This window comes from Pan troglodytes, chromosome 1, assembly GCF_028858775.2.
Source record: "Pan troglodytes isolate AG18354 chromosome 1, NHGRI_mPanTro3-v2.0_pri, whole genome shotgun sequence".
Lineage (NCBI taxonomy): Eukaryota > Metazoa > Chordata > Mammalia > Primates > Hominidae > Pan > Pan troglodytes.
In genome coordinates this window covers 89,967,577-90,224,396 of record NC_072398.2, presented here as the reverse complement: position 1 = coordinate 90,224,396, position 256,820 = coordinate 89,967,577, and the positions used below count along the sequence as shown (strand labels likewise).

At 40.8% G+C, this 256,820-nt stretch overlaps 5 protein-coding genes, 1 long non-coding RNA gene, 1 other non-coding gene and 1 pseudogene across 37 annotated transcripts; 3 read left to right on the top strand and 5 right to left on the bottom strand.

Annotated features, from left to right (window-relative positions):
- Positions 1–23,993: 23,993 nt before the first annotated feature.
- PYDC5 (pyrin domain containing 5) lies at positions 23,994–24,335 on the bottom strand. Its single transcript, XM_054687399.1, has one exon. The coding sequence runs from the start codon at positions 24,333–24,335 to the stop codon at positions 23,994–23,996; it is 342 nt and encodes a 113-aa protein (XP_054543374.1).
- Positions 24,317–75,175, top strand: IFI16 (interferon gamma inducible protein 16). 12 transcript variants are annotated; one of them, XM_009435194.4, is made up of 12 exons: positions 24,317–24,422; positions 34,050–34,209; positions 38,696–38,980; positions 40,051–40,166; positions 40,709–40,876; positions 42,399–42,821; positions 44,514–44,702; positions 56,704–56,871; positions 69,452–69,619; positions 71,699–72,118; positions 73,554–73,745; positions 74,842–75,175. In XM_009435194.4, the coding sequence occupies exons 3-12, from the start codon at positions 38,704–38,706 to the stop codon at positions 74,920–74,922; spliced, it is 2,202 nt and encodes a 733-aa protein (XP_009433469.1). In that variant the 5' UTR covers positions 24,317–24,422; positions 34,050–34,209; positions 38,696–38,703; the 3' UTR covers positions 74,923–75,175. The 12 variants fall into 12 exon arrangements, 9 of the variants coding, with proteins under 9 accessions (XP_009433469.1, XP_054543346.1, XP_054543336.1 ...); XM_054687361.1 differs by lacking the exon at positions 24,317–24,422 and adding an exon at positions 24,932–25,007; XM_009435199.4 differs by lacking the exon at positions 24,317–24,422 and adding an exon at positions 29,816–30,070.
- Positions 75,176–76,146: 971 nt separating this feature from the next.
- AIM2 (absent in melanoma 2) lies at positions 76,147–208,569 on the bottom strand. Of its 18 annotated transcripts, XR_010152197.1 has the most exons (10): positions 96,601–96,883; positions 94,840–95,000; positions 93,251–93,532; positions 88,589–88,722; positions 85,930–86,349; positions 83,494–83,682; positions 82,616–82,726; positions 79,822–79,976; positions 77,612–79,103; positions 76,147–76,603 (listed from the first exon to the last, which is right to left on the bottom strand). XR_010152197.1 is itself a non-coding variant. In XM_063796329.1 (8 exons), exons 4-8 carry the CDS (start codon positions 93,510–93,512, stop codon positions 82,700–82,702), a joined length of 1,032 nt encoding a protein of 343 aa, XP_063652399.1. In that variant the 5' UTR covers positions 93,513–93,532; positions 152,235–152,348; positions 207,790–207,810; positions 208,483–208,569; the 3' UTR covers positions 82,492–82,699. The 18 variants fall into 18 exon arrangements, 13 of the variants coding, with proteins under 13 accessions (XP_063652399.1, XP_063652392.1, XP_063652408.1 ...); XR_010152196.1 differs by lacking the exon at positions 94,840–95,000 and having other exon boundaries at positions 96,601–97,104; XR_675904.5 differs by lacking the exon at positions 94,840–95,000 and having other exon boundaries at positions 77,612–79,976; positions 96,601–97,104.
- On the bottom strand, positions 100,966–101,692 carry LOC134808718 (cell cycle checkpoint protein RAD1-like; annotated as a pseudogene).
- Positions 161,603–161,676, bottom strand: TRNAR-UCU (transfer RNA arginine (anticodon UCU)). The gene has a single exon. It is a non-coding gene; the product is annotated as a tRNA-Arg (tRNA).
- CADM3 (cell adhesion molecule 3) lies at positions 191,585–223,064 on the top strand. 3 transcript variants are annotated; one of them, XM_001170513.7, is made up of 10 exons: positions 191,607–191,848; positions 209,746–209,847; positions 211,911–212,051; positions 212,550–212,702; positions 213,395–213,532; positions 213,842–214,012; positions 216,315–216,405; positions 216,842–217,011; positions 219,688–219,813; positions 220,723–223,064. In XM_001170513.7, the coding sequence occupies exons 1-10, from the start codon at positions 191,767–191,769 to the stop codon at positions 220,839–220,841; spliced, it is 1,293 nt and encodes a 430-aa protein (XP_001170513.1). In that variant the 5' UTR covers positions 191,607–191,766; the 3' UTR covers positions 220,842–223,064. The 3 variants fall into 3 exon arrangements, with proteins under 3 accessions (XP_513915.2, XP_001170513.1, XP_063652369.1); XM_063796299.1 differs by lacking the exon at positions 191,607–191,848 and adding an exon at positions 208,652–208,783; XM_513915.9 differs by lacking the exon at positions 209,746–209,847 and having other exon boundaries at positions 191,585–191,848.
- Positions 214,298–215,046, bottom strand: LOC107968877 (uncharacterized). The gene is made up of 2 exons (XR_001710407.3): positions 214,961–215,046; positions 214,298–214,474 (listed from the first exon to the last, which is right to left on the bottom strand). It is a non-coding gene; the product is annotated as an uncharacterized LOC107968877 (long non-coding RNA).
- Positions 223,065–224,566: 1,502 nt separating the features above from the next.
- ACKR1 (atypical chemokine receptor 1) lies at positions 224,567–226,419 on the top strand. Its single transcript, XM_016930057.4, has 2 exons — positions 224,567–224,901; positions 225,380–226,419. The coding sequence occupies exons 1-2, from the start codon at positions 224,881–224,883 to the stop codon at positions 226,367–226,369; spliced, it is 1,011 nt and encodes a 336-aa protein (XP_016785546.1). The 5' UTR covers positions 224,567–224,880; the 3' UTR covers positions 226,370–226,419.
- The last annotated feature ends 30,401 nt before the right edge of the window (positions 226,420–256,820 follow it).

Below are 256,820 nucleotides of genomic sequence, written 5' to 3'. Positions count from 1 at the left end.
ATATATATATATATATATATATATATATATATATATATATATGATAATTTGGTTCATTTGGGAAAATCAAATTTTGAAGGACGTTTTGAAGCCACCGAATTTTTTCCTCATGTGCAGTGAAAAAACTGAAATTCAGAGATGGAGTGAAGTGGTCAAAAATCACATCATTCAGCTAGTTAGGAAACAGATTTCATCTTGAGAAGATGTCACAAACTGCTAAAACGTCCTCCAAATTCAAATTTGACTTATGGACACTGAGAAAATAAGTGCTTTATATACAAATGATATTGGTATTCTGAGCTACTCAAATACATAACATTCATATTACTTTACGTAAACTAGGTATAATGGACCACTCTTGAGTATGTAGATGATGGTAATTAAGTTAGAGAATGAGTCATTTAGGTGCTTTGTCTAATGTGTTTGCTGATTTCTCCCTGAAATTTTAACTTCTAAGGACAGTCATGTCTGTAAATGAGATAGGAAAGAAATTATCTTCCACCCAAAAGAATTAGCCTGTTCACTGTGTTTTAATTTAAACAGCGTCAACCTCTAATGCCTTGACCCCACTCTTTCTTATATTTTTATATCTTACTACACATCAGAGCTCCTACTTGGGTCCACTAGTAGGTGAGAATCTGGGGCTTCCCCTAACTTTGAAATGTGTGAACCAAAGAGAAAGACAGAACAGCTCACAGAGATCTAATCTACCCTCATAGACATCTTAGAGATCAGTTTGTACCAAGTGGTTCTCTGCAAGAGGCAGTGAAATAGCTCTGAGAGGATCTCTAGTGTATTAGCAAATGATTATGATTGGAAGAGGCAAATCCAACACTGTTAGCAACATTATTTCTCTAAAACCACATAGTGAGGCATGTATTAGAATTTTATGATGATAAGAACACGTGAGATCAACCACTTAACAAATTTCAAGTTTACAATACAGTATTAGGAACTATAAGCACAGTGTTGTGCAGCAGATCTACAGAGCTTATTCATCTGGCATATCTGAAGTTGTATACCCATCGAATAGCAGCTTCCATTTCCCCCTTCCTCCAGCCCCAGCTAACCACCATTTTATTTTCTGCTCCTGTAAGTTTGGCTATTATAGATACTCTACATAAGTGGACTCATGCAGTATTTATTCTCTTATGACTGGCTTATTACGCTTAGCATAATGCCCTCAAGTTTCATTCATACTGTAACTATTGCAGAATTTCATTCATGCTGTAACTATTGCAGAATTTCCTTCATTAAGAAAGAATAACATTCCATTATATATACACACCACATTTTCTTATCTATTCATTCAAAACTGGGACATTTAGGTACTTTTTACATCTTGTCTATTTTGAATCATACTGTAATGTACATGGGAGCGCTAGTAATATCTGTTCAACTCCTATTTTAATTATTTTGCATAAATACCAAGAAGAATAAATCTTGGGTCATATGGTATTCATATTTTTTCTTCCAACTTTTATTTTAGATTTAGGGGCTACATGTGCAGGTTTGTTACATCAATACATTACATGTTGCTGGGATTGGCATACAAATGATTTTGTCACCTAGGTAGTAAGCACAGTACCTGATAGGTAGTTTTTCAGTCTTCACCCTCCTCCCACCCTCGACCTTTAAGTAAACTACCAGTGTCTATTGTGCTTCTTTTTGTGTCCTTGTGTACTCAGTGTTTAGCTCCTACTTATTAGTAAGAACACGTGGTATTTGGTTTTCTGTTCCTGTGTTATTTTGCTTCAGATAATGCCTTGCAGCTGCATCTATGTTCCTGCAAAGGACATGATTTGTTGCAGGAAGTCAGGGACCCCGAATGGAGGGACTGGCTGGAGTCATGGCAGAGGAACATAAATTGTGAAGATTTCATGGACATTTATCAGTTCCCAAATAATACTTTTATAATTTCTTATGCCTGTCCTTACTTTAATCTCTTAATCCTGTTGTCTTCATAAGCTGAGGATGTATCTCACCTCAGGACCACTGTGATAATTGTTAACTGTACAGATTGATTGTAAAACATGTGAGTTTGAAAAATATGAAATCAGTGCATCTTGAAAAAGAACAGAATAGTAGCGATTTTTAGGGAAGACAACCGTAAGCTCTGACTGCCTGCGGGTTTGGGCAAAACGAGCCGTATTTTTCTTCTTGCAGACAGCCTATAAACGGATGTGCAAGTAGGAAAGATATTGCTAAATTCTTTTCCTAGCAAGGAATATTAATATTAATACCCTGGGAATGGAATGCGTTCCTAGGGAGAGATCTATAAACGGCTGCTCTGGGAATGTCTGTCTTGTGCAGTTGAGATAAGGACTGAGATACGCCCTTGTCTCCTGCAGAACCCTCAGGCTTACTAGGGTTGGGGAAACTCCGCCCTGGTAAATTTGTGGTCAGATCGGTTCTCTGCTCTCGAACCCTGTGTTCTGTTGTTTAAGATGTTTATCAAGACAATACATGCACCACTGAACATAGACGCTTATCAGTGGTTCTGCTTTTACCCTTTGTCCTGTTCCCTCAGAAGTATATGATCTTTGTTAGACCTTTACTAGTGGTTCTGCTTTTTGCCCTTTAAAGCCTATTATCTTTGTACCTACTCCCTGTTCTTACACCCCCTCCCTTTTGAAACCTTTAATAAAAACTTGCTGGTCTGAGACTCAGGCAGGCATCATGGTCCTACTGATATGTGATGTCACCCCTCGTGGCCCAGCTGTAAAACTCCTCTTTGTACTGTCTTTATTTCTCAGCTGGCTGACACTTATGGAAAATAGAAAGAACCTACATTGAAATATTGGAGTCAGGTTCCCCCAATAATGATTTTGTATTTTTTTGGCTCCATAGTGTACCATGTTGTATACGTACCACATTTGCTTTATCTAAACCACTGTTAATGGCCAACTAGATTGATTCCATGTCATTACTATTATGAAAAATGCAATAAGCATACACATGCACTTTGGGAGGCTGAGGTGGGTGGATCATCTGAGGTCAGGAGTTCGAGACCAGCCTGGCCAACATGGTGAAACCCTGTCTCTACTAAAAATACAAAAACTTAGCCTTTCGTGGTGGCAGGCACCTGTAGTCTCAGCTACTTGGGAGCCTGGGGTAGGAGAATCGCTTGAGCCTGGGAGGCAGTGGTTGCAGTAAGCCAAGACCGTGCCATTACACTCCAGCCTGGGGGACAAGAGCACGACTCTGAATCAAAAAATAAAGAAATAAATAAACAAACAAACAAAAAAACCATATACAAACACGTATCTTTTAGTAGAACAATTTATATTCCTTTGGGTATATACCAGTAATGGGATTGCTGGGTCAAATGTTAGTTCTGTTTTAAGTTATTTGAGAAATCTCCAAACTGTTTTCAACAGTGGCTGAAGTATTCAGCAAATAGCATCGGGATCACTGGCTAGCTGTATGAAGAAAATTAAAACTGGACCTCTTCCTTTCACCATATAAAAAAATATGGCATATAATTGGCATTTCCACCAGCAATGTATAAATGTTCCCTTCTCTCTACAACCTCACCAGCATCAGTTATTTTTTGACTTTTTAATAGCAGCTATTCTGACTGGTGTGAGCTGGTATCTCCCTGTAGTTTTGATTTGCATTTCTCTAATGATTAGTGATATTGAGCATTTTTCACATGCTTGTTAGTTGCATGGATCCTCTTTTGAGAAAGATCTATTCATGGCTTTTAACCATTTTTAATGAAATTGTTTGGTTTTTGCTTGTTGATTTAAGTTCCTTATGGAGTCTAGATATTAGACCTTTCTCAGAAATCATAGTTTTCAAATACCTTCTCCCATTCTGTAGACTATCTTTTTATTCTGTTGATAGTCTAATTTGCTGTACAGAAGATCTTTAATTAGATCTCACTTGTCAATTTTTGTTGTTGTTGCTACATTTGCTTTTGGAGTCTTTGTCATGAAGTCTTTGCCAAGGCTAATGTCCAGAATAGTATTTCCTAGATTTCTTCTAGGGCATTTACAGTTTTAGGTTTTACATATATAAGTTTTTTTTAACTTTATATTGAGTAGATTTTTTATATGGTGAAAGGAAGGGTTCCAGTTTTAATTTTCTATATATAACTAGCCAGTTATCCTGACACTGCTTGTTGAATAGGAAGTCCTGTTTCCATTACTTGTTATTGTCAACTTTGTTGAAGATCCAATGGTTGTAGGTGTGCAGCTTTATTTCTGGGTTCTCTAACCTGTTCCACTGGTCCATGTATCTGTTTTGTTCTAGCACCATGCTACTTTGGTGACTGTAACTTTGTAGTATAGTTTGCATTTGGATAGTGTGATGCCTCCAGGTTTGTTGTTTCTGCATAGGATTATTTTGGTTATTTGGGATCTTTTTTGGGTTCCATATAAATTTTAGAATAGTTTTTCTAATTCTGTGAAAAATGACATTGGTAGTTTGATCAGAATAACATTGAATCTGTAAATTGCTCTGGAGAATATAGCCATTTTAACAATATTGATTCTTCCTATCCACGAGAATGAAATGTCTTTCCATTTGTTTGTATCATCTCTAATTTCTTTTAGCAGCATTTTGTAACTCTTGTTGTAGAAATCTTTTACCTCCCAGGTTAGCCGTATTCCTATGTGTTTATTCTTTGTGTGGCTATTGTGAAAGGAACTATGTTCTTGGTTTGGCTTTCAGCTTGGGTATTATTAGTTGTATAGAAATGCTACTAATTTTTGTACATTGATTTTGTATCCTGAGACTTTGCTGAAGTTGTTTATAATTTCTGGGAAATTTGGGGCAAAGGCTATGGGGTTTTCTGGGTATAGAATCATATTACCTGCAAAAGGAGGTAGTTTGACTTCCTCTCTTTCTATTTGGACGTCTTTTATTTTTTTTTCTCTTGCCTGACTGCTCTGGCTAGAACTTCCAGTGCTATGTTGAACCAGGAGTAGTGAGAGTGGGCAAATTTGTCTTGTTCTGGTTCTCAAGAGGTATGATTTCAGCTTTTGCCTATTTGTGATATGATGTTGGCTGTGGTTTTGTCATAGATGTCTCATTTTGAGGTATGTTCCTTTGATACCTAGTTTGTTGAGGGTTTTTAACATGAAAGAATGTTGAATTTATTGAAACCTTTTCTGCATCTATTTAGATAATCACGTGATTTTTGTTTTTAGTTCTGTTTATGTGATAAATCACATTTACTGATTTGCGTATGTTGAACCAACTTTGCATCCCGGGGTAAAGCTTACTTGATCATGGTGGCTTAGCTTTTGCTGTGCTGCTGGATTTAGTTTGCTAGTATTTTTTTTTTGAGGACTTTTGCATCAATATTTATCAGGCATATTGTCCTGAATTTTTTTTTCCTTTGTGTTTCTGTCAGGTTTTGGTATCAGAATAATGCTGACCTCATAGAATGATTTAGGGCAGAGTCTCCGCTCCTCAATATTTTGGAATAATTTTGGTAGGATTGGTATCAGCTCCTCCTTATCTATCAGGTAGAATTCAGATGTGAATCTGTCTGATCCATGGCTTTTGTTTGTTCGTAGGTATTTTATTATGGATTCAATTTCAGAACTTGTTATTGATCTGTTTAGGTATTCAATGTCTTCCTGGTTCAATCTTGGCAGGTTGTATGTTTTCAGGAATTTATCTGTTTCTTCTAGATTTTCTAGTTTTTCAGCATAGAAATTGTTCATAATGGTCTTTGAGAGTTTTTTGTATTTCTGTGGGTTCCATGGTAATGTCCCCTTTGTCATTTCTAATTGTGTTTATTTGGATCTTCTCCTGTTTTTTTGTATATTAATCTGGCTAGTGGTCTATATATCTTATTCTTTCAAAAAACCAATTTTTAGTTTTCTTAACTATTTTTGTGAATTTTCACATCTCAATTTTATTTGGTTCAACTTAGATTTTGATTATTATTTTTCTTCTGCTAGTTTGGGGGTTGGTTTCCTTTTGTTTTTTCTAGTTCCTGTAAATGTGATGTTAGGTATAAATTTAAGATATTTCTGACTTTTTGATGTAGGCCTTTAGTGCTATAAACTTTTCTCTTAACACTGCTTTAGCTGTGTCCCAGAGACTCTGATATATTGTATTTTTGTTTTCATTAGTTTCAAAGATTTCTTGATTTCTGCATTAATTTAATTTATTACCCAAAAGTCATTCAGGAGTAAGTTGTTTAATTTCCAAATACTTCTATGGTTTTCACAGATCTTCTTGGTATTGATTTGTATTTTTGTTGCACTGTGATCTGAGAGTGTGGTTGATATAATTTCTGTTTTTTGAATTTCCTGAGCATTGCTTTATGGCCAAGCATGTGGCCAAGCATGTGGCACAGAGTATGTGCCATGTGCAGATGAGAAGAATGTATATTCTGTTGTTGAGTGGAATGTTCCTTATATGTCTGTTAGGTCAATTTAGTCAAGTGTGAAATTTTGTTCCTGAATATCTTTGTTAGTTTTCTCCCTCAATGATTTATCTAACAATGTTAGTAGGGTGTTGTATTCTCCCACTATTATTGTGAGGTTAGCTAGGTCTCTTCATATGTCTCTAAGAACTTGTTTTATGAATCTGGTTGTGCCAGTGCTGAATGCACATATCTTTAGGATAGTTAAGTCTTGTTTGTAGAATTGAACCTTTTATCATTATGCGATGCCCTTCTTCATCCTCTTTGATAGCTTTTGGTTTAAGGTCTGTTTTTTTTTCCTGAAATAAAAGAGCAACCCCTGCTGTATTTTGTTTGTTTTCCATTTGCTTTATAGATATTCCTCCATCCATTTAATTTAAGCCTGTGTCTTTACATGTAAGATGGGTCTCTTGAAGACAGCATGTAATCGAGTCTTGCTTCTTTATCCAACTTACCATTCTGTGCCTTTTAAGTGGAGTGGTTAGCCTGCTTATGTTCAAGGTTAATATTGATATGCAAGGATTTGATCCTGTCATAGTGTTATTAGCTGGTTGTTATGTAGACTTGATTGTATAGTTGCATATTGTGTCAGTGGAATATTTACTTTAGTGTATTGTTTTGTGGCAGGTAGCAGCCTTTTGTTTCCATGTTCAGCACTCCCTGAAGGACCTCTTATAAGGCAGGTCTAATGGCAACAAATTTGCTTAGTGTTTGTTTGTCTGAAAAGGATTATGTTTCTTTTTCACTTACAAAGCTTAGTTCAGCTGGATATGAAATCATGGTTAGAATTTCTTTTGTTTAAGAATGCTGAATGTAGGCCTTTAATCTTTTCTGGCTTGCAAAATTTCTGCTGAAAGGTCCACTGTTAGCGTGTTGAGGGTTCCCTTTGTACATGATCTGCCTCTTCTCTTTTGCTGCCTTTCATATTTTTTATTTACCTTGATCTTGGAGAATTGGATAACTATGTGTCTTAGGGATTGTCATCTTGTGTAATATCTTGCTGGGGTACTCTGAATTTCTGGAATTTACATGTCAACCTCTCTAGCAAGGTCAGGTAAATTTTCAGGGACAATATCTTCAAATATGTTCTCCAAGTTGCTTGGTCTCTCTCCCTCTCTTTCTGTGATGCAAATCAGTTGAAGGTTTGGTCTCTTTACATAAACTCATATTTCTTGAAGTTTCGTTCATATTTTATTATTTTTTCCTGTATTTTTATCTGACTGAGTTGATTTGAAGAACTGATCTTCAAGCTCTGAGATTTCTTTCCTCAGCTTTCCTCAGCTTCTGCTGTTAGTACTTCCAATTGTATTATGAAATTTTTGTAGTGAGTTTTCAGCTCTAGTAGGTTAGTTTTGTTCTTTCTTACAATGGCTATTTTATCTTTAAGCTTTTGTATTATTTTATTGGATTTCTTAGATTCCTTTGATTGGGTTTCTGCTTTCTCCTATATTTCAATAATCTTCATTGCCATCTAGACTTTGCTGGGTAGGTAGCATGGTAGTTTGGAGGTAAGACACTCTGGTTTCTACAGTGCCAGAGTTCTTGCACTGGTTCTTTCCCATCTGTGTGGGCTAATATTTTGCTAGTCTTTGCAGTTGCTGTTCTTTGGATGGGGCTCTTTTAGTTTATATTCTTTAATGTCTTGAGTGTCTAGCTGTGCTATAAGTTGGGTTTAGTTGATTGGCTTTGTTTCTGGATAATTTCATGGGTCCAAGGATCAGCTCAGCACTGTTAGGCTGTGTGCTCTACCCCTAGGGGTCTGAAACTAGGCCAACACCTTTTTTTTGGCCACTTGAGGTAAAGGACCTGCTGCACTGAAGGGGATGAGGTGTTCTCAGTCTACTGTCTAAACCATCTATGTGGGGACATGCTGGCAAAAATGCTTTGGTGGGACAGCAATTGTGGGTCAGTGCTGCCAAGGCCATGCTGAAAGTTGGTGCAGCGAGGCAGAAACTCTGAGAGAGGCCAGCAGATGGGGGCACTCTGATCAAACCAGCCCCACCCTTTGAGCAGATAGTTCATTTCTATCCAGCCCTTGCAGCCAACAAAGGTTAAAGCCACCTAGAGGAGTATGGCAAGCTTTAAGGGATGGGCATCCATGTCCATGCTCCACTGCAGCCATTCCTGTGCCAAACCCTCTTTCTGTGCAATCTGGAGTTCTGTCTCTGCCAACTCTCTTGGCACTTCTAGCCAGCTCAGATGTCTGTGGGAGTTATGGGATCTCCTACAGCTAGGATTCTGGAAGTTCATGGTGAGAGTGGGCCACTTACACCTATTTCATGCAACACTTTCCCACATTTTAAAATTTTTAAGAAACCTCTATAATGTTTTCCTTAGTGATTATACCATTGTGCATTCCCATAAATAGCATATAAGGGTTACAATTTCTCGACATCCTTACCAACACCTGTTATCTTTTTTGTTTGTTTGTTGATACTAGACATCCTAACAGTTGTGAGGTGATGGGATATTGTCAGAAAGTCTTCCAAAGTGGCTACAACAATTTACATTGCCACAAGCAGTGTAGAAAAGTCCTAATTTGTCCACAACCTCATCAACACTTGTTATTACATAATTTTTTATTCTAGTCAGCCTAGTGGGTATAACCAACCCAGTGGGTATAAAGTGATTTGCATTTTCCTGATGACTAATAATGTCAAGCATTTTCAAAAATACTTATTGGCTGTTTGTATATCTTCTTGGAGAAATTTCCTATTCAGAGTCTTTGCCTATTTTTTAATTAGGTAGTCTTTATTATTAAGTTGTATAGTTCCTTATAAGTCCCTTATTGAATACATGATTTGCAAATATTTACTTTTATTCCACTGGTTGTCTTCTCGTATTCTTGATAATGTTATTTGATACGTAAAAGTTTTTAATTTTAATAAAGTCCAATTTATATTTTTTTGCTTGTGCATTCGATATCATATCTTAGAATCCATTGCCAAATCCAAGGTCATGTGGATTTACACCTATGTATTATTCTAAGATGTATATAATTGCAGTTCTCACATTTAAGAGTTTTGATCCATTTTGAACTAATTTTTTCATATGATATGAAATAATGAATCCAGTTTATTCATTTGTATGTGACTATCTAGTTGCCCCAGTATAATTTCTTGAAAATGACTAGTCTTTTCTTTCTAGAGAGAAAGCTGCAATACCTGTGAATTTTAAAATAGTGTCTTCCTGGCAAAGCAAATTCAGATAAAGTCTTTACAGTGGCCTCCATTTCATATGACTATGCCTTATAAAAAGGGAAAATTTGAACACAGAGAAGGACATACTATGGAGAATACAGTGTGAACATAAAAACAGATAGTAAGGTTATGCATCTATAAGCCAAAGAACACTGAAGATTTTCATCAAATCGCTAGAACCTATGGAGTAGGCACAGGACAGATTCTTTCACAGCCATCAGAAGGAATCAAATCTGCTCATGCTTGATCTTGGACTTATAGCCTCCAGAACTGTGAAACCATAAACTTCTGTTGTTTAGGCCACCCAGTTTGTGGTATTTTCTTTTAGAGGCCCTAGAAAAGTAATAGTTTGGAAAAGTGACATGGGGTATTATTGTAACAAATACTTAAAAATGTGGAGATGGCTTTGGAATTGGAAAATTGGTATCAGCTGGAAGAATGAGGTATATAATATAATGAGTTTAAACTGGAAGAATGAGGTGTGTAATATAAAAACTACAGGTTGCCTTGAAGAGATTATTTGTAAACATGAACATTAAAGGAGGTTCTGGTATGGACTTAGAAAGAAAGAGAGGACAGTCAAAGAGAAAGCCTCTATGGTCTTTTAGAATAAACATGTCATCATCAACAGAATGTTGCTAGAAATATAAATGTTAAAGACGGTTCTGATTAGGTCTTAGGTGGAGATGAGGTAAATGGGAAGAAAGGCAATCCTCATTATATAGTGAGAGAGGACTTGGCTCTCTTGGCTGTATTGAGTTCTGTTGAGTAAAAAGTAGACTCTGTCAGTGATGAACTTGGATACTTAGCTGAGGAAACTTCTAAGCACAATGTTGAAGGAATACCCTAATTTCTTCTTACTGTTTAAAATAAAATGAGGAGAGAGATAAACTGAAGAGAAAATTTTTTGAGAAAAATAAATGAGAATTTGAATACAAGCATTTGAAAAATGCTTATTCTATTCACATTGCAGAGAGAGAGACTCTGAAGAGAATACCAAGAGACACCCCCATTGGGGCTGGATAACCTCTTGCTAAAGAGCTCAGGTATATGACGAGTGGACACCATCAACCATTTCAGCTGACATGCTGTCAGCCTGTACCAAAGGATGTTGAACCTGGATCCAAAGAGCCTTAAAATCTAATATAATTTTCTCCACTGGTTTTTGGACTTGTTTGGGACCTGTATCCCTTTTCTTCTGTCTGGTTCTTCCCTTTTAAAATGGAAATTTCTATGCTATGCCTGGCAGATCATAGTATTTTAAAAGAGATAACATATTTTCTAGATTTTCAGGTTCACAGATGGAGAGGACTTTTGCCATGGAATTAATCATATCCTGAGTCTCACCCATATTTATTTTGATATTTAGTTGAGATTTTGGACTTAGATAATTTTAATGAATGAGTTAAGACATTGGGGAATGTTGAGGTGAGGTGATTATATTTTGCATTTCATCAGGATATGAATTAGTGAAGGTCAAGAGCGGACTTCTGCTGGTTGAACTGTATCCTCCCAAAGTTTGTGTGCTCAGTTCCCCACTTCTCATACCTAAAAATGTGACTTTATTTGGAAATAGGTTCATTACTGATACAATGAAGTAAGCTGAGAGCATTAGGCTAATTATTGTCTAATTCAATAACACTGGTGTCCTTGTTTTTTAAAAAGGGAAATTCCAGAGGCATATTTACAAGTGGAACATCATGTAACGATGAAAGTAGTGATCAGAATAATGCATTCATAAGCCAAAGAACACCAAAGATTTCTGGCAAGCCACCAAAAGCTAGGGAAGATACATGAAACAGTTGCTTTCTCAGAATAAGTCAACCCTGCTGACCTCTTGATCTCAGGCTTAATTCCTCCAGAGACATGAAACAATAAATTTCTGTTGCTCAAGCCACCCAGTCAAAGGTACGTTGTTACAGCAACCCTTTAAAACTAATACATTCTTAAAGGACCAACTTCCTTTTCATCAGAGCATTTATCTCAGTTTATTACATTTATTAATTTCCTGTTAAAAAAATAACTACCTTCCAAGTTCAAGTATAATTTCTGTAAAACTTTTGTTTTTAATTTCCTCTTTTATCTACAGAACCTTAAAGATTCTCTGGTAGCTATTAAGAACTCAATAGAATGGATAAATGCATAAATGTGTGAATGAGTGAATGGCATGCTGGCTTCTCATCAATGCTTCTTTAATGCAGCTGTAAAATTTGGCTTAAGTCCGTAGGCTCTGTGGCCAAGTTACATTTCATGATGAATAGTCAACTTCCACTCATGATGTGAACATGACCATGTATCAAGATGGCCAAATTTAATTTTTTAAGGCACTCTGAGACAGAAGAGGATAAGAGAAATTGTTAGATATTGTTTCTGATAGAACTTGAGCAGTTCTAGGCTGAAGAAACAAGGTGATCACCTTGCATTTAACAGAAAGAAGAATGATTTAGTTATTAGATTAATTAATATGACTGTCTAGGGGTAGAATGAGCTGTGTTATGAGATGGTGAGTTCTCTGTTGTGACCTTTCTTTTTGGGAGGCCATAATAATCTATCATTTCTTTTTTTAAAATTTTCTAAGTTGACAGACAACATTATATGTTTTTATCAGGTACAATATGATGTTTTGAAGTATATATACATTGTGAGGTGGTTAAATCTCACTGATTAACAAATATATTACCTCACAGCCAACATTTTTGTCATGAGAAGACATAACATCCACTCTCTTTGTATTTTCAGGAATACAGTATTTCATCTTTAGCTATAGTCACCTTGCTATAAAATAGATTTCTTGATATTCATTACTCCAATCTAACTATAATTATATCTTTTGACCAACATTTTCCCATTTCTCCCTCCCCTACAACATCCCTAGCCTCTGGTTACCACCACTCTACTCTCTACCACTATGAGATCAACTTTTTGAGATTCTACATATGAATGAGTGATACGGTTTGGCTCTGTGTCCCCACCCAAATCTCATCTCAAATTGTAATCCCTGTAATCCCCAAGTGTTGAGGGAGGGACGTGGTGGGACCAGGGGCCAGTTTCTCCCATGCTGTTTTCATGATAATGACTGAGTTCTCATAACATCTGATGGTTTTATAAGTGTTTGACAGTTCCTCCTTCACACGCTCTCTCACCTGCCGTCATGTAAGATGTGACTACTTCCCCTTCTGCCATGATTATAGGTTTCCTGAGGCCTCCCCAGCCATGTGGAACTGTGAGTCAATTAAACCTCTTTTCTTTATATCTTTTTCGTGTAAATTACCTAGTCTTGGAAAGTTCTTCATAGCAGCGTGAGAACAAACTAATACAATGAGATAATGTGATATTTTTCTTTCTGTGCCTGGCTTATTTCACTTAACAAAATTTCCTTCAGGTTCATCCATGTCATCACAAATGAAAGGATTTCCTTCCTTTTTGTGGTTAAAAGTATTATATTTTGTATATATATTTTTTCTTTCTTTTTTATGGGGATTCGGGGATTTTTTTTTTTTTTTTTTGGCATTTGGGAGACATCATCTTCCTTCCCCAGGAAAGGGCAGAGAGAGTTGCCTGGATGTTTATGGGCAAATGGGTGCCCCAAAAGCCCATGAAAGCAAGTAAGATCATTGGGTATTATGAGATCTTGTGTTCAAGTCTTATGTGGTCTCCACCTTTCTGAGTTTTTAAGAATAACAGCAGAGGTTGCAGTAAGCCGAGATGGTGCCACTGCACTCCAGCTTGGGTGACAGAGTGAGACTCTGTCTCACAAAAAAAAAAAAAAGAAAAGGAAATCTTTGGCCACACATGGTGGTTCATGCCTGTAATCCCAGCACTTTGGGAGGACAAGGCGGGTGGATCACTTGAGGCCAGGAGTTTGAGACCAGCCTGGCCAACATGGTGAAACCCCATCTCTACTAAAAATACAAAAATTGACCGGGCATGGGGCAGATGCCTATAATCCCACCTACTTAGGAGGCTGAGGAGGGAAAATCACCTGAATCTGGAAGGCAGAAGTTGCAGTGAGCCAAGATGGTGCCATTGCACTCCAGCCTGGGCTTTAAGAGTGAGACACTGTCTCAAAAAAACAGACAAACAAACAAAAAACCAGGATAACAAACACAAACACAAGTCCATTACATAGTCGTACATTTCTCAGCTTTGTCTTTAAATGCAAAGGCTGACCAAAAAGCTAGCAGTGCTGCAAATGTGATGCCCAGACCAGCACCTCAGGGCTCCGTTCTGTTTCCATTATCAGCCTACACATGTGTGGACCTGCCTCACTCCATTAGGGCAATAGGAATATTCCATCCACCTGTGCTAGTTGAGTAAAGCAAATGACCTCTGACCTGGTTTTCTCTACTGGCCTTTCACTTTGGAGTTCAGCAGTGTATGTCAAGTTTGTTAACTTAAAACACACACACACACATATACACAATTTGTCTCTGGCCAAGGCCAGAGACAGGCACTTCAAAGGAGGAGGGGTTGGGGTAAGAGCTTTATGCTGAATAGACAAGCTAAACATACATATTCAACAGGTTACAGAAAGAGCTATAAATATGCACGAAGGTGGTTGCCCAAAGCTGTGGGGTCCCATCTCTTGCTTCAGCATGACCTGGATGTGAGACATGGAGTATAACATTTTGGAACTTTAAGGTTTAATGACTACTCTATTGGATTTTGGACTTGCATGGGGCGTGCAGCCCTTTAGTTTTTGTCAATATCTCTTATTTGGAACGAATGTATTTACCCAATACCTGTAGCCCCATTGTATCTAGGAAGTAACTAACTTGCTTTGGATTTCATAGGCTCATAGGTGGAAGGGACTTGACTTGTCTCAGATGAGACTTTGAACTTGGAATTTTGTGTTAATGCTTGAATGAGTTAAGAATTTGGGGGCCTGTTGGAAGGGCATGATTGTGTCTTGAACTGTGAGGACATGAGATTTGGGAGGAACCATGGGCTAAGTGATAAGGTTTGGCTCTGTGTCCCCACCCAAATCTCACCTTGAATTGTAATAATTGCCATGTGTCATGGAAGGGACCCAGTGGGAGGGTAATTGGATCATGGGGACAGTTTCCCCCATGCCGTTCTTGTGATAGTGACTGACTTCTCATGAGATCTGATGATTTCATAAGGGGCTTCCCCCTTTGCTCAGCACTCATTCTCTCTCCTGCCACCCTGTGAGGAGGTGCCTCCCACCAAGATTGTCAGTTTCCTGAGGCCTTCCCAACCATGCTGAACTGTGAGTCAATTAAACCTCTTTCCTTCATAAATTGCCCAGTCTCAGGTATGTCTTTATTAGCAGTGTGAGAAAGAACTAATATAGTAAATTGGTACTGGGAGAGAGTAGAGTGCTGCTGTAAAAATAACCAAAAATGGGCCAGGCGCGGTGGCTCACTCCTGTAATCCTAGCACTTTGGGAGGCCGAGACGGGTGGATCACGAGGTCAGGAGATCGAGACCATCTTGGCTAACACGGTGAAACCCCGTTTCTACTAAAAATACAAAAAATTAGCCGGGCGTGTTGGCGGGCGCCTGTAGTCCCAGCTACTTGGGAGGCTGAGGCAGGAGAATGGCGTGAACCCGGGAGGCGGAGCTTGCAGTGAGCCGAGATCGCGCCACTGCACTCCAACCCCTGGGAGACAGAGCAAGACTCCGTCTCAAAAAAAAAAAAAAAAAAAAAAAAAAAAAAACCAAAAATGTGGAAGTGACTTTGGAACTAGGTAACAGGTAGAGGTTGGAAAAGTTTGGAGGGCTCAGAAGAAGATAGAAAAATGTGGAAAAGTTTGGAACTTCCTAGAGATTTGGAAGGCTCAGAAGACAGAAAGATGTGGGAAAGTTTGGAACTTCCTAGAGACTTATTGAATGGTTTTGACCAAAATGCTGATAGTGATACAGACAATGAAATCCAGGCTGAGGTGGTCTCAGATGGAGATGAGGAACTTTTTGCAAACTGGAGTAAAGGTCACTCTTGCTATGCAAAGAGATTGGCAGCATTTTGCCCCTGTCTTAGAGATCTGTGGAACTTTGAACTTGAGAGAGATGATTTAGGGTATCTGGTGGAAGAAATTTCTAAGCAGCAAAGCATTCAAGAGGAAGCAGAGCATAAAAGTTTGAAAAACTGGCAGCCTGGTGATGCAACAGAAAAGAAAAACCCATTTTCTGGGGAGAAATTAAAGCATGTGGCAGAAATTTGCATAAGTAAGGAGGAGCCAAATGATAATCACCAATACAATGGGGAAAATATCTCCAGGGCATATCAGAGACTGTCAAGGAAAATCCTCCCATCACAGGCCTGGAGGTCTAGGAGGGTAAAATGGTTTCCTGGGCTGGATCCAGGGGTCCCCTGCTCTGTGCAGCCTTGGGACTTAGTGCCCTGTGTCCCAGCGATTCCAGCCATGGCTAAAAGTGGCCAATGTAGAGTTCAGGCTGTTGCTTCAGAGTGTGCAAGCCCCAAGCCTTGGCAGCTTCCATGTGGTGTTGGGCCTGCAGGTGCACAGCAGTCAAGAATTGAGATTTGGGAACCTCTGCCTAGATTTCAGAGGAGGTAGGGAAAAGCCTGGATGTCCAGGAAGAAGTGTGTTACAGAGGCAGAGCCCTCATGGAGAACCTGTGCTAGGGCAGTAAGGAAGGGAAATGTGGGGTTGGATCCCCCACACAGAGTCCCCACTGGAGCACTGCCTAGTGGAGCTGTGAGAAAAGGGTCACTGTCCTGCAGACCCCAGAATGATAGATCCACCAACGGCTTGCACCATGCACCTGGAAAAGCCACAGGCACTCAATGCCAGCCGTGAAAGCAGCCAGAAGGGGTCAAAAAAGCCACAGGGGTAAAACTACCCAAAACCAATGGGAGCCCACCTCTTGTATCAGCATGACCTGGATGTGAGACATGGAGTCAAAGGAAATCATTCATTTTGGAAGTTTAAAGTTTAATGACTGCCCTATTCGATTTTGGCCTTGCACGGGGCCTGTAGCCCCCTTGTTTTGGCCAACTTGTCCCATTCCTAAGGGGTGTATTTACACAACGCCTGTACCCCCATTGCATATAGGAAGTAACTAAACTTGCTTCGGATTATACAGACTCATAAGCAGAAGGGACTTGTATTGTATCAGATGCGACTTTGGACTTGGACTTTTGTGTTAACACTGGAATGACTTAAGACTTTGGGGGACTGTTGAAAGGGCGTGATTTCCTTGAAATATGAGGACATGAGATTTGGGAGGAGCCATGGGCTAACTGATAAGGTTTGGCTCTGTGTCCCCACCCAAATTTCACCTTGAATTGTAATCATTGCCCTGTGTCATGGAAGGGACCCAGTGGGAGGTAATTGGATCATGGGGACAGTTTCCCCCATGCTGTTCTTGTGATAGTGAGGGACTTCTTGTGAGATCTGATGGTTCCATAAGGGGCTTCCCCCTGTGCTTGGCACTCATTCTCTCTCCTGCTGCCCTGTGAAGAGGTGCTTTCCGCTATGATCGTAATTGTCCTGAGGCCTCCCAGCCATGCTGAACTGTGAGTCAATTAAGCCTCTTTCCTTTATAAATTACCCAGTCTTGCATATGTCTTTATTAGCAGTGTGAGAATGAACTAATCAGTAGTCTTGACACATGCACATGCATACAGAACAAACATCCATGTAGTATATGACCCATGTTCACTTTGTGGTGTAGAGCTAATATTGAAATGTATTACAATTAGAACATATACATCAAAAGGTCTTTTCAGGACACAAAGGTACACAAGTGCACAGTCTCTGCAAACTGGCCAGTCAGCCCATGTTTGGTCATCTTCTTATCAGGATAACAATATTGAAATCAGTATTTTGTCCAATCAAAGCTGTAGCTATGGCTGATGGAACAGGAGCTCAGTTAATCAGCACCTGTGAGCTGGATGAGTTGTAATTGTTTTAATATTGCTTAGTTCAAGGTCAGTGCTTGTTTAGCTGCTAGAGATTTAAAAAAATAACTTTGTCACACTTAGACCATAGTTTATCCTTTTTTAAACATTTATTTTAGGTTCAGGGTTACATGTGCAGGTTTGTTATATAGTTAAACTCATGTCACAGGGGTTGATTGTACAGATCATTTTGTCACCCAGGTACTAACCCTAGTACCCAATGATGGTTATTTTTTCTAATCCTCTCCCTCCTCCAACTCTCTACCCTCAGGTAAACCCCAGTGTATGTTGTTCCCTTCTTTGTATCCATAAGTTCTCATCATTTAGATCCTGCTTATAAGTGAGAACATGTTGTATTTGGTTCTCTGTTACTGTGTTAGTTTGCTAAGGATAATGGCCTCCAGCTGCATTTATGTTCCCACAAAAGACATAATCTTACTCTTTTTTATGGCTGCATAGTATTCCATGGTGTATATATACCACATATTCTTTATCCAGTCTACCACTGATGGGCATTTATGTTGATTCCATGTCTTTGCTATTGTGAATAGTGCTGCAATGAACATTCACATGCATGTGTCTTTATGGTAGAATGATTTATCTTCCTTCATGTATGTACCCAGTAGTGAGATTGCTGGGTTGAATAGTAGTTCTGTTTTTGGCTCTTTGAGAAAACACCACACTGCTTTCCACAATAGTTGAACTAATTTACACCCCACCAACAGTGTATAAGCCTTCCTTTTGCCCCACAACCTTGTCAGCATGTTATTTTTTGATTTTTTAATAATAACCATTCGGGCCAGGGGTGGTGGCTCACATCTGTAATCTCAGCACTTTCAGTGGCCAAGGTGGGTAGATCACCTGAGGTCAGGAGTTCAAGACCAACCTGGCTAACATGACGAAGCCCTGTCCCTACTAAAAATATAAAAAGTAGCTGGGCGCAGTGGCGGGCACCTGTAACCGTACTAGGGAGGCTGAGGCAGGAGAATTACTTGAGCTCGGGAGGCAGAGGTTGCAGTGAGCCGAGATTTCACCACTGCATTCCACCTTGGGTGACAGAATGAGACTCCATCTCAAAAAAAAAAAAAAATCAAAAATTAAAAATAAAATAATAGCCATTCTGACTGGTGTGAGATATATCTCATTGTGGTTTTGATTTGCCTTTTTCTCATGATCAGTCCTATTGAGCTTTTACTCATGTGCTTTTTGGCCACACATATGTCTTCTTTGAAAAACATCTGTTCACATTCTTTGCCTGCTTTTCAACAAGGTTGTTTTTTTCTTGTAAATTTGTTTAAGTTCCTTATAGATGCTGGATATTAGACATTTGACAGATGCATAGTTTGCAAAATTTTCTTTTATTCTATAGATTGTCTGTTTACTCTGTTGATAGTTTCTTTTGCTGTACAGAAGCTCTTACGTTTAATTAGATTCCATTTTTCAATTTTTGCTTTTGTTATGATTGCTTTTGGCATCTTTGTTATGAAATCTTTGACCGTTCCTATGTCCAGATGGTATTGCCTAAGTTGTCGTCACGATTTTTATAGTTTTGGGTTTTACATTTAAGTCTTTAATCCAGCTTGAGTTGATTTTTGTATATGGTATAAGGAAGAGGTCTAGTTTCAATCTTGTGCGTATGGGTAGCCAGTTCTCCTAGCACCATTTATTGAAAAGGGAGTCCTTTCCCCATTGCTTGCTTCTGTCAGCTTTGCCAAAGATCAGATGGTTGTAGGTGTACAGCCTTATTTCTGAGCTATCTATTCTGTTCCATTGGTCTGTGTATCTGTTTTTGTACCAATGCCATGCTGCTTTGGTTACTGTAGCCCTGTAGTATGTTTGAAGTCAGGTAACATGATTCCTCCAGCTTTATTCCTTTTGCTTAGGATTGTCTTGGCTATTCGGGCTCTTTTTTGACTCCATATTAATTTTAGAGTAGATTTTTCTAGTTCTGTGAAGAATGTCAATGGTAATTTGATAGGAATAGCATTGAATCTGTAAATTGCTTTGGGCAGTATGGACATTATAGTGAAATTAATTCTTCTTATCCATGAGCATGAAATGTTTTTCAATTTGTTTGTGTCATCTCAGATTTCTTTGAGAAGTGTTCTATAACCCTCAATGTAGAAATCTTTCACCTTCCTGGTTAGCTGTATTCCTGGGTATTTTATTCTTTTATTGGCAGTTGTGAATGGGATTGAATTCCTGTTTTGGTGCTCCGGTTGGCAGTTGTTAGTGTATAGGAATACTACTTATTTTTGTACATTGATTTTGTATCCTAAAACTTTGCTGAAGTTGTTTATCAGCTGATAGAGCTTTGGGGCTGAGACTATGGTTTTTTAGATATAGAATCATGTTATCTGCAAAAAAGGATAGTTTGACTTACTCTTGCCCTTTATTGTTTTTTTCTCTTGCCTAATTCCTCTGGCCTGGACTGGAAGTACTAGAACATTATTTATTCTTTAAGTGTTGGAGTGCACGACTTAATCCTTGCCTGGCATGGCCCTAGGTCCTGTGTATAATTTGGTATTTTTTTGCCATGAAGAGTCTGTTCTGTCAGTTTTATGATCTCTGTTTTAACAATCCTGATCAGTTGTTGTGTCTAAACCATAAAAGGGAGGTAGGGTATAGTGAGGTGTGTCTGACCTCCCACCCATCATGGCCAGAAACTCAGTTTTAAGGTTTTCCTGGGGTCCCCTTGGCCAAGAAGGGATCTGTTCAGTCAGTGAAGGGCTTAACATTTTACTTTTCATTGATAAGCCACACGTCTTTCTCCATGCTTTTTGTATGTGTGGAACAGTCCTCAGTTACCGGGACCCAGGTGTTTCTAATTTAGGGGTTCATCAATCATGCCCTGTCAGGTTCTATAGATTCAACTAGAACTGGCCAGAGCTGCTGACACCAGTGTGCATAGCCTTCCTCACAAAGGGCCATTTGTCTGGCCACCAAAGCCACCTTTTCCACTCAATGTGCACTGATTCTGCCTGGATGTCCTTTCTACCAGGTACCGTCTTACCCAAACCACACTTTCAATTTCCCCAGCCTACCCTGAGGGCACAGACCTGGGCTTTCTTCCTCTATAAAGAAAACACTTTTATCTTCCCAGTCAAACTGAAACACAGTTGTCTACACCCATATCACATGTTCAGAAGAAGAGTACCTATCTTTTTGTTTGTTTGTTTGTTTGAGACAGAGTCTCGCTCTGTCGCCCAGGCTGGAGTGCAGTGGTGCGCTCTCAGCTCACTGCAAGCTCCACCTCCCGCGTTCACGCCATTCTGCTGCCTCAGCCTCCCGAGTAGCTGGGACTACAGGCACCCGCCACCATGGCCGGCTAATTTTTTTTTTTGTATTTTTAGTAGAGATGGGGTTTCACTGTGTTAGCCAGGATGGTCTCGATCTCCTGACCTCGTGATCACCCGCCTTGGCCTCCCAAAGTTCTGGGATTACAGGCCTCAGCCACCGCGCCCAGCCAAGAGTACCTATCTTAATTGAAAACCTTTGAGCAGTGGGCAGCCTTCTCACATTTTGGTGATGGCACTTGGGCTGGAACTGATTAAATTTCTGGTCTGGTGTTGACCATATGGAAAGGGTCACATGAACCTGGCAATGAAAGAATCCCATGGTCTGTTCTACATTCTTCCCTAATGGAAGTTAGCAACGCGGTCCAGTGATTTTTAGTATAAATTTAAGTGCATCTGTATGTTTGTCAGCATGTGCCTTCACATTTTCTTTATCCATTCATCCACTAGTGGACACTTAGGCTGAATCCACATCAATTGTGAATTGTGAATAGTGCCATTCATAACTGTGAATCATGCTGCAATAAATACGAGAGTGTAGAGAGCTCTTCAACATACTCATTTCATTCTTCTTACTATAAGAAGTGGGACTGCTACATCATATGGTATTTCTCTTTTTAATTTTTTGAGGCGCCTCCATACTATTTCCCATAATGGCTTTATGAGTTTACATTCTCACCAACAGTGTAAGGTGCTCCTTTTTCTCCACATCCTTGCTGACATTTGTTATCTCTTGTCTTTTTGATAATAGCCGTTCAAACTGGGATGAGGTGAAATCTCATTATGGCCTTGCTTTGCATTACTCAATGTTTGGTGATGTGGAGAATTTTTCATATACCTGGTGGCCATTTGTATGACTTCGTTTGAGAAATGTCTATTCAGGCTTTTGTCTACTTTGTAATCAGGTTATTTTATTTTGTTTTTGTTTATTTTATACCAAGTATTGAGTTCTTTGAATTCCTTATATGTTTTGAATAATCACATGAAGAAGAATAAAATTAGACTCTTATGTTTCACAACATGTGAAAGTCACTCAAAATGAATTAAAGACTTAAAGGTAAGATCCAGAACTACGAAACTACTAGAAGAAAACACAGAGAAAATGCCTCAGGACATTGGTATGTGTAAGAATTGTTTGAATAAGACCTCAAAAGCACAAGCAGCAAAAGCACAAATGGATAAATGAGATTACATCAAACTTAAAAGCTTCTGCACAGTAAAGTATACAATCAACAGAATGAAGGAACAGCTTACAGAATGGGATAAAATATTTATAAACTATATATCTAACAATATGTCACTACACTTCAAACAATAGAAAGTCATGGACTCTGTCAGGGTTAGTATAAAGGAATGTCTCCTCTAAGAAGTAGTAAAACTAACTTTCAAAGGTAACTTAGTTCCATGAAACTGGTTTCAGAGAGGTATGAAGATAAAGTTTCCCTTCTGTGTTGAGAATATACGAGAAAAAACAGAGTGAAGGGAGGCCAAGGGAATCAGCCTATCATTCTACCACATCACATCAGTCATATTTCATCTCCCACACAGTGGTACCGATATTTGTGGACGAGTATGCCTGCCCACTGTAAATCTCTTTTTCATTAATAATCAGGTGCAGACTTCTCACTTATTATTTCATTTATCATTTTCAACTTTCTATTTTAATCTTGCAGGACTTTTACAGAATTTGATCACAAGCTCTCTCAGCTTCCTTTTTCCAGGCTTAAGTGTCCTCATACTTTGTCATCTCTCTTTCCATCTACTGATCTTTCCCATAAAATGATTATTAACCGTCTTCATTAAAGATTTCTCCAGATCTCCTCTATCTTCCATGAGGTGAGGTCGTGGGTAGAATACTATATAGCGCTCCACGTGCAGGCATAGCACTGGTTATGCAGAAAGAACTTTCAAGAAGGAATGAAAATTGAAACCTACAGAAAACACAACAAAAAACTGGTTTCCTCCAGGGATAGTTAAGGGTAGCATGGGGCACAAATAAATAAATTTGCTACTTTCAAAGTAGGCCTAGGCGTGATCTAGAATAGAAATTTAGAGCTGTAAAGGAACTTAATTGATTTCTGCAGGTCGGTTAGTTGCTTCCGCACATTATGTGAAGTTACTGCCACCTTGTGGCAACACCTGAGCACTACACTTTCTGACTTTGAATAACCTAGGAAAATATAATGCAGAAGACAACAAGCCCTTTCGCTAAAGCGCCTTAAATATTGCCTAACGGTTTATATCTGTATAGATCTATGGCTTATATTATCACTTACATGGTTTCATCTCGACTTCATAGAAATCATGTGAACATAGAAACCATGTTATCCATGTTGCGTGCCTGCGTGCGCGCGCACACACACACACACGGAGTAAAAGATGTCGTATAAGTTTTGCTGTTAGAGTTGAACTTAAAAATCTCTAAATTGTTACATTTGGAGTCTCTCATTTTGGGGGATCCTAGTGTGAGATGCTCCTTTGTTGGTCAATTTTAATTATACAGACATAAATAAAGGATATATTAATTATACATAGAGAAAAAGATCAGAAATGTAAACAAAATGCAGATAAGATGGAGACATTCGATGATTTGTCCAATAATATAAAAACAGTTTTTGTGTGCGGGTAGTTTGTTGTCATTAGTGGAAGGAAATAGAGAGAAAGATAATATTTGAATTTGAAAGAGCGGATGTATGAATACAAGACTCCCTTGAAGAAGAAAGGATCGTCTGGGACCACAGCAGGCCGGGGACAGGGAGAAGAATGAGCAGGCTGTGTGGAAGAACAAAATGACCTAGCATCCCAGTTTATTTTTTTCCAGTGCTATGATTTCTTTCCTTTATCTTCAAATCTTTGGTAAACATGTAAATGAGGTTTTGGGAAGTTAAGATTGAAATTCCATGTTCATGTTAGCTGCAATTGAACTGGAGAAGTGAAAATATGACAAATGGAAGTGGCAGCCCTAAGGGCAGGAACAAGAGATGCAAACAAAGGCTGGGATGGATTTGTGGAATTTGTAACAAACACTTCCTAGGAGTGATTTCTCAGTAAAAGGGGGCAACGAGGCTGGTGTAGTAAGTTAGCAAACAACTTCCAGCAGCCTTCCCTGGGGGACTTTCATGCTGAAATGCAATCCCTAGTGTTGGAGGTGGGGCCTGATGGGAGGTGTCTGGATCACGGGGGTGGATCCTTCATGAATAGCTTAGTGTCATCCCGTTTCCCTCATCAACATGCATTCCCAGAAATGCCATGAAAGGAAAGGCCAAGTCTTGACTGAGAAACGGACCGGGCAGATGAGGGACTCCCACATATACCTGTTTCCTGCTCTTCCCGAAGACATTTTGCCACAAGCATATAATTCAGCTTCTGAAAAATACCGTCTTCCTCACTGCAGACACCACGCCAGCGTTTTAAATCAAGTTGGCTACTCGTGCTGTTTCCAGTATGCAGTTTGCCTGTGGCAATATTAAAGTCATCTGGAAGAAAGCACTTACACCTATCCAGTTCCTCATCGGTGATGTTATCCAGGCTGGTTAGCAAGAGTATCTCCTTATATTTACTCTCCATCTCACGACTTTAGGATCAGCTTATAAGGAATCCAAACTATGTAAGATTATACCACCAAAAGTGATTCAACATTCAAAATGAAGCAAGGTGAGCTGTTACTATTTTTTAAAGGGAAAATAAAATGTTTACAGTATAGTAAAAGAGATTTTGATGAAATATAAGAAGTAACTTTTTAAGCAAGATAGTCCTTCTTCCTGGGAAAGACATCTTCAGAGGGTATACAACCACCTCCAGAATTCTTAGAAAATGGGATCCATTTTCCTGTTATTTTTAAAACAGAGTTATTCAGGCATAACTGACATACAACACAATGCACATATTTCAGGTGTGCAATTTAAATTTTTTGACATGTATACAGTAGATAAAGCTCAATTTTTCAATTTCTTCTTTCATGGATCATGTTTTTGGAATCATATTTATATGGTTTGGATATTTATTTTCCCCAAATCTCATGCTGAAATGTGATTCCCAGTGTTGGAGGTGGGGCTTGACGGGAAGTGCTTGGCTCATGGGGGTGGATCCCTCATGAATGGCTCAGTGCCATCCCCTGGTTGATGAGTGAGTTCTCCTCTGAGTCACAGAGATCTGATTATTTAAAGTGTGTAGCACATTGAAGACCTAATGTGACCAGTAACCCATTAGAAGAAAACAGGATAATCTCAACACGTTGAGGTAGGGGAAGGCGTCTTAAGCACAAAAGGTGCAAGTCAGGAAGGGAAAGTTTATTTGATTGCATGTAAACTCTAAATTTCTTTATAAAAAAGAAAAACATAATACTTCCAAATCCTGAAAGAAAACATAGGCAATGTATGTAATTCAGAATGTGTGTAGAACTACATATTGTCCCATTTGTACAGCCCATGTGAAAAATGGACAATAGGTATGAATAACCACGTTACTCAAATGTCCAACACACATATGAACAGGTGCTCAAAATTACCAGTATTTAGTAATTTTACTTTAAAAGTAGCAACCTATATGGTAGAGGACTTGAGCCAAGAACAAGAAAGGATGTTTATGAGCTGAAGATAACCAACTGTGACTTTTAGGGGAGGCTCCCATTGATAGAGACAATGTTAATGAATTCTGAGTTATTACTTTTAATATGAACTTATTGTTTTTTCCTATAGACAGGTGATAGCTAGAGAAACTCTACTTATACATGTAGAATTTATAAGCAAAAATTGAAAGTATTTATAAAGTATTTTAAGGGACATTTTCAAAATAAGGAACACATTTCAAATACTTAAAATGATTAAACTACATGAACGCCCCTGTCTTACCAGTGAAAGAAAAGAAGGAAATTTGCATTTCCTGAGCATCTATTATATGCTAAACACAGTCAACTCAGCATGTTTCCCTACTTATCTATAAGAATGCAACCCTCCTACAACCCTATTACGTGCTAACATTCACATATCAATAACAATTTATATATAAGAAAATTAAGACACCTTTTATCACATAAATATAAAATTTACATTTTACTCCATGATATCTGTTTACTTAAAACATATTTTAAAGTATTTGCTATAGGGTAAAATGTATACCCAAAGAAAATGCAGACAATTGATTTGGTGGCTTCATGACCCAGGGGTGTACACACTGTAGTTGAGAAGTGTGGTCCTGTACCATGCATAACAGCTGACACTGGGTAGCACCTTACTGTGTACAAAGTGCTTTCACATGAAGCCTGGAAGACACAAAGAAAAGAAAATGTTGAGGGAGCATATAATCATCTCTGAATGGGGATGATAATTCCTATCTCTGGGTTGTAAATACACAGCATGGTATGCCTGATACAAAACAGCTGGCATTTATTATAGTCTCCCAACTGTTACATTTTAAATTAGGTGGCATGAGTTACCTGGAACCAAACAGCTAGTAAAAGACAGTACAAATTACTGAATTCAAGTCTTCTGAATCCAGGAGCTCTGCTTTTTCTTATGCCAACTGCCTGCTTATCATACAGAGAGTATGGAATGATTCCCTGTTTAAAAAAATTAAAAAAGAAAGAAAAAAAAACTAGTGTTATTTGCTTCAAAAACACCAACCCTCAGATATATAGTAGTGTTATAATTGAAGCATTAGCAATTATTTTCTTTGTCAAATCATTTATTTCTTTTCAACCAGAATATTGGCAAAGCTTGCTCCTTCACTCTGTTCAGATTTCCGCTTAATTGTTTTTTTCTAAGCTCATCCTTCAATGAACACATGCTGCAAAATAGCACATGATACCATTACTGTCTATTACCTCATACCATTTGTATTTCTTCATAGCACTTATCTGCTTGTAATATATAAGCATTATATTATATATGACATTATAGTATAAATGCTGTAGCTATTTGTTTATTCTTTAATGGCCAGCCTGCTGAAATAGAAGTGCCTTGTGGTCAAGCATTTGTGTGCTGTTTATTGCTGTACTCCTACCACCTAGAGTAGTAGGTCCTCAATAAACATTTGTTAAATAAACATATGTTGAATCAACTGTCTAGGCATCCCATCTAAGACTTAAGCCCTGGGAATCTCTACTTCCTAGGCTCTATTCATCCATATGGCTTCATTACTCAAGAGCCAGAGTTACCTGAGAATGCACAGAGCAAATGTCCTCACTGCACATTCTTGAAGAGGGATGTTCAAGCCAGAAATAGCATCGATAAAAAGCAAAATTATAATCAAACCATATCTATCTACTTGTAGAATAATTTCAAAAGACAGCAAGGTTAAGAAGGCTTTTCAAAATCCAAGGCATTATGCCAAATATATAACATATATTTAATAAAAGTGGAAAATTTGGAAACTTCCATCTCTGGTGGGAGTAATCCAACTTCCTATGGTTCCACTGTGCAAGATACCCTAGATTCTAAGAAGGAAGTAAAACATGGTGTATTGCAGGGAAACTTCAAGTAATTGAATTTGTGTGAACTTTCAGACTAAGCTGATAGAAAATCGCATGGTTTATTTTAATGTTTCTGCTATTAGTTATTTTTTCACGATAATTTAACTGGTGAATCCAGTCATCTATTTAGACAATAGATGTATTTTTATTCTGGCTATGTCATAATATTCTGCAATTACAAAATCACATAACAAATTACTGCCATAAAGCTAAGAAGAAATAACTTGCCATATTCCAAATTCCTAAAGGAGCTCGATATCTGTTACCTAAGTAATCCCTTCTCTGTTTTGCTCTTTTGTGATTCTTAGGCTGGAATCACGTTTTGGCTCTATCAGCCTACGGAGCAGTTAGCCACCTGTCACTGAGTTAGGGAACAAAAAGACCAAGGCGATAGGTATTTGCACCATAAACTTCTCCTATCTTGCATGTCCATAACTATGTATTATTATTATTATTATGTTTTGAGACGGAGTCTCTCTCTGTCGCCCAGGCTGGAGTGCAGTGGCATGAGCTCGGCTCGCTGCAAGCTCCGCCTCCTGGGTTCACACCATTCTCCTGCCTCAGCCTCCCGAGTAGCTGGGACTACAGGCGCCCGCCACCATGCCCAGCTAATTTTTTGTATTTTTAGTAGAGACGGGGTTTCACTGTGTTAGCCAGGATGGTCTCGATCTCCTGACCTTGTGATCCGCCCGCCTCAGCCTCCCAAAGTGCTGGGATTATAGGCGTGAGCTACCGGGCCCGGCCAATTCTGTATTATTTTGCATTTCTGACACTCATGACTTGATACCTTAAACATTCAAACACATAGAAGCACTTATTTGTGTGAACAGCAGTTTCTTTCCTTGAACCAAAGAAGATTGTCAACCCTTAATCTGAAACATAAAAGGAAATATTCAAACACCACTTTTCCATTACTTGTAAATTTTATTTCTCTCTTCTTAATATATTAATACCCAAATTCCAGCCAAAATATTAAGGATGGATGTGGTGGCTTATGCCTGTAATCCCAGCACTTTGGGAGGCTGAGGTAGGTAGATTGTTTGAGCTCTGGAGTTTGAGATCAGCCTGGGCAACATGGCAAGACCTTATCTCCAAAAGAAAAAAAAAGGTTAAGAAATCTAAATTTCAGTTAATTTTGCCCTTATTGCTAAGTAAATCTGAGTAAATTATAGATTTTAGTAATTTGGGGTAAGAATTCCCAAAACCAGCCGGGCATCGTGACTCACGCCTCTAATCCCAGCACTTTGGGAGGCCGAGGTGGGTGGGTCACTTGAGATCAGGAGTTTGAGACCAGCCTGGCCAACATGGTGAAACCTTGTCTTTACTGAAAATACAGAAATTAGCTAGGCTTGATGGTGCATGCGTGTAATTCTGGCTACTTAGGAGGCTGAAGCAGGAGAATCACTTGAACCTGGGAGGCAGAGGTTGCAGTGAGCCGAGATCGTGCCATCACAACAGAGCAAGACTCCGTCTCAAAAGAAAAAAAATTCCCAAAACCAGATGTTTAGGGTGGAGAGTTCATTACTGACAACAGTAGAGAATCTCATCTTCAATTTTAGAGATAAATTATATCAAGGGAAATTTTGACAGCCAAAGTGAAGTCCTGAAATTAAACAGAGTGAAGAAATTATCAATCTAGTAAAGATCCTCAAAGAATGCTTTCTGGAGAACAGTTTTAGATAAAATAAGCAAATAAAGAATGAAGATAGCAGAGATAAAGCCGGAGAAGTAGAAACTATCAATGTTTTTACCCCCTTCAAAAATAATGTTGAAACTTAGTACCCAATGCAACAGTGTTGGGAGCTTGGGCCAAATGGGAGGTATTTATTTAGATCATGAGAATTTCACTCACGTAAATAGACTGATTAATGCCACTCTAACGGGCTTGTAGGGGGTGAATTCGCCCCATTTGTCATGTGAGGACACAGCAAGAAGGCCTCACCAGATACTGATGCTTGACCTTGGACTTCCACCTCAAGTACTGTGAGAAATACATTTCTGTTCTGTATAAATTACCCAGTCTATAGTATTCCATTACAGCCGCACTAAATGGACTAAGACAGTGGGTAAGTATGCATGTCTATTACAGGGAGGGTCAGAGAACAGGAGTTTTCATGAACCAGAAACTTCTTTCACTCATATTTTCTCCATGAGATATGCAATAAACATGAGATGAATGATGCCAACTCTGGCCTTGTACAGTATATCATGACTGGTTCACATCACTCCCCAGGTTTCCATATGCATTCACTCTCCTCTCCTGCCTCAACACTGAGTCTCTTTTATGCCACTCCAAAGTAAAGAGGTCATCCCTAGAACTACAGAAGCTCTTTCTGCCAACAGAGTTGTCTGGAGTTTATGGCATTAGCTTTGAGCAACAGGAAAAGTAGAATACAAAACTGCAATACAGAAACTACAAAATTTCAAGGAAGGACTGGCTGAGAGAAGCATTGAGGTTGGAGGGGAAGGAATGGCATTGTTGTGAAAACGTGTTCTGGGAACTGAGCTTAAATTGAATTGTAGGAGGCTGCAGTCCCACTGGAAAATGCATACTGGCGCCAAGATGACTGCTGCTTCCAGGAACATCCTCCCACTCCTTAGCAATGTGGAACAGATTGAAGGAAGCTCAAACAATCCATTTAAGCAGGAAGTAAATAGATTAAGAGAGCAACCAGATGGCCTAAGGCACTATCGGTATAGCTATCCCCACCCCTCAGCCCCCCCCACCAGCTTTTCCTTCCTCCTTTCTTCTCACTGTCTGAAAAACTACTCAGGCGTGCACTGCGAGGTGGAGATCTGACTTCTCTTGTTCCCGTTTAAGACTGCCTCCTGTGTAAGTTTCTGCTATCTAGATCTTTGACTACCAACCAGCCAGGAGTGGTCTGCCTCTTCTTTGGTCTGAGCTTGCCTTGTGCTTATATTGTTGTACCCAAGCGAGTTAAGAAAATACGCCACACTTTGAGACGAATTAAGAGTCCTTTATTAAGCCGGTGGCCAAAGAGACGGCTAATGCTCAAAATTCTCTCGGCCCCGAGGAAGGGGCTTGATTAACTTATACCCAGGTTTAGGAAGGGGAGGGGGACTCAAATGCAATAATTCTACAGAAGCAAAAACATGCCTTAAAAGACAAATGGTTACAAGAAGAGCAACGGTACCAGGTGCAAGGTTGTAAATCTTTCATTATAATTAGATATAGGGTCTATGCCGGACACGACATAGACATAAACTCAAGGTTTTATGTTGTTATCTTTTTGAGAAAAATCCTGGGAACTTCATACATTGTTGGTGTTACTACCTTATCAGTTAATTGGGCTCTTTTGAAATGCTGAGGATCTGTTTACCCAGGCCAACTCCTTACTAAAGGGGGTTGGGTAAGGAGCCCTTAGTGTCTTGCAAATTAAGGGGTCAATTGGAGTTTGTCCGACCTTCCCAGCTAGAGAGAGTCTTATTTACATGAGAAGCAAGGCTGGGTGATTAAAGAGAAAAGCAGGACAAAATTCAAAGTAACGAGTTAGAGTAAAAACAAGGTTAGGCATTTCAATATACGGTGGTTCTTAGTCCAGCAGGGCGTTTTCCCGATAACCACCTATTTAACTACATTCACCCTTGGTGCAAGTGCCAAAAAACAAACAAACAAACAAAAGACCAAGGCGATAGGTATTTGCACCATAAACTTCTCCCATCTTTTATGTCCGTAATTTTGTGTTATTTTGCATTTCTGACACTTAGTTTGTTTATAGAATTGAATTGGCCTTTAACCCTATCATATAATAATATACTTTAATTTTAATCACAAAATACATATGTTAAGTAGAACACAATCTAGGAAATACAAGATAATACAGAAAAAAATGGAAGTAGTGGGGAAAAGGAAACAGCACAAAACCAAGTGTGACGAAAGAGATAAACTTTGACTTCTAATTTCAACTGAGAATCAATGGACAAAACATCAAAGCCATTATCTGAAATTCATGGTTCCATTCATGTGAGAGTTGGAGAGACAAATGTTAGTATTCCAAAAAAGAAAATACTTCGGTTTAGGCTTTGGGAAAATCAGATTCTGTGTCTTAACAGCAAAGGTCCAGCCCCAGCAGGAAGCATGAGAACCCAAACAATGCCCTTGTGCTAATATTGTTAAGTGGAGAATCTGTAAAGAAATAATGAAGAAAATGACATTCACACAAGCTTAAAAGGACATGGATGTTTTGCTAAAGAAAAAAATATGTGTAGAAATTAGTAAATCAAGGAAGTAATTTTGCTTAGCATTCAAGTGCATGGGCTTTGGAATAAGGTAGATCTGGTTTGAATCTGGCTCCAACACTAACTAGTCACCTAGTTTTTAGAAAATAGCTTCAATTACTGCTACACACTGGATTATGTTACCTAAATTCATATGATGAAGCCATAACCTCCCAGTGTGATGATATTTGAAAACGAGGACTTTGGTGGGTAGTTTATGAGGGTGGGGTCCTCATAATGTGATTAGCACCCTTATAAGAAGAGGTATCAGAGAGTGCTCTCTCTCTCTCTCACCACTAGGTGAGGACCCCGCATAAATATATGGCTATGTGCAAGCCAGGAAGAGGGCTCATACCAGAAACTAAATTGGCCATCCTTGATCTTGGAACCCTCAGCATCCAGAAGACCCAAATCAACTAAGATAGTAGTCTTCTCTAAAAAGGGGAAACTTTGCTGCATAGAGTTGATTTGCAAAACAAGTGAACAATGCATATACCACAGTCTATTGCATCATGAAAAACCAGTGTGCAATAGGTCTTTTTGTTCTTAGCAAGGTAAAGACATTTGCAATACTGACAGGAGAAATGTCACCTACAAATACTCTAAAGTGTGAAGTGACATAAATGTTTCTGCACAGCTAAAACTTTGGTATATGTGGAACAGTATGGAAAATGAGGCCAGAAAGGTAAAATAGTAAGCTGCTTTTTGTCATAAAGAGAGAAATGGAACCCTCATTGTTCAAAAATAGGTACGTAATTGAGAGATTTTATTCAGAATAATGCCTGATTAATATAAATTTAGTCACTGTAATAATATAGCTACATAATTTATATATATGTATATATATTCACATTTTTTGCTTTATCAGGAATTTTTGTATATTCTACTAATGACTTTTCTGTATGATAGCACAAATTACAATTGTTGGCCACTGCCACAAAGTGGGGGAAAATGCACATTTTTAAGCATTTCTTTGCTTCATCTATGAAAATTTCATCTTTGCGGTATGAATTATGGAGCATTGTCCTGAGTTGCCCTTATAGGTGACAGCAGTTTGTGTGTTGTATGCTGGAGTCCCAATTGAGGACATTACTGCATATAAAATGATTGTAAGTAAAAGGCAGAAAATGTTTTGAAGGGTCATAACTTCCAAGGGTTCTCTACCCTTTGACCTCTGGATTGGGGTTCCCAGTGACTGCCTTAATATCCTTCTCTACCTACTGCCTTAAGGCCAACTCAATGTATCCACGTAAAGAGTACCCTAAAGCCAGTAAAAGATTATCACGAACACCCAGAGATGTTTATGGCCATCATTCCAGATCCTCTTTGCTTTTTCTTGACTTACTCCTTTTTTGATAAAGTTATTCATACGGTTTCAAATCCAGAATTCAGCTATTCACTTCATGGCCCTAGTTTGGATTAAAACAATCAGCTTTCTTTTGCTCTGTAGATGGCCTTGGACAGTACATATTAACAGTCTATGGGGCCCCTTTTCCACTCATGACCACATCCTGCTTGCAGATCTGCTGCTGGGTTAACACCACATCATCTGCTAGTTGATGCCATTTATTTGACATCCTGGGGTTACAGCACGCTAAAGGGCACCCACTGTCCTTAACAGAGAAAAATACACTGCTGAGCAGAGGATTAAACAGACTCCTCACACTACCAGAAGTTCAGTGCATTTTCCAGGATTTTCAAGGCTTCGATGCTGTCATGTTGAGAGTCCACTATCCACGTTTGTTTATCCAGGAATAATGCAGAAAATCTGAGCATTCGTGAATCTAATCATTGAGGTAAAGTAACCTAGTCATGGTCAAGAGGACAGCTAGTGTTAAACTCCTTCATATAAATTTAAGGAAGGATTTACATATTCATAATGACTTTCTGATCTGGAAAGCCCAGGTTTGTCAGTTATTAATAATTGGATGAATACTTCAGGTAGTATTTAAACAAATAGCGATTTCATAGCAGACATTTCCCCAACCAGGAGATGCAGTAAAGTATTGGTAGCAATAGATGCTCCTACCAAGATCTCCTCCTGCCACTGCCACTCTGTGCACAGGAAAGGAGGGGAGAAGAAGCCATGTTGCTTCTCTTATATTTGAGCATCATTTAAGGGAATATAAGTCTCTAATGACTCACATGTAAGTCTGCTGGGTAAGAAAGTTCTAATGTTGGAACTCCTTTCAGCTATCGAATTTTGTAAGAAAAAAAACTTATTTGTGTTTATATACATTTATGAGATACAAGTGTAATTTCGTTACATGGATATATGCCATATTGGTGAAGTCAGAGATTTCAGTGTACACATCACCCGAAAAATGTTAACTGTACCCATTAAAGTAATTTTTCATCCCCCCTTTCCCTTCACCACATGCTCCAGCCCTTGCCAGGAAACTGTTCATTTTCTCTGACTAACAGAAACGAAAGCTAAAAACACTGGTGGGAGGAGTCTCTACATTGTTTCCTACTCCATTTTCTCTGGGGCAATAGCAGAATAGGAGCAAGCCAGCACTAGTCAGCTAACTAAGTGACTCAACCAAGGCCTTTTTTCCTTGTTATCTTTGCAGATACTTCATTTTCTTAGCGTTTCTGGAGATTACAACATCCTGCGGTTCCGTTTCTGGGAACTTTACTGATTTATCTCCCCCCTCACACAAAATAAGCATTGATTCCTGCATTTCTGAAGATCTCAAGATCTGGACTACTGTTGAAAAAATTTCCAGTGAGGTGAGTACTGTTCCTGATTTTGTAAATATGATCTTGTTCCTTCCTTGAAGTCCCCAGAATCACAAGGGGACAATCAGTATTGGTTATTCAGGGTCATGGGATGATGGGAGTAGGGCTGAGTATTCAGAAAAGTGAAAACTGAGTTGCTTGATATGAATCCTTCATTTACTTAGGAAGATAACAGGCATCTTCTATTCCACCACAACTGAGGACTGAACAAGAGAAAATGCATTTTGACCGTTGCAGATTTTAAAATTAATTATCCGAGTGTGTATTGGCATAAGTTGGTACTTAGAAGAGGGCTTCTGTTATTTTGGCTGGAAGAAGTGTTGGAAACTCGGTAGCTGTGGTGGGTTCTCAAGATAGTGACATGAAAAAAGTATCATGAAAGAATATTAAGTAAAACACATATCTGAGCATAGAGATGTATTATATGACATCATCCCAATTTTACAAAACATAACAAATGTACACAGAGTAGAAAATTTTTTTCAGTTTCACAAACACAGTTATTCAAGCACATGGTGTCTTAATATTTTCATAAGTATATTGATCCTTTACTTTAGCTCCATTCTACACCGGGTGCTAGGGGCAGAATTTCAATCATTTTGGAATTACTCTCTGCCCTCCTGAAAGTTAATGATTTTTTTTTCCTTGTGGCAAGGTACAGGGGAGTGGAGGGGAAGGCAATTAGGAAAAGGTTACTATTGTTTACTTTTCAAATTTTTAAAAGATGTTTTCTATAGCCTGGTACAATATTTCATGTGTGCTTAAATGGAATGTGAGATTCTTAAATGTCGTTTTCAGAATTTTATTAGATAAATGTTGTTAATTACGTTGTTCAAATTTATTATATCATTACAGATTTTTTCACCTTGTTCATTTAGTAATTGAAGCATAAACTGAAATCTCCTATTATAAAGTTTGCTTTTTTGGCTGGGCACAGAGGTTCATGCCTGTAATCCCAGTACTTTGGGAGACCAAGGCGAGCCGATCACTTGACGTCAGGAGTTCCAGACCAGCCTGGCCAGCATGGCGAAACCCTGTCTCTATTAAAAATACAATAATTAGCCGGGTATGGTCATGTGTGCCTGTAATCCCAGCTACTCAGGAGACTGAGGCAGGAGAATCGCTTGAACCAGGAGGCAGAGGTTGCAGTGAGCCGAGACTGTGCCACTACACACCAGCCTGGGTGACAGAGCAAGGCTCTGTCTCAAAAAAAAAATTTTTTTTTTCTTTGTAGTGCTCTCACAATCACATACATGTTATGTGTATATATAATATACATTCACACACAAATATATGTATATATAATCATGTATACAAACAGGTACACACATATAAATATATGTGTGTAGTGATGTCTGTACATGTGTGTATATGAAGAGAAATATATACTAATTATAGTACCATGAAGCACTATAAAATAATAAATAATATCATTAGATAAATTAGATAAATTCATAACTAAAACATAATTTTCTAGGAGTTGAAACTTTTATCATTATGTGGTATCTGAAGTTACTTTTGGGCTTAAGGTATATTTAAAATTACACAAACATAGATAAACTGGCTTTCTTGAGTTATTCCTTGCAAGATAATTTTTAACAATTTTTTTCACCTTTTGTTAACAATATATATGTAGATTTCTTAAATCAAATTTGATGAAAGTTGTCACTTAACAGGTCAGACCTTTTAGGTATATGCTGGTAATTAACAATCTGCTGTCTTTACTTCAATTTATGACACTTCTATATCATCTCACTATCTAAGACAATTGCTTTAGTGAATTGTCATGTTCTTTTTCTTCCCTCCCTTTACCATGCTGTTGTCTCTTATCTTTGATCAGGGTTTTCTTTGTAAGACATTAGGAACACCTAAAAAAGTTTATTTTTCACTCTTCTTATCTTTTGGCTGGCAGAATTTTTATTTTTATTCATTGTTTTCCTATTAAATATTATTTTCAATAGATGTTTTCTTGTGGTATGAGTCTTTGTCTTGCAAAAAGACTGAGGCCCTGAGTATCACAAAATAATTTTTGAGACTCTTCTATTTAAATATCATTTTGCCTAAATTAAAACTCTAAAATGTAAAATTATATTTTCCCTTAAGACAAGATGAAAGCACCTCTTCTGTGCTGTGGAGCTAGATACATTTTGAAGTTAAGAATCTGGAGGCTTCAGAAAGGCTATTTAGTGTATATATTCTAAATAGTGTCTTACTAGAAACTCCATTGGGATATAAATAATTAGTCCAAAATCAAAAGCACTAATATTGCAAAACAAAACATGTGAATGTTCACATTTCAGTGAAATAAAGATTATACATAGCCTACTGTCATCCCAAATCTGGTTTTACTTTGCAAATAAATTGTGCTGTCACATTTGTTGGAAACAAGTGCTCAGTGCCACAAAGAAAAACCAGCACTTAAACAGGAAATTTCTCAGCAAAGCATATTTGCTTCTACAGAAGGGTGCTGCCTGCGTCAGTCACAATGCACAGTCTAAGCCGACCGGATTGGCTACTGCTTTAAATTCTATAGGGCTAATTAGGCGGGAAGGAAGACACTGTCCCGTACCAATTAGGCGGGAAGGCATGTCTGGGGTGGCAAAGGAAGGAAGGGTTGTTTACAGAACAGGAAAGAACAGGAAAGTTTGAAGATGAACTTATTGTTTCTAGCACACTCACAAAATAAGTCAAAACTTTCCATTGAAAATTTTTTTTGGTTTTGCAATTGATATGGAACTTTGGACCAACATTATATAAAAATAACTCCATTGTCCTGCTTCAGGCAGTTTTGATATAGAGATTCACTTGCAATTTGATTCTTGAATCTTTGTAGGTGATCTATTCCTCATTAACGAAGGCTTACAGAGTATTTTTGTTCATTATATTCTTCAGTTTCACTATAATGTGTTTTTGTATAGATTTTCCCTTCATTCTCTGGACCTTTTCAGTCCAAGGATCCTCATGTTCTCGTAAGAAGGAAGCTCTTTTTTTTTTTTTTTTTTTTTGACGGAGTCTCACTCTGTCACCCAGGCTGGAGTGTAGTGGCACGATCTCTGCTCACTGCAACCTCCGTCTCCTGGGTTCAAGCAATTCTCCTGCCTCAGCCTCCCGAGTAGCTGGGACTGCAAGCGCTTGCCACCACACCTGGCTAATTTTTGGTATTTTTAGTGGAAACGAGGTCTCACTGTGTTAGCCATGATGCTTTTGATCTCCAGAACTTGTGATTCGACCACCTCGGCCTCCCAACATGCTGGAATTACAGGCGTGAGCCACTGCGCCTGGCCCAATTAATAGCCCCTGAAATTTAGATATCTTGGTTATACACAAAGACATCATTCCTAAAATTAAAAAATTCATTAATTTAAAAGTTTTGGAATCCATACCTTGCACTGTCATCATGGAAGTGTACAGGTGTTAAGAGGTCAAGAGTAGTGACACTCTGTCCATAAGGAGACTCTGAAATCTACCAGGAGACAAAGCCTCAGTTGAGTCTTAAGGTTGTATGGGAAGTAGTCAAAGAAAGAAATGTGGGAATGGCTTTCCAGGCAGTAAGAAGGAACTAGCAAAGTCATGAGGCATGAAGACACAAGGTGTCCGGCATCTTTGTGAAGCATAGATACAAGGAATACAAAAGTACTAGAAGTAAAAAAGATGCAGCTTATTCAACACTTTCTGAGACAGTATAGGAAGCAAGGAATTTTGGGGAAGAAAAAGGAGAAATATTGAAGGATTTCAGTGGAATATAAATGTGGCTTATCGAGAGAAAACTGATTGTGCGAAAAGAAATAATTAGACAAATCAAGTCTGAAAGAAGAAAAATAAAACCACCAATAAAATCATTTCAGTGAATAAATACTGTGATGCTGCACTAGAAAGCATGCAGATTTTCAGCAAAGTTATGGTTTTATGGGTACAGAGAACAGAAGCCATGGTCTAGCACCAAAGAAGGGAGGATGCTAATGAAAGCCAACTAGGGAAGAGTCAAGGAGAATAGGGTCGGTGCCACAGCATGAAACTGTAGCGCTGTAGCAGAAAGTTATTCATATAAGGTGGGAGGCTGCAGCCCATTTACACCTAGGCCGCTCCAGTCATACTGGGTGTGGGAAGATTTAAGAAACAACAAGCAGGATTTGGGGAATAGGCTTCAGCCCCAGTAAAGGATAAGAAGAGGAACCAAGGGCTTTGACACTGCAGAGCTCATACTCTTAACACTGAGGCAATTGCTTGTTCTCAGACCTCCCTCTAACAACTGGACCCAACTCAACTATTCTCATGCAATGGGAATAATTTCTTAGACATTCCTAACCCAGCAGTTCTTCACTCAATTTCTACAGTAACACATTTGGTCGTTGAGTCCTTCTTTATCACACATATTCATGAACAACTCTTTCATATGGGCCACTCACTCACATAGGCATACATCTTTTAAATTGTCTGTATACATGTGTAACACTGTATATACCATTTTCTCTTGTAGGCTCACTTATGTCTGTAAAGATGGAAAAAAAATACAAGAACATTGTTCTACTGAAAGGATTAGAGGTCATCAATGATTATCATTTTAGAATGGTTAAGTCCTTACTGAGCAACGATTTAAAACTTAATTTAAAAATGAGAGAAGAGTATGACAAAATTCAGATTGCTGACTTGATGGAAGAAAAGTTCCGAGGTGATGCTGGTTTGGGCAAACTAATACAAATTTTCAAAGATATACCAACGCTTGAAGACCTGGCTGAAACTCTTAAAAAAGAAAAGTTAAAAGGTAATTGGGAAGAGGGAACACCCACTCCCTGCAACCATCCCCAAACCCTCCCCAACATTGATTAGAGCCCCACCTCAGACATACTTGAGATGTGTTTTCCCCAGTTTGTGACTCAACAGCTGAGACAATGTTGGTACTTCAGAGGCCAACAAGTTGACAACTTAGTGCATTCCATTACTGGTGTAGATTGAAGTATTTCAGAATGTATATTTGGGATCAGTGAAAGAACAAAAGTGAGAGGGAGTTGAAGGGGGACTGAGACTTCCAGTACATTAGAAAGATTATATAATAATAAAATCATAAAAACTGTTTAAATTCAAGATATGTACATTTAGCCAATGAATGTATCTGTTCTATTGAGACCATTTAACCCATCACTACCCTTTATAATTTAAAAAAATGCAATACTTACATGTGAGCCTGCCTCTCAGAAGTGTGATCTCCCCTCTTGTTATATCAAGTTAAAAAAAAGGATTTGAAAAAGTCTAAGTCCAAAATCAGTATATCCTTCCTCATGGAAACCTTTGGCTGGTTTCTATAATTTGAATATCTTTACCTGGGGAATGTGACCTAGCAGTCTGCATCATGAAAACATTAGTTTTTAAAACAAAATGATCGGAGAACCGCATTGGGAAAGGGTTAACTGAAGCACATGGAGTTCAGAGAACAGGAAGCATGTGCTCAGTGCACAGGGGAGGAGTGGGGAAAGGGTTAACTGAAGCACATGGAGTTCAGAGAACAGGAAGCATGTGCTCAGTGCACAGGGGAGGAGTGGGGAAAGGGTTAACTGAAGCACATGGAGTTCAGAGAACAGGAAGCATGTGCTCAGTGCACAGGGGAGGAGTGAGGAAAGTGCTGAGGAGCATGAGTCAGTGCTTGTTCCTGTCTTGTGACTGCTGGTCTCCTTAAGGCCAGGCTGGGCTAATGCAGTAGAGCTAGACTAAAGCACAGCTGAACCCTCAAGCAGGAACTGAGAGCAAATTGTATTGAAACTGCTTCAGCTGTCGGAGATCGTTTATATGTCTTCCTTTTTTCTGCATTGGTTGGGAATAAAATTGAATCTATTCCAGTAAAAGGACCAGCCCTATCAAGAAAGAGGAAGAAGGAAGTGGATGCTACTTCACCTGCACCCTCCACAAGCAGCACTGTCAAAACTGAAGGAGCAGAGGCAACTCCTGGAGCTCAGGTAAGCTTCAGGAAGAGGAGCAGGCTTCAAGTCCCACAGAGGAAGCTCTGCTACGGCTCTTCCACTCAATCTCTCCAGCAGGCAGTTATTTCTTCATGTTTCCCATCAAGTTTCAGATTTACCAAATTGTATGATAATTGATCATCTTATTGATGCTCAAAGCAATGCACCAAACACATGAGTAAACATAATGTAAATATATATAACATAAATGTGATACCTTCATTCTAGTAGAGTGGAGTGTCAACGTGAGAATCAGGTAAGTACTTTGTCCATGTGTATAAAAACCTAGTTTCTCTAATCCCAAGTCAGCACATCCCATAACAGAAATAATTAGAGAAATAATGTGTATAACATTCTCCTCTTTCTTCGTTTAATGAAACCATCTATGCCCATCTCTTAAACTGGCGAGAGATGGGCAGCAACCTCTCAAGTTTCCAAGAAACATCTTAGGAATAATAAAACTGCTATCCAATAATGAAAATGTGCTCTACTTCATTTGGCACTGAAAACGAATAACAGGAAAATCAAACCACTTTCAGAAAAGAAAAAAATCAACCAAAGAAAAGGCTGGACCCAAAGGGAGTAAGGTGTCCGAGAAACAGACTCAGCCTCCCTCTCCTGCAGGAGCCGGCATGTCCACAGCCATGGGCCGTTCCCCATCTCCCAAGACCTCATTATCAGCTCCACCCAACACTTCTTCAACTGAGGTACACTCTTCCTGGTCCCATTTTGCTTTGTTTTTTTCAACCCAAAGTAAAGGACTGATTTCACCGGTTACTTAAAAATTGCATCGATAATTTGCTAGTTAATCCAATGTACATATTGAGAAACCACTACATTTTGATCTTTTGCTTTCACAGGGATACTTGATGAACTTGACATTATCTCTGACTGCAGGAAGTTTTCTGTTCTGTGTTGTTTGGGGAAGGGAGAGAGAGCTATGCAGTACAGAACTGTCAGCTGTGGGCTCACTGTCTACTGCTCCCATGTCCTTCATACCTCTTCCCTTGGTTCACTATAGTATTCCATGTCAGACCTCTCCAGCACCTGCTAGTTTGTGAATGAGGTTATCCACACCCTCAGCTCTTTTTCTTATAGATTAAACAACCTCCCCTGCATTAAAACTGTTCTATTGCAGTTCAAGGAGACTGGGATGTTAAAGAGTAAAGATGTTAAAGAAAACCCACTCTGAGCCCCAGGTTTCTGTTAGCATGCTACCTGCTAGAGCCCTGACACTGAGAAAGGCTATGGTGGTGGGAATGACACTCTGTAGAGTTTCTCCAGCCTGAACCTACTGAGATGATGGCATTCTGAGGGGTTTATCCTACTTGTGTTCTCACCTGCTGTAAGCAAACTGAATCTTGGGTAGGAACACTATGAAATGTGCTCTTTAAATTGCCCTGTCTACACTGGTGATAACTGAACACTCTTTGTGTCTATAGTTTGTGGTGGGCACCATTTTTCATTTTTTATTTTATTTTTATTTTTTTTTAGTATTGATCATTTTAAATGTCATTTAACTTTGTCTATTTTTAGGCTCTGGCACTTTAAGCTGGTAAGAGAAATAGTATAAGAAATTATTTCATTCTAAAATTTATTTATTTATTTATTGTTGTTGTTGTTGTTGAGACAGAGTCTCGCTGTGTCACCCAGGCTGAAGTGCCGTGGCATAATCTCGGCTCACTGCAGCCTCCACCTCCCAGGTTCAAGTGATTCTCCTGCCTCAGCCTCCCAGGTAGCTGGGATTACAAGCGCCTGCCACTACACTCAGCTAATTTTTGTACTTTTAGTAGTGCCAGGGTTTCACCATGTTGGCCAGGCTGGTCTCAAACTCCTGATCTCAGGTGATCCACCCGCCTCAGCGTTTCAAAGTGCTGAGATTACAGGTGTGAGCCACCGCGCCTGGCCCTAAAATTTATTAAGTTACTTCATGACACTGGCTTTCAGTATCCACTGGTCTTATGTTGCTCTTATGCTTTATTTCTTAAGGATGATTCTGTTTACAGAAAGGTCATCTTTTCACTATATGGTCTCCTCTGTTACTTCATCTTGCTATCGTACCAGTTTAAGATATCTTCTGCCCTGGCTCGCAATCCCTCTCTAACCTGACTCCAGCTCTAAACATCTGTGCAAGTTTTGGGGCCCTGTGTTATACTGAGGTCACTGAATAGCAGTTCTGTATTTCTCAATTAGACATTTTTCTTTGTTCTCCTGTGCTATCATACACAGAACCCGAAAACAGTGGCCAAATGTCAGGTAACTCCCAGAAGAAATGTTCTCCAAAAAGGCCCAGTGATAGTGAAGGTACTGAGTACAACAAAGCCATTTGAATATGAGACCCCAGAAATGGAGAAAAAAATAATGTTTCATGCTACAGTGGCTACACAGACACAGTTCTTCCATGTGAAGGTTTTAAACACCAGCTTGAAGGAGAAATTCAATGGAAAGAAAATCATCATCATATCAGATTATTTGGAATATGATAGCCTCCTAGAGGTCAATGAAAAATCTACTGTATCTGAAGCTGGTCCTAACCAAACGTTTGAGGTTCCAAATAAAATCATCAACAGAGCAAAGGAAACTCTGAAGATTGATATTCTTCACAAACAAGCTTCAGGAAATATTGTATATGGAGTATTTATGCTACATAAGGTAAGTCCTCAAAATTGTTTCGTTTCATTTTTCCACCAACAACACCTGAAATTAAAAGTCTTGATGTGTGAGATGAAGCTTTGCCTATAAACTGGATATTAGAATCCAGGACTCTGAAGACTAATGACAGGTGGATAAAGACTTCTCTGAAGATAAGACTGGGATTAGGGGACCTGTTAATGTTTCTTTCCCATGTTCTCCTTCCCAGAGCATTAAACTTTAGTCTTTACAGTAATGTTCACTGAGAAACCTTAAGACTTTATCAGTTGTTATTATCTATGCTAAGTGATCAAGGACATGGTGAGGTCTACATCCATACACACATGATACTAAGTTTATCCCTTTGATTATTATCTCTACTGTCATAAAAATCACATTATTTTTATTTTGAATGAAGTATTGTCCTCTGAGGCTTGAGTTCTGGTTGTGACAGTCAGAATAAGAAATAAATTGACTACTCATGGCTGGAAAACAAATGCAGAAAGTAGGTAGGACAATGTTGTGACCAAATGAAACTAATTCATCATAAAGAAATGGAACAATTGGGAAATACGAATTTGGATGATACTTGGAAAATCAGGTAATCTAAATTTGTCATTTATATATAAATAACCAAAAAAAAAAATAGAGCACAGAGTGCTTTTCCTGATATGTTCCTGTCCAAATTCATAACCAGTTAGCATGAGACATTCCACCCCCCAAAAAAGCATCTATCCTCTGCTATTGATTCAAGCAATTTCTTATCTGATCAATACTTCATTACCCATTATATTTGTTTCCTAGAACAACTCATTAACCTGCGTTACTTTCTGTACACACTCTTTTTTTTTTTTGAGACGGAGTCTCTGTCGCCCAGGTTGGAGTGCAGTGGCGCGATCTCGGCTCACTGCAACCTTCGCCTCCTGGGTTCAAGCGATTCTCCTGCCTCAGCTTCCCAAGTAGCTGGGACTACAGGCGTGTGCCATCACGCCTGGCTAATTTTTTGTATTTTTAGTAGAGACGGGGTTTCACTATGTTAGCCAGGATGGTCTTGGTCTCCTGACCTCGTGATCTGCCCACCTCGGCCTCCCAAAGTGCTGGGATTACAGGCATGAGCCATTGCGCATGGCCTATATACACACTCTTAAAGAGATGATTCTTACAAATCTAATTCTAGGATGATGAGTAATGAGCAAAAAGCTGGAATGTTTGAGCTCAAGGACTTGGTTTCAGGAGGGGGTACAAATATTGGAAGAGACTCAGTAAATGCAGAAAGTAGAAAAAGTAATTAGAGAGTTACCAGAAGCTTGCTTTTTCTTACAGATTCCTCATAAGTCACTGAATAAATAGTTGTAGCAGATATCCATTCTTTTTGCATGGGGCCAGAGACCCAGAAAGGCTATCAGAGATTGCAGCTTCCTCTGTATCAAGGTGCTTTGGGAAGCAAAGCTTCCCTGTAGGTGAAAGCAGTAGAAATTTGGAAGAAAACTCATTGTTCTAGAACTGTCATAGAAATACCTCAGATATGAAAGACTTAAACCAAAAGGATATTGAGGGACGGCTTTCTGCAAAGATGTGGCCTAAGATATATGCATATCTGTACTAGGAGTTGCTGTCGTGCATCTTGTTTAACTCTCTTAGAAGGGACTTCAGCCTATATGTGGTTGTTATTAATTACATTCTCAGGAACAGAATATTAATTTTCTGTGACAGAAAACAGTAAATCAGAAGACCACAATCTACGAAATTCAGGATGATAGAGGAAAAATGGATGTAGTGGGGACAGGACAATGTCACAATATCCCCTGTGAAGAAGGAGATAAGCTCCAACTTTTCTGCTTTCGACTTAGAAAAAAGAACCAGATGTCAAAACTGATTTCAGAAATGCATAGTTTTATCCAGGTAAGAATTAAATAGGCAAATATTAGTTTTCCAAAGTGGAAATGATTTGCTTTAAGTTTTGGCAAAAACAAGTTTGTAGGTGTTTTTTACAGAGTTCAGCAGGAGGCATGAGAAAACAGATATTCTCCTTCTATTCACATTTACTTTTTTTAATTTTTTTTTCTGGATGGAATGATATGATAGGATACAATTTTAAAAAGAAAGAAATCTGAACTTTATCAAAAAAATTGAACTCTGAATTTTATGTAAACTTTTAAGTGATTGTAGGGTTGGGATTTAAAATTACATGTTCTCCATTTGTGAATTAGAAAACGTCGTGTGTGTGTGTGTGTGTGTGTGTGTTACTTTCTAGTTTGTAACATTACAATACACATATGTGTGTATTTAGTCCATAAAAATACCTAATTTGAAAATTAAAATTATTTGCAGTGATCAAAATTATGTCCCACTGACAAAGTTTTATACAGAGGAAGCTCTCCAATTTGTTAATTTGAATTCAAATATTCACGTGTTAAGTTTCCTTACAGTACATGATTTTACGCTGTTGCCATTTTGAATGTTGTAAATTATTTTTTATTTCAGTAGGTTTTTGGGAAACAGGTGGTGCTTCGTTATAGGAATAAGTTCTTTAGTGGTGATTTCTGACTTTTTGATGCACCCATCGTCCAAGCAGTGTACACTGTACCCAGTGTGTATGTAGTATTTTATCCCTCACCCCCCTCCCACTCTTTCCCCTGAGTCCCCAAAGTCCATTGTATCATTCTTATGCCTTTGTGTCCTCATAGCTTACCTCCCACTTATGAGTGAGAACATGCAATGTTTGGTTTTCCTCTCCTGAGTTACTTCACTTAGAATAATGGTCTCCAATTCCATCCGGGTTGCTGTGAATGCCGTTATTTTGTTCCTTTTTGTGGATGAGTAATAGTATTCCACGGTGTATACATACCCCATTTCTTTATCCATTTGTTTACTGATGGGCATCTGGGCTGGTTCCATATTTTTGCAGTTGTGAATTGTGCTGCTGTAAACATGCATGTGCAATGATCTTTTTTCGTATACTGACTTCTTTTCCTCTGGGTAGATACCCAGTAGTGGGATTGCTGGATCAAATGGTAGATCTGCTTTTTAGTTCTTTAAGGAATCTATACACTGTTTACTATAGTAGTTCTACTAGTTTACATTCCCACCAGCGGTGTAGAAGTGTTCCTTTTCACCACATCGATGCCAGCGTCTATTTTTTTAAATTTTTTGATTATGGCCATTCTTGCACGAGTAATGTGGCATCATTTTGTGGTTTTGATGTGCATTTCCCTGATCATTAGTGATGTTGAGCGTTTTTCCTTATGCTTGTTGGCCATTTACATATCTTCTTTTGAGAATTGTCTATTCATGTCCTTAGCCCTTAGCCCTTTTTTTTTTTGAGACGGAGTCTTGCTCTTTTGCCCAGGCGGGAGTGCAGTGGTGCTATCTCGGCTTACTGCAAGCTCCGCCTCCCGGGTTCACGCCATTCTCCTGCCTCAGCCTCAGCCTCCAGAGTAGTTGGGACGACTACAGGCGCCCGCCACCACGCCCGGCTAATTTTTTGTATTTTTAGTAGAGACGGGGTTTCACCGTGTTAGCCAGGATGGTCTCGATCTCCTGACCTAGTGATCCGCCCGCCTCGGCCTCCCAAAGTGCTGGGATTACAGGCGTGAGCCACCGTGCCCGGCCCTTAGCCCACTTTTTGATGGGATTATTTGTATGTGCAATGCTTGTTCCCTGGTGCCATAAATAAATAGCATTTGAATATAAATTTAATTTTTTCAGCAAGGCCATTTTTATACTTTCTGTAGAAAGGGTACACTCGCCAGCAGTTTTGCCACAAGAGTATGCGGAACAAAGGAGACAGGCTCATTTATAATCTGACGAGGCCACCCTCCTACTGCGTTCGGTTTCCATTGGCTGGGACAGGACCTCACCTTCTGTATTTGTCCGACTGGCTAGCACTTAGAACTTTTTAAAAGAGGCAAAGGCATAGGAGAACAAAGGAAGGAGGAAGTAACTTGTGGAATGTTGAGAAAGGTTAAAAACACCTTTAAATAAGGAAGAGGAACAGGCTATGCCCTAATGCTTGTTTGGATCAGTATAAGCATGTTAGGGCAAATATTTAGGCTAAATTGTGGGAGCTAAGAACATAAAGTATATTGATTTTTTATTATGGCTAGCAGATATTTAAGAATGTTTGTACAGGTCTTTGAATAAATTTTGCTTTTAAGAGAAGTTACTATTTATTTCTAATTAGATGGGGAGGAAAGTTTTTGAAGAGGAACCTCTACTTTTTACAATTTCCCCTCTTATTTCATAATTCTTCTTTAAACTTGTTTAATATGTTTTGACTTAATTTTTTTTTTGTCCTTTTAAGAGAAGTAATTTTTCAGAATGGGGGGAGGAGAATTAGGAGTTAACTCTGCAAGAGTGGCAGAGATAAGTTTTTGTATAAAATTTCAAAGGCAGGGAATAATATAACAGCCTACAAGAATAAGTACACCAATAACAAGAGCAAACGAGGTGAGAATTGAAGTTAAATTTTTTTTTATCCGCTGAACCAATGTTTTATTATTTTAGAAAAAGAGCTATTTATTTTAGAATTTTTGGCAAGTTTATCGGATAGGGCTGTTAATCCTTGTAGCACTTTTGTTATAGTTCTATCAGGGGCAGTATTAGGAATAAAGGTATAACGTTGAGTTTTAATTATGACACAAACTTCTTTTTTTGCTAATATTATATTTAAAGCTATTTTATTTTTCTGGACCATCTGGCTGGTAGGTCCTAATTGCTTAGCTTTCTCTTTGATGGCGTCCTCAGTGTAATTTATGAATCGTTGCTGATTATAGTAGATATAGTTTATTTAGTCTACTTAAAAAAAATTTATAGTTACTTAACAGAACAACATAGATTTAAACTCTGCAGCTATTTGATTTTGTGCTTTAAACTTATTTGGCACTTCTCATAGGACCTTAATAGCATTTATGTAAACCTAAGGTTTAAAGGACTCATGAGGAGTTTCCTTTGGCCTGCAGTGTCTTGTTTTTACCTTTTTTTTTTTTTTGGTGAAATGCCAGGGTGAAGGGGATAGCCAGTTGGATTAGAGCATAAGTACTGCTCCAATTATTTGGCAGTGTCTAGTAAAAGTCCTCTACAATATCACCATAATTTGCTTGGGGATGGCTAAGCGTGGACTGATGGGCAAGCTCTTGGAAAGGCTTGAGCTCCTTGCATCCTTTTATGCTTCTAAGGAACACCAAATTTTCCTCTTGCCGTGAGAGGCACAAAGTAAACTTGGCATTCAGAGGTGGAAGCCGGCTTGCCCTCGGGGGCGGACCCCCGGGGTATTGAGTTTCAGGAAATAACAGATAGAGAGCTCAGCATGATGGATTATCCTAAACTGTGGGATTTTGCAAGAGAGCCACCATATGTCCGTTTCTGGTCAATGAGGAGACCATCCGAGTGGAAAGGGGATAATCTGGACCTCTGGCCTACCATGCGTACAAGCGTGATAATAATTTTTATTTAAAGTGCGAAGGGAATATTTAATTCATTCCAGCCAGGCATTTGCATCTTGATATTTTGTCTTGATGGCCAAGGTCTGTCTTAGATGTCTTATTTTTACAATAGACAACCTAGTTTTATTATTAGATGTAGGGGCAACTGGTGTGGGATCTAGAACCGAGGCTACTGAAGAAGGGGAAGATGGGGGAATAATGCGTATTTTAAAAACACCTAGGGGGTCTTTTTCATTTATGTCAATCCCCATGCCACCTAAGCGACTAAGGGCAGGTCTAGAGTTAGTTAAGGTGGAGGTGGTGATAAAGAGAAGGACAGAGTTACATTGATAAGGGCTGACAGTTAGAAGGGGTAGCCCTTTTGGTGAAATAGATGAAGGGTTTTAGATCTGCACAAACCTTTTTTGTGGAAGTCTAACTTTGCTCTTGAGTAGTTTAAAGGATGTAGTCCCATTTACTACAAGGTTGCCAGGCTGTAGGAGCAGAAAATCGATGCCTTGGCTGCAGGTGCTCACAATGATGAGTGCTATGGGTAATTGTGTCAATTAGAGGGCCGGGACATAAATATTTGTGTGAAAAGGCTAGCTGTCATTAATCTTTTTTTATTGCCACAAAGTATGGGAAAACAAGCATTAAAGACAATGGTCTAAGGTGAGTTAGACTTAGTTATATTTATAACAAAGGAGCTAATAACAAAAGAAAAAAATATATAAAAGATGTATTAAAATGAAGCTTTCTTTAACTTAGTAGGGCTTAATCTTAGTACAGTAACCCATAATTCTAACGAAGAAGATGTTTTCTTGACTCGAATATGATGGGTCCATTCTTTCTCAGCTGTGCGGACGGCAGTCTCAGTGGTTAATACATAAAATAGGGTCCTTCCCAGGCTGGAGTTTTTTTTTTTAATCTTTTTTTATCTTTTAATAAGAACATGGTTTTCAGGCTGGTGCTGGTGTACTGGAAATTCTAGGGGTGGTACCTGTGCTAAAAGACTTTTAGCTCTGAGGGAAAAGAAAGTGGAAAATAAGCATATAATTTTTGTTGCATATCCTGGGGCTTGAAGCCCCATGGTGACGCCTCCCGCTCCATTCCTGCTTAGCGCCGCCCAAGGGATGCTGTGGCCCTGCCCCCTCTTGAAGTCTTGGCCTTCTTGTGGCCTTCACCACCCCTGCGTGCTATGGCCTTGGGGATGAGGGGCGTTGTGACTTACCTGGCCACCCTCGGGACTTAAAAAAAATAAACACCATTTTATATTTGACTATTTTTTGTATAATTTTATACTAAATAAGTTAAATTTTACCTTTATATTAATGTGCTATTAATGTTAAATTTAATTTTAGTAAAATATTGTAGACATTATTTATCCAATTTTAATGTCTGACCATAAAGCAAAACTTTTATAGACTCATTTTAATTTTTTATATTTGTTTTTTTCTTGATGATTTGCTTGAGTTCCTCATAGATTCTGGATACTAGTCCTTTGTCAGATGCATAGTTTGTGAATATTTTCTCCCACTCTGTGGGTTGTCTGTTTACTGATTATTTCCCTTGCTACGCGGAAGCTTTTGAGCTTAATTAAGTTCCATCTATTCATCTTTGTTTTTGTTGCATTTGCTTTTGGGTTCTTAGTCCTGAAGTCTCTGCCTAAGCCACTCTCTAGAAGGGTTTTTCCGATGTTATCTTCTAGAATCTTTATGGTTTCTGGTCTTAGATTTAAGTTCTTGATCCATCTTGAGTTGACTTTTCTATAAGGTGAGAGATGAGGATCTAGTTTCATTCTTCTACTCGTAGCTTGCCAATTATCCCAGCACCATTTGTTGAATAGGGTGTCCTTTCCCTACTTTGTGTTTTTGTTTGCTTTGTCAAAGATCAGTTGGCTGTAAGTATTTGGGTTTATTTTTGGGTTCTCTATTCTGTTCCATTGGTCTGTATGCCTATTTTTATACCCAGAACCATGCTATTTTGGTGACTATGGCCTTATAGTATAGTTTGAAGTCAGGTAATATGATGCTTCCTGATTTCTTCCTTTTGTTCTTTTTCTTAGTTTTGCTTTGGCTATGTGGGCTGTTTTTTGGTTCCATATGAATTTTAGGATTTTTTTTTCTAGTTCTGTGAAGAATGATGGTGGTATTTGGATGGGAATTGCATTGAATTTGTAGATTGCTTTTGGCAGTATGGTCATTTTCTTTATTTCTTTCTTTCTTTTTTTTTTTTTTTTTTTTTGAGACGAAGTCTCGCTCTTGTCCCCCAGGCCTGGAGTGCAATGGCGCGATCTTGGCTGACTGCAACCTCCGTCTCCCGGGTTCAAGCGATTCTCCTCCCTCAGCCTCTCGAGTAGCTGGGATTACAGGTGCTTGCCACCACGCCTGGCTAATTTTTGTATCTTTAGTAGAGATGGGGTTTCACCGTGCTGGCCAGGCTGGTCTCAAACTCCTGACCTCAGGTGATCCACCTGGCTTGACCTCCCAAAGTGCTACGATTACAGGTGTGAGCCACTGCGCCCGGCCAATATGGTCATTTTCACGATATTCATTCTACCCATCCCCGAGCATAGGATGTGTTTCCATTTGTTTGCGTCATCTATGATTTCTTTCAGCAGTGTTTTTAGTTTTCCTTGAGAGGTCTTTCACCTCCTTGGTTAGGTATATTCCTAAGTGTTTTATTTTATTTATTTTATTATTTGCAGCTATTGTGAAAGTGGTTGAGTTCTTGATTGCATTCTTAGCTTGGTTGCTGGCGGTGTATAGCAGAGCTACTGATTTTCATGCTTTAATTTTGTATCCTGAAACTTTGCTTGAAACTTTGCTGAATTCATTTACCAATTCTAGGAGCTTTTTGAATGAGTCTTTAGGGTTTTCTAGGTATACAATCATATCATCAGCAAACAGCGACAGTTTGACTTCCTCTTTGCCGATTTGGATTTCCTTTATTTCTTTTGTCTGATTACCTGGCTAGGACTTCCATTACTATGTTGAATAGAAGTGGTGAGAGTAGGCATCCTTGTCTTGTTCCAGTGCTTAGGGGGAATGCTTTCAATTTTTCCCTGACCAGTATAATGTTGTCTGTGGGTTTGTCATAGACGGCTTTTATTACCTTAAGGTATATCACTTCTATGCCAATATTGCTGAGGGTTTTAATCATAAAGTGATGCTGGATTTTGTCAAATGCTTTTTTTTTGCGTCTACTTAGATGATCCGGTGATTTTTGTTTTTAATTCTATTTGTGTGGTATATCACATTTATTGACTTGTGTATGTTAAACCATCCCTGCGTCCCTGGTATGAAACCGACTTGATCATGGTGCATTATCTTGACATGCTGTTGGATTCTGTTAGCTAGTATTTTGTTGAAGATTTTTGCATCTATGTTCATCAGGGATATTGGTCTGTAGTTTTTTTGTTGTTGTTGTTATGTCCTTTCCTGGTTTTGGTATTAGGGTGATACTGGCTTCATAGAATGATTTAGGGAGGATTCTCTTTCTCTATCTTGTGAAATAATGTCAATAAGCCTGGTACCAATTATTCTTTGAATGTCTGATAGAATTTAGCTGTGATTCCATCTGGTCCTGGGCTTTTCTTTATTGGAAATTATTTTTTATTACCATTTCAATATCACTGCTTATTATCACTCTGTTCAGAGTTTCTATACCTTCCTGGTTTAACCCAGGAGGGTTGTATATTTTCAGGTTTTCTACTTTATGCACATAAAGATGTTCATAGTTGCATTGAATGATCTTTTGTATTTGTGTGATATCAGTTGTAATATTTATCATTTTGTTTTTAATTGAACTTATTTTGATCTTTTCTTTGATAATTTCACTAACAGTCTATGAATTTTGTTTATTTTTTCAAAGAACCAGCTTTATGTTTCATTTATCTTTTGTGTTGTTCTTTGTCTGTCACAATTTCATTTAGTTCTGCTTTGATCTTTGTTATTTCTTTTCTTCTGCTGCATTCGTGTTTGGTTTGTTCTTGTTTCTCTGGTTCCTTGAGGTGTGACCCTAGATTATCTATTTGTACTCTTTCAGACTTTTTGATGTAGGCATTTAATGCTATGAACTTTCTTCTTAGCATCACCTTTGTTGTATCTCAGAGGTTTTATAGGTTGTTTCTCTATTATCATTCATTTCAAAGAATTTTTTAGTTTCCATTTTGATTTCATTATTGACTCTATGATCATACGGGAGCAGGTTATTTAATTTCCATGTATTTGCATGGTTTTAAGGTTCCTTACAGTTGAGTTCCAATTTTATTCCACTGTAGTCTGAGAGAGTACTTGATATAATTTCAATTTTTTTTAAAAATTTTTGAGACTTGTTTTGTGGCCTATTATATGGCCTATCTTGGAGAATGTTCCATGTGCTGATGAAAAGAATGTATATTCTGCAGTTGTTGGGTAGAATGTTCTGTAAATATCTGTTAAGTCCATTTGTTGTAGGGTATAGTTTAAGTCCAAAAATTTTTGTTTGTTGACTTTCTGTCTTGTTGGACTGTCTAGTGCTTTCAGTGGAGTATTGAAGTCAACCAGTATTATTGTGTTGCCATCTGTCTTATTTCTTAGGTTCAGTAGTAATTGTTTTATAAATTTGGGAGCTCCAGTGTTAGGATTGTGACATTTTCCTATTGGACTAGTTCTTTTAGCATTATATAATGTCCCTTTTTGTCTTTTTTAACTGCTGTTGCTTTAAAGTTTGTTTTGTCTGATGTAAGAATAGCTACTCCTGTTCCTTTTTGGTGTCCATTTGCATAGTGTATCTTTTTCTACCCCTTTACCTTATGTTTATATGAAACCTTATGTTTATGTGAGGCCTTATGTGTTAGGTGAGTCTCTTAAAGACAGTAGACACTTGGTTGGTGAATTCTTATTCATTTTGCTGTTCTGTATGCTTTAAGTGGAGCATTTTGGCCATTTATATTCAATGTTAGTATTGAGATGTGAGGTCCTATTTTATTCATCATGCCATTTGCTGCTTAAATACCTTACTTTTTTATTACTGTGTTATTTTATAAGTCCTATGAGATTTATGCTTTAAATGTTTTATGTTCTATTTTGGTGTATTTCGAGGATTCATTTCAAGATTTAGAGCTCTTTTTAGCAGTTCTTGTAATGCTGGCTTGGTAGTGGCTAACTCTCTCAGCATTTGTTTGTCTGAAAGAGACTTGATCTTTCATTTATGAAGCTTAGTTCACTGGATACACATTCTTGGCTGATAATTGTTTTGTTTAAGGAGGCTAAAGATAGTACTCCAAACCTTTCTAGCTTGTAGGATTTCTGTTGAGAAATCTGCTTTTAATCTGATAGGTTCCTTTATAAGTTACCTGATACTTTGCTTCACAGCTCTTAAAATTCTTTTCTCTGTCTTGACTTTAGAGAGCCTGGTGACTATGTGCCTAGGCTATGATCTTTCTCCAGGGTGTTCCCCGGGTGTTCTTTGAGCTTCTTGTATTTGGATGTCTAGATCTCTAGGAAAGCCAGGGAAGTTTTCCTCAATTAATCCCTCAAATATGTTTTTCAAACCTTTAGATTTATCTTCTTCCTCGGGAACACCAGTTATTCTTAGGTTTGGTTGTTTAACATAATCCCAAACTTCTTGGAGGCTTTGTTCATTTTTTTTTTTTTTCTTTTTTGAGACACACTTTAGCTCTTGTTGCCCGGGCTGGAGTGCAATGGGGCGATCTCAGAACACTGCAACCTCCACCTCCCAGGTTCAAGCAATTCTCCTGGCTTAGCCTCCCAAGTAGCTGGGATTACAGGTGCCTGCCACCACGCCCAGCTAATTTTTTGTATTTTTAGTAGAGCCAGCGTTTCACTATGTTGGCCAGGCTGGTCTCGAACTCCTGACCTCAGGCGATCCACCTGCCTCAGCCTCCCAAAGTGCTGGGATTACAGGCATGAGCCACCATGCCCGGCAGCTTTGTTCATTTTTAATTCATTTTTCTTTGTCTTTGTCAGATTGAGTTAATTCACAAGCCTTGTCTTCAAGCTCTGAAGTTCTTTCTTCTACTTGTTTGATTCTATTGCTAACACTTTCCAGTGTGTTTTGCATTTCTCCAAGTGTGTCCTTCATTTCCAGAAGTTGTGATTTTTTTTATGCTCTCTATTTTTTTGGAGATTTTTTCCATCCATATCCTGTAACATTTTTTAAATTTCTTTAAGTTGGTATTCACCCTTCTCTGGTGCCTCCTTGGGTAGTTTAATAATCCACCTTCTGAATTCTTTTCTGGCAATTCAGAGATTTCTTCTTCTTCGGTTGGATCCACTGCTGGTAAGGTAGTGTGATCTTTTGGGGCTGTTAAAGAACCTTGTTTTGACATATTACCAGGATTGTTTTTCTTCTTCCTTCTCATTTGGGTACGCTATATCAGAGGAAACATCTGGGACTCAAGGGCTGCTGTTAGGACTTTTTTTGTCCCACAGGGTGCTCCCTTGATGTGGTGCTCTCCCCCTTCTCCAAAGGATGGGGCTTCCTGAGAGCTGAACTACAGTGATTGTCAACACCCAGCAGAGCTACTGTGCTCTAGGCTCCAGGCTGGTACTGGGTAGTGTCTGCAAAGAGTCCTGTGATGTGGTTTGTCTTCAGGTCTCATCCATGGATGTCAGTACCTGCTTCTGTGGAGGTGGCAGGGCAGTGAAGTGAACTCCATGAGGGTCCTTGGTTTTAATTTTGTTTATTGGGATAATTTTGTGTTGGTTGTCCTCCAGCCAGGAGGTGGAGCTTTTAAGAGAGCATCAGCTGCAATAGTATAGGGAGGATACAAGCTTGCCCTAGGGTCGCTTGAAATAGGATTTGAGTTTCTCAGGTGGTGGGTGGGGGGGCCACAGAGCTCCCAAGAGATTATGTCCTTTGTCTTCTGGCTACCAGGGCAGGTAGAGAAAGACCATCAGGTGGGGGCAGGGTTAGGTGTGTCTGAGCTCAGATTCCCCTTGGACAGGGAAAGCTGATGCTGCTGTGGGGGATGGGGTGTGATTCTCAGGCCAATGGAGGTATATTCCCAAGGGAATTATGGCTGCCTCTGCTGTGTCATGCAAGTTGCCAGGCAAGTTGGGGAAAGCTGGCAGTTACAGGCCTCATCCAGTTCCCACACAGCCTGAAAGGCCAGTCTCACTCCCACCATGCACCCACCAAAAACGCTGAGTTTATTTCCAGGCAGCAAATGAGCAGAGCTGAGAACTTGCTACCAGCCTCCCTGCTGAGAAAGCAAGCAGGGCTTTCAGAGTTCAAGCCTCCCTGCCTGCTGTGGCTTCTGTGCTGGTGTCTGCACTCCCAGATCACCCCCACCCCTGGGTTCTGTCCAGGAAATTTTGTGTTTGATCGAAACTTCAGCTGGAAGTTTTCTTCTCCCTGTGGTATTTCCCCAATTCTACTGGCAGCCCTCCTGAAGGACCTTTGTGAGACAAAGTCAGAAATGGCTTCCCTGGGGACTGAGAGAGCCCACAGGGCTCTTCCCGCTGCTTCCTCTACCCCTGTATTTCGCTCAGCTTTCTAAATTCACCTTAGCTCCAGGTAAGGTCAAATCCTTCACTTGTGATCCAGACCTTCAGGTTCCCCAGTGAGGATGTATGTTCAGGGGTGGATGATCCCCTTTCACACTTTCACACTTTGGGCACTCACAGCTTTTTTTCTGCTGTCTCCTGGAGCCTGCAGCAGCAATCCGCTTTTTTTCAAACGTGCCATTTTGAATATTCCACTCACATTTAAATGGAAAAGCCTATTAAGATATATTATGAGAATGATGTTCCTCATAGGCTTCAAAAGGATATAAAACTCATGGTAAATAATAAAATATTTGAAGAAATTAGGAGGGTGGGGAACCAATATAATGCAGTGGCCAAAAGCAAGGACTTTGGAATAGGATAGACTTGTTCTACATCTGGCACATTAGTTTCCTGATATTGGGAAAAATAGCTTTTAAATATTTCTCATAAGATTGGTTTAAAAATTAAATGAGATAATGGAAAAATATTTCTTATTCCATTGCCTTGTACATTATGGGAAATCAATGTGCAATAGGTCCTATTGCTCTTAGCAAGATAAAGACAAACACTGGAAAGATTTCTAGGGAGAGAAAATGTCACATGCAAATGTTAAAATGTGAAACAGCATAGTGAGTTCTGTATAAATTGGTATATGTAGAAAGGTATAGGAAAATGATGCAAGACAGGTAAAAAGCAGCCCTCCAACAAGCTGGCTTTTGTCATAAAGACAGAAATGGAGTCTCCAATGTAAAAACATCAGTAAGTAGTTATTGAAAGATTTTAGGAAGAAGAGTACTTGATCATTTCACATTTTAGCAAAAAAAATATTCTGACAATTGCCTGGAGGGATACATTAGAGAGAGACCATGTTTGGAAGTAATGAGACCTATTAGAATCTAATAAAGGATGATATTCTCACAAATGAAAAGATGTTGTGCTTCCTCTAATATTGAAAACCATTAAACAGAAAATGAATACTTTCAGATAAAGAAAAAACCAAACCCGAGAAACAATGACCCCAAGAGCATGAAGCTACCCCAGGAACAGAGTCAGCTTCCAAATCCTTCAGAGGCCAGCACAACCTTCCCTGAGAGCCATCTTCGGACTCCTCAGATGCCACCAACAACTCCATCCAGCAGTTTCTTCACCAAGGTACAATTTCCTGGGTCCCATGCCTCATGTCTCCCCACCATAATTTACAGGGATCATTAGACTGTTGAAAGAGCTACTGCTGTAATCTCTGTGAATGTACAATCTTGGTATGAAATTATGTCACTCAATCATTTATTGAATTCATACAGTGAGATAGCACCACATCATAATCTTTACTATCTAAAAGGCATTCATTTATATAATGATTTCTAACTTTAAGAGGATTACTATCTTGTATTGCTCCAGTTGTAGAGAGGGTAAGAGAGAGTGGCCAGACAAGCAGAGACAAAGACAAGAATGCGTTCAGATCCTACATTCCCGTTTCTTTTACCCATTTCCCCTTTGCTTATTAGTAATATTTCTGATTTTATTTTCATAGTTCCAAGTTTGTACCCCCATTACATATTTTGACACATGGTATTTTCTTGATGGGTATCTGTTTCTCCTATGTCATCACTGGTGAGAATCTCCTTAAATTTTACATGCCAACTTAAATGTTTTCCTCTGGCAAGTTCTTGCTGATACAAGATACTGGAACTGATGAGTCCTCCCATTCTTTGCTTTCACAGGGTCTCCTGTCAATGAGGATTAAATTACTAATTTCATAGAAGTGAACAGAGAGACTTACTTTATAATGTGTTCCCCATACTTCCTTGATCTGAGGTTTTCCTTAACAGGGTCAGCATAGCTCAGGTTATATCTGTAGAACAGAGCAAACCTACAAATTCAGCCTAGAACATGGAACAGCAATGACAATAATTATATTTCTACTTTTTCAGCACTTAACTAAACGTTGGTTCTTACATGTTGTTCCTGATATGTACGTTATCTCATTCTTTCTTCATAACCATTAGGAGGATGCTAATTCTGCCCCAATTCACAGAGAAGAAAATAGAGGTACAGAAAGGTTAAAAATCTTCCTCAAGCTTTCAAAGAAAGTTACAGTCATGATTCATATCCAGTCTTATTTAAACCTAAAACGTGAAAAATTAATGATTATATATGGCTTTAGATTAGGAGTTTATATATGCCATGTCAGTAATTTACTTATTAGTCGCGTAACAGTTACATAGCCCACGCTTTGCAAACCTTCTGATAACAAATGTGGCCAGTGGTGATCAGAGTGTGTTCTAATAAGTAAACCACCCTCCAGAAGTAGAATCCTTTCATTCGCCTCTCTAACAGAGTGCATTTTCTATATTAAATATCTGAATGACAGAAGTGGTAGAACTATGGAAATTAAACTAATATTAATAAATAACAAAAAAGGTTAAAAATAGTCAAAATAAAGGAAGTTATACTTCCTTGCCCTTGGTAAAGAGTATTTTTAAAAAATCACTTACTTGGTAATGCCAAGGTAAGTTCTTCAATATTTCTAAATACATTTGAGAACCTTGAAGGATTCTAGCTGGCTGATGCAGACTACAAAACAGCAGAATTCTGCATCTGGAATTGTGGATTTTAAAGAATCTTTCTAGCAAAGTGATGATCAAAACATCTAAAGCAACATAAGGCTGGGTTTCCTGGAGCCTGAAGAGCTGCAGGAAAGAGAAAGAGTAATTTAATTAAGTAAAATTTATGTGATTAAATTTCTCACTATTAATTAAGTATATTCATTGAGACCCTACTAGTCTCTGTGTCTTTTGATATTTACAAGGTATGCGTTCATGAAGTGCTTCCTGACTCAAGAGGATTACTGTCTTTTGTTGATCCAGGTGTAGAGAGAGATTGTGGGGAAGTAGCCAGATGGAGGAAGATGAATACAAGAATATGTTCATTATCTTTATTCCAATTACCTTTCATCCTTTCACTTCGTTCATGACCACATTCCAGGTTTTATTTTAAAATACCGATGGTCTTTTCCAAATCAGAAGCTTTGACATATAGATTGCTTCCTTTGCTGGGATCACTTTCTCCAGTCTCTTCTTGAACCCAGCTCTCCACAGGCCCCAGCCTAAATCCCTTCCTAGAGCAAGTCCTCACTGGCAACCACGTTTCAGACTAGGTGAGATCCTCCCATAGTTGGTTCTCTCTGGTCCTCCCTTTGTGAGCTTTCCTAGCTCCCTTTATTTTTCCTAATAGCATTTAAACAGTTGGGGTGTGGGAGTAATTTTCTCCTTTTATATACCATAAGCTCAGATGGTAGGTAGCGTCTACCCCAGAGGAACAGAATACAAGAAGGGAAAAAGTCAGTTCATGCTATGTGCATCAATTCTTATTCCAGATTACCTTTTGCTCAGCAGTGATATGACCCTTGTAGTCACCTGCACTGAGGGTTCAGAAGCCTGTACCTGTGGTGAAGGGGCAGGAAACTTGGAGGAAAAGCAGAAGGATTAAATCATTATTTTTTACAGTTGCTTCTTACCCAAGCCCCAAGCTGTATTCTGACCCAGCAGCAGATACCTCCAGCCACCATGTACACATCCTGGAAGAGAAGCTTCCTATATTTAAGGATTCTCTATTTTGATTTTTTTTTTTGGTTTGTTTTCATTGTTGTAATTTTTAGCTAGCTTCAGAAAGCTGTATTTCCCTCCATAGTTTATGCAGGTGTTATTTGAAGAACAGAACCTGTGTCTTTTTGCCATCTTGGCACAGGTGGCTGTGGAAGGAGCCCTTGCTCAGTCATTGCAATCTAAGATCCATTTTCTTTGTGCCTTTTCAGTGACTTAAGTGGCATCTCCAAACAACTATGCTTTTATCACTCATATTTCTTTGAAAGGATTATGTGAGAATTTCTAAGTCCCACCTGCTAAAATATGAATCACAACCCTTGCTACAGCTGTACAAATGATTGTGCTGTATGTGAACTTCCCTGGAGCACAGGAATCCCAGGAGGATTATATGCCTTCATGGCCTCATGCACCTAAACACACTACGCAGCCATTTATTCTTGGGTGTCCACTATCGTCTGTAAATACAGTTGTTTGTCTAACTACTTTCCTAGTGACTCCCCAGATGAGTATAGTCTTGTTCCACTGATCATAGGGTTTCCCAAAGATTTTCTCTATGGTATACGCTCTATATTCATTGAGATTTAAAACAAACAGCCTATTCTTATCATTGATTTTTTTTCTGTTCTGTACACCTAAAGCAAGAAACACAAATTGACATGAATCAGGAGCAGGGATGGGAGGGGAGATAATTACTCTGAGAAAAAAAATTACATAGTGATTTAAAATATTATTCAACCAAAGATTACATTTCTCTCATCTAAATTCTACTCTGGTTATGGGACTGTTTTACTTAAATGAATTTGAGAAGATAATACTCCAAGGTACTCTCGTGAATAAGTGGCAGAAATGAATAGAGAAGTCTCTTTAATAAAAAGCTTCCCATACCAACTCGATCTAGGGTTTCTGTCAACAAGGTAAACAGAATATGAGACGGCAGTTAATCAGAACACACATACAAATCCCTGCAGAGACAGTGTAATAACAGTAACATAAATCGTATTTCTACTTCGTAAGCACTTACTAGGTGCTGGTTTTAAAACCTGTATTCTTTATGTATATTATTGCATTCTTTCCTCATAACAGTCATGATTGATGCTATTCTCAGCCTCATTTTACGTGAGACAACCAAGATAAATACAGTTTTAAAATATTTCTCAAAATTCACAAAGACAGTGAGTGTGCTAAATGTAAATTATGTGCACTTTATGTAGTTTTTCTTATTCATTCTTCCTTACATCACCCAGTTGATGTTATTGTTAGTCACATTTCACATTTCTAAACACCAAGGATCTTAGAGGTTAAAACTTTACTCAAGCTAATAATGATTTTTAGTGTTAGAGCCAAGATTCAAATCCAGCCTTAATGAACTCTAAAGCTTGAGCATTTAATGATCATATACTGCTTCCAAAGTCAGAATATAGATGTTGAACTGTCTCATATATTTACACATATTTAAAATTAGACATTGTTTTTGTTTGGGTTTGTTTTCATAGTCTAGTTTCTGCAAGGCTCCTAATGAAAAATCAGGTGCTGTAAGTCTCTGTATCATCCTATGTTTTACATTGCCACGTTAAGACCCCTGTGTTCATCTGCACCCAATAATCAGATGCTGTATCTTCAGTGTAAGTCAAAAGGAAAACTAGATGACAGTTTTCCAAGTTAGTGTCTCATCTAGATGCCAACTGCACTGTGACCACACTGTTTTCTAATCACTCATCCATGTGTACCAGTTGAAGACAGGCCTCCCATGTACAGAGTTCTCAATTTTTCATGTTGTTTTGTTGTTGTTATTGTCCTGTTTGACTGGTAAATTCCAAAATGGTATACTTTCTAAGAGTTTTATATGTCGTATAGAGCTACCTATCATGCCTGTTTGCCATCTTGCTTCAGGTGGATAGACAGAGGCTGTGCCTAGTGAAGTCATTATCTGCTCTGATCTTCTCTGCTATTTCAAGGACAAAATTGGACATCCCAGGACAGTCAGTTTTCTGACGCATAATGACTTGAAAGAAAGTTAATGACAGTTTCAAAGTTCCCAATTGCCTAAATATGTGATACAGCAATTTCTGCAGCCATAGGAATCATTATGCTGTGCCTAAAGACCCTAGGACAGGGATTCTAGAAAGAGGCACGTGTCTCCATGGCCGCCGATGCTTAATAACACAGTGCATTACTTCTGCTTTGGTGACCAGCCCAAAGGTTGTCTCACCACTCACTCTAAGATTCACCAGCTGAGCAGGAAAGCCTTGTCCTTACTCATCATGGTTTCTCCCGAAGATTTTGTGTATGATATGCGTTCATTGTGCTTTTGGATTCAAAACCTGAAGAAGACAGAAGCATGACTTGTAAGTCACGACTCCTCTAAAGCATAGATCATATAATGCCTGAATCATGATCGGGTATGGTAGCAGGGATTATTTACTATGAGAAAAACAATCAGCTACTATATTAAAATATTACTCAACCAAATCTACAATCTGCTGAAATCCAAATTCTGATCATCTAAATTCTGCTGAAATAATGAGAATATTTGTTTCAACTTATTTTGAAAAGAAAATTACTCAAGACAGTTTTATCAATGCTATTAGGCTGCCACATTGTAGAAGGGAATAAAGAGGCTTTTTTGATAATCTTCCTATACCCCCTCAATCAGGAGCTCCCTACAACTGGGTCAACATAAAGCATTAAATATCTTTAAATAGGGCAGACATTAAAAAAAATGCACAGAACATAAAATAACAATAAAAATATTGTTCTGCTTATTGAGGATTTATTGGATGCTGGTCTGTAAAAACTGTGTTTGTTACAAAATTATGCCATATATTCGTCATTGTATCTCCATAAAGATACAATTTTCATCTCATTTCACATATGAGATTCATGAGATACAAAGAGGTTAAAAATACCATTCAGGCTAATAAAAATAATTAGTGTTAGAGTAAGGATTCATATCTAGTTTTAGTCAAGTAAAAAACTTTGGTAATCATGCAAATATGTTTCTTCCAGTATGGGACAGTATATGTTAAAATTCTGTCATATATCCATAAATATTCATATACGTAGTGTTGAATTTTGCATTTGTTTTCATAATCCAGATGCTACAAGCCATAATAAGGTGCATAACGGGCCTATAGGGTTGGGTGTTCGAAGCCATAACAAGCAGGTTTTATAGCCCTTTTTTCAATCTATTTAAAGACCAGAGAAATATATTTTATAGACGGATCTCTATATATTGGAGATGGGTCTCACTCTGTCACCTAGGCTGGAGTGCAGTGGCGCAATCAAAGCTCACTGCAACCTCAGACACCTGAGCTCAAGGGATCCTCCTGCCTCAGCCTCTCAAGTAGATGGGACTAAAAGTGCACGCTACCAGGCCTGGCTAATTTTTTTAAATGTTTTGTAGAGATGAGGTCTCGCTATATTGCCCAGGCTGATCTTGAACTCTTGGCCTCAAGTGATCCTCCTGCCTCAGCCTCCTGAGTTGCTGGGGTTACATGCACAAGCCACTGCATGCAGCTTAAATGTTCTTAAAGTCTTTCATTAGTGACAGGGGAAGTCACACATGATTTTCCAGACACCCTCTATCCTTTCTTTAACAAGGTATAAAAAGACAGGTGCTGGGAATGCCCTAGTGGAATTTGGAATGATCCTGATTACTGTTGGGAATCCTGAAGGATTCTGAATATCTGATGCACACACACCACAGGACCAACAGAATCCCGCCCCTGGAACTGTGCTTTCAGGGAATGCTTCCAGCAAAGGGAGGATCAGTATGCCCAAACAGCCAACACGTGAGTTTCCTGGAACCTGAAGTGCAAATTACAGGAGTCAGTTTGTGTATTTGCTTGATGAGAATGGCTTCTATCACTTTGGTTAATGTTGTTCTGAAATTTGCTGCCCTTATAAACTGAGAGGGTTATTTAACAAAAATAACCTCAATGGAGGGGCTTAACCAAGTTGGCCTAGATGGATTTTCAGCAGAAATAGAGCCAGGACTCAATCACACACCAATAAAATTTCAACCAACAGGATGAAGGCTATAATACTGGTTTGTGAGTGTACAGTTGAAGGAGTTAGGATATCTAAATTGACACTCTTCTTCCATAGAAAATACCAGAGAGATGACAGTGAGAACAGAATAAAAGGAAAAATAAGAAAACCAAACCTATATAGATACAGACATGGATACATTAGGTTTTTTTTTGTTTGTTTGAGATAGAGTCTTGCTGTCACCCAGGATGGAGTGCAGTGGCATAATCTCAGCTCACTGCAACCTGTGCCTCCCGGGTTCAGGTGATTATCCTGCCTCAGCCTCCCGAGTAGCTGGGACTACAGATGTGCACCACCATGCCAGGCCAATTTTTGTATTTTTAGTAGAGACGGGGTTTAACCATGTTGGCCAGACTGGTCTTGAACTCCTCACCTCAGGCAATCCTCCCGCCTCGGCCTCCCAAAGTGTTGGGATTACAGGTGTGAGCCACTGTGCCTGGCCGGGTTCTATCTCATTCCGAAAACCACAAGACAGAAAAGACTCAATCTTTTCCTGAGAACCTGGAGGCCAGAATCACCCCAGTTGATGACTTCAATAGAATAAAGTCTTCTCAAGACTTGAAACTGCATCTGCAAACTTCTGGCTTCAGAAAACCTCCAGGAGTGAGCCATCCTCAGACTTCACAGAAAATTACATAAACCCCATCCAGCCATTTCTTAGCCAAATCACTAGCTTACTATTATCATCCTTTTTGCCTCTTCAAAGGTGTATTTGCATTGTATAATGCAATAGGAACCATTGCTGAAGAGGTACAAATTAGTACAAACATTTTGAAAACCAATTTGGTGCTATCTTAAACCTGAAAACATGCATACTTTACCAATGCTGCAAATCCAACTGGGCATATGAATAAATAAAATGTATACAAATAGTCACAGCAGCATCATGTGAACTGGAAAAATCTTGGAAGAACCCATGACGTATGTCAAGAGAATGGGTAAATTAGGGAACATGATGTTGAATTGAAATTAAATAAGCTGCAGATGCATGCATCACAGATGCATATGAGGCATATAATAATTGGAAAAAGCAAATCACAGTAAATTTTAAATAGTATAATAACATTTTTGTAAGCTCTGAAACTAATAAAACTAAATATCATATTGCTTAAGAATAAATGCCTTGTGTGGTAAAAGCTATTTTTAGAGCTATTCATCATGATTCAAGACTGTCCTTACCTCTGGGAGCTAAAGCTGATAGAGGATGAGTTCAGAGAGAAGCATGTTGGTAATCTTTCCTTTCTTAAATTGTGTGAGTGTTTTCATAGCTACTCATGCTACCGAGTGTGTAGTTTTAAACGCTGAACAAAAAGTTTTATGTTCTAAATTTAGAAATATACTCCTTTCAATAAGATTCCATTACTACATGTGGCATACTTAAATAGAGAAACATTTTTAATAAAACGATTTTCATCTCACCTTGATCTGGGGTATCAATCAACAGAGTCAACATAAAGCATGGAAAATGTGTGCATCAGGCAGAAATTCAAATCCTGCACAGGCCATTATTAACAATGGCAATAATTATATTTTTGCTTGTTGGGCATTTACTAGGGTCTAGGCTCTAAACTTATTAGCTATGTATATTATGTAACTTATTCTTCATTACAACCCCATAAATATGATATTGTCAGTCTCAATTCACATATGAGAACACTAGCGTTCATAGTTTTGGAATAATGTTTCTACCAGTGTGAGAGAGAAGATTTAAATTGTCTCCAGTATATTTACATGTGTGTGTACACTAACATTTCAGAATAGACAGTGTCAGGCTTGGGTTTGTTTAATAGCCTGAACTCTGCAGCCTTTCAGTGATGGAGGAGGTCCACGAGAGTGGCCAGAGGCTGTTCTCATCAGAGAGCCACAGCACTGCAGCAGGCTCCTGCAGCCCTCTCACCTACCACTTTTTCAGCTAACGGTGCGATAGAATTATATTAGTGAAAGCCAGAAGTGAGAAAAACAATGACAAATGGACATCATATGTAAATGGTTAGAAATGGGTTTTCACTATTATAATTAATGGTAGTCAAAGTATATGATTTTGCAGACACTCTCTGTCCTCACTTGAACAAAGTGTAAGAAGCCAGCTACTGGGAATTCCCCAGGTGGAACGTGGAACCCCTGTGATTACGATTGAGAATCTTGACGATTTCAGTTTGCCTCATATAGACAGCAAGGGCAACATAATCCTGACTCTGGAACTGTAGCTTTGAGAGGATCCTCGCAGCAAAGATCAGTTTGCTGAACAAAAAGATGGAGAGGTTGGTGTACTAGAGCCTGAAGAGCAGATAACTATTACCTGTATGTGTACTCATTTGATGAGACAGGTTTACTTATAAATACTCCTCAGTTTGGCTGATTTTACTCTGAGTCATGCCCCCCTCATCACCAGGAAGAGTTATCTACCAGAAAATGACATTAAGTGGTCTCAGATCAGCATACAACACAGATGATAGATCCAAGAATCTAAGACCAGTGAAAGAAACTTCAGTCATCTGAATCTTGACCATTTCAGACCGAAGACTATAATCCTGGTCCTGTGTATGCTGAAATGTGGGCTGAGGAAACTAAAGTTATGTCAGTATCCAGACACATTAGCAGAGGGAAGAGCCTATAAAAAGGGGGATCTTGAAAAAATCGTATATGGAGCCCATACCTACTCGTTAATAGTTCAGACCCATTTTTTTTGTCTTCTACTTCAAAGACGTAAGTGAATATTCCTGGAAAATTCTGATTTCTCCTACATACTGGCTTAAAAGGGACATGTGATGTTTTCTTAGCTCCAACCCTTCTAAATAAGCAATGTGTCCATTTCTGTAGCCATAGGAGTTATTCTGCTGCACCTAAACTTCCCTTAGCTTAGTAATCTCAGCCAGGATCATATTTCTTCTACCTCCGGTACAGCCATTTTCCCTCTGGTGTCCAGCCAGCCCCATAGGAGGCAAAACCTGTCTGACTACCCTCTATATGATCCAGTAGCTCTGCAGGAAAGCTTTATTCTTATTGATGATAGGTTCTCTCACAAATTTTGTGTGTGATATGGATTATTCCTGGTTTTGATTGGAAACCCAAAGCATAACAATTTTATATTTGATATCTTCTGCCATGTCTCCCTTAAAATAAACAACACAAAATGATTTGAAGTATGAATAGGAATAATTGCTATTTTTTCCTGAATAATAAATCCCCCAGTATTACTATACCAATGTGTTCATCCTCTATATTCCAGTTTCTTTGCGATCCTTTCTCCTTTGCTCTCTCACCATACATCAGAGTTTAGTTTCCGTATCCATGCTGTTAACCACATCGGGGGTTTGGATACTTCTTTTGATGTCATTTTTTTCCATCTCAGTTCTGTCCCCAAATATCTTCAACCACAAGGTACCAGTCTAATCTATTCCTTGAGCAAGTTCTCACTAATACCCTCCTCCCAGAATAGATCATATTTTCTCATTGTTTGCCTTCATAGGTACCTTTCTATTTCTTTAGAGCATTTATCATAGCTATAATAAACCTATGACTTTCTTCCCTACTCAGCAATAAATGTAGGTTATAGATACCCTTTCCTAGGGGAAGACAACACAGGGGTGGGAAAGTGAGTTTACACTTGTGTGTTGTCAACACTTATCCCAGCTTGCCTTTTGTTCTGCCCTGATATCACCCCCTGTGTTACCTACAATCCAGCGTTATGGGGCCTATACCCAAGGCAAATGGGCAGGGAAGGTATGGGCAGGGAAATACTGACCCACGGCAACTTGAGGGATAGGAAACACTAAGATTTACATTACTATTCTCCAATGTCGTTTCTCACCCAAGCCCCAAGCTGCCCCCGGCCCAGGTTGCAGACCTGAGCACCATCACACATGTCAGTTGAGGACAGGCTTTCTACATGTGGGTTTTCTCAATTTTTTAGACAGTCATTTTTTTGGTTATTAATTTCAAGAATTCATATTTCCCACTATATAGTCTTTCCTGGTTCTTCTTGGGCAGAACTAGCTGCTTGTAACTGTTGCCATCTTGGGACGTACCATCAAGGCCACAGGTAGAGCCCATGTGTAGTCATGAAAATCTCAGGCCCACTGTCTCTCTGTTACTGCAATGACATACATAGACATCATAAGACAACTACTCTGTCCATGCATACTGGCTTGGCAGTGACACTTTCTAAGACCTTGCCTGCCTAAATATGCAGCACAATCATTTCTACTTGCATAGGAATCATTCTGCTGCTCTGAAAGCGCAGGATCCAAGGCAGACTCATCCACCTAAACACACACCACGTAGTCATTTCTTCTCTGGGATCCAGCCATCTTCACAGGAGGCCTGCAAAAATGGTGTCTGACCAATCAGCCTGTGATTCACAATGTAAGCTGGGAATCCTTGCTCTTACACATCACAGCTTCTCCCAAGTAGTTTTTCTATAATAGAGTTCTTTCTGACTTTTTAATTCAAAGCCGGAAACAGACTATTACCTTTGATTTATGCTGTTACGTATCCTGAAGTGAACAGTACACAAGGGCGTAATTCACGAACAGGGTAGGGTGGAGGAGGATTTATTCTGAGGGAAAACAAATGCTTGCACTTTTAAAATATTCAAACAAAGATTATAATTTCATCATCCAAACTGGGCTATTGTGATGACAGTTTAAGATTTCACTTATTTTTAAAAGATAATATCTCAAGACAATCTTGTCAATAAAATTACATTGCTACACATGGCAGATCTGAATAGAGGGGCTTCTCTCATATTATGCTTCCTATATTACCTCCATACAAGGTTTCCATCAACAAGGGCATCATAAAGCATGAAATATCTGTTCATCAGAGCAGACATGCAAACCCCTAATAGATCGTGGAAAAATAATAGCAACAAAGATTTATTTATTGAGCATTTACTGAGCTCTGGACTCTAAAACCCATTCTTTGTGCACATTACCTAATTTATTCTTTATAACACCATACAAAAATGCTATGGCTAGTCCCATCTCACATGTGGGAAAACTGAGGTGCAAAGAAATCTTCCTCAGGGTCACACAGATAGTATTAGAGTCAGGATTCAAATGCAGCCTTATTGAACTTAAAATGTTAACATTTAAAATGTGAACCTTTAATGAGCATAGACTGAATCCACAGTAGGTGTGCAAATGTTAAACAATTTTGAAAATACAGTGTTTTGTTTGGGGTTTATTTCCATAGTCCAGGTGCTCAGTGGTGGTCAGAGACTGTTCTAATCAAGAAGCTGTTCTCCATGTGAGCTCACTACAAGCAGTTCTTTTGTGTACCTCTCTATCAACAATTGCCACTTAAAAAATTAGGTTACTGAATGGCAAAACTGCTAAAATAATGTGCCAAATTGACCAAATAGGGTGAATATTTTTTGGACTTCCATTAGTTTAATTAAAGGTAGTCAAGGTATGTGATTTTAGAGATATTCTCCAGTCTTACTTGAAAAATGTATAAAAATGTAGCTAATGGGAATGCTTTAGGTGGAATATTAAATTGTTCTGAATACAGCTAAAAACCCTGAAAGATTCTGATAGCCTGATCCACACTGTAGTGATCATAGAACCTTCCCTGAGGAATTGTGAATTTGAGAGAATCTTCCTGTTATGGCTACGATCAGAGATCCCTAAAGGATGGAGATCTGGGTTTCTTGTATGCTGAAGAGCACTTGAGAGAGACTGGTTTGTGTATCTAATTGATGAGAAAGGCCTAGTTAATAAATGTCCATAAATGTAGCCAACTTTATTGCAAGCCATGCTGCCCCCAAAATAGCCCTAAGAGTTGTACCTGACCAAATAACTCAGTCCAGTTTTACAGGATGTGAAGACTGAGTATTCCATCCCCAAACAATGCAATTTCAGTTATCTGAGTTTTTAATCCTGACTGGGATGAGAGAAGGCTGAGTGATAGAAGTATCTGAATATGTGGTATTATTCCTCCTGCAACTCAGGGAAAAACAGAGAAACTGGCAAAGTGAACATCCTATTTAAAAAAGAAAAAAGGAAAAGATGTGTTTCATCTGATCTTGAAAAACATTAACTAGAAAAAAAGAACAAACATCTATTTTCCTTTAGAAAAGTGAAGACACAATCTCCAAAATGAATGACTTCATGAGGATGCAGATACTGAAGGAAGAGAGTCATTTTCCAGGACCGTTCATGACCAGCATAGGCCCAGCTGAGAGCCATCCCCACACTCCTCAGATGCCTCCATCAACACCAAGCAGCAGTTTCTTAACCACGGTACAAGTTCCCTCTTCCCAATACATTCCCCTCGCTACTATATAATGACAAGGATGAACACAACCGTGAAAGCACCTCACCAATCCCCTACTACATACAATGCTTTAATTTAACCAAATCAGTCATTTATTTAGCAAGTGTGTATTTTGAGGTCCTATCCAAAATTAAAATTCTGTTTTTATCATCTCTATTCCATAACAGGTATAATTAGATGTTTGTTTAATTTTATTTTTCTTTTGGCTTACGTTTTTGTTTTTCCCTCAATACATCATGAAAATCATACCTTAAAGTAGAATAAGGTGGGAAAAAACAGAGCCACCCGTAACACTATCACTGATTTTTCCCCTTTCATTTATTATAACTCAAACAATATGTTTAAAAATTTAGGAAAGGAAGGTACATAAGCAAAAATAATTAACTTTTAACTGTCAGAAATCTCTATCTAATGCCACATTTCAGTACATGGTCTTTCTGATTTTATACCTTTCAGTATGTATATACAAAGAGTCTTATTTTCTCTCAGAGTAAATCGCATTCACATATTTTTCCATAACCCATGTTTTTTATTAATATATCTTGAACTGCCATTCAATCACACAATATAGATTTAAATTATTTTATTGTACTAGAAAAATTGCACAGTTATTCCATACATTATAAAAATGATCATTTTTTATTTGGCTTTATGTTGTTTCCAGTATTCTGTGTATTTACAACGAACATAATAAGATCACATGTCTCTCAGATCTTCTTTCATTGCCCTCAGAGTAGCTTTATAATTATTTCCTTAGGTTCTGTGCACCTTCTGTCAGGGTACTGATGTCATGGCTATTGTGAGGTGATTTGATACTGATTAACTTCATTGGGAATGGGTTTCCTAATGTTATGGAAAATTGGCCACATTGATGAGTTCATTAGAGTTAAGTCCATCAGAGTTAAAGCCATCACTCACAGGTGGCCAATATCATCTTCCAGGTCAGGTCACATTGCTGGTCTGTGGAGGCAGCCGTCCTGCCTCCATGTTCTGGTCTCTAAGACTCCCTTGATCCCTTCTTGCCTCCATACCTCCTCTTCCAGATCAGCAGCCCCTCCAAGTCAAAGTGCTCTCCTACAACTCAGAAACAGTGCAGGCCACTGTGGAGACAGGAGGTTAAAGAAAAGTCCCCTCCCGCCTAATTTTTCACGTCCATGACTCTTTTTAGTTCCTGCCATTATTCAGATTGGGGAGCCTCTAACCTGGGCCCCTTCAGATTAGGAAAGTTTGTGGAGTCTTCCAGTGGCTGCCTTAATGATGTTTTTGCAACATAGTGCTGCTTCATTAGAAAGGGCTTTGCAATTTGGTTCTTTAAAATGCCCCTATCTACTAGAATGAGTTCCAACTGAAATCTCATGAAATCTAAGGTTTGTGGTTGAGACTGTTCCTTACTCTGAATGCTAGTAATATGATTTTTTTCTCTATTTTTATTTTATTTGGTCACTGTCATATTAGGCAGGAGGGAACTTTTCTTTAACCTCCTCTCTCCACAGTGGCCTGCACTATTTCTGAGTTGTAGGAGAGCACTTTGAATTGGAGGGGCTGCTGATCTGGAAGAGGAAGTATGGAGGCAAGAAGGGATCAAGGGAGTCCTAGAGACCAGAACATGGAGGCAGGACAGCTGCCTCCACGGACCAGCAGTGCTCAATATGACCTGACCTGGGTAGAAAGGAGTAAAACTGAGATTCTTTTAAAATCTCATCTCTTTTGGGAGTCACTTCATGGCAGCTTTGCCTTTACCCTCTGCTTCCCCATACCTCTTGTTAGGGGATATGCCTTTTCTTTATGGGTTAATTCTCATTAAAAAAGAAATATTCTTCCTTCCACTCTCATAAAACAATGAAGATAATAAAATTACTCCTTACATCTTTTTCATTTCTTCCGTTACCTAAATCATACTATCTCAGTGATCTTTGTCTAGTTTTCCCTACTTTACCCAGTTAAGGTGATACTTGAGGACCAACACTGAGGCTGAGATGACTCACTAGAGAATGACCCTGTATTTCCTGTTTTAATTGTGCCTGTTTTGGTCTCTACCTTCTAAGTTGAAACCAAGACTGAAGACTGAACCTGAAGAAGTTTCCATAGAAGACAGTGCCCAGAGTGACCTCAAAGAAGTGATGGTGCTGAACGCAACAGAATCATTTGTATATGAGCCCAAAGAGCAGAAGAAAATGTTTCATGCCACAGTGGCAACTGAGAATGAAGTCTTCCGAGTGAAGGTTTTTAATATTGACCTAAAGGAGAAGTTCACCCCAAAGAAGATCATTGCCATAGCAAATTATGTTTGCCGCAATGGGTTCCTGGAGGTATATCCTTTCACACTTGTGGTTGATGTGAATGCTGACCGAAACATGGAGATCCCAAAAGGATTGATTAGAAGTGCCAGCGTAACTCCTAAAATCAATCAGCTTTGCTCACAAACTAAAGGAAGTTTTGTGAATGGGGTGTTTGAGGTACATAAGGTAAGCCCACACCATTGTTTTATAAAATTTCTCCTGCAACCTCCAATTTTTTAAGTCTTAACTTGTCAACTGGACTTTGGTCAACTTACTCAACACAGAAAATGAACCCCTTCACCCCTCCCCCAGCACTAGAGATAATTGAATAGAGTTCATTTCAGGATATGGGGTACGTTATATTGTAACATTCCTCTTCTTAAGGTATCATCATGCAAGTTATTTAGACAGTCACTAGGAAACTTGGCATTTTATTAGTTTTGATGGTCTATTCAGAGCCACCCTTGTCCAGGACAGTGCAGAGTTTATATCAACACACATATCCTTAGGATTTTGTTTCTTTGAGTTCTTCTCCATCTGTATCAATGACAACTTAATTTAATTGTGAATAAAAGAGTTGCTCTCCCAAGCCTGAATCCTGATTGTGACAACCAGAGTAAGAAATAAAATAGACTACTCTGCTTTAGAATGCAGCTATGTCTAACAGTTAGCTAGAATTCTGATCATTTGGACTCCAAAGTTTCTTGCCTCTTCTCATTCATTAATTCATCAGGAGACTGCAGAGCAACTAACTTCTGCATTAAATAATAAGAGAAATACGAAGCAAAAAGACTAAAAAAGTCACGTAGCTTAACTGCTCAATTTATAAATGGGGCAATAAAATGCAAAAAAAAAAAAAGCTTGGTGAATTCTTAGGCTTACAGTGTGCCTTTCAGTCTCTACACATCATGTAAATATTATGCTTAGCTGATTTAACTTCTTGTTTGAAGTACTGTTTCATACTCCATTATATATGTCTTCTAGGGTGGCTTACTTTTAATTGTGCTGTTTTCTCTAAACTCAGTTTAAATGACTGTACATATATATGTGGTTGTAGAATTAATGAATAAAGTAATGAGCTACAAACCAGAACAATGTGACTAGATAGATGGATGATCTAGATTTGAGATCTGGGCAGATTGGGAAAGAGTGACTATATGGAGAAGAAAGAAGTAGTTACATATTGAAATAACAGTCTACTTAATGAGGACGTGCAACATTCTTTCTCAAACTTATAAAGTGCCATAAAAAGCCTCTATTCTCTGCTCTTAGGCAGGTGTGAAAGAAACCTACCAAATTAATCAGATTTTTCTGTATCCAGGCTCCTTAAAAAATCCCAGCTGTGCTGATGTGGAAACAGGAAGAATTAGGAAAGTAATCAATTTTTTTTCCTAGAAAAAATCCAGCAGACAAAGAACTTCAACAAAAGAGGCTCAAGGGAGGAGTTGAAAGGCAGGATTCAAAGACCAAGTATCTTAAGCTATTTGGTAACTGTTATTCAGGACCTACAGCTCTGTTTACTCTATCAAAGACAAAAGTTTCCAGAAACACCCTGTATTTCTCATAGATTTGAAAATTATTGATCCAGTTTCAGAAGATAAGTGTTAATTTTCTTTTGCAGAAAAATGTAAGGGGTGAATTCACTTATTATGAAATACAAGATAATACAGGGAAGATGGAAGTGGTGGTGCATGGACGACTGACCACAATCAACTGTGAGGAGGGAGATAAACTGAAACTCACCTGCTTTGAATTGGCACCGAAAAGTGGGAATACCGGGGAGTTGAGATCTGTAATTCATAGTCACATCAAGGTTGGAACTTTATAGGAACATCGTTTTTCCAAGTGGCGAATCATTTTGTTTATACTTTAAGAAGACTAGACTGCTACTATTACAGAGAGTCTAGCAAGTGGAAAAGGAACAAAGCCTTGCACTTTACTGGGTGTAAACTTCCCATCATTGTTTTTAAAGAAGGATACTTGTAATCATAATAAAAAAAATTACAGAGGCTTTCAAAGGCCATGATACCTAAGTTAAAAAAGAAAGAATTGGTTGCTTTTACCACAATGTGGAGATAATTTAATAAGAATTTGGGTTTGGTTAAGGCACATTTGTTTCAACTGCTGGTTCTGTGACTTTCTAGTTGACTAAAGACTTACACTAGGAACCTCAGGTTCATCATTTGTGAAATGGGAGAAATACTGTCTACCATAGAGGGTCATCAACTTAGCTCACAGCAGCCCTGAATTACCAAGAATGCATCTGAGCAAATCAGATCACAAAGGTACCTGCCTGTAGTGAGATACATACACTGGTTTACATCAGACAGAGGTAGCTGGGTCTACATAACAAAGTCCATGCTTTTTGCCACACTGACCCATACATTCATGTGGGATTCTTGGAACACTAACAAAGGCTAATATTAGAAGGCAAATAGTTCAAAACAAAGGCTGACATATTCAGGCACACACATGCTCTCAGATTGCTCCGTTTCTCAGGACCAGCAGTCAAACATTTCAAACCTTCTTTGATAGGAGTTGCACCAGGAATACCTTTTGTACTCTCCCCCTTCCTTTCTGCCCAATGAAAACCCTCTCCTCAACTCTTGTCATTGGGTGCACCAGCTCCTTTCTCTCTCCTGTTGTTCCCTGACATCTCCTGCTCTTTCACTTGCACTCATGCTAAGTAGGAGTGAATATCTCATTTCAGGGTCCAAATTAAACAGAGAGGCATGACTCAAAGGTCAAGAATTTATTAAGGGAGATAGATGAGAGCGAGAAAAGAATCATTTAGAAAGGAATAGGGGAAGAGATATGGTGCAGGGGGAGGAGATACAGTGTGATTGAAGGGAGAAATGTGGGATCACCAGCATCTCAACTGGTCTGTCTTTATCTCTTTCTCCTTCAAGGTCATCAAGACCAGGAAAAACAAGAAAGACATACTCAATCCTGATTCAAGTATGGAAACTTCACCAGACTTTTTCTTCTAAAATCTGTATGTCATTGACGATAATGTTTATGGAGATAAGGTCTAAGTGCCTAAAAAATGTACATATACCTGGTTGAAATACAACACTATACATACACACCACCATATATACTAGCTGTTAATCCTAGGCAATGGGGTATTGGGAGTGCTTTTTTAATTTTTCATAGTTTTTTTTTAATAAAATGGCATATTTTGCATCTACAACTTCTATAATTTGAAAAAATAAATAAACATTATCTTTTTTGTGAAAGGAATTCTTCCCCAGCAGTCTCTTTAATCCATCCATGAGTTGCTTAAAAGCAAAGAGTTTGTGGTCTGCAAATCAGGGTGGGGCACACAGGCCTCAAGCAATGTTTGGATTTATACTTTGGGTGTGATCTTTACCGGGTAAAGCCCTGGTCAAGAATGAACAGGCTGTGTTCTGCTGAAAGAAACCAGGCTAAAGGGATAGGTAAGCGTGAAATCCAGTTTGTGGTTCAGTTGCCAAGCGCTGTGTTACTGTTTTAGCCCAGAGCAGTAGATATCTTTTCAGAATTGGTCTCCTGGAGGGGGCATAATTGGGTAATTTTTCTGCCAAATGAGGCACCTTCTGGTGATGTGCATGAAGGCACTTGTCTGTGTTAGAGGAATATCTGGGCCTGCCTGATGTGAAATATCTGGTTTTATGCATTTCCTCAAAACACCGACTGCTCTTCAGGCACTTTCAAACCATATTTCCTGTTCTCGCAATCCACTATAGTGATCTGATCCATTAGAAAGCTGCCCTAGGAAGAGCTGCATTAGGCAAACACTGAAGATAATTAATTTTATTCAGAATAGAATAGCAGAAAGTAAGTATCTAAAACTAAAATTTAGCTAAATTTATTGATTATATATTTGGTACCTGGTACTTTGCAATTATTTTGTGACACTTAATCTTCATATTAGTTCTAGAATGTTGATTGTTTTCTCCTCTTTACTCACCCTATAATATGTGACAAACATGGAATAGAAAGGCAAAGTCACTTTCTTAATGACCCTTAGATGGTAAATTAGAGAGCTTGATTTAGAACCCAGGCTGCTCTTCTCGTTTGGGGTGTGTACGTTAGGAGAGGGTTGTGGGGATGTGGTGGAAGCTGTGAGGAATGGAATGGGGAAGTCTACTACTGTTGCAGGAATTTTCCTTTGTTCAGCTAAACATGGGAATCCTTATCATGGGGCCATGAAAAGTTAGGCTCGCAGACAATTTGAAGTGTGAGGAGGGCAGAGTTTATTGGGTGAAAAGGAAAAGAGGGAAACGGTCCTTCTGCAAAGCCAGACTCCCTGCTTGTGGGCTTCCCACCTGGCAGTTTGAATTTCAGGTTCCACCCAGGAAGAGGAGGGGCTGGGCTCTTCCCCACTGCAAATGGCGCAAACTTCTGTGGCTTCACCCCAGTGCACACTCCTCCCAGTGTGCAGGCTGGAGTTTCTCTGGGGACCCGTTCCCACCTGGCTGTCTCATTGCCCCCTCTAAAAAAATGCATCTAACTGCCATTAGAATAAGGATAAGGATAAGGACAAAGACCGATCTTAACTGCTTCCTGCTGACAGGGGGTGCTGTTTTGGCAAAACAGCAGTCAAAGTCCCTCAGAGGCCTATTTAAGGGTTCCCAGCAGAATGGGCCATTGTCCGCCTCTCCAGTTGCATGACTGGAGTTTGATGGCCTGAAGGCAAGAAGAGACAAATTGTGTTATTAGAAAACATGTATCTAAACAAGGGGAGGGGTAAGGACAGCTCAAAAATCCTGAGGCCTTTTATCAGTTTGCACAAGGAGAGGGAGGCCAAAAGCCCAACTGGTAAAAAAAAAAAAAAAGAAAAAACTTTACCCTTTAGCTGGCATGTTGGGCTTCTGGGTTCCCTTCCCCTGAGCCCAATCCTAAGCTGACCAGTTTAAGGTTTTAAACTCTTCCCAGTTTGGAGGATGCATCTGACGGGAGTGTCCCGTAGTACGGAGACACAATTGCCTATCAGTGAAGAGAGAACTGAGGGGGAGAAAGGAAAAATGAAAGGTGTTTTTTCAAAGGAGTCCCAAAGGTTCAGGATGCTTTCAAAAGGGGTACAGATTGAAAATGAATGGTTACTCATCTAAAAAGAGGGGAGCAGGCGTCCCTGGTTCCCATCTCTTCCTAGCAGATACCCGTGGTACATGAGGGAGAGAAGGAAGACCATCCTCTTTCCCTCTTCCATCCTCGCATCCCCAAGTCCCAGCAACCTTGGCAGTCAGCACCATGGGTGGTAAAGCGGCTTGTACCCATGAAGCAGGGGGGCCTAGGGGATACCCATGTACGCCCTATCTCCCCTGCTGTCAATAGCCTTGATTCCCTAGACCTCATTTATGAATTGAGTTTGGGACAACATGTGTCTTGAAGGATGTTGCATGGACTCCTTATCATAAGCCGAATGCTAAACTGAAGCTGTGGAATTGAGTCCTCCTCCAACAAGGAAGAGAAAAAGATGTCTTGTGACACACCTAGATAACTGGTGGCTACAGTTAATGCTTGCTAGGATTTGGGTGCATGGTGCTTGGCTTTGGTTAGCTCCCTTGGTGTTACTTTCCCAAAGAGGAAACCTTCGAGTGATGGGCATCCTATTTATTCCCATCACCTGGCAGGATTTTGCAGGATTATTGCTCAGAACTAGGATGCTGACGGAGATTTTTACATTACCCATACCTTTTGTTCTTTCTGAGCTGTAGCTGGAGCTTGCTGGTTGGTTCACAGGAACAAGCAAGGTTCATCTAAACTGTAGGCAAAAACTTAAAAACAACTAATGAGTTTAGAATTTAATGGCAAATGTATGATAAGTTTTGAAACACAATTTCTTTCTCTCCAGTCCTCATTTTTGGAAAAAACAAACAAACAAACAAAAAAAACATAAATCATGATAGGACTGAGTTGTTTGCAAAATAGATTGTAGTCTTACACTTGGTCTGATTATTTGCATAAAGTGCAAGAGGAATAATTATTTCTACATAGGCCTTTTGGATTGGCTTTGATGGAACTCTGTTTCACAAGGAGTCTCAGATAAGACCTTTTAAAGCCAAGCCCAGTCATGGGTTTGTATTCTCAAATGCCTGTGAGTTGAGTGATTCTCTTTTAAGGTCCCAAGATAAACTTGGAGTTCTTGGACCTGTTAGAAAGTGACATTCTTAGGCTGGGCACGGTGGCTCATGCCTCTAGACCCAGCATTTTGGGAGGCCAAGGCCAGCAGATCACTTGAGGTCAGGAGTTCGAGACCAGCCTGGCCAACATGGTGAAACTCCATCTCTACTAAACATACAAACATTAGCCAGGCGTGGTGGTGCATGCCTGTAGTCCCAGCTACTTGGGAGGCTAAGGCAGGACAATTGCTTGAACCTGGGAGGCGGAGGTTGCAGTGAGCTAAGATCATGCCACTGCACTCCAGCCTAGGTGACAGAGCAAGAGTCTGTCTCAAAAAAAAAAAAAAAAAAAAAAGGAGTGTGGGATGAAGCTGGCCTCCTTGACCTGGGGAGGGAGAGACTCCATGGGCCCATGGCAGTAAACACAGCCATGTACCTGGGGCGCCTTGGGATGTGTATCCCAGCCCCAGCAGGGAGGGGAGGGTGATGAGGAGCCACTGCTCACCGGTTCATCTGGAAAAAGGAAGTAAAAGGCCATGGAGACAGGTCGACCATCCCAACCCCTGGAAGTGACAACGGGGGTGGGGGCATGATTTCCCCTACCCTCAGAAGTCTGAGGATGAAAGGCTCAGAAAGGAGAGAGAAAAAGATTCCTTGGTTTGCATCTCACTCACCGATTCTCGAGCCCCACTTTGGGCACCAAAAATGTTGTGGGACTTTTCCTTATTTCAGCTAAAGACAGGGGTCCTTATCACATGGCCATGAAAAATTAGGGTCACAGACAACATGAAGCATGAGGAGGGCAGGCTTTTTTGGGTGAAAAGGAAAAGAGGGAAAGAGGGATGGTCCACAAAGCCAGAGTCCTTGCTAGTGCACTTCCCGCCTCACAGTTTGAATTTCAGGTTCCATCCAGGAAGAGGAGGGGCCAGGCTCCTGTCCACTGCAAATGGCGCAAACTTCTGTGGCTCCACCCCAGTGCACACTCTGCCCAGTGTGCGGGCCGGAGTTTCTCTGGGGACCCCTTCCCATCTGGCTGTCTCACTACTGCGAAGGTCCAAAGCTATCTATGCCCAATAAGGAAAAGAGACGTTAAAGTTTACCATTGTGGTCTGCCGTCAAAGAGTGAAATAATAAAAACGTACTGTTTTACACCACTTTTCTGCTTATGTGTCTTCCATTATAGTAGGCTTAGATGCCAATTAGACATTTTTATATTTTTTTGCCCAATGCTATTCTTATACACACACACACACACCAAACACACACACATATATCTGTGTATGTGTATGTGTGTGTATATGTGTTTAAGATTATTTTGCTCATTTTGGGAAACCAGATTCTGAAGAAACTTCAGATGCTACAGAAGCCAGTTTTCTCATCTTTGAGAATACTGAAGTTCAGAGAGATTGAGTGAAGTGGTCAAAATCACAGTATCACTCAGCTAGTTAGGAACAGATGCCATCCTAAGATGTCATAGACTGCTAAAACTGCCTCTAACTTCAAATTTGACTTAATGAACAGTAAGAAAAAGGACTGTTTTATACACAGATGATGTTTGTATTCTCAGCTAGTCTAATATTTCATATTCATATCACTTGAGGTAAGCTTTCTGTAATTGCCTATTCTTGAGTACCCTGGATGATGGTGATTTGGAGTTAGTGTCATTTAGGTGGGCTGCTACATCCCCACCTTTGCTTGCTTTCCTTAACATCATGCTGATTCCCCTTTGAACTGTACTTCCTAAGGACAATCTATCTTTAAATGAAATAAGAAAAAAATTACCCTCTGCTCAAAAGAATTTGCCTCTTCAATTTCGTTTTCACTTCAATAGCTTCATCCTCTAATGCCTTGACCGCACCGTGTCATATTTTTCCACCTTACCAGCTTCTCCATGGGACTCAAATCAAGTAGATGAGAAGCTGGAGCTTCCCCTAGATCTGTAGTGTGTAGACCAGAGAGGATAGAACAACTCACAGAGATGCTAATCTGTCCTCATAAACATTTTACAGACCAGTTTGTATCAAGTGGTTTTGAGGTATGCAATAGCATCAAAGCCGACATTTTAGGTTAAATACCTATATGTGGAATTACTGGGTCAAATAATATGAACATAATTACTGGTAATGTTGCCAAACTGATGTTTCAACTAACACTTCTGAGGACATTTTCCTTAATCATATCATCATCACATTCACAAATCCTGGACATTATTAACCTAACGGATAAGGGATATTCATTGTTTTAAAGTCCCTGATTTCTGTGGGTCTCTTTAAAAAGTTTCATCTTTCTTATTTATTATAAAAGCAATGAGTATTTATTCCAGAGAAATAAAAAAAATCAGAATATCAAAAACATCCATAATTCTATCTTCCAACCTGATGCATGTTTTCCATGTTTATCATGGCATAATCTACAAACAATCATACTTATTTCTGTGAATTTTTACAAATGCATGTAGTCATGAAACTACCACAAAAGTTAAGATAGAGAATAGTTTCATCATAACAAAAATTTCCTTCCTGCTGCTTTGTTGCCGGCCTCCCTCTCAACTCCAAGCTCCTGGAAACCACTGATCTAGTCTTTACTATACTTTTGCCCTTTGTGGAATGTCATAAAATGAAATTAAAATGTATGTAGAATTTTGAGTCTGGCTTCTTTCACTTAGAGTAAAGATCTATCCATGTAGATGTGGGTGTCAGTAGTTATTCCTTTTTATTGCTGAGTACAATTCAATTATGTGGATCTACCAAAGTTTGTTAATTCATTTTTCAGGTGAGGGATAATCGAGTTTTTTACACTTTTGCATAATTACAAATAAACTTTCATGAATATTTACATGCAGATTTTTGTGTGAACATACATAATTATTTCAAGTGGATAAAAAACTTATAGCAAGCTTGCTGTGTCATGTGGTAAGCATATGTTTAAATTTATAAGAAATTTCCAAACTCTTTTCTAATGTGACTTTTCATTCCCACCAGCAATAAATAAGAGTTTCAATTGCTCTGTATCCTTCTCAGACCTTAGCATTGTAGATGCATATTAAGTTTTTAAAAATGGACAAACTCTTTTGCATAAAGGTTATACCATTTGACATTCCCACCAGCAGTGCACAAGAGTTTCAGTTTTTCCAAATCTTTGTCAGTACTTGGTATGGGTAATCTATTTTAATTTTAATTTTAGCTGTTCTAATAAATACATAATGGCATCTCACTGTAGTTTTAGTTTACATTTCCTTAAAGATGAATTATGTTGAGTGTATTTTTATGTGCTTATTTGACATCCATGTATCATCTTTTTGCCCATTTTAAACATTTAATTGGTTGTTGTGCAATTATTGAATTTTGAGTGTTCTTTATAAATTCTGGATACAGGATCTTTTTGTTTTTTGAGACAGAGTCTTACTCTGTCACCCAGGCTGGAGTGCAATGGCGCAATCTCAGCTCACTGCAAACTCCGCCTCCCGGGTTCAAGTGATTCTCCTGCCTCAGCCTCCCGAGTAGCTGGGATTACAGGTGCCCACCACCATGCCCGGCTTTTTTTTTTTTTTTTTTTTTTTAGTAGAGATGGGGTTTCACCATGTTGGCCAGGCTGGTCTCAAACTCCTGACCTCAGGTGATCCACCCGCCAGGGCCTCCCAAAGTGCTGGGATTACAGGTGTGAGCCACCGTGCCTGGCCTGGATACAGGGTCTTCAGCAGCTGTGTGACTAACAAATATTAAGCCCCAATCTATGGTTTGCCTTTCAATGCTCTTAATGGTACCTTTTGAAGAACAGAAGTTCTTCATTTTGATGAAGTTCAAATCATTAAGCATTTATGTTATGTAGATTGTGCTTTTGGTGTGATATCTAAATCTTTAATCTTTGCCTACACCAAGATCACACAGATTTTCTCCCATGTTTTCTTGCAGAAGTTTTATGGTTTTAGATGTTTATGAAAAGCCAATGATCTGTTTGGAGTTTTTGTATAAAGAGTGAGGAATGGCTCAGATTCATTTTTTTAAGTATGGATATCTAATTGTTGTTGTAGCTTTTTTTTTAGTCTTTTCTCCATTGAACTGTGTTGTACTTTTGTAGAAAATCAATAGACTGTAAATGTGCAAGCCTAGTTTTGGCTCTCTAGTTTTCCATTGGGCTTTACGCTTATTCTTTCTCCAATAACACAAAATTGTGTTATTATTTCTATACCTTTTAAAATATTTCTAAATCATTGCCCTATGGGACAAAATATACATCTTTAATTATTCAGTATCTACTTTCAAATAATACTGCACTGCTTCACATGTTGTACAGGATCTTCTAACAGCGTACTCCTAATTCTTCCCTCTTGTATTTTGTGCAATTGTTGTCATATAGTTTACTTTTAAATTTGTATAAACATATAATACATTGATAAAGTATTTTCGCTTGAGACAAGGGATTGACAAACTAAATGAGATAGTGGGACTGTAATGAATGAGAAACAGATGTTTATTGTGATCATCTGTTGATATTCTGATTTTGTTTGTCCAGCAATTATCCTATCCTAATTTGGTGGAGAGAGGAGCCTGTGAACTGCAGCTCTCAGGTAACTTACAATCTGATTGAAGAGGCTGTATCACATATTCTTCAATTAAATGCTGCTTAGACCAGTTGGCTTGAATTGGTCCTTTTTATTTCTCTATGTTTTTTTTTTGGCCTTAATAACCTGGATGGAGAAAAAAAACATGCAGTCTGAGATGCAGTCGATGAGTGGCCCCTCCACTGTTTGCAGTCACTATGGCCTTCCGAAGTGTATGTATCATCTTCTCATAAAATTATTTTGTTCCCACCCTGCTAATACATTGGTCTGCCTTGGATCATACTCCCGAAGTGAATATCTGACCTGAGAAATACACTCCCACTTAGCAAGGTCACATACGCATATTTCTCAAATCTTGGCCTCCACTCTTACAGAGATAGCAGGCAGTGCAACCAACACTGAGACCTGGGGAAGAGCACCAAGTAGTGGCAGGACACGGGTAGGAGGGTGTGGTGGAAGGTCAAGAGTAGGGGTTTACATGGACTTAACTGCACTGGACTATGGTAGGTGCAGGCGTGGTGGGACTGGCTAGGGAAATGTGTCCTCAAAGTATTTATTGTCTGTCTACTTTCAAAGACATTAGTCAGAGTGACTTTTCCGACTCTGGGCAAGCTTTCTGCTTTAGACTTGTAGTATAAATAAGGAGCTCTTTGTTGGGCTCTGTGGGCACAACAATATGCTCCTCTGCCTTGAAAAGCCCATGTTCTCTTAACTGTGTATCTAGAATACATGTTTCCTAAGAGGGAGGTTCCTCAGTTCTATGAGATGAATGTGTACTAAATATCAATGTCTTCCACTCCATATCCTGTTTAATGGCTCCAGTCCAGCTTTCTGATAGAAAACAAAAAATATCACCCCCTTGGAGAGTTGACTTTGTTCCATGCAGTTCCCACCTTTATGGTGCTATGAACTCCAGATGTCAGCTGTAGTTTTTCTCCATTTTTTGACAGTGTGAAGAATGTAAGTCGAACCTTATCTCCTTCCTTACATTTCATTGTGTCCTCGTTTCTAACCACCAGTACTTCCATTTTCCCAGTGTTGTCACTTAGGTCAAATAATACATTTTTCTTCTTTTCTGTTACCTGTAAAAGAAAATCAACACCCAGCCTCTGATAATCTGATTAAGGAATGCCACATCAGTCACACATCAGACATGCCAGAAGAAGGCTCTAAAAAGAAATACAGTTGATTCTTGAACAACACAGATTTTACCTGCGCAGGTCCATTTATATGGGAATTTTCCTCTGTCTCTGCCACCCCAAGATGGCAAGACCAACCCTCCTCTTCCTCCTCAGTCTACTTAACATCAGACAATGGGGATGAAGAACTTTATGATGATCTACTTCCACTTAATGAATAGTTAGTATATTTTCTTTTTTATAATTTTATTAATAACATTTTTCTCTAGCTTACTTTTTAAGAATATAGTATATAATATGTATAACACAAAAATGTGTGTTAAGTGACTGCTTATGTTATCCGTAAGTCTTCTGATCAAGAGTAGGCTATTAAGCAGTTAAGTTTTTGGGGAGTCAAAAATTATATGCAGATTATCAACTGCTCAGGGTCAGCAGCCTTAATCCCTACATTGTTCAAGGGACAACTTGAAAAAATGTTTCTGCTTTGAAACTAGCAGGTATATATCTAATAGATGTTAGCAAGTTCACACAGAGGAGGCAGACGTGTCTTACTTAGAACATGTTGTCTCCTAATGCCCATCTTTCCAGTCCTAAATTCCCTTCCTTTAGGAGGAGGCCAGGGTGGCCCATAGAAGCAACAACTGCTGGATAGAGAAGGTGGAGCTTCTCCAGGGCCAGTAGCCAGATTAGTCAGGGGAAAAAAGAAGACCCTGGGTTGGAAGAGAGCTATTTATTCTATTCTTTTATTTTTTGAAATGGAGTTTCGCTCTTTCACCCAGGCTGGAGTGCGATGGCGCAATCTTGGCTCACTGCAACCTCCAACCCGCTGGGTTCAAGCAATTCTCCTGCCTCAGCCTCCTGAGTAGCTGGGATTATAGGTGTCCGCCAATACACCTGGCTAATTTTCGTATTTTTACTAGAGACAGGTTTTGCCATGTTGGCCAGGATGATCTGGAACTCCTCAACTAAGGTGATCCATGCGCCTTGGCCTCCCAAAGTGCTAGGATTACAGGCATGAGCTGCCGCGCCCAGCCTGAAGAGAGCTATTTAAAACAAGTCCAGGAGAGACATGAGGTAATGATGCAAGACCCAGCCAAGAGTCTACTAAGTAATCAAAGACAGGAAATAATTCACAATCAAGTCTAGATCCAAAGGGAACAGGAGGTTGGTCAGTTATTTAGGAGATTGATCGTATTTTAGGTTTAATTTTATGGACTAAATCAATATATATTAGTGGATAGCTGGCCAGATTGAAAGCTGAAAACTGGGATAAAGAACATGACCTTCCTATCCAAGGTCATTTTACACTTGAGTTTTCCAGGAGGACTGGAGAGTCTTCCTATCAATTCCTTCTGAAACTAACCCAGGGCAGCAGAAGTTATTCTGAGGCTCTGAATGCAGGGGCAGCAGGTTCCCTCTCTATGGTTCTTTAGGTCCTGCCCTAGACCAGAAAAAGTCATCCCACAAGGCTAGTTCCCTGAGGCTCAGAATCATAATAAATACTTTATTATTTCTCACTTCTAATAAGTCTCCTCGAGGAGCGCCTCTGCCCCGTGGCCCTGTCTGGGAAGTGAGGAGCGCCTCTGCCCGGCCGCCGTGCAACCTTCCAAGTGTGAAGTGACAGCTTTGTGTGTGATCTTTTCTGTCTTCCCCAAGTTCGCATTTTTGACATTAAAGTTTACTTTTTAATTAAAAAAAAAAAAAGTCTCCTCAAGCTAACTCTTTCTTCTGTTTTCTTCATTTAATCACAGTTCTTTAATCCTGTCTTGCGTATTGGTTTTTCAGGTCAATTAATCTGGTTTATTACTCAACTACACTTACTTTGCATTCACAACAATAGTCACTTAAAATAAAGATAATCACAACTGTAGTCACTTAAAATAAAGATAATATGTACAAAGTACAAAAATAATGCAGAAATAAAAATTATGTGAATGAACTAATTCCTTTTTCAGAGGCTACTGGGATAAGAATAAGTTGAAATAGGATCGTGACATTTTTGACAATAAAAACAATTTTTGAGTTTTTGTATGAATTTTGGCATGTTAACTCTGCAGTTCTTTAGAACTTTGTATTTTTTTATTTTTTCTATATAGAAAGACATTAAAACCATTTCTAAAGTTTCTTTAAGATCAGATGGGAAATACGTTATTCTTACTAATCAATATGAAATTAGATATGAAAACTTACCTTCTGGACTACAAACAAACCATTCACAATTGTTCCAAGGGGCTGAGTTTGAAGCGTGTTGATCTTCGGGGTTTCACCAGCTTTTCTGATAATGTTCAGTGGGACATTAACCTTTTGGTCAGATTCAGCATCTAACACACGTGAGGCACTATTTACCTCTAAGAAACCACTGTGCTGATAATATCTTGATATTATAATTATTCTCTTTGGAATGAATTTATCTTTCAGCAGTGTATTAAAAACTTTTACAAAGAAGAATTCCTTTTCTGTAGCCACTGTAGCATGAAACATCTCCTGCTTGCCTTCTTGGGTCTCAAACGTGAAGGGCTTCTTTGCTTTCAGTACCATAACTGGCAAACAGCCTTTCTGAAACCCTTCTCTGATAGATTCCTGCTGGGCCACCATCTGTTTCTGTTCAGGCTGAAGACAAGAGAAGAAAGATATCAGCTGTGAGTCAAAAAGGTACTATTGAAAGGACCTTACTTCACCCACAGTGCTAAACCTCAGAAAGCCAGCAGAAGATAGGTGGAATCAAGGGAAGAGATACAGAGGGGATACGAAGAGAGTTGAGGCCTAGAATGATCCAGATAGAACAGAGAGTGCAGAAGGAAGATTTCAACTCCTGTATTCAGGTAAGACGGTGTAACACGTTTTGGAGGTAGGATCCCTGAAACCAAATCCTTGCTTTGCCATGTGCTATATATAAAGACTTCATCAGATTTCTGAAATACTGCTAAGCCTTGGGGTAAATCTGATAAATCTGATTCCATCTTCTATCGATTCCATTTGGGCATGTGTCCTTGTTTCTCTATCCAATACTGTCCTAAACGTTCATTTTACTCTGGTATAAAAGTGAGGGAGCTCAGTGACCAGCACAGGGCTCCCCAAATTCCTAGGGAGCATTGTACATAACAAAATGCAGATTACATTTAATGTGAGTTAAGAGGGAGACCTAGTTCAGAGATCTTATGAGTGAGTTAAAGGAGAAATTTAAAAGGAGAATTAATACTACATTTATGGATTTACCCTTAAATAATGAATTATGCACTAAGGTTTATATTTAAAAAGTACATCTTATTATTTGAAATTATAAAAAAAGAAATAATTTAAATATCTAAAAAATAGATTTGGTTAAATAAAATATGGTATAGTCACAAAAAGATTACTATGCAAATATTAAAAATGCTTTAGAGAAATATGGTAAACTGTTATAACTGATTCAATAAAGGGAAAGGTCCTAAACAGATAAACAATCTGTTTCTTATTGGATAAATAAGCAGTTAAAGCACACACACAAACACACTAGAGAGATTTTTACCAAAATCAATATATTTTTTTCCTAGAAGATACAATTATAGATAATTTTATTCTCTTCTCTGTGCTTTTTATTTTTCTGAATTAACAGAGATAAGATACCTCTTTTTGGTTTGTTTTGGGAGAAAATACTACTTTTTAAAAGCCACTTGCCATTTAGAACCAAAGGGAAATACAGGGCAAAACAAACAGAGGCATAAAAAGCCAAGTGTAGGAGTCTCCGAAGGGTGTCTCTGATGTGACCTGGAGCTTGGGCCAGTGGAGCTTGGGCCAGTAAGGGGCCCTGATGGGCAGCATAACTGACTGCATTTGGATCAATGCAGGGAAAGGTCAGCTCCACTGAGGTCCACTACAAAAGTCCTTCTCTTTGGTTCATGTATCTTTATTTGGGTCTTCCAGACTGAATAATGCATATTTTCATTACTGATGAGGGAATCACACCATTTATACTTGAACCTTGTTTTCCTGAAAAATCCAGAAGTTTCTGGGCCAAACCCAGAGGAAATGGTTCCTCTAGACAAAGAGAATGAAGTATATATCATCAGTTTCTAGAGCTCACACAGGTATAAAATAATGTAATACCTGCTTCATAGGAAATGAAACTGCATGTGTGGTAGATTCTGTGCTGGGCCTTTCTAACATTGTCTGCCGCTCCCTCAGGACTAAACTAATCATTCTCACCAATGACACTCTCCAGCCACTACTCTCTCAGCTAAATGGGGCCACCTCACCTTGCCCATGCAGGTGTATAAAGGGCTTTTTTACATTACTTTTAAAAAAGCAATTTGCTGTCAAGAACCAAGCAGAAAACAAACAGAGGCATGCCAGGCCGAGTGTCAGAGTCTGTGAATTGGATCTCTGATGTGACCCAGAGCCTGGGCCTGTACAAACCACAGACTCCCTCACAAATCTTGGGAGCCCTGAAAGACATTCTCAGCTCCCGAGCTCCCTGTAGGGTAGGCCAAGGCCTCTATTGCAACTACATTGGACTTGACATTCTTCCTCTTCTTCTCCTTTCACTTCCTCACAGATATTAATTCTGAAAGTGCTCTAAAATAGACTTCCTGTAAACAACGGTCTATCTCAGAGTTTTCTTCTTATAGAATCCAAAACATAACGAAGTGTTAATGTGTCCAGAACCTGGCAGAGATTAGAAACTCAACAGGTGTTTAATCTGATGAATCAAAGGTAGTTCCTGTTTTTGTGACTCAGAATGCTTTTCATGCTGTGGCCTTGCTTCCCTTATTTGCATGCTATGAGATAAAGAACAGAGAACAATATGGGAAATGACAGTGGCAGTGATGCTCTTACAAGGACAAAGACCACTCCACTCTCCTCATCCTACCTTAGCATGAGGAGAGACTTTTGGTGCAGCACGTTGCTTTGCGACATCATTTCTGATGGCTGCAGATGCAGCAGGACTCATTTCAGCTTGACTTAGTGGCTTTGGTTTTGTTACCGATTTGTATTGCTTATCAACTGATTAAAAAATGAAAGACATGGCCAATAAGCATATAAACATATGAGCAGTGCACATTTTCAAATGTCACCAGGAATAAATACTAAAACCATATTAAGATATCTTCAAGAACAGCTAATTTTTCTTAAAAAAAAAAAAAAATCTTATTTTAAAATGAAAGAAACCGGACCTGGCACAGACACCAGTAATCCCAGCACTTTGGGAGGCCAAGGCTGGAGGATCGCTTGAGGCCAGGGGTTTGAGACCAGCTTAGTCAACATAGGGAGATCCTATCTTTACAAAAAATATTTTCAAAATTAGCCAGGTGTAATGGCACATGTTTTTAGTCCCAGCCTTGGGAGGCTGAGGCAGGAGGATAACTTAAGCCCAGGAGTTCAAAGCTGCAGAGAGTCATGATTGCACCACTGCACTCCAGCTTGGATGACACAGTGAGACCCTGTCTGTCTCAAAAAAAAAGACAAGAAACAATAACTATGAAGTAGTAGTCGTCTTAAATTGGTATAACACTTTGGAAAATGGTTTGGGACGCTATTTATTAAAATTCAATATCTACTTATCTTAACATCCAGTAATACCATTCACAGGTGTACAGTCAAGAGAAACACACATACAAATACAAACATACAAAGATAAGTATATAAGGCTTATAATGTACATAAATATTCATAGCAGCATTATTCCTAATGGCCTCCAATGACTAAAATAACAATAAAAAATATACCAATTCTCTCTCTCTATATATATATGTATATCAGTTTATGTGTACATGTAATTATCAATTAAATGGAATCTTATGTAGTAGTGAAAATGAATAAACTGCTGCTATGAAACAAGGGCTGATTTCTTTTTTTTTTTTGAGACGGAGTCTCACTCCGTCACCCAAACTGGAGTGCAGTGGCACAATCTTGGCTCACTGCAACCTCCGCCTCCTGGGTTCAAGTGATTCTCCTGCCTCAGCCTCTTGAGTAGCTGGGATTACAGGCTCATGCCACCACGCCTGACTAATTTTTGTATTTTTTTAGTAAAGACGGGGTTTCACCATGTTGGTAAGGCTGGTCTTGAACTCCTCACCTCGTGATGCGCCCACCTCAGCCTCCCAAAGTGTTGGGATTACAGGCGTGAGCCATCGCGCCTGGCCACAGATTTCTAATTATGTTCTACAAGGCCTTGCATTTTCCTTCTATCGAGGGGACCCCATCCTGCCCTCTGAAGATTCTCTGTACTCCAGCCATACTGGCCTTCTTTCAGTCCTCAAGCAAGTCAACACCTGCTGTCATAGGGATTTTCACACAGTGTTCCCTCTGACTGAAGGTACCTTTAACTCCTATGCATTTTTCACAGCTTAGTGCAAGTCACTTCCCCATGGAACCCGCTTTGACCAACACCAACTCTAACTCCTGGCTTATGTTAACGCTCCTTTGACACATGCTGCTGAAGAACCATCTTCCTTTCCATCAGAACATTTGTCTCAGTTAATTACATTCATTAATTTGCCTGTAAGAAAAATATCTACTTTCCCTTTAGAGTATAAACTGTACAAAATTTGGATTTGTTTTCAATACCTTGTTTTATCATAAGAACCTAAAAGCTTTCCTTGTACCTATTAGCAATTCAATGGATATTTACTGAATGGATGAAGAAATGGATGGATGGGTGGCATGTTGGCTCCTCACTAATGCCTACAAAATGCAGTCGTATACTCTGGCTGGGCCCCTCCACGTCTATGGTCAGGTTATATTTTATCGTGAAAAGCCAACTCCTACTCCTGATTTTTAAAAAGACCATGTAACAAGATGGCCATGTTTGATGACTTAAGGCACTCTCAAGCAGAAGAGGGCCTGGGAAATTATTAGATGTTATTTCTGATAGAATTTGAACAATTCTGGAATGAAATAGCAAGGCAATCACTTTGATTTTACTAAAAAGAGAAACGATTTAATTATTAGAGCTAAGAGTAGAATGAACTGTCTTATGAGGTAGTAGGTACTCTGTCATTACCTTTCAAAGATCAGAAAGTGGTTGACTGTCTGACAGGGATATTGTAGCAGGATCTCTGCACTAGGAAGAAGTTAAACTAACCTTCCAATGGTAAGTTAGTTCCATGAAATTGGTTTCAGAAAGGTATGCAGATAAAGTCTCTCTTCTATGTTCACAGCATCGGAGAGAAAACAGCATCAAGGGAGGCCGAAGGAATCAACCTACCATTCTACCACATCACATCAGCCATATTTCATTTCACACACTGTGGTACCAATGCAATATTTGTGGACAAGCTTGTCTGCCGATTATAAATCTCTCATTTGCCTTAATAATCAGGTGCACATTGTTACTGATTATTTCATTTATCATTTTCAGCATTTTATTTTAATCTTGCAGGACTTTTGTGGACTTTGATCACATTTTCTCTTAGCTTCCTTTTTCCACGCTTATGTGTCCTTATATTTTCTCATCTTGCTTCATACAAAAGCTTCTCCTGTCTGCTAATTATTGCCTCTGTCTTCATTAAAGATTCTCCAGGTATCTTCTACTTTCCATGAGGTGAGCTCATGAGTAGAATAGCATATAGCACTCTACATGCAGACATGCAATGGCAATGGAGAAGGATCACTTAACCAAGAATGACAGATTAACTGTTCAAAAAATAAAACAAAAACTGTTTTCCTAAAATAATAGAAATAGCATGGACACACAAAAATTTCCTACATTCAAAAGCGGCCTAAGTATGTCCGTGGATAGAATTTTAGAGCTATGAAGGAACTTTATTGCCTTCTTGTATAGCATGCAAGAAGCATACTTTGTGTTTTGTTGTTGTTGTTGTTTGAGACAGGGTCTCACTGTTGTTGCCCAGGCAGGAGTGCAGAGGCGTGATCTCAGCTCACTGCAACCTCTCCCTCCCAGGTTCAAGTGATTCTCATGCCTCAGCCTCCCAAGTAGCTGGCATTACAGATGCCCGCCACCATGCCTGGCTAATTTTTGTATTTTTAGTAGAGACAAAGTTTCACCATGTTGGCCAGGCTGATCTCGAACTCCTGAACTCAAGTGATCCACCCGCCTTGGCCTCCCAAAGTGCTGGGATTAAAGGTGTGAGCCACTGCGCCTGGCCCAAAAGCATACTTTGAATCCTACAACTGTTACATTTGGAGACTCTCATTTGGGAGAGTCCTTAGATAATCTACTCCTGAGTTTCCAAGCTAGTCCCAAACTGGATCTTTTTTAGCTAAGCAGAATAACAAAATCCCAGAATCATTAGAATAGCAAAATGGGGAGAAGATTGTAGAAAGGGAAATTTTGTGCTATCCTGGTCAAAGAGAAGAATTAATTCTTGATTTATTGCCAAAATAAAAGATATTTCTAAATATCTCAGCCTATGTTTGCCAATATGCCTAGATTCCTGGCTCATCCCAGATACGAAAAACACAGGGCAATGTTTTGGTTGGTTACTTGGAAGTAACATGTGTAGTTACTGCCATCTAAGGGCCATCTCTAAGAACTACACCTTCTAACTTAAAGCCTGGGAAAACCACCACTCCTTTCTCTTTAGTGCCTTAGAAACTACCTAAGAGTTTATATCTGTATAGAATTATGAACGTACATAGTACCACTTATGTGGCTTCATTTAGCCTTCCTATAACTCATGTGTGAGAAGCCATGTCACCCTTGTTGTATACCCACAAATGCTACTAAAAGCTATCATAATTTTTGCTGTTACGGTTGTACTTTGAATCCTAAAACTGTTGCATTTGGAGACTTTCATTTTGGAGAGTCCTTGAGTGATATGCTCCTCTGTTAGCTCCTTTTTGTTCTTCAGACATAAAGCTGGGACATATCAATTGTTCTTAGTAAACAAAATCAGGAATTTAAACTAAATGTAGATAATTCAGATGGAGATGAGTGATTTATTGAATAATGTAAAAAAAATCTGTGTTGTGGGTAATTTATACTGTCACCTGTACTGGAGATAGAGAGGAAAGAAGATCCCTGAAGGAGGATTCTCCCTCCCTGAAGAAAGAGGAGATCATCGCCTAAAGAAGGATAGTCTGGGACCACAGAAAGCTGGGGACAAGGAGAGGAATAGACAGACTGTGTGAAGGAAAAAAGGTGCTCAATATCCTGGTTTACAGTTTTCCAATGCAATAATTTATACTTTCAAGACTTCAGTAGAATGTGACAGCATTACATACTGTGTAAATGGAGTTGGGAGAAGTTAACTTGGAAATTCTACGTCCATATTCACTGCAATTGAACTGGAGACAAAGATGGGCAAGGAGAAAAGATGTTAAATGGAAGTGGTAACCCTAAGGCTGGAAGAAGAGCTGCAAACAAAGGCTGGAATGGATTTGTGGAATTTGTAACAAACACTTCCTAGAAGCGATTCTCAGTAAAAGGGGGCAAAGAGACAGGTGCACTAAGTTAGCAAACAAATTCCAACAATGTGCACTGGGGGGTCATATCCCAGGGATGCCATGAAAGGAAAGGCCCAGGCTTGGCAGAAAAAGGGACGGGGCAGGTGTGGAACTCCCTCATTACCTTTCTCCTTCTCTTCCTGAAGACGTTTTGCCAAAAGCATATAATTCAACTTCTGAAAAATACGAATGGTCTTCATCACTGCAGACACCGCCCCAGCATTTTGAATCATCAAGTTAGCTACTTGTATTCTGTTTGCAGTATGTAGTTTGCCTGTGGCGATATTAAACTCGTCTGAAAGAAAGAACTTAAACCTATCCAGTTCCTCATCAGTGATGTTATCCAGGCCTGTTAGCAAGAGTATCTCCTTGTATTTACTCTCCATCTGACAACTTTGGGATCAGCCTATAAGGAATCCAAAACATGTAAGATTACACCACCAAAAGTGATTCTACATTCAAAATAAAGCAAGGTGAGCTATTAATATTTTTTAAAGAAAAATAAAATATTTGCAGTAGTAAAAGAGATTTGAGTAGGACATAGGTAAGAACTTCTTAAGCAAGGTGATCTTTATTCCTGGAAAAGACATCTTCAGAAAGTATACAACACCTCTGGAATTCTCAGAAAACAAGATACATTAGCTGGGCGCGGTAGCTCACGCCTGTAATAATCCCAGCACTTTGGAAGGCCAAGGTGGGCGGATCACCTGAGGTCAGGAGTTTGAGACCAGACTGGCCAATATGGCAAAACCCCATCTCTACTAAAAGTACAAAAATTAGCCGAGCATGGTGGTGGGCACCTGTAATCCCAACTACTCAGGAGGCTGAGGCAGGAGAATTGTTTGAACCTGGGAGGTGGAGGTTGCAGTGAGCCAAGATCGCGCCATTGCGCTCCAGCCTGGGCAACAGGAGCGAAACTTCATCTCAAAACAACAACAACAACAACAAAAAGGAAACAGGATACATTTTCCTGTTATTTTTAAAATAGATTTATCGAGGCATAACTGGCATACAACATGGTGCATACACTGAAAGTATACAATCTGATAAATTTTGGCATATACATATACCTGATGAAGTGCAATTAATCAATCTGTTCTTTCATGGATCATGCTTTCAGTGTCTTATTTAAGAAATCTTTTCCAATCTCAAGATTAGAAGATTTTATGTTTTCCTGTAAGAATTTTACGGTTTGATCATTTCACATTTGGGTGTATGTACTGTTTTGAGTTAATTTGTATATGATATAAGTGATGATTCAAAGTTCATTTATTTTTCATATGAATATGAATTTTCCCAGAATCATATGTTAAAAAGACTGTCATTTTTAATGATTTTTTTTTTACCTTTGCAAAAAATCAGTTGTCCAAATATGAGTGAGTCTATTTCTGGATTCTTTATTCTGTCCATCAATCTATTTTTGTAACTTGTTGCCAAAATCACGTTGTAGTAATATAGTTGTTTATGTATAGTATCCAAAATAATACACAAAACATTATAAATAGTAATTCAACAGTTTATAACTATAAGATTAATATACAGAAATGCATTCCTTTATTTTAGCACCACTCTGAGAGAAAAAAATTACATAAAAAAGTAATTTCCAATAGCAACAAAACTACAAAGTACATAAGAACATCTAATACAATATATTTAAGAGTTTTAAAGGGAACCTTATAAAACTTTATTGGGAGATTTAAAAGACCTACTTACGTGGGTGTATGTCTGATATTTTAAATGGGAAGATTTGATAAAATGAAGACAGCAGTGTTGTCAAATTAATTTATAAACTGCTATCCAAAATCTCAAAGGGTTTTTCATAGAATTTATCAGAATGATCCTAAAACCTAAATGAAAAAAATAAAGACAAAAACCTGCAAAACAAGTTGAATATGTTTATCAGGATGTACTATCCCTACTACTAGGTATCAATACTTACTACAAATGTATAATTATTAAATCAGTATGGCAGTGGCGTAGAAAAAAATGAACTAATAAATAGAGTGTGGAAACAGGACCACATGTAAATTAAAGCTTGGTATATAATCAAAGTGGCATTAAAAATCACAAAGAAAGAATGGCCAACTATAAAAAGTGTTCAGACAAATGACAATACACAGGGAATGATATATTCAGCCTTTCTCTTATATCATACACAAAATATATATCTGGTTGGATTAATTATCTAAATAGAATAGTAATGATGTTGAATAAAACACAGAATTTCTCAATACATTGAAGTAGAAGGAGGTTCCTTAAATAAGGCACAAAAAGGACAAGCCAGAAAAAAAAAAATTTGTCAAATGTGATTGCATGCATATTCTCAATTTCTTTGTAGGAAACACACACATCCGTGCACACACACACACACTAAACAAAGTGATTATACAAGGCAAAAACTGGGCAGATACCTGCTATATATATATATATATATGGCTATACCTGCTATATATATATATATAGAGAGAGAAAGCTAATAGAGGTTTTGCTTTTGGAATACATGGAGAACCATGTATCAATAAGAAAACAATAAACAGTCTATTTGAAAAGTGTGCAAAAGATGTGAATGAGCAATTTGCTCAAATATCCAATAAACATAAAAAAGATGTTTGACATTATTAGCAATTAATGACTTCCAGAGCAGCAACATATAAAGTGGAAGAAATAAGCCAAAGAACAGGAAAAGATGTTTATGAGCTGAAAATAACTGATCGTGAATTTTAGGGAAGCTTGAATACCCCCATCAGTAGAGTCAATGTTAATAAATTCTAAACTATCACTGTTAATGGCCTTATAATGTTTTTTCCTATATGTTGGTAAGCGCTGGATAAACTCTACTTATACATGTAGAGTTCATGAGTGAAAATTAAAACTATTATCAGGACCATTTTCAAAATAAGGAATACATTAAAAATATTTGCAATGATAAAGCCATCCGAATGCCCCCATCCTACTGATGAAAGCAAGGAAGGACACTACCTTTGTTGAATATCTACTGTGACAATCAGCTTGGCATGATTCCTACTTTTCTACTTGTCCATAAGAAGCTAATCTTCCTATAACCCTCTTATATAATAACAATCACATTTTAATCACATTTTATATGATTGACTCAGTTTTTTCTCTGAAGTTATGTTGCCTTATAAATGAAAAACTTGCATTTTACTTCATAATATCTGTTAACTTAAAAAATGCTTGTATTTGCTATTGGCATAAAAGTCAGCCTTACAAATAGGCTGATAGACAAACCCCAAAGGAAGCCGAAGCTTAAGGAACACCAGCTCAGAGACACCAGAGGACATGGCTAAAGTGAATAAAAGAGAAATGAACCCATCCTTTCAGAGATGGGTCCATGTTTGCAGGTTCAGGTTCTCAGAGGTGTGCACAGCATGGCTGGCCTTTCCTCAGTTGTCTTTTTCAGCAGAGAAACGGTTAAGTCTCTCGTCTCTAACCCAGCTCCTCTATGGTGCTTACCTCCTGATCCCTGGGGCGATCAGCAAACCGGGTCGGCCACCTTCTTTTCAGAGAGCTTAACTAGCAGAGGACTCAGGAGAGCATGCCCAAATAACCTAGGTGACTTTCAAAGCTACAAAGACTCTGACACTTCTGGACGGATTCACATGTACCTCTAATAAACACTTCCCTTCACCCCCAGGCCCAGTGTGGGTAGGAGTGACAACTGGAGCTCTAATTGGCTGAGCTGGTTTGGGTTCTCACTAGCAGCCACAGAAGAAAATGTCTATAGAAACTTGTATCTGAGTCATGCCACATAGGAACTACACTGATTGGAAACAGAAAGTGGCCTGGAAACTGTAAAAAATGACCGCAGATGACTTCTTGATACACTTTGTGACTAAGGGGCCTGGTGATGACATTTTTCTGGTATAAACAAGCACACTGATCTCAGAGGGTATCTAAAAGTGTTGCCAGTAGGACAGTGCAGGTTCTTGTCTTCAAAGCATAAGAGAATCTGAAAATGAGACCAAAGCGGAAGTATAGACATTTTATTGTGGAGCAAAACCAACGACACCCTCAAGGGAGGAGTGCAGGCACTCAAAGATTGAGTCACAGGCAATGTGGTTCACGTACTATATGAATAAGCACAATGAAGGTATGGAGTACTCTGTAATCAAGGGGAGGGGTTTTCTGGGAAATGGGCGGGCAATTCCCGGAATCAGGGTGCCACCATTTTCTTGACTAAAGATGGTTAATCCGGAACTGTCATGGCGTCAGGTGCATGATGGGAGTGGGAATTTCCCCATGGAAGTTTTATGATATTAAGGGCATAATGAAGCTAAGGGTCAGCAGTCAGCCAAGTTTTCGACCATCTTGGCTTTAACCAGTTGCGGCCAGTTTCTTCTGTGTTACATTCTCATCTGTGCCTAAGTAGGAAGTTTGCAATCTGTCTTCATTGTCACAGGCTGTTGTAACAGTTCCTATCTACTAGTGGGGCAATCCCTCTGCTAACCTTTTTGACCGCATTTTTATTGCTTGTAGCCACCTGCAAGTAATCATGCCTCATTCCCTCACTGACTGCTTGCCTCAAAAGCATATATACAGTCTTTCTTCCTAACCCAGGCTCCTAACCCTAAATTCAGAGCTTGAGGGCTTGATTCTAGTCAGCAATTTACTTGAGGTTTTCCTTTCTTATTCATTGAATTAACAATTATGCACTGAACATCTAATATGATGTATTAGATTCTGAGAGTATAAAAGTTAATAAGACAAAGTTCCAGATGTTGAGCGGCTCTGCCAAGTCATGGAAACAGACATGTGATTTAATAATCACAATAGGACATGATGATAAGTGTTTATAATTAAAGCATGCTCAAGATGCTCAAGGAGCAGAGGAAGAGCACCTAACCATGCCCAGGTAATCAGCCCAGAGCTGCAGGACCTCCTTCACTTTCTACTGCAAGGCTTGTTTCTACACTTTTGCCAGCTTTCAGCTCAAATAGCACCTTATCTGTGGGGCTTCTCTGACCAGCATGTTCTCTACCTCTTCCCCACATTATCTTTTCCCACACGTGTTACTGACCATCATCTGACATATGGTATATGTCATTTGTTTGTTTAGTCTCTGCCTCATGCTCCTAAAATGTAAGGCATATGAGGGAAGAGATTTCTGCCCACTGGCTCACTGCATCCACTTCACCTGACACAGTGCCAGGCACAGAGAAGGTGTTCAGAAAATATTTGTTGAATGAGTGAATGCATGAATGAGTGGATCACACAAGGCGAAAGAACACCAAAGAGAACAATATGTAAGAATTAAAAAGATGTGAAGTGTATGAATTTGGTAACCTACTGAGTAAACGAGAGAAAGCTCCCTGTTGAGGAAGAACCCAACAAGCACCAACCCCAGAGAGGCGTACTGATTTGAGGCTTCAGGTCCTGTAAAAGGTGAGTTAAGTGATTAAGCTGGGAAGTGGTCTCAATGAGGAGCAGGTACACTGCTGCACCTGGGGCAGAGAGACAAGTACTCATCGTCCAGCTTTGTTTTACCAAGAAATTTAATCAGAGAGATACCCAACTTGGTGACACAAGACACAGAAGGGAAAGGAGGCAACTGTGCTGAAAAAGGAGGTTTGTTAACAGTCTCACGGAGAAAAGTGGGATCCCCAAGCCCTTTCCTCCCTGACTTCTAGAGTACTGACAGCAAGGTTTATGCCGTAAGCAGAAGACTGGAGGCTCCTACTGTAGCAACTGGCCCAAGAGGGGAAAAACTCTCACCGTTACTGACATTTTGAGTTTTCCAATACAAAGACTCAGGCCCTTTCGTGCTAATCCTATAATTAAGCTAACTCATAAATAAACCAGGCCAGCGCAAAAAGAATTCAAGTCAGTTTTGTGCGTATACATGTATGGACATTTCTTTCTTAAATATGAGTAAACAGATATAAATAACATTCAGAAAAGCCTCCAACTTAAAAAAAAAACAGAAAACAAATCAGAAGAAGGAACTTAAGGACAAAGCAGAGGGTAGAAGAAGAAATATATATGGTCATCAGAGAGATAAGAAAAGACATTGCATCCATGAAACAAAAAGACAGTGCTAATACTTGTAAAAAATGAACAAATTACAGAAGAGATTTTATAAATATATTTTCTAAATGTGATAGCAGAAAAGTTTTAAAGCTAATAGAGTGATAAAGCTGAAGAGCTCTTTCTAAAAGTATACCTAGAAAAGAATAAAATGGAAAAACAGGAGAGAAAAGATAAGAAATATACAGGTTTATGCCCCGATGAATAATAACCAGCTAATAAGCATTTAAACAAGAGTGAATGGAGAAAAAAGCAAGTTATCAAATAAATATAGAATTTGATGAATGAGAAAGAACACACACAAAAGCATGTCACTTTGCATTTTTTTCCAGTTTTTTTCTTTTTAGTAGACTTTATTTTTTAAAGCAGTTTTAGGCTCACAGTAAAATTGAGCTGAAGGCACAGGTTTCCATATACCCCTTTCCCTCACACATGCACAGCCTCCCCATTATCAACATTCCCACCAGGGTGGACTGAGCATGACACATCATTATCACCCAGACTCCAGAGTTGCCACTAGGGTACACTTGGTGTTGTACATTCTGTGGGTTTGGACAAATGTATAATGAGTATCCACCCTCACAGTATCATACAGGGTGGTTTCACTGCCCTAAAATCCTCTGTTCTCTGTCTAGTCATCTCTCTCCCGACAAATCCTGGCAACCACTGATCTTTTTACTGTCTCCATAGTTTTGCTGTTTCCGGAATTTCATATAGTTGAAGTCATACAGTATATAGCCTTTTCAGATTGTCTTCTTTCACTTGGTGATCTGCATTTAAGATTCCTCCATGGTTTTTCATGGCTTGATGGCTCATTTCTTTTTAGCACTAAAAAATATTCCATTGTCTCCATTTATCTGTTTATCCATTCACCTACTGAAGAACACGTTGGTTGCTTCCAAGTTTTGGCAATTATGAATAAACCTTCTATAAATATCTGTGTGCATGTTTTTATGTGGGCTTAATTTTTCAACTTTGGGTAAATATCAAGGAATGCAATTGCTGTGTTGTATAATAAGATATAATAAGAGTATGTTTAGTCTTGTAAGAAACCACTAATTGGTTTTTAATACAATGATTTGGTCAAGAAATGTTTATGAGCAAACGAAAGGTATCTAATAAGTACTGCATTGAATAGTTTTAAGAATAAGGAGAAAATCTATGACTCTGAAGACTTTCATATCTTGTCCATAGATTTCTTAAAAAGGTATACTTTAGAAATACATCATATAAAGAATTGTTCAGACTTGTTTAGTGATGCCTCAATTTCAGAACTTTTGTAAAGAAATCACAAGTAAAAGCAAACACCTCAATGCAATTAAATGCCAATTTTAAAAAATGTATCCTTTAAACAGTGGTTTCCAAACTTTAGCACGCATTAGAATTTCCTGGGGGAAGCTTGTGAAAAATACGGATTTTAGGCCTCACCCCCAGCATTTCTGACAGGTTCCTGGGTGATTCTGATGCTGTCGGTCTTGACACAACACTTAGAGAACCACTGCTTTAATATCTAATCTCTGGCATTTAAACTAATAAGCAATGTCCATATGCCTTTGCATTTTCTAATAGTAAATAAACAAAAGAACAGTTCTGATATGCCTTCAACAAACTTTAAATCTGCAGACTCTTGAAATGTTTTACTTAAGTGGAATAGAACCTATAACTTATTCATCTTGGCTCACAGTGATTCCCATGAGTTCAAAAGACAGAGCCACAGGACAGTCTAATACTAGATAATCTATGACTTCATGAAAGCATTTGTTCACAAAATACATAACTATTAGGGTACAGGGACCTTGCTTTTATCTTCTCCATGCATCTTCTCTACAGAAAATTCAATAAGAAATTATGAAGATTTTTATACTCATAATGATAACTCAACTTATCATGAATGTACACATAAATATCACAGTGAATCATCATACTCAAGACTCAGATTCAGGAACTTCATCATCAGGGCAACAGTAATATTCCACAAAAGATATTTGCCCCCCTTCATTCTAATAATATACTATAATGAAAGAAATCCTGTTATTTGTGTGAATAAAATACCTTACAAGATAGGACTAACGTCTTTGTAAAGGGTATTAGCAAAGAAATAAAATCTGTTGACCTGGGTCTGATTACAATGAAATGCTTGCATCACATAAAAATCTTTGGAAGTCAAATTGCAAACTTTCTAAATTTTCAAAAGTAGATAACCTGAAATAATGCTTGTCAGGAGACATGATAATCTGTAGGACCTCAGTCGTCACATCCAATCTGGGAAATGCTTCAGAGCCCCTCTGACTGCAGAATACTTTTATTAATAACATTGGTGCTGCAGAAGTCAAAATCCAGAGGCTCCTCAGGCTCTTGAGTATTGATTTTGCAGACTGTCACCATTCGTCTTTCTTCCAAAAATAGCATCCAAGGGTTACCATAACCTTGGTAACACATTCAAAGTGCAGTTAAAATCCCTGGCATAGGACTTGATCCAAAAATAAAAGGACAATTAAGTTAACTTTAAAAAAAGTAAAAGGACAATTAAGTTAACTTTAAAAAAAATAAACAGACTCTTCCTGACATGTAAACTCTTAAAATACTCCAGCCTTTGCAGTGTGGCCCAGATGCTAGAAAGCCCTTCCCAGCCAAGTCCCTGGGGAAGTAAGCTCCAGCTCCCTGAAAACAGGAGGCAGTGAAGCACTCTTAATTTTTGTTTTCAATTTCATTGATTTCAGCTCTAATTTTTTAAAACTGTATTTTCTTATGCTTACTTTGCAGTTAATTTACTCTTATTCTTCTAGTTTCCTAATGTGGGAGCTTAGATGGTTGATTTTTAGGTCTTTCTTTTTTTCTAGCCACATGCTTTTAAAATTACAAAACACCAAGGAGAGAGAAGATCCTAAAAGCTTCCTGAGAAAGAATAGATCATATCTGAGGATTAGGAATAAGAATAGAATTGGCATTCTTGACAACAACACTAGAAGCTAGAAGAGAGTGGAGCAATTCCTTTAACATTTGAGGAAAACAATTTTCAGCCTAGTCTTCTATACCTAGCTGATAATTATAATAATCACATGTACATGTAAGGAAGGAACAAAATTATTCAGGAATCTCCACGTCTCAGTTTGTTTGGGCCTCTATAACAAAAATACTATAGACTAAGTGACTTATAAACAACAATTTATATACACATTTATTTCTCACAATTCTGGAGGCTGGGAAGTCCAAGATCAAGGTACCAACATATTCAGTACCTGGTGAAGACTTGCTTCCTGGTTCACAGACAGCCATCTTTTTTCTTTTCTTTCTCTCTTTCTTTTTTTTAAAGGCAAGGTCTTGCCATGTTGCCAAAGCTGGACCCTAAGTCCTGGACAGCAGGTGTGCACCACCACACCTAGAAAGATGATGGCTTTTTGCTGTGTCCTCACATGGCAGAAGAGATGAAAGTGCTCCCTGGGCACTATCCCACGTAGTATAAGAGCACTAATCCTATTCACGAAGCCCATACCCTCAAGATCTAATCGCCTCCCCAAAGCCCCACCTCCTAATATCATCACATTAGGGGTTAGGATTTTAACATATGAATTTTGGGGGTAACACAAACATTCAGTCCACAAGGATGATGTCACCCCAGGATAATGGTGACCAGAAGCCCTTGAACCTTGACTTGTACACAGCTAGACTGAAACTTGTTCAAAACAGGCGAACGGAAAGCTCAAAAAAGAATATTTCCTAAGGAAAAAGTGTGTGAGATATACGTGTAAGTTTTGCAGGTAGTGGGTGGTTGCAGAGAAATTACCTGAATTTATTTTGAGAGAAATTTTACTATTTTGGATCTTTTAAAAGAATTAGCAATAAGCACGTCAAGATGGAACAAATTATTAAAGATATGTCACTGACTTCAGAAAAAAATAAAGATGCATAAAGAAGGAATCTAAACATACTACATGGCTTAACTATTAGTTTTATTTAGATAGTTATGGTAATGTAAAACACCAAACAGTGATTTAATCAACAATTGTGAAATGACCATATTGGGAAAGTGGGAAGAGAGACGATGTACATGTATTTGTAAGATGTAGGGTTCCAACAATGTAAGAAAAGAGGTGTAAGAAAACTAAATTTGTATCTTCTATTGCAGCAAATCAATAGATAATGGAGTGGCTAAAATTGAAAACTAGGAATGTAACAATATTACGAAAAATTTAAAAATGTTGCCTTGAGTGAGTGGGAATTGGGAGTGGTAAGGTATGAGGCAGGGGACTACTCTTTATTATCATCCTTGTAATATTATTGAATTTCAATCAATAGTAATATATTAACTGAATGAAAATAAATTTAAAACATAAATAGCTCTACTAAATGCTCATTGAAGTATCTTCCTATTCTAAGGATTTATATTCTATACCATTTAGCTCTACTAAATTTTAGCTCTACTAAATACTCACCGAAGTATCTTCCTATTCTAAGGATCTATATTCTATACTATCCTAAGGATCTACATTCTACACCATTAATCCAAATATGACCTATGATAAAATATAATAATATTTCAGAAATAGAATTCTTTACTTCCAGCTAAATGAATTTGGAAAAGTCCAATTAGAGAAAAACAATAGCACTTGGACTAGTCCTATTAGAAGGAGTAAGAGTTTTAACATGTGGAAATACAAAAAGTGGAATTCTAGGCCAATGGAATTGAATAGTCAATATTTATGGACCACCTATATATAACCAATCATTGATGCATTCTCTAGAGTCTCTAATTGCCTCTGGCACACAGAGCTAACCTTTACCACTCAGCCAGTAAGCCAATAAGTGAGAGATCTTTTTCACAGGCTATCTCATGTAACCCTACCATTCTATGTGGCAAATATATTAATTGAAACCCATAAGTGAGGGAACAGAATTTAAAGAAGTTAAGTCCTTTGCTCAAGGGTACCCTGCTAGTATGTGGTAGAGTCAGAATTTAAACCTGGTTATTTTCTAAAATTCCAATTCTCTTTCCATCACTCTGCCCTGCTTTTTGGCATATTTGTACATACTTTATATATTCTATATAATGTGATCAAATGAAAAAACCCTGGAGAGGCAGGGCCTTCCCTCCTCCAAGCCCACTTATTTCTGGTTCTCGCTCACCACATCCTTCCCTTCTCCTTTCACACAGCTCAAAACACAGCTAGACTTCCTACTGGAGAGAAAGCAACAATCTTGAACTGTTCAAGATTCCTACTGCAAACAACATAAGCTTCCCTTGATAGTTTAAGGAGACAGAAACTTTATTAAAAATATTAAACCCAGGCCAGGCACGGTGGCTCATGCCTGTAATTCTAGCACTTTGGGAGGCCAAGGCGGGGGAATCGCTTGAAGCCCGGAGTTCAAGTCCAGCCTGAGCAAAAAACAGCGACCTTATCTCTCCAAAGAATTTTAAAAATTAGCAGGGCTTGGTGACACATGCCTGTAGTCCCAATTACTTGGGAGCTTGAGGCAGGAGGATCACTTGATTGTCTAGGAGTTTGAGGCTGCAGTGAGTGGTGATCAAACCACTGCACTCCAGCCTGAGTGACAGAGCAAAACCCTGTCTGAAATACACACACACACACACACACACACACATACAGACACACACACACATCCCTCAGAGATCACTGGAGAGTCTGAAGGACTGAAGGAACAAGGTCAAGACTAAACTCACAGAAAAAACAAAAATATGTTTCCCACACCTTCTCCCTCCACCCACATACACACATACCAAACCAGGCAACAAAACTATTCTGGATAAGTTCACTGTTTCTGCTCCCTAAACATATAATGCCAAGACCTGACTACACTGCAATTGCTAAATCTACAGAACAAATGCCACCTCCATATGTACTTCGCAATTGCTGCTATTGCCTAAAACCCAGATGTCTGAAGCCAGCCGCATCAGCAAGATGGAAACTCCATGGAGAGCCAGGTTCTCATGTTGATGACTTCTAAATCAAGCCTCCCTTGGAAGCATCTGACAGGGCAAGCCTAGGTCACCTGTGTCCATCTGGGCTGCAAGAAAAAAAAAATGAGAATCTGACTCCTGTCTTCTGAGTTGGGGACGTGAGAATTATTACATGTGAATTATTTAAAAGGTTCTGGGAAGGCACAAATGTGACACATGGCCACTAAAAACTCATTCAAGAGAGATAAGGATTCCAGAATTATTCCCATATTTCTGGCTCAGGAAAGTAGGTGAATGATAGTGTCATTACAGAGACAGGGAGCACCCAAGGAGGAGTAGGTCAAAGTAAGTAAGGAAAATGTGGGTTTAGCGGTGGAGGTGTTGCGTTTGAGGTGCCCAAGAGATATGTAAATGGAGATGTTTAATTGAATATATGAGCCTGGAGCTTAGACGAAAGGTCAGAACTCCAGACAGTAACGTGGGCAGCATCCAAATACAGATGGCAGCTGATGCTGCAGAACAGGATGAGACTGTCAGGAGAGGCCATCATGAAGGAGAAGGGGGCAGGCCTCCAAGCCACGTAGAGCTCAGACAGCAAGTGGTTGGGCTAAAGAGGAAGAGTCAACAAGGAAGACTTACAAAGAAAGGTCAGAGCAGTAGAGTAAAGAAGCCAGACCTGGTGGAGTGCTGGAAGGCAAGGCAAAGAGTATTTCAAGGAAGATGGCACTCAGTGACGTAGTGTGTACTTGAGTATCGCTAAGAGAGTAGATCTTAAATGTTCTAACACACACACACTATGTGAGGTGGCAGACATGTTTATTAACTTTATCATTTCATAATGTACACAAATATCAAAACATCACGTTGTATACTGTAAATATACAATTTTTATTTGTTGATTGTACCTCAATAAAGCTGGTGGTGGAGTGTGAGGGGAAAGAAGGATAGGGCTCAGATCTAGCAAACCCTGTTTCAGATCTAGGAAACATCCAACAGATAATTATTTGCTTCCACCAGATTTTACTCATCATTCTATGATGTTTAATTTGGTTTGCTCTACTTATATTTGATATCAATGTACTGAAACAGGGAGCAGGTAAAAAGGCAACAAGGGTGAGGCAAAAATATTAATAAAAGCCAGAGAATAGATCCTAAAGCTCTTCCAGCTTCTGAACCACCTATCTTTGTCCTCATTGTCAGTGTCTCTCCTCTTTCCACCTCATAAACATGGATGCTTTGTTTGTGACAGGAGGCTGCCTCTGTTTTCCTGTTGGCCAGCTCATCAGAGCGCTCTGGGGCCAGGCCCTTCCTGGCCTCCCTCTGCCCACATACACTAGGCTCCAGGTGAATCTGCAGATACCTCGCCCTCTGCTTCATCCTCCTCCCCCATCTGGCTAATTCTTACTCACCCCCAGGTCCTTCTTTATATCTCACTTTCTCCAAAATTATATTCAAATCCTGCAAGCCCAAGTCTGAGTTAAGTGCTCCTGTGGTTTATTTTCCCATCATCTCCAGGACTTTCCATCACAGCAATAAAGTGGAAAGAAGTAAACTCACAGGCTTGGGCACCACACTCGTGCAAGTTAAAATCCCTGCTCCACCAACCTGTGTGGCCTTGAGCAAGTCTCTTAGTCTATTGAAGGCTGTCAGTCCCTAATCCTAGAAGGTGTTGTGAAAATTAAGAGTTTACACGTTTAAAACACTAAGCAAAGTAACTGAAAGAAAGAACTCAGTAAACTCTATCCATTATTATTATGACTATCAATATATTGTTTTATGAGGGCTAATGTCTTGTCTGCCTTTTTCAGTGAAGTGTAAACTCCTTAGGGGCAGAAACTGAATCTGTATAAAATAATTGCAAACTCAAATCACCAAGACTCACCACCTTAAAACTCCAAGTGTACATTTGAAACTTTGTGCTACACATTTTTATTTAAATACATAATGAAAAATTCAACCTCTGCATATCCTAAATCATTGATTGTCTTAGGACTCTAAGTACTTTCTCATTCTTACTTCCCTTTTACTGTTAATGGAACCACAACTCTCCCACTGACCTAGGCTCCCAACCCAACAGTCTCTACTTCTTCGCTTTTCCTTGACCCCTACACTACTCAATGTCCTTTATATTGACAATACTAGTGATAGGGCTGAGTCAGGGTGATGGTAAGGATGATGGCAGTCAGGTGAGGTTGTGATAAAAAAATAAAAATGATCACCATGGCTGAGACTAAGTTAACCTTTAAGTGTCAGTGGAAGGAACCATACTTGTGCTGAACTGTGGAAGTATACCTGAAGACAAGGATGGGGGGATCAGGAGGATGATTCTGGTATTTATAACCCACCATTTATATTAATCAATTATTAATAAATTCTTAATACCCTATGATGCCATCTGTGTGTTATAAAAAGCAATGCCAGGCTTTTTCTTTATTCTAGATAAAGTCTTTTTTTTTTTTTTTTTTTTTTTGAGATGGAGTCTTGCTCTGTCACCCAGGCTGGAGTGCAGTGGTGTGATCTCGGCTCACTGCAACCTCTGCCTCCTGGGTTCAAGCGATTCTCATGCTTCAGCCTCTGGAGTACCTTGGATTACAAGTGCCCACCACCACGCCCAGCTAATTTTTGTATTTTTAGTAGATATGGGGTTTCACCACGTTGGCCAGGCTAGTCTTGAGCTCCTGACCTCAAGTGATCCGCCTGTCTTGGCCCCCCAAAGTGCTGGAATTAGTTGTGAGCCACCGTGCCCGGCCAAGTCTATTATTTTTTAATGTAATAGTGATAAGTGGCAGAGTTTGGTAGATTTCTGCATTGCCAGAGTGATCCTTTGATCCCTAAGTTTTTTTGCATAATTAAAAAATTTTCAGTTTATTCTTGCTTCTTTCCTGTTTCTCATTTAACAAAGTAGATGAAGGGAAATTACAAAATAGTGGAAAGATTTAATATAACTGGTGATAAGTTGAGTCTCTAGGTGGAACATCGGGTGGACAGAAAAAGAGGAAGAGGCATAGATGAGGCACAGGATGCTTTTGATGTTATCAGGCCTGCTTGAGGTCTGGGGGTGACTGAACTGCCTCTGGAAAATGGCTTTGAGGTATGTGACTGTGAGATGTGAGACACAAAAGTTATGTCTCTGACACTTGGATCCTACATCTTCCTGAACATGTGGCCAAGAAGTTTTTTCAATAAAAGAACATGCCTTAGAACCATGAGAGGAAGGAATGCCAGGATTCAGGAGCTGCATGAGTCAGCTGGGCCCGATGTTTGCTGCTTCATAATGCCAAGGGCATGACTTACAGCTTCAGTCTGGTTTTCCCCAATTCAATATCAAAACATATGCCTCCATGGAGGCAAATGATGTTCCTCCACCAAGAACCAGCTTCAATGAAACTGCAGTGTCTAAGTAACTGCAGCTTTTTCTTTCTATGTATTGATGTCTGACATGATTTAAATATTTGTCTCCTTCGAAACTCGTGTTGAAATTTAATCCCTGATGTGGTAATATTGAGAGGTGGGGTCTTTAAGAGGTGATGAGTCGTGAGGGCTCTGCTCTCATGAATAGATTAATGGCTTAATGGACTAATAGCTTATGATGGGGTGGGGCTTGTGGCTTTAAAAGAAGAGGAAGAGAGACCTGAGCTAGCTCACTAAGCTGCCTCTCCATGTGATGCTCTCTGCTGCCTGGGGACTCTGCAGAGTCCCCACAAGCAAGAAGGCCCTCACCAGATGGGCTCCTCAACCTTGAACTTCTCGGCCTCGAGAGCTGTAAAAAATACATTTTGTTTCTTTATAAATTACCCAGTTTCAGGTATTCTGTTATAAGCAACACAAAATGGACTGAAACAATGACTAAGAGCAGCTGTGTTCACAGGTATCTCCATTTTCACATTTTAACTTAGTTCATCACCAAACCCATTACATCTTACTTCCCTCCTTCATACTTTATTCAAAGAAAACACTGACGAATTTCTTAAGAAAACTTGGTTAAGGACTGTCATTTGTATGAGATGGAAAAAGAGACCATTTCTGGCAAGTGAGACGAGCTGTGAGCTTCTGACCTAGGTGCTTACAAGCATTATTTCAATTTAATATTCCTAACAATCCTGCAAAGTGAGTACCGTCATTATTCTTATTTTATAGATGAGAAAATAGAGGCTTAGCGGTGTTTGTGAATGGACTAAGGTCATACAATTAGTGAATGGTAGAAATAGGATTTGAACTTCATCTGGTGTAGCCAAAGCACATCCTCCTAAGCACTAAAAAACACTGCCTCCTGGTGGCAAGATGAAGAAGTTCAACTCCATAACCAAAAGGATAAAAACCAAGGTAGATCAGGATAGAAGCACAGAAGGTAGACATAAAGCATGTCACTTGCTTAAAGAAGCCCCTGTTTTGGATTGTTTGTTCAACCCCCTTACCTACAGGCTCCCCTGCTTAGTTTCACTATCTGGTTCTTCCTTAAGAAGTTTCTTTCCTAGTTTCACTCCTTTACTCTCAGGATAGCTGAATGCAAAACCAAACAAACAAACACAGGATCACTCTGCTTAGTTCTTTAAATTATGTACCAGTCAAAACAAAAATGGCCACTCAAAACACGTACCCTGAGTCCCAGAATCACACAATCATAAGAATATACACATGGTTTCCTACGACGAAGTTATTCTTCTAAGCTTTCCATAAATCACTGCTCTTTCATCTCTGCCCTACCTATTCTATCGGTTTTTAGTTCAGTAACTATTTGTTTTCAGTAACTGGACCCTAGACCCTTCAACCAGACAACCAAAGTGCCTATTTTCCCAGCTGCTAGAAGTGTTACAGCTGACACCTGAGTCTGTGTTCCAGGACTGCCCTATGCTGAAGGGAACTGCCTTCCCCAAGGTTGCATCCTTCCATGGAGAAAGCCTGAAGCCAAGGATTTAGGGTCTATGAGGAGGTTCAAGGTCACAGCCTTCTTGCCTCACTTAGGCATAACTAGAGGCCATCCCAGCTCTAGGGTTCCCAGGGGGATTGGCTGCAGCCCTCACTGCAATTTAACTTCTCCCTCTGCCCAACCCAGTTTCCCTCTCTCCTTTATAGGTGTTCCCAAGAGCACCCTCTAATAAACTTCTTGCAGGCAAATCTAACAGTCTGTTTCTTGGGGACCCAACATAAGACAACATTCAACTCTTAACTTCAGTCATATTCACAAATACTGTCACTTTAAATAAAGTGCAGGAATGCAGTGTAAAGATACATACACCAGAAAAAGATGTGAGTATAAAGTGCAAAAATATACCAGAATGTAAAAATAATACATGACTTTAAAGTCCATGAATCAGTCTCTCTCGCATGCTGCTAGAAAGCGTGTGATTGCTTCACATTTCATAATTTTGTCATTGTAATTGTCATCACGCCACTAAAATTCCATGCCTTTCAATTTTTGTTTTTGTTTCTATCTCTAAATAAAAATGTTTAATTAAATGCCTTCTATGGACACTTCAGACCAAGTCCAAAACTTTACCTTAAGGTGAAGACTCTTACTATTTTTCCTACAAGGTTGTTTTTGGGAGGTTATTCGTTTGTCTTTTATTTTTTACCATGAACTGTTTGTCTAGTCTCCTGACATGGTAACTGGAGACACAGATCCCTCCGTCAGAGTCAGCATCAAACATGCGTAAGCATGTTTTGACTCTAGCAAACCATCAGGGAAATAATTTTTGATTGTTCTTTGAGTTAAAATTGTCTTTTACATTGATGCTAAAGACTTTCCCTAAGCAACCTCTACCACATCAGCATAAAGTGTCTGGGTTTCAAAGATTCCACCTCAAATGGCTCCCTTGTGTTCAGCACCATCACTCCCTCCTGGTATTCTTCTTCCTGAGTAACTTCCTATTGACCTCCTTTCCCTTTCAGTCTCTTGCTGAAATGGAAACATCAGAATGAAGGGGCAGGCTGTATGTGGGAAAGATGAATCACCATTAAATGAGAAACCTCAATCCTAATGCTAGTCTTGTAGAAATTGGCTTGTATGGTCCTGAGAATGGTAAAAATAATTAATACAAATAACTTTAAACGTTACTTAATAAAGTAACAAATAATACAGCTAGAAAAGAGAATGATAGGATAAAGGTTACATTTTTTATATTTAGCCATTCTTGGTCTTATAAGTGTAGAGGACAGAAAAGCTTGTGTCCAATCCTATTAATACCTTAAAGCCATGTGTGGCATTACAATCACTGAAAAAATGCTGGGTAGAGTCAGTCCACAATGACATGCTTGTCACGACGTGCTTTGGCAGGTTCTGCGTTTCCCTTTACTTATTCTAGGCTGGGTCCCTTTTGACTACTGTCAGCAGTGAAGAGGAGGAGAAACTCCTCTGATTTCTGAAGATTCACAAGTTACAAGACTATCTTATATGCTTGAGGATGGCCAGCATGTAACTGGTGACAATGAATAAAATTATATACTTACAAAGTGCAATCGTTACATTATCCTGATCATCTCTTGTGTTGAGAGCAATCTGTAGGATGGGATGAATCAAGGCAGCCAGCTGAAGTCCTGCCCTCTGGATGCCCTTGGGGGAAGGTATTTGGAGAGTAACTCAGGGGGTGATGTGTAAAGGATGTGGTAACAAATGTTATGAGTGTGTGTGTGTTCACTGACACACCAGCAATTGCCAAAGCAAAAATGGTGGCTTCGTCCCTCTCTATTGAAAAGGGCCTGCTTAGAATGTGGATGCTTAAACTGCTGTCACCTATAAAAATATTCTAGCATGAAAGGGGCCTCAAGGACACACAAAACAGAAAGTAAATGGTATCCACTGAAGTTAGCAATGTAGCAGGGCCACAGGAAACAGAGGGTGATTGCCCAAGGGCACACACACCCTAAACATAGCCCTATTTCTAATGTTCAAATTAAGGAAAAAAACAATTAAGTGAAATCCTTAGGTGAGTCATCTTATCATGAATTAAAAATTACTGAAAAAAGAGGGCAATTATAACCTAACAATTCTAATTCCTGATATTTACTGTAGGAAACAAATATATAAACTCATTTAAATAAATGACTATTCACAATTTTAGCAGTAAAACATGAAAATATTATCTGAACATGCAAAACTAAGAGACTAACCACCAAAGTGACTCAGGAAATGATTCACCATGTTGCATAAGCTGAAAACAATTAAGTTACTACATAATATGTAGAAGATGGCCTAAATGTTATAAATATATATATGCAGCAGGAGTTTGTAATAGCAGATAACAATTTTAGCCCTAACTATGAATAAGTTAAACTCCAAAAACATACTCCGCAATTACACAGATTAGAGACTGGCCCCTCTTCTGGACCCAGGCCCACATTATCAGACTGAAGGAGGTTAAAGCTTATTTTCTGAGGACAAGGAAGAACACGGTGAAGGGTAAGGTGGGAGAGGTGGGGAAGCATAGGCAACGTCATGTCAGGAAGTGGAGAAGGAGGTGAATCCTCATGTCCTAAGTATTCTCTAGGCCCAGCCACAACTCTGGGAATAGGAACAATTGTACCTACGTTCAGACAGAGAAACCAAGATGCAGAGGAAAGAGGATAGGTTACTTGCCTGAGGTTACAAAGGTGTAAGTAGAGGAGTCAAAATTTGATCCCAGGGGCTGGACGCACTGGCTCATGCCTGTAATCCTAGAACTTTGGGAGGCCTAGGTGGGCAGATCAATTGAGGTCAGGAGTTCGAAACCACCCTTGTCAACATGGTGAAACCCCATCTCCATTAAAAATACAAAAAAATTAGCTGACTATGGTGGTGGGCACCTGTAATCCCAGCTACTTGGGAGGCTGAGGCAGGAAAATTGCTTGAACCCAGGAGGCGGAGGTTGCAGTGAGCCAAGATCGCGCCACTACACTCCAGCCTCAGTGACAGAGTGACGCTCCGTCTCAAAATAAATAAAAATAAATAAATAAATAAATAATTTGATCCCAGAACTTTTACTTCCAGAGGCTGAAATCTTAACCCCATACCATTCTGATTTCGCATAAATAAAATACTGAAAGCACATTAACCCATACAAATACACAAACACACGCAACTTCATGACACTAATGGAAAAGAAGTACTAATGACAGCATATATATAATTCTACAAGATCTAGCATGATACTTCAATTCCCCTTCCCAGCTATACAATATTAAAAGGCATCTAAATTTCCTGAGGGTCAGTGCAGTGACGTAGCCAGAACACACTGAATTCTGGGAGAAAAATTGGATTTAATATTTCTTACAGATGAACAAATCTTATTCACTGCTGGTAGCATAGGGAGATACAACTTGTTTGGAACATAATGCTGTATTATCTATTAATTTTGAAGACACATACATCTTATGACACAGCACTCCCAGTCCCAGCAAAACTTTTAGCAGCACTGTTAAAGCCAAAAAACGGGGAAACCTGTCAAAGGGACAAATAAATTGTGGCATATTCATGGATACTCATGTGCTGGAATACATTACAGCTGTGAAAATGAACTGCAGTTATGACATAATGAAGATCAGCAAGTTACAGAGAAATGTATATAACATTTTATTTATTTAGAAAATATATATATACATATATATGTATGTGTATATATATATACAGAGAGAGAGAGAGAGAGAGACGGAGTCTTGTTCTGTCACCAGGCTGGAGTGCAGTGGCACAATCTCGGCTCACTGCAACCTCCACCTCCCAGGTTCAAGTGATTCCCCTGCCTCAGCCTCCCGAGTAGCTGGGATTACAGGTGCCTACCACCACGCCTGGCTATTTTTTTTTTTTTTTTGTATTTTAGTAGAGATGGGGTTTCACCATGTTGGCCAGGATGGTCTCGATCTCCTGACCTCATGATCCACCTGCCTCGGCCTCCTAAAGTGCTGGGATTACAGGCGTGAGCCACTGCGCCTGGCATATTTAAATTATAAAAATGTGTAAAAACTTAATATATTGTTCATTGTTATAAAACTTAAATGAAAAGCAAAGAGATAATAAGACACAAAATTTAGTCGTAACTTCAGGGAACTGGAAAGTGGCTAGAACCAGAGGACAGACGGGAACTTCAGAAATAATGATAACACTCTATTAGGTTGGTGCAAATGTAATTGCAGTTTTTCCCATTTAAAAGTAATGGCAACTGCCACAGCTACTTGTGCACCAACCTAATACTAATATTTCATAAATTGGGTGGTAGGTACATAGCTATTCATTGAGCTGGTGTACTTTTACACCTTAAACATGTGCTTAAAAGTATTCTGTATGCAGTATTCAACAATTTTAAGAAATCAAGGCCAGGTGCGGTGGCTCATGCCTGTAATTCCAGCACTTTGGGAGGCCGAGGTGGGTGGATCACTTGAGGTCAGGAGTTCGAGACCAGCCTGGCCAACATGGTGAAACTTTGTCTCTACTAAAAATATAAAAACTTAGCTGAGCTTGGTGGCGTGCACCAGTAATCCCTGCTACTCGGGAGGCTGAAGCTGGAGAATCGCTTGAAACTAGGAGGCAAAGGTTGCAGTGAGCCAAGATTGCACTACTGCACTCCAGCCTGGGCAACAGAGCGAGACTCTGTCTCCGAAGAAAAAATGAAAAGAAAAGAAATCAAATGTTCTCACTGAATTTTTTTAAGTATTGGTAACTTGACATACCATACAAATTTTTTGCAATGATTTATGAAGATTTACATTTTAAAAATCAACTTTCCAAAATTGAGAATGTCATTTTACTTTTTTGCTTTGTATGTCTAATTTATTTGGGGCCAATTATTCTTAGTCTAGGCTGCTTATGCGAAAAAGGTAAAAAAAAAACCCCGAATATCAAAAAAATTATTATTTCTTTTATTAAGCCCATTTCTTTTTGTGGCTGTTACAAAAGCAATTTAAATCATTACTGAAAAAAAATCCAGAAAATGTAGCCAAACAAAAGCAGACAAAGAACAACACTCATAATCCCATCATCCAGAGAGAGTAGCACTACAGGTATTAACTCTTCTGCAGAAATCCCTTCAGATCATTTTCATTGCTATCCGTAAATTAATATAATTATGGAAAGTGTTTATTTTTGTTGTACATGCTTTATCATCAAGCATTATAGTCAGTCTAAATCAAAAGGAAGAAAACATTTAAATCTATCCCTTCTCTCTGTCTCTGTATCCTAAGGGATTTGTGAAATGATTCAGCCATTTCCCCGAGGCAGGAAAAAAAATAAAGCATGACAGAAAATAGTTTTTGTTATAAATGTCAACTCGAATCAATTTGGTATTGGTTGCATGTACTTGAGCTATGAATTCTCAGTACTGAGGGCTCAGGAAGAGAAAGGTGAAGTAAGAGCATTGAGACCTTGTATCTGCCACCCCGGCCTACAGGGCCTCTGCTTATGTGACAGCTGTTACCTCTGTTTCCCCAGCTACGTGCTCAAGAATGCTCTCTGCTATGTTCTGCACTTTTTTCTGGACCTTCCTCCTTTGCTGAAAGATACCTAGTTTACTCTGTCTGATATAGAAAATGTATGTAAATTAAGAATTTTAAGGTACCACGTTTGTCTTGAAGTGAAAAAAAAATACTCTTAAAATATTATAAAGGATGCTTGGAAATCTGTAGTGGTTAGAAGTATTTAACATTTTAGTCTCTTAATTGGCAATATCATACATTGTATATTATCAAGAGTTCCCTAAGAAGGTAAGACCACTGAAAAGGAGAGCCTCAAAATTTCAATTCCATGCTTTATACTGGTGACTATGGATGTTCATTTTCATTTCAGGGATATTATAGTGAAAGGAGGGATCAAATTGAGAAGAAATTGCAAAGAGTATGGAATTAGACTAGGGTCTCATATATTAAATCTCAATAAAATTTTAGACATCACATAATAAAGGTCCATTTTCATAAAATCTCACGTTACCACAAGCCAGATTATAAGCTGTCTTGGTAGAGTACATCTGGGCTTTGGGATGACTCCACTACCAGAGACAAGGGTGCTGGTTCCTGATTCAACATAAACACAATGCTACTGTAGGCTGAAAAGATCCTTCTTTAATTAGTTGTCCCAGCCTTCTCCTTTGTGCTTCAAGACAGGCAACTTTGTGTAGTAGAAAAAGCAGACACTTAAAACATTTTTAATGCATCTTCAAATCCTACTTCATTCACTAGCTAGTTGGCCTTGGGAGGGTTACTTAGCCTCTCTCTCTCTGATTCTTGTCTGTAAAATAAAAATATAATGCCTATCTTGCAGTAATGTTGTGAAGAGAAGCAGGATAATGTGTGAATCACCTAGCACAATGAATAGCTCATAGTCTGAGCTTAATAAATGTTGGATGTGTCATGTATACCAGGGGAATAATAATATAGTATTTAATAAATAAATTGCTATTTATTTTCATTTTAAAAATTTTATGGATTTTGGTGCTCTATATATCCACGGGCTCCTTTTCCAGCTTTAAGAGACAATTTAAATTTATTTCTTTGTAAGACTGCCTCTCTAAACTTTTCATAATTTCTGTGGCTTGCCATTTCTTTCCTGAGGTATGATCATAGGCAGAATTGCAAAAGGCACTCTCAAGGCAGACACACCATGGCTCAGTAGACTCAGAGCTGGGACCAACCAGAAGAAGAATGCCTGTAACTATTTGTAGGTACCAGCAGGCTGGAGAGCACAGGTATGACATGGGCTGCTTCAAGACTTAGAGGTAACTTTCATTCCCTGAGGGTGAAGGATGATGGGGCGAATGGGGGGTATACAGAGACTAAACTGGCCTTTAGTGACAAAAACAAACAAAAAGTATTCCCTTCATCCTTCGATATTGTCACCTGCTTGTGATCTAGGTGATTTCCTACTCATTAGGTTGCTCTGAGATTTAGGCAGCTCCAAGGCACGGAGAATCTGGGATTGTAAAAAAGAAAATAAAGTCGGGAAGTAGGTAGATCCCTACCTCTCTTTCACCCCTACAAGGGCATGAATTCTTGAACTGCAGGAGACAGAAAAGTCTGAATTCTTCCCCAGTCTCAGGCAAACCGCTAAGTCTTGTAACTGTGTAGTCTCTGAGACCTGACATTCCTTACTAGCCACTGTGCCAATACATCAGATTCTCAACCCCTGCTCAGGATGAAGCCCTTTCACATACATATTTTATGTCATTTTAATAATAAAATTAGGAAATATCTCCCCAAATTTCATAACAGAATAAATTAGAAGGAATTAGAAGCAGAGGCTTCTAACTCCAAGGTGAATTATTGTCCCCTGGGCCATAGCTACATCCTCCCACTCTTTATTCCTTCCAGTCCCCTCACCTTCCAGCCTGCAACCCAAAATATTATCTTTAGGAAACTCTCACCAAATGTGGACACACACAATTTCACAGCCATAATGAGGAGCAGAATTATGCTAAGAACAGAGAGACAGTATAAGATAGTACAAGTAAGTACAAGTAATTATACAGTAGGCAATCCAAGTGAGAATGGATTTTGGAACCAGAATGCCTGGGCTCACATCCTCATTTCTCCACTTAACTGAGTTATCTGAGTAATCTTGGTCAAGTCCCTTCCCCTTCTATGTTTAAATTTCCTTATCTGTCAAATGGAGATAATAGTAGTACCTATTTAATGAAGTTGTTGTGAAGATCACATAAGTTAATGTACATGAAACACTTAGACGAATGCTTGTTATATGACACAAACTATAAGTATTAATTCACATTACCAAATCGGCAAATCAATTTTCTAACTCAAGAATTGCAGGCACTGAAACCACTCAACCACAAAGGAGAAATAAAGTGAAAACGCCATTCTGAAACAGTGTTACATTCCCAGGAAGGGTCTTCTTTGTTTTTCTCATTTTGTACACCTCCAGACAATTTATGAAAACACATTTTTAAAAATCTCTATGGTATAGTTCAGAGCTGAGTCAGAATAAGCAATTTCTACAGTGAATTCAGATATCTTAAGCCTACCAGCTAATGCTAGCTCATAGCTGAAGACCTTTCACATACCCAATAATGATCATTTAAATATCTTAAATCCATCAGTGTAGATATCCAAATCCTTTTGAGACAGAATTTTTTCACATTGACCTTTCATCTCACCATGGAAAAGAATAACCACTAAGAGACACACAATCTACAGATTATGTGCCCAACTTTCTTCATATTGTCGGCACAAGCCAGGCACCATGCTGGCCCTGAGAAATACAACAGAGAGCTATACAGACAGTCCCTTACCTCATAGAGCTGAAAATTGAGAGTCGTGTGTGCTCTCCAACAGTTGCCACTAACCGTATATGACTATTTCAGCTCAAAATTAATTAAAATTAAATATTAATAAAAGTAAAAATGTATTTCTTCAGTCATGCTAGCCACATTCCAAGTGTTTCATAGTCATATGTGCTTAGCGGCTACTGTACTGGACAACAGAGATATAGAATATTTCCAGCATTATAAAAAGTTCTATTGTGTATTGCTGACCTAGAGAAAGATAAAAATAAGTACACAGGCAATGAGAATACAGTGTGAAAATGCTATGACAGAAAAACACGGGATGCTGAAGGAAAAATCCATAAAGTCAGACTTGGTAAGAGATAGAGATTAGAGAAAAATTCCTAGAGTTAGTGACATCTAAGCTGAGACTGTTTGTTTAACAAACATCTTCTGAGCATGTGCCATACTCCATATATACCATGTGCTGGAGATACAGGAAAGAATAAACAAAGGCTCTTTCTCATGGAGCTTTAGTGGAGGAAGATAATAGACAAACACACTCCTGAGATAACTTCTGGTTATGATGAGTGCTATGGAGAAAAAAACAGGATACCAAAAAGAGGCTACTTCAATCCACTGAAAAGGTAGGACTCGGTTGAGTCTGAGAGTCTTAAAAACATAGTGGCACAAGCTTCATGGTTGTGTGATTTTTTTTTTTTTCCATCAGTGCTCAGTCACTCTGGAGAAAGTTCAAGAAAGTCAGACTGTTGGGGTCTTGTAACAGTAGAATGGTGGGTCCATAGAATTAAGAGTATGGCAAGGGTTATTAATGCTCAGGACCATGAAATCCAACTTTAACAGAAAAGGCAGTGAAGACAGGTGGACTAATACACACTGAGAAAATAGGTCGAAAATTGCAGATCTGAATGGGGCAAGAGCAGACAAAGGGCAGGGACAACTGGCCACAGGATTGAAAGGACAGTCAGAAAGCCAGGTAGGCAATGGTTAGAGAGCGAAATGTTCAAATTTTATTGTTCAGAGAAGAAAAGTTCCAGGGAGTGGCCATAGAACTGGGTGGACAAAAGAGACTAGAGGTGAAAGCAATGCAGGTGAAAATGCATAGATGTGAGATTCTGACTTGCCCCTTAAGGCACGACTCAGGATTCATTCCACAAGGTCACCATAGACCTACTTTATTTTTTTTCCCTCACAAAGACTACTAGACCTATCACATCACTCTATGCCCATTTCAGGGAACAACTTTTCTTTTTTCAAGTCACCTACTTGGATTGAAAGTAGGAACATAACTACATCTGTTAATGGGCTGGTGTCTGCTCAGATCAGCAACCAAGTACCCAAATTCCCCAGCTGGAATTGATTCTCCTTGATAGAGAATGTCCTACAGCTCTAGGATCCTCCCATGTTCCCAGCAAAAGCCAGAGGATCACTTATTCTTGGCTTTCAGGCCTAACCTTGCCTGTAAAAACAAGATCAGTCTAAGACAATGGAGACTCATTTAAAGAGCAGCAAGAAAATCCCCTAGCCTCAAATAATTCCCCCAACTGGGTTTACCTTTGCACATTGGCTTTAATAACTGCCTTCTCTGGCCTTAAAAAAAAACGAAAGCAAAATGTCATTCTTACTCCCAGCCTTTCCCCTCATTTTAGCTTCTACCATGAGAATCGTTTGTGCTTCAGCCAAGTCTCCATGGTCTGCAACCAAATTAGGAACCCTGACATCATGCCCACAATAAGTGAACTGGCAGATAAAACCTGGCAAAATCATCATGCAAAGTAAACTTTCCAGAAACATGGTCTGCCCTTTCTCTAACTTATAATGCCTAGGGTATTCCTACTTACCCTTCCAGACCTTGCTCTTTTGACTCTCCATGTTAATGAAGACTTTTGCAACCCTTAGCCACCTTCACCTATAAAACACTTTCTCCTATATGACACTACTGTTTCTCTACGGCAACTTTAAAAAAATCTATCTGGTCACCTTATAAAACCATTTGTGTTGGGAAATGATATTTTTAAGTTCATCTTTATTTTTCTGGTACTCTTGTAATATCTAATACATCAAATGTATGTAATGAATATTTTTGGTAGAAAAGAAGAAAAAGTAGGACCAAGGGAAAGAGGGAGGAAGGAAAGAAAGAGTGCATGAAATCAGGAAGGAGAGGAACAATGGGTCAGTTGGAGAGAAATGATGAAATTCTAGATGTTCCTATTAAAAAAGGTGGAGGCAGGAATAAGTAGAGAAGTGGCTATGAAACCTATTCTGAACCTAAGTTGGCATTAGTCTCTAGAGTCTAGAAAGTCTATAATGTTCCTTTACAACAATTGAATCTGCATTCCTGTGTTGTCTTACATTTTACCTGTAGAGGAAAGCAAAGCTTAGTGAAGAGGAAGCTAAAGTCAAAGACCTGGTTCTTGGTTGTGTGGCTAGTTGGTCCTGTGACCCCGAATGAACCACTTAAACCCCCTGAATCTCAGTGTCAGCAGGCTAGTCATATCTGCTCTATGTCCTTCTGGGGAAGTTCAAGTGAGATAATGGAAGTGAAAAATCTTTGTAAAATCTAAAGGGCACTGAGGATGGATGAAATTTCTGTCACTGGATTTATAGCTACATGGCTTCCAGATCTACCGTCCCCCAGGCTGAAGTGTAGATTCAGTTGACTCAGGCTGTCTCATCTATGTACATAACAAGAAGTACACCTCACTTTCACCTCACTTTCATCACAGATAAGTTAGACAACATCACATATACTCATATGATATGGTTTGGCTCTGTGTCCCCACCCAAGACTCACCTTGAATTGTAATAAGCCCCACGTGTTGTAGGAGGGACCTGGTGGGAGGTAATTGGATCATGGGGCTGTTGGGGGCAGGGGGCGGGGGTGGTTTCTCCATGCTGTTCCCATGATATCGAGTGGGTTCTCATGAGATCTGATGGTTTTATGTGTCTGGCATTTCCCCTTCTGGCACTCATTCTGTCTCCTGCTGCACTGTGAAGGGGTGCCTTCTGCCTAGATTGTAAAATTCCTGAGGCCTCCCCAGCCATGCAGAACTGTGAGTCAATTAAACCTCTTTTCTTTGTAAATTACCCAGTCTCGAGTATTTCGTCATAGCAGCATGAGTATGAACTAATACGGTAAATTGGTACTGAGACAGTGGGGCACTGCTGTAAAGATACCCGAAAATGTAGAAGCGACTTTGGAACTGGGTAACAGGCAGAGGTTAGAACAGTTTGGAAGGCTCAGAAGAAGACAAGAAGATGTGGAAAAGTTTGAAACTTGCTAGAGACTTGTTGAATGGTTTTGACCAAAATGCTGATAGTGATATGGACAATGAAGTCCAGGCTGAGGTGGTCTCAGATGGGGATGAGGAACTTCTTGGGAGCTGGAGCAAACGTCACTCTTGCTACACTTCAGCAAAGAAACTGGCAGCATTTTGTCCCTGCCCTAGAGATCTGTGGAACTTTGAACTTAAGAGAGATGATTTAGGGTATCTGGTGGGAGAAATTTCTAAGTGGCAAAGTGTTCAAGAGGAAGCAGAGCATAAAAGTTTGGAAAATTTGCAGCCTGACCATGTAGTAGAAAAGAAAAACCTATTTTCTGGGGAGAAATTCAAGCCAGCTGCAGAAATTTGCGTAAGTAATGAGAAGGCAAATGTTAATCACCAAGTAAATGGGGAAAATGTCTCCAGGGCATGTCAGAGACCTACACAGCAGCCCCTCCCATCACAACCTCGGTGGCCTAGGAGGGAAAAATCACTTCCTGGGCTGGGACCAGGTGCCCCCTGCTCTATGCAGCCTTGGGAAACGGTGCACTGCATCCCAGCTGCTTCAGCTCCTGCTATGGCTAAAAGGGGCCAATGTACAGCTCAATCCAGTGCTTCAGAGGGTGCAAGCTCCAAGCCTTGGTAGCTTCCACGTGATTTTGGGCCTGCAGGTACGCAGAAGACAAGAATTGAGGTTTGGGAACCTCTGCCTAGATTTCAGAGGATGTATGGAAATGCCTGCGTGTCTAGGCAGAGGTGTGCTGCAGAGGCAAAGCCCTCATGGAGAACCTCTGCTAGGGCAGTGTGGAAGAGAAATATGAGATAGGAGCCCCCACACAGAGTCCCTACTGGGGCACTGGCTAGTGGAGCTGTGAGAAGAGGGCCACCGTCCTCCAGTCCCCAGAAAGTAGATCCACAAACAGCTTGCCCCATGTGCCCGGAAAAGCAGCAGACACTCAACACCAACCCGTGAAAGCACCCGGGGGGGGGGGGGGGGGAGCTGTACCCGGCAAAGCCACAGGGGCAGAGCTGCCCAAAGCCATGGGAGCACACCTCTTGCATCAGCGTGCCCTAGATATGAGACATGGAGTCAAAGGAGATCATTTTGGAGCTTTAAGATTTGACTGCCCTGCTGGATTCTGGCCTTGCATGGGGCCTGTAGCCCCTTCTTTTTGGCCAATTTCTCCCATTTGGAATAAGTGTATTTACTTAATGCCTGTACCCTTATTGAATCTAAGAAGTAACCAACTTGGTTTTTTGGTTTTACAGGCTCACAGGGAGAAGGGACTTGCCTTGTCTCAGATGAGACTTTGGACTTGGACTTTTGGGTTAATGCTGAAATGAGTTAAGACTTTGGGGGACTGTTGGAAGGGCATGATTGTGTTTTCAAACGTGAGGACATGAGATTTGGGAGGGGTCAGGGGTGGGAAGTTATAGTTTGCCTCTGGGTCCCCACCCAAATCTCATCTTAAATTGTAATAATTCCCACATGTCGTGGGAGGCACCCAGTGGGAAGTAATTGGATCATGGGAGTTGTTTCCCCCATGCTGTTGTCATGATAGTGAGTGAGTTCTCATGAGATCTGGTGGTTTTATATTCTTCTGGCATTTTCCCTGCTGGCACTCATTCTGTCTCCTGACACCCTGTGAAGAAATGCCTCCACCATGATTGTAAGTTTTCTGAGGCTTCCCCAGCCATGCAGAACTGTGAGTCAATTAAACCTCTTTCCTTTATAAATTACCCAATCTTGGGTATTTCTTCATAGCAGTGTGAGAACAGGCTAATACATCATAGTTTTCACAATTCCCACTTTTTTTTTCCTGCATCTACTATGTTGGTATGGATTCACAATATTCCTCAGCTTAGTGTTCATCTCAGAAAGACAGTCAGTCACAGCAGCAAAACCTGCTCCAGGTCAATCTGGAGAGACAGCCATCTCCTCTTTCCACCTCACCTAGAGAGGAATTAAAACAAGGGTAGGTGGGGGAAGATTTTCCTAGTCCTCAACCCATTGCTTTTGGATCTAGGCCTGGCATACATGAGCAAGGTGACTGAAATAATCATTTTCCTTATTTTTAAGGTGGTGCTTACCATTGACTAGAATACAAGAGAGATACACTAACTCCTGAGTCTTCCCTTTTTCCACTGCCTTGCACACCTCTCCTTTCTTCTCACTTTCACTTCCATAGCCTTCCCGAATAACAAATCTGCAGTAGCAAATGAAATTCTAGGGTGAGTTTTCTCCTTTCTCTTTCTGACAAATCACTTTTCTCTCCCAAATTCACCCACACCAGCCAAAGGAGGATGTAAGGAGATTTAAAAAGTAATTGCAGGAGCTATTTTGGAACCTCATTAAGTAATGGGGTTTGGCATAAATCTGTCTGGCTATTATTTTCCCCCAGGATGGGTCATCCCAAATTTTCTGATCTAGTAAGCAGAAATAACAGGAAAAACCTACACTTTTTTTTTTTATTTTATGAAGTTTCACTTTCCCCAAGTAGGGAGTATGGTCTGTATAAACTGGGGTATTTGAATACTAATGCTTAATATGAGGATGCCAATATTAGGGGCTAAATGTCAGAAGATCTGAAAAGCCCATGAGAAGAAGATGGAAAGAGACTATTCCAAGATAGGGGAAATGGGGGCAGAGCCACGGTGACAAGAGGGCTTCTCCCCTGATATTGAAGCAATATGGTATCATGGCTGCAGGCATGGACTCCAAACCCACACTGCCCACAGCAGCAGCCATAAGCCACACATAGCTCTCAAACATCCTAAATGTGCAACTGAGGAACTGAATTTTATATTGTATTTAGTTTTAATTTAAAACTCATATTCAATTCAGTTATTGAAAATAAGTATGATTGAAATAAGTTAATATGTAAACCTTCATTTTCAACTAAATTCTATGAAATCTAAATACTAATGAAATATTTCTGATTAAAATTTATCATTCAAATTGAGATGTGCTGTAAGATTAAAATACACACCAGACTTCAAAGACTTAATACAAAAAATGTGAAGTGTCTTATTAGTGATTTTTATAGTGATTACATGTTGAAGTGATAATATTTTGGATATATTGGGTTTAATCAGATATATTAAATTGACTTCATTTGTCTCTTTTTACTTTTTTGAGGTAGCTACTGGAAAATTTTAAATTACACATGTGCTTGCATTATATTTTTATTGGACAATGCTTTTCTGGAGCATGGACTACATGAGTTCAAATTCCGTTTCTACCACTTTCTAGCTAGGAGATGTGCTCAAATGTGTTTTCTGGGTCTTTTATGAAAAATGAGCCAATAATAATACCTACGACATAGAGTTGGTGTGAAATACAAGTGAATTATATGTGTCACAGGATGTTTCAGGGGTTGTTTCACCAGCCGGAAACCCCTGTGTCCAGTGGCACCTTTGCCTGAGTTTTGCTTGGGCCTGCTGGGCTCATTCCACCCACTCAGCCTGGCAGGCTGTGCTTGGCCTACACTACCAGCCCAGATCCCATGCCTGCCAAGGGTGAGCCAGGCACAGAGCAGCAAGGGGTGTATGAGCGAGCAAGTGTGGGGTCCAGCCACTACATACAGCCAGGCACTCCAGCTGCTGCGGCAGGGCAGGCAGCTCCAGGTGCCAGCATAGGCACTGGCTCCATGTGAGGCTACGACTGGACCAGACGTACTGCAACTGGAGTCTGGACAGGGGGAATGCAGTAGCATCCAAAAGCTTGCAGATGCCAGAAACCACAGACCTCCAAAGAGGGTGTTACAGCCCTTGCCCGTGGACCCCCTTGGTCTGGGCCACAGCTCCTCTTTCTCATAGCCTGCAACATAGTGAGTGGGGGGGCATGTTTCTGCCCTGTTTGTGTTACAGCTCTTTGAGTCTCACCATTCAGCGGTCCTGAGTTCTTGCCCCATGTCCAGGAAGAATGAACTAAGTGGACAACTGGAGGGTGAGCAAGGTGGAGAGGAGCTTTATTGAGTGACGGAACATCTTTTGGGAGAGCCAAAGTGGGTAGCTCCTATACACAGGCAGGTCATCCCGATGAGTGTCCAGCTCTTAGCAGAGAGGAGACCCAGAGTGAGTAGTTCCTATCTGCAGGCACGTCTTCCTGATGAGCTGAGGAGACCCGAATTGGGTAGCTCCTTCCGCAGCTAGTAGTCCCGATGTCTATGTGAGTCTAGCTGAATCTGTGGTTTTTATGGGCTCAGAAGAGAGAAAGTGTGTAGCTATTGGTCCATGGGTAGTCATAGGTGGGCCTGGAAAAAGCACCGTAAGTTCTCACTCCAGGCTGCAGACTCCACCCAACACTGACATCCTGGCCCCCATGCTTCGGGCCATCCTTGGTTTGAAGATGGGGCTTCACTGAGGACCCACCCCTTTCTGCCCGGGATCCTGTCTTCCTCCTGTCTCCATTAATCATGTTGTCCACAGGCACCCAGGCTGTTCATGGCAAGGTCATGACAGTGCCTGGGCTCAGCTACAACTTTGCTCCACACTGGAGCAGATGCCAGGTGCAGGGAGAGGCCAGGGAGTGACAGCAGGCACTTCTGAGGCTGCAGGGGGAGAGGGGGCTTCCAAACCCCCAAGAGCACAGCAACGCTGGGTCCGGAGCTGCAGCTGGGTGGCTGCAGCCATGCCCAGGGAGCGCCGGTCTCCCGCTCTGCCAACTCAGAAGCAGGCAGGGCTCCCACCTGTTCCTGGCTCCCACAGGCTCTGTGGAGCACATAGGTCCAGCCACGCCTCCCCTGCTACAGCCAGCATCTTCACAGTGGCTGCTCTAGATAGGCTTCTGCTGCCATCACATGTAAGTGTGTAATTCATGAATAGTTCATGTCAGATGGTGTGTTCAATATATGTTACCTATTATTATGCTTATAGCTGTCAAGGTTGTGGGAACAGCAAGAAACTGGAAAAAGACTGTGAAATGTGAGAAAGAAAAAATTTTTCTCTTTCTTCTGAAAGGTTTGTAGAAAATATCCATTCAGATCTGGGTGGAAAATGACTGAGACCTTGCTCCCAGGGCATACAGCTGCGAACTAGGACACCACTGACATCCCCTCATGGGTTGTGGATTAGAACATTCTCTGTCTCCTGAATACTTTCCTACAAAATCCCAAAAGGAACAACTAATGCAAGGCTGCCCTGATATAATTTAGAAAGCGATATTAGTAAAAATGTGGCACTGAACCACAAGTGTGAAGGCTCTCTGCCACAACTAGCCTTATACCTTTCAGAAAGTCCTTAGTTTCTCTGGGCTGTGTTTCCTCATCAACTATATAGAGATAATAGGAAGTGCTATTATGAGGATTAAATAAAATGGCAGGGTAGAGAGAGGTCTGTAAATTACATAGTACTGTACCAATGTCAATACCTTTTACTTTTAGAACCATTACTGCAGGACTAGCTTTCCTCCTGGACAAAACATATAGATGCTTCTATAGGATTATTTCCAGAGATCATGAAGACCTACCAGTCTTCCAAACTTTCTCTAAACTGGTCTATGGTAAAGTGGTCAAATCCTATGCTGTAGAAAGTTCCAATAGTCCTTTGGGAAACAAAAATGCAAAAGACATCCAATTTAGGGATAAACTAGTAAATCGCCATCATCTATTAACATCTTGTCTCTTTAGAGCTTGCAGTGACCTGATAAGTCTTTGAGGAAATGAGCCACAGTTTAGGTAGGTTTTCATTTATTCTTTTACTCCTTAAATCAACAGATGTACACGTGTGTGTGTGTGTGTGTGTGTGTGCGCGCTATAGCATGTTACTGAAATAAGAATTACTAAAGCAGGATAAGAAAAATGGATCAGGACTGCAGGGGGGAGTGGATAATGTGATTTCAATTGGGTAGTCAGACTATGCCTCACTGAGAAGGTACCATTTAAGCAAAGACTTGAAGGAGTTGATTATGCAGCCACCTTGGGAAGAATGTTGCAGAAAGAGGAAAAAACTCTTGTGAAAACTCTAGGACAGGAGCACACCCATGACTAAATGAAATTGAAACAAAAAAATATGAAATATAAATGAAACAAAAAGCTGGTTCTTTGAAAAGATAAATAAAATTGATAGACCATTAGCAAGATTAACCAAGGAAAGAAGAAAATCCAAATAAGCTAATAAGAAACGAAATGGGAGATATTACAACTGACACCACAGAAATACAAAAGATCATTCAAGGCTATTATGGACACCTTTACGTGCATAAACTAGAAAACCAAGAAAAGATGGATAAATTCCTGGAAATATGTAACTCTCCTAGATTAAATCAGGAACAATTAGATACCCTGAACAGACCAATAAGAAGCAGCGAGATTGAAATGGTAATTTAAAAATTACCAACAAAAAAGTCCAAGACCAGACAGATGCACAGCAGAATTCTACCAGACATTCAAAGAAAATTTGGTACCAATCCTATTGACACTATTCCACATCATAGAGAAAGAGGGAACCCTCCCTAATTAATACTATGAAGCCAGTATCACCCTAATGCCAAAACCAGGAAAGGACATAACAAGAAAAGTACAGACCCAATATCCCCAATGAAATAGATCCTAAAATCCTTAACAAAATACTAGCTAACCAAATCCAATAACATATCAAAAAAGTAGTCCACCACGTTCAAGTGGGTTTCATACAAGGGATGGAGGGATGGAGGGACGGTTTAACATATGCAAGTCAAGAAATGTGATAAAAAACAAAAAATCACATGATAATCTCAATAGATGCCAAAAAAGCATTCAACAAAATCCAGCGTCCCTTTATAATTAAAACTTAGCAAAACTGGCTTACAATGGACATACCTCAATATAACAAAAGCCACCTATGACAAACCCACAGCCAACACAACACTGAATGGGGAAAAGTTGAAAGCATTCCCTCTGAGAACTGGAACAAGAAAAGGATGCCCACTCTCACCACTCCTCTTCAACATAGTACTGGAAGTCCTAGGCAGAGCAATCAGACAAGAGAAAGAAATAAAGGGCATCTAAATCAGAAAAGAGGAAGTCAAACTGTTGCTGTTTGTGGCGATATCATAATTTAACTAGAAAACCCTAAAGACTCCTCCAGAAAGCTCCTAGAACTGATGAAATAATTCAGCAAAGTTTCGGGATACAAAATTAATGTACAAGAATCAGTAGCTTTTCTATACATCAACAGCGTCCGAGCTGAGAATCAAATCAAGAATGCAACCCCCTTTACAACAGCTGCAAAATAAAATAAAATACTTAGGAATATGCCTAACCAAGGAGGTGAAAGACTTCTACAAGGAAAACTACAAAACACTGCTGAAAGAAATCATAGACGACACACACAAATGGAAACACATCCCATGCTCAGGGATGGGTAGAATTAAAATTGTGAAAATGACCATGCTGCCAAAAGCAACCTACAAATTCAATGAATTCCCATCCAAATACCACCACCATTCTTCACAGAATTAGAAAAAACAATTCTAAAATTCATATGGAACCAAAAAACAGCTCACATAGCCAAAGCAAGACTAAGCAAAAAGAACAAATATGAAGGCATCATGTTACCTGATTTCAAACTATACTATAAGGCTATAGTCACCAAAACAGCATACCAGTACAGCATACTCTACTGGTATAAAAATAGGCACATAGACCAATGGAACAGAATAGAGAACCCAGAAATAAACCCAAATACTTACAGCCAACTGATCTTCAACAAAGCAAACAAAAACACAAAGTGGGGAAAGGACACCCTATTCAACAAATGGTACTGGGCTAATTGGCTAGCCACATGTAAGAGAATGAAACTGGATCCTCATCTCTCACCTTATACAAAAATCAACTCAAGATGGATTAAGGACTGAAATCTAAGACCTGAAACTATAAAAATTCTAGAAGATAACATTGGAAAAAACCCTTCTAGACATTGCCTTAGGCAAGAATTTCATGATTAAGAACCCAAAAGCAAATGCAATAAAAACAAAGATCAATAGGTGGGATTTAATTAAACTAAAGGGCTTTTGCACAGCAAAAGGAACAGTCAGCAGAGTAAATAGACAACCCACAGAGTGGGAAAACAATCTTTACAATCTATACAACTGACAAAGTGCTAATATCCAGAATCTACAATGAACTCAAACAAATCAACAAGAAAAAAAATTCCATCAAAAAGTGGGATAAGGATATGAATAGACAATTCTCAAAAGAAAATATACAAATGGCCAACAAACATATGAAAAAATGCTCAGCATCACTAATGATCAGGGAAATGCAAATCAAAACCACAGTGTGACATCACCTTACTCCTGAAAGAATGGCCATAATAAAAAAATACTAGATGTCGGCATGGAAGTGGTGAACAGGGAACACTTCTACGCTGCTGGTGGGAATGTAAACTAGTATAACCACTATGGAAAACAGCATGGAGATCCCTTAACAGAACTAAAAGTAGAACTATCATTTGATCCAGCAATCCCACTACTGGGTATCTACCCAGAAGAAAAGAAGTCATTACATTAAAAAGAGACTTGCACACGCATGTTTATAGCAGCACAATTTGCAATTGCAAAAACGTGGAACCAACCCAAATGCCCATCAACCAATGAGAGGATAAAGAAACTGTAGTATATATGCACAATGGAATACTACACGGCCGTAAAAAGGAATGAATTAATGGCATTCACAGCAACCTGGATGAGACTGGAGACTATTATTCTAAGTGAAGACCAAGACCATGGTCCACATAAAACCTCTCTCAGGAGCCATCCTATGGCATCTCATTTTGAGAAAAAAATCTGAGCTATCACCAAACTTTTGGGTGTGCAGGTTATCTGACCATAGTCAGACTGATGTTTTAAAAAATTCTTTTATATTAGAAGCACCGCTAGGTACAAGAGGCCCAAATTCTATGTTCCTTTAGACCCTCTAGCTGTGCCGTTGGTATACCAGGGTCTATGGACCTCAAAGTGCCATTAAAAATATTAAGCAGATTTCAAAGAAAAACAAAACTGACACCGTCAGCCCACCTATTGCCAGAGTGTGAGAAACTGATGGAAATGACTTGATAAGAGCAATCAGTACCTTTAATAAACTGTGCTACCCAAAATCTGTTTGCCTAAAATCATAGTTAGAAAAATACGTGTTCCTTCTCTATTTCCTGCCCCTCTAGATTACATAAATGGTATCTGCACCAAGCAGACAACTGAGATCAAACCCTTCACTGCACACATATTAATTTTTTTAGTGGCTAAAGTGTCATCTGTTCACATTCCTCTCTTTTGTACATAGGTTCAGAAGTTAGAACATCTAGAGCACATCAGAGAAGGGTTTGGGGTAGAGTGAGAGTGTGGGACTCCTGCAACATCACATTCCATTTACCATCTAGGGAATTATACTTACACTAATGTGCTCTAGGTGAGGGTAAAGGCAGGTAGAGCTCTAATAACAACGGTTATTGGGGATGGCTTTCTTCTAATCTAGTATTTAGCATCTACAACGAACAGTAAGTAGGACAAGAATCTTCTTCGTTAGACAAAACCATCCTGGTTAAATACCAGCTCACAAAAAACAACCACAGCAAGAACAGGTAGGACTGGGTAAAGAAATCTGCTCTTTGACCTCAAATTAGACTAATAGTTATTCTAACAGCAAAGTGAATAGGAATTAGGCCAAGGACAGTCCACATCTCCTTTGCAAAGTGCTGGGTATGTGTAGCCTTGTTCGAGAAGGCTAAAATAACCTGGCGTAGGGTCTATTAAAATGCATTACAAAGCAAAGCAAAATAGACGTTGTTGTTATTTAAAACTAGTTAGGTGGTGGTTGCACAACATTGTGAATGTACCAAATGCCACAGAATTGCTCACTTTAAAATGGTTACTTTTACATTACGTGGATTTCACCTCAATTAAAAAGAGAGAAACAGAACTTGCTCCTAAACAGTTACACAAAAAAACTACATCCGGAAGCAATTTACTTGTATTTTAAGAAAATGACTTGTCCCCACAGAGTTTATGACAGGATTTATGAAACAAAAATCAAAGAAAATATATATAAAGATTGGTCCTAAAAAAGATTTTTAAAAGATGAAAGCAAACATAGAAAAAAGAAGTATAATATAAAATAAATAAGATGGGGCCAAATGCAGTGCCTCACTTTGGGAGGCCGAAGCGGGTGGATTGCTTCAGGCCAGGAGTTCGAGGCCTGGCCAACATGTTGAAACCCGTCTCTACAAAAAAAAAAAAAAAAAAAAAAAACTATCTATCTATCATCTATCTATCTATCTATCTATCTATCTATCTATCTATCTATCATCTATCTATCTATCTATCCATCCATATATTAGCCGAGCATGGTGGTGGGCACCTGTAAACCCAGCCACTTGGGAATTTGAGGCTCAAGAAGCACTTGAACCTAGGAGGTGGAGGTTGCAGTGAGCCAAGATTGCCCCACTGCACTCCAGCCTGGGCGACAGAGTGAGACTCTGACTCGAAAAATAAAGAAAAATAAAAAACAAGATGGTAACACCAAATCTAAATATTTCAATTACCCTGATACGTATAAATTAAACGTGCCGGTTAAAACACAATGTCAGACTGGAATAAGACATACTCCAGTTCCTATGCTATTTAAAAAAGACTTTCCTAAAGCATGAAAATGCTTAAGGGTTGAAAAGAAAAGAATGAGAAAAGATACATCCGCCAAATACTAACCAAAAGACAGCTAGTATAGCTATATTAATAATAATCAAAGAAGACTTCAAGACAAGTAGTTTCATTAAAGACAGCGTTTCTATGCAGTGATTAAACATTAGTCACCAAAGCAATATAACAATTCTAAACTTGCATGCATCTCATTAAATAGACTTAACAGATATAAACAAAAATTGAGAGACCTCAAGGAATAAATTGACAAATCCACCATGAGAGTGGGAGACTACAACACTCTTATTTCAATAAGTTATAATTCAAGTAGCCAAAAAGGCAAAAATATGGAAGTTGAAGAATACAATTAACAACTTTGATCTGATGGAATACTTAGAAATATTTATTATATACTCAACAGGTCTATAAAAGATGTCACAACAAATTTCAAAGAATAGTTATATGAATCTAATCTGTTCCCTAAACCCTAGGAATTTAACCATGGCTGTGGGAAAAGTGGGGTCCAATCTTAAATGAAATGAAATAAATTTTCTGACACCTAATGGACTAAAGGAAATAGAAGTTAAAATATGTAACAGAAAAATGTTTAAAGCCACATTTCTTGAATATGGAGTTTATGGAATGAGAGTTTTTCTACTAGACTTTTTTTAACTGCAAGAATACTGTTTTCAGAATACAGTTTTATACTCTGATGTTTCAAACCTAATATATACATATATATATATATATATATATATTTTTTTTTTTTTTTTTTTTTTTTTTTTTTTTGAGACAGAGTCTCACTCTGTCGCCCAGGCTGGAGTGCAGTGGCGCGATCTCGGCTCACTGCAAGCTCTGCTTCCGGGGTTCACGCCATTCTCCTGCCTCAGCCTCCGGAGTAGCTGGGACTACAGGCATCCGCCACAATGCCCAGCTAATTTTTTGTATTTTTAGTAAAGACGGGGTTTCACCATGTTAGCCAGGATGGTCTCGATCTCTTTACCTCATGATCCACCCGCCTCGGTCTCCCAAAGTGCTGGGATTACAGATGTGAGCCACTGCACCCGGCCCAAATCTAATATTACATGATAGGCATTTTGTCATATCATTGTTATCTTTTATTTAGGAACTCCTCCCCAGGCCCTACATTTCTCTCTCCTTCAGCCAGAAATCAAAAGACCTCTTCTGAATATAAATTTGTCAATTAAGATACCTGGAGACCAACACACCTAGAAAGTTATAATTCCTTTTAGACTTCATCTTGGTCAACCCGTTCAACAATATATTCTAATTCCTGATGCAGCCAAATGCACTTTCTTTTGTTTAGGTCTCAGTTGTAGTGAAATAAAAGACGACTTCTATACTTTCAGTTAACTGAGGGTTTAAAATCGGACTACCTACAGCTTTTTCTTTTCTGGAATATAGCCAATACCAGCCCTTCTTTCCATCACAGAAACCCATAATTACTATTTCCTCCTGATTTTCTGATTAGAAACTTGTTCTTTGGGCTTTTTCTAGAAAACTTCCCACAGGCCTTATCTCACTGGAATCTCCTTCCACAGCAGCCTAGTCCTTAAGTCAGAGCTTCAGGGATGACCATGTATTTTGATAGGGTAAGAACATATATCAGATAGAGTTCTTTATTGAATAATGGTGGGGCATGATAAGAAGTTTTAAAAGTTAGCCAGGAAGAAGTGCTACTGGCTATTTTCACTTAGAAACTTGACTAGCTCTTACTGTTTAACTGTGTGCTAATCCCTGGGAAAGAGAAGGCACAAGTGTTACAGGATTTTAAGGCTCCTCCCACTAAAATCCTTAGCTTTCTGTTTCCTTTTTCTGACAAGCCTGAACAGTTTTTCTCGTATTAGCTTGAGAGTTCAGCCAAAGATTATTTTAGGTGTAGAGAAATGAAAGCAAAGAGCTCTTCCTTTGTTTCCCAGATTTCAAGGGAGTTCACAACTTAGAGTAGTGGACAAGAGACTGGGTAACAGAAAGAACTCAAGTCAAAGCAAAGGAAACACCCCAAACAGATGGTCAGTATGAGGGACTATGCTGAGGAGTCATGAGGGACAAGCCAACAGAATGCAAATAAGGGGAAAACACATGAGTACAAAGGGTTTCAAATGGAAGAGGAAAACTGAGCCTGGGAGAAGGCAGCAGTTTGAGCTAATTAGAACAACTGTGGCATTGAGTTTAGTGGGAAAGGGTCCGATAAAGTGACCAGTCCTGCTTGGAAAACACCAGTGTACTTCCAGTCTTCTAAAGTCACTTGGGGACGGGCATGGTGGCTCACGCTTGTAATCCCAACACTTTGGGAGGCCAAGGAGAATCACTTGAGGCCAGGAGTTTGAGACCAGCCTGGCCACCATGGCAAAACCCTGCCTCTACAAAAAAATTAGACAGGCATGATGGCGCATGCTTGTAATGTCAGCTACTCAGAAGGCTGAGGCACAAGAATCACTTGAACCCGGGAGGTGGATATTTCACTGAGCCAAGATCGTGCTACTGCACTACAGCCTGGGTGACATAGGGAGACCCTGTCAAACCCACAGCCAATATCATACTGAATGGGCAAAAAGTGGAAACATTCCCTTTGAAAACTGGCACAAGACAGGGATGCCCTCTCTCACCACTCCTATTCAACATAGTGTTGGAAGTTCTGGCCAGGGCAATCAGGCAGGAGAAGGAAATAAAGGGTATTCAGTTAGGAAAAGAGGAAGTCAAATTGTCCCTGTTTGCAGATGACATGACTGTATATCTAGAAAACCCCATCGTCTCAGCCCAAAATCTCCTTAAGCTAATAGGCAACTTCAGCAAAGTCTCAGGATACAAAATCAATGTGCAAAAATCACAAGCATTCTTATACACCAATAACAGACAAACAGAGAGCCAAATCATGAGTGAACTCCCATTCACAATTGCTTCAAAGAGAATAAAATACCTAGGAATCCAACTTACAAGGGATGTGAAGGACCTCTTCAAGGAGAACTACAAACCACTGCTCAACGAAATAAAAGAAGATACAAACAAATGGAAGAACATTCCATGCTCATGGGTAGGAAGAATCAATATCGTGAAAATGGCCATACTGCCCAAGGTAATTTATAGATTCAATGCCATCCCCATCAAGCTATCAGTGACTTTCTTCACAGAATTGGAAAAAACTACTTTAAAGTTCATATGGAACCAAAAAGGAGCCCGAATCACCAAGTCAATCCTAAGCCAAAAGAACAAAGCTGGAGGCATCACGCTACCTGACTTCAAACTATACTACAAGGCTATGGTAACCAAAACAGCATGGTACTGGTACAAAAACAGAGATATAGACCAATGGAACAGAACACAGCCCTCAGGAATAATGCCGCATATCTACAACCATCTGATCTTTGACAAACCTGACAAAAACAAAAAATGGGGAAACGATTCCCTATTTAATAAATGGTGCTGGGAAAACTGGCTAGCCATATGTAGAAAGCTGAAACTGGATCCCTTCCTTATACCTTATACAATTTAATTCAAGATGGATTAAAGACTTAAATGTTAGACCTAAAACCATAAAAACCCTAGAAGAAAACCTAGGCAATACCATTCAGGACATAGGCATGGGCAAGGATTTCATGTCTAAAACACCAAAAGCAATGGCAACAAAAGCCAAAATTGACAAATGGGATCTAATTAAACTAAAGAGCTTCTGCACAGCAAAAGAAACTACCATCAGAGTGAACAGGCAACCTACAGAATGGGAGAAAATTTTTGCAATCTACTCATCTGAGAAAGGGCTAATATCCAGAATCTACAATGAACTCAAACAAATTTACAAGAAAAAAACAAACAACCCCATCAATAAGTGGACAAATGATATGAACAGACACTTCTCAAAAGAAGACATTTATGCAGCCAAAAGACACATGAAAAAATGCTCATCATTACTGGCCATCAGAGAAATGCAAATCAAAACCACAATGAGATACCATCTCACACCTGTTAGAATGGCAATCATTAAAAAGTCAGGAAACAACAAGTGCTGGACAGGATGTGGAGAAATAGGAACACTTTTACACTGTTGGTGGGACTGTAAACTAGTTCAACCATTGTGGAAGTCAGTGTGGTGATTCCTCAGGGATCTAGAACTAGAAATACCATTTGACCCAGCAATCCCATTACTGGGTATATACACAAAGGATTATAAATCATGCTGCTATAAAGACACATGCACACATATGTTTATTGTGGCACTATTCACAGTAGCAAAGACTTGGAACCAACCCAAATGTCCAACAATGATAGACTGGATTAAGAAAATGTGGCACATATACATCATGGAATACTATGCAGCCGTAAAAAATGATGAGTTCATGTCCTTTGTAGGGACATGGATAAAGCTGGAAACCATCATTCTTAGCAAACTATCACAAGGACAAAAAACCAAACACCGCATGTTCTTACTCATAGGTGGGAATTGAACAATGAGAACACGTGGACACAGGAAGGGGAACATCACACACCATGGCCTGTTGTGGGGTAGGGGGAGGGAGGAGGAATAGCATTTTGAGATATACCTAATGTTAAATGACGAGTTACTGGGTGCAGCACACCAACATGGCACATGTATACATATGTAACTAACCTGCACATTGTGCACATGTACCTTAAAACTTAAATTATAATTTAAAAAAAAAAAAAGTAAAGTCATTCGGCATTAGAAATTCTTCTGAAACTGTATTAAGGTCCCCTGAATGCTATAGGGAGAAAATTCAAGAAGGAAAAGGTACTGAATTTTTTTTAAGCTGCATAAAGAGAAAGATATGTGAGTACAGAAAAAAAATTGGATTTGACTATCAAGTTATTTTTTGTGTTATTTTAGTGAGAGTTGTTTCAGAAATGAATGAGAAAAATGAGTAAGTGGCCAGAAAATGGCAATAGCTTGTATGGACTGTAGTTAGCAGAAATATAGCTGTCAAGGGAAGAACAGAGATAGGGCAAAACATCTTGGAAGGCTGTGTAGTAGCAGAAAAAAGTTATTTTAAAAACGGAGGAGACAGGTGCATTTGTGTGTGCACAAGAGAGAGAAAGACACAGAGAGAGGCTGAAGGCCAAGAATCGACAAAAAGTTCACAAAGAATGAGGCTTAAAAAAGATCAGATTAGGATTCTAGAGGCATTAGAAAAACGTGCTCTGGAGAAAAGGTATAGTTAACCTTAAGGAAGAAAAACACCTCCTGAGACAGGGCAGAAGAGGTGGGAAGATAGGAAAAATAATAATATATCAAGTATAACAAATAAATTTTGTATCCAAGATTTTTTTATAAAACAGAGAAGCACCAGGCTATCCAGTAATATATGGTTTCTCCAAGAGGCTCTGAGTCAAGTAAAGTGTAACTATTGACTCTTTCTCCTAAATTAGTGGATTATTCTTTGGACAAGGAAAAAATATGGAGGACATAGAAGTTCAAGAGCAATCATTCAGGCTCAGAGCTTTTAAAATAAAATGGTTAAAAATATAAAAGAAAAGGAAAACAGCTGAGGCCATGTTGACCTTACTAGACTTCTAGATCAGGATGATATTTTAGACACAGCTTTGAATTTCACTGACACACACACACACACAAAGACACACACACACACCTTTCCCCGTGCAGTGTCTTGCTTCATTTTGTTTCCTGCTTTATTACAAACAAATTCAAATTTAAATTTGACAGAATAAGATAAGTTATATACCCATCACTTAGGTGCAATAAATGTTAACATTTTGCCTTAACTGCAAAATTGTATGTATGTTTGTGTCCCTGTATAAATTTATTGATGAAGCATTTGAAACCGGGTTAGATATCATGATATTTAACCACTAACTACATCAGCATACATCTCCTAAACTAAGAAAAATCTCTTATACAGCCTAAATACCTTTATTATACCCAGAAACATTATCAAAAATATCTTGATATCCCCCAACATCCAGGCCATACTCAAATTTCCCAAACTGAACAACAAACACATTAGTAGTTAGCTTTTTCAAACTAGAATCCAATCAAGGCTTATGCACTGCATGTAGTTGTTCTATATCTTTTGCTAATTTTAAACCAGAATAAAACAAAGCACAGACTGTGGTTTTGTATCCCCTTGACATGGGCATGTTAAAGAGTCTCAAACAACAGCTTTATAAAATTACCACTTTCCTGATTTGTTGTACAGCATTGTTTAACACATACCTGTGTCTCCTGTACTCCTTATGTATTGGGAATCTGAACAAAACTCTTGATTACACACAGATAAAACATTTGAGGTAAGGGTAATTCAAAGGCAGTGATGTTACTTCATAATGCATTACCTCAGGAGGCACACAATGTCAAGCTGTCCACTGTCAGTGAGGTGTAGTTTCATGATGACAGTTTTATTTTAAAGGGTACTTCACCCATTATAAAGAGCAAATATCTGTAGGGTGGTACTTAGGACTCATTCTAATAGAATATTAGCAAATATTCTATTTCCTAAAATGTTTTTACCTAATGGTTCCAAAATTCATTGATAATTCTTTCCTGAACCAATTATTTCAGGATATCAAAGTGGTGACTTCTACCGGTATTATTCCTTCTACACTTATTTGCTGGGAATCTTCTGCAATACTCACAGAGCTCGTCCTTTAAAACGCAATACGGTTGTCATTTGGGCTATTCACCAATATTCTGGTGTTTGGGTTTTTTTTTTCCTTCTGCATACATAACGGGTGTATTAATCAGTTTTTGCATCGGTAACAAACAATCCGGAATCTTAGTTGCATATAATGACACAGATTTCTTGCTCACAGGTCTGTGATTTGGCTGAGGCCCAGCTGTGGCTCTGGTGTGCTTTGTTCCAGTCCCTAGTTTGGCATTACATATCTCTCACACCAGAACTCCGAATAAAGAAGCAATGGCTCCTTGGGATCCGCTCCTCTTTTACTGGATGGTATGAGTGCCAAAGAGTGAAAGCATGAGACACCTCCCTAAGTGAGTATGACATGAATCAGAACGCTTGTAACCCCAGGAGAGACATGCAGTGAAAGTGAAAAATACACTTTTTAGCTTTGAGCCACCGAGATTTTGAGGTTGTTTGTTACTGCAGCATAACCTCTCTATCCTGACAAATACAAACAGGGTGAAGCTTAATTATTTCCTTTTAATTACTAATTTTCAGAGTAAGGAGTTGGTGTACTAATAACCTCTACTGTGGCAAATAATCTTATATTTTATCTTTCCCTTTTTCCTTTTTTTGAATGTCATTTTGGACTTGGACATTTTTGTTAATATGATCAATCACAAACATTATTTTTTTGATGCTCATATTGTCCCAAACTCAGTCAGTGACAGCCCCTTCAAGCTGTACCCTTTTGTCAAGACCCCAATTGTTCTCTAGAAACTCCTGATACAATAGGAGATCTTAAAATCACTGTAAATATTCCCTGTCTGAAACCTAGAATCAGCCAGTTCCATAAGGAGCCCTAGTTCTTTTTAGAGAGAGTGGTATTTTAGAAAACAATAACTGAATGTCAGGTGTGCTCAATACTACTGGTTCATAATGGTTTCTAAGTTCTTTCATTGGACAGAGTGGATAAAGCATGTATTTTCGTTCTCTCCCCCACCCTATGTGTGTGTGTGCATGTGTTTGTGTGTGTGTGTGTGGGTGTGTGTGCCACTCTCTGTCTCTGTTTCCCTATCCCTCTCTCTTTTTCTCCACATATGCACACTCACACATACAGAGAGACTTATAGATTATATGTAGATAAATTAGAGATACATTATATAGATGAATTATATTTCATATAATACATGATATACATTATATAGATCATGTGTAGCATTATGTTATATATAATCTTATGTTCATACTAACATTTACAACTTAGATTTGATTTTATAGAGTTATCTCCCCTCCTAATTTCTTTGTTTCTATATTTATTTCTCTTTTCTCATACATTGAAAACACTGTATCCTGATGTTATTAACCTATTTATTTATTTGCTTTATTCTAGAATATACATAAAATAATTTCAAAATTATAATATCAAGAATAAAACTACTGGGTTAAGTTTACGATTTCCTTGAGTACTTTTCATCCTGAAAAATTGTGCCACCAAAAGACGTATAGTAAAAGGTCCTGTGTGCAAAATACACTTAATATAATTCCTTTAATTGTACAGTCATGTTATCTATTAGATATGCAATTCAGTCAATTTTTTAGCCTTTAATTAGGAAGACAAGACGTGCAATTTTTCTTACACAAGCATCCTAGGACAGCTTGTTCTCTTGCCCTTCTGTGACTGCCTGTGTCATTATCACAGCTATTGTTCTGTCTTTTGCTCCTAAACTGTCGTCTCGTGCCACAGAGCTGGCTGTCAAAAACGTTAAGGATTAAGTATTCTTATTCCAGTTGATGAAAATCCTTCATCATTATAACCCTTGAACCAGATCTAGAAGATTGGATTAGCATGTGTAAAACTGCCATTGAGGGGAAAGCACTCAATTGCAAGGAAAATAAGAATCAATGGAGAAATGGAGAAGGAGAAGGAATTACAGCTCCACAGAAAAGGCTAGAGCCCAGCGTGACTGTTGGAAGGAAAGGCTGGTTATGGACATCCAGTGTTGTAAATACATTCTAGAGAAGGCTGAAGGAGTCAGAAGGCATGATCAACTGTGTTCCAGTCAAACAGAAGCTCAAACAGAAGGAAATGCATTTACCCCACAACAGAAAAACAACACTGGCAACAACTGATTCTTATTTAGCAGTTACTAGTCCAATAATTTGCTTCTATTAGGTCATTTAATTCCTTTGATGAATGTATGTGGTAAGTCCTATGATTGTTTCTATTTTACCAATGAAGAAACTGAGGTAGAGAGAAATATTGTAACTTAACCAGCCTCCTAAAGACTGTAAGTGGCAGAGCCAAGATTCAAACCCAGAGATTCTCAGCCAGAATCCAGCACATCATAGCAAGCTCTTTCCCCAAGAGCAAGATATTCAGCTGTGGAAAGCTAAAGAATTATTCAAGACAAATGAGTTCTCTATTGCCTGTATAAACTAGTGATGGGAAGCACTGAGGGAGCCCTCAAAAACCATGTTTTCAATTCCAGTTAAGCCACTTAATCCCTAAGTAACTGTAGAGTAATTCTTATTTAGAAGCCATCATCTTACTCAATACTACTGCTCAAATAACACACTGTGACAATTGTTTTAGGTACAAACACTACTTGATCATATTGTGAGTGTACCTGTGAACACAATTTATATAAATGTATAAATGGGAAAATTATAAGATCTCAGAGACCAGTTTGACGTGCTTTTGTAAGCATGCTTTTTTTCCCCTAAATTTTTGGTTCTTTGTTTACTTATTTTGTGTGTGTAATTTGATCTACTTCAACACCTGCGCTCTCAGTTTTCTCTCCTATCCAAGTATCTATACCTAGGCTCCCAGCACATAGCTTGGTTTTAGGTAGAAACCACTCTCTGAGTGTCCTGTGCCAATCTTATAGACCAGGTAATGACTGCAGGGTGCTCCATTGACAAAGCTGACATTTCAAGGGCACTCTGCCAATTGGAAAGTCAGAACTAAACAAGAAACTGATCCTATGTATGCAAAGTGTGAGAAAGTATCCTTTCTCTTGGCTCTCAATTTAAAATTATGTCACTGAAACTTAAAAGCCTTTACTGTTTATACCTTTTCCACTTCCAGCACAGGAGTTTAAGCCCACAAACATCTGTCCTTGATTTCTACTCAGCTTCTTGGTTATTCCCATGCAGTCAAATCAAACAGAAAAATAAAATAAATTAATAAAATAATCATTACTCCTCTGTTCTCTTGCTCTTTGTTGATTTCATTATTCATTTGAAGATACGATCAGAAAGAAAGCAGAAAGAACCTGGGGAGAGAAGTTAAAGAGTAAAGGGTACAGATCAAGCAAAAAGGCCAGCAGATCTCAATTTGCAGAATACAGAGTCATCTCAGGAGAAAGTTGAGTAATATCAGTAGTTGCATTAATCTCAGTGACACTAGTTGCTATATCAACCAAAAATCCCAATGGTTTAACACTAAAAAGAAGAATGTTTTGCTCACATTCCAGTCGGATGTAAGTGCTCCTGGTTTGGTGGCTCTCTTCCAAGCAGTGACTCAGACACAGTTTCCATCATTTCTCTGGCCATCTATCTTCAAGATTTGTTTGCCAATATTGCCACTGGCATCAATATCCAGTAAGCTGACAAGAAAAAGCAGAGAAAGAGCATCTGCTTTTTAACCACCCTGGCCTATAAAAGATGTGTCACAGCCATGCCCATGCCATTGGCTTCCATTCCCAACTGGAAGCAAGGGAGTCTGAAAGCAGTGGCCCCTGGATGGGAAGCATGACTTGCTGGTGTAAAGTTAGCTGTCCAGACCACGATTGCTGTAGGAGGATTACTTGGGACACAGTCCTGGGATCCACTTGTTCAGAAAAACAATGGCACTGAGAAGGAACGCAAAGGAACAAAGATCAAAGGCTGCCATCTCTCAAAGACCTTGGTTCTCGGCAGAACAAACCAGCCTGAGTCAAAATTGTGAAGTCACCTGCAGAAGGCCTTTCCTCTCTTCTTTATGCCTTGCTCCTCTCATGTGTTCTCTTGATAGGCATTTACTATTTTCACGGTGACCCCAAGTTCTTTGGGCCACCCTATTTAGTGGCAATTCTGGCCCATTCGCTCCATACATTGCTAGGTGACCAGTTAGTCAAGAGCTTAGATGTCTACAGTTGTGTTATGCCCTGTTTTTGATAACATTTGCATCTTAATGTTCCTAAATCAATTAACCTGAGGCTATAAAAACTTTGGTCTCCCTGAAAATGATTTAGTCATTTCATCATAGTCTAATTTAGGAGAAATGTGACAGGCAGAGAATCCTTTGGAAACCCCTCAAGTCACTGTACACAAGTGGCTTCCTATTATGCAGGAGTAAAGTCAACCCACAAATGAAATAGTAAGACTAATAAAATCTCTGTCATTATCATAGTTATTTATAGCTTACAAGCCCTTTAATATTTACATACAAATAAAAACACCATTATAAAAAAAATACTCTCTGCATTTCCCTGATGAGAAAACTGAGACTTGGATAATCTAAATTGCTTTCCTAAAGTCACAAGACTTGCAAGGAGTAGGCTAAAGGCTGAAGCCAAGAGACCTTAACTCATAATTCAGTGCTTCGTCATAATTCTGAGGGAAGTTGGCCCTTTCTTGTGATATCCAATATTTCTAAGGTATTTAGCAGTCTCTGTCTTTCAAATTACTTCAAGCTAAAAGTATCCTGTTGTTCTGTTTTCAAACTTCGTTGTATATTTGAGATTCATTTCCTTGTTTTCTCTATTACCTCAGTCTGTGTTCAGATGTTCTTCTTTCTTCATCTATAAATGTTTCCTGATAGTTAAGCATCTGGGAAAAACGATTCGTAGTTTGGCAAAAGTTAGATGGCTGGTATTAGTGAATTTGCTTCACAATCCATAGAAAGCTGCCCAGATTTATTGCTGTGCATCCTTCCCACCCATCCACCAATCCTCGCCAACCTGCAACAAGCGGGTGTTTCACACTTTCCATTCTTTTTAAATCACAACAGCTAACTGAACAAGTGCTAAACCACAGTGTTGGAAGGTAGCAGGAAAGCCAGTAAAGACCTACGACCTGCCACATATAGTCAAAAGAAGACTGTAGTTATAAACAAGATAACAGTAGATTTTTTTCTCAAATACCCATACAAATTCACTCTATTACACAGCAGGGCTGGGGTATATTTGCCACTAACTATGCTAAGGAGAAAATCTGCCTCATTTACTCCATTTTCCCAGATTCTTTATTTTGCTCAAGACACTGTTCCATTCTCATTCCGTATCTGTCTCTTTCTCACACCCCTAACTCCTTTCAATCACTCCCTCATAATCTCTGTCCTCCCTTTCATTTTTGTCTTCTAGAAATTCTTACCTAATTATTAATGCTTGTTCCTAATATTTCTGCTCATTGCTTACTCTCAAAATGTACCATATTACATCTCTTTTTTTAAAAAATGATATTTTATGATAGTAAAACTGAGAATGAGCTTCTAGAGTTTGCCTTGGCAAACTACAAGCAAAATTCAGCCTGCAATGCAGTTTGATATGGACTCCAAGATGAAAATGTTTTTTACATTCTCAAAGAATGGTAAATAAAAACAAATAGTAATATCCGACAGAGACAGAAGGACCCAGAAAACCTAAAATATTGTTCTCTGGCCCTTTCTGGAAAAAGCGTCCTAGCCCCCATTCTAGACTATGTAAAACCTCTGTTCTCTCGTCTATTGCTGTCCTCTGTAATCTTTACTATTCTTTGGAATCCTCTCCCCAGTTTATTTACTAAAGTAGAGGCTACAGTGTTATAGGGCAACCAGATGCAAACAGGAACTGAAACGTAAGGCTCCTAATATCTTTCTTCATGTGGCATGACGATTATTAGAAGAGTTAAAAATCTCCTTTTATTTCAGTTTTCTGTTTTGAGAGTAACGTATTTTTGGTTACAGAGAACAACCCCTCAGATCACAGCCTTGACCTTCCCAGTGTTTCAGAGGTCCATTGAAGAACCACCAGCGCACCTCTCTCCCCAGCCCAGTAGAGCAGGAGGAAAACAGGTGAGATGGTGATGACGTTGGAGGCAGCAAGAAGGTTGTGCAGGAGAAAAGTCTGAATAATTTACCTTCCAGGTGCATCTTAGGTGGTGGCAAGGGATCTTTCCAAACCACATCAAGCTAGAAACTGATTTTATTATTTTTCCCACCTTCGAGTGATGCTTCCTCTCTGCTTTTGACTCCCCTGTTAGCAGGCTGAGGTGCAACTGGAGAGGTAAAGTGTCTGGGAGGCAGCGATAGCAGTGTCCCCAGGGAACAGGCTATTGGCATGCTGGTTGTGCTGCCAAGCCTGACTGCTTCTCTGAGACAAGTATCAGAGCCAGAGTATGTTGTGAGTTGGTAACAGCATATCCCGGGAAAGCCTCCACTAAAAATCGTGACCATTATGAGAGGAAATATGCTCCCAGTCAGCAAAACGGTATAAAAGCAAAATAATAGATAAGCAACAATACACTGGAACATGCTTTATAGCAAAGACCTACCTAACCGTAGGCACATATTAGCTGTAGAACAAGCTAAATTCACGTGCTTAGCCAGAGGCTGTGAGCTTAGATTTAGGAGACAAACATAACAACATTTCTCCTACTAGAATGTAAGTCCATATAGTGATTTTCATTTTTAAATAAACATTTATTGAGCCTACGTGAACTGTTATATTTTAATCTAAAGCTGAGACAGGGTAAGTCACTTGTTAAGCGCCACATGGTTATAAATGACAATACAAAGAATTAGAGGGCCAGGGAAAGCCAGAGAGAGAGAGAACAGATGAATTTAGACAGATGTGGCTTTGACTGTCAAATCTGCTACTTAGAAGCTATGAAATTTTGTCCAAGTTACTCACTTCTCTGAGCCTTAGTTTTCCCATTTCTAATGTGGGAATAATATCTACTTTTCATGGATTTTGTGAAGATTAGAGGCTGTTTTTCTAATGTGAATGGTTCATGGCTGACCCTTTAAAGAAAAAGAGGAGAGAGGAACGTGTGTAAGTAAAAAGTGCTTACTCCAGGAAATGCAGGGGTAAGGTCGGCCTGTGTGTCAAGGCATCAGAATTTCAGGTACAGTTACATCCAGATTTCCATGACCTTTGTGGACAAGAGATTAGAAAACATGCAGCTCTCACAGTCACTCCTACTGTGACTATAAGAATTCATGGCTACAAAAAACACTTCCATTCTAGGGCCAGGAATTCTGAGCAAAACATTTGCAAGTCAGTCCACTCCAATCTATTGCTTGATGGCCATTCTAGACCCTCGAAAGCTGTGTGCAAAGGAATGTTCCTTCATTTCTGCCTCTAACTTGAATCTCTTGTTTTCTGACATTCTCAGCTTTTCAAAAGCCTTCTGAACACATTCGTGTGATGAGAGCTATTTCCTGTCTGAGAATGGAAGTCAGGGAAGGAAGAAGGAAAATGCAAGACTAAACTGCCACTGGCCTGGGAGTCTCCACCCATTTCCTGCACTGTGGCCACTGCTATAGGTAGTTACCAGGTAATATCTCTTCCTCCAGTTTGCAAAGTCTCTGGTATTATCAGTTATGAAAATGTAATCTAAAATTGATAGAATAGGCCGGGCACGGTGGCTCACGCCTGTAATCCCAGCACTTTGGGAGGCTGAGGGGGGCGGATCACGAGGTCAGGAGATCGAGACCATCCTGGCTAACACGGTGAAACCCTGTCTCTACTAAAAATACAAAAAAAATTAGCTGGGTGTGGTGGCGGGTGCCTGTAGTCCCAGCTACTCGAGAGGCTGAGGCAGGAGAATGGCGTGAACCTGAGAGGCGAAGCTTGCAGTGAGCCGAGATGGCACCACTGCACTCCAGCCTGGGTGACAGAGCGAGACTCCGTCTCAAAAAAAAAAAAAAAATTGATAGAATTACTTTAGAAAGCAAGAAAGCATACCCTGGTGAAACCGAACAGGAATATAAACTATGACTCAGCAATCCAATTCCCAAGTGTATAATCTGAAATTGCTTGCTCTAGGAGATATAAGATTATTCCAACAGCATTGTTTATAATAGACAAAAAACCTGGAAAAAAACTGCATGTCCATCAAAGGCAGAATGCATTAATACATTGTGTTATACTCACACCATGGAGCATTATCCATTAATGAACATAAACTGTTGTATATTCAAGAACACGGACAAACCTCAAAACACAATGGTAAAGGGGCCAAAAACAACTCATATAAGAATATGTTTCCACTTACATAAAGTTTAAAAAGCAAAACAAAGTAATATATTATTTGGGGATAGCTATATGTGAAATAAAACTATAAACAAGCCAGGGGATGATTGGTTACCTACCCCTGGGGACTGAGAAAGAATGCAATTGATGAGGTTCACCCGAGAGTCTTCAAAGAACTAGTGATGTTCTCATTTTAAGCTGACTGGTAGGATCCTGAGTGTTTATTTTATTATTGTGATTATACTTTCTAAATGGTTCATATACATTCCATATACCCTAGGGTATGTATAATTTATTTCACAATAAAAAATTAATGTAACCCAAATGTGCACGGGGCCCTTAGGGTCGCCTCTGCTCTCACGCCACACTATCTTGAGTCAAGTAACAGATCAGTGTCAGCCCTGACTAGTGTTATGGTCTGAATGTCTGTGTCCCCACAAAATTCCTATGTTGAAATCCTAATCCCAATGTGATGGCGTGGGGCCATTGGGAGGCAAAGTCTCTGGTATTATCAGTAATGAAAACACAATTTAAAATGGATAGTATCACTTTGGGAAGCAAGAAAGAATACCTTGGTGAAGCTGATCAGAAATGTAATCTATGACGCAGCAAAACTATTCCCTGTTGGGATCCTTAATGGGATCCCTAATGGGATTTCATAAGTGCTCTTATGAAAGAGGGACAAGGAAGTTTGTTCCTTGTTTCCACCACATGAGGACATAGCCATCTATGGGTCAGCAAGTGGGCCCTCACCACACACTGTATCTGCCTTGACCTTGGACTTCCCAAGGCTGGATTTCTCATAGCCTCCAGAACTGTGAGAAATAAATTTCTGTTGTTTATAAACCACCAGGTCTGTGGCACTTTGTTGTAGCAGCCCTTTCCCTGGAGTATTCATCTCCCTACTTCTTATGTCACCAACTGAAAGTGCCTTCTTTTTCATCTTAACCAAAGTTAGTCTGCCCATGAGTCTCTGCTGCAATCTCTTAATCTGTTCCCTTCATAACAAACTCATTACAAACTGCAACAACTTTGTTTACTTGTTTCTGTTTCTTTTCTTTTTGTCAGTCTCTCCTAGTAGAACACATGCCTCTGGAGAGTCAGGACTTTGTATGTCTTGTTTATTGCAACCTCCCCATCTCTCAGCACAGTGCTTAGTATAAAATAGTTGCCAGATATGGTGATAGGAGTGTGATAATAAAAAATGTATCATAAACCCACAATAAAATAATTGCTTTGTTATAAATTGTCATCTTATGTGCCAAGGCTTACACACACACACACACACACACACCACCCCAAGCCCTGCCATTTTTCTGCATGACTCTGGGGCTACACGAGTGGCCTGTCCAGAATCCTGTCTTCTCTTTCCTTTGAGTTTTCTATCTCCATTAAACTTCTATTTGCCTTTACTGCAACCACTAATCCAGATTTTTTTGTGTATTTAAAGTAATAAATATTCTGTACTTGGAGAATGGCCTAGTATCGTTACAGCGAGTTCACTCAATTACTCCCACTCTTTTGACTGCTTTTGACCAAGCCAGTAGTCCTCTATCCGACTTCTTCACCTCTATGGCCTTCCATGGAAAGCCACTTGCCAGTATCCTAACCCCCTCTGCCTTTGTCCTTCCTTCACTCCCACACCCCCTCTTTCCAGGATCTAGATACTTTAACTCTCAGCTTCCTCAGTGTTTGCACCCGGGCTGCTAATCATTGCTAGGGAAAATCACACAACTATAAATTCATGACAATAAACTTCATCTGGTTCTCCACACTGCTCCACAAACTACATTTCCTAGTCAGCTCACTCTTCATATTTTAATAATGATACTTCAAGATTTCTTCACTCCCCTTGTATGTTTGATCCCTCTACATTGGGACACATTCTCAGCAAATAACCCACATTGTTACCTCACAGAAATTATCGAGTCCACTTGTCAGAAACTCATCCAATCTCCTAACTGCAGTGGGTTGAACAGTGGACCCCAAAAAGACATGCCCAGGTTTTAACATTTAAAACCTATGAATGTGACCTCATTTGTAAAAAGCATCTTGCAGATGTAATTAATGTAAGGATCTTGAGATGAGATCACTGTAGATTTAGGGTGGGCCTGGAATCCAATGGCAGGCATCCTTACAGAGAAATGCAGAGAGAGAGATCTGAGACACCGAAAAGATGGCCAGCTAAAGACAGAGGCAGAGTTTGGAAGTATGCAGATCCAAGCTGAGAAGCTTGTTCAGAGGAGTGAAAATCTGCTTACATCTTGACCTTGATTTTGGACTTCTGGGTTCCAAAACTTTGACAGAATAAATCTCTGTAATTTCTGAGGCACCCAGTTTGGGGAAATTTGTTATGGCATCTCTAGGAAATTCATGATGCTAACTAAGCTGACACCTGCATTTGTATCTGCTCTATCCACCTTCTCTTCATTTACGGTACTAAGGGTTAAGTCTACAGCCAGGTTGTGAACCCAACAATAGGACACTGTGGTTAATGGTGCAAGTCTCAAGCTAGATTGACTGGGTATCAATGCTGTCTTCACCACTTACTATGTGATGTTGGTTACTCAGAGTACCATTCTATGCCTCAGTTTCCTTATCTCAAAAAAACAGGATAACAATAAAAAGTACCTCTGTAGGAGAGGCTGTGTAGGAATTAAATGGAATCATGCCCTCAGAACAGTTACTGAATAAGAAGGGAACAACTTTCATTACTACTATTATCATTATCTCTGGCTGCCTCCTCAAATACTAAACTATCTATTGATTACTCCTCTCTCTTGTTCCTTCAATGTTTTTCTTTATGAGATAACTTCCATGAGCATTTAAACATTCACTACCATTCCCTATCAAACAAACCACTCCCTAAACCACACACTTCTCCCTCCAGCTCCCATCCCATCCACTAACTCCATTTCGCAACAAATGTTTTAATTGTATACACTCCTTGCTTCTTCCTCACTTCTCACTCACTTGGGAACTCACTAATGTCCACTTCTGTCACTCCACTGAAGCTTCCCTTGACAACCCATGTATTACCAAATCCTAAAGGAAACGTCAGCCCTTATCAGCAACATTTGACCCTGTGTCTCGTGCACCCTTTTTTAAAAGCATCTTTTCATTGATTCTGGCCCCAGCCCTCCTAGATTTCTTCCTGCCTATCTGGCCAGTCTCATTTGCTCGCTTCTACCTCCTCTGATGATTCCTTAAATGATGGGTTCCTCAGGGCTTCTTCTTAGCCATTCTTCTTTTCTTATCTTACCTTCTATGAGATATTGACCATTCCCAAGACATCAATTTACTCACAACAGACTGATCATTCCTAACTTGTATTTCTGACCTAGATTTCTCTTCACAGTTCCAGGCTCATATATCTAGCTGCCCATTAGACATATCTACTGGTACATATTTGACACCTCAAATTCAACATGTCTAAAGTGGAAATACTCATCTTCCCTGGCCTTTCTGAGAATCTACTTCCACTACCTATCCCCTTTCTCATTAAAAGGCACTTCCATTCACTCATTTGCTCAATCCAGAAAGCCGGGAATCATCCTGGGCTCTCCTTTTCCCTTTGCCTCTTACAGCTGATTTCCACTGAGTCTTATTCATTTGATATATTAAATGACCCTCAGTTTTATCCTCTTCTCTCTCTTTCTCTCCACTTCTCTAATACAAGCCAACACCATATCACATATACCCTCAAACTGTCTCCAACCTAGCTTCCCTTCAGTCTTTCTCCAAATTCTTCTGGAATACTCTTTTCAAACTGTATTCCAAACTATAAATCTAAGCCTGGTCACCACACACACACACACACACACACACACACACAAACGCACACACACACACTCTTCAAATCTGTCATTGGCTGGTATTTTCTCTTAGGATAAAATCCTAACTCCTTAAGAAGGTTTATCAGTTCCTCCACAATCTGGCTCTCGGCATTAGATGTCAGTCTCACAGACTGCCTGGAGTGCTTTTTTTCTCTCCTTCCTTCACAGCTTAATGCCACTTCTTCCAGGAAGCCCTGATGATCCTCCAGCTTCCAGATGTTCCATGGTGTTCTCTGTACTTCCCCTAAGAGTGAACCCTCCATAATGTGTTGGGATGACCTAATCAATGTCTGTCTTCCACACTCCAGAGCAAGCAGTGTAAGACCCAGAACCATGCCTGTCTTATTCCCAATGCATCTCCAGTGCCTCTCAAAGTTCCGGACCCACAGCAGGCACTTCATAAAGACTGGATGAGTAGATGAACTAATGCTATTTTCCTTGGGGAATGATTCGGTACACTTTATACTGTGTTTCTCTAAATTCTGTGTGTATCATGACTGAATTTGTGCATATATATATGTATATGTATACATATGTGTGTGTATACATATATAATGATCATAATTAAGAGTTTTTGACTGAATTACAGGAGAAGTAATTAGAATAATTTATCTCTGAACTTTGTCATACAGTACATTTGAAGGAAAGAAATTATTTAATGAAAATCTAGAAATTGGGAGCAGTTTAGTAGCGTGATGCAAGGATCTTGGAGGAAAAGTTTTAAAGGACACTATACTCAGGTTAAGACAAGACTATTTAAAAAAATAATTTGTAGCAGATTAGATTCCTTAGAGATCAGCTTGGAAACTATGAAGACATATTCATTTCAGTTAGAGAACCTAGAGTAGAATAACTTGGGATAGAAAGTGGGCAGACAACAAAATCCAAATTTTAGGAGACTGTTCAATAATACTGCTCAATCTACACAGTTGGATCATCTGTACTTTAAACACCTTTAACAGATAATCTATTTCTTATTAATGGTATTTCAGATAAAAGTCTGAAATTTTATTTCTCTTCTTGAATATATAGATCATGGATGAGATTTACAGACAACACATGCATTTAAACAGGCAAGACGTGGTATTTCACCAAAAGACCAAAATCAAGTCGGGAAAGAACATATTTTAATGTTCCTGCTTTGACCCCAAAATACAGAAAATAAAATAGTATCTGAAAAACATGAAACTCAAACTTCATGGGGGCAAATGCTGTGTGTGCAAAATCACTGACTTGCCAGGCGTGGTGGCTCACGCCTGTAATCCCAGCACTTTGGGAGGCTGAGTCAGGTGGATCAACTGAAGTCAGGAGTTCAAGACCAGCCTGGCCAACATGGTGAAACTCCATCTCTACTAAAAATACCAAAAAAAAAAAAAAAAAAGAAAATAGCTGGGAGTGGTGGCGGGTACCTGTAATCCCAGCTACTCAGGAGGCTGAGGCAGGATAATCACTTGAACCCGGGAGGCGGAGGTTGTAGTCCGTGGAGATTGCAGTGAGCGGAGATTGCGCCATCGTACTCCAGCCTGGACAACAAGAACAAAACTCTGTCTCAAAGAAAAAAAAAAATGACTTTACCAAGAAAAAAGATATTTTATTTAGAGTTTGCATTGGAAAAGCTGGCTGGTGACATTGTGCAAGCCTCCCAGCAGGTGGCGCCCTGAACCAATGAATGTGAAAAAGAACGTACTCAGACACACCCACATTTCAAGAATTAAAATCATCTCTTTTGCGATATATATATTCTGACCATACATTCAGTAGATTGTGGAATCCATATACCCTTGCCCTCTGTACAACACACACATACACATGCGTGTGGACACATTCCTCCACCAGAGAATAGAGTAACACCCTGTATTATGAAGGCAAACCTTAGCGAGCTGGACATACAAATTAAATAGACACCTATTAATATATGTATGTGAATTGCATCTGTTTATAAGAGGCAGTCCAGTACCTCCAAATGGGTCCTTAACACCGCCTAGTAAATATTCTGCATTTCTCTGCTATATTATTATCATCCTCTCACTCTCCACAGTAACTAATCCAAATTTCTCTGCTGTTTTCAAACATCCAACACCTTCTCTTTTTCTCAGTTATTCTCTGTTCAAGACATGGCTACTTACTTTAAAAGAAGAAGGATAGCCACTGCCATCAGATGGAATTTCCTCATCTTCCAGATATCAACATGCAAATCTTCATCTAAACATCTACCTTCTTTCCTTCCAAGGGTCACGGAGGAGCTGGCCCTCCAGCTACCCACTGCTAATGCCTTCTCTGGCACTCTGATCCCCTATCACATTCCCAAAAACCTTGGCTTCTATTTATGTACTTGCTCTTGTTCTCTCTCTCTCTTTCTCTCTCTCTTAATGATTTCCTTCCCAATAGCTTTCACAGAAACTCAAGTATCTCCCACTAAAAAAACAATTAAGATGTGTGGAACTACAGATACAAGTTTGGTCACGAGTTGATCACTGTTGAAACTGAGTGGTGGGTAAATGAGGATTCATAATGCTATTCTCTCTAATTTTATTTATGTTGGAGAGTTACCATAACGAAAAGTTTTAAAGTAAGGGAAAAAAAGATATTTTTGTTTGACTCCTCATAGCTTCCTCACCACCCTCTCTTCATGTCTTCATGCCCACACTTCTAAAAGTTGCCTATATGCATTCTTTGTTTCCTTACCTCCCACTCCCTCTGCAACTCCCTCCATCTGCTTTTTTTACCTGACACTCCAGAGAAACTAAAACAGCTATCACCCTTGACTTCCATGTCACATAATCTAGTGGATACAGTTTAGTTATCATCACTATTGACTTCTCAGCAGCATAGGATACTCAAACAAGTTTCTCCTTATATACTTCTTTCCCTGGGCTTCAGAAATTATAATATTCTGCTTTTTCTTCTACCTCTCCCCACTACTTCTCCGACTCCTCTTACTCTGTTATTAAATGCTGAAGTTCCTCTTAGCTCATTCTTAGGCCCTTTCTCTTCTCACCCTGTACTTTTTCCTATGTGATCTTATTCATACTCTTGGCATTAAATTCCACCAACATGCATATGACTTCCAAAATTAAATCAGCAATTCAGACCTGACCTGACTCTCACCTTCATACGTGTGTGACATCTCCTCTACTATATCTCAAAAGCACCTCAAAATTAGAAGCTCCAAACTGAACTCACCATTTTCTCCCCAAAACTTGGCCTTCTTCGAGTGTTTCTGATCTTAGCGAATGGTGTGCAAACCAGAAATCTTAGAGCCTTTCTTGTCAACTCTTTCCCCTTTGTACCATTTCTAATCCATCAACAAATCCTGCATGTTTTAGCTCATAAATACTTCTAAAACCCTTTTTCTTCTATATCTACCATTACCACCACCAGCACCATTATCACCCCCTTAATCCTGGCTAATATTGCTTTTCACAACAACCTCTGGTGGTAACTTCTAATTTAGCTCCAGCATCTATCCTGGCAGCCTTCCACTCTGTCCTCTGAGCAGCAGCTGGAGTAATCTTTCCAAAATGCAAATCCAATCATGTTATTCTTTGGCTTAAAATCTTTCAGTGGTTTTCCATTGTTTTTAGGATAAGGAGAGAAAAAGCTTACAGGGAATACAAGGCCCTTTGGGGCCTTGTCTCTCCAATCTCACTTCATGCGGCCTTCTCCCTCACTCTCTATTGTCAAACCAAACTCGCTTTACAGTCCTTCATCCGGCTGAGTGCGGTGGCTCACACCTGTAATCCCATCACTTTGGGAGGCGGAGGCGGGTGGATTACCTGAGGTCAGGAGTTCAAGACCAGCCTGGACAACAGGGTGAAACCCGGTCTCTACTAAAAATACAAAAATTAGCTGGGCATGGTGGCAGATGCCTGTAATCCCAGTTACTCAGGAGGCTGAGGCAGGAGAATCACTTGAGCCCGAGAGGCGGAGGTTGCAGTGAGCTGAGATCACGACATTGCACTCCAGCCTGGGAAAGGGGGCAAGACTCTGTTGAAAAAAAGAAAGAAAAAAAAAAAAAGCCCTTCATGCACGGCATTCTCCCTCCCTCTACAAAAGCTTCATTTATGCTGTCTCTTTATAGAAAGCCCTTTCCTTCATTCTTTGCCTAGTTATTTCCTTATCTTTCAGATTCAAGTCAAGAGACACTTCCTGGGGGAAGCTGTCCTTGATCTTCCTGAAGAGGTCAACTCTCCCAGCCACAGAACTTCTTTGCTCCATGGATGTCTCCTTCATTTACCATTGCAGCTTTACATGTTTTTCTGTGATCACCTCTGTCTCATTTGTTCATCATTGTACCTCGCTCAGTTCTTAGCACACAGCAGGTACTATAAGCATTTGTTGAGTGAGTAAATGAATTAATGATTATTATTCATTCAACTCTGTCAGTTTTCCCTCTATTTAACCTGTCTCTAGATTACTTTCACCTTCATCTCTGAGTGGATAATCAGGGACTACCCCTCATTTTTAATATTAATATAGTTCTGTGCTTTTATAACTTATGCATGCCAGGATCCCATATGTGGGGCATGCCAGGCATCACTTTTACTCTAATATTTGGAGCCAGGTTATTATTTTTGTATTTTAAAAATGCAGACATAATGAAATAGAACCCTAAATCTAGAATGTAGCATAAAGTCTACGACTTCAGAGAAATGCTGTGCTTAGTACAGGCCACTTGAGGCCCGGCTTCCTGAACCTGGAAGTAAGCCATCACTCTCCTCAGCCATTAGAGACATGCTTAAGCACAAACCTTAAAAAGCACCATTAGAAGTTTATACATAATAGAAAATTTTTTTAAGTTTCATGCTCCCTCAAAATAATATAACTTGTTCTAAGCAGTCAGATATTTTGGATGGTACCATTTCCTTATTTAAAAGTGGTCTATAGATGTAGCAAAGGAAGACAAGTTATCAGCAATTGTTAGTGATTGCCAGAAGATGCTCCCTTCAGATTCAGGACTGAGCTGGGTCCACAGCAAGGAATTCACCCAGAAAAAGATTTGTCCTGGAATACAACAGCCAAGCCCTTGTCTCCTGTCTCTTCCCAGCTCCCCAGGCATTTGTTTTTAGTCTAATTCCATCTCTGTAGACACCAACCTGCCTTCTCAAAATAGACACACTCGCCCTCATCCCAGGCTTTAAAGCCCGGCATTGCCCCACGGAGAGAAGTCCTAACACGACCCTTTCCACGGGGACTAGAATCTGAGGATTGTTGTAGGACTTCTCTGCTCGTAGCCCTAGAGAAAAATCTAGGGCTTTTACAGTGATCACTATGGGCAGAACGTACTCTTGGAGGGTAACTACTATTTAAAATACATTATGCATGTCTTGACTTCCACTAGGACTCCTCTTGAAGAAGAAGATGGTTAGAAACATGGGCCACAGCTAAAAATCTCTCAAGTCCTCACGCACAGCCTCCAAGAAACTAGCTTGATCCATACAATCTGAAGGTTTAGAAAGAATAACTACAAACAAGGAGGTTAGCATTTGTGTTTGCACCTCCTATGTATCTACCTCGACAATTTTACAGCTTACGCTATTTAATTCTAGGTATTAGTTAGATCATTTACTAGATGAGAAAATCAAGGGACTTAGACTTAGTGCATGTCTACATTCATACAAGTAAATAGCGAGACCTCAGATTCAGACTCAGATCTGTGTCATTACCATGAAGTTGCTGCTTCTACTATGCTCATGGTTATCAACTTCCCTTATCATAATACGCCATTTCTCACCATTCATTCTCTCAAAAGAATCATCACTGAACAATATTGCCACCGTGGAAGCAAAGAGATCCAACTAACTTCCAAGGAGCACATAGTTTAAAGATATTCTATTCCATTATAATTTATAGCAAGTACTAAGGACATAAACACTGCAATCATGTTTTCTGGGATAAGGTCTATTTGCTACAGCTTTAAATATAAGCAAAATGAACATTTTTACCATTAGGTAAGAACTATTGTAATGACAATAAATAAAAATAACTAGTTTAAAAATAAGTGATCTGGGTCAGGTAAGCTCTCCAGAGATGATAAATCACTTTTGTAGGTGGACTGTTACAAAACCCTCCACCTCTGGTGGTACAGCACCACGGCTTGGGAATCACCGTGCCACAGCTTGCTGCTTCTAAAGGCTTTGGGCCCAGGAGACCTCTAAACCTGCCTACATATCTGACTCTATTCTCTACCTATCTATTCTATCTCTGTCTATTCTCTACCAACAGATAAAATTTGCCTTTTAACATAGAAACCAGAACCTCCACTCAAACTCATCAGTGGTGCTCACTAACATTTAGAAAAGCCTCACCTCCAAGCCTTATGTCAGTGATTGCCAGTGGCACTAGAATTGCCCCTCAGAAGTGGTTTGAAAATTTGATGGAATAGTTTTTGTTGTTATAATGATTGGGGGCCACGGTTAGCTGTAGAGAGGAAGAGCATGCTGGACTTATGAGTCCCAGAATGTGAAAGGGCATCTCTCACAAAGAAGAATTGACCCATGATGTATACTCCTGAATGACCTATTAAAACCTATGTGCTGGGGCTGGGCGTGGTGGCTCACACCTGTAATCCCAGCACTTTGGGAGGCCGAGGCGGGTGGATCACTTGATCTCAGGAGTTCAAGACCAGCCTGGCCAACATGGTGAAACCCCATCTCTACTAAAAATACAAAAATTAGCCGGGCTTGTTGGTGCGCGTCTGTACTCCCAGCTACTCAGGAGGCTGAGGCAGGAGAATGGCTTGAACCCAGGAGGTGGAGGTTGCAGTGAGCTGAGATCATGCCACTGCACTCCAGCCTGGGTGACAGAGCGAGACTCCATCTCAAACAAACAAACAAACAAAAATAAAACCTATGTGTTGGTATCTGAGCTTAGAGTCTAACTTGTTTTTATATGTTAGAGAGTTTTCTGCGTGATTTAAAACTTCCTAAATTTTCCAGGAATGCAAAGTACTGCGCATTTTGCAAGAAGACTTACTTTGTTGTGATCAAAAATGTATCCAAAAGTGTTCACCAGTCTGGAAAACCAGGACGCTGCTGGTGAACGACATCCCTCATGAGATTTAAGTCAGCAGTGCAGCCTGCCTGCACTGGTCTGCATATGTAGCTGTTGCGTTCAGGGTGGGTCTTCATATAGGTGCAAGGGTGCTGGTATGGCATTTATGTACTAAAATGTATACTATTTATTATAAGTTTATTTCCTTTTATTCTTCTCTTACATTACAATTAGGGTATTATATTGATTAGTTTTCATTATGGGCATGGGAAAGTTATGTTATCTATGAATTTCATTGCAGGTTAGTAGAGAAGAATTGAAAAAATAATGGACCTAACAAGGCAGAGTTGGATGTGATAGGGTTGAGAACATTGTCCTAGATGGTGTGCCCTGTATCAAACTCTAATCCCAACTCTTCCCATCACTCCCTCCCACTCCACCACACTGACCTTTCAGCTTTCCAATCAGGCTGGTGCCCACATCAGAGTCTCTGCTCTTGCTGTTTCTCTGTTTGAAATGCCCATCCCCTAAATCTCATTGCCCTCACTTCACTCAGGTCTTCACTCAAAAGCCACCTCCTCTGAGAGGTCTTCCACAACCATCATTCATCACATCACTCTCCATCCCCAAGCATCCTTTAAATTCCTCCATAGTACATATCACTACCTAAAATGCTATTAGCTATTATAATATTTATTTACCTGTCTGTCATTTGTCTTCATCATGGGAATATGTATTCCATGAAGAAGGTGGAATCTACTATTCTGGTGCCTGGAATAATGGGAAGTGGCACGAAGTGGGTGCTTGATGAATATTTGTTAAATAAGTGAATTAATGCCTGAAGATACTGTCTGTGCTCCTGCTCCCTGGAAGCTAGGAGTAATCTCTTTCTCTTTCCTATCTATATAATTTATAGTCAATCGAAGTCAGCATTAATTCTTTCAAACATATCCATCAAATGCCTACCATATTTCAGGCACTGAGAATACAATAATAAATAACACATATCCTGCCCGCATACTTTTCAATTAATGATCAGCTCCAGCATCTCTGAAGTATTTGAGTCCTACAGTGAAGTGACTTTATAAAAAACACACCCATTTCTATTTTACATTCTGAGTATCTTTAAAATACAGTAATTATGATATTCATAAATTAGGAGATATCCCTTATGTATTCAGAAGAAAATTGTTATCACACACAGAAGAATTTTTACTCATGTGGAAAATCTTTTCCCCAGTCCTGGTGATATCCTTCAAGTCTCCAAAACACCACCCCTCAGGATGAAGAGAGTTGAAGGCTAGGCAATAGTTAAATAAGCAGAAGCTTCTAATTCCCTTGAGTGGGGTAGCCAGGAGGACCCTCTACCTACTTGGCTGAGATAAAGTCTCCTATCTAAGGCACAGAGGGACCACATGCTCTCTGAAGGATCCTGCCAGCTAGAAAACTCCAATCAGACCTCTTAGGATAGCACAGGGTGGCATCTGCCCCCGCTGATGACACACAGCCACCCTGGATGTTCCAGGCAGGGGCTGAGCATTCAGACCCTTTCCTTTCCCTATTTTGTTTCCAGGTACCCTCCCCATATGCTTAGGAGAAAGACAAAAGCAACTTGAAAACTAACATAGCCTCTATATTTGCACAGCGCTGTACAACAAACTTTTCATCCATTTTTTACACTTGTAGGAAAGATAATTTACTCTTTTTTTAATACATAAGCAAATTAAAGTGCAGATGTTCAGCAACTTGGCAAAGCTGCTTCTTATACCGAGGTCTTCTGATTCCAAGATAGGGAATAGAAATGACAAGACAAAATCAGGCTTGGGGAATTATCTGTGGATTTTAATTCTCACAGGTATAGAGCTTCACATAAAGAGCTGGCTCTATCAAATTCTGATCAAACATTTAAACAAATCCCAACACACTGTCTATTTGGGCACACATACCCGCCCTGTTTCCACCTCATCCCCAGCCCTCACAATTCCATGAAGTCTGATCATTATTTCCAGAAAGACTCTAGAAATGAGCAACATCGAGTGGGCCCTTGCCCCGAATTTTAACAGTGATATAGAAATAATATCCTTACCTTCTCAGAATTCTCATGGTTAAGCACCTCCATTACCATGCTATGATAGAGGGAGAATCAGGAAGATGTATGCAGTATTCTAGACTATGGTGGAAAAATGTGACATACCCCTTTCCTGAACTCCCTTCCCCTTCCCCTTCCCCCACCATTACCACACACTAATGTTTCCTTTCAGGCGAGGGCTTAAAGCAAAAATATCTAGGATAGGGTGAGTTAACAATAAACAAAAGGCTCCAGGAAAGAATGCCCAGGAACTTCTGGTCCACACCATGTCCTCCAAAGGGCATATCTATGGGACCAGTGGGAGAGAGATAACATCTGAATTGGCCTTCCACCAAGGTAACCCAGAAATGTAAAGCTATGTTAGCTCTTACTAGAAGAATTTTAAGTCTTTAAAGTACCATACTACTTCAAGAGAATTTCAAAAGTTTCCATTTGCTATAAACATGCACACATGGAAGCAGCAAACATCAATCTCCCTCCAGGGTCCTCCTATCTACCCTGTCAATTCCCCTTACCTTTTGGCATGGCTGCTTTAAACTCCTCTGTGGACTTTCCCGCCTCCCCCACCTCAGCTTCCTTAGAGTGCAAGTGCACAGCTGTGTCCTCTGGTCGCCCGTCCAGAGTCCCACATGGGAGAGATGCTGAGTCTCCCCAGCAGTCCTGGGAAACGTATCTTCTCAGGTTTCCTGGGTTCACCTGAGGTGGAGGTCGGTTCCTGGCAGGGGCAGCTCCCTCTAGCTAATAAGCTAGAGGTAGCAATATGCAAGGGAGAGAGCCAGACCAGCCCAAAATAGAAATCCAAGCTACATCACACAATCTGACCAAGCTCCCAATCTGGCTAAATGTGGCCCATTAGACAAGACAAGGAGACAGCAAAAATGAACGCGGAAGGAGAGAGGTGGTGAGAACATGGCTTTTTGAAAATCAGGAATTATGGAAATAACATTCAGATACAACACTTGAAGTTTGTCCTACAAACAGAAAGGGGTACAAACTTTTCACAGTAAACAGCATTTAAGTATAAAACCTTCGAGTTTCTGGGGACAAGCTCATCCAGCTTGCTGCTGGTAATTAGTGTGTTGCTCTGTGGTTTATTCCACTGAGACAAAGAGCAATGATTACATTTCACCTGACAGATCAGCAAGTGAGTGATGAGCTTAAGCACAAAAAGCCTCAGGAATGAAAAAGTGTAGCTGACAGACAGTGCAAGAAACTATCCTCTGCATGACCGTGTCATGCAGAGACATCCTGACATCCACCAAATGATAACCCTGGTCAAGGAAGGTGTTACCTCAGAGGACAGTTGGACATTTTCTCATTGGCATATGGGACAATCTGCCCTTTTGTGGTCTCAGAGGTCAAAGGAGGGAATCAGAGTAGTTCCAAAACCTGTGACTTTGCGTCTTGGTCACTATGTGCCAATTATCTAACTGTGAAGTAAAGGATTCAAATGCTGTGTCAGTCGGGCTGAACAGAGAGATGCAGCAGACATCTGAGCCTCTACTAGACAATGAAAATCTGTAAGAGAGGAATACAGAAAGAATGAAGAGGGAGGGGACACAAAAGGAGAGAAGGTCCAGGATTCTCAAGGAAAAGGGTTTCCTTTCTCTCCCCTATAGCCTCCAGGGAGGAATAAATATAATTATCAACCTAGCATGACAGTAGTCAAAATAAAAGAGGCACCTGCCAGGTGACCATCTCTGCCGGGACTCGAACCCGGAACCTCTGGATTAGAAGTCCAGCGCGCTCGTCCATTGCGCCACAGAGACCTCACCACACACACAGCATCAGCACCAGAACTGAAAAAGCACATACCTTCTGCATCACCGAGCCATCTCAGCATCCTGCTCTCTGAGCGGTTGGGGGGGACAGGGACAGCTGGAAAATCTGGAGTGGAGATCCACCAGCCGGCTTCATCAAAGCTTTTCTCAATACTCTGGGTCCGATGGTCCCCAGAGGATTGGGGGAATGTGACAGCAGTCAATTTTCCAGACTCAGAATCCCTGATGGAACAGGACAGAACTAGAGCCTTTGCTCTCCTTTCCTCTCCATCCCTTAGGGATGATACGAAAATCTCTCGATTCTCATGCTAATTAAGCAGAGTGCACCCAACCCTGCAGAAAACGCAGAAGCCATCTCTACCTCCACCCCCACTCCCTCACTGTGGTTTCATCCCAGTCCAGCTATTCTCAGACAGGGGCTGGGCAACGCTTGGGGATTCAGGAAAACCCTCGATCCCAGAGACAAAGGAGCTGCTTCCGTAAAGGAACACTGTGAACAACGGCAGCAGAGAATGGCAGCTGAGTTCTAAGAGACTGGTCTGGTTCTCAGCAATAAGAACTGTTATCTGTCAAGCCCAGGAAAGAGGTACAGGGAGTCTGATGTGATGTTCCTTCAGCATCTTCACTAAAATTAACCATGGGAGTGAAGAAAAAACTGTTCAGTGTGTGTGTTCAGTGTGTAAGTATGTGTGAACGTATATGTGTGAGAGAGTGTGTGTATGAGAGATAGAGGGAGGAAGAGTGGGTGTGTACACATAGGGTTGGAGGGTGAGAGTGGCAGATCTCTGATGAAGTAGATGTCCTCACACAGCCCTCCTGTATCTCTTTCCCCCACCTTGCTCAGCCCCGAATCCCTGACAGCTTTTTCCCCAGGACTACCTACTTTGAAGAACAAGGATTTCTCCGCTGTCTGTGCTTTTTACAACTATCCTAGTACAATCAAAGTGACCAACCCTCCATAACCATATATAAAGACCTCTATACCCAGCTCAGATCCAAGAAAATGATTTCTATTTTTAGAAGCCTCTCATAGAAGACAATTCCATAATCACCGTTGTTTATAATTTCCACTGAGCCCATTTTTCTGAATGTCTAATCCAAATCCTTCTTACCTCACTTTCAGCTCATTTTCTCCTATTTGGTTCCCAGACACATGGGAATAATTGGATTCTATGCTCCCGATGACAATGCATTGATTTAAAGACTGATTGTGTTCACCACCCCACTCCTCATCAAAAGGTTACAATAAAAGCAGGGAGCCAACTCAGATATCCCTCCTTCTCCCTCACTATGTGTCTCCACAGCCCCCAGCTCTGGACACTGCCAGCCAACTCCAATCATACAAGATAGTTATTTCTAACCTGTGAGGCCAGGTGATGCCCAAGTAAAGAAACAATATGACTAAATGAAACAATTAGATTAGAAAACCCTTAAGGGCTTTCTGACTCTAAGAATACAATTACAACATCTCCCACTTCCCTACCCATTCATATAGCCCCAGGAATGAGACATGGTAGAGAACATAACCAAGGCAATTCAGTCGGATCAGGAATATAAGCAAAAGGCTCTTTCTAACACATGGGGGAAAGCAGCTACTCCAACCAGGCTTGCCTTCCATCTACGACCTAGAGATGGGAGCTCAGAAAAGTGAGACTGATTGTGTCTATTATAGACTTGAAACAAGAAGGCACAGAATAGACCTTTCTATCCAGAGACTGTATTACTCTGAGTGGCTAGTAACAAGGTGCTGATGAACGATTTAGTCAAGGGGACTATATGGTTGTAAAGGGCAGGTTAATAGCACAGGCTAGCAAGGAACCATTCCAGTGTAAGGGAAAGGAAAAGCTAGACTCTCAAGATACTTCCTGCCAGGCTCAGTGTACACACACACACACACACACACACACACACACACACACACACACACACACATTGCTCTTCATAAAGATATTGTCCTATATCCAAGAAATCTATCAGCCCCCTGAGTGACGTCCAAAGTATCACTGCTTCTTATAAGATCATGTGTTGTCTACAACCTGAATAAAGAGTCCCAGCTCTCCAACTCCCTCCAGGAGCTTCATTCATTATCTGTAATGTTCCCACTTGCTGCTGGGAATACAATGATGAAGAGATATATCATGGCATGGTTCTACTCTCGAGAATCCCATAGGCAAATTCCAACGTAGGAATGACCCTGAAACATGTATGGGAGAAAAGAAGGAATCAATCTTTTTACTCACCAAATAAAATAACAATTTGGAAGTCCACACAAAGGCTATAACCCTGGGAGCAGAAAGATCCATCTTCATAGGAAGTTGTATAACTTACTTGGTTTGAGACTCTGAGAAAATTGCTTAACTCTGATCTTCCATTTCCTTATTATAAACTAGGGGCACTAACATATAGGCTACTGATAAAGATCAGCTGAGATTTCATGAGGCAGAGTGTTTGTCCCCTTTCTTCCTCTATTCCATGAGTTAATTCTCAACTCTATTGACTGGATTGCTTCTTTCCCTTTGAATACCCTTCCTTCATCTTCCTCTCACCACTCCACAGATATCTCTTCATTCCAGCAAAAATGCCCCCCACCAACAAGTGTCTCCTTATACTTATAATGTATATCAACAAAAGTACTCTGGACTTTGTCTGAGGACTTTTTTCAAATAAGAGATGTCTCTCTGACATCTCATTTTGCTTTATCATCCATAAAACAGACAAAGCCTCTTGATAGTGTCGATAATGTCTTTAGGTTTTAATTTAAAATAAGAAGAGAAACAATCAAATAAATCTACAGTTTTAAAGGGCAGGAAAGGTGAAGTCAAGTCACTCAAAATGATTGAAGCCAGTACATCTTTTTCTTCTTTTAAACTGGCTGTATGTCATTCATGTTTACGTAAACTCTCTGGAAGAAAAGTACATTCACCTTCCAAAAAAAAAATCTGTATTGATTTAATGCTCCAAAGATCTGTGACTCAAACATTACTCATACCTCTAATTGAATACCACTTTGTGACCCTACAGACAAACTAGTGATGCTCATACACTATTTCATTCACAAGGTGTTGCTGGGATACATATGATAAATGCCCTTCAAATTTTCCCTTTGGTCCAATTAAATCCTACATCCTACTGTGGTCTTACTTACAGCTTCTCTAAAGGTTCCTATACCAACTAGTCCGTATTTTAAATTCTAGGGGCTATTACATGGAGTAAGACAGTGAATTTGTCATTCAGATAGCACAGCCCTTACATACTATACTTTCATCTCCCAGGCCCTATGATGCCGTAAACCTTATTAATCCACATCTATTGTGAGCACAACTTCTAGAAGTGTTACCATATACCATCTTCTCATGTTCCTACCTGCTATCAGCTCCCTCTTACTATCTCACCCCTAAGGAGCTAGCCCAGGTCTTTCCTCCTGTAAGTACCTCCCAGGAAGGCTGGAAAAGGTGCTTTGCAATGTCAGGCCTATAGAGTGAGACCTACTGTGCAGATGTTCAGGTCATAACTCCTACCCCTTAAGGAAGGGTAAAATGGACATACATACCCACAGTGCAAAAGCCCTTCAGTCCTTTTCCAGACACTTCATCTTCAGGAGGTCTTGCCCCATATTCATTTCTCCATGCCTATTATGCATTTTCTGACCCATCATAATAAAGCATTTATGTTCCCAAGTCTATCTTTCCTCCCTCCTAGCCTGTCAGCCTGACTGCAGATTGTTCCTTTCTCCTCAGTCCCCTTTCTCATACTTGAAGAGGGAAGAAATGAGATAATCCAGGTAACAATTCAGCATGAGAATCAAGCCAAGGAAAGACAAATACGGAGCAAATTATCCTTTCATCATCCCATCCAACTTTCAGAAACCATTCCAAGTCTAGCCCAGTCAAACTGAGCTATTGAGGCCTCTCAAGCCTTTCCAAAAGTAGACCCAGAACCAATCTATCTTAACAATGGGCTGGACCTCCAGGGCTAGTCAAGGTCACAAGAGAGTCCATACAGAGGTCAATTCCCTAACGGAGTCTGAGAAATGCTGAGAAATCTGGAGGTAGAATCTCCCTTTCCTTATTACCTCCCACCCACCTCTGACAGATTCTCCAGGAAGCCATTTAAAGAGTTCTAGAGGCCAGGCATGGTGGCTTATGCCTGTAATCCCAGCACTTTGGGAGGCCAAGACAGGCAGATCACGAGGTCAAGAGATCAGGGCCATCCTGGCCAATATGGTGAAACCCCATCTCTACTAAAAATATAAAAAGTAGCTGGGCATGGTGGTGCGTGCCTGTAGTCCCAGCTACTCGGGAGGCTGAGGCAGGAGAATCACTTGAACCCGGGAAGTAGAGGTTGCAGTGAAGCAAGATCACGCCACTGCACTCCAGCCTGGTGACAGAGTGAGACACTGTCCCCTCAAAAAAAAAAAAAAAAGAATTCTAGAGAGTGTGTCTCTAAGGACATGAAGTATCTCTTTGGTCAAGAAGGATGAGGAAACTAGTAGTGTTCAACAAATGGGAGGGCAGTAGGTTGTCATGTCCCATCAGATCTTTCTGGGAAGTTTGGGGGAAAACTTTCTGCTTCACCCAAACCCAACAAATAAGATGATTCCTGGTGCTAACTTTCTAGCTCACTCTCCCTTATCCTCCTTAGAATCAGGACCCTCTATCCTGCTGTTTCTAACCCCAAGCCATCACCTGCTTGTGTAGATTCCCAGTCCTGTCTTCTTACATTTTCTTCTTGCCATCCCCATCAATGTCTCCTTCTTCCTTGGGGTATATAACCCTTAGTCATTTCCTGCTTTAAAATGTTCTTCTCACCTCTGTCCACGCCTTTGCTCATTTCTTTCCATTTCACTTTCCCCACTTTCTGCAACTGGCATTCCCTAATACTTTACTGTGTAATCTCTATAATGCCCAATTTATGGCCAAGTCATTATCTGTTCTCATCTGCCCTAGGATCCATCTACACCAAACACATTGGCCAAACTCATTGTTCCCAGTCTTCCCTAGATTCAGCCCACTGCTCTTCTCTGTCTCTGCCCCCCTTAGCCATCAACCTCAAGGCACTCTGAGCTTCCCAGGCCTCCAAATTCCTCTATCGTTAAAATCTACTGCTTGGACTTAGAGTCTTTGTTATTGTCAGCCCTTCATCCTCAGGCCTTCTTTTTCTTTTCTCCAGATTTCATTCTTCAGACCACTTTACTTGCCCACCATCCTTTTAGTCTTTATCTCATCTCCTTAAATCTTCAACTTGTAGTACCCATCCTTCTAAATCTCCTTCCATCCCATCCATACAGCACCAGATTCCTGAGGCTTACCCAGAAGAACTTGCTGGTCCTTCCTTCTTCCCTACATTCATCTCCAGACGTTCTGGGTTCTGCCTGACTCTACAACACACCTATATTTGTTTTACTTCTTTGCCTGGGACTGCGTGTGCCACTGGCTTTAAAACTGGGAGGCCCTGAATAGGGCCCTGCTAATCCCCATGGCACTGAGTTGCCATGGGAATGGACTGGCAACCGGGCTTCTTAATCTTTAGCCACTATGGGGCCCCTGATCCTTAAAGGGCCAGATACTCTAGGCCAGATGCCAAAGAATTAGAAAAGAGATCCTTAAAGGGTCAAGGATTCTATGATTATAGGCCAAGGGATTCAAGAACATTGCTTTTTGCCTAATATTATAAGTAAATTAGGCTTTTGCTATTTGTCCCCTACTTCAGCCCCACTTCCCATTCAGCCTGGAAAAAGCCTTGAGGGTTACATAGTGAGGCAGACTCCTCGGCAATGGCAAGAGAAGAAAGGTGTTCATCTTTCACAGTCCATCACTTTAATTAAACCAAAGAGCGTGACCATGAAAGTTTCAATCCTAGAGACTAAACTTGTCCTTACACAAGAACCTTACGTCTGACAAATTACAGAAGGGTCTGTACATGGTCCTTATACAGCAGAAGTGGCTCTTTTCAAGTCTGTCCCTGAAGAACATCAAGTCCTCACACGGAAGACAGGGTCCAGGGGAAGCATTTTACCTTGAGTTGGCCAGCTCATCTCCTTCATGTTCTCCTCCTTTAGAAGGTAGTAGCTGAATTTCCAAGGGCTTCTCATGCTACCTATGATTCTAAGAAACAGTATCAATGATAGTAATAATGATAATAAAGATATTTTGAATTGTCTCATTTTATCATCAGAACTTTCCTAGATTGTTGGAAGAGTGATCATCATTATTTTTCTTTTACAAAAGAAGAACCTTGATCAAAGACATTAGGTGGCTTGCCCTAAGTAACTCAGCTTGTAAGAGGTGGGACTAGGGTGAGCTACCATACAGTGTCCTGACTTCTGTGACCTCTACAGGGAGGCCTCAACAGAAGGTGTCTGCTAAGAGGCACCAGCTGCCTTCATTACAATTTGTTCCAGGAAACAAAATTCTGAGACCTTTCCCCCAACTTTCTTCCCAGTCTTTGCAACCATCGAAGAGTGCCCTAAGCATAGGACAGGATGGCCAGCCAGCCCTGAGAAGGGCCACAGAGTGAGGTCAAAGGTTGTCCTGCTTAAAAGAGAACAAACAGCACAGGCAGGTGAGTAAGAGAGCTCTCTATGGGTTCTTCTTTAGTGCTCATTCTCCTCCCAGCTACATTAAGACATAAGAAACTGATTTCCAGATTAAATAAAACAACTTGCTCAAGATCAGTCAGCTTGGCATTCACAAATCTGGTCCTCCATTCCAGGTTTTCCAACTCCTAATTTGGTGCTTTTTAAAATTTCACTACAGTGTTACTGAGTCACTCTTCTTAAATTTTTATTTTAATTTTTTTTAATTGACCTATAATATTGTATGTTTTTACTATGCACAACATGGTACTTTGAAGTACATATACATTGTGGAATGGTTAACTCTAGCTAGCCGTTATGGAAAACAGTATGAAGGTTCTTAAGACATTTAAAAATAGAGCTACCATGGGATCCGGCAATCCCACTACTGGGTATATATCCAAGGAAATAAAATCAGTATGTTGAGATATTTGCTTGGAATCCCCAACATAATCTTTTTTTTAAATTATTATACTTTAAGTTCTGGGATACATGTCCAGAACATGCAGGTTTGTTACATAGGTATACATGTGCCATGGTGGTTTGCTGCACCCATCAACCCGTCATCTACCTTAGGTATTTCTCCTAACGCTATTCCTCCCCTTGCCCCCCACCCCCCAACAGGCTCCAGTGTGTGATGTTCCTCTCCCTGTGCCCATATGTCATCATTGTTCAACTCCCACTTATTAGTGAGAAGATGTGGTGTTTGGTTTTCTGTTCCTGTGTTAATTTGCTGAGAATGATGGTTTCCAGCTTCTTCCATGTCCCTGCAAAGGACTTGAATTCATTCTTTTTTATAGCTGCACAGTATTCCGTGGTGTATATGTGCCACATTTTCTTCATACAGTCTAACACTGATGGACATTTGAGTTGGTTCCAAGTCTTCGCTATTGTGAATAGTGCTGCAATAAACATATGTGTGCATGTGTCTTTATAGTAGAATGATTTATAATCTTTTGGGTATATATCCAGTAATGGGATTGCTCGGTCAAATGGTATTTCTAATTATAGATACTTGAGGAATCGCCACCGTGTCTTCTACAATGGTTGAACTAATTTACACTCCCACCAACAGTGTAAAAGTGTTCCTATTTTTCCACATCCTCTCCAACATCTGTTGTTTCCTGACTTTTAAATTCTAACTGGCATGAGACGGTATCTCATTGTTGTTTTGATTTGCACTTCTCTAACGACCAGTGATGATGAGCTTTCTTTCATATGTTTGTTGGCTGCATAAATGGCTTCTTTTGAAAAGTGTCTGTGCATATACTTCATCCACTTTTTGATGAGCTTCTTTGTTTTTTTCTTGTAAATTTGTTTAAGTTCCCTGCAGATTCTGGATATTAGCCTTTTGTCAGATGAGTAGATTGCAAAAATTTTCTCCCATTCTGTAGGTTGCCTGTTCACTCTGATGGTAGTTTCTTTTGCTGTGCAGAAGCTCTTGAGTTTAATTAGATCCCATTTGTCAATTCTGGCTTTTGTTGCCATTGCTTTTGGTGTTTCAGTCATGAAGTCTTTGCCCATGCCTATGTCCTGAATGGTATTGCCTAGATTTTCTTCTAGGGTTTTTATGGTTTTGGGTCTTATGTTTAAGTCTTTAATCCATCTTGGGATAATTTTTGTATAAGGTGTAAGGAAGGGGTCCACTTTGTTTTCTGCATATGGCTAGCCAGTTTTCCCAACATCATTTGTTGAATAGGGAATCCTTTCCCCATTGCTTGTTTTTGTCAGGTTTGCCAAAGATCAGATGGTTGTAGATGTGTGGAATTATTTCTGAGGCCTCTGTTCTGTTCCTTTGGTCTATGTATCTGTTTTGGTATCAGTACCATGCTGTTATGGTTACTGTAGCCTTGTAATATAGTTTGAAGTCAGGTAGCGTGATGCCTCCAGCTTTGTTCTTTTTGCTTAGGATTGTCTTGGCAATGCGGGCTCTTTTTCAGTTCCATGTGAAATTAAAGTAGTTCTTTCTAAATCTGTGAAGAAAGTCAATGGTAGCTTGAGGGGAATAGCATTGAATCTATAAATTACTTCAGGCAGTATGGCCATTTTCACGATATTGATTCTTCCTATCCATGAGCAAGGAATGTTTTTACATTTGTTTGTGTCCTCTTTTATTTCGTTGAGCAGTGGTTTGTAGTTCTCCTTGAAGAGGTCCTTCACGTCCCTTGTAAGCTGGATTCCTAGGTATTTTATTCTCTTTGTAGCAATTGTGAATGGGAGTTCACTCATGATTTGGCTCTCTGTTTGTCTGTTATTGGTGTATAGGAATGCTTGTGATTTTTGCACATTGATTTTGTATCCTGAGACTTTGCTGAAGTTGCTTATCAGCTTAAGTTTTGGGGCTGAGACGATGGGGCTTTCTAAATATACAATCATGTCATCTGCAAACAGAGATAATTTGACTTCCTCTCTTCCTATTTGAATATGCTTTATTTCTTTCTCTTGCCTGATTTCCCTGGCCAGAATTTCCAATACTATGTTGAATAGGAGTGGTGAGAGAGAGCACCCTTGTCTTGTGCCAGTTTTCAAAGGGAATGCTTGCAGCTTTTGCCCACTCAGTGTGATATTGGCTGTGGGTTTGTCATAAATAGCTCTTATTATTTTGAGATATGTTCCATCAGTACCTAGTTTATTGAGTGTTTGTAGCTTGAAGGGATGTTGAATTTTATCGAAGGCCTTGTCTGCATCTATTCAGATAATCATATGGTTTTTGTCATTGGGTCTGTTTATGTGATGGATTATGTTTATTGATTTGCATATGTTGAATCCATCTCAGGGATGAAGCCGACTTGATCGTGGTGAATAACCTTTTTGAGGTGCTGCTGGATTTGCTTTGCCATTATTTTATTGAGGGGAATCCCCAACATAATCTTTACACAAAGAGTGCAGGGAAGGGAAGAGCAGAATGCTTTGCATTTATTCTTAACTGGTAAACTAGAAAATCAAAAGCATCAAATAACCTCTTATTGGAATCACAGAATGCTCAAAATGGAAAAGGGTTTTAAAATAATCAAGTCTCTTTTATTCATGGATCAGCTGAATTTTTGTCACATATTCTTATTACTTTTATAAATTTAGAGAAAAACTAATTTGAAGATCAAACCGATAATGCTAAGTGGGTGAATGTTTGCTCTTTATACTCTATATTTCTGTAGTCTGTAATTTTTGTCAAGCCTCTCCATCTGTAATTACATAGATTAATAAACTCAGAACCACAGAAATTAAATCATGTATCCAATATCACAAAAATAGACAAACAGTTATGATCCAATTAGAAAACTATAGACTTTCAAGTTGGCATACCCAGGGTTTGAATCTCAGCTGTGTATGATGATGGACACCTAAAGGCACCTAAATGATCTCTGAGATTCAAATTACTTATCTGATTTTAAAAATCCATAGAAGTGGCTGGGCGCAGTAGCTCACACTTGTAATCCCAGCACTTTGGGAGGCCAAGGCGGGCGGATCACTAGGTTAGGAGTTCGAGACCAGCCTGGCCAATACAGTGAAACCCCATCTCTACTAAAAATACAAAAAATTAGCCAGGTGTGGTGGTGGACGCCTGTAATCCCAGCTGCTCGGGAGGCTGAGGCAGGAGAATCGCTTGAACCTGGGAGGCAGAGGTTGCAGTGAGCCAAGATCGTGCCACTGCACTCCAGCCCAGGTGACAGTGTGAGATTCCATCTCAAAAAAAAAAATTTACAGAAGTAATAATATCTATCTTGTAAAGTCATTATAAGAAATAAGTGTGATAAAGAAAGAGAAAATCTTTAGTAGACTAGCGCCGGACGGTCTTTATTTTTAGGAAGAATAGTTAATGCTTCGGTTCTTTCCCCTTTACCCCATCCATTCCTCAACTGACTCCACTCTAGCAACTGTTAAATGTCCTCACTAAAGTCACAAATGGCTTGTTGCTAATTGTCAAATTCAATAGTTTCACTTCACGTTTCTGCAGCATTCCACACTAGTGACCCCATCTTCACCCTTAGAAATGCTGACTCCTCTTGCTTCTGGGGCATGCCACTCTCTTCTCATTCACCTCCTATCCCTCGGTCCCTCCTTCTCAATCTCTTTCACCAGCTCCTCCTCTTCCTTCTTAAATATCAGTGTTCCAAAGAGTGACACTTATCAGATTGCAAGCCAGAAGGTTAGCAGTACTTTTATATTATTATGTAGCAGAGAAAAGAGATGATAGAATAGGATATGACAGAATAGAAAAGAAAATAGCCGAGGGTATCACCCTCTAAAAAGACCATGTATTGTTTCATGAAATCTTTGTATAAGCTACATATGAATGTATATATATAGGTATATGAGTTGTGGTCAAAAACACTGCCATACATTGTACCTTGGTGCTCTTCTTTATATCTTCTTCCTGGGTGATTGTAAACAGCATATGTACCATATGTACTACCAGCTATGAGCTGAAAACCCTTAAATCTCTATCTTAAAATCAGACATATCACGTGAAATCCAGATTGGGATACTCAGCTGCCTTTAGATTGCCATCCCTATGTGACTCACAGTGATCTCAACTGCAAAATGTACAAATAAGAACTTATATTTCCCCATAAACCTGTTCTTCATAATCCACTAGTTTATTCTTTTTTTTTTTTTTTTTTTTGAGACGGAATCTCACTCTGCCACCCAGGCTGGAGTGCAGTGGTGCAGTCTCAGCCCACTACAACCTCTGCCTCCTGGGCTAAGCAATTCTTCTGCCTCAGCCTCCCTAGTAGCTGGGATTACAGGCACCTGCCACCATGCCCAGCTAATTTTTGTATTTTAGTAGAGACAGGGTTTCACCATGTTGGCTGGGCAGGTCTCGAACTCCTGACCTCAGGTGATCCGCCCGCCTCGGCCTCCAAAAGTGCTGGGATTACAGGGGTGAGCCACAACACCCGGCCTAATCCACTAGTTTAATTAATGGTTACCATCATCCACCTACTCATTTATTAATTTATTTGCTCCATAAATCCATAAATACCTACTGTATAATAAGAAATGTGCTGAGTATTGGAGATATAAAGATAATGATATCATGTCTATTCTGAATAAAAATCACAGTCAAAAACAGAAAAATAAACAAAGTCATGAAACAAAGTTGCCCAACTCTAGAAATCATATGTCCAGCATGCTACAAAAACAAAAATGGGCAAATGAATCCAGTCTGAGGAGTCTAAGAACGTTTTCTAGAGCTGCAGACCTAAGCTGAGGTTCAAAGTAAGAATAGCTGTAAACAGAGCAAAAGAAGAGGTTAGGGAGGGATGGGGACAGAGATTTTGTGTGTGTGTGTGTGTGTGTGTGTGTGTGTGTTGGGGGAGCCAAGGAGATAAGACAGGAAAGCATGAGTAAAAATACAGCAAAAACCATCTTGTCTGTGTAAGAAACTACAAGAAATGAGAGATATTGCTGAAGTTCAAAATCCCAGGCAGGAAGTGACAAGGCATGTGGAAACAAAAATCAGACCATGCAGATCGACATATGTCATGTTAAAGGTCAACTGTAATCCTGTAGGAGATGCAGAGGCAGTGAAGGGTTTTAAGTAAGGGAGAACGATGATTTGATTTGCATTTTAGAAAGATCACTCTGGCTGCAGCAGATAATTTCAAGAGTGCACAGTGAAGAGGCTTTTTCAGTAGTCAAGGTAAGATATAATGGAGATCTGAACCACAGTAATAGAATTGGCTACATAACAGTAAATTGAAGGAAGATTGATTTGATAAAAACAGTTTTGGGGAGACAAAACTGGCCATCCAGTCTCTTAAGCCAGAAATGTGGAGTGAGTCAAGGCTCCTCTCCCTAAAACTTTATCTTCCAAATTTAATCAGCTACTAAGGTCTATCCACTCTGTCTCTTTAATAGCTCTCAAATGTATGCCTCACTTTCCATTCCCACTGCTCTTGGCTTAGTTCAGATAGTTCATCCTCTGTAGCCAGGACTATTTGTTTGTTTATTTATTTATTTACTTATTTTGTTTTTTTTTATTATAGTTTAAGTTCTAGGGTACATGTGCGCAATGTGCAGGTTTGTTACATAGGTATACATGCGCCATGTTGGTTTGCTGCACCCATCAACTCATCATTTACATTAGGTATTTCTCCTAATGCTATCCCTCCCCCAGCTCCCCACCCTCTGACAGGCACCAGTGTGTGATGTTCCCTGCTCTGTGTCCAAGTGTTCTTATTGTTCAATTCCCACCTATGAGTGAGAACATGCGGTGTTCGGTTTTCTGTCCTTGTGATAGTTTGCTGAGAATGATGGTTTCCAGCTTCATCCATGTCCCTGCAAAGGACATGAACTCATCCTTTTTATGGCTGCATAGTATTCCATGGTATATATGTGCCACATTTTCTTAATCCAGTCTATCATCAATGCTTATTTTGGTTGGTTCCAAGTCTTTGCTATTGTGAATAGTGCCACAATAAACATACATGTGCATGTGTCTTTATAGTAGCATGATTTATAATCCTTTGGGTATATACCAGTAATGGGATTGCTGGGTCAAATGGTATTTCTAGTTCTAGATCCTCGAGGAATCGCCACACTGTCTTCCACAATGGTTAAACTAATCTACACTCCCACCAACAGGGTAAAAGCTTTCCTAATTCTCCACATCCTCTCCAGCATCTGTTGTTTCCTGACTTTTTAATGATCGCCATTCTAACTGATGTGAGATGGTATCTCATTGTGGTTTTGATTTGCATTTCTCTGATGACCAGCGATGATGAACATTTTTTCATGTGTCTGTTGGCTGCGTAAATGTCTTCTTTTGAGAAGTGTCTGTTCATATCCTTTGCCCACTTTTTGATGGGGTTGTTTTTTTCTTGTAAATTTGTTTGAGTTCTTTGTAGATTCTGGATATTAGCCCTTTGTCAGATGGGTAGACTGCAAAAATTTTTCTCCCATTCTGTAGGTTGCCTGTTTACTCTGATGGTAGTTTCTTTTGCTGTGCAGAAGCTCTTTAGTTTAATTAGATCCCATTTGTCTATTTGGGCTTTTGTTGCCATTGCTTTTGGTGTTTTAGTCATGAAGTCCCTGCCCATACCTATGTCCTGAATGGTATTGCCTAGATTTTCTTCTAGGGTTTTTATGGTTTTAGGTCTTATGTTTAAGTCTTTTAATCCATCTTGAATTAATTTTTGTAAAAGGTGTAAGGAAGGGATCCAGTGTCAGCTTTCTACACATGGCTAGCCAGTTTTCCCAATACCACTTATTAAATAGGGAATCTTTTCCCCATTTCTTGTTTTTGTCAGGTTTGTCAAAGATCAGATGGTTGTAGATGCGTGGTGTTATTTCTGAGGCCTCTGTTCTGTTTCATTGGTCTATGTATCTGATTTGGTACCAGTACCATGCTGTTTTGGTTACTGTAGCTTTGTAGTATAGTTTGAAGTCAGGTAGTGTGATGCCTCCAGCTTTGTTCTTTTTGCTTAGGATTGTCTTGGCAATGCGGGCTCTTTTTTGGTTCCATATGAACTTTAGTTTTCTCCAATTCTGCGAAGAAAGTCATTGGTAGCTTGACGGGGATGGCATTGAATCTATAAATTACTTCGGGCAGTATGGCCATTTTCACAATATTGATTCTTCCTATCCATGAGCAAGGAATGTTTTTACATTTGTTTGTGTCCTATTTTATTTCCTTGAGCAGTGCTTTGCAGTTCTCCTTGAAGAGGTCCTTCACATCCCTTGTAAGTTGGATTCCTAGGTATTTTATTCTCTTTGTAGCAATTGTGAATGGGAGTTCACTCATGTTTTGGCTCTCTGTTTGTCTATTATTGGTGGAGAATAGGAATGCTTATGATTTTTGCACATTGATTTTGTATCCTGAGACTTTGCTGAAGTTGCTTATCAGCTTAAGAGTTTTAGGGCTGAGAAGATGGGGTTTTCTAAGTATACAATCTTGTCATCTGCAAACAGGGATAATTTGACTTCCTCTTTTCCTAATTGAATACCCTTTATTTCCTTCTCCTGCCTGATTGCCCTGGCCAGAACTTCCAATACAATGTTGAATAGGAGTGATGAGAGAGGGCATCCTTGTCTTGTGCCAGTTTTATAAGGGAATGCTTCCAGTTTTTGCCCATTCAGTATGATATTGGCTGTGGGTTTGTCATAAATAGCTCTTATTATTTTGAGATACCTTCCATCAATACCTAGTTTATTGAGAGTTTTTAGCTTGAAGGGGTGTTGAATTTTGTCAAAGGCCTTCTCTGCATCTATTGAGATAATCATGTGGTTTTTGTCATTGGATCTGTTCATGTGATGGATTACGTTTATTGATTTGTGTATGTTGAACCAGCCTTGCATCCCAGGGATGAAGCTGACTTGATCATGGTGCGTAAGCTTTTTGATGTGCTGCTGGATTTGGTTTGCCAGTATTTTATTGAGGATTTTCGCATTAATGTTCATCAGGGATATTGGTCTAAAATTCTCTTTTTTTGTTGTGTTTCTGCCAGGCTTTGGTATCAGGATGATGCAGCCAGGACTATTTGATATTTTAATAATCCCTCACTTGTCTATGTGTAACCATCCCTGCTCCCTTTCTGCCAATCAGCCACACCACCAACAGAGCAATTATAATTTTTCTTGAAGGCAAAACCCCTTAAAGTTCTCTCTTGTCTAAAGAAGAGACTAAAAGCCATCTGTGATCTGATTCCTGTCCATTTTTGCAACATCAGTTACTATTATCCCCCAGCCTCACCTCTCAGCTTACATTTTACAATAAGTACTTAGAGTTCTCAAAATGAAAAAAAAAAAAAGGTTCCTTTTCCATACTAATATGACTTGGTACGCTGCAACGGTTTCTCTTTTTGGAATGCCTTTCTCCTGTCTCCACCCTCACATCTGTCTGGAATACTGTTCCTCCTCTTTGAAGACTCAGTTTCAATCACCTCATTTTTTATAATATCTTCCCTGACATCCACCACAACCCCAAGCAGACTGGATCACACCCATCTTCACACCATTACTGCACCCTGTGTGTATGGCTATCAGAGGACTGAGCACTCTGTAATGTACTCAATTTTGTGAATCTCTGTTCCTACCAGAGAGAGAGAAACTTGAGTTTTTTTACCCTTGATAGTCTGGGCAGTGCCTGGCACATGGTAGTTGTTCAATGTATGTTTACCAAAGAAAAAGAATCAACAATCAAAACCACTAGAACAGGTCTTTGTCCTCCTAGCCACATATCATCCTATAATACCACAGTTCTTGATTTTTGTAATGCAAATATTAGATGGGAACTCTTAAAATGACACTGAGAACTTTAGGCTTCTTCTGCTGGTCTACTTCAAAGTGGTAGAACATTCAACTTTCTCCAGAGCTCCAGTTTTCATAACCAGTCTATTCAATATTTCCTACTTGATGGGTTGCCCTCAGCTTAAACTCAATGTAATCTAACAAAATTGTTACGAATTGATTATGTCTCCTGCAAATTTAGATGTTAACACTCTAATCCCTCATGTATTTAGATGTGAGTCCTATGAGAGGTGATTTGGTCGTGAAGGTGGAACCCTAATAAATGGAATTAGTGTCATTATAAGAAGAGACACAGGGAAACAATCTCTTTTTCCACCATGTGAAGACACATTGAGAAGGTGACTGTCTGCAAACCAGGAAGAGGACACTCAACAGGAATCAAATCCACCAGTACCTTGATCTTGGACTTCCCAGCCTCCAGAATTGTGAGAAACCAAAGTCTGTTGTTTAAGCCACATAGTTTATGGTATTCTGTTTTAGCAGCCTCAAGTAAGACACTAATCCTCCTTCATTCCAAAATACTACACCCCACAAAAAGCTTCTCCTAATTCCACTATTTCTTTTCATGGTTCAGCATTTTCCAAGTCACTCAAAAGCCAAAACTGAGAGCTGCCTCAGCCTTCTCCCTCTGTCTTGCTTCCCATAACCAACACCAAATGCAGCACCTCTTTTCCATTCCCAATTCCACTGCCCTCGCTCAGGACTCTTTTACTTTGTCCCTGGACTTCTATAATCATCTTTTAACTCATATTCTTAGAATAAGCGTTTAATTTAAAAAAAATTAATCATTCAATACATAGGCACACCATTATCATAAAAATATGAAGTATATAATATGGACAATTATAGTCCCCCTTATGACTTAAGTCTCACTCCTGGCCCAGAAAATAATTTTCCAAGTTTAATATGCATCTGAACAATAGAAACACTCAAGTGCCTACTATGTGCCAGGTGCTATTTAAAGCAATTTAAATAGATTAATTTATTTAATTTTCACATCATACCACCCTAGGGGTCATGTAAAATTATCTCTATTTTCCACACAATGAAAAAAAATGCTGAGGCGGTTAAGTATCTTGCCTGAAGTCACACAGCCAGTAAGTAACTATTCACTTACTTAAACACGTATTTATATGCATATAAGATTTTACATATACATATGTATATGTTTTAGGCTTTTTTCCCATTTTACACAAAAGGGATAGCAGTATGTGTATTTTCTTTGTATCTTCACTGAACAACATACCTTCTGTATCTTTCCATGTTGGTAGATATAAATTTACCTCATTCTTTTTAACTGCAATGTGTTATTACAAAGTATGATATAGCATAATTTATTTATCCAATTCACTATTGATGAATATTTATGTTGTCTTCAATTTTTCACTACTGGAAAAAAATGATGTGATGCATATCTCTGCACATAAATCAGAGCACTCATGTGTGAACAGATCTATAGCATAATTTGTAGAAATAGCACTGCTGGTATTTCTATTTTTAATTCTGATGCATTCTGCCAAAATATCTCCAAAAAGGCTGTGCCAAGTTACATCCTCCCTAACAATATATAAAGGTGCCTATTTCCCTAAGCACTTGCCAACACTGAGTATTATCCATCATTTTAATTTTTTAACAATCTGATGGGTTCTTTGATGCTTTTTAACAGTCTAGGATCTCTTTGGTGCTGTAACTTGTATTCCTCAAAATCCAAATGCCGTTGATCATCTTTTCAAATGTTTATTAGACAACCGTATTTTTTTTCTGAGAATTCGTACTCATATCCTTTGCCCAATTTTCTCTTGGACTGTTTGTCTTTTTTATGTTTATTTGCTGACTATTTTGCATGTTAGCAATTTTGATACTTTGGCATATATATTGCAAATAAAATTTTCCCAGTCTGTGACTTACTTTTACATTTTGTCTATGGGTCTGCAATTATATCAGTTTTAAAAATTATGCAGTAAATCTTATCAGTCCTTTCCTTTATCGATTCTAGGTGTTGTGTCTTGCTTAGGAAGGTCTTTCCCACTCTAAGATTGAGTATATTTTTCGACAGTTTTTACAAACATTTTTAGTGTTGTTTGGTTTATAAAATTTAGCACAAGTCCACCTGAAATATATTGTCGTATATGGCATAAGGAAAGGCTAAACCTATCCCATACCAACTGACAAACAGATAACCAATTATTCTAATGTCTTTAAACAGTACAACCCTCTAGTCACTGATTAGAAGTGTAGTATATAATGAAGGTAGCACTCTTCATACACTAAATTTCCAAGTTGGTTTGTAACTACACTCTCTCTTCTGCTCCATGGTTCTATTTATGTATTCCTGTGCCAAGATTTCATGTTTTAATTGCTATAATTTTAAAGTTGCTTAGGATAGCTAGAAAATCATCCTCCCCCTTAGCCCCATGTGTTTAAAAAATTATGGCTATTTACTCTTGACTTTATCTTCCAAGGGAATGTTAGAATAGGCTAGTCAAGTTCCATAAAATATCTTATTGGAATTTAGCATAGTATTGCATCAAATTTATAAATTAAAAATTACCATCTTTACCACACTGAATCTGAGAATTAATATTTAAATACCAATTCAACAACATAACGTCCTGCTACAATTTTTTTTCCAACTGACATTGGGATAAAGATAAAGCTCTTCAGTGTCTAGTTTTCAAATCCCACCTCCCAAATTTGGTTTAAACTAGCCATCTCATCAAATTGATTCCCCTTATTTTTCATCCACAAAGCTTTTCAAACCAGTATACTGATTCTATCCTAAATAATCCTTCATTCCCTGTGCTAGAGATGCCATGCAATTAGGAAAGGGATAAAGCAGTTATATTCTTTGTCTACACATCCTCACTTTGAAGTGCTAACATTCTGGGTCTATCCAAGATCCATCATTACCCTTTAACAAGGCAAGAATAGGTATACTTTTCCTTATTAACTTAAACAGATTTGAGTTTGCAGGGGGAAAAAATAGAGCTTTTTATGATTAAATAATCTATGACAATACAGTCATCCCTCAGTATCTGCTGGGGATTGGCTGCAGGACGCCCACACCCTTGCCACAGGATACCAAAATCTGCACATACTCAAGATCTACAATTGACCCTGTGAAAACAGTGGAACCAGCAGAACCAGGAAACTGGCATATAGAAAAAGTCTGCCCTCCATATCTGCAGTTTGCCCATCTGGAGAATATTGTTTGGTTGCAGATATGGAGCCTGGAGATACAGAGGGCAAACTGTATTTATTGAAAAAAAAAATCCACGTATAAGTGGATCCACACAGTTCAAATCCATGTTGTTCAAGGGTCAACTGTACATTGTTTTTTCGTCATTCATGGGAAAGGGAACTTGGTGTTGAGCAAGGAAACAGATAATGTGATCTGAAGCTTGAGGAGACCTCACTGGGTCCAAACTCTCAACATGCAGGAAAGAATTCATGCAGTCTTTGACAGATCGGTAAATATTAAAAAGAAGTGAGAAAAGGTTAGAAGAACTGAGATAACACTACCTGAGAAGAGAAGACTAAAATTAAACTGAAAAATGTTTCAGGTGTGTGTTAAAACTTGGAGGAGGTGGGAGTTGGGTCTGCCAAGAAGTCTGGGAGAGGCTGCATTACAGCAAAGTCACCACACTGAGGGAGCAGAGGATCAGGAATGACAAAGGGTCAGGGTGGCCACACGAGGGTAGTAGAGAGCAGGTTAACAGAGAGACCTTGGCGAAAGTGAAAAAAGTTATTGGAACTGAAAATCTAGATCCAAGCAGTGCTTTATACTCGGACAGTGAACACAGGGCAAGATTCTATGGTACACTCAGAGAAACAGAGGAACATCTCCCTGCTCTAGGGTGAAGAGGTCACAGAGAAAGGTAACTAACAAACATGTATTGGGTTATATGCTAGGAGTTTTACATAAATGTCCTCATTTAATAATCTTTACAAGCCTACAAGATAGACAATAACAATGTCTGATGTTTAACACATGAAAAGACTGATCTCAAATGACATAAGTGGCACAGCTGGTATTTAAGCCCAGATGAGTCCACTTTCTAAATCCAGGCTTTCTCACTCTCCTGCACTCTTCTGCCTTTCCAATGAGTCAGAAGTGTCTCCTTGGAGCTGGGCCCAGAACCTGGTTAACTTTCTCAAAGCAGCACACACAGTCTTTCCTAGGCCTTCATAGTCCACATGAAAAAAAGCTATGGCCTTTTGTGAACATGGTGAGAACACTAAATGTATCTGCATCCATTCTTGGCTTAGCCACAAGGAATAGCAGCAGCAGTCATCAGCCTGACAGGTATGGGCACACAGGCACAGCGGTCCACAAGGAAGCCCTGGGACTGGAAACTGGTGGCAAACCTCAACAGATGTCACCTTGCTAGGGCATACTACTTTCAGTAATAGCAAGCTCTGGGATTTTAGGGTTTAAAAAGATTTTAAGACCAAAATGCACCACAAGAAACAGATTAAAAATAATCTGAAAAGAAACAGATTAAAAATAAAGAACAGTAAAAAACATACAAGAGGGCATGGAATAGCATATCATAGCTTATCATGTTCAACTCATGACCATCAGCCATAGCCTCACTCACCTACTGGACCTGTCCTGAACACAACTATTTAAGTGAAAAGGATCAGAGAAAAAGTACTAAAATGATAAAAGAAATGGCAGAAGGTTAAGAATTAGGACATTTCACCTAATGTAGAGGAGGTTAAGGGGCAATTTAATAACAGTCTTAAATCCTCTAGAGGGACATTATATAGAGGCTCATAAAAAGAAAGAGATATCTTATTTCATGAACCAGAGAAAAAAAGTCTTAAATGGCAGTAGGAGGTTTACTTTGGACCTAAGACAAAAGTTCTTGCTTGTAAAAATCAAAGTGTAAAATCAAAGAATGTGAACGCTCTTCTCTAAATAAACCAGCATTTAATAAGCACCTATTATGTGCCAGCTACTGTTATGTGCAATATCCCCTAAGTTCCTGGCAACTCGACTTTGATCAAAGTTGACAGGGTTTGTTTCCTCATGGAATTTAGATTTACTGGGAGAAGGAATAAAGACAATAATAAACAAAAGATAAATTATTAGGAAAATAGAAGAAAATGACAAGTGATTGCAAGGGAATGAGATGGCCTTTTTGAGGAAGTTAATTTAGGCTGAGATGTGAAAGCAGAAGTGGCTTAGCATGAAGCAGGGCAGGAGCGTTCTGGTTCAGAAGGAAGAGCCAGTGCAATGGCATAGAATGGGAATGGGCTTGATGTGGTGGAGATACAAGAAACAAACAAACAAACAAAAAACAGATACTGTGGCCATGGGGCTACATGAGGTTAGAGAGATAGGGAAACGCCAGATTACACAGGATCTTACAAACAAGGTCAGCAATTGCTGGAGAGGAAGAGTCAAGAAAATTTGTTGAAAGACTCAGTGATATTTTTTGGTTTTACACCTTAACACAACTGTGTTCTAATGAGCTACTTACACGTATGGTTCCCTCAGGAGCTAATGAGCTCTTGTCAGTAGACCCAGGCTATGGTGAGTCATTTCTCAGGCTTGTCAGGGCATAGGAATCACCTGGGAGCACCTGTTAGCACTATGGTCAGGAATCTTTATTATTAACCTAGAACCGAAATATCCTAAGCATCTGTATCATTTGTAACAGGTGGCTCCAGGTAACTGTTTGGATCAGGCACAGATGGGTATGCTGGTTTACTGGCATGACCAAGTTTTAGAGACACACCTAAATTAAGATCTCAGCCCCACCAGTTAAGGTGTGACTTGTAGGAAGTTACAAAATTCCTGAGCCTCATTTTCCTCATCTGTAAAATGAGAATAATACTACCTACAAGTCATGGGGTTGTGCATAAGACTAAATGATAGAGCATAAGCAAGGTGCCAAGTGCATAGTACGCACTCCATTAATGCTGAATACATAAATACATGCATGAACATATGAAACCTATGGGTAAATAAAAAGCTAAATATATTCACATTCACTCTTTGTAATGCTTGCTGTTTTGAGCCTGCAATGTTCCTTACCACCAGAAAGAGCCCAAGATCTCAGAGAATGAAGGTAGGATCCTGGATAAGAAAAAAACCTCCACATTCTGCCTCCTACTTAGCCTTTCTTCTTCTCTCTCCTCCCATTCAATTGGCCTAGCTATTCTGACTCACCACCCCCTACCCCTTTCCCACCTCTACCCTCCCCTGAAACGGAAAAAAAAAAAACCTCACTTGGCTTTCCTCCCCCTCCAATCTGCCCTAGAGATGACCCCCAGCTCGTTGCCAGGGAGATGGTCTGGGTAACAGGTGCTACTGAGGGAAGGCTTTTTCTGTCAGGAACTGCTTAGGGTGACCAACCATCCCAGTTTGCTCAGGACTTTCCCGATGTTAGCACTGAAAGTCCTGAAAAACGACTCAGTCCCTGGCAAACTGGGACAGTGCTCATAATCCTTCACGCTTTACTCTACAAAACCTTATGTCGCTGCACACAGTTGTCAGCATCTGTGTGCCCTACAGCACTGTCCACCCTGCGTATTGGTGTCTGGGTCCTGTAACAGTGTTCTGCGTGCTATCTCTACCTTACCCATAGGAGCTAAGACAGGACCACACTCACTGGGTCCTATTTAATCTCATGGTACTGGATTTGGGTCTCCAGAAGGGTCAGGCTTCTGTATCAAATGATGTGTATCCCTCCAATCCATCCATCCACTACTGCCAGAGTTATCGCTCTAAAATGTAAATCTGGCACTGACATTTCCCTGCTTAAAATCCTTCCTTGACTCCTTGTCTGCAGAATAAAGAGCAATCTCTAGCATAAATTTCTTTCAAAATTTAGCCACGACTAACCATGCTGCTTCCTGTTTTAGTGTTTTTGCATATGCCATACCCTCTTTTGTAATGTCTTTCATCCCTTAACCTGCCCCACACCTAGTCTTAAGGTTTTTCACAAATTTACTCTTTGCCTCCTCTCTTCTCTCACTGTGCCTTATACATAATTTTCCTGTAGCACTTATCACATGATGTAGTGATTGTGTATTCGCAAGCTTATCTTCTCTACTGAACTATGAGTTCCTTGAAGGTAGATTTCATGACTTACTCATCTTTGTATTCTCAAGTGACTAGCACCAGACGTTGACATTTTGTTGTAGCATTTTTTAACATCCACTTCTATTTTATGATTCTGAAAAGAAAACCATGACTGTCAGATTGGTCTTAATTACCAAGTATTTTGCATCCCCAAATATTATCCTATCCCCAACCCTCGCATTATCCTTCACAGCTAAAATGAGTCTCAAAAATGGGGTGGTAATTGGGAATAAGGGTAAGACCACCCACTGAACATTTTATTCTATATATTTTTAAAAGCTAGGAGCTTATAAATTTTTTAATAGGCTGCAACAAAACATCCAGGTCAAAACAATTTCAACTAGCATTGTGCAGGCACATAGACACGAAAAATTAAAATGAAATAAATCGCCAGGCGTGTTGACTCACTCCTGTAATCCCAGCACTTTGGGAGGCTGAGGCAGGTGGATCGCTTGATGTCAGGAGTTTGAGACCAGCCTGACCAACATGGTGAAATGCCCTCTCTACTAAAAATACAAAAATTAGCCCTGCGTGGTGGCATCCATGTGTAATCCCAGCTACTCGGGAGGTTGAGGCAGGAGAATCGCTTGAATCCAGGGGGGCAGGAGTTGTAGTGAGTCGAGATTGCACCACTGCACTTCAGCCTGGGCAACAGAGTGAGACTCATCTCAAAAATGATAATAATAATAAATTAATATTTTTAGTAAGTAAATAGTAAATAATAAATAAAATAAAACTATAAATGAATGAATAAATGATCAAGAAGTTCTCTTCTGGACATAATAACTTTTTGTGTTCTTATACACAAACACATTTGTTTCCCAGGCATGATATAAAATTATAAGACTTTTGCTTGATTTTGTTTATACTAACAAATATACCAGAATGACACTGCTCGGAAACTTTCTAGAACTCCTATTTGGTAACTGCCTTAAGAACCAACAAATAAGTCAGCTTATAAGTCATTTACTATTACTTTACAGCCAAGTCTTGTTTGTTAATATTACACAACACGAACCACCAACTTATCCATAAGGCTTGAATCTCAAAGATGTCTGGCTATTTTTTAAATTAAAAGCCAGACTCAAAGGATAAACATTCTCCACAACTGAAGTTATGCAAAGGGCTGTGGCAGGTTCTAAAATCAATTCCAAAAATTACAAAACGTACTTCAAGTAAGTGGATGAAAATATTTGTATATTAGGATCAGTTACTTTATTTTGGGGCATATTATATCAATGTGATCACATGCATATATAGCTGCAGAGGGTATGCCAATGAAGTGTAGTTATATGCATGTATGTGCTTCTGGGAATAAAATGATTTGTCAAGCCTATGTATTTACAGACATATCATTTGGGATTACCTCAGAATTAACTAAGAATCTATACTTTTTCAGTTTCTACACAAAGCACTCGGATAAATGAGATTCACAAAATATCATTCCTGCCCTCAAAGAGCACATGGAGGAGAAAAACATAGACAAATCATTGCAACACAAAGAAGTGTAACAGTGGAGATATATATTCAATACAGTGGTAGCACCTAGCAAGGAGTGATTATATGTAGATAGGAAGCTTCAAAGAGAGGCAACACCTCATCAAAGTTTGGATGGATAAATGCGAGCACAAGTTTCATCAGGCTTAATGAGATGGGCAATCCAGGTATAGAAAATAGTATGTGCAAAGACACTGAGGCATGAAACAACATAGTGTGTTTGGGAAATTACAAGCCATTTGATATTGCTGGAGCACAGAATCTAAGGGAAAGAATACAGAGATATTTCGTTGGAGAAGCGACTGATAGCCATGTAACTGAAAATGTGTATTTTGGTTTGCAGATGATTATGTGTGTCTACTGTCTTTCCATAGTACATCAATCAGCCTGTAGCTGGAGGAACAGTGACACATTTATTTATTACATGATTTTATTTTTGCCTGAATTTATCACAAAAAAATGTCCCTGGTCTCTGCTCATATTTATTTTACTCCCCCATTACTCTCTCAACTTTTACTCGTTTCCTTCTGCAATCTAGTTTCTAGCTCCCTTTCCCCTTGGAGTATCTCCTCCCATATTGATCTGAGTTCATCTACAGTCTCATAGGCCATTCTCTTTTCTAATATCATGCAACTCCCATCTTTCCTTCAGAACCAAACTTATATGACCTCTTCTCTGAGAAGCCTTCTTGGCTAAGTGTAATGACTGAAAATTTAGAGTTTGCAGTAAGACAACCTGTATTTGAAACCCGAGTCTGTCATTTACCATCTTTGTGCTCTTGTACCAGTCATTTTGCCTCTTCAAGCCTCACTGTCATCATCTGTAAAACAGGGGTAATGAATACTGACCAGCATGCTTGTGAATATTAAGACGGATAATAAATGTAAAGAACTTAGTATATAATTTGACCCTTAATAGTTATTGCTAATAATAAATTTAACTTGTCTAGAAATTCTCATGCCTAAGTCATATGTATATATAGGGTGATTTAATTTGGTAGATATTTACCTTGACTTTATCTGCTTTTCTGGTAAGCCATGGGAGGCAGTGCTGCTGCTTTGCACAACTCCAATTTGAACAATGCCCCCTGGAGTTGTGCAATATGGCAACTCTGGGAAAGAGGAGGGTTTTCAGTTTGTTTCCATTTATAGTTTGAATATTTTAACTTTATAAATAAATTAATGTCTTAAAAGTGTCAGTGGGGTCTCTGGGCCAGAAGATTTGGGGGCTTTTGTTGGGTTGGTTTGTATTTTGTATCACTATTTAAAAAGAAAAAAAAGACTAAACCAATAATAACATGCTTTGAAGAAACTCAGTCTTTTAGAAGTCATTCCAATCAGTATTAGTTTTTAGTAGAAGTTCAATTAAAAAGTATTTATTGACAGAAAGAAGAATGAGCACAAGCCTTCAGGTCAAGTAGACCTGGATTTGGATTCACTATTTACAAACTACATAATCTTGTTAAACCTTTGTTTCCTTGATTTGGTAAGGGAGCTAATCATTCCAGACACACTCAGGTACTTTCTGGTACTTAAGTGAGCTACTGTGTACATAAAGTACCCAGCACAAAATCTGGCATTTGATGGGTTCTCAATAATGGTACCTATGATCATTTTTATTATGTGCAAGTTGCTGCTCTGGTTGCTGGTTTAAAACTGGTTAGAATCAAGATGCTGGTTAAAATTGGTGATTAAATTCAGGTTGGTATTAGGATTAATAGTCAGAGCCTATAATAGATTAGGGTTAGGACTGAAATTACAATTCAATTAAGGTTACAATTGTAATGCATACAGGGGTTATTATTAAGGTTGGTGTTAATTAAAACTGGATAATAGAAGTAAGAAGCAGTATGAGGAGTACTGGTTTAGCTGGGTAGAAAATTGAAGAGGAAAGCAATGTGGAAACCTATGTAGAATTTGCTGATACAGAAAACTCATAGAGGAGAAAAAAGGGTTAGAGTACAAAGCAGAATCTGAATGGATATTAAGCCTTCTTAATTTTTTCCCTACAGGTGCTGTCATCTTCTCCCTGATGAATATGTAAAATTCACCCACTCAGGCTGAGTTCTTTCCCTTTTCCCTCCCGGGCAGGAGCAGCGTGGGGAAAGGAATGCCCAGTGCCCACACAGCTGCGTTTAGTCCAGCACCAGTGCCAGCATCACATTCCACACCCCCAGCTACCCAGGCTGTTGCTGAGTGGACAGGGGCACCTAGAAGGCAAAACCCGCCTTCTCTCCACTCCCCTTCCCTGCTTCCTCAGATTTTCACTGTAGCTACCAGCTCTGTAATCCCACAGACAACCTACTCCAGACTTTGTGCACGTCTCTGGGAAATGCATATTGTATGTCACAGCGTTCAGAGTGGAAAGTAACCATAGAGATCACAATCCAACATGGATACTTTTATTTTACCTATTTTCATGATGGGGTTAATCCTTGTAGGTCAATCTTTCTTTGTAAAACTATATTCTTAGTGAGTACGGTGGGCACCTGTAGGATGCTGGGTGCACATGTAAAAAGGGCATTAGAATGACTACAGGCAAGAAGTTATTCCAAATGCTAACATCCACATCAGTAGGAGAAACTACTCTTTCACTCTGAAATATGCAAGGGTGAGGAATTCCTCAAATTGGACACCGCTCCGGAGTTTTGGGAATGATTCCTCTTATCCTTCCTGCCTCCAAGGGTACTATCTCCCATTCCCCACCCAGTGGTGGCAACCCTTTTACCAGCTAGCTGTATGAACACAGAAAGTCATTTAGCTTCTCTGAGTTTCATTTTCCTCATCTGTTCAACAAGCGGTATTAATTAGATAATCTTGAAGGTCCCATACAACTCTAACATTCTTTTATTCTATAATTCTAAAAGCCAGTGACTGTTTCCTATTCCCAGGACTTAAACTGTTGCCAAACTGATGCTGATGATGCAGAAAGGAGAAGAGGAGCCAGTAGGAAAAGAGCATTCCAGAGTCTCATTTGCTAACTCTTAATACTCTCTCCAAAACAGCTTTCCTCCTTACCTCTCACCCTTGGTTCTTGTCCCATGCAGTTACAGTAGAGAGTAGGGCCAGACCAGCAAGTATTTCAGAATTAAGGGGGTCAGGCAGAAGGGGATCACTGCAGAGCAGCAGATGGAAAAGACAGATTAATTAGAAGACTATGAGACCTAATCCTACATCCTGCCCTCCCTATCCCACCCATCCCCACTCTCACTCCCCTCCCCCTCCATTAACCTGTTCTCTCTTAAGCCCACTTAGATGATCTCTAAGATGTCTTCTAGCTGCAAAGATAATACTCTTTATCCACTAAGATGCTTTAACTAGGGTAGTCTGATCTTTCCCTTCTGAAGCTGATTTGTTTTGAAAACACCCACATTACTGCCTGCTCTCTGCATAACTAACTTCATGCCAACATGGCCCCACCTCTGTGGGAAAGTTCAATCTTTCCTATATCTCTCCCCCACCCCCTAGCCCAGCCTCTTCTCTCTCTTACATCCAGGTTTCCACACCCCTCAAATATAGTACCCCCTTTATTTTCACTTTTTGGAGATTCCAAGATATCAACAAACCCTAGGAGACAGAATGGTCTGGAGTCACTGAGATATATCAAGTCAGGCAAGTCAGACAGCCAAAGATGGTCAACACTTCCCTGCAAGAAAATCTTAACTATCCAGGCACTCAAGAAATGTCCAAGAGGCAGGCAGAACTCTTCTCCCAGAAACCATCAACTCTAACAACCCTAAGAGAAAAACTGTGGGGCAGCATCCTGACAATCCAGAAGGATTTCCCTGGGGAATATTTCCCCTGACCTCTCCATCATTGCTTGTAATTTATATAGGACTTTACTGGTAACCAAGTACTTTCCACACCCCTGCCCGTGAGTTTCTGGGTGACAGAGACATTAACTACATCACAGAGGGCTGAAAAACTCTGTTTTCAAGAAGGAAAGATTACCCAAACATTAAGGATTAGCCCAGTGAGACAGTCATTAGCACACAAAGAGAGCTGGTCTAAGAGTTAGAAGACATGCACCCAAATCCCTCATCTAGGGATAAAATATTAGCCTCACAGGATTGGAAGACACTTTAAAATCATATTGTTGCACATCCCAGCCAACACTTGTGTCTTCTACTATTAACTGTCAGTGTAACCTTGGTTCAGTTAGCCTCCTTTGAGCCTCAGTTGTACCTATATAATTAAGGGGTTGGAATAGACATTTTCTAAGAATTCTTAGATATCTAATATCATTTTATTCTAGAATTCTAACATTTAGAAATGTATTTCCAAAAGCTAAGTCTCAGTAAAACTGATTTAGAAAGATCCCTTTCTGAGATACATCAAGACTCGGAGATACTCAGTCACAAAGAATGGCAAACACCAGGAACTTGGGACACTTAAGCCAAGACCAAGTACAAACACCCTGCATCTCTCATCTTGTTATATCTGGCCTCAGGAATGACAGCAGCTTTGGTCACAGACGCAGGGGTCCTTGGAGGGTTTCTAGATCAGACTCTTCATCCATGAACCTTACTAACTCAAACTTGAGATGGGCGAGATCCTGCAAAAGAACAAGAAAGAAGAAAACGTATTGGAGAAAGGGACTGGGGGTTAAAGGGATGTAATAGGGAGGGTTAAGAAAGAAAACGACTGAGTTGCTTTGTTAGGCTGCCAGATTGGGCAAGAGTCTGGGGTGAAATCATGTTTTCAGAGGGTGAGTTATTTCCTTGACATGAGATTGAGGGAGACATTGGTTCCCAAGGCCTGGGAGTTTGTTGGAAAATGCCTTTCAAGGGAGATTGCCTGGGGCCACGAATTGTTGCTGGACAGATAACTATGGGCTCTTGGGTAAGAGGAATCAGGGATGTTAGGGTTTAGGAAAATGATGAGAGTTAGCAATTATCCACTGGACAGGTGTCCCTGGGTACACTGTTGATAGGGGGACCCCAGGGCTTAAGGCCGGGGGCCACAAATTGTTGCTGGACAGATAACTATGGGCTCTTGGGTAAGAGGAATTAGGGATGTTAGTGTTTAGGAGAAGGCTGAGAGTTAGTAGTTATCCACTGGAGAGATGTCCCTGGGTACATGGTTGGTGGGGGACCCCAGGGCTTAAGGGGATCCCCAGTTGCCAAAGGATGGAGGGCGGAGCTGGAGGACCTCAGGCTAGTGGGCACGCCCTTGCCCAGGCCTGCAGTGGCCGCACTCGCCAGCTGGCCCATGGCCCTGTCCGACTCCCCTCCCTCCACCCCAAGCCTAAGAGGGGTGAGCGCAGGGTCCCACTGCTGAGCCAGCTCCCTCCCTCTGATCCACACCCGAGCCCGGCTGGCCGAGCTCCCGGGGGAGAGGGTGGAAGGCACCACGAAGGCAAGGAGGGGGTGTGGGAGGCGGGGGGTGTGGGGAATGCGGCAGCCTGGCCCCCCCGCGACCAGCCCAGCCCCCCGCCAAACCCCCTCCACCTCCAACCAAATGGTTTGCTCCGAGCGCCCTATTTAATCCCCGCGACTGCAGCAGCGCCGGCTCCCTCCCGGTCCCCACCTCGGCCCCGGGCTCCGAAGCGGCTCGGGGGCGCCCTTTCGGTCAACATCGTAGTCCACCCCCTCCCCATCCCCAGCCCCCGGGGATTCAGGCTCGCCAGCGCCCAGCCAGGGAGCCGGCCGGGAAGCGCGATGGGGGCCCCAGCCGCCTCGCTCCTGCTCCTGCTGTTCGCCTGCTGCTGGGCGCCCGGCGGGGCCAACCTCTCCCAGGACGGTGAGTGAGGGAGGGGGCGGCGCCTGGGGAGGTGGGGAGTGACCCGAGGCGGGGGCTGGGATCGGGAGTCTCGCGGAGGGAGCCTGTTGGCTTTGTTTGGAACCGGGGTTAAAGTCACCAGTCGCTGCTAATACCCTTGTGTCTGTCTCTGAGCATCCGTGTCTCTGTGGACTGTGGGTGTGCCGGTGTGTGCACCCTTCTGTGTACACCACTGAGCGTGTGTCTGCGTGTGCACCGGGGTTTGGCTCTCGGAGCTGATGTCCGTTAGGAGCAGCCCGGGGTCTGGATGTGTTGCTGTCCGTGTGCGCGCGCGTCTGTGTTGGTGTCTGGCTCTGCGTTTCTGTGTCAGTATCTGTGTGTATGTCTGTGTCAGTGTGTGTTGGGGGCGGAGTGAGATTTGTCGCTGTTTCAGTCAGGGCGTGTGTCGGGTGTTTGTGTATGTATGTCTGTAGGGGTTGGGTAGCCAGTGCAATCCCCCAAACTGCTGTATGCAAACATTTCTGCTCCCCCGCCCGTCCCCCACCACCCGCGGCGCAGCTCCGAGTGGGCAGAGAAGGGGGCCTGGGTGAGGCTGCTGAAGGGGGCGTGGGCAAAGAAGGGGGCCCTTATCCTTGGAGCAAAACAACAACACAGGGCGGAGGGGGCCCAGGATGGCAATATCCCTGGCAGTGGTAGAAGCTGGGAAAAGAAATCCGACAGGAGCAGAGGCGGGGTGGGGGTAGGGGGGAGCGCAAAAGAAAGAATCAAGATATTTGGGGAGGAGGATGCATGAGAAACTCAAAGCTTTCCTGGGCTAAGCACTGATTTTCCCAAATTTGGGATGGGGTAGCATACCTAGCCCCTTTGCCCCAGTCTGGAACTCAAACCTTCGCTGGTTCCTAATGGTAGAGAGATGAAGGAAGGGAGTCGGGGGAGAAAGGAGGCGGGGCCAGGGGTGAGGGGACTTAGGGAAGAGCCCCTCCCGCCCTGGGCCGGGCTATGTAGGTCAGCGCTGTGGGGGCACCTCAGCTTTCTTAAAGGCTACTAACGGTTAGTGGGATGGCAGAGGGGCAGCCTGTAGGGAAACCCGGAAGGGGTCCACAGGTCCGAGCCTCAGGTCCCTGAGGAGGGAGGGCAGGCTGTGAAGAGACTGAAGGAATGCATCCTCCTCTCCCTACCGCCCTGTCGGAAGAGGAGGAGGGCTGGGATGGAGGAAGGGGGAGAGGGAACAGGACCTCTGTGGAGCAAAGGGAAGTGGGGAGAGTGAAGGGGGAGGGTGGTGGCTATGCCCGGCCAGATGCCAACGAAAAACAGAAAGAACCGCAGGGGAGGAGAAAGGGGAGGTGGCTCCTGGGCGATGGACCCAGTGGCCAGCAGGGATGGGCACAGGGCGGGGCGGGGGTGGAGAGGGGAGGGGTTGAAACTGGGAAGGATGATGTAGAGAATTTCATCTGAGGAAAACAGGCGAAGAGCCAGGGTGCTGGAGGAATAATCACTCCACCTCACCTGACCTCCCCCATCCCTGTCTCCATCGTGATAAAGGAGCTTCCCCTGGTATGGGGACCCTGGGGATCCCCTCCCTATAGTTGGCTGGCTGGCTTACTCCTTCTGCCCTCTACCCATCAAACTCCCCAAAGGGAGTTCCCGCCCTAGTCACCACAGAGACAGCAGCCTCTCCTTTCCCCTACGTGGAATCCCCTTCCCCAGAGGACTGCACTGATGACCCCACTCACTGAGGAGCTGAAGGGAGTCCTTGGGGAGTGCAGGCTAAGTGCACGACAGAGAGGCTGCTGGGTGTTTGTGCTTCATTAATGACCCTGCTACTAGGCCTTGACTTTCAACTTCAGCCCCTGGCCTTCCTAACCTGCTGAGTTTTATGACGAGAGGCAAATATGATCCAAACTGCAACTGTTCAGCAATGGGAACTGATGGTGCTAGGCTGGGCCCCAAAAAGAGAGAAAGACGTCATCCAGAAAGCTGTGAGCTCTTCTACTCTAAGATGTAAAAAAAAACTATAGACTAGAGTAAATCAGTATACTAGCCAAGTCTTTCTTCACCAACTACACTCTTCTTTCTTGGTCCTCAAACTGGGGGTTCAGCCCCTATTCAGGCTTAAAGTTGAGAGGAAGAGAAATGTTACATCCTCATATTTAGAAATATGCTTCAGAGCAGTGGCCTGAGAGAAACAGTGGAAAGCAGTAACTTCTGAATGGGGAATTTCTAGAGAAGAGGTGGGGAAGTGGGAGATGAATAGGAGGGGTCTGTTTCCAAAGAAGAGTCAAACCAAGCATCATTTTCCTTGAAGAGCATTATCTTTACAGATAATGGACATCTGTCTGGTGTGCAGTATCTCAGGACACACTGGTGCATGAGACATAACCACCATATCTTCTGTCTTAAATTAATTCTATCTTTTAGTTTCTGGATCTAAGAAGGCCAGTGCTGATGGTGGGAGGTAAATGCATAGATTTAATGCTCACGGACAGTAATCCTGAAGACTATTTTGCACACAATCATGGACATGTGTTTCGTACCCCTGAGTTGGCCTGGGGCCCCTAGGAAGAAAACTAGGCAATATGTATATGTATCTTAACTGGTAATGTTTGACCAAAACTATGAGAGATGTGGTGGGAAGGTTTAAGGACAAGATACTCTTATGGTGATGTTTGAATTGTCAAGAGTGTTGTGGTAGCATACCCATTCCCATTTAAAATAAGGAAAACAAACAATGTGCTGCTGGGGCATATCATTCCCTGGAGCACAGCATAAATTTTTTAAGCTTCATAAGGCTGAACAGGGATTGAGAGGGCAAGCAGCTGATAACTAAGACTGGCCATGAGTGTTGTGGCTAGAAGTTCAGGAACAGGTAAGACATTTAGAATGTTCCATCTGCCCTTCCTTCTCACATTTCCCCACTAGTTTTCACAGTGGTTGACAATTCTGGGTTTGGAGGACACAAGTCCTGTGAACTTAATGTGTCCTCTCTCTGGTGAGCAGCTCAATATTCAACACTGTGACCAGCTTTCTTGGGCTCTTCCTTCTGAAGTTATTTCCAGCACTCTGTGACTTGGCCTAGGGTAAAGATAGATAGACGGATAGCCTCTCTTTGTTTCAGATAAGGTTATAGCAATTTAACCTTGTACTGCACTGCCCCACACATGAACATCTATTTCTTCTCAATGACCTCTGTCCACTACCATTCATTCTACAGCCCCCTGGCCAGATGCCCAGTGAGGACATCATGCCCAATGTGCCACAGAAGTCCAGCAGGCATTCACTCCAGTGCTGTCCACAGATCTGTTTGGCAGATCAACTCCATCCAGTTTCTGTTCCTAGTTGCAGCTGTAACTGTTCTGTTTCTGTTCCTGTTCTCCTCGTAGTTGCAGCTGTAACTCTTGGGAAGGATATGCTCTCCTTTTAGACATGTGCATTTTCTGGCACAGAAAAGTTAAGACCATCACAGAGACACTTGCATAGCAGAGTTTAGTTAATTCCATGAAGAATCAGTGTGTTTCATGTAGGTCCTAATGTATGTAACGTCAACTGCCTACCCAGCAGTTATGCCATTCTATTCTAAGCTTCTCCATAGATCTGGATAGCACTGTTAGTTTTAATAGTTTCCTCTAGGGCAGCAGTTTTCTCATTTGTTTTTAAAACAAAGAAGTGAGACATTTTTAACAAATGAGGAAAACATATCAAAGGAGAATGCTGTTGTTGAAATAGTGAAGTAAGACCTATATCCCTTTTCCCTGTCTTACTGGCTTTTACACATTCTTATAATCCTTAAGGAACTACCTGGGGTTCTACCACACAGTTCAAAATCCTCTGTCCTAGACTGATAGAATGAGCCAGCTTACTACCCTTAGGCTCTTTCTCTTTCCTCTTCCAACTGAAGAAGAAAGAAGGTCCAAATCTAATTGCAAGAGTGCCTTGTTGGAGATATTCACTATTCACTTGGAGAGAGTGACTCATAGTTCTGCAGCCATAAAATTCCACAGACAGCATTGCTTTGGCCTTCTGGTTACTTTGAAATAACAAACTGAGAGGTTGTGCCATTGCTCTGTAAATTCTTAGATTTGATTTTGGTACTTCTTGATGTTACTACTTTCTTGCAGTCCAAATAATATGTAAAACAGGATCAAAAGTTTATTTTCCTTAAATCACTTGGTAGGAAAAAATATCACCAGAGAAAGAAAACCCCTGGGGCTGTGACTAGTCTTATTCTTTGTTGTTTCCTACTCCAGTGGAACTGCATACTGGCTCAACAATCCCTTTTTTGTCATCTAATTCTCAGTAATGGAATTTTACCTAAGGATGGTGATCTAGGTTCCAGATTCTTGTTGAAAGCAAGCTGTGGATTGGACCAGCTCCTTACTGACTACTGAGTGAAAAATTCAAAGTTATTATAAAGTTTTGGTAATTATATTTTCTTTTATTTTTCATGTTAGAATGTAATGTTTCATGTTTAACACTGACTATAGGCCCATGTACTAGAACATTTTGTTTCCTGTATGGGGTCTTGTTTTAGAGGTCCACCCTTAATCTCTGAGAATAGCAATCCCCATGGAAATGCTTACAAAAGACAGAGAGAAACAAACCATCAGAAAAGGACCCTGGAGAAGCAAGCCATCAGAAAAAGATTCTGTTTCTAAGAACTTGCTCAGATTAAGTATAAACACTTCATGTCATCATAAAATGAAGAAGAACAAGTTTCCAGGGCTAGAGACCTGTTTCTGCCTCTGGGATCAGCAGTAGTGATGATTTTTTACAAGGTCAGAACCAGCTGGTGCCCAGGGCTCCAATAACTACTCAAGTAAAAACCCAGTCCAATTCTGTTATATATGACAAGAAGATCCATCCCTTCTAGTACAGAGAAGTTGAGCTCTCAGGAGGCTTGAACGCATGAATCTGTTGAGATTTTTACACAATAGAAGCTAAGATGCTAAGAAGTAAAGGTACATATTCTTCACTGAAGCAGCAACTACCAAAGAATCATTTCTTTCTTTACCAAAATTTTCCTAAGCCTTAAGGCCGACATCAAATTCCTCAACTAACAGAGAAACTTCTAAATCCTGAGAACAATACTCTTCTTAAGAGGCATGATTCCATACCTCTCTTCTAGTGTGATTGTCTGAACTACTTACAGCAATTTTGGATACATTGGGACATTCTGAGTCTGATATGTCTCATACCCTACCTGACGAAAATACATATTTTGACTTTCTGGCGTCCTACTGTCTCTGAGGGGGCACAGGCTCTCTGTTCCCTCTTTAGAAGATAGGCCTAATTTTACTCATGATAAGTTGTAGCACATTAAAAGCCCCTCCATCACCACTAATATCTAGGTATTTAACATAATCACAGAGGATCATGTTGACAAACTGAGTCTGGTGGTGGTCCTCATTTTTCAGCACAGTCTCTTGACGGTGTATCAACCAGACAGGTTCAAATAAAGCACTTCAGGAGGCCTTATAGAGCAAGTGATGAGCGTAGAGTGATCCTAATAGAAGCCATGATGTCTGTTCTTTTAGTTCCTGTGCCTGAGAGCTGGCTGCCTTACCCCGTGATCCCAGTTCCCCTGTTCTTTATGGAGCAAACTATTATACCTGTGCTTTGAGCTCTCCATGGTGCTAGCCCCTGACAGTGACACTCCAGGCTTTTCTTGTTGCTCTCCATGGTCCTGTTTTACCTCCAAGTTTCATAATCTCCTTATTCTCCACAGTGCAGTCCCCAGAACAGGGCTGGAATCTCCCTCCCTGCCACCACAAACACACACATGTTCTTGGTTATGCTCCCCGACCTGTTCCACCACAAACACATGACAAAACTCTGAGATATAGATCTAGGAAGTCCTCACAGCCATCTGATCAACTGCAGAAAGGGAACAGAAGGGCAAGCAATTCTTAGGTTAAAAAAGAAGTGCTAGAAGGTTTTTGTAAGATGCTCAGGAAATTGTGGCCTACAGTGACCTCAAATGGCCTCAAAAGAACTGAATGTTTTGTCATATCTGGATTCATAGATTAAAAATACAACTATATATAGTTCTGTTTTAGATTGAGATAGTACTGCTCTTATATGATAACCATATACAGTTGTACTTTGGTATCCATGAAGGATTGGTTCCAGGACCTCCCACAGATACTAAAATCTGCAGATGCACAAGTCCTTGATATCAAATGGAGTGGCATTTGCATATAACCTATGCACATTCTCCTGTATACTTCGTTATCTCTAGATTACTTATAATTCCATATACAATCTAAATGCTATGTAAATAGTTGTTTTACTGTATTGTTTAGGCAATAACGACAGGGGAAAATGTCTATACAAGTTTAGTACTGGCACAGCTTTTAAAAATATTTTCAATCTGCAATTGATTGAATCTATGGAGGTGGAACCCATGTATATGCAGGATTGACTGTATACACTATAAGTGTGGAATGTAAAATGAATCCTACCCAGTTTATAAACATGTACCTCTTAAAAGCACTCTGAGCATGACAACCAACTCTAACTTTCCTGTCATGGTGCCTTTTTACCCTTTTCCCTCAACCTTAGCAAAGACAATAAATAACAATGGGTTATCAGAATAGATAATGGAGGAATCCAGTAAATGAGAGGCATAGAAAACAAGTATCAAGTATACATCCATACCATCCTGAACGCACCGGATCTTGTCTGATCTCGGAAGCTAAGCAGGGTTAGGCCTGGTTAGTACATGTATAGGAGAAAACAAATATCAAAATCTTCACTTAACTTCCCCACCTTTATAACCACCTTGTACAAAACTAAATGGCTTTAAATATAACCATCTTCTCCCAGAGCACAGGTCCTTGGCCATATCTCAGTAGATGCATCTTTAAACTCTACTCTGCTATGCTTTAAGGGTATCTTCCAATAAGCTGATGATATCAAACGGCGTAGGGAGCTGAGAGTGCTCAGCCCCTGTCAGTCTTAGATTAGCCAGCCTGTTCTTCACATCACATCAGAACTACACAAGCTTCTCATCCCCTAAATGCTGATTTTCCCATGTCAATTTATGGATAAGAGTTAATATAATAGTTAATACTTATGAGTGACCTACAGCAGAGTCTAGTTGGAGAGGCAGGCTTCCAGGATGAATTTCCAGGACTCCTCTTTCATTTCTTCATTTGAAACAAGGAGAAACTTCATTCCTCAAGGACAGGTAATGAGAGTGATTTATCTCTATGAGCGAGGCTTCAGCAAGACAGAATTAGGGTTATAGTAACAGCTGGAGTGTCTCCCATCTACTCATCTTCCTAAGCCCCCTGTTCTCATGAAGAGCAGGCAGATTTCAGAAAGGACTCAAATACAGAAATCTCAACATATTTTTCAGCACGTATATCATTCTTTAATGTGAACTCTTACCCCTGGGATTCTTCAAGCTTCTCTTCTCTCTCTCTCTTTCTCTTGGAAGTCTCCAAGAGAACAATAAGAAAGCTAAATAACTTAAAGAACAAACTAAAATGTTGTCTTCTCTAAGGATTTATTTTCCCTTTCCCCAGCTAGACTTACACTAACTGTGTATTGATTGCTAATTATAAGCACCTTTGGCTCATTTACTTCTAGTTCAGGGTCAAGAAGGTCAGGTGCATCACCTTGCTCTAGGGAAAAAAAAGAAAAAGAAATGAAGGCTGATGTCTCAGGCACTCATCGGTAGGCTAGCCATTATTCATTTCTCCCCTTTCTTCATATACTCCCAAATACTGGCAAGGTAGGATGAAGAACTAGTACTTCTGACACCAGATTTTATTGGAAATATGCAGATTCTTGTTTCATATTTTACTTTTGCCCTTCTATGACCTGGCGCTTTGCTTCCAATTCTGATTTCAGTAAGTACATCAATGACAGGTAACTTGGAACTTAGCATAGCGGTCAGTCAGTCTGAAGAGCCTGGAGCTGAGTTCTTGAGTTATTATAAAATGAGAAGCCAGTTTTACCATCTGCTCCTAATCATTTTTTTTTTTGCCCAGCAAATGCAAAAATGACAGTGAAACAATTGCACTCACTAGTTCTTGCTGTAGTTCTTAAGGATGAGATCTTTCCAAATACATATTATATGTTTCTTCCCATAACTTTTATCTGCTAATCTCACACAAATATAAAAATTACCACCACTAAGCCCCTGAGCCTCCCATATTTTCATTTATCCTCAATTGCCACTTAATGCCAACTCTTTTCTGGTTTCCAAGCCCTGGAGTCCAATGTCAGTGACAGATGGACTGAGCCTCAGCCCTGGAGAGGAGAGGATTCTGGCCCTCTCCTGGGGAGTTTGAGCAGAAGAGAGAGCCTGAATTCTGCTTTGGGGAGAATCTCTGAGTTTAAGCCATATGGTATTCTGGAAGTAAGGGGTTCTGATTAATATGGGCATGTGAAAAGGGCTCTGTATCTGGGTCATAATATAATCTGTGTGTTCATGTCAGAAAAAAATCCCAGAAATCTGATTAGTGAGAATCAGAGTGTCTTGTGTGTGTGTATTGAGGGGCACATGTCAAAATATGCATCTATCTTAGGGAACAAAAATGCGTGTTTGCCCCCATCAAATAAGAGACACTCAATGGAGATTTAAGAAGAGAGATAAGAGTTCTTTATGTCAGAACAATATTATTTTCCATTTCGGGGACTGTGAGATCTGTGGACTTGGGAGAATGTATCTATTTCACAGAAGAGTGAAATTCTCACAAAGTGAGGCTAATGCGAACAATGTACCGCAATTTTAAAAATACAGATTTTTTTTTTAAGTGATTAGAGTGCAGGGAGACTAAATAGCAATTAGGATTGGGGGAATCAGTGAAACTAGAGTAGTGTGGGTGTGTAGAGCAGAACACATTTTTCTTCATGTAATGCTCCTAACCATTGCCCTGAACCTGTCATCCACACCCAGACTCTGATCATCCAGTGAAGGGAAACAGTAAAAACAAGTCAGGAAAATCAGAACCAGCAGAGATGAGTGCTTTCTTGCTTGACTTCTAACAAATTAAACTTTTCCACAGCATTGTTATCCCACCACACCAAGCCATCAGCCTGTAATATCTAAAGTGCAACATAAGGAGCATAGGAGAGTAAGACAGAGCCCACTGAGAAAGGGAATTCATCCATGCCCTCAGACAGGTATTGGGGCACTGGGATAGGTACTGCAGAGTATGAGCAAGTTGTTGTAACCTGGGCTGAGATTTTTCATCTCCAGAGAATATATTCTTTACTTCTGATTTTCTGGGATTTCTGGCCCATTCCCAGTCTCTATTTTCCCATACCCTTCCAATGAGCTAAATTGAATTCTGCGTTTGACTCTGTTATGTTTCCTTTCTCAAGTACTTTCCTAAGATGAGGAACTTTTTCCCCCCAGTTTTATTACATATGTGTGAAAACAGCAAGATAAATTGAGGGAAAGGGTATAAAATCCCTCTACTTAGTTTAAGAGGACAACTAAGAGTTCAAAGTCTGACCTCCTGCCTGTATTGCATTAGAATGCAGATTTCAAGTCATACCTGTCCGTATGTCTAAAGTGTTTGATCATAGTGAGAAGGGAATGAGGAGATGGGATAAACAGACACTCCTAAAATGGCTCAGGGCTGTTATCATCCTGTCTTCAGGGGCCTACTCCAAAACAACTGAAGACAGTCAGTACCTGCACAGAATCTGTGCTCTAGAGGTCCTCACTGAGCCCTCCCCCATGCTCAGTTTCACCTCACCCTCTCATCCTCTTAGGGCAGAACACTAGATGCTTGTCTAGAGCACACAGCCCAGTCCCAGAAGGAAGCAGCTAAGGCAAGGAAGAGACTCTTTTGGGATCAAATCCCCTCCCTTTTTGTCTCTCAACTGCAGTTCTCCTTGCTACAACTCAGTATTGGCTACAGAGGGGCTTGTTTTGGTTGGGGGCCAGCCCAGGGCTCCCTCCTGGTGCTAATGCACCAAGAACACTGACTCAATAGCAAATCAAAGCAACAGCTGTCCCCACCTCCTTCCCTGCCACCCACTTCCCAGTCTCTGCTCCTCGGAATCTTAACTAAGTCTCTGAAGGCCCCCCTCAGCCTACCACAAGCCCACTTCTGCCTCCAGATTTTTTCTCTCTCCAGCTCAAGAATAGGACATGTTCCTCTGCTTTTTTTCTTCTCTTCTCTTCTGGCCCCTGTCTCCTGCTTCACAATCAGGTTAGCATTCCCTCAGCTCTTCACCTTGCAAATGCCAGCAAGCACACACACACACACACACACACACACACACACACACAAATGCACACACACATGCGACCTGTCCTCACAGTCACCCTTTTTAGCTCCAAAGGGCATGGCAGTGACTTCTGCCCAATGGCCTCTTCTTCTGTGTGAACTGGAACCTGCCGGTAAAGCCCTGAAGTGTAAGAAGATGCCATCCGCCCCATCTTCGGGGACTCCCTCTTCATCATAACCAAACTTCTCCAACCTACTGGGCATTTAGTAGACTTACTTCTCTTAAGGTCCACGGTCCTGGAGTTCCTCAGTATCATGCACAGGAGATGAGGCATAGGAAGAGTGGGTGTCAGTGGAAATATAATCACACTTAGTGTCAAATTAACCACTGAATTAGCCAGTCCACAAGGACTGCTATAAACTATCAATGAGTACAGGTCTCACTCACTGCCTGTGTGACCATGCTCAAGTTCCTAAACATCTCTGAGCCTTGGTTCCTCATCTTTAAAATAAGAGGATTGGGCCAGATGATACTTAATATCTTGTCAACTATAAAAATCTACACTTCTAAGAATCATAGAGGGGAGAATATTTTGGGCAGAATTAGGTGCAACAGAAAGAAAAAAGGAATTACTGAACTTGGACAATAGAGAGTCAGAAAGGGCATTAGTTCCATCCTTCTGTAAAATCAAAAGGATCTTAGAAATAACCACCTCTGACCCTTAGGATTCAGTAGGCTATGACCAGATACGCAAGTTAGCTGCAAGGTTTTAGGAACTATGTAAAATATATGTATTCATAATACCTTAAAGTTTGGATAGGGGAAAACATTTGAATTTTCTCTTAAACTTTGGATATTAAAAAATGTTAAGAATAATTGTTTTTCAGTGAGAACCAAGGGTTAACTCTAAGATAAGCTTTTCATTTTAACCCCACCTTAACACCCACCACAGGCAAGCTAGCTAACTATCTCAAAGACTCCGTCTTCATTCAGCCTGGAAAAGCCTAGCCACACACCATTCCCAAAGCAGAAAACAAAAGCCTTTCATTTTTAACCTGCTTAGGATGGAACCAAAAGATGTCTGCCAAGGTGTAATAATAAACCTGTTTGAGCCCAGATTGGGTACAGGTTCCTTCCAAATCTAAATCTCTTAGATAATCTAATAGTGTAGGACCCCTGGGTCCATAAATCCTGGATCTCTGGCCCAGGCTTTACCAAGCTAAGCAGCTAATACACATGTTAGGACTTCTTATAGTGAAGATTCTGTTCTCCATTCCTATTGACCATCTATCTTCACTCATATCCTGTATGCCTCCTAGGAGAGTAAAGCAAAGCTGGGACAGAGTAGTTTATCAAGAGGCTGCTTGATAAACAAGACTATAGGAGGAAAAACCAGACAGCAACAGAAATAATAGAGGGAGGAAACAAGGAGGAGCAAGGTCTCAGTAGCCCAGCCAGAAAGAGGGTGGATGGGGCAGTGAGGTGGAGAGAAGGCCTAGATCAGGGAGGTAGGCAGCTGAAGCGTGACTGAGCTCTGAAGTTCCAAAGTGGATGTGAGCTGGAGTGCATTGGAGCTAAGGAAAGGAGATCCTTTAGGAGACTGCTGCTTGTGAGGGGACAAGAGGCCTTTCCCTGAGGAGCAACGAAAAAGGAAAAAATAGTATCTGAAAAGAAAGAGGGTACCAGATGACAGAATAACTCCCACCCCGTATGGCTCAGCTTCTATTTGACTGCACTATTATATCGTGGCCATTAGGGAATTAGGAATTTAATGGGGGACAGACAGAGTTAGAAAGGAATGGAGGGCAGGAAGTAAGAGAATATTTTGACATTCAGTCAAAGTCTTAGATTAGGAAATTACAAAGTGACTTCAGTAGATGTGACATCGCTGATGGCTGCCCAAGAACAACCGAAGGAAGTTAACTGTACAGAGTTCCTTCTGACCAGCGTTTTGTGCTCTAAAGTCAAAGCAACTCCCCCAAATTTTGAAGTTCTCAGCTAAATAAGAATTCAGATAGAAGTGGTCTGATTTCTTCCAAATGCACAACCAAATATTCACTGTCAAAGAAAACTGTCACTCTGAGCATAAAGAAAAGCTCCAGGGGCTGAGTTCTAATCCTGATTTTGCTATGGCCAGTCTCTTGTGCATGTGATCCAACTGTACATAGAATTCACTAAGAAGCTGGGGTTAGGGAAAAATGAGAATGACATAATCTGGACAAGGAGCCCAGCAATGGATGTAGATAAACCATTCTAAAAGTGGGTCCCTTCAGTATTCTGGGCCGCAGCCCCCAATATGTTTTTCCCTTGGAGATAACACTCCTCCACCCACCTGTCATGGTAGTCGTGAGGAATAACAAGTAGGCTGGGATGAACAGTATTTTTAACTCTGGAGTTAGAGAAATGCTGAGTCATCATCATCATCATCACCATCATCATCAACTCCTACTCAGGGAGCTTTTTTTTTCTACAGTCAGGGAAGTGGGACTCTGGACTCAAGCACTGGCAAGGCCAGCAGCAGTTATTCAGGAGAGCTCTGTCCTCCTGTTCCACCATCTGACCTGTGCACCTGTGACCCTGTTTATGGCTGTAAAGCCAATATGTTATAGGTCCCCAAAACAGACATGGCAGGGACAATATATAAACCAAGCAATCTGGGGTTATACTGGCAGACTTTCATAGACTTTCCACTAAAGTTACTTAAATTCAAGACAATACATTTTTATTTATTTGAGTTACTCATTTATTTATTCAATAAATATTTATTGAGCACTTATTATGTGTGAGACTCTGTGCTATGAGTGAAAAACTGAATAACAGGTGCTTTAAAGAAGCACATTAGTAATTCTCCAATTCCCACCTCTGCCACTCTTAATATGAACAATCAATAAGAAGAAAATCAGTGGGTGAAAGGGCTACTTTGTCCTTTAAAATGCTGGAAATCCTAAAGATACTAGAACCCATGAGCAAATAAACCAAGAGTTAAGAAACCTCCAAAGCAATTCAGAACAGACAAGAAGATAATTCTTTAGTTTTCAGCCTAGCTGCTAGAGTGCTATGAAAACACAAGGAGATTTTTTTTTTAACTAGACATGCCATTTGCTTGGTTATCTGAAGAGTCCCACATGTTAAGGCACTTAGGGGTCCGTGAAATATTTCCAAAGGCATAGGTGCAGGCACATTAAGGCATCCAAGTAAAAATGTACATTCAATGGGTACAAACCACAGGACCGTCAACACCACAGGTGCGCATTTCCAATTTGCTATACTGTCGTTTTCATCATACTGCAGGTGAATGTTGTAAATATTGTTTAGGTGAGTCACCCCTGGCCACAATGCAACAAGGAATCTTTCCCAGTTTACGCTCTACCCTACCACCACACACACAAAATACACGCTTCTGCAGAGGGGGACAGTGTAGTAAAGATGTGCAGAAAGCCTGGGCTTTGTGGTCAGAGAGGTCTAAGTTTAAAGTCCATCCTATCCCAGTACTTATTAGATACATCATAAGGACAAGTTTCTTAACTCGGCTTTAACGTGTGTGTAATAATATCTAGCTATTAAAAGGTTGTTCTGGAATAATGAATATACAGCAACTAATTTGGATCCTGACATATAGAAACTGTTGATAAATACCAATTTCTTCTGTCTTATAGTTTTCTGGGTAGTCTACCATCTCCCTTGGCCTGTTTCTTCATCTCCTGTTTGGTTTGCTATTTCCTCTCTACCGGCAGATTTTGAACCTAACTCTTACAGTAGAAGATGCTTAGTATCTGATTCATTTAATAAAGAAATATTTATTAAGCACCTTCTATAAGCAATATGCTATATTAGGGCCAATACTGGATGCAAAATGCATCAGACCCTACCTATGGAATCGTTATAATTTGGGAGGAAAGTCAAACTTGCAGTACAAAGTAGAAAGAAATGCATAATTTAAGAAAAAGCAGATAAAGTGTGTAACTCAGAGAAATGGGGAATTATTTCAATCTGGGACAATCAGGGAAGACTTCTGGAAAGATATGCCACAAAATGTAGGCTTTATTCATAGATAAAGTTTAGACATGTGAAGATGGGTGAAGGGCATTATCAGCAAAGTTATTGCAGGCAAAGGAACAGATGCAGAAAAACAAAGCGTTCATAGAGAGAATTCCAAAAGGCTTCACATGCCTGGAATGCAGGGTGAGTGGAGTAGAGAAAACACAAAACTGAAAGGAAGCTCGGCATCAGACTGTACAGGACCTTGAAGGCTAGGCTGACAACTCTGGGTATTATCTGCAGAGTGGAGAGTCAGTGACGGTTTCTAAGCAGGGAAAGAATATGACCAATATGACTGAAGCTCTCTTCATCTGTTCTTCTACCTGAGCAACCTGGGCCTTCTCTCACTAATGGTTGTATGGTCTCAATGACAGAAGCTCCTTCCAAGCTCCTATTTCCACTTCAAATTCCATACCACCCATTCAGAGTACTCCTAAGTTTTCCTTTCCAGTCTGCATTCATTGAGAGAATTCATGCTGATGTCATAAATGACTGACACAATCTGAATCCAAAGAAGGTACAAGTCTTTCACAACCCAGGTTATAATTTCTGCTACTTATCCATGTTTCTGTTGATAGCATTATAATCACTCATCCACTCCCTGGGGAGTGGCCATTCGGAATTTATTATACAGGCTTACAATTTTATAAAATGACAGGATAACTTTCAAGCGTATTAAGAGACAGTTCTCAAGAGAAGACATGAGATTATAAGTGCATTTCAAACTTAGAGGGAGAAATGTCACCCCTGGGGGAAGAAAAAAAAAGCCACCTCTTACACAGCTTCTTAAGACACCACAAACCAGAGTGAGTGCTCTGTAAACCCATAGAGGCAATACATCATGTACATCCCAAATATGACATTTATTGGAGATTATTTGGTTATCAGTCCTCTGATCTGAACAATTCAGTTTGGTTTGAATGATCTACATCACAATTTCACTTATCCTATGCAGAAAAAAGATGCCTGTGAAATGCAGGAGGAGGGGAGGGATGAAAGAAATATGAGCAAGGAGAAAAGCAACTGAGGAGGATGCAGAAAAAAGCACAGATGAAAGAAGAAGCAGGAGAGTGAAGACTAAGCCCATGCTGTTGGACAGAATACATGCTCTGCCTGATTAACAATATACATAGCACAGTGCCAAGTGTGGCTGAATGAATTACCAGAGCCAATTAAATGTACCGAGAGCCCACTATGGGCTAAGTGCTAAAGATACAACGATGAATAACTTAAGGCTCCTGCTCTTAACCAGCTCAAAGTTTAGATGAGGAGACTGATAACTAAACAAGTAAATCACACTGGAATGCCATAAGAAACACAGAATGTCAAAAAAGCCCCCAAAGCACCATCAGAGGCAGAAAGGTATGCTATTTATGTGCCTTTAGGTAAGTAATTGAACCTCATTGTAAAAAGCAGTTCTATCTGGCTGCCTATCTCTTGAGTTTGTTTTGAGATTAAATGAATTCGTGGTTGAAAATCCACTCTGCAAACTGAAAGTCCTATATTATGGTATGAGACGGCTGTTTCCTCCACTCATTTGAGCAAAGGCCTATTTAGTACTCACTGTGCACTGGATACCAATACCGAGGGGCTGAGTGTGAGTCCTCTCTGTCTTCTCCCTGTCCCTCTGCCGTCCCACACCTTGGCACAACCAATTTGGTTCCCTACTGTGTGTTGGCGTTGACACAGTGCACCCACGAACACACAACCGGAAAAACAATATGAGCACTCACCACCTTCAGGTTGCCTCCATCCTCCATGTGCACAGAAGGTAGTAGGGTGAGTGTGGGGCACTCAGGGAGAGCCCCTGCTGGATGTGACAGTCCTGGCCCTCTCCCCAGCCCCCTTTCCTTCTCTCATTCTCATCCTGCTTGCCTCTCTTTTATCGACAGCTCCCTTTCCCGCCTTTCCTGCCTACTTCTCTCTATTTGTGACTGTTTTTCTCTGTTTTCTCCGCTTTACTCCTTCTCAGCATTTGAGCATTAGCGCTTCTCCCATTTAAGAACAGAGTAATTCCTAAAATCTCCTGGAAGCTGTCTGTGAGGAGCAGAGAACAGGGGAGGTGCCTCCATGGAGGCCAGGGAACCTCCGCAGCTGTCTCAGAGCCCCATTCCCATGCTAGGACTCTCTAACGCTGCCTGCTTCCTGCCTGACTCCCTCCCCTCTCCGGCCTCCCATTCTCTCCCTTCCCTCTCCACCCCTCTTTCTCCTGTACCCCTCCTCTTCTCCCTCCCCTCTCCCCTCTCCTCTCGCCCCTCGCCTCCCTTTCCCTTTGCTTCTGATTAGGCAATTCTCTCCCTAGTCCTGTCCTTTTCTTCCTCAGGGACCCTAAGCCCACGTCCCACTTTTCTTTGTAATCTCGACCTCCCGGCCCCCGCGCGCCCTCTCTCGGTCCTAGCGCCCCTTTCTCCCCTCTCCTCTCCCACCTGCCTCTCCCCAGCTGGCTCTGAGTCGCGCTGGGACGACTGGCGAAGTTCACCCGGGACTCCAAAGCCCGGACACGTAGCAGCTCTGGGCTCTGCTCAGCAGCGGATGAGCTCACTGAATTTTGCGCACTTGATTGGCTACTTCGGGGCGCTGCGGCGGGAGACCCTGAAAAGATTTGCAAGGCCGGTTTCTTTGTCCCTCCGCCTCTTCAGGTTGGGCTAGGGACTTAGGCCATTGGGTATTTCTTGGAAATGGAATTCCAGTAACCAAGAAAGGAATAGGCAGACAGGTAGGGGTAAGGTAGGTGCCAAAGGGAGCGTGGAATTGATTTAAAATTGTCTGCAGGGGAATGTAGGAAGTAAGTTTCTTGGTTTCCTTAGTTTTCCTTGCAATACCTCAAGAAAGGCGTTAGGAGCCACCTTATAGGAAGAGAGGTGAGGAGGTGACGCAGGCCCTGGAAAAGGGGTTTGTTGTCCCAGAGGAAGGAGCAGACTCAGTCATTTAGAGGGGCTAAGGGTAGAGTAGGAAAAAAAGATAATTTGAGTAGCCCATAGAAGGTAGCAATCTGGGAAGACATGGTATAACTTTCAGCCCTAACCGTGATCTGTTTCTTCAATGATGGGAGTCTCACATTGAAACAAATAGAGCTTTGTATTTAAAATCAGGCATTGAATTTCTAGTCTTCATCTATTTGTATGACCCTGGGCGAGTCATTTCATTCTATTTCCACTCTGCAAAATAGGAATGATAATGTCCTTGTACTTATTTTACAGGTTTATTAAGAGGGTTACATGTGAAAGTATTTTCTAATTATTAAATGTGTAGTAATTTTAGTGAATCATATGGTGGAGCAGAAAGAATTCTGGATAAGGAATGAGAAATCTTTGGTGGTCTTTCATTTTTCTATAGTGAACTTCACCAAGTCACTTTTAACCTTTAAGGGTTTCATTGTCGTCATCTGCGAAGTGGGAGAACTAGACTGGATGAACTCTTAAGATCTCTTTGGCACTAACATTCTATGACTGACTGATAAAAGTTAGCATCCTCCTTTAATTCACCCCTTCAGAGAAAAAGTCACTTCCTTTTTCAGAACTCTAGTTAATTTCTCCCCTTGGTAAGAACCCTACCTTCTCTTAGGTATCCTGGTGAACCTATTTTTCACAGGGACCTAGCCTTTCCCACGTGCCCAGCAATGAAAGTAGAGCCCCACACTGTAGCAGGATACATGTAGGGCTCATGCTTGATGGAGATTCTCTCCCCAGGCTACTGGCAGGAGCAGGATTTGGAGCTGGGAACTCTGGCTCCACTCGACGAGGCCATCAGCTCCACAGTCTGGAGCAGCCCTGACATGCTGGCCAGTCAAGGTGAGAATCCAGGCCCCCTCATCTCAATGTCCCTCAGTTCCCTCACTCATCCTCACATCCTCTCCCACTCATGTTGCCTTCACCACATGTTCTCACTCCTCTCATTACCACACAGCACTTTCTCCTTTCCATCTGACATTTTAGTTCTTAGTCTGCACCACCAAATTCTGTTGCACCTACTCCTTCTTCCCTTACTCCAGTACAGAGACCTCTGTACACCCTACACTTCTTTCCAAAAATAAAATGATTCCAGGGGAATATATTACTCAGAATAAAGAGGTTCTGGAAAGACACAATCAGGTAGAATTCTTCAAAGGGAACCAGGGACAAAGGGATGACTGGTCAAAAATTGGCACGTGGCTATGGTAAATGCAAGGTTTCTCAAACCATTTGAGAGGTTTTAGGAATATATCACTTTCAGCTTTACTCAGCCAGCTCATTCCCTGGTACACTAATCTCAAAATCATAGTTTTAATGCTCAATTTAGATGATGACTTGAGAAGCATTTCAATGTAAAGGGCACCGTATTGAAAGACACAGGAACAGAGTTCTAGTTCTAACTCAGATTAGTACAGTGAGCTTAGGCAATCATTGCATCTCCATTGCCTCATTGCCTACATTTGTAAAATGAGGGATTCCATGATCCCAAAGATCTCACTCAGTTCTACTAATTTTTACAATTCTTAATGCTGAAACTAACCACCAGGCTTGTGCTCCAATTTGGGAACAGTCACCCTGAACAGTCGATGCTATCAGTCAATAGCATCAACTCCAGCACGCACATCTTCATTCCTCAGGGCCTCTGCTCTGCTGGGAGCACCCATTGGCTATTTCTTGGAAATGGAATTCCAGTAACCAAGAAAGGAATAAGCAGACAGGCAGGGGTAAGGTAGGTGCCAAAGGGAGCATGGAATTGTTTTAAAGTTCTCTACAGGGGAATGTAGGAAATAAGTTTCTTGGTTTCCTATTCAGACATAAGCAATGATGGTGAAACAATTTAGTGTCAAAGAACAGATTTTTGTGGATGCATTAGAATCAGACCTGGAAGGTGTTGTCTATTTTAGATTTGTTCGGTGGGGATCAGTGCTACTGAGTCACAGAGAGTCAGTTCTGAAGATGAGGGAATCAGTACAGGAAGTCAGAATCCATGCTGTGGGGAACAAGGAACAACAGGAATAGTGTCATGGAGCCTGAGGGGCTCCCCGGTAGGCGTGACCAGAAGGCACAGTTGAGATTCAAATGCCTCATCCATAAGATACCTTCCTAGTCCTTTTTGTTTTGTTTTGTTTTGTTTAACTTGACTAAGGAGAGAAGGATTAGAAAGCATGTTTTCATCACATTGAAGAGAAAACCTTAATCCTTCCCTCTTTAAAATGACAGCATCAGGATGGTGATTTGGGTTGTGTGTTGGGAGGCGGGTAACACTAATACCATGGGGAATATGCTAAGGGCCTTGACTGAAGGGAAGTTATTGTTAGACGAATTGAAATGTATGTAAAAATGTTTCACTTTTTAAAATATTTTGTTTGTTTTGCAGTTTTTTACCAGCTACCTCTTGTGTAAATGAATGTGCAATCCAAGAGCTGGTTTAGCCTTTTCCCCATTTTAGTTTTAGGATTATTAGTCACAACTGCTTCTCCTGTTCTTGTTCTTATATGTAGGTGGTGGCAGGAAGGCAAAATGTAGAACAACAGATATGTATGTGTGTTTTCAGAGGTAAATGGTAGAACCATATCAGAAAAGACACACGTGGAGTGGTATGTGCAGATTTGGGGTGCCTTTACTCCTCTAAATGTTCGTGGCCCTGTCAGTTCATTCAGGAAACATTTAACAAGTGACTATTTGTTTTTCTGTGTATTCAAAGTAAGTAAAACTAAGATCTGTCTTTCCCTCCACCGCCACCACCACCTCTTTTCCTTCCCCCATGAAACCTTACGGGTACACAGAGACCTTGTGTACACAAGGGCCTTGGATGGTCTGAACTAGATGAGGTGTACTTTGGCTCAGAAATGGGAGGAGGGGCTAGGGGTCCTCAGGAAACTAACACTCTTCTACTCCTGCAGACAGCCAGCCCTGGACATCTGATGAAACAGTGGTGGCTGGTGGCACCGTGGTGCTCAAGTGCCAAGTGAAAGATCACGAGGACTCATCCCTGCAATGGTCTAACCCTGCTCAGCAGACTCTCTACTTTGGGGAGAAGAGAGGTAGTATCTCATGAGTTATCTTTCTCCGTGAAAACCATGGGCTAGAGAAGGGGACTGCAGACACCGAGGGGAACTGTTCCTGTCATCCAGAGGCTGAGAAACATGGTGGTCTGCTGTTTGAGGATGCAACAAGCCATGAGTTCCCCAACTGGTTCCAGTATTGCAGCTCTGATTTACAGCATGCATAATCTTATAGGGTTCTGGAGTGACTTCACCCCACAGGAACTCTAACAGGAAGCTGAAGTCAGTGTTGCCCTAGGTATCTGACAATGAAGCTCAAGAAATCCAAACTATTTTCTGAGTATCTCTTAGGCTACTATGTCTTATGACCCAGAAAAGTGATTGAATAACTTAAAGACTGCTTAAACTCAGGAGCAGTTATTTTTTCCCCACCCACCATACTAGACCCCTTCCCCCAAAGAAGCTGGCCTGGGATTGGAAGGTAAACATGAAAGGTGCCAGTAAAATCCTAGCTTTCCATTCTCTTGATTTCCCCAGCCCTTCGAGATAATCGAATTCAGCTGGTTACCTCTACGCCCCACGAGCTCAGCATCAGCATCAGCAATGTGGCCCTGGCAGACGAGGGCGAGTACACCTGCTCAATCTTCACTATGCCTGTGCGAACTGCCAAGTCCCTCGTCACTGTGCTAGGTGAGACTCCCAAACCCCCGTGTCTCTACAGCATGCTTCCTTGCAAACAAACCTCCCTAGATGGGTCCCTGAAGCAGCTGGGAGCCTGGCAAGTCTCCAAGCACTTTAGGAAAGTTCAGCCTGTGTTCCCCTGGCAATGGGATAAAATGTAAAAAGAAATGGGTTTTAATCCTTTGTGCTCTACTTGCTGTTTGATCTAGGACAAGGTTCTTACTCTCTTTGAGTCTGAATTTTCTCTTATAACAGAGAGATGATCATACCCCTTCTACTTACCTCCCAAGATGGTGTGAGGAAAACACAAGACATGCATGTGTTGTAATTTCCAAAATAAGTACCCCAGTTGCTTACATGCTCTCATCTTCATCCTATATTTCATCTTATATTTCAACTTCCTTCTTTGCGTCTCTGAGACTCACACTATTTCTGTGGCCACCCAATTGTGCTGTAAGTGGAGGGTCATATATCATGCCTGTGCTATGGCATTACTCCTCACTGCCGTGCTGTCTCCCGCAGGCCTTCCTTTCTGGTCCTCAGGGAGGAGATCAAAAAGAAAGATGATTTATCTAGTCTTCTACCCATCAGAAATTATAGTAGAACCTAGGTACGCAGAGAAGCCATCTCCACAGGGAGAGCAGAAGTGTGACCCCATGGGGCCTCTCCTTCCTATCCTGGCCATCCCCTATCCATGGCAGGAATTCCACAGAAGCCCATCATCACTGGTTATAAATCTTCATTACGGGAAAAGGACACAGCCACCCTAAACTGTCAGTCTTCTGGGAGCAAGCCTGCAGCCCGGCTCACCTGGAGAAAGGGTGACCAAGAACTCCATGGTGAGTACCTCCTGCCTTGGGGTTATAGGAGAAAGTGGTGCTGGAAAGAGAGAGAAGTGCCTGTCTGTGAACGTACACAGGAGGCATGGTATGGAAGAGAAAAGGGGAATGACATATATTTTGTGTGCACTCAAGTGCCTATGTGTGTGTTGGGGCCTACATTCTCCCTGCCACAACTTTCTAAGTTTATCTAGGTTGAGACTCACCATCTGTACGTCTACAATGAAGCCCACATGATATCTGTATGTTAGGTTTACTCTGTGTCTCTCTCTGTGTGTTTGTGTGTGTGCCACTGTTTCTGCACTCTAGGAGAACCAACCCGCATACAGGAAGATCCCAATGGTAAAACCTTCACGGTCAGCAGCTCGGTGACATTCCAGGTTACCCGGGAGGATGATGGGGCGAGCATCGTGTGCTCTGTGAACCATGAATCTCTAAAGGGAGCTGACAGATCCACCTCTCAACGCATTGAAGTTTTATGTATGTCATGGGCTTGGGGATGAAGAAGGATGAGGTATGAGATGAGGACCAGGGAGAAAGAGAATGCAGGTGACTGTGCATGAAACAACATGCACAGTTAAGTGAATAGGTAAAAAATGAAACAAGGACTGCCGGGACTAGGCCGGGGTTGGTAAACTCTTTACAGAGGGCCCAGTAATGAATATTTTAGGCTTTGAGACCCATACAGCCTCTGTGTCAACTACTTAATTCTGCCGTTGTTGTAGGGACGCAGTCATAGACAATATGTAAACAAACGAGCTGGGCTGTGTTCCAGTAAAACTTTATTTACAAAAGAATGCAGGTGGCAGGATTTGGTCCAAGGGGATACCAACCCGTGGGCTAGGCCGGTATAATGTAGCCAGGCTGCAAACTGTCGTCGTAACTGTGGTAACTCAGGATTCCCAGGAAGTAGTTTCTAGTCTGCACTCCACCACTTACTAGCTGTGTGATATTCAGAAGATTACTTTACCCCACTGAGCTTGATTCTATATTTGCTAAGTGAAAGAGATGAGCGTGGGGATCACTACAGTTTTATCTTGGTTTAACAATTTATGATTTCAAGAAAATATGGGTGGTAGGAAAGCACAGTTTCCCTGGCATCATTATTCCCAGATCTTTTCCTTACTGACTACTCTTCTATTTGCCCCAGCTGCATGTATTTTCCTGGGATTCTGACCTGAAATGGCCACTGTCACTGTCATTACTCCTGGCCCTTCCCAGGACACTCACACCCTCTGTGGAATTTGCCTTTAGTATGGTTAGGACACTTCTGAGGAAGTTTGGAAACGGGAATTTCTCATCTGAGGAAATTCGGAAATTTGTAAAGAACAGCCTCTCTGGGTGGAGGAACCAAAGGGAAAAGAATCAGCTAAAGTCCAATGGGAGAAGTTAGAGTTAGGAAATGGTGTATTTCTTGTCCTAACTTACCTAAAAGTTGGGCAGTTTTCAAAATAACCAAAGCCCTTCATCCTCCTCTTGTGGAATCGACCTAGGCCCAATTATTTTCCTAACTTCAGTGTTATTTAATCATATCTTAGACCCATTACTCAAACTTTAACCTGAGGTAGGTTTAGGGTGCATCACTATTCATTTAGCAGACTCAATCCACAGGCCGACAATCCGGATTCTAGCCGCAGTGCTGCCGCTTACTAGCTGTGCTCCTTTGGCCAAAGCATTTCATCTTTCTGTGGCTCCTGCTTACTTTGCTGAGTTATTGTGAGGATAAATAAAACAATGCATGTGAAAGAACTTTGTAAATGTCAAAGTTCTATATTCTGATTATTAGTTCCTAGTGTGAGGCCCTGACCTGGAGCTTTTCCCCCCGCCCCTTGGTCCCTGGCCAGAGCTAAAGCCTTAGTCCCCTGCCTGAGCCCCAAAGACTCCTCTGTTAGACACCAGACCATCTGGCAGTTACTCGCCAGGGACCCTTTTAGCCCAACTGTGATCAGCAGTCAGTCAACAAATGCTATACTCCAGGCACTGTGCTAGAGGTTTCTATGGCCGTGGGGTCCCAGAACGCCCATTCTTTCACCTGGCCTGATTCTCTGTGTCCCATTTGATTTGGCTGAAACACGTTCATTAACCGGTTGTTAAGGTTGGCTCTATCCTTAGGGGAAGCTCAGCCTCTTTATCTGTTGTTCTCGACCAGCATCTGGTTGTATTGTTCTGAGCGGCCATCTGGACCTAGCCTCCTAAGCAGCCCTTCGGCATCAATGGCAGATGCCATTCTTCCTTCACAGAGCCCTTCTATATTGTGTCAGTGCCTTTTTGCAGCCAAAATATGACCCTGGTCCCTTGCTGTTTCAAAGCTCTCACTTCGTGTTTGCACTGACCATTCAAAATGATGTTTTGTGTTCAAGCATTGCTTCCAGTTCTAAGCTCCCTTGCAGAGCAGAGAGAACTGAGAAGTTGTGAGCTCAATATGTGACAAGTTCATTTGTTCTGTAAAAGATATGTATTAGGTCTTTCCTATGTGCTAGGAGGTTTGCTAGGCACAGGTAAACCACTCATTTCCCTTCTCAGCTTTCTGTTAAGACATCTCTTAGGGCCTACCAAGGACAGACCTTCCAGAATCCTATCACACAAGGTTGCAAGAGAAGTTGCTCACATATTCAATAGCAATAATGGTCCTTGTTCATGAGAAGTAGGAGAAGGAAGGTCTTTGTTGCACTTCTTGAGCTGCGGAAACATTTAGAGGTAGAAGCTGTAGTGTGCAACTAAGTGAGGGAATCTCCTAAGCCGTGTGGGGAGGTTTTCATTGATACCGTTTCCTTCTCCACAGACACACCAACTGCGATGATTAGGCCAGACCCTCCCCATCCTCGTGAGGGCCAGAAGCTGTTGCTACACTGTGAGGGTCGCGGCAATCCAGTGTAAGAAGATCCATCTCCTGGTCTCCTCCTTACTCTCCACATTCTCAGATTGCCTTCTTCACATAACAGCTCCTTCCTATCTCCTCTGTATTGTCTGACCTGAGCCTCTCATTTCCCTGACTGTCCAATAATGTCCGCCTGCAATTAGTTCTTCTGCAAAGCAGCACAAGTGGGAAGGGGCCACTCCCTAACTCAGTCCCTGAGTTTCCCACAAAGGCCAAGTTAAAGTAAGATACAAGTCTGGAGATCTACAGCTTCCCCAGAACGAACCCCAAGAGGCCACCTGGCGTATAGCAGCTCCAGTGTCTCTGGCCCCGATAATTTCTCCAGCCTCATCAAACAGTCCTTGACATCCCTGCTCCCAGTTATTTTTTTTTTTCTTTTAGCTCCCTGGCCTATGCTCTCCTGAGCTCTTCTGATTTGTCTGCCTCGACAGCCCCCAGCAGTACCTATGGGAGAAGGAGGGCAGTGTGCCACCCCTGAAGATGACCCAGGAGAGTGCCCTGATCTTCCCTTTCCTCAACAAGAGTGACAGCGGCACCTATGGCTGCACAGCCACCAGCAACATGGGCAGCTACAAGGCCTACTACACTCTCAACGTTAATGGTAAGCCCTCCTCAGTTCTCTTCCTCCAGAATCTCCTTTCTTTGTCCATCTTATTCCCTTTTTTAAAATGCTTCCTGATAACATCCCCAAACTGTGACGGGGAGTGGAGTAAAGGAAAACCAGCCCACCACTGGGGTCCCTGAGGGCTTAGGTCCCAGGTCCACTCTAGAATGTGTAATGGCTGCTTAGTGAAAAAACATTAGAAGGGTGGGCTCTCATCTGCCTTTCTTTGGTAGTGGTGGCCTGGGTGACACCATCTTCCATCCCCTGCACTAGTCTGACAACAAGAACAATAATTCTGTGTGCAGAGGCCCCAAAGCCTCTCAAGTGCAGGCGCAGGTGCATTTCCTTCTCTAACTGGCTCTTCTCAGAGTTGCTTCTCCTAAGACTAGGTATTGGGTGCATGCAACTGCTGTCATTTTTTTTTTCTGCCCACCTTAAGCACAGTGTACTGGGTCTGGACAGAAAATAGAGAGAAGCTTGTACTATGCCAAGAGACAGAATCTTTTCTCAGATGCCATATCTTCTAGAAGGACCAGGTGATGCTCCTTCTCTGAAGTTCTTCTCAAAGCTGTGACCACAAAACCCAGCTTCAGGAGTAGTGACAGGGTGACATAGAGGCCCCTTTATGGAGAGTTGACGGGGGATTTTTTTGAAGATCCCAATGGCTGTGGGTCCCGCCAGAAAGTCTTATCTTTTCTCAGAATAGGGGAAATGCATTGTCGGGGAAACATCAGAGGCTCCCTTACTTGAGACACTCATTAAAACAGTTGAGGGGATAAGAGCCAGGCCTCCCAGCGATAAGAGGTCTGAGTTCTTGAGATCAGAATGTCTGGATGGGTGATTCCCACTCCAGGGGCAGACCTCAGCATGTGGGAGCTGCCTCAGCACAACAAGGCTATTGTAGGATGCCAAGAGCAAGGACAATGCACTGAGCTCCGGTCTCTGCCCCCAGATCTCTCCAGACCAATCTGATGATGATTGGCAGTGAGAGAAAGTTCTTATGCCCTTGTGGTTGGTATCTTGCCGATCTCCCCTCTGCTCTGTGCTCAACAGCCAGGCAGAGGGAGTCCTGTTGGACTGCGTCTGTTTCCAGTGCTGACGCCTGGTGGTAGAAGGAGCTACTGCATCTTCTTCCAGGAATATCCTTAAGTGGGCGGGACTGGAACGAAATTAAATGCAGTTCTACCTAGAGACAGGGGCCTGTAATTGATGACCCCAGAGGTCGTTTGGCCATGGAAACCTGTGCTTTTCTAAGGAACTGCCATTTCCATAGCCTGTGGAATAAGTATCCAGGATTGATTTTCCATGTGGACTGTCTCGCATACTCCCTGAGAGACAGCAGGTAAACTCACTCTGCTTCCTCCAAGTTACACCATCACCTCCACCCCAATCATATCATAGATTTCCTGGACTCATCCTCTCCCTTCCTCCCAAGCAGGGCATAAAAAACCAGAACACAAATGTTTTCTTTTCAAATAAGGTGTAGACAGGCAAGGAACTGAAACACAGGCCCAGCCAAGCCTGAGGAGACATAAGGTAGGAAAGACAAAATATGTAAGGAGTCAATGAGGCATTAAGACTCAAGCTGAGTCCATGGAAAACAGCAGCTCTCCCATGGGTGGGAGAGTTATGTCTATGGCTACATCAGAACCGTGTGCTGGGCCCGTGCGAGTCCTCAGATATTTGGGACTCTGGCTGTGGCTGCTGATGTCTTTGCCACACCCGGCCCAGTCTGTGCTGTTGATCCTCTATATAGGTTGTCAATCCTCTACATAGGTTGCCATGGAGGACAGATGCTATATATTCAGTGGCAGAGACATCCACTAGCATGAGAGAAAGCATCTTTTCCTTTGCACAAACGCTTTGAGGGTGGCAAAGTGAAGACGGAGTCCCAGGCCTCCTCCTTGGGAAAGACTAGAGGCTTGGGGTTTCACTGGAACACTAAACTCACCTGCCACAAAGGAACAGTGTTCTTTACATAGATGATAGATTGTGGCCCCTTACATCTATCATCTTTCGTAAGGTGCTGTCAAAGTGCCTAATTCTTGGCTCTATCAGGTTTTACTGTTCCTTCCCTATCTGATCTTAGGGCAGTGGGTGAATAGGCTGAGAAGGCCCTTAGAGCTAGGGGAGCTGGCTCAGAATATCAAGCAGACAGGAGGGTAAGAGGGAATGGGGACAAAGAAGGAACACTCTGATAACCCAGAAATTAAAAAGAAAAAGAGGGAGAAAAGAAAGAAGGAAACAGGGCAGGAGGAGGGAGGAAAGAAGGAAGAGAGGCAGGAAGAAGGAAGGAAAAGAAGAGGGGGAGGGAGGGAGGGAGGAAGAAAGGAAGGAAGAAAGGAAGAAATGGAGGGAGGGAGGGAAGCAAGGAGAGGCATTAAAGCAATGATCTTTGACCAAGGCCAAGCTTCAGTGCCAAGAACTCAACTTAGATGACTAGGTATGGGCAGATTTATTTATTTATTCATTAATCCATCAATTTGTTTTAACAAATACTATAATCCAGGTGTGGCGTATAAGCACAAGATAAGGCATGATGAATGATACTGCTCCATTTTCCTGATGTTAGTACCTGTTCCCTGCTGTGTAAGACTATTCATGGCCAAGTTGGAATGCTATAAGATAAGGGCTCTCCCCAGATCTGACTGTGTGTGTTGCCCTTTCTTCCAGACCCCAGTCCGGTGCCCTCCTCCTCCAGCACCTACCACGCCATCATCGGTGGGATCGTGGCTTTCATTGTCTTCCTGCTGCTCATCATGCTCATCTTCCTCGGCCACTACTTGATCCGGCACAAAGGTCAGAGGCACAAAGAGAGCATCAGCAGAACTTGGGAGGGGCAGGGAGACCAATCAGAGGCAGGCACGAGGAGAAGCAGACAGTGGAAAGGGCCTTCAGAGACTTGTCAGCCCTTTGGAGTGTTTAGGGAATTAAAAATGGAGCCAACCCTATCATTGCCAACCCTGTGATAACTGAGCACCACCAACCCCGCAGTAAAGCCTGATCACTTGGGGATCGTCCAAGTGAAATCAAACCTTCCCACTCAGTCAGCGGTTGCTCCCATGCTGCTCTACCTCCAGGTCTCCTGCTGCAAGACAGAGAGCTCCTGAAACTGCATCTCCATCTCATTGCTTCCTGCGCTTTCTTCCTTTCTGTCTGTTTAACCTCATTTTCTTTCTCCTTTGATCTCATTGCCTTTCTTTCCTCTCCCCCTTTTTTACCTTCTCTCTTATATCCATGCCTTCTCTCTACCCTCTTCTCACATTCCTTCCTCTCAGACTTCCTGCTCTGCTATTAATTCTAGCCAGCGGCCTGACTCCATAGGCTGGTCATACATAAGCCAGATCTCAATTGCTTTGCTCATGAAGCTGACATAGCAGATCCCCCGTCACCAAGTTGCGTGCACACGCATGCATACACACACACACGTGCGCGCGAGCACACACACACACACACACACTTCTCTTTCTTGCTTTGTATTATAGATGAGATTCTACTTAGGGGTAGGATTCATTATTCATGAAGGGTGTGGTCAGGTGAGGCATGTTGGAAGCAAAATGCGAATTAGGTAAGGTGGAGTAGAAGAGAGCTATTGGCAAGAGAAAAATTACTTGAGCAGTGTGTGAGTGGGTGGGTGAGAAAGTGGGCAGGGTGGACTCAGAGGTTGGGAAGCTGCTCCTGAGAGGAGAAGCCTCTGTCTCTACACAGGAACCTACCTGACACATGAGGCGAAAGGCTCCGACGATGCTCCAGACGCGGACACGGCCATCATCAATGCAGAAGGCGGGCAGTCGGGAGGGGACGACAAGAAGGAATATTTCATCTAGGGGCGCCTGCCCACTTCCTGCGCCCCCCAGGGGCCCCGTGGGGACTGCTGGGGCCGTCACCAACCCGGACTTGTACAGAGCGACCGCAGGGCCGCCCCTCCCGCTTGCTCCCCAGCCCACCCACCCCCCTGTACAGAATGTCTGCTTTGGGTGCGGTTTTGTACTCGGTTTGGAATGGGGAGGGAGGAGGGCGGGGGGGAGGGGAGGGTTGCCCTCAGCCCTTTCCGTGGCTTCTCTGCATTTGGGTTATTATTATTTTTGTAACAATCCCAAATCAAATCTGTCTGCAGGCTGGAGAGGCAGGAGCCCTGGGGTGAGAAAAGCAAAAAACAAACAAAAAACAAAACCCTGGAGTGTTAGGAGGAGAGTGAAGGTAGAGGGGTGAGGAAGGGTAAGGGGCAGGGCTGGTTTGGAGCTGGGGGCTCTCACCAGCCCTCCTTTCAGCCTCTACAACAGAGCAGCTTCCCAGACTTCTCCAGGAACCCAGAAACGGGATGGTTGTCGGCAAAGGTTGGGAGTGGCTTTTCCTCTGGTAGCCACACACCTGAGCACTACGGACAGGGAGGCAGGTGCCACCTTGACACCTCTCTTCCATAGCAATGGGAAAGTGATGAGTGCGGGAGTCCTGAGGAGATGTGGCCTGCAGACAACATGCAGCCATGCAGGGACACAGGACTGTAACCTGGGGAGGATGCGGGTCCCTGCAAGGAAGAGTAGATTTGGAGAGGAAGGATGGAGGTGGACTCTCACCCCATTCCCCCCGTAAATGAACAAAGCCGGGCCCTTTCCATAGGAACTGCCCTTGGAGATAGCAGAGTGTGGCTGCCCCTCCTTGCTCCAGCAGCTGTGGGAGAGGCACTGCTCTGGGGCCTGAACTGCCTCTGCTTCCCCCTCTGAGGGGCCCCTCACTCTTACCCAAGACTCTGGATTGTTGCACGGCAACCACTCCTCCCATGGCATTGCTCAGCAACTACTTCTCCCTTCCTGGCCACCCTGTGCCCCCTTCCTGGTCCCAACGCCAGCCCTTCGTCCTTCCTCCCTCAGCAGCCAGGCAGACATAACAACAAAACTACTAAAAGGAGCTTCACTGCAGTGAGCTGTTTCCTGCCCAAACTAAGGGAATAATGTGAACTGTGTGCATGTGTGTGTAGTGTGTATGCATGTGTGCATGTGTGTGTGTGTGTGTGCATGTGTGTGAGTGAGTGAGAGGCAGAGCGAGGGACTGAGGAGGAGGGCTAAGAGCCAGGGGTCCTGGGCAAGTGGACAGGGCTGTGGGACATGTTGGGGAGGCTTTGGGAATGGGGTATTCCTAGTCAGGGTTCACACCTCACCTGGGATGTTGTTCCATGCTGGTATTTCCTCTGCCACCCCCAATGCCCATCAGTCTTGGAGAAAGGAGTCCCCGGGTGTGTGTTTGCCCAGCTGTCCATTCTATCTCTCCCTTAAACACAGAGCATTCAGCCCTTCCCTGGATTTCCCTCCTCTGAGCCATGGAGTCAGTGCCACAGCCTTTGCTATGCACCTCTCAGGCCTCTCCTTGGCGTTGACCCTGGAAAGACCTACCACCACCTATTTTTCCCATAGTCTGTACCCAGTGAGTTGAAGGCTGGGTCCCCACCCTTCCTTTTGATTTCCTGTCTTCCTTCTCATGGCCCCAGCTGGTTGCCGTGGAGATGAGGTTCCTGGTCCTCCCTGTCCTGGCTGGACTGCCCCGCCTCAGATCCAGGATGCCCTTGGCATCGCTCCCACCCTCCGCCAGCTTTTCCTCCCTGGTCTGACAATGGGCATGCAAAAAGGGGCAGCTGCAATCTAGCAGGCCTGCCCACCCCCCTTCAGTTCAGGTAATACAGTTGTGAATCTTCCAGCCGCTGGTTAGGGCCTTGGGCACCACAGGCAGCCCCTCACCTAAGCCAGGGCCTACTCCTCTTACAACAGCAAGAGAGCCCTGGGGCCCCAGGCCTGTTGAGCTTCTTGTCTCCCAGCACCCGCTTTTGGGAAAATGACTTTTCCTCTTCAAGCTGAACCACTTTGTCCATATTACACAGAAGCCATATTTGTACGGGCGGTGGGAGGGGGAGGGGCTGTTGTGCTGTGTGTGTCTGTCCGGGGTGGGGGGGTGGGGGAAGGGAGCAGGGAGGGGACCGTGTATCTTTATAATCTTTCTAACTCTCCTGTGCTAATCTCAGAGGGGTCACCCTCAATATATCTGGATTATCCGTGTCATTCAGCTGCCTCCTTTCTGCTCCTCTTGCTGCTGCTGGGATGTGTGTATGTGAGGGTCTTCTTCCCATACCCCTTGCACCTGGTGCCTGGTGCCTCAAAAGGTGGTGTGTCCCTTGCCAGGCCACTCTCAAGAATATCTGTGTACAGCAACAATATAACTCTACAAGGGAGAGAAGTGTGTTCACTTCCTTTTGCTAAGCCCTTCCTTTCCAGAGAGTGTCTTGGGGGGCATCTGACTGCTTCCCCCCACCCTCTGCCAGGCATTGCTGGAGAATGTTAAGACGGCGATGGAGATGCCATCAACCCCACCCTGCAGAGCATCACCAGACACCACCAGACCAAATTCACTTTCCAGCCCCTTCATGTTGAACCTGAAACTTGAGCTAGTGTCTTGGGAGAAAAGGGGGAAATCTGTACGAGGTACCCATCCTTCTGCATCTTAGGTCTCAGGTGCTTGGCCCCCTAGGAAGCCCTACATGAATGGGACAGAAGGTCCTTAACAACACTGGAGATGAAGCAGCCGATGCTGTTTTGCACAAATGAAACAGCGTCCCATAACCAGCCCTTTCTATCTCATTGCTCTGACTTGGACACGCCATGGCTCACCGCTCCCAAAGTCCCCACTATGTCTCCCTAGCTGAGGAAATAAAAGCAGAGAGGGGTGATGAAACAGTGACGATCCTGGGGAAACAGCTGAGGAGGGGAGGGAGGGGGAAGAAGCCACTAAAAAAGTGAAATGTGCTTGGGAGAATCGGCCTGCCTGCAGGGTAGATGCCCTTTCTCTCTGCTGGCCAGCTCTGCCCCTCAGTGAGAAACTTTACATATTGCTAAGATGCCTGGCCAATGAAACAGTTCCAGAGACTTTATGTCCCCCAGTAGAAATATGAATAGAAATCACCCTGTGGGCAATGGTCCCATTTTAAAATATGCTGTCCCATTGTCCCCTAGAGCCTACTTTAACTTGTCAGACCATGTATTCCACTTCATATGCAAGAGGCATGCACTGAGCCCATAGGTGGCTAGGCAAACACCCAATAGTTTCCTGAAATGGCTTCATTATGCAGCCTCGACAGCCACCCCAGCCCTCCCACTCTCACACTGAAACACCCAGACCTAGAGATAGCTAGACACACCCAGACACCCGCCAAGCCCCTCACATACAGATATGTGCACAATGATACACAGCAAACGTACACAGAGTTCAGTACACACAAAGAGCTCACACCCACGTGCACACACCCCTCAGGTGGGACAGAGTTGACCACCACCACCTTTCTCCCAAACACATGGCTTTTGAACTGCCTTTCCTTGGATCCAGTTCAAGGGGATGGAGGAGCAGTGAGAGTCAGCCGCCCTTCCACTCCAATTTCCCAGCACCTCCCATATCTCTGCCTCACAAGTCACCCAGCCCCCCTCTCTTCCTTCCTTGTGCTTGAAGAATCTCTCCTTGCTGGAAAGCCCCCTGTTTTCTCAATCTCCCTTTCCACTTCGGTAAAATCTCTACTTGCTGGAAAGCCCCCTGTTTTCTCAATCTCCCTTTCCACTTCGGTAAAATGCCCACTTTCTGGTCCCCACCTTTTTCCTGAGTGTAGTCCCAACCAGTCAAATCCAACCTCAAAACAGGAAGACCCAAGGCCAGTGACCCCCATAGGCCTGAGGCTTGTGCAGGCAGTGGGCGTGGTGTAAGGCTTCCTGATGCCCCCTGTCCCTGCCCAGAACCTGATGGCCCTCATTAGTCCTTGGCTCTTATCTTGGAAGCACAGGCGCTGACAGCCGTCCCAGCCCTTGTGTCTGCGGGCCTGAACCAAACGGTGCCATGGGGAACTGTCTGCACAGGGTGAGTATGGGGCCAGGCCCCAGAGTCCCTTATCCCTATGCCCCTCATTTCCCCTGCTGTTTGCCCCTCAGTCTTTATATCTCTTCCTTTTCCTCCTCATCTTTTCTCCCTTCCCGCTTTTTCCTCTTCCTTCAAAGTCTTTTTCCTTCTCTCCTTCCTATGCTAGCCTCCTAGCTCCCTCTTGTGTCCCTCCCTTTGCCTTTGAGTCAGTTCCATCCTGGTCTCTTGGTGCCTTTCCTTCTGACCTTGCACTGCTCCTCCAGCCCCAGCTGCCCTGGCTTCCCCAGGACTGTTCCTGCTCCGGCTCTTCAGGCTCCCTGCTTTGTCCTTTTCCACTGTCCGCACTGCATCTGACTCCTGCAGAGACCTTGTTCTCCCACCCGACCTTCCTCTCTGTCCTCCCCTCCCACCTGCCCCTCAATTCCCAGGAGACTCTTCCGGTGTAACTCTGATGGCCTCTTCTGGGTATGTCCTCCAGGCAGAGCTCTCCCCCTCAACTGAGAACTCAAGTCAGCTGGACTTCGAAGATGTATGGAATTCTTCCTATGGTGTGAATGATTCCTTCCCAGATGGAGACTACGATGCCAACCTGGAAGCAGCTGCCCCCTGCCACTCCTGTAACCTGCTGGATGACTCTGCACTGCCCTTCTTCATCCTCACCAGTGTCCTGGGTATCCTAGCTAGCAGCACTGTCCTCTTCATGCTTTTCAGACCTCTCTTCCGCTGGCAGCTCTGCCCTGGCTGGCCTGTCCTGGCACAGCTGGCTGTGGGCAGTGCCCTCTTCAGCATTGTGGTGCCCATCTTGGCCCCAGGGCTAGGTAGCACTCGCAGCTCTGCCCTGTGTAGCCTGGGCTACTGTGTCTGGTATGGCTCAGCCTTTGCCCAGGCTTTGCTGCTAGGGTGCCATGCCTCCCTGGGCCACAGACTGGGTGCAGGCCAGGTCCCAGGCCTCACCCTGGGGCTCACTGTGGGAATTTGGGGAGTGGCTGCCCTACTGACACTGCCTGTCACCCTGGCCAGTGGTGCTTCAGGTGGACTCTGCACCCTGATATACAGCACGGAGCTGAAGGCTTTGCAGGCCACACACACTGTAGCCTGTCTTGCCATCTTTGTCTTGTTGCCATTGGGTTTGTTTGGAGCCAAGGGGCTGAAGAAGGCATTGGGTATGGGGCCAGGCCCCTGGATGAATATCCTGTGGGCCTGGTTTATTTTCTGGTGGCCTCATGGGGTGGTTCTAGGACTCGATTTCCTGGTGAGGTCCAACCTGTTGCTGTTGTCAACATGTCTGGCCCAGCAGGCTCTGGACCTGCTGCTGAACCTGGCAGAAGCCCTGGCAATTTTGCACTGTGTGGCTACGCCCCTGCTCCTCGCCCTATTCTGCCACCAGGCCACCCGCACCCTCTTGCCCTCTCTGCCCCTCCCTGAAGGATGGTCTTCTCATCTGGACACCCTTGGAAGCAAATCCTAGTTCTCTTCCCACCTGTCAACCTGAATTAAAGTCTACACTGCCTTTGTGAAGCGGGTGGTTTCTTATTTTGTCTGGGGAGAAGAAGGATAATGGAGAGAGAGACATTTTTATGTCAGACTTTCTTGCCAGTGTCTGCTTCTATAGCTGGCTTGGGAAGAAGGTGAATGATGAATAAATACCCTCAGGGTACACAGATGTTCTCTTGAGGTGTGGGGTCATGGCCATCTCAAGGGAGAAGAGAAGAGGAACCAGAGCATGAGGGGAGTCGTTAAACCAAAAAAACCAGAAGGGATGGCTTAGCTGGAAAAAAATCTGTTCTGGGAAGCAAATGGAATAGGAACTCAAACTGAGAGATAAACAGTGAAGAGTGATGACAAAGCCCAGAGCAATACCACCTCCCCCTGTCCGACCTGCCCAGCCTCTGTCTTCTGTCTCCTCTCTGGCTTTGTTTAGTGATTAGGACAGTGGTGGGGAAGGTGAAAGAAGCATCCCAGGGGATGTTACTCAGTTCAGAGAACATATCAAGGTAATTTAAAAAGCCACTTTCTGGGAGTCATCTCTCCCAGGTTCCTCAGCATGACCTGAATGTGCGTGTGTGTGTGTGTGTGTACACATCTGTTTCTCGATCTGTTAGAATCTACCTTTATGTTAGATGTATGCATGTAAAAACATATGTCCACCCATGAGCTTGCATCTCTGTCAGCACCTGAACTGCGCACACCTGTGCGTGTGCACTGACTTTTCTCAGGGCCCAAACCCCCACTCAATTCTGCACCCATCCCTGTTCACAGGATATAGAATCGGGATTTATGACTCACTCCTTACCCAAATGAGTTTTCTTTACCCTGGTTTTTAAGCCTAGTCTTTTCTGTGTAGGATGTGTGGAGGGAAGAAAAGATCAAGAAGTTGTGAAGGGTGGAGAAACTTGAAGGGGGAGGCCCTGATTTGATTCATCTTCTGCTTGGAATTCCCCGAATTTCCCTTTCAGAATCTCAGCTTTTGAAATAAACCTTTATTTCCCACATACATCTTACCTTCCACCTTCCACACAATACCCCAATCCCCTGGGCACCTCTTTCCCAAATATACCCCTGATTCTCTGGCTGCTTAATCATGACCTTTGAGATTTTTCCCAGTCTCTACCTACCCAAGTTTAGATGGCTGGAAGGACAGAAGCCCCTCCTCATCAGGGGCACAGCTTTTACCACCAAGAGCAAATTCACCCTCTACCCAAGAGGCTACAAAACAGTTAGTTCCTACCTCTAACCCAACTAAAGGCTGGGGAAACTTGAGCAGATACGTTCTATCAGTTTGAACCCAATTACCATCTTTCCATTTTCCGAAGATGTGCTATACCTGGTTTCTTTACTAAAATGTTTCTGCTTGACTCTCTGGGCTTGGGAATAGTAGGCGAGTGCGGGAGAGGTGCAGAGATGAGTTAGAATAGCTTAGGCAGGAGGGTGCAAAAGGCTTAGGGAATTTTCCTGGGTGGGTGCCACGACAAAGCCTCTAAATCTCCCACCTCCTGTCTCTTAGCAACCACCAGGTTAGCTCCTGATTGGTTCGTCCTAAATTGAAAGGCGGGATTTAGGGACCGATTGAGACGCGGGAGACATTCTGAAACAGAAAGGAAGGGAGAGAAAATGAAGAGAAAGGAAATAATTTACAAACCTAAATTATGCTCTGGTTTCCAACCACAGTTCATGAATGTGTTCTAGTATTTTTTCCCCCGCTTTTTTTTTTCCAGGCTCCTCTCAATATCCCCCTCCCGTCCTTGACCACTCTTCCAATTCTACCAGATGTTGCTGTCCGCCCTTACAAGGTACTGATTTGGAAGCTGACCTAGTTGAGGGGGAGGAGAGGGCGTTTTTGACTCCCTGAATCTTCCAGTGTCAACCTGATGCAAGGGAGGCTTAATTTAAGACCAGTAGGCTCGTCTTATCTGCCCCCAACCCTGTGCCTCTGGATAGAAATCCCTGGTCAGTCAGTCCAGTTAGAGAGAACCCCAGACTCCTGGGTAATAGCTTGGCAGCTCTCATGGCTTTCACAAGGGAAAGGCAGCTGCAGAAGCCCAAAGCTGCTAAGAGGTTAGGGTGGGCTGGAGACAGTGCCCTACCCCCGCCCCCTGCTACATCCTCCTCATCCCCACCCCCACCGGGATTGCTCCAGGCCTTTTGGGCTGCCCTTTCCCTGCCATTACCTAGGCAGCACTTGGAGAGCTCCTCCTTAAGTCTAACCCGGACCTCAGTCATTTCTTTAAAGCTTTCTTGGGGACCTGCCACCCCATGCATTTAACCCACTGCATGCCATCAACCACTCTAAAATTGGTCTGAGTCTGGCATCTTTTCTGCAACCCTTCAGGAATACAAATCCTGTCTCCTTAAAGCCCTTAAGAATTTAATCTTAGGGTTGGCAGGGACTTTAGCTGTGTATGAGATATTGGGCATCCTAGCTAAAGAAAAAAATCCTCTCAGAAAGATGAGAGCCAGGGAAGCAAGCTCTTGGGAAAACACAGGACCCTGAGGAAGGTCAGTTTGCTTTGCTTTCTAAAGGAGAGAGATCTATTATTCAAGGGAAGTTTGAACATCACATTGACGCTCATAGTTCATTTATTCCAAGCTGAGGCCCCTCCCTTAGGATTTAGAAAACAAATGCTTGGTCCTCACACCCTTTTTCCATTCCTATTTCCCTATCCCCCAACCCCATCACCACCTTCCTCCCTCAGAGGAATTCTGATTGAGAACTTCACTGGGATTTCAAACCCAATTCATCGCCAACTCTAATTGCCAGAGATTTGCATGAAAACCATCGTATGCTATCTAATTATTCTGACAACAGCAGCCCGCCGTCTGGGCACAAGGAGAATCGGAGTTTTAATTAACAATAATGCACCTTGCTGACGAATGCGACTGTTTAGGTTAATTAACAAGTCCAAGTCCTTCCAAATCATCTCTAGACATCTTCTAGGTGATTTGGGCAGGAAGGGTGTGGGGAACACAGGGAGGGATGGGGAGTGTTTAAGCATCATTTCTGCAAAAATGCACGTTAGCTTTCTTCTTTCCTGTAACTATTTGGTGAAGGGAAGAGAAACTCTCTAAGAGACTGGCTCTGGAAAATTGGTTGGGGGATTTTGGGAACATCTTCTTTTTTTTTTTTTTTTTTTTTTGAGACAGAGTCTCACTCTGTTGCCCAGGCTGGAGTGTAGTGGTGCAATCTTGGCTCACTGCAACCTCCGCCTCCCAGGTTCAAGCTATTCTCCTGCCTCAGCCTCCTGAGTAGCTGGGATTACAGGCGTGCACCACCACGCCAGGCTAATTTTTTGTATTTTTAGTAGAGACGGGGGGGTCTCACCAGTTTGGCCAGCCTGGTCTCGAACTCTGACTTCAGGTGATCCACCTGCCTCAGCCTCCCAAAGTGCTGGGATCACAGGCGTGAGCCACCGTGCCCGGCGGGAACATCATTTTAAGGGGGTGTATCAGACATCTTTATGTTGCACTTAGATTTAGGAAATCTTTTGGATACATTTTTATAAATGAGAAGATTAAGTTCTTATAGCTCTCTAGTATCTCAAAATCATTGCCTGATTGTTTGCAAACTTGGTTTCTAGCATGAAAGTCTCAACTTCCCCATCAATGCCATTTGTCCTCAGCTTTCTCTATATGTTCCTACCACATCTGTGGTCATTTAAAGTTGCCTACTGCTTGTGAACCCGGGAGGTGGAGCTTGCAGTAAGCCAAGATCGCGCCACTGCACTCCAGCCTGAGCGACAGAGTAAGACTCCATCTCAAAAAAAAAAAAAAAAAAAAAAACAGTTGCCTACTGCCTTTGGTTTCCCAGATAACGTGTCAAGTTTCACCCTTGCCCTCTTCAAAGATAACTGTATTTTTTTTTCCTGGGTAGTTCTCTGTATCATGCAAAAATACATTGTATGTAGCTCCAAACTGTACCTTTCATCTTTCTAGTCTTTCTAATAGCATGGACCTAGTCTTTTTCCTCTAAATAGGGTATTGCTAATGTTTACGGGATAGGAGGAGGGTTATAGGCCTCTTAGAAAATCCAGTGATAGTAATAAACTTACTCTTTACAAAAATCCAATATTATACCCTAAATTTGGCATCTAGTTCTTCGCTACTGCATTTAAGTTAATCCTGAGTGTTTCTGTACTCTCTGACAGCACTTCCATGATTAGCCGGTGGCCTTGTCTCCCCACAGCTCAAGAAGCTTTATGCTCAGGGGTGAATTTTGTTCTTTGAAGGGGCAAATCTGTTTTCCACTCTAAGAGTCTTTGCACTTGATATCTCTTCTGCCCCAAAAGCTCCTTCCTGTGCTCTTTATATGACCGACAACTTCTCGTCCTTGGGGTCTCTGTGCAAATATCACCTCCCTCAAGAGTGACCTTCCCTGACATCCAGTGGAATGTAGCCTGGCCATGCCACACCCAATTATTCTCTACCAGTTCACCTTGGATGTTTCCACTGTAGCATTTATCACATGTTAAAATTTTATTTATTTGTTTAGTTGCTTATCAGTTTACTGCTCCTCTACCTCCTCCCTCCAACACTAGAAAAGAAACTTCAACCATGCAAGAGTCCTTTCTCTGACTGGCACATGATCAGAGCTCAGGAAACATCTACTAAATACCCAAGTTAATTTCATGAATAAAGATTCATTGGCCACACTGGAACATTCACAGTCCAGAGAGGGAAGAGGAACAAGTAAGCAAATAATTGATGCAGAAAACTGACCTCTTCTCCCTAAGTCCTCCAGAGCCTCTCCCATGTCATTCCAGTGTCTGGGGGCTGAAGAGGCTGGAGAATCTTCTGTAGATTTCCGGCCTGTGAACCTGTTTTTTTGTGTCAGTTCATGGCTGACTGGAGCTGAGGACTTCACCACAGTTCCTGAACCACGCATTAAAGAAACAATGCTTCCTTTCCTTTGGGATACTGCTGGGTTTTTGGCCAGCAGGGGAAAACTGGGAAAGGTTGTCATTTTTCATCTTTGCTTGAGGAAAAGTGAGTCACTGAGACTCCCCCAGAGTTCTGGGAGACAAAGTCCTTCACTGGCTCGGAATCAAATTCATAGTCCAGCCACCTCCTCAGATTGCATCATTCTCAGGGAGAGCCCACTACCCCCCTTGGACCGAAAAGTCACCATGCTGATTTTTTTTTCTTCGGTCTTCTCTCCTTCCTTTTAGTTTCAACTTAGCTCCCCTTCCAACCCTACCCCTTCCCCACCTGTGAACGCTGGTTCCTACTCTCACCTTCTGGCCTCTGTCGCCCCCCTGTGGCAATTAATGTCTCTGCAGTTTTGGGAACAGGATCGCCCTTTAAGGCACTTAGGGGTGTATAATTAATTTCATTTAAAGAATTTGTTGAGTATCTACTACATTCAAGATGCTAGTGAAAGTACTGGAATACTTGGAAATGAATCATACACAATTATTGGCATCAGAATCTCTCTGGGCCCACCTGGTCCCCCATCCCCTTCCTTCCTTCCTTCCTTCCTCGTTTCTCAAAATTTCCCAGTCCTCTCCCAAACAACCTTGAACAAATTTGGATCCCAGAACACACAGAAGATCCACAAATCCCTCAGTCACCTAGACTTCTCAGAGCAAACTTCTATTTCACAGTCAAAGGCCCGTAGCAAATCGCACAGCCTCTAGTCAGTGAGTGTTCCTGTCTCAGTGTCATGTTCAGAAGTGTTCCTTACACGCAGACACATAGAAGATACAAGAGCAAGAAGCTCTTGCCCTTTCACACTCCTCCAGGGTGGTTGCGGTGGATTCTGGAAGCCAACGCACTGAAAGACAATTACCCAGAGTAGAGGGAATGGGTGTGGAGCCTTGGAGAAGAAAGTTCTTTACAAATTAGTTGGCCCTTTCCTGTCTGTGACCTGATGAAGAGGGGAGGAAGAAATGGACTGTCTGTGCGATCTGCCTGGATGCTTCCAAAAACACGACCATGCTTCTCCTCCTCCCATCATCTCCCTCAAGCCCCAGAACAGGGTTGTTCCCTTCACATACTGGGTTGATTGACGGGGGACTTCCATGGAATGCTTTGGGGAATGTGACAAGAGCAAGTGAAGGGAAGGTCACTGGGATAGCAAACATATGCAGAAATTAAATAAAGTATTATAGGGATTATGCAAAACCTGCGTTTAAAAAATCAATTGCACAAAAACAGGATGGAAGATACCTGGCTCAACAGAAGTTCTTGTAAAAAAATTTTTTTTAAAGACTTAGAGGTTTCACTTGGCTACAAGCTAAAGATGATTCAATAGTGCATGTGGTAGCCAAAACGCTAATGCAGACTCAACTGCATTAAGAGACAAAGTGTACAGGATGAGGGAGTGCACAGCACCACCCCTGCCCTGGACAGGCCATATTTAGAATAGAGGGCTTGGCTCTGGGTACTGCATGTTTAAAGGCCACTAACAAATGAGAGTTCTTAAAAAGGGGGTGGCCAGGCTGGGTGCAGCTGCTCACGCTTATAATCGTAACATTCTGGAAGGCTGAGGTGGGCAGATTGCTTAAGCCCAGGAGTTCCAGAGCAGTCTGGGCAACAGGATTAAACCCCATCTGAAAACACACACACACACACACACACAAATAATACAAAAATTAGCTGGGCATGGTGGTGTGTGCCCGCAGTCCCAACTACACAGGGGGCTGAGGTGGGAGGATCCTTGGATTCTGGGAGGTCGAGGCTGCAGTGAGCCGTGATCGTGTCACTGCACTCCAGCCTGGGCGACAGAGTGAGACCTTGTCTGGAAAAAAAAAAAAAAAAAAAAAAAAAAAAGCGAAGACAAGGGAGAGGGAGCTAGTGGCCAAAATGTTGACAATCTAGAGACCATGTTACTTCTACATGGAGAGACTAAAGGTGCAAGGGGGTCAGGGGTGGGGGAGATTTACACTGGAAATGTGTAGAAAATATATAGTTGTCTTTAACTTAACAGTTGTGCTGTTCAAAAAGCATTAGGCATGTATGTAGCTTCAGAATTAGAAACACTGAATGAGAAGAAGTAACAGGGAGGCTGATTTTGGCTGAATGTTAGGAAGAGCTTTTGACAATTCAATCTGAGCCACAGAGATGGCTGTCACATTCTGGAGGGAGGGAGGGAAGAAGTGGAGGGAGGAAGGAAATGTGTATGAGCAGACCGTGTGTTATGCACTGCTCTGTGTTCTTGTTTTACAGTGGTGAGCATATCAGATGTGGGCCTTGCCTTTGTGGTGTTTGGAGACTAAAGTGAAAGGCAGTAATTAGACACATAAACACACAAATAAATTACAAATGCTGTTATGAGATAACAGCATTTAAGAGAAATGCAAATAAAAAAATTTTCATCTCTGGTGCAAATAAGAGAAAGAAAATAAGAAGGTAAAAGCAATTTGAGTTATGAGTTCATAGCTACAGAAAGGATCCAAGCTGTGGCTTGACGGTAGTAAATTATCAAAATGTCACAGAAAGCATCCCCTGAATTGGGTTAAAGCTGGGACCAGTCCAGCTGCTTTCTTTCAAATTGGCAATACATTGGAATCACCTAGAGGAAGATTTTCAATAGTCCTTGATCTAATCCAAGATACCATTAATCATCATTTTTGGAACTAGAAGACTCTGAAACTCTGTGATAATATGTTAAGTGAAAGAACTAGACTAAAATGCATAATCTTTGATTCTGGTGTCTGGGTTTCACTTGTGATGACTTTAATCTCTTTGCTTGCGTTATGGAACTAAATTCCTCTGATTCAGAGCTAGGATACCTTTTCTCTTCAGGAGACCAAACAACGAAGGGATTCCTAGCCAGATATGCACCTGACCTGAATTTTTCCAAGAGGTGGGTACCATTCCAGGCACTAGCTGCTGCAGAGAAATTGTAGCTGGTGCCTGGGGTCCCTCTAGTGGTCAGAAGCTGTCACTTCAATTCACTTCTCTGGCCCAGGTTTGGCCAGAGAATTAGAGGGATGCAGGAGTCCCGCAAAAAGCAGGCAAAGAAACCTAAATACATGTATATTTCAGAAGGTTCTTCTCTATAATTAACACTAAAAATAGAGGTGACATAACTCATGAATTTATTTCCAAATTTTTCCTGACCCTTTTTACCTTGTCTTGGCTAATTTAAATTTAGAGAAAGAAGGGAGTTGAGAGAGATACAACTTTTAGAAACCAGAGTAGACAGCTCCCCAGGATACCAGGCCATCAGTTAGGGATTCCAAGTTTCATTTTCATTCCCTGGCAAAATGCAAAACATATCAGAGTTGGGTGGTCAGATAGAGCACTGGGTTGAGTAGGGAGACATGAGTTGTGCATTCTGAGCCGTAGCACTTCACAGCTTTCTAAGTTTCTAAGAGAAAAAGCAGGTAATGACACCTTCCTTGCCTGGCTCACAGGTCTGATGTAAAGATTAAATGGGATGACTGACAGATGTGGAAGCTCTGAAATCAGTTACAGCTGGGAGGAAATACACTGCAATTAGTATTAAAGAAGAGTTTGCCCTGCAGGCAATTCGAAAAATGTCCATTGCCTTTTGGGGTCACTTCACCCTAAACACAAGTTCTTACAAAGGCAGGAGCACATGGGAGCTGGACTGCTAGGAGTTAGCCTTCCAGCTCTGTCTTTGGGTGTGTTCTCAGCCCTGTGACCAAAGGACTCACGGAATCTGCCTAAAGCAGTGTTTCACAGGGACCTCTAAGGAAGAATTCCCTTACAACAGAGGTCAACAGGGGGCAAGGGAAGGGAGCGGGTGATAGTAGTGATGGTAATGGGAGCTGTTGGTGGGTATTTTAATGGCATTTGGGCTGGCTTTTCTGCATTATAGTATTGTTTAGAGAAGGGCTTAAAATGCTCTTGAATTGCCACAAAATCTTTGATCATACTTAACCTTATACAGGGACCCTCAAATGACCACATTGCAACTTTTCTCACAACCCTCTCCTGTGGGTTATGTTCCTTGGTGGCCTTTGGAAGCTCCTTGTTGTGGGAAGGTGGAGCGGTTGGGAGAACTCATCTGCTTATCAGCCACGGAGCTCCCCCAACTCATTGGAAATACATTAACGTCACGTCATCTACTAATGCCATTCAAGTTGTGGGCTATGGATCAATAACGGCATCACTGGGGAGCTTGTAGGAAATGCAGACTTTCAAGTTCCATCCCAGATCTGCTGCTGAATCAGAAGCCGCACTTTCACAACATCCTAAGTGATTCGTTTGCACACTGCAGTTTAAGAAGCACCCCACATTTTGTTGGATATTCAAAAAAATGAGAACCTGACTTTAGGGTCTCCTCTCTCCCACCCTACCACTACCTCCAGCAGTCTCCTTGTCTTCCAGATTCCACCTTAAAATTCAGGAATCACCATGCACTGAGGACAGCCCTGCACAAACATCTAGTTCCCATGCTTTAGGAAAAGTGACAAAAACCCACACTGCCTTCCTTTCCCAGGCTCCCTCTGCCCCAGAAAAATAGAACTTCCTCAAATCTTCCCCCAAGGCCGGGTGCAGTGGCTCACACCTGTAATCCCAGCACTTTGGGAGGCTGAAGCAGGAGGATCACCTGAGGTCAGGAGTTCAAGACCAGCCTGGCCGACATGGTGAAACCCCATCTCTACAAAAGTACAAAAATTAGCTGAGCGTGGGGTGGTACCTGTAGCCCCAGCTACTCGGGAGGCTGAGGGAGGAGAATCGCTTGAACCTGGGAGGCAGAGGTTACAGTGAGCTGAGATTGCGCCACTGCACTCCAGCCTGGGTAACAGAGAGAGACTCTTCTTAAAATAAATAAATAAATAAATCTTCCCCTAAATGGCACAGGTCTGAGCGCTGTGTGGCAATGGGGGACACAACCTTTCTACCTGTCTTTCTTTCTCCTCCTCTGGGTGGGAGGGGCCTCTGGAAAGAAAGATGACTGTGGGGAGCCATCACTATGTCAGGTGTGATGCAAAAGTAAGGTCAGAAGTGAGTGCTGAGGGGTGCCAAAGAGCTGGGCATAGGATGGAAGAATGTGCCCCTGGAAGGTAGCAGAGAGACCACACAGAGTCACGAGGCATGTGGGGTCTCAGGCTGTGCACCCCCAGACAATGGGGCAAGTGGGCACACTCACATGCACATGTGTACACAGCCACGCATGGTCTACTGCTTCTGGACTCTGTGTCCAGGTACACATCGCAGAAGGCAGGCGGAGGCCATGCCACCCCATTCCCAGTGGCCAGACCTTGTCCGTGCTCAGTGGCACAGACACCTTATAGCCCAATCCCCACACTCTGTACACACTCTGCTGATGCCTGAAATGACTGCGACGAGAGATCTCTCTCCTTGGCAAACATTGTCCGCTCTCTGTGCTCCTCTTTTAACACAGACATTTCTCCAAGAGGGGCAATGGATTAAATAACAGACACTACTTGTAAGTTAATGAATCAGAAATGTTGCCGCAGGGAGGGTCGAGGGCAACAGGAGAAAAACAGGCAGCTGAGGAGGGACAAGGAGCTGAATGAAAGAAGGAACAGGGGCGCGGCAGCCGGAAGACAGATTTTACCTGCATCACAATTACGCCAAGGATCAGTGCTGGCCTGTAGTGCAGGATGGGGGCCTGGATTACACAGATCTGACTTCTCAGGGACGTATAGGGGGAACTAGCATTTCCAGGCTTCTGATGGTCCTCCTGGGCTCCAGCCAGACTCACCTCAAAGCAATTCCACCTGCAGTCACAGTCAATTCCACCTCAAAACAATTCCACCTGTCAATCTACCCCTATCACTCCTGCAAGTATCCATGGCTTCCCCATCATCCTAGGGTAAAGCCAAGCTTAGCACAGCTCCCAAGGTCCTCCCGAACCTTCCCCAAACCTGTCTCTCCAGCCTCATCAATCATGCTAACTTTTAGACATGATGAATGACTAGTAGTTCCCCCAAAGCAAGCCACCTTCCCTCAGGTCTCTGTGCCTTAGTGTGGGGCCACTCCATCGGCCTGGAGAGCTCTCAACACCTCCCCTTCATCTAGCTAATACCTACATGTTCGAGACTTAGCTCTGGTGTTTCCTGACCTGAGCCCATCTTCTCTGTCCCCACAAGCTGGGTTGGTGAGGTAGGTGTGACTGCTCTGTGCTCCTGAAGCACACTGGGCGTAATAATAACTATCGTGTATTATTTAACCTCTGTCCTTATGTGTTGGTCCCGCCAACCGGGTTTCTTAAGGACAAAGGTTGTGGCTTCCTTTTACTTTCCAGAACATAGCCCAGTGCTGGACAGATAGTATGCATTCCAAATGTCTGTTGTGTATGTTAATGTATGTATTGAGGATAGAAGTTAAGTACAAAACCCTTTGGGAGCTAATGGACTCTTTTTACCAAGGAGAAAAATGGGGCTCTCCAATCAGAAGCTATGCAGCTTGTCCAAGTATCAACTGTTAGAAACCAGAAAATTCTGAGATTTGAACCCAGGTCTATGTTCCAGATGAATTTAAGGTCCTTGTTCCCTTTTCTCTTATGAGCTCAGCTGGTGGTAAGTCATAACAGCACTGCCCTGTTGCTGCATTTCCCATCATAAACTCAAGACATTCAGATCTAACCTTCCAGGAGGGACCTTAAAGCGAACCAGATTTTGCCTTTGTGTTTCTATTTTATTATTTATTTATTTATTTAGTGTTTTTTTTTTTTTTTTTTGAGGTGCAGTCTCACTCTGTCACCCAGGCTGGAGTACAGTGTCACGATCTCAGCTCACTGCAACTTCCACCTCCGGGGTTTAAGCAATTCTCCTGCCTCAGGCTTCCGAGTAGCTGGGACTACAGGCATACGCCACTATGCCTGGCTAATTTTTGTATTTTTAGTAGAGATGGGGTTTCACCTTGTTAGCCAGGTTGGTCTCAAACTACTGACTTCAGGTGATCTTCTGGCCTTGGCCTCCCAAAGTGCTGGGATTACAGGCGTGAGCCACCGCTCCCGGCCTGCCTGCTTGTTTTACAGATGGTGGCTGAGGCTCAGGGATGTGGAACGTTCCCACATTACTGTAATACTCACAGCAATATGATAATGTTATCATGTTATTACATCATGGTGGGGTCAAAACGGGATGGCAGGCACTGGGCATGAGGCAGGGGACAAGGATGAGACAGGCTGGTTTTTCTACATCAGCCCAGAATAAATCAAAGCAATGTATATTTATTGACCGTGAGCTTATCTGGGTGCCCGAGCCCCCTCCCAAACCCCAGCAATAGGAGAAAGGTGACCAGGAGAACAAAGGCGGATGTTTCTCCAGCTACCCTCTCAGGTTAGAGGGAGAACTGGATGGAATCCATCACTTGGAGACTGCTTCCTTCTGGCCTCACCACAAGGGGCCACATCCAGATGGAGAAAATAGTTAGGAGGGTCGCACATTTGCATACATTTGCATGTGTTTGCATATTCACACAGAACATGCAGCTCATTCTCAGGCAATTTTCAAGTAAATGTGATTATTGCCACCTTCAGGTTGTCATGGATAGATTTTGCTCTTCTCACTTTCATTCTCACCCACCCACGGTCTCTGGGCCCTGATACAGGACGAGCCAGTGTGTGCGTGTCGGGGAAGGGGATACGTGAAGGCGCAGGAGCACCAGCACCAAGGAGAGGTGGCACCTGGGGCCAGGCACAAGGGCAGCACAGCAGCCTCTCCTTAGCCTGAATCCTCAAAGCACGCCATGCCGGCTGCTAGGTGACATCTGCTGTGTTCCTGCTAACAACTATGCTGATTGGAATGGACATTCTCAGCAAGTTACATGCTTTTTCACTGGTGAGGTGGCAGTGCAAGACAAAAATCTCTTTGGCACATAGGACAGTGGGCAGATGATGAACATTATATGAATATAAGCTGTGAAGTCAAACATCAAGCTCCCAGTCCCTTGAGACTCTTTTCCTCTAGAGTGTATTACCCCCCAATCCACCTTTACTTATAGAACCTGCTTTCCCTACTGTTTGGCTCACAGTAGGTGCTTCCCAACAGCCTTTTAATGGTTCAGGGGCTCAAAAGGCCCAGAGGGGAGCCTGTTTGTTCTTGCAGGCTGCCAGACAGTGGGCAGGCACAGCTATGTGCATGGAGAACACAGGAAATAAAGAACAAGCCTGATCGTTGCTGTTCTGCCTGGCGCTGAGAGGAGAGTCTCAGAAGCAACAGGACGTCAGGGTGTTCCTTCTTTGAGTTATTAAGTCAGAGAAAAGACTCCCCTGGCTGATGATTCCTGTGAGTTTGAATACTGAGATAGCATATGAGTTAAACGAGAGAACTGTTTTACTAATCATAGATTCAAAATTCTCCTATATGAATTTGCTGACCAGCTAATCAACAAATACCTTCTGTGTGCCTCAGCCAAGCTGAGTAGCTGAACTCTAGTAGGCATTCAGTAAACATGTTAATTTTTTTAAATTTATTATATTTTAAGTTTTAGGGTACAATGCAGTGTAGATATTGTACTGTTATTGTGGAATTCAGAAATGAAAAGCCTGCAGACCTTGGCTTCTACGAACTCAGAGTCTATAAAAATTTTAATACTTGAAATATTTTATTAATATTAATAATATAATAGAAGGCATATAACACAGTTGTCTTAGTCTCTTCAGACGCTATAACAAAATGCCATAGACCGGGTGGCTTATGAACAACAAACATCCATTTCTCACAGTTCTCCATGCTGGAAAGTCCTAGATCAAAGTGCTGGCAGATTCGGCATCCGGTGAGGTCCAGTTTCCTGGTTCTTAGACAGTTGCCTTCTTTCATGTCCTCATGTGGCAGAAGGGACAAGGGGAGTCTCTGGGGTCTCTTTTATAATGGCACTTAAGCCTTCATGACCTAATCTCGCTCCAAAGGCCCCACCTCCTAACCATTATATTGGGGGTTAGGATTTCAACATATGAATTTTGATGGGACACAAACATTCGCTCTTAACAGCAGTCGTTAAAAGTAGAGGCACTGAAGTTAGATATCAAAGTTCAATTCAGCTGTGCAACCTGAGACAAGTCACAGAACTTCTCTGAGTCTTAGTTTCCAATGAAAGTAGACCAGCAGCATCTTTTACATTGGGTTATTTGGAGCATTAAATTGACTGACATGTACAGAACTTAACACATTGCTTGGCACTGAGTAAGCTTTCAAGATGTTAGCTAAAATTTAAGAAAGGCATAATTAAGTACCAAAATACATGATTTAAAGTCGTACTATTTTTAAAATTAGAAAGAACCTTAAAAACTCTCTAATCCAATGTTTCCCAAATAATGGTCTGTGGATTGTTGCCAATTTGTGACTTTTTTTTTTTTTTTTAACCAGTCTGTAGCAAAATGGAATACAGAAAGGCAATGTGGCAGTAAGCTATTCTTTCCTTGCTGTTCAGTTTCTTTTTTTTTCAGTGAGCTGACAAAAGGTAGTTGGTAAAATTGTTAATCCCATGTAAGTTCTCCATTTTTTATTGTTGTTGTTTTGTTCATGAAATGTAGAAGTCTGAGAACCACTGCTCTAATAGACTAAATTTCCCATCAGTGGAGTCACTTTATGTGTCATCCTGTTGGCTCCATTTGAACAGGGTCAGGGTGCTGAAAAGTTATTTATACTTTAGAGCTCAGATAGAGCTAAGAGGATAAGTCTTACCCCTCTTCTACATGATTGTCTTTCAGATCTTTGAAGACAGCAACAATAAGGGAGCTTGGTTATAGTGAGCAGAGCCTTTGGCTTAAACTCAGTTCCAGTTCTGCTACCATCTTGATTTCCTCCTCTGAATTTTGTTAAATGGGCTAGGAGTATCTACTGGTGAAGAATGTTGTTGGGATCAAGGAAAATAATGCCTGTGAAAGCACTTTGTAAATAGTGAATTACCATGCAACTGTTATACCTATGGTTTTATTGTTGTTGTTGTTGTTGCTCGAGATGGAGTTTCGCTCTTGTTGCCCAGGCTAGAGTGCAATGGCACGACTTTGGCTCACTGAAGCCTCCCCTCCTGGGTTGGAGCAATTCTCCTGCCTCAGCCTCCAGAGTAGCTGGGATTACAGGCGTCTGCTGCCACACCCAGCTCATTTTTTTTTTCCTTTGGTATTTTTAGTAGAGATGGGGTTTCACCATGTTGGCCAGGCTGGTCTCGAACTCCTGACCTCAGGTGATCCACCCACTTCAGCCTCCCAAAGTGCTGGGATTACAGGCATGAGCCACCGCACCTGACCTACACCTATAGTGATAAGACAGCCCCATTTCCACCAAGAGATCTCCACACAGCACAGTACCTATTGTTTACCATTGGTTTTTACTTCTCTGGACATGGGTGGAGTAATGATTAGTCAATACTCTCCTCAAAACGTGATACCCAGAACTGAGAATAAACTTCAGATCTAGTTGGTAACATGGAGTAAAATGGGACAAAGCGCTGGGCTGTGTGGTCTTTAGGGTCTTGGCTTCCATGATATTTCCCTTTTATACCTTCTGACCTGAGCTCTCTACTTTTATGCTACAATCACAGCACAAATGTGTCTTATTTCCCTTTGGGCCAGTTAATATCTTCAAAATCCTAAAACCGCTAATATTTTAGAGCAACTGGAAGCTTTGCCTTCTTAATTTGGCTTAAAGACTACAATATTTAATCTACATTTTCCAACTTAAAAACCTCTCTGGAGAACATGGCAACAATCTAAGAGTTTATTAGGGCTGCTTTTTCTTTGCCATGTTTCCATTTTATCACCTCCATTTTATTCTATCATTTCTTCTTCCTTTTACATGGAATATCCCCTTTGAAAGCTATTTGAAACCATATTTTGCCAAAGCCCTATGCATTCTGCTCTGACTTGCCATACAATGTCCTGAGGAGTATTGCGAAATAGATAGAAGGAGAGGATAGAGGTTAAGAGTGTCAACTCTTGGACCAGCTTATTTAGATTAAAATCCCAACTCTGCTACTTATTGGGTTTTTGGCCTTGGGTCAGTAACTTAACCACTTTGTTTCTTAGACCTTTCATCTATAACAAGAAGCTAAATATGACATCGACTTTGTGATGCTCTTCTGAGGAATCAGTTTGTTAATATATGCAAAAGTGCTGAGCACAGTTCTTGGCACATAGTGAATCCTCAGCGTATTGTGAACATTAATCTTATTATTGTCCTTACAGGACCATGTGAAGTTTTGGATTTGTTCTGCTATGTTCTCCTCCTTATATCTTTTGTGCAAGCCTTTATTCAATCTGAGCTCATCAAAGAGCTCTTTATGAAGCCCCATGGGTTTTGTTAGCTGCCTTCTCCTTTTTTTTTTTTTATCAGGATGACTCATGATTATTTTATTTGAATTTCATTTCTTAGAAGGGCCCATCCTGTTAGAGGGTGGAGCTCCATTATTAATTTTGCATCATGGGTCACAAGATCATAATCTTTTGCTCTGAACCATTAGACATTTGTTCTCCTGGTGTCTGGGATGCACTGATCTAAATATTTTTGTTAATTTATTCATGCACTGTTTGTTTCCTAAAAGGAATTGAGATAGTTGCCATATTTTATTATAATAAGGGGCCACCCTATCATTTATTATCAGTTTTTGGAAATGTCACAGTCACTTTCCTCCCAGTTTCTTATAACACACACATCATTATCCAGGTCTTCCTTACTGGTCATAATTAAGCCTTGACTAGCAGTTTCCTGTCATTACTTTTTCTGCCTGCTGAGAGATGAAGTTGTCAGCAAGGCCAGGCAAATATTCATCAGATGTTCTGCATGAGACTTCCAGCAGATGTCCTGCTAGTTGAAGTCCCTCGTCACCACTAGATCTTGCCTCTGCCAGTTTTTGCAATTCAGAGAAAAGCAACTAGAAAGATATCTGTGTACCAATTGCACATGCGCGTGCCTTATCTCCTCTGTAAGAATAAAAGTTCATGGAAGACTCCCTATTGTAAATGCCTTTCATATGTGCCTAGGGCTCTGCTGGATTATTATTATTTTTAAAATAAATTATTATCTAGACTGTAGGATTATTGCTTAATATGAAGTTCTCTTGAAAGTAATAACCGTTAAAGACCTTTTGGGATTTGATTCTGTGTGCTATCGGTCAGAGTACCCGCCACCCTTCCGCAAAGTGTGCCCCTCCTCCAGAAACCTGAGGGAAAATGTAAAATACCCTTACTTCTTGTAAACTTCTTACCGGAGACATCTAACTGACTTAAATCATCACACCTCTGGCTGGCCATTCAGCCAGTCTGAGCTGTTTGTTGTTGGTGTGCTAGACATATTTCTTTGTCTTTTCTTTCCTTCTTATTTATTTATTTGTTTGCTTATTTATTTTTGAGATGGAGTCTCACTCTGTCACCCAGACTGGAGTGCAATGGTGTGATTTTGGCTCACTGCAACCTCCACCTCCCAGGTTCAAGAGATTCTCCTGCCTCAGCCTCCCGAGTAGCTGGGACTACAGGCATGCACCACCATGCCAGGCTAATCTTTTGTATTTTTAGTAGAGATGGGGTTTCACCGTGTTGGCCAGGCTGGTCTCAAACTCTTGACCTCAGGTGATCCATCCGCCTTGGCCTCCCAAAGTGCTGGGGTTACAGGCGTGAGCCACTGCACCCGGCCTGCTAGACACATTTCTATGTATCGTTCATCTGCATAGTAATTCTTGGTGCCTCATCTAGGAGGCACCTTCCTAGGAGGCATCAGAAAAGAATCCTCAGAAAAGGATGGCTCTTTGCCATACTAATAACAAGGTTAAATTGTATATAACTTTCCTGAGGGAAGAGGTCAGCTCTCTGATTTACTCCAGCTATCAAAGGAAGTCAGTGAAATACAGTAAAACAATTACTTATTGAGCATCTACTTTGTGTCAGACACTGTTGTTAGGATAAAAAATGTAAAGATGAATAAGATCTCCCCTGCTATCAAAAAGCTCACAGATATGGTGGAAACAGGTGTATAAACAGATCATTGCAACACAATGTGGTCAGTACAGTGATGGAGATATTGGTCTGCTTATTACAAGGCACAGAGTGAAGGCACTCAGCCCAGCCAGAGAGGAGTGGGGGAAGACCTGCTTGTCAGAGTGGCTTCATGTCAGCAGTGATGCTGAACTAAGTCTTAAAGCTTCATAAGAACACCCTGTTGTAAATGAATGTCATCCAATTTCATTTTTATTGGAGAAATATCATTTTGGTGCAAAATGAACCCTTATTTCCGCTTACTGGGAAAATGATCAGCCTTTGGGTTTAAAGGCTGGATGGGAAATTGCTAGGTAGCTGTGGTTGGCCTATGCAATCACATGTAAATAGGCTTTGGGGCAAATATCTGGTTCCCAGTAGACCAACACCCCTATTATGTAAGGAGGCTGGAATCAGTTCTTGTTGGGAGAAGTCTGAGAGGATCTCAGGGGAACACAGGAGAAAAAAAAGCTGTTAGGGTCATGAGTCCCTGAAGAAGCCATTTAAAGAGCTAGGCAGGACACTGGACCATAAGAGGTAAAGGTTGGTGGAAAAGAGAGCAGGCTGCTTGGAAGCAGTGCCTACACTAGAGGGTCATTCCAGCAGTGGCTTCTAGGGACAATCTTCCTAGAAGGGCAGCTGGCCAGTCAACATCTCAAGCTCTGACCATTCCTGTTCTCTAGGGACACAGTTATCGCATGCAGTCCGATCTCTGCCTCAGATACGTATCAATTCTTCAGTCAATGCAATGGGTCCAGTTATATCATGGATTCTCTGATTTGACTCGCTCAAGTAATGCTCCTGGACATACTAAGACTTTAGAAAATCCCTGGTCACCTAATAGGGTAGTGGAAAAATCGTTTTGAGTTCTTTTCTATCACCATCTAGTGAATAAAGAGCTAAAAAAACCTCTTCTTGGGAGCCAGACTGAAGCAACATAGAGACAGAGGGAAGTGGATACCTCTGTTACCAAAGGACAAATAGGACCTAGGCAAGTGAGCTGAGAATGGAGGTGGGCACTTCAGAGAGAGGTGAGAATGTGAGCCAGAAGAGGGAGGAAAAATATCATGGTTGAGCAGAGAATGATAAGCAGGTCTGTATTGTCATTGCTTGAAGTGGGAGGCGGGGAGCGACAGGGGAGGCTCGCAGGCAGTAGACAATGGAGAACTTTGTAGAACAAGTTAGGGAGCCTGCATTTCATCTGGTAGGCAAAGTGGACTCATGAAAGTTCTAACCAGAGAAATGTAATGATATAGTTTGTTTCTTAAATGTCATACATAGATCACTTTGGAGGTTCTAGAGACAAAGGACTTGGGAGAGCAAACTGGGAAGCTGCTGTAATTGGCCAGATAAGAGAGGAAGTGACCTGAACTAAAAAAGTGATGGTAGAGTTGGGGAGAAGAGGATGGATCAGAGGAATATAGAAGTAGTAAAATCAGCAGAATGTAAATCAAAGAGGGCAGAGGAAGGAGAGGATCGTCAAGGATGGTGCTTTGGGTAAAAAGGCATTTGCACAGTCTGCCACATAATGGACATTTGATAAATATTTATACCAGTACAGTTCCCTGTCGTGATGATTGCTTTTCTATTACTACTACTGAGTGTTGCCAAAATGAGAATTCTAGTTTCAGCTTACTCACTGTGTGATCTTAGGAAAGTCATACTGTCTCTTCTATAAAATGAGAAGCTTTGAGTAGATAAATTCTAAAGTCCTTCCCATCTTTGACTTTTCTGGCAAAATATTGTGGACCAATATTGGAAACATATTATAAAGCTGATGACAATGTTTTCATAGATAGAGTTACTCCAAACTTCAAACAACCAACTTAAATGAATTTTTGGAAGAACATTCTAATTTGAGGACTGCCAGTACTCTCTTACCTCATTTCCATTTTCCCCCCGCAGGTATAATTTCTTCATGAGTATAAGTCTTGCCTGTCCAAAAAAGCTTAAGAGACTATGACATATGTTTTGGATCTCCTATAATGGTATCTATGGTATAATGCCAGGTACATTTCTTCATTCAAAATTTACTTGAGTTGAATTCAATTATGTCTCTCTGCAGGGGCTTGATCCTAAATACTTCAAGTATACACTCATTCATTCTTCTCTTCAATCAGCAGATACTTATAGAGTGCATAACCAGGTGCAAACTGAATAAGACATCAACAGTTCACTCAAGGAGTGAAGAGTGTAGCAGAGTAAATAAGATGTTTATGTAGGAAGCCATAGTGTGTGCTGGGAACTGAATGATGGTATGGACTCTTATACGGACTCTTATGGACACTATAAAGTGATGTGGCTGCTAAAAGAAGACAGTAATTACTTCCAGTGAAAAGAAAGTGAAGGAAGATGTCTCTGGGAGATATTATAATGGCTTGTGCCCCACACTGAAAATGATGTAGCTATTAGCACTGTCTGCTGGTCATTAAGATGAAGACTTAAAGATGAATGGCTGAGCACTGGGGTGCACTCTCACTAGGAGGCAGAGTTCGGCTGGGATGAATCTCATCAGACCAGTCAATGGTGAAATTCCAGCCATTGGCTTCACAGGGAAAGCAGAGTGTATGGAGAGATCACTAGACTTGAAATTAGAATGCCTAGGTTCCATTCTCATGACCCAACTTTCTGAATTGCGCGACCTTTGACAATCAGTGCAACTTGTCTTATCCTCCAGTTGCTTCATCTGAAGGGTCACTAGAAATGACTGTTTAGCTTTGTGAAGATCAATGGATATGATAGTTGTAATTAACATTGTAGCTAATGGTCACTGAGTGCTTGCTATGGGCTGTGCAACTGTCTGAAACACTTTAATGTATTAATTCATTTAATCCTCACAATAATCCTATTAAGCAGGTACTCCTGTATCCCTTTTTCGTATAGGTAATGCTGGAGCACCAGTAACTATCCCAAGGGCATGCAGGTAAGAAGCAGTGAAGAAGGTATCAAACCCAGTCAGTCAGGCTCTTGAGCCCACACTCTCTGATCATTATGCCCTATTGCCTGTCTTCTAGCATGACACTTTGTAAACTGTAATATGATATCTAATAGGAACAATAATATTCCTCTAATGAAGTACCCCAGTTGGTCCAGACTAAAGGTAAATAGAAACAGTAGCATAATTTAATAGGAAAAGATGCACATTATATTATATAAAGCTTAAATATTGGAACCAGTTCTCTTATAGTAGCTTCTGGATATGTTGTCTGCCCAGGAGATTAAATTACAAATGATATAATTTACAGAAAAGTTTAGCACCTGAAAGAAACATAGTGATTATGTAGCCTAGCCTTTTCATTGTGCTGTTAAAGACATGCCTCAGAAGTTTAAGTGACGTGACTAAGGTCACACAATTGGCAAAGTGGAGAATCAAAAACTATTTAGTAATTGTAGAATTTAGAATTAAAGGAGTGGGATGTTAGGTGCACAAAATTACCTTCCTTTTTTAGCCTTCTGTCTTGTCACCAATCATTTCTACTTGGTGGCCATATACTTGGAAAAAAAAGCCGCATGATCTTTCTTGCCCCACTCAATGTCTAAGACACCCTGCTTCCTTTGCTTGCATCCCACAAACTATTTCCCTTATCCTATTTACTACAGCAAATCTCTCCTTAGTTGATGAAACTGTGTTTCTCTCTCTTTAAAACCCTACCTATCCTGAATGGTTTGTCATTGTCTGCCTTGAAAATCCCTCCTCTTTCTCTTCCTCTATTCTCTAAATAAGGATGGGGCTAAGTTATACCCAAAGCTCACTTTACAAAATATTTCCTCAGTACTTTGCAGAAAACACCGAAAAAAATGCCGTTTTAAAAGAGGTGTATTTTTTCTTTTAGAATGTGAGCTCCTCAAGAGCAGGGACAATGTTTTCTGTATGTTCTATTGTGCCCAGTACACTGTAAATGCTCAGCAAATACTGATGATAGGAAAAAAAGTTATGCCATAAAATTTCTGTTGATTGATAAGTTGACCTTATCCTGTCAAAGTATGTTTCTCCACAATTGAATTGCTTCTCTAAGTTAATGCTAGAGACATACACTCTTAATTTGTAATGCTTCCTGTAGAAGATATCATAAAGTAGAACCTTATTGCTCTATTTGTATTCTATCAGTTGCATTATGCCATACAAAGTCTAGGAATGTGTCTTGTTTTTTTTTTTACATTCACATTTAAAGGTAGCTACTTCCTCCAAATGTGTAAGAAGAAAATTTATCCACTATGAGTGGACTCTAGTTTTTCTGTTACATTTATTCAAAGTATTTGTCTTTTTTAGACCAGGAAATTTGAGCCTCTTACAAGCACTGTTTTGAATACTCTGCATTTTGGAGGCCAGGAAACCTCTATTTATTTACTGGACTCCAGGGTTCTGTTACTTTGGTCTCTGTTAAATGAGTGAAGCCAATCTGATTAACTAATTTAAGCTGTGTTCCTAGCTGTTAATGGCTTTCTGCGCGATTCAGATAAGATGTGTGCTTTGACAGGAGCTTTCAGAAATAGATTTTAGGGTTTTGGGACAGAGCCCCTATAGAGATAGGAACTTGGGGAGGGGCTTGTAAAATAAAACAACAATAAATTGAAAATATAATAATAATAATAATAATATCGCAAGCAAAACTGCTATCTATGAAATGCTTGCTCTGTGCCAGGAATGTTGTGCTTTCTGAATGGGATTCCCCTAAATGTTCTTTGAGGGCATCAAAGATCAAACTTATTTGAATTATTTTCTGTTTTCAGAGTATCTATAAATGCAAGCTGGAGACAGGACTGGGTCACATAGGGCTTCAGGATGTATACGTGGTATGATATTTTCTCAAGGCATTTTGAATTTGGGAGAAAAGGAAACCTTATTTTTAGTTGAGCTAGGCTAAACATAGGCCTAAATCTTTCTTACAGGAGCCAAACATTAAGTTTAGAAGCAACCTTTTAATTCATTAACTAGTCAATGATTTGACTCTGTAACCAGATCTTCATTATACATTTTCAAGATACCAGTCATCGAGAAGGATATGTTCAAAAGAAGGCCAGTCTCTTCTCTGGATGAGACGCTATCCTGGCTCAGTCCTGGATATGCCTGAGAGCAGGGAGGTATTGGTTTTTGCCTATGAGTGCCTGGGCTGTGGGCCCATCTCCACACACAGAGAGAATCAAAGGCGTAGAGAAATGTGTTTAGTTCGATGACAGGGCTAAGGCCCACAGCTACAATTTAGTCAGGACATTGCCCTTTGGCTGCCGCTCAGTGCCCACAAATTCAGGATGTTGGCACAGAAACAGGTGGTGTCCATCTGGGCTGGTGAAAGCACATGATCTTCTCTTAACATGTGATGAAGCAGGCACCCAGAGCAGCTCCCAAACAGCAGGCTCTGTGGCCGCCTTCACTGCTGATTCCATTACCACTCCACCACAAGAGGTGAGAGCAGCTGCCCCTCCGAAGGCCGTGCCCCAGGACCCACTTGCTTTCACCTTCACTTCTCAGCTCCAGCCCTCCCCCGCAGCTGTTTCAGAGGACAAAGACACTTTATTGCAATATGCAAAGCTCTCAGGATGCAAACTATATCTGGATTAACAACTATAAGTACAGTTTTATTACTTCAGCTTGGCATTTGCTGACACAGAAAGCAAGTATTTATTGTCATCTCCATCCTGCTTCCCAGTTTTAACTTTTGTTCTCCTGCCATCCAACTCCAATTCCAGAGTTATTTTCTTTGCTTCCTCAGATTACTGAGGAGATAATGTCCTTTCTATTTGCCCTCAGGTCCACACCTCATTTTAAAGCCAAAGCTATCACCCTGACTACTGGATTCCAATCTGATGAGTGCTTAGTTACTACCCCAAGATTTCCATGAACAAGCTGATAAATGACACATGTTTGAGAAAGCTTTAGGGGTCTTGCAAGCACAAAGGAGTCAACTCCTGATTAGATGAGAAAGCTAACTATGCAAAAGGAAGGTGGCCAGTCTTTGTGATATTTCATTGGTCATATTCCCCCTGAAATGTTGTTTAAAAGCAAGGAACATTATCAAACCAGCATGTATGGAGAGGTTAGGAACAAGAATAGTGAAGGTCAGGAAACTACAACTAGATTGTTTAAAAATATTTATTGAAGGCCTGATAATAATTTTGAAGGCATTTTTGAGTGCTATGTGCCCATCATTATGCTAAACACTTTCTATGAACTACCTAACTTAATTTTCACAATGAATATTTGAGATAGGAATGACTGGTATCCACTTAAAAACAAAACTATCAAGGCTATGGGAATTATGTGGCTTGATCTATGAGAGTTTGCATATTATAGAGTGATCCAGGATTTGAACTAACGTAGTCTAACTTTAAGCCTATAGGCTTCACACCAGGTGCAGGGTCATGTGTTTTATACTTGACATTCAAAAAAATTAACAAACAAGACAAATAGTGTGCCTGCACTTATGGAATTTACAGTCTAATAGTAGTGAAAAATAAATAATTGTCGTGTTATGGTAAGGGCCATGAAAAGCTCATGGCTTATTCCTGTGATAGAACACCACTGGTCATTTTCCTTTCTCTTTTTCCTCTTACCAACCTGTACATAAATATCAAAGTAATCTTCCTAAGAAAATTGCCCTTCATATTCATAAGACTGCAATAACCTAAACCCTCCTCAACTGAAACATGTTTATAAGGAAGAACTGAAAGGATTAAGGAAGTCTCTTTTAGAAAAAAGAAGACTCAGGAACACAGTAGTTATTTTTTCATATAGTCAAGGAGCAAGTAATCAATGGTTCAAAGAATTCTTCTGTAGCCTGCAGCACCTACTATGTGGCAGGGTGTGTGCTTGGTGCTGAAGATACTAAGAAGAATCATAAAAATGCTAAGAAGAAGTCCAAAAGTCAAACGTGAGAATCACTACTTATTAAACTAATTGATTTGCAGACACTGGGGAGACATCAATGATCTCTTTGGGGGAAGTACGTGAAGAGATACGCTAAGCAAAGAGAATCATGGAACCGCTAAGAGACAGGCAACTGGGAGATAACTTGATTTAGAGTATCTTAAGCAAACAAATAATCCAACAACACTATTTTCGTTACTGGTGATTCATTGAGGAGGGAGAAAAGGTTTAGGTTTTTAAGTCAGTCAGTCCAGGCTCTGAATTCCGCCCCAGTTGCTAGCTAGCTATTGATTGTGGGCAAGAAACATAAACTTTATGAGCAAATTTTTCCTCATTTGTAAACATGAAAATAATACACATATCAAAGAAGTAAATGACAGATGTGATAAATACTTCTGAATGTAGGAAAAAGCAGTAAGTCATTGTTAGCTTCATTCATTCATTTATTCAGTGTCACAGAGACTTGAATGGGAAAGTCATGTCAAATGCTGAAGTACATAAAAGAACAATACCAGAAGGCAGGTAGGAGGAAGATTGTGTATTATTTGGAAGACATTCATTATAAATGACAAAATTTAACAAGAAGTAGATAAAAAAGAAAAGACGAGAATAAAAGGATGTGATTGCTCATATAACTCAAAAATCCACAATAAGTGAGGTTGGATCCAGGGGCTCAAGTGAAATAATCAGATGCCATTCTCTCAGTCTTCTGGCTCTTGCTCTTCTGTGTTGTTTTTTTTTCCCTCAGGTATGCAGTCTCTAGTTCGCAGCAAAAATAGATTGTGGCCTCTCTAGGCTTACATGGTCTTTTGTTTTTGTTTTTGTTTTTTTGAGACGGAGTCTCGCTCTGTCGCCCAGGCTGGAGTGCAGTGGCGCGATCTCGGCTCACTGCAAGCTCCGCCTCCCGGGTTCAAGTCATTCTCCTGCCTCAGTCTCCGGAGTAACTGGGACTACGGGCGCCCGCCACAACGCCCAGCTAATTTTTTGTATTTTTAGTAGAGACGGGGTTTCACTGTGTTAACCAGGATGGTCTCGATCTCCTGATCTCGTGATCCGCCCGCCTCAGCCTCCCTAAGTGCTAGGATTACAGGCGTAAGCCACCGCGCCCAGCCGACATGGTCTCGTGTTTACAATTTTGAAGTAGAAAAGTCTTAGAGATCATATCAATCCCCCCCAAACCCCAGTCGTTGCTGGCGCCATAGGCCCATCTCTGACCTAATCATCATGTCTAGGGTGGGGAAAGCAACTTTGATGGACCATCCTGTACTACATGCCCACCCGGCGCAGTGGGTGGGACCTCATCTCTCCCAAGACTGTCATGAGCAGATGATCCAGGTTGGCCAATCAGAAAATTCCAACCCCTGGCACACCACCCAGAGGAAGTACAGTTACTAGAATAGCAGACTTTTTGGTTTTTTGTTTATTTTACCAGAGAAGGAGACAAGGATGAAGAAAAAAAAGCCGTCAATGTCCACAACTGGAAAGGATATTGAAATTCAAGATATATAATTAGACTACTGATAAATGTTATTGATAACATTTGAGACAAAGGTAAAAAGGGAATAAGGCTTCTCATCACCAATGTGCATATTAATAAGCTAAACTTATGGCATTTTATTACCATGAAAGTATTTAAAACAATTGCTAGTATCAGTAACACTCTTTGATTTGGGCAAGGAAATCCTGCCTTAGGCCTCACATTGGAGAGGGACCACTGTATTATAAACACAGCCAAAACTAAATTTATTAAAAAACCCAAAATGGGGCCGGGCACTGTGGCACATGCCTGTAATCCCAACACTTTGGGAGGCTGAGCCTGGTGGGTCACCTGAGGTCAGGAGTTTGAGATCAGCCTGTTCAATATGATGAAACTCCGTCTCTACTAAAAATACAAAAATTACCCAGTCGTGGTGGCACATGCCTGTAATTCCAACTACTTGGGATGCTGAGGCAGGAGAATCGCTTGAACCCGGGAGGTGGAGGTTGCAGTGAGCTGAGATCATGCCACTGCACTCCAGCCTGAGCAACAGAGTGAGACTCTGTTTCAAAAAGAATAAATAAATAAATAAATAAAATATAAAAAAAATAAAATAAAAACCCAAAGGGGTTTCTGCCCTGAGGATCCAGTGTCCAGTGCTGGCTTAAGGACATATAACCCTTACATCTGCCCTAACACCTTTCATTCTCCCAGAGAAATGCTTCTCCACATCTCTTGTCCTTTATCCTCAAAATGAAAGACAATTATGAGAAGAGAGGATTTTAAATGTTCCCAACACAAAAAAAGGATAAGTGTTTTGAGGTGATATATATGCTAATTACCATGATTTGATCATTACACATGGTATACCTGTATCAAAGTATCATTCAGTACCCCATAAATATGTATAATTATTATGTGTCAATTAATAATAAAGTTAATTTAAGAAGCAATTGTATCCAAATACCATTAAGTTGGTGGATTGTGGCACTAGAAGATGGATACTCCCTGGCACTAGGAGGGGTTTGAATGGCAGAAGCTATTAGGACAGAAAAAAACAAAGTAATTAACTTGTCAAATTTGTCCTCTAGGATAACATGAATATAGCACATTCTTGTATAAAAGATTATCATTCCCCAGTAGTGCCAATTGTCCATTTTCTTGCTTCTCTTTGCATTCCAATTTGCAGTTTCACAGAGAATCATCAACTAGCACAGGTTACACATGGCAGATGAGAAATGTTTTGCAATGTTAAACAGTTTATATAACTCTTAACTTTAGACATTTGTGGCCAACATAATATGCGTAATATTAGAAAGGTATGGCCCTGATTCTTTACATTGGCAGGTACAAAGAAATTGAACTCTAGAATTGTGAACAAATTAATTTTGTAAAAATATTTGAGTTTTAAGTAAATATTGAGATTTAAGTAAAGCTTAAAAAATAAAACTTTAGCTTAAAATAATCTTGAATTCATATTTATTAAATACAATTCATATTTGCCTTTTTATTTGAATACATTTAAGTACTTTAAAAAACTTTCTTAAAAACATACAAGTTATTTTGTTTATAAAATCTTTCATATTTATTTTAATTTGAATTTTAATGAGAATATACTCAAATCTTGTACACTTTTACAGCTATTTTTAAAATCCCTTAAATGAGAATGAGTACAAGTCAAGATTGTGATATACACATTAAGAAATTTGAGCTCATGAAAGAAAAGAAGCTGTAAAGAAAAAAGAAAAAAAAAGATGAGCAATTTAGAATTATAAACAATGAAAGTAACCATACTTCTGAAATGCAATACCCAGATAAAATGTGTGATTATTACATTACAAATGTTTTATTACATAAATAATTATTTATGAAAACAATGCACATGGGCAAGAAAATTATTCCTACTAAATCTTCAACTTGAACAGGTGAAAGGAAATGCCTGCAACTTCATATCCCTTACTAAATAAAAACTTAATTACCAATAAAAACAATGAGAATGAAAAAGAGAATTTTCTTGTGTGTGTATGTGTCCTTTATTATTATTATTATTATTATTATTATTATTATTATTATTATACTTTAAGTTCTAGGGTACATGTACACAACATGAAGATTTGTTACATAGGTATACATGTGCCATGTTGGTTTGCTGCACCCATCAACTTGTCATTTACATTAGGTATTTCTCCTAATGCTATCCCTTCCCCCAAGCCCCTCAGCCCCCAAAAGGCCCTGGTGTGTGATGTTCCCCTCCCTGTGTCCATGTGTTCTCATTGTTCAACTCCCACTTATGAGTGAGAACATACGGTGTTTGGCTTTCTGTCCCTGTGATATTTTGCTGAGAATGATGGTTTCCAGCTTCATCCATGTCTCTGCAAAGGACATGAACTCATCCTTTTTTATGGCTGCATAGTATTCCATGGTGTACATGTGCCACATTTTCTTTATCCAGTCTATTATTGATGGACATTTTGGTTGGTTCCAAGTCTTTGCTATTGTGAATAGTGCCACAATAAACATACATGTGCATGTGTCTTTATAGTAGCATGATTTATAATCCTTTGGGTATATACCCAGTAAGGGGATTGCTGAGTCAAATGGTATTTCTAGTTCTAGATCCTTGAGGAATCGCCACACTGTCTTCCACAATGGTTGAACTAGTTTACACTCCCACCAACAGTGTAAAAGCGTTTCTATTTCTCCATATCCTCTCCAGCATCTGTCGTTTCCTGACTTTTTAATGATCGCCATTCTAACTGGCATGAGATGGTATCTCATTGTGGTTTTGATTTGCATTTCTCTGATGACAAGTTATGATGACCATTTTTTCATGTGTCTGTTGGCTGCATAAATGTCTTTTTTTGAGAAGTATCTGTTCATATCCTTTGCCCACTTTTTGATGGGATTTTTTTTCTTGTAAATTTGTTTAAGTTCTTTGTAGATTCTAGATATTAGCCCTTTGTCAGATGGATAGATTGCAAACATTTTCTCCCATTCTGTAGGTTGCTTGTTCACTCTGATGGTAGTTTCTTTTGCTGTGCAGAAGCTCTTTAGTTTAATTAGGTTCCATTCATCAATTTTGGCTTTTGTTGCCATTGCTTTTGGTGTTTTAGTCATGAAGCCTTTGCCCACGCCTATGTCCTGAATGGTATTGCCTAGGTTTTCTTCTAGGGCTTTTATGGTTTTAGGTCTAACATTTAAGTCATTAATCCATCTTGAGTTAATTTTTGTATAAAGTGTAAGGAAGGGATCCAGTTTCAGCTTTGTACATATGGCTAGCCAGTTTTCCCAGCACCATTTATTAAATAGGGAATCCTTTCCTCATTGCTTGCTTTTGTCAAGTTTGTCAAAGATCAGATGATTGTAGATGTGTGGTGTTATTTCTGAGGCCTCTGTTCTGTTCCATTGGTCTATATATCTGTTTTGGTACCAGTACCATGCTGTTTTGGTTACTGTAGCCTTGTAGTATAGTTTGAAGACAGGTAGCATGATGCCTCCAGCTTTGTTCTTTTTGCTTAGGATTGTCTTGGCTATGGGGGCTTGAAAAAAAGAATTATTAACAGCAAATTTGCAATTTGGAAACGTCAAACACAATTTTGACCTGCTCATTGAAAGATAAAGAAAGTTACATTTATAAAATTGGCAAATTCCATGACTAAAGAAGAAGCTATTAGCTTTATTATCTTGTGCTTTATTAGGTGAAGATATTAGAAAATGGTCATGATATCCTTTTGACATTGTATGAATAGTTTGAGCAAAACAGAATTCAATTCAAATCAATATATCTATCCCAAAATTTTAGCCAAAAATTCAGCAGACTTTTTGGTGCCATATACATTGCATAGTTTAAATTTGTCACTAGAGGACATAGTCACAACTATGCCAATAGATGTGATATTCTTTGAAACAACTTAAATATTACATACAATATTTTCTGAATCTACCAAGGATAGAATATTTTGATGTAAGACATATCAAATTTGACCTTACAACAACTGTTAGACACCTGATGGGAATGCCAACCAAATGGTGTTAGAAACAATTAAATTTATATTAAACAAGGTAAGAGAAGATCCTTAAAAATGTCGTAAGTTATGGTCTTTAGCAGAAAACAAAATTAAGTTTAATTTGTGTTATCCACAGTCATTTATTAAGAAATGTTGCTTGCTATTAATAATGCTAGCAAAAGCTTATGAACACCACTACCAACATCAAATGAATATATT

Bases quoted from the DNA above. Each gene is read 5' to 3' on its own strand.
- PYDC5 (XM_054687399.1), bottom strand. From the start codon at position 24,335: ATGGAGAGTAAATATAAGGAGATACTCTTGCTAACCAGCCTGGATAAC.
- IFI16 (XM_009435194.4), top strand. From the start codon at position 38,704: ATGTCTGTAAAGATGGAAAAAAAATACAAGAACATTGTTCTACTGAAA. The intron at 38,981-40,050 runs GTAATTGGGAAG...AATCTATTCCAG, and splicing joins TAAAAAAGAAAAGTTAAAAG to TAAAAGGACCAGCCCTATCA. The intron at 42,822-44,513 runs GTAAGTCCTCAA...TTTCTGTGACAG, and splicing joins GAGTATTTATGCTACATAAG to AAAACAGTAAATCAGAAGAC.
- AIM2 (XM_063796329.1), bottom strand. From the start codon at position 93,512: ATGGAGAGTAAATACAAGGAGATACTCTTGCTAACAGGCCTGGATAAC. The intron at 88,723-93,250 runs GTAATGAGGGAG...TTTTTTAATCAG, and splicing joins TCAGGAAGAGAAGGAGAAAG to TTGATAAGCAATACAAATCG. The intron at 86,350-88,588 runs GTAGGATGAGGA...TCTTGTCTTCAG, and splicing joins AAGTCTCTCCTCATGCTAAG to CCTGAACAGAAACAGATGGT.
- CADM3 (XM_001170513.7), top strand. From the start codon at position 191,767: ATGGGGGCCCCAGCCGCCTCGCTCCTGCTCCTGCTGTTCGCCTGCTGC. The intron at 213,533-213,841 runs GTGAGTACCTCC...TCTGCACTCTAG, and splicing joins GGGTGACCAAGAACTCCATG to GAGAACCAACCCGCATACAG. The intron at 214,013-216,314 runs GTATGTCATGGG...CCTTCTCCACAG, and splicing joins TCAACGCATTGAAGTTTTAT to ACACACCAACTGCGATGATT.
- ACKR1 (XM_016930057.4), top strand. From the start codon at position 224,881: ATGGGGAACTGTCTGCACAGG. The intron at 224,902-225,379 runs GTGAGTATGGGG...TATGTCCTCCAG, and splicing joins TGGGGAACTGTCTGCACAGG to GCAGAGCTCTCCCCCTCAAC.